Below are 288,358 nucleotides of genomic sequence, written 5' to 3'. Positions count from 1 at the left end.
ATGTAATTTTAATTTTTTACAGTAATGAAGTCCAGCCAGGTGCTGATATAAGGTGATTTTGAAGACACATATTTAAGTGAGTTTCCTATCATTTCAATGAAAAGGTTATAGAAGGGCGCGGTGTAAAACCGACCACAATGTTCATATCTGGGGAAGGAGATGAAGAGAAGACTTCATTTTTAATTTGTATTTGAGTTTTTAAATATCATGTGCTTGAATAAATTAATCTTGACTTTTAAAAGAATGGTATTATAGGTAGTGGGTCGTGTTCAAAGTGGTGTTTCACAAGCCTAGTTAGAATCCAAGGGAAGGGCCTGGGTATTGTAGCTCACACTCTTGATTAGTTACAGTGGCCAGCACTTTCTGTCACTACCTTAGAACAACTTAGGAAAATGTGAGCTGAGGTTTCTCTTTTGCTTATGATTTACCCGCTGATTTGACATCTCCCCTCAGATGTTGTGTCTCTGGTATGGATCCCACACTTTCCCAGAGGACAGCATTACCTGGCTGTTTTCTTATAAAGGGACCTTTGTGTTGCTTCCTTCTCTTGCCAACAGCTTAGCCCTTGTCACCCTCTGCTTCCCTGAACTACCTGAGCAGACAGTGCCCATGAATACCAAGAGACACTTCTGCTTCCAGTCTTTGTCTCTCTCACATTTCGGGAGCTAAGAACTACTAACGTTGACTCAGGACTTCATCTCCACCTAGCTAGAATATTTTTCTTTTCAAAACCAGAAGGAAATGGTATCTTTTACTCTTCCTTGTCAAGTCTTGGTGAATTTAGTAAGAAGAAAGTGCAACTAACAGAAACTAATTCCTATCACAGTTCCTGGAGTCTTTGTTCTGACTCCTGTGCTAGAAAAATCCAATCTTGGAGTATGAGAATTGGACATTAATAGCCATGGTAGAGAACCGGACAGATTTGTAATTGTGCAATGCAAGTTTCTTGGGACTTCAAACACATTCAAGGACATCCTGGTACTGGTGAAACCAGGGTGAGGCAGTCAAGCTCCACATCCACAAAGTCTTACAGCTTTGCTTGTGGATAGGATGTGTTGGAAACACACTGGGATTACTCAGACGCAACCATGGTATTACAGTTCAACATGGCAGCTATCGGGTGAGGCTGAAACCATATATTCCTCTGAGCCAGTGGTTCTTAACCTGTGGGTCATGGCTCCTTTGGGTGGGGGAGGTCACATATTCGATATCCTACATATGTCAGATATTTATATTACAATTCACAACAGTAGCAAAACTACAGTTATAAAGTAGCAACGGGATAATTTTGTGGTTGGGGGGACACCACAGTGTGAAGAATTGTATCAAAGGGTTGCAGCATTAGGAAGATTGGGAACCACTAATCTGAAACATCCAGGTCTCGTAAAAACTGTCTCAGAAAGAGACTCCCAGGAAGAACGGTGTCCATTGAACTGAACAAAACTCTGTAACTATAATAAGCATCGCTTTGAAAAACAGAGACCTGTGTTTTATGATTCACAGCCTTTGGCTGTCAGTCTGCTTTCTTCTTCTGCCCTGACCACGGGAATTCCACATAACTCAGCACGGTATCTTTGTCATTGTCCCTCCTTCCCCCCAATGCCATTAACCTCTTTTCTTCCACATGTGGACTCTCCTTCATATTTTAAAGACAATACTGAAGACAGGGAAAAGGGAGAAAAACAAAATAAAAAACAAACCAACAAAAATTTAGAGCTATTTTTTTTCCTTTTGGTCTATAAAAAGAATTTTTTTTTCTGCATGATGGTTCTTTAAATTCATGTCTGAGTTGCAATCCTGGTGTGGTTGGATTTATAGTTGTTCTTTGTTATATAAGCTTTAGTTTTAAAGGCACTGGGGCAGGGAGCAAGAAGTATACATATTTAAGCAATCTCAATGCCGTAGTGACCTGGTTGATCATCACCCCAGTCCTTCCAGACGATGACTCTGGAGAAGTTCTTATCATCTGCCGGAGCACCCACTTGTCATGGGATAACGGTTCCTGCTCATGGTGGGGAAGCCTGTTTCTATCATGGAGCAAAAGGTCCCACTTAGGAGTGTGATCTCATTGTGGCTCCCCTGAGGAAATATTCTTGAGGAAATATCAGGTGACTGGAGGTTTAGGACAAACACTGGAGATTCTGAAGAGCATTTTTTGGGAGTGCATCTGGTATATGTCTTGTACAGGTGAACAGTAAGGTGCCCCAGCTATTCTGATCATTGCACCACCAGACTTGAAAGGTGATGAGATAGGCTACCTATGAATTGTTTAGACAGTTTTCCAATGGATACACTTTGAGAAATTAATATCCCTTTAGGACCTGAAGGAAATGAGAGAAATGAAATGAAAGATGCCAGGCTTTTATCTTTTGTGGCAACCTGTGGACCCAAATGAGGAGTCTCTGATTTTTTAGCAGAAGCTGTTTTAAGCACCTGCTAAAGACATGCATATGCACGTATGACCACACAAACGTGTGCACATGTTGAACATAGAAGATGTCCATGTTCCCAGCAGGAAGAAAGATTAGAACTTTAAAGAGACTGTTGTGATCATAAAAAGATAAAGAAATATAAAAATATGTTCTAGCAGGGTGTGGCAGAAGGGGATGTCTCGGCGGGCCCATGCCAAAACATCCCTTCTCTCTGGGAGACCAGCCACACACTGGTGTAGTATAGAATAGCGTTTATTCAGGACACGGGAAGGGGAGCTAAGAGGGTAGGAGAGGCAGAGAAAGGCAGAGAGGAGAGAAGTAGAGGCCGGCTGTGACCACATGGAGAAAGGGGGGAAGGGAAGGGGGAGAGGGGGAAGCAAGGGGCAAGGGAGAGAAACAGGAGTAAGAGAGGAGGGGCCAAGCAGCTCCTTTAGTGGGCCAGGTCTACCTGGCTGTTGCCAGGTAACTGTGGGAAGGAGCATACCTGGCTGCTGCCAGGTAACTGTAGGGGTGGAGTCCAGACAGAATACCAACGGAGACACTGTGCCCTTCCTTTAGTTTTCAGACTATTGAAATAATGGACCTCAGGGCATTTCTCCAGGAGACTTAGGGTGGGGTGTTATTAAAGGCTGATTCCCCCATATCCCATCAGAGAAGGAACTTTTTCTGGGTTCCAAATAATTAAACTCCCAAATAATTAAGATGGGACTGTTTTATTTATTTAATAGTTTTAAGGCACAACAACTGAGCAGTGTTACTCTTATTTTAATGCTCTAAACTAATCTGACATCTCCCAGCCCAAATCCTCAAGATTCTTGCCTTTTGTGGCTTTCTTTGTTCCTGCTGTTCTCTTCTGATGTCTCCTAGACCCCTTCATCACGACTGAATCCCTACTTCCTCTCTCTCTTTCCCTCTTTCCTCCTCCTCCTCCTTTTCTTCCTCCTTCTTCTGGCTGGGAGGAAGTCTTGCCCATCCTATCCCCTGTTTAGTCGTTGGCTGATCACTTTCTTTATTGACTAATCAGGGAATAACTGGGGAACAATGTTTACACAACACTGAGACAGAAGATTCTCAGGATGAGGATTGCAACCAGCAATGGGAGCACAGAAACCAGCGTTTGAATAATACAAGGATAATCTTTACACAGGGCACAGCAGCACTGTTCCTACATACCTTACCGGAGAAGCTAGAGCTCAGACAGTGATGATGGAGATGACCACACCTAGACCATCAGTGAAGCACATCTCTTGTCTTTTACTTAAACCTAATCTTCCTGTTAGGGCTCCAAACATGAACTTGGAGGGTCACTGGGCCTCTTTATTACTCTTCCTAGTGTGGCCACACTGATTAAATATCCTTCTCTGCTCTTCACTGTTAATTGTTTCTTTAATTGGCCTATTAAGGCTGCGTATTTGAGGCTAGCTTAGGACTGTCAGGGCCCAGGCCCTGATCTTAACAGTTCTAGTAACAAAAAATAGTTTTATTTTGTTTTTTAAAAAAAGGTAAAATCATGTTCTCATACAGATATGAGCGGAACATATATTAAAGATTTTTATTGACTCATAAGTCAGAGAGGAAACCAGATGTCACAAGCAGTTCAAAGAAGTCTTTAAAAGCCTGGGTTTATAAGAGTGAAGGAATGTTGGATACACAAACAGAGGCAAAACTAGCTTCTTCCACAGTGGGCCAGGAATGCCCGTTAAACTTCTCCTAGACAAGATGGAATTTGCTGGAAACTTGGCCCTCCCATCTTAGACAATAATTATTTTCCATTGCCATCAATTACCTACAGTTTACCAAGAAGTAAAATAGCTTCCACAGAATTAGAATCACATAAGTCATGGTGCTCTTTGGAGCCTGGAAATGGCTTTCCATGGAAGCAAATTCTCCTCCCTCAGACCCAGCACAGACCTAAGAAGCCCTACTGTCTCCTCTCAGCAGGCAGCTGCTAGAAAGAGAGAGCAAGTGAGCATAAGGGCAGGATGTATTTCCTGTTCAGGTAGAGGAAAGCTGTGCTCATTTCCTCCTGACTTCTAGCAGGAAGACTGTGGGGGAGAGAAGGTCGGAGCTGAGGACGGGAAGAGGAGAAGTATCTTTGTACTTGATGATAGATTTCTAATGACCCTACTTGGATCCCATAAAGTGGATCTGAAGTCCTGTCAGGCTTATTAAATTTGGGTTTTAGCCAATAAATGAACCATGGAAGTGATCAAAACCATAAAGGGACAGAGAATTCGAAGGACAGAGCCAGAAGTAGTTAATTCTCTAACCACATCTCAGTTTTAGTTGTAGATGCAGTTTTCCTCTGTGGAAGTGCCCATATCTTACAGCCCTACCAGGGCTCTCTTCTTAGTGCCTTTCCTGCGATGGAAGTGGAGAAGAGAATTGCATTATTTTGCCCTGTCTGTCTGGCCCAAAAGGTGCCTTCTTTCTCCTCAAACTGAGGAGGCTCTTTCTCCTTCTGTGGAAGCTACATTTTAATAAGGTCCCAGGGGACATCCCTGGAGGTGTACATCGAACCAGAATTTCAGGTGTATTTAAGAACCTAGCTCTTTAGGGTTTTTCTTGTTTTTTGTTTTTGTTGTCTGTTTGTTTGTTTTCCTACTGGGACTTGGGCAGCTCAGTCAACACCCTCTGAGAAGGAAGATGAATTCCTAGGACATTCTGGTGAGCTAACTGGTCTCTGTTCTAGGGCATGGTCCTTGTCACTGTTGGGAGAAGGATCTTGGGGCATTGAAGGGCATGAAAGGGATGCAACCAGTGGGCATGGAGAAAAGCCTACTTCTGGTAGACGTCAAGACTTCAGAGATAAGCAAGCACAGAACTCCCTTCTGACGGAGCAAAAGTAACCGATACGATGTGTGTGAACAGCCAGGAGGTGATTAAGACAGGATGAGGAGAGAAAACAGAAGACAGAAGGGCCTGCGGGATGGACTTCCATCTGAGAATAACTAGAAGTTGCCATGCCTATAGAAGATACAAGGAATGTATACTGGCATCTGTACCAAACAGATGTTTCTGGATATATACTAGATAACTAGTTATCTCTGGAGCTTAATGTTGGAGATTTGAGGAGAACTTGTGGGAATCTCTCCTTCCATGAGATCAATCTCAGGCCACCAGGCTTGGTAGCAAGTGCCTTTACCCACAGGACCATCTCATCAGCTCATACATATGTTTTGAAAGAATCTCTTTATGAATATGATGCAGACCATGCTAGGTGAGATGTGGATGTGGGATACTAGGGGGCCTACCCAGAGGGATAGCCACTGAAGGTTATTCTAGTGTAGAGTGGCCAGGAGACCTAGTGCTAGTCCCTTGGACAATTGGCAGTGGTCTTTGGTGGGGTACTCAGTGTCACACCATTCTTCTTGCCCTGTCCTACCCAAGCACAGGTGGCACGAGTGGGGAGGGGAAGTGCCACCAACCACCAGGGAAGGTCCATATTACATGATGTGGGGCCATGTGTTATTCGTTCATCCTTGGATCCCAAGGAACTGCATAGCTATCCTCTTCAATGGATATCTCACTCAGCCCCCTCTTCCTGCTAACAAAACCCTGCTTTATCCATCAATATGGTGAAAGTGCTTTGACCTCAGAAAAGGCAGACTCCTCGTCCAGTCTCATAGGATGACTGCCGGCTGTCCCAAGACAGACACAGCAATCCTATTCTCTTCCCAGATGCATCTCCAGTTTCTCTGTGGCTAGGGGTAAATTCGTGGCTCTGTAAGATGAATGGGGAATTCTGGGAGTGCCTTCTTTATATGAGGAAGGGTTGTAAAATTATTGTATTATAGAGGCATTCTCTGTCTTTCATGTTTGGTATATCCAAGTGAAAAATCTTACCTTTGAAGCTACAGCAACATCATATGGCTCAAATTGCACACACAGGGACCAATACATCTCATGACACAGAGGAACAGGTTCTTCTTATGTGGGTTCCTGATGACACTGTAGGGCTTTGCACCCCATCTGAAGCTACCACCTCTACATATTTCTCAGCATAAGAGGTAAGCATTCACATCTATTGCCTAAATGAACATTACTCTGGTCTTTCTTCCCTTGCAACCAAAGTTCATTAATTAAGCAGATGTTGCTTTGGATCAAATGAGGCAACTTCAGCTCTGGTCTGCACAGACTCTTGCGTAGCCATGAGACAATCTCTTCACCTGCCAAAGTTAAGGTTTCAACTTCAGAATGGGCTGGTATTCCTGACTGTCTTATAAAGTGTGCTGTGAGAGTCAGACAAGAGAGCAAGTATTGAACTTTTGCTGGGGTAGATATTGGTAGTTTAGTAATGGAAAGCTAGGTTTATCTTCTTATTGACAATCTTCTGTTCAGTAAAGACATCAATATCAATGGCATATACACACATCTTTTCCCTCTTTGTGATCCAATAAAGCCATTTTTAGATTTCTTGGCAAAAAGAAATAAAGCAAACATGCTAATCTTTCCTAAATTAACTTTCATACCAAGAAGAAATAGAAGGTTGCTTAGCACTGAGCATAAAAACTAAAATGTTCTTTACCACCAGAGAGGTCTATATTTGAATGTGGATACCGAATGTTGAAAACTTCGTAAGATGGGTCTAAATTAGCTAACTTCTGACTTACACAGGGGGTGATAATGCCTTCTCTCTCATGTGTAGGGGTAAGGGCTCCGCTTACTCATTTCCTGTGTGACTCTCCAACTGCTCCAGCATGGTCATGTAAAAGGCTGTTTTCCCTCATTGAATGTCTCAGCACCTTATGACACCCATGTGTCATATGACCACAGACACATGTGCTTTGTTTCTGGACTTTGAATTCTGCTCATCTTGGTCTGGATACCCACCTTCATGCTAGTATTTCTCTACCAGGGTTACTGTTGTTTTTTTGACAGAGTTTAAACTCTGAACATGTAAGTCCTATTTTGTTCCTTTCTAAAGCTGTTTTTGTTAATCTGGGTACCTTGCAATTGCCTATAAAATTTGGAACCAATTTCTCAGTTTCTCTAAAGCACCATCTTGGATACTGATAGGGATTTCAATGGTTGGGCAACTCAACAAGAGGAGCGAGTCTATCTTAGCAATGCCCCTCCAGAGTGGAGGATTACTTTAAATGAATTAAGGTTGTCTTTTAATAATGGTTTTCAAGGTGAAAATTTCATTCTTCTTTGTTACAGCCCCTTTCATATACTGTCAGACTAAATTTGTAAATTTGTTAATTTTTTATTATATGTGTATTAAAGATACAAATCTCTATCACTTTTAAAGATATCTCTGTCTTATTTGGGAATCCAGGTAATCCTAGTTCCAGAGACTGAGTTGAGAAATGTCCCTTCCTCTTCTATGTTTTAAAGCCAAATTTATGAGTACTTCAACCATTCTTAGATACTTGGTAGAGTTTTGCAATAAAGCCATGCTTCCCCCCCCCACACTTTGGGTAGTTAATTTTATTTATTACTTTTTTAGAGACAAGGTCTTTTTATGTAATCCAGTCTGTCCTTGAAGTCACAATCCTCCTGCCTCAAGCTCCCAAGAAATGTGATTACAGATGTGTGCCACTACATCTGGCTTCATTCTTTATCTTAGGTCTATTCAGACTTTCCATTTCTCCTTGAGTCAGTTTTATTAGTTTATTATGTGTGGAGGTTTGAATGAAAGTGGCCCCCGTAGGCTTATATGTCTGACTCCTTAGTCACCAGTTGGTGAAACTGTTTTAGAAGGACTAGGGGGTGTGGCCTTGTTGGAGTGGGTGTGGCCTTGTTGGAGGAGTTATGTTACTGGGAGTTTCAGAAGCCCACACCAGGCCCAGAGTCTCTCTGCCTGTGAGACAGGATATAAAGCTCACTCAGCTACTCCTTCAGAGCTATGCCTGCCTGATAAGCATGCGATAAATCTCTAAAACTGTAAGAAAATCTGTGTGTGTGTGTGTGTGTGTGTGTGTGTGTGTGTGTGTGTGTGTGTGTCTTGTCATGGTGACTAAAACATTCTAGCTGTTATGTGACTTTTCCTGAGGAGACTTAAAGAGGTGTGTATTTCCTCTTGATGGTAAAGGAACCAACAGACCAAACACAAGATTCCATTCAAGCCCAGACTGGTAAATCAATGAGTTTATTGGGTTAGCTACAGGAGCATGGGTGACTCAAACATAGTTACGATAGCAGAAAGTCCCACCTCCAGCACAGTCAGTTGCAATTCCCAGGCAAGATTCCATCTTCTGTGAACTCTAGCACATCTCTCCTATCCATAGCATCCAGGGCAGGACTCCACGCAGGGAGTAGGGAGAGGTGAGCAGAGGTCCCACAAGACGCTCTCATGACCCTTCTCCTTCCTTCCAAGATGGAATGGGAACAACCTCATTATTTTCACCACAGACCTGATATCAGCTGTATTGTTGCTACTTATTTCCCTGCCACAGCTGAGGGCCAAGGACTTCTATAGGTTGCTAGAGACATTCCATCCAGAGAAAACGGTTATCCTACAATGTCTTTCTAGGACTTTGCCAATTTCTTCCAGGTCACCTACTTCTTTTTCTTTCTTTTAATAACAATGCCATTATTTTATATACAACCTCACATATTTTTAAAACATTTACAACTGCTACGTACTCTCATGGTTTGAATATGCTTGACTCAGGAAGTGGCTCTATTTATTTAGAGGTATGGCCTTGATGGAATAGGTGTGTCACTGTGGGTGTGGGCTTTAAGACCCTTGTCCTAGCTTCCTGGAAGTCAGTCTTCCACTAGCATTCTTTAGACGAATATAGAGAATTCTCAGCTCTTCCTGCACCATGTCTGCCTGGATGCTGCCATACTCCTGCCTTGATGATAATGGATTGAGCCTCTGAACCTGTAAGCCAGCCCCAATTAAGTGTTGTCCTTATAAGAGTTGCCTTGGTCATGGTGTCTTTTCACAGTAGTAAAATACTAACTAAGACATCATAACTTTACTTTCTAATGAATAGAATATGACAAAATGAGAATTTATCACTCCTGGTATTAGATTAAAAGAGACTATGACTTCTGGAGCCAGAGAGAAGGTTCATAGAAACATAGATGGACAGACATATCTGTGTCTTTCCGCAATGCCAGAATATATTAAATAGCATTGAATTTACAAGGTAAAATGGTTTAATTAGCAGTAATTTGCCAAGTAGCCCTGCTTAAGTAGCCCCTTAATAGCCTTGGCTAGGGCAAACATAGGTATCCCAATCTAATTTATTGATATTAGCTTTCAGATCACACATTACACACAGAAATATATCACAGCAGGAGTTTGTGTGTAGGTTACATAATGGATTCAAAGACTTCAAAAGGCCATGGCAGTGGCTGGGAGATGGTTTCATCAGTAAAGTGCCTGCTGTACAAGTATGTACAAGTTTAGGCTCTATGCCCATGTAAGAAGCTAGGCACGGTTGCTCACACGCCTGTGAACCGCAGTGCTCTGACTGGGGGCTGCTGACTGCCACCTTAGCTCTGGGTTCAGTGAGAGTCCCCATGTCATAAAAATAAGGTAGAGAGTGACAGAATAGGGCATGTAGTGTCCTCCTCTGGCTTCTATGCATGCACACATGTGTGGACATCACACACACACACACACACACACACACACACACACACACACACACACACACACACACACACACCAGCTCAGGCATATGAGGGAAGGCAGTAACAGACCCTGGAAACATATCTGGGTGTTTTTGCCCAGTGGTGATCAGCTTTCTTCCATCTTTGCTGCTCTGGGGCATGGACTTCCCACACCCATGGTTAAGACCATACACACATGTAGAGATGTATTGCTGTGTGTAATGCGTGATCTGAATTTTCTGTTCCCTTTGACCTAGAACTTTGCTCTGTGTGCACACTTCTGCACCTGGCTAGGGGGGTCTGCTTTGCCTGCCTTCTTAATGACTCAGGTTGTTCTCTCTGGTGCCACTTGTACCTTCTCTCTTCTGCTACATCTGTGCTAACTTAACTCAGCTGCTTTCAAAAGGTGGGCAGCAGTGTTCAGGAACTGTCTTCTGTGTCTTCTGGGCGTTCCTGCCATGCAAAGCGATCTATGCCTCGCCTATATCAGTTTAAAGGGGTAGTAACAGATCCCAAACATTGCATTCTTCTGTTATTTTGAGGTAGTTGCTTTGTATGCTTGTTCCCTTGGTCCTAAAAGGATCTTTAAAAAAAAAAAAATCCAAATTTCTTCTTGGTTTTCTCTTAATCTCTTTAGATCTTTACAGGACATAAGTGTATGCCATGTGGTCATACTTTTACTGAGCACAAAAATAAAACCAACCAACCAACCAAACAACCAAACAAACAAAAAACCCAAGAGGAATTGAAACTTGGTCTCTGCCAGCCAAGGAAACTTGTGAGACTTGGTCCCTGCTGCCCAAGCAACTTGGGGACTGGGTGATGAATGCTGCATCCAGCTTCTAGGTAGATCATGGAGTGTGGCCACTCCTGATCAGGACCACTCTGGAATCAGGCAGGCTACTCATGAGTCCCACACACCTGATGAGATATGGACCTATCAGTCTCTGCTGTTTCCACTCGCTGTGAGATGGCACCTCCCCTCCAATCCCTATTGATTTATCTCTTTTATAAATCCTTCCAGACTGGGGTAAATTTGGCCCCCGAACTGTAAAACCAAAATAAGATAAAAGTTTTTAAAAGGAGGTGTTCTCAACTTGGATTCATAATATATGTAGATAATTTAAGTTAGATGTTAAAGACATCTGAATATAACTGGTAACCTTTAATGTCATTCTCCAGCTAAATCTGTTTGGTAAAGGCAGAAGGTGATTATCTGTGGTCTAGGCTTTTAAGAATTTTATAAAGGAAAATGAGACAGAAAGAAAATCCCTAGTGTGAGAAAGAGATAGATGTCAACGTTTAGGTTTAAAAATACACTTCTGCTTAAAAAAGGAAATACTTCCTGATGAAAAGGGTTTTGTATGACAAATGAGTTGTGCCTTAAAGTATTATTGAAAATGAAAAGAGAAAGCGATTAAGGAAAAACCAAAAGGTTAAATTATGTCACAAGAAGCTTTGTGGAAAATTTCAAACTTAAAGAAAGGTGGTATAAGTTTAATCAAATTGGCCATAATTAAGCATCATTAAAAGTTGGTAAATTCAAAATTTGAGATAATGATGTAGAACTGTAGCCTGAGTCTCTGTTTACAGCAACTAGGTTTCCTTAAAATGTTAATAACGATTACAAGAAGCTAGAGAAAAGAGATTTTGTATTTATAAAGATAATTGCCTATAATTTCGATTGACTTTGTCAGCTTTTGAAGTTCGAGGAAAACTAAGAGATCCCAGGGTAATTTAAAACTTGTCTTTGTCAAGTTTTACTGAGTGTTACACTAAATGTGAAACTACTCTTAACTCTTCCAGACAGGTGTGGCCGACTTTACTTGCAGGTCAAAGCCAATAAGGATGAAAAAGCTAAGAGTACAGCTGATATTTTGGCCTGTTCCCCAGACCAGCCAGGTCCCAGAGGGATCCTGGGACATGACTAAGTTAGAACCTAGAAAGATACCAAGAACCAGCCTTAGCTTGGATAGGGGTCCTAGGAAGGGGTGTTTGGGAGCTGTGAAAGAAACAACTCAAAGTCAAATGATGGGGTGCAAGCAGACAGCCTTGTAGTCTGCTAGAGATGGCTCCTAGACAGCTCTCTCTGTAGGTAGCTCTTGGCGCTGCAGTCTGTTGGAGCTAGCTTTCTGCTTGAGACAGCTCTCTGCTAGAGACGGTTCTTTTATGCTAGAAAAAAAAATTCTAAAAGCTCTCTGGATAGCTCATGAGTTTTCCAACCAAGGTCTGAAAAGCTGCTAGAAAAAAAAAAAAATTCTTGGATTTTCCAGACCAAAGTCAAACATCTTGCTAGAAAAATTCTAAAAGAGCTATGCTCACTCTCCAAGCTCGGCCCAGTGCCTCTCTTCCCACTGTCTATGGATTCAGATGTACAAGTTTCATTTTCCTCTCCATCACCATGTCTACCTGCATGCCGCCATGCTTCCTGCTATGATGATGGACTAAATTGAACTGTAAGCCCGACCCAATTAAAAGCTTTCTTTTATAAGAACTGCCGTGGTTATGGTGTTTCATCACAGCAGTAGTAACCTTAACTAAGACAATAATTATACTCAAATTTTTTCACTGGTAGAATGATATAGTTGCATTTTTCCATCTATATTGCCATAGGATGTTATTTGGACAAGATTAAGTGCTTTCCTTGATGTTCCATTAACATCTCATCTTCTTCGTGTCTAGATCAGACACCACTGTCACTTTTGATAAACTGCTTAGATATTGGAGCTCCAGGTTTTCATGGTAGAGATAGGTTATACCTCTTTTAACTTTTCTAGTGATCTTATTCCTCCATGGTCCTTGGACTTATTTGCTGTCTTAGTTTTTTACCTCTTCTCTTTTCCAATTAATCCCACGGGAGGTCCTGTGGCAAGCTCACTCCATCAATCTGAGTCTGCCTGATAATTAGTGATGGGCTCTTTCCCTTAGCATCAGCGTCTTATAAAACTAGGAACAAAACCTCAGGGCTTTGCTTACTGGTCAGAAGAGTTAGATTTGAGTTATAACTCTGGCCTTGGGTAGAGTCACATATGGTATGTTTTTGGGGGGAAATTATAAAAAAAAATTGATTCAGACAGGGAACCAATGACCAAAGACATCATTCCACTTAAGTCTAGCCTAACGACCCAGTAAATGTATTGGGGTTACTTATATGAATATGAGTGAGGGCTTATTGGGGTTAGTTATATGAATATGAATGAGGAATTATTTGTAAGATTGTAGGTGTCTCAAATGCAACTGCATCACCACAAATTCCACCCCACTATGAGTAACATTTCATGAAAGCTGTGTCTCAGAGCTTCCCATATGACTTGAAGATACCTCAGCTGATTAAAGTCTCCTTTTCAAACACATATCATTGCTTATATAACTTTGGGGAGAATGCTTGAGAATCTTAAGTTTTGGGAACTTCCTGAGACTTGTGAGTTTTCTTTATTGCCCTAACCTTGTAAGATTTGCTTACTTATGGAATTTGGGTAGTTTTTTTTTAATTTATTTTTATTTTATATGGAATTTTTGTCTGAATGTGTATGTAGGATTCCTGGAACTATCTTGCAGGTGATGGAAACTGAACCCAAGCCCTCTATAAGAGTAACATGTGTTTTTAACCACTGAGCCATCTCTCCAAGTCCTACTTCTAGGACCTCATTCTGAAACAATGTTTCAATTTAGAAAAAATAGCTACAGGATACAACATTGGAAACTGTCCCAGAGATCCTAAGATTACCATCTAATTGGAGGCTTTCTGGGATAGAACAAAGATATACTAAGTTTCAGGAGTTGATTCAATCACCTGGATAGAAAATGTTCTCTAGGAAGCTGTCTGTTCCCAGATATAATACGAAACATAATTAAAATGTAAGTAGACTCACTGGTCTCTATGGCCATTTTGTACCTCATATCACTGTGTTGTCCTCCACAACAGTCTCTTAGCAGAGCCTGTCTGCGTACCATGTAGACAAGGGGCCAACTTGTGATAATTAGCATTGATTGTCTACTCAACTGGACTGAGAGTTGCCTGAACAAACAAACGCCTATGCTCTACACCTCTTGTTCACTTTCATCCTTCAAGAGAGCTCCCTGCGGCCATTGCCTGCTTTTACCTCTTAATATTCTGTAATAGATTCTGCCTGGCTTCCACACCAGACTCTGTGCATCATCTAAATTGATTTTATGGAGAGTAAAATACTGGCAAGTCCTGGGAGGCCAGACCTGTGTCAAAAACTTAACTGCATCTTAAAATCACTCATAAGACAATAATACAATATATGTAGCTCATTCACCATGCAGGTCTATGACTTTGGGTTAGCTACTTCTCTTGCTTTGTTTGTTTGTTTGTTTTGTTTTGTTTTGTTTTGTTTCAGTAAAATAAGAAGTCTAGGAAGGACCCAATAGCACAAAACCCTCAAGACCAAGAGAGATTTGAAAAGTGTTCACTGAGCTGTAAGGATGCTAGTCATTACAGGGGACCAGGACCAAGAACAAATTATTGCAATTTCCAGCAGCAAGACTAGATAGCAACTGTGAAACTTCTGTTGGACCACAGTGAGAATGGTTGTTGGTTTTGTTGTTATTTGAAAGAAAATAATGAAAATGTAGGGAAGGAAGGCATATATTGTTTATATGGAATACACACACAAACACACACTCACACACGCACACGCACAGGCACATGCACACACACACACACACACACTGACTATACATAAGAGAGGCACTTTGAGACCGGATGGAGTCTGGGTTGTTTGGGACTGCAAGCAGGATGCAGTTGTACTTAGAGGGGCATGGTTTGGAGTCAAGTTTTTAAATGTACATCCAGGATTGTGACACCATTTTGCTCTTTTAGGTCTGTAGCCTGTTTGCTTACTAACACCCCACCTAACACGAATGCCCTGTCCTTTTTAATCGAACGTTGGTGATTTGAGAAACTTCCTCTTCTCAATTCCTACCTCACAAAGTCTGTGTTTCAGCATCTCTCCTGGGAACTGCATTGGGTGAGTCAGGTTGGTCGTCTCAGGGAAACAACCTATTATGGTTTAAGGAAGTGTGTCTGGGTATCAGCTAGACAACTTGTGATAACTAACCTTGATTGTCTACTTAACTGGACAGAGAGGTGCCTGGACATTTATCAAAGTGCATCTTGGTGTGTCCATGAGTGACTGCAGAGAGGATTTAACTGAACGAGAAGCCATGCCCTGAGCATGTGTGGTGCCATCCCATAAACAAAAAGTGCAGACGGAAGAGAGGAACGTGGGGGAGAAGCCAGTTGGCATAGGCATTCTCTGTCCTTCCCCACCCTTCTACCCCTCCCCCAACTCCACAGCTTCTCTCCTCCCTCTCTGCCACAATGTAAGCCACTCTGCTCCACCAACCCCTCCCTCCTACAATACACTGAAACCTGAAACATAAGCCACAATAAATCCTCCTACCTTTACGTTGGTCATTTCAGGTATGTGGTTACAGCAAGCAGAAAAGTAACTGTCGGACCATCACAGATGGAAGAGAACAACCAAGAGGCTTCTTCCTGAGTCCTAAGCTCCATCTCAGGGTTTGTACTTGGGCCAGTGAGTGGTGCTGTTTCTGAGTACTCCTTCACTGCCTATGTGCTTATTGGGTGGGTGAGGGGTGCTGTTTCTGAGTACTCCTTTACTGCCTATGTGCTTATTGGGTGGGTGAGGGGTGCTGTTTCTGAGTACTCCTTTACTCCCTATGTGCTTATTGGGTCAGCGAGGAGTACTGATTCTGAGTACTCCCTTCTCCCTATGTGCTTCTTTATCCTCATGAACAAACATGCCCATCCTCATAAAGATAACACTATGCAGATAAGAGAAGGATAGGAAGCTAAGCCCCGCACCAACCCTCCACAAAAATCGTAATAGCAGCGTATTCTGTGTATAACATGTTTAACGAGTATTAATTTTTCTTCATATCATGAACTCCTATCTCATCCTGCCCCATTTCTGACCCCACTCAAGCTGTGATACAGAGCAAAACTCAAACTGATTGCACTATATTCTAGAGTTATCTTCTACGGGGCGTTGGTAAAGCTTCTAAACTGACAGATGCTGATGTGTTTATTGATGAACCTGGTTGAACTATGAATTGGACCGTACTCTCCTCCCGAGGCACTCAGGCACTGCATCCAGACTACATAGAGAGAGGTAGAACAAAATATCACCCTCAGAGTTGTCTGTCTAGAGTGGGTCTCTAGATAGGGACAGTTTGTCTTTATAAATCAGCTCATAATTTGAAGGCTAGTCACCAAGAACCCAACCATTTCCTCCCATACTTTCGCTAAACCACACTCCACAGGAACAACACTAGGAATTCCAATATCTCCTTCTAATAGCTTTAGTCTTGAAAGTGGGTTTGCTCTGAGGTCACACACCTGAGCTGTCACACTTGAAGCTGAGACTTTTCCTAGAGGAACTCTGGGCAAAGTGTCACCATTGGCCAATATGCCAACAATGTGCAAATTTTACAAAATAATTTACCAAGACATCATACATCCCGAGTGTCTACTAGGTGAGTGGGTGGTTCTGGCATCTGTGTAATTGGGAGTCTGGGGAACATGATCTGGGCAACTGGAATCCAGAAATCCTGGAGGAAAATGGAGCTAGGGTGTAGGAGGAAGGGCAAGAAGGCCTCTTCCAAGGCCTTCCTGCTGCATGGGCCAGAGCATGTCACCATTAACACACGAATCCGCTCAGTCATGGGACTCACCTGTAGGACTGCCAGCTTGTTAATGTACCCCAAATTATGACGTCATTGGCGTGGGCCTGGGCATTGAGGTTTCCAACCCATGAGCCACTTGAGGGCAGTGTCTCACCACTGCAGCAGCTGGCCCTTCTCCTCAAGAGCTTAGATTTCCCCTGCTTAGCCTGCTGTTACTTGCAACTCTCAAAGCTATGAAGCCTTATGATGCCTGGGCTGATAATCTGGTGTTCTGTTTCATTGTTGTCTGTAAGGCAATAGGACTGCACTACATTAGAGAAGAATTCTCCAGCCCCATCTTCCCTGGCTGCATCTGGCTCCTAGGCCCTTCAGTAGTGGCGCTTATGCCCTGTGTCTTTTGCTTCCTGTCATTTATACAGTGTCTCTGCAGGCTTCTCCTAGGTGGCTATCAGAAATAAGTCTCTGGCCCTCAACTTACTATTATAACTTCCTCCCTAAGGATTAGCTATCCCTCAAAGCCCATTGCCCAGTTTCAAGACTGGGGCGACTCAATTATTTGCTTACCTGAAAACCAAACTCTATGGTAGAACAAAGAAATTGGCGTGACCTAGCCTTCCCTTCAGATGTGCTGGGATTTTTAGAAGGGAAATAGTAAAGTTAAGCCGCCCACACATGTGCCACAGGCCCACCCCACAATCTCAACCAGAGTCACCCCACTACTTTGCTAATTCCAAGTGCTTGTCAAGAGATACTTGCAACATCTTCAAGGCAAGGAAGAAATCTATGTGTGTGTTTGCACGGCACCTTCCCCTCCTGCAAGTCTTATAGTACAGAAAACAGGTCCTGGTGAAGGAGTCTAAAATCCTCAAGTGACTCATGTTATAGGTGACTGTATGCATTTGATGTGACCCATATGTACCTTAGTATCATTAGATTAGAAGGGAAAGCCCTGCCTCTTTCAGAGTGGACATCTGTGTGTACTTGTTTATTTATTTTTGTAATACTGGGGATTTCTTCTGGGGCCTCAGACATGCTAGGGGAGGAGAGAACTCTGCATCTGAGCTATATATCCCTGGCACTTTTTACATTCTGTTTTGATCTCATGAAACTGCCCTGGATGACTTTCCCTCCAAATAACTGAGATTGTGGGTAGGCCTGTGTCACGGGTGTGGCTTAGCTTTAGCTTTTCGAGTCTGTAAATCCCAGCACATCTGGAGGGAAGGCTAGGTCACGCAGTGTGGCAGTGTGGGGAGGGACTCTGCCTACTTCTAGGGAGCTTTGAAACTGTTCAGAGGGCTTTCCAATTCTACCGCAGAGTCTGCTTTTTCAGGTAAGCAAATAAAAGAGTCAGAGGCTCATTTGGACCATTCTAGCTCATCTTTCAAATTCACCAACAGCCTTCTCCCCCATCCACGCCACGCCCCTGCCCCCACCCCCGCCCCAAACTTCTCTCCGTGGCATTTCTTTCTAGTCTCACTAAACCCAGTTAATGTGTGTGTCTTAACTACTTTCCTGTCGTGATAAAATACCCTTACATACAACGAAAGGATTCATCCTAGTATACGGATCCAGTATGGTGGATAAGGGTTACCATGGTAGCAGGAGCTGGAAACTCACATATCACAATTTCGTCCACAGGCAGGAAGCAGAGAGAACAATAAGTGGGTTGAGGCTATAAAGCTCACTTATTGGCTATAAGTGAGTTGAGGCTATAAAACTCACTTATAAAGGCTGATCCCAGTGACGTACTTCCTCCCACTTAGCTCCTCTAGCACCGTAAGGTTCCATAACCTCCCTAAGAAGTGCTGCAGACCAGGGAGCAAGTTGGGCTACGGGAACCTGTGAGGGCCATTTCTCATTCACATCACTGGAGCGTGCTTTTAAAAATGAGGAAGGAAGGAAGGAAGGAAGGATGGAAGGAAGGAAGGAAGGAAGGAAGGAAGGAAGGAAGGAAGGAAGGAAGGAAGGATAAAAGGGAAAGGTATGAGCGCGGATTGGGAGTCAGTACTGGGTGCTACCATCTGAGTGAGTTGTGTGTGTGACTCAATGTCTGAACTATGAAAGTAGGCTTAGGTTAAGTTGCCCATTCTTAAAGTCGACTTTCAGTGAGAACCCAATCACCGCACCCCGTCGCCCTCCCACCCTTAACCTCCTAGCTCTCCCTTTCCCTCTTCAACCTTATTTTTGCCTTTCCCTTGTGCCTGTTGTTTTCATTCCCAGACCTTCACACAGGCTCTTTTCTTTCCATCTCCAGCCTCTTCGTGCCAGCAAATGTGATGCAAATAAAGAGAGACAGAATTTTGGTTGTGACTGAATAAGAATTGCTCCACTTGAATTTACAAAAACACAACATCCCAGTTCCTCTAAACAGATTCTATTCAAAGTTTCTTGGCTTCAATTTTTTAAGAACAAGCTGTTCTTGTGGGAGGTTAGTGGGAACACTTTTGGTCCACCTCCTATCCCACCAGTGACCAACATGAAAGAACCCTGGAGAAGAGTCCTTCAAAACCAGGCCCCTGTTACCAGGCCAGTGAGCCTAAGCTCAAACATCTGTGACGCCAAACAGAGATACAAGGTGACAATGCTCAGAAACCGGTGGTGTTTATACAAACACCACCACCACCACCACCACACGTATACACACCCACATGCATACATACACACACCACCACCACACACAGACACATACACCATATACATGCACACACACATACATGCATACTACACACACACATACACACACAGTACCACACACATACACATACCCACATGCATACATACACACACACACACCACCACTACCATCACCACCACCACACATATACACACACCCACATGCATACCCGCACTACCACCACCACACACAGAATTAGAAAAGCCACAAAAACAGGAATATACACACCATTCACACACAGACACACACGCACCCTACCACCCCCCACACATGGACACACATACTACACATGCATACACACACATACATATATACACACATTACACACACATATACTGCATACATATACACGTACACGCACACTACCACACAATACACACAAACACACAGATTTCATAGTTCCTGTTAAAAAGAGACCAACACCAACAACTTAGATGTTCTAAGTGTTCTCTTTTTCTTTTGGAAGACAAGTAACGGGTGGGATGGTAAAATTTGGAGGAATTAGAAAAGCCACAAAAACAGGGAGCATCTTGAGTTCTTAGCTATCTGTCAATGTATTCAGTGCCTTGAGGTGGGTGATGCAATGGGAACAGATGAGAGGAAGAAGTCATCACGGCTTCTTCTCACCGGTTTTTCTTTTCAAATCAAGGACATGGAGCAGTCAGAAAAACAAAAACAAAACAAAACAGTACTCTGGTATGATAGGTGAGACATCAAGAGCCCTTAGCTTCTCAGTGGAATGATATTATCCCAGGCAGTTTGGTTGCACGCGGCTGACATCACGTGCTTAGATCCAAGCACAGGGACAGGGGAGTTAATAACAAGAGACTTATCTACCACGGGGAGTCAGTTCTGGAAGCTACTGGTAAGTGTCATATGTAGTGAGCCTCTGTAGATCCAAGGTTATTTAACAGATGATCAGTGAGAACTTAGAGAGCAATGGCCCTGAGAAGTCACAGCCTGCCTGCCAGTGGTGCACTCCTGCAGTGCTCTCACTCAGAGCTCTGAGGCAGGAGGATCTCCAGTTATAGTCAGCCTGGGCAACATAGCAAGCGCCTTTCTTTTAAAAACAAAAGCAAAAACAAACCAATAGAAGAGCCCAACAAACCAGCACACCTTTTAAAAGAATAAATCCAGCCAACTGCAATTCTCTCGCCACCCCACCCCCCACTGTATTTACTTAACAACAAATTCAGGATAATCTGGCATTGTACTTTATTAGGGTTTCAGAAAGGCATGGTAAAATTGTTTTGTTTTGCTTGTTTGTTTCTAGAGATAGCTTCTCACTCTGTTGTCCAGGCTGGGCTGAAACTCATTCTGTAGCCCAGGCTGGCCTTGAACTTACTGGCAATCCTCCTGCCTTAGCCAGGTGCAGGAACTATAGGCGCGTGCTACCATACTCAGAGTCTCCATGATGTTGCTGAAGACAAGATGCAGAAAGGCTGTTTCTGTAGGGGCATGGTGAAGGTTATAGACACTTAACCATAACTGTTGAATACTTTTGACTAACGGGCTCTGTGCCCGTGCAGAGGGACCTTTTGCATCACATTCTAGAGCTCAGCTTCCAGGTCTGCCTCGACCATCATCTTATTCCAAGGATTTGCATAAAGATAAATTTGTGAGTGAAAAAAAAAGATTAGAATCACAGAGGAAAAAACAAAAGCTTGAAATTTCATAAGAATAAAAGCCAATTATGTTTCTTATACAGTTGAAGGGGGGAAGGAACTAAACCAGTGTTTGGGAAAACGAGGAGGGAGGCTCTTGAGTTTCAGACCAGCCCGAATTATATAACCAGGCTGTCTCAAACAACAAAAACCACAACCCTTCTAAACCAACAAAACCAGGTAAGTAGAAATCAAATGCAGGACAAAGAATCCCCCGAGAATGACTTGAGAGAATCAATAGAACTTTATAATTCAATGGGAAATCATAAGAGACAATGCAATTAAACTGAAGTGAGAATTAGCTCATTAAAGGGAAGCTAGAATTCATTGTTGCCCAGGAAGACACAGTGATACAAAGTGGCCCAAGGCTCTCTCCACTGATGTGCATTGTAGTGAATGGGTTCAATTCCTATGTTTTGGGACATTACTGGTGTGCATGGAACTCTTCCTGTGTCTCTTTTGGTTAGGAAGGGGCAGGTGGAGGCTTCTAGATGGAGGCAGTGTTCTGGGTATGGGTGTGGATGGTGGAGCCTGAGTACTTGCTTGACGGTGATGCCCTGCAGTTCACATTAATGTACACATTAACAGTCACAACCGTCGCTCCTCTCCCCAGAGGCAGCCACTGCCCACATCTGTATATAAAACAAGTCCAAGCACCAAGTGTGTCAATCTGAAGAAATGGGTTTTGTTGTTGTTGTTGTTGTTGTTGTTTTGCTTTGTTTTGTTTTTGTTTTTCAAGACAGGGTTTCTCTGTGTAGCCCTGGCTGTCCTGGAACTCACTCTGTAGACCAGACTGGCCTCAAACTTAGAAATCCGCCTGCCTCTGCCTCCCAAGTGCTGGGACTAAAGGCCTGCGCCACCACGCCCAGCTTCTGAAGAAATGGTTTTGTTTGTATTTCTGGAAACAAAATATAAATGGAATGAAGCATAAACAAGACCCTGAGGACACAGTGCCAGGTCACAGGACCTGGGAATCTTCAGTGTGAGTAGATAATGCCAAGCTGGGTTTCTTCTCTTCTCTTCTCTTCTCTTCTCTTCTCTTCTCTTCTCTTCTCTTCTCTTCTCTTCTCTCCTTTTCTTTTCTATTCTTCTTTCTCCTTTTGTTTCTCCCCTCCCCTCTTCTCCCCTCCCCTCCCTTCCCCTCCTCTCCTCTTCTTTTCTTTGGGAGGACAGAGTTGACACAGGGTTTCTCTTTGTAGCTCTGGCTATTCTGGAACTTGCTGAACTCTGGGCTGACTTTGAACTCATAGAGATCCATCTACTTCTGCCTCCTGAGTATCAGGATTAATGTCATGCAGCAATATTCATGGCCTTCAAGCTGTTTTTCAAAGTGGGCATGCAATCTATACTCCACCCCAAGTATATGGCATTCTTATTCTTGTATAGCATTGTCAAGTCTTAATATTTACATTTTATGTAATAGTCAGATATCTTTATTTTAATTCATATAGTTATATTTATATAGACACTTGAATACTAAATTTATATCACTAAAAAGTCTAGGGATGGAATGTGCTATGGTCCGATTCTGAAGTGTGGCCTGTAGGCTCACATTTTAAACACGTGTTCCTCAGGTGGCACTCTTTTGGAAGCTACCAAACCTTTAAGGGGTGAGGGCTAGCTGGCTGAAGTAGATCTCTAGGGCATGGCCTCTGAATGTTTTACCCCAACAGCTCCTGCCATGTTCTGTCTCTGCTCCTTGTCTGCCTCTGCTGCACACTCCCATCCCATCCCAGGACTAAGCTGCTTCATCATGTCTTCCTGCCAGGATGGACTGAAGGCCTCTGAATCCATGAACCAGAACACATCTTTTTCCCTTGAGTTGTTCCCATCAGTACTGCAACCCCAGAGACAGAAGGATAAACTATATAGACTGTGTGCGCGGTAGAACAGTTACCTGGCATACTCAAGAACCCGAGTGCCATCCTTAGAACTGCCAAAACCAACCAAGCAAAAAGTCTAGAGCAGACATTTACTTTTAGAAGAACATTGGTATGCTTTTAATATTTACATTTTATGATAATAGTCAGACATCTTTATTTCAATTCACATAGTTATATTTATATTTCCAGGGTTGCCCTGCTGTCTGAAATCATAGACACACTTCTATTGTCATCATTTAGAGTTTTAGACATAATTTTTTCATTGCTTTTTGTTTTTAATGACTAATAAATATATTATACATAAATAGCTATGAGAAGAGAGAATGGGATGCATTGTATGGCAAATAAATCTAAAGGATTCTTGTAGGCATTCTGAGGAAACCAGGGGTGCTGATCAAGGAAATTGTAAAAGAGCAATGGCCCCAGAATGGATGATGGCCGGGCTGTGCCCTGGACTTTCTTTGTTTTTTTGTTTCTTCTTACTCTTGCATTTTTTTGTTTTGTTGTTTTTATTTTTATTTTTTATTTTGGGGACAAGATCTCACTCCGGAGCCTAAGCTCACAACTTATGATACGGACCACGCTGGCTTTGAACTCATGCTATCTTCCCACTCAGTTATGTGAGTGTAGGCCAGCTTGCCTGGACGAGAGTTTTTTCATGATCCAATCATGTTATTTTATTTTAGTTTTTGATGAGTGTATGCTTATGTTTAATTTTTCTCTAAATTATGTATGGCATTGGGATATTGGCCTATTATGTAGCTCACTATGAAGTCTTCATGTTTTTTTAAAATGATAAACAAAATACAATAAGGCAAAACATAAACATGTTGGGATTGAACAAACAAATAGAAAAGAACCAAAGAGAAGGCACAAGAATCAGAAACCCACTCATCCACACACTCCCTAATCTCTTTTTGTCACTGTCCTTTTCTGCATCTAATGAGATGATCATGTGATTTTTTTCTTTCAGTCTGTTTATGTTTTATATTCACTTATCGATTGATGCATTGTCTTAGTTAGGGGTTTACTACTGTGAACAGACACCAGGACCAAGGCAACTCTTATAAAAGACAATATTTAATTGGGACTGGCTTACAGGTTTAGAGGTTCAGTCCATTATCATCAAGGCATGGCAGCATCCAGGCAAGCATGGGGTTGAAGGAGATGAGAGTTCCACCTTTTCTTCTGAAGGCTGCTAGGAGAATACTGGCTTCCAGGCAGCTAAGACAAGGGTCTTAAAGCCCATACCCACAGTGACATGCCTACTCCAACAAGGTCACCTCCTAATAGTGCCACTCCCTGGGCCAAACATATACAAACCATCATATGTACCTTGTACCATCCTTGCATCTCTGGGGTAAAGCCTACTTGATCATGATGTGTTTTTGATGTGTTCTTGGATTCACAGTAAGTATTTTATGGAGTATTTTCGCATTTATGTTCATAAATGGAATGGTCTGTAATTCTTTCTTTATTGAATTTTTATGTGGTTTGGATATCAGGGTAACTGTGATGACCTTGTAAAATGAATTGGGCAATGTTTCTTCAGTTTCTATTTTGTGGAATAGTTTGAGGAGTATTGGTGTTTTAACTCTTTGAAGGTCTGGTAGAATTCTAAGTATATCCTTATGATTTTCTGGATTTTCTTAGTGTCTGATATTATGCCACCATTTTCATTTTTTTAAATTAGATATTTTCTTTATTTACATTTAAAATGCTATCCCAAAATTCCCTAAACCCTCCATTTTCATTTTTAACTTTGTTAATTTGTATATTCTCTCTCTGACTTTTAGCTAATTTGCATAAGGAATTGTCATCTGATTTTCTCAAAGAACTAACTCTTTGTTTCCTTAAATCTTTGTAGTATTTGTTTCTATTTTATTGATTTCAGCTCTGAGATTATTTCTTGTAGTCTACTCCTTTGGGGAATTATTTCTTCTGTGCTTTTTACTGCTTTCAGGTGTGCAGTTAAGTTATTAGTATGAGATCTTTCCAGTTATTTTCTATAGGTACTTAGTGCCATGAACTTCCTTCTTCCACTTTCACTGTAGCCCATACATTTGGGTATGCTGTATATTCATTTTCATTCAATTCTAGAAAGTGTAATTTCTTTCTTGACCCAGTTTTTCATTCAGTGGTAAGTTGCTCATATCCACGAATTTGTAAGCTTTCTGTTGTTTCTGTTACTGATATCCTGCTTTAACCCTCAGATAGGATGCAGGACCATATTTGAACGTTCTTGTATCTGCTGAGACTTGCTTTGTGTCCAAGTATGTGGTCGATTTTGGGGAACATTGTATGAGGTGTGGAGAAGGAGGTACATTCTTTTGTGTCTGGGTAAAATGTTCTATAAACATGTTAGGTTCTTTTGATTTGTGACTCTATTGGCTCCAGGACTTCTCCGCTTAGTATCGGTCTGAATGACCTGTCCATTGGCAAGAGTGGAGTATTGAACTTTCCCACGATCAGTGTGTGAGCATTGTTATATGATTTAAACTGTAATAGTGTTCCTTTTATAAACTTGGGTTTCCTTGTCTTTGGTACATGGATGTGAAGAATTGCAATGTCCTCTTGGTAAATTTTTTTCCTTTGAGGAGTATACAGTGTCCTTCTCTAGCTCTTCTTACGAGTTTTGGGTTGAAGTCTATTTTGTCAGAAATTAAAATGTCTATGCCATCTTGCTTCTTAGGTCCATTTGCTTGGAATATCTTTTTCCCTCCTAGTAGTCATTCTATTAGTCTGTGTCTTTTTTTTTTTTTTTTTTTTTTTTTTGAGGAATTGAGACCATTGATGCTGAGAGGTATCACAGTGGTTGTTGATTTCTGTTATTTTGTTGTAGTAGTGGTAGTGGTGATAGGATGTGTGTATGTGTGTGTGTGTGTGTGTGTGTGTGTGTGTGTGTGTGTGTGTATGTGTGTGTGTGTTTCCTCTCTTTTGATTTGCTAATTTGAGATTATTCATTCCCTGATTTTCTTAGGTGTGGTTAACCATTTAGGTTGATTCCAGAACCATCTGTACGGCTGGATTTGTTGATGGTTATTGATTAAATTTTATTTTTATCATCAAATGTTTTATATTTTCAATGTATGATGATTGAAAGTTTTGCTAGGTATAGTAGTCTGGGCTGGCATCTGCAGTCTCTTGGAGTCTATAGCACACCTGTCCAGGCCCTTCTTGTCCAGGCCTTTAGAGATTCCATTGAGAAATCAGATACATTCTAATAGATCTACCTTTTTATGTTAATTGGTATTTTTCACTTTCAGCTTTACAATTCTTTCTTTGTTCTATATGTTTAGTGTTTTGATTATGGTGTGGTGAGAAGTCTTTCTTTTCTGGCCCAGTCCATTTGGTGTTCCGTATGGTTTTCTTCTATAATTTTGCTGAAAATGTTTTCTGTACCTTTGACCTGGGTTTCTTCTTCCTATTCTTCTTCTTCATATTATTCTTAGATTTGGTCTTTTTACAGTGTCCCAGGTTTCCTGGATGTTTTGTGCCGAAAGTTTTTTAGATTTAACATTTTCTTTGATCAAAATACCCATTTCTTCTATCACGTATGTCTTCCATGACTGAGATTCTTTCTTCCATCTCTTGTATCCTATTACTGAAGCCTCTGAGGTTCCTGTTCAAGTGCCTGAATTTTTCCCTTTCAGATTTCTCTCAGTTTGGGTTTTCTTTATTGATTCTATTTTCATTTTAGGCCTTGAATGGTTTCATTCATTTTCCTAGATTTTTAAAGGGATTCATTTCCTCTTTAAGGACTCTATCATATTGATAAAGGCTATTTTAAGGTCTTTTGTGTTCCAGCTAAGGTGCAGTACTCAAGGGCTCCTGTGATAGGGCTTATGAGCTTTAGTGAAGACATATTGTCCTGTGTGTTCACACTGGTATCTAGGCATCTAGGTTTGGGAAGATTATAATTTTGGGTGCATATGATATCTGGTCTTGTCTTTTTTGAGTGCATATTTTTTGTTTTGTTTTGTTTTTGTTGTTCCTTGGTTTCTTTTGTCCTCTCTGGTTCTTAGGAGAGTCTAGTGGCTGTGTGTTGCTTGGTAGGAAAATTTTCTGTGGTCCTGATAGGTGTGGCTGCTGGGATTCCAGGTATTGGGAGCTGACACTTAGAGATGGGTATGGAGTAGGCGGTAGGAGGCTGGAGGGAGTCCATGGGAGGAAGAAGAGCAGGGTGTTCCATCAGGATCTGCTAGTTCCCTGGGAATGGGGGCAGAAAGTAAGGAGAGGTCACAGCAGAAGCTGGTGATGCTACAGAGCTGAGGATGAGACTGGGAAATAGACTTGAAGCAATGAAGACAGAAGTGGCCTCCAGTGAGCCTTCTTGTTTCCAGAGCCAAAGTGGCCTCTAGTTTCCCGGGAGATGCTTGTTGGTATTGGGGGATAGGATAAAGCCATGAGTAAGGGAGGGGAATCGGGAAGGGAAGATCTGTGTAATCCACTGGAGATTGGGGCAGGGGCAAAAGAGGCCTCATCCAGTTAATACTAGTTATCTTTTTAGTAAATATTTTATAGCTGGGCGAGGTGGTACACACTTTTAATCCCAGCACTCAAGAGGCAGAGGCAGGCAGATAGGTCTCTGTGGGCTCCAGGTCATCAAGGGTTTCAGAGTGGGATCCTGTACAAAAACAACAACAACAACAACAACAACAAAAACATATTATATAAGCAATGTTTGTAATATGTTTCATTATTTGTAAACCCTTGCATTATCTGTTTATGTACTTCTTTTGGGTACATTGAAAAAAATTATACTTATTTAATGTGAGTGTGTACGAGTGTATATATGTGTATATGACTGTGTGTGGCAGGGTGTGCACTGAAAACTTGCATGTGACGGTCAGAGGACAACTTTCAGAAGCTGATTTTCTCCAAGTGATTTCCAGGAAATGAAGTCAGGTTGCCAGGTTGGTTGCAAGAGCCTTTCCTCTCCGTGCTATCTCACAGCCCCCTTTCTGGATTCTTGATGGACAATTTCCTTCGTTAGTCCCCCCGCCCCCACTCTGCTGAAGATCTGTGGGTGGTAAACTTTATAAGTATGGATAAGTCTTTATTACATTCAAATAGGATTTAATAAGGTATCATTTCATGTAATCAGAGAGAACATGAACTAATCAATTAGAGTTAAAATTAGATACCTACTTTATTTTTTACAGGAGAAGCATTTTCAGAAGTATCTATGATTTAACAAAGAAACAGTGAAATGGGTAAAATGAGATGTGAAATGTGGATGGGTGATTTTTACATTAATGTGGACTAGGGAATTTGTCCTTTAATATGATGGACAACTCCAAACTTTGTAAGAAAGAAAATGTCGTGAAGGGAAAGTCTTTCACGTGTCAGGGAAGAAACCATTGCTACACTTAGAAAAAGCAAACAATTAATTTCCATAATACAAAACAGGATCAAAAATCAGGCAGCAAAAACGAATAAGCCTAAAGAAAAGTAGTTAATGAATAGAAATATGAAAGTTATGTATAGTATAAATTAAGTATTAGTTGTATATGTATACTATAGAAAGGCATACATAGAAAGGGACTAGTTGTGGGTTAGATGGAAAAAGGCATAATGACAAAATACAGTGAGTACTCCTTATGTGGATCCTGAATAGATGGCACTGAATGTGAAAGACATTTCTGAGGAACCAGAAAGACTTTAACACGGAGTAGTAGAGGACACTGAGAAACTGTTGGAAATTTCCTTGAATGTGACACAGTTTAATGGTTGTCCTGTAAAGGTTCTCAACATTGAAGAACACATGCTGAGGTATTTACGCAATGGCCTTACAGCCATGCCTTTAGTTCATTATAGATGTACAAAATGCATGGAGAAAGGACTACAGGGAGCTAATATTTTCATACAGGGGCTGGAGCTGAAGAAGCTTTGTTTCAGGGAGTGTCTTAGTCAGGGTTTCTATTCCTGCACAAACATCATGACCAAGAAGCAAGTTGGGAAGGAAAGGGTTTGTTCAGCTTACACTTCCACATTGCTGTTCATCACCAAGGAAGTCAGGACTGGAACTCAAGCAGGTCAGGAAGCAGGAGCTGATGCAGAGACTATGGAGGGATGTTACTTGCTTCCCCTGGCTTGCTCAGCTTGCTTTTTTTTTTTTTTTTTTTTTTTTTTTTTTTTTTTTTGGTTTTTCGAGGCAAGGTTTCTCTGTGTAGCCCTGGCTGTCCTGGAACTCACTCTGTAGACCAGGCTGGCCTTGAACTCAGAAATCCGCCTGTCTCTGCCTCTCTGGGACTAAAGGCGTGTGCCACCACGCCCGGCTCTAGAATTTTTCTGTAATAAAAGTTGTTGGCTGTTGGGAGGTGGAGGCAGAAGGATCAGGAATTCAAGGCCAGTTAAGCACAGAGCAAGCTTAAGGCCATTCGAGGCTATATGAGACTCTGCCCACCAAAAACTAAAGCCAAAACCAAACCAAAGTTGAGGGGAAAAAAAAAAACTCTTATAAAACATCACTTTTTTTTTTGTCTAAGAACACCCAGACACATTAGCTACAGTCACAGTGATCACAGACACAGGGAAGGGTCTGACTGACAAAGTCAGTCAAAAATGTTGAAGGTGGCAAGGGTCACAGGATTTACATGCACAGAACCAGCAGGCTGGGTTGAATAAGTGTCCTTTCAAATTACAGACTAACTCAGCATCTCAAATACGGTATATAAAGGAGTTCTTAGACCATGAATAAAGAAAATTTTTTTTTAATTCTCAAGCTAGACGTTTAAGTCTTCTGGCATTTTCTGCTTCAATAGCTTCCTCTTTTTCTCTCATTATTATCCAGACGCTTGCAGAATCAGGTATAAAGGGAGTAAATTAGCTAGAGTTTTCAGATTACTGTAAAGAGATAAGAAGTGAAGCCTGCTGTTGGATATGGAGATGAGCTCTTTAGTTTTTCACCCCTTTGGACCAGTCACACACAGCCTTTCTTGGCTAACTAAGTGAACTCTTGACTAATCCCTGTGATGTTAACTTGGTTAGACCTGGATTGACTCATACAGATCTCTGGGCAGGTCTGGGAGATAGTTCCGAGAAGGATGAACTGGGAGGAGCAAAGATGCCCCAGGTGGGCAGCACTCTTCCTGCAGGTGGCCTAGATACAAGGAGGTCCGAGAGAAAGGAGGATGGACTGATTGCCTGTCTTGTCTGCTTTCTGGTGACTAAGGTGCCTTGTTGTTGCTGTCCTTCATTGCCATCAGAACCCAGATGTTTTGCTCCTCCCACATGGGCTCTCTGGGGATAGTCCAGACCCTCAGAGCCAGGTTGGTACTACTGAGGCACTCAGGCTCGGAGGCTGAGCAATTCTCAGCCTCTCCAGTGTGTAGTCAACCATGGTGAGACTTCCCAGCCAATTTAATAAATACTGTTTGAAGTAAACTCATTCTGTAGGTTCTGTTCTTCTAGAGAGCTCTGACTAATAGAACCTCAGTTACTATCCAAGAGTCCATTACATCTTGAGGCCCACTTGCCTCAAGAAACACAAAGCCCCCGGGATTTCCCTCTACCATTGACTCCTTCCTCCTCAATGCAAGTCCTGTAACAAGTGACACTGTGGGTGTCAGGCTGAGATGCTGTGGTCTATGAGCCCCAAGTGCAATGTCTGGAAATGCCCTCGATAAGCCTCACAGCCAGTGGTCATGGGTGAGCCTGACCATGCTAGGGATGTCAGAACAATTCTAGGCTTCCAATTGCCTATCTCTAGCACCTTCCAGAGCTCCTTGATATTTTGAAAATATAACGTAGTCCCTCTATATTCATGGGTTTTGCTCACGTCAGTTTTCTCTATGTTGGATTAAAAAAATATATGTAAAAGTCAAATTGTGTCTGCAGTGAGCATGTGGCAGGCTTTTTTTCCCCCTTGCTCTTATTCTTCAGCCAATATAACATTATAGCTATTTACATAATATTAGCACCACCTTGGCTACTGTAAGCAATTTAGATATGATTTTAAATATGTAGGCGGATAACCATAGGTTAGATGCAACTCTGAGGCCATTTTATACAGGGACTTGTGTACTGGTGGATTTTGGTACATGCAGAGGTGGAGAGGTGTTCTGGAAGCAGTCGTCCCCCCACACACACTGATTCAGGGGGAGGAATGTATAGCAAGAAATGAGGAAATGTTTTACATAATTACAGTAGCCTTCAAGAAGGATAAACATTGTAAAAGTCAGAAGGAGCAGAACCTTCTGTGCTAATATGGTAATGAGCGCTGCGTTGACACTGGACACCATGGTGGTTTTATGTATGACCTGGTACTGTATTGAGGCATAGGGATGGAAGAGGTGTTCTAGTTAGGGTTTCTACTGCTGTCACGAAACACAACGACTGAAAGCAACTTCCCCAAGAAACTTGGGGAAAGGGTGTATTTGGCTTATATTTCCACAGCCTAGTGTATCATCAAAGGAAGTCAAGACAAGAACTCACGCAGGGCAAAAACCTGGAGACAGGAGCTGATGCAGAGGCCATGGAGGGTGCTGCTTACTGGCTTGGCCCCTGTGGCTTGCTCAGCCTGCTTTCTTATAGAACCTAGGACCACCAACCCAGGGTAGCCCCACCCACAATGAGCTGGGCACTCCCACAACGATCACTAATTAAGAAAACGCCCTACAGGCTTGCCTACAGCCTGATTTTATGGAGGCATTTTCTTCATTGAGGGTTCCTCCTCTCAGATGACTTTAGCTTGTGTCAGGTTGACATAAAACTATCCAGCATGAGAGTCAAAGGGCAGGTCTTTATAAACGACATACTGAATTTGAGATTTCTTGGGACAATCTGATAAGAGGAGGGTAGAAGAAAGAGAATGGAGGGAGCCAGCTACTTACACCATGTATGTGGGGAGTCTGGCCAGGGAACTACCCAGTGGTGCAGCGGTCTAAGTGACTATTGGAAAAGGGAAGGTGCTATGCAATTTAATAATTGTGTTTCTGCCAATACTCCTGAGAAAGAGACCGAAGATCAAGGGCAATCCTCAGGTGAGTTCAAAGTCAACCTGGGCTACATGAGACCTTGTGTCAAAAGGAGGGGAGACAGTTTGAATGTAAACACTTTGGTTTTCTATAAGCATTGTCATAACAACAAAGGCCCTTGATCCTTTATGATCCAGAGCTGACTTTTGTTGCTTTCTTGGTAGGAGAAAGGTGAAGGAAATCAACCCGGCTCAGGCCCCTATTGCGGTGAGTAGATCCGGTAAGGAGTATGAGTTCAAGTCATTTATCAGACGACAGAAATTAAGGCCCTGGTCACCATGACAACCCAAGTGTTGGGAAATGTGTCAAATTTTGAGAAAAGACTTTAAACACCCTGCGGTCTGTGAAATGGGTGCTTTTGCCAATCTTTTAGGAGGTGGGGCTCCCTCAGTTGAACATGAGGTGAAGGAGCTGCGATTGGTGCTTACCCTGACATTTAAGGAGCCAATGCCCAGTTTCTTTTCCTCCCTTCCTCCCTTCCTCCCTTTTCCTCCCTTCCTCCCTTCCTCCCTCCCTCTCTCCCTGCTTGCTTTTTTTTTCATTTTTTTAAAAGCCAGATTTCTCTGAAACTCTGGCTTTCCTGTAACTAGCTCTATAGATCACCAGGTTGGCCTCGAACTTACAGAGATGCACCCTCATCTGCTTCCTGAGGGCTGGGATTAAAGTTGTATGCCACCACTGCCTGGCCCCTCCTTCCTTTTCAATGGATTATGTTTTTGCTGTATTCCCCAGGCTAGTGTTGGACTCCTGGATTTAAACAGTTCTCACACTCAGTGTCCATTCAGTGGGGACCTCAGTTTGTGCCTCCACACCCAACTGACATGCCTGGCTTCTGAGGTTGGCCGAAAAGCCAAGTTCCTTTCATCAGCCCTTTGATCCGTTCCCTTTGAAGCCAGGTAATTATAATCATTTCAGCAGTTATCTTCATATGAAAGCGGTTCACAACTTCTCTGATTCATTTCTGCTATTGTTAGGTGCTTATTGAGAGAGGCACCACTGGGGCCAGTTTCTGACAATAACACATCTTCAGGGTCCTTTCTTGTTTCAATGGCTAAAGTATTTTGGAAAAGAATGAGTGTGCCCAGAGCTGTTCCTGTCCGCCATCTTTGTGCTGTAAGCTGAGCATGCCCCAAGATGTTCCATTTTAATCTTTCAAACGTGTGTTCCTTAAGCTAAGCATGCTTCAAGCATTGCCATCTCTCCTTCCTTTTTTCCTTCCTCACCCTTCCTTCCTTCCTTCCTTCCTTCCTTCCTTCCTTCCTTCCTTCCTTCCTGCCTGCCTGCCTGCCTGCCTGCCTGCCTGCCTTCCTTCCTGCCTTCCTGCCTTCCTGCCTTCCTCCTTCCTGCCTTCCTCCTTCCTGCCTTTCTCCTTCCTGCTTTCCTGCCTTCCTCCTCCTCTTCCTCCTTCTGCCGTTTCTGCTTCTTCATCCTCACCATCCCTCTCTTTTCAACAAAGTCTCTAATAACCTAGGCTGACCTTGAACTTGCTATGTCTGTGAAGATAACTTTGAACTCACTCTTGCACCCTTTGAATGCTGGGATTAAAGGCATGTGCCATCACGCTGTTTTATGCGGTGCTAGGGATTGAACCCCAAGGCTTCATGCATGCTACTATACCAACTGAGCTACATCCCCAGCCCCCATCTTCCCTTCTTTAAAAAACAAATAATAATGTATGGGGAGGGGGAAGTGTGGTTGCTCACGGAATCACACCTGTATAAAGGCCAGCGGATTCCAGTTTCAAGGCTTACAGAGCAAGCTCCTTTACCGGCTGAGTCATCTTGCAGATTGTTTCATCTTTTCTTCCTGAACTATGATCTTAAACTGAACTCAGGAACATACTTCTTAACTGAGTGTACTCAGGACTGTGCCTGCTCCTGACATGTTTTCCTATGGCATATACATATACATATACATATACATATACATATACATATACATATACATATACATATACATATACATATACATATACATATGCTTCTTAAATACAGTCCTGATGCTTCTTTCGACACAAGAACAAACAGTTCTCATCTCAAAGGGAATAGTTAATTCTGGAGCCAAATTTGAGTGATGATGGTCTGGAAAACACAGAGCTAGGTTATCCCAAATTCCATGTTCCCCAATGCTAGTGGCTTCATAGAGTTGTATTCTATCAGAACAAAGAAGTCATCGATTAAGGCAATTTATAAATACATTGGTGGGTGCTTCACAAATGTGGTTACAACAAAACAAGAAACGCTATCTATAGGTCTCAGGTGCCATCTGATATGTCCTTAGGTTTTTTTTGGTTGGTGGAAGCTAGGGGTTTCCTAAGTCACTAGATTCCAAAAGGTTTGGTTTGGTTTGGTTTGGTTTGGTTTGGTTTGGTTTGGTTTGGTTTGGTTTGGTTTGGTTTGGTTTGGTTTTGCTTTGCTTTGCTTTGCTTTGCTTTGCTTTGCTTTGCTTTGTTTTGCTTTTTGGTTGTTGGTGGTGGTTTTTTTTTTTTTTTTTCTGTTTGTATGGTTGTTTTTTGTTTGTTTGCTTTGTTTTGTTTTGTTTTGTTTTGTTTTGTTTTGAGATAGGGTTTCTCTGTGTAACCTGAGCTGTCCTAGAGCTAATTCGACCACGCTGGCCTCACACTCAGAGATCCTGCCTCTGCCTCCCTAGTGCTGGGATTAAAGGTGTGCGCCACCACTGCCCAGCTCCAAGATGTTAGTTCTGACACAGAGGTGAGCCAGGGATGCATCTTCAGGGCAGTAAACTAGCCTGATCTAAGGTAACTGGTCTCTGGACCTGAGACAGGCTCAGCTTCTTCCCAGCGATTTCCGTTCACCCTTTGCCGGATGAGGGCATCAACCTGAAAGGAAGTCTCAGGCTTTCTTTGCCTCCTATAGGCAGCAAATCTCTTTCCACTCTTATTTTTGAGTAGTGCTTGGCCTGTGCTTTGTAATTGTGAAGGTGAGAATCCATTGCTTTCACTTACGTTATTAAGGCACGGTTTAAAACAAACATTATCTATGTTTAGTGTTTCTCATTCTTACTGTAGCTCACATCCAGAAAGCTGAGTGCGGTGGACTTGTGCCATCTCAGACAATGTTGAAGAGCTCCAGACCAGACATCTCACATTCTTGGTTCTGCCTCTCAACTCAGAGTTACCTTAAGCTCTTGATTTCCTTGTCTGTCCTGCTGACGTCACAAAAGAGAAGGTGAAAGGGATAACTTACATCGACAATCTTGTTCTGATCACAACATTGCATAAAGTAGAGATTCAGCGGGTGACTGGGGCTGTATCCCTGCTGGTAAAGTTTCTGCCTTGTATAAACCAAGCTCTAGGATTGATTCCTGTGTGGCAGCACATGCTTCAATTCCAGCACTCGGGAGCCGGGTGCAAAAGGGTCAGAAGTTCAAGGTCATGCTGAAGTCCAAAGTGAGTTGAGGGCAGCGAAGGAGGCAACGATGATAGTCTGCCTCAATCTAAAACAAATGAAAGGGTTAACAGTCTATCCTGTATCTGATGACAGAAACCTATACTCTCGAGAGGCTAAAGCATCATCACAAATCTGAGGCCAGACTAAACAACATAGCAAGATCATATCTCAAAACCAAAACCAAAACCAAACCAAACAACAACAACATAAAGAATCAACAGCTGAGTTATTGATGCCTAGACAAGAAGGATAAAGGAGTGTGTGTGTGTGTGTGTGTGTGTGTGTGTGTATTTCTGACTTAGGTGTGTGTCTGAGAAACAAGTTATTGGCCCTTGAATGTACTGTCTCAGTGGGTGATCTGGCAACAGCCTAAACAAACACAGACCGGCAAACCTCTTTAAACCTTGCTAGCTAGTTCTCTTTCAAGTATTCAAGCTGGCCAAGACCCAGCTAACATCCAATTTCCCTCCTATGGACAAACTCTGCCCAGAGCTTCAGCCAAAATTACATCAGCCATTACTTCCCTGAGGCTCTTGATGGGCTCCAAAAATACATCTGAAAGCCAAGAATGAGATCCTTAGAGAGGGTCAACCTCAGGGAAATAGCCCCAGGACGCTGAGGCTTCAGCCAAGTAGGAAAAGCGCCTTACCCAGGGTTGTCTCCACGTTCTCCCACAGGTCCACACCCTTTGCTCGCCCTGGCTGCTGTCATCAGCCTTGATGAATTCTCGTTGCTGCAGGGAAGAAGCTTGAAGGCCCTACCGGTCTCAGAGATGGAAATATGGATCAGTCTTAAGTGAGGATACATACAGCTTTATGTACAGGGAGCAAGTCACTACCGGGACACAGCAAGATGTAAATTTCAGAGCAAGCTCTCGTCCTACACAAGAGCCACATATCTCTTAACTGGTCAGCGACCTCTCCAGTTTCTGTGAGGTTTTGCTTGTTCTTGTTTCCATCTTAGTTTTTGAGATGTGTCACATAGCCCAGGCTGCCTCAATTCTATATGTATCCGAGGATGACCTTAAATTCCTCCTGATTATCTTACCACCATCTCCTAAATGCTGGGATTACAGGCTCAGACCACCATGGTCATCTATCTATCTATCTATCTATCTATCTATCTATCTATCTATCTATCTATCTATCTATTAGCTAGCTAGCTATCTGAGGCAGGATCTCACTATGTAGAACCTAGAATAGCCTAGAATTTTCTATGTAGACCAGGCTGGTTTCCAACTCACAGAGATCGATCCACTTGGCTCTGCTTCTTCAATGCTGGGACTGAAGGTGTGTGTGTCAACACACCTGGCTTCCCAGGGCTCCCTTAATGTTACAGGCTAAAGGCTTCCCAAGGCTCTTGCCTTGACCTTGGTATTCCTAAATATCTCAAGGCTCTTTACAGAGCAGCTCCAGCTCTGAGCTCATTCCATGAGAGAGAGGGCTTGACTCTTGACCCGGGTCATTTCTCTTTTAGCTTCATTCCTTCCTTGGGCTTACCTCGTTCCCCCTCTTCATTCTTAAAAAGACAGGCTGTGACCTACTTATATATTTCTTTTCTTTTATTGTCTAAAGATCCAATTATTAATTACAGGTCTGAACTCTCGTACAAAGCAAGTCAGTTGGAGAGCAATAGATTATATTGGGTTACTCTAAAAATATACAGTTGAGGAAAGTGAGCAGTTGGGAATAATTATAGGGCTTTTTTTTTAAGGGTAACTTTTTCTTTTTATGAAATAATAAATGCTCATTATAGAACTTGGCAAAAAAATATGAATAGCCTTAAAATCCTTTTATCTGGCATGGGTGATTGTGCATTGTCTATGGAAGCCAGATGCAGAAAAACATCACCTTGCCCCAGAACTCCCTCCTTCACACAGTGCCTGCAGGAGGAAAATACCCAGAGGAATAAAGAAAAGGAGACCCAGCTCCTTGCCATGAGGAGGGCCTTAGCCACAAGCCAAAGCCAGACTTCCAGTATGCTTGCTGGACCTAGAGGAGTGCCTATATTAAAAGTCATTGGGCTGGCAACTTTGAACTAAGGCTGGCTAATGAGGCCTTCCATACATAGTCCCAAAGGAATGCCAGCTCTTCCCATTGGATCCAACAAGAAGAGATCTCAGAATAAGGTCTGTTTGGGGGGCATTGTTCTAGACCTGACGGGCAAGATCCCTGGAGAAGAAAGGTACTTAAGTTAGCTTAGCCATGCCCTCCCAAGATAGCCACTTGTGACCCAGAATGTGCCTAGTGAAGATCCCCCTTGGCCTTCTTGGATAGCAGAGAGAGTGTGGTGGTGGTGGTGCTGCTGCTGCTGGTGCTGCTGTTGGTAGAGGTGGTGGTGGTAGTGCTGGTGCTGGTGCTGGTGCTGGTAGAGGTGGTAGTGGTGGTGGTGGTAGTGCTGGTGCTGGTGCTGATGGAGGTGGTAGTGGTGCTGGTGGTGGTAGAACAGAAAAGAGCCTTCACTTCTGCCCCTGAAGCTGCATTTTTCGAAATTCTTCTCTAAGGGAAAACCATCAAGTTCTTCTGAAAAGCTTTGCCGGTAGGAATGGTCAATGCACCATTGTTCACGTTGTCTGTGTTCGTTTCTTTTTCGTGCCTGTAATAAGATATGCCACCAAAGCAACTTATGGAAGAAAAGGTTTGTTTGGGCTTCTTATTCCAGAGAATTAAGAGTCCATCCTGGCGGGAAGATAGGGCAGAAGGCAGGCATGGTGGCAAGAATGGGAAACTGAGGATCATGTCGTCAGCCGCAAACATGAAGCAGAGAGAATGTACCAGAAGTGGAGCAACCTACTGTCCTGGCTAGTCTGATGTCAACTTGACACAAGCTAGTGTCACTGGAGAGGAGAGAGCTTTAGTTGAGAAAATGTCTCAAAAAGATTGGGCTATAGGCAAGCCTGTAATGTATTTCTTAATTAGTAGTTTGATGTGGGAGGGCCCAGATCATTGTGAGTGGTACCATCATTGGTCTTGTGGTCCTGAAGTCTATAAGAAAGTAGGCTGAGTAAGTCATGGGGAACCAGCCAGTAAGCAGCACCTTCCATGGCCTCTGCATCAGCTCCTGCCTCCAGGTTCCTTTTATGTTTGAGTTCCTGTCCTGACTGACTTTGTTGATGAACAGAGTGATATAGAAGTGTAAGCCAAAAAAACTCTTTCCTCCCCAACTTGCTTTTGGTCCTGGTGTTCATAACAGCAATAGTAATCCTGAGACAGCGATATACTATCAAAGCGTACCCCCAGTAATGATCTTCCATCAACGAAGCTCCTCTTCCCCATAATCACCTCAAATCAGCAGTGCCAACTGGGTACCCAGTGTTCAAATATCAGAGTCTGTCGGGGTCAATTCTCATTCAAGACACTCCAGTGTCTAAAAACAGAGCTGTGCGTCATGAGCTATGGTAACTAAATCAAGAGATTTGGGCGAACATATCCTGTGTATAAAAGGCAGGGTCCATTTATTGAGGCTACTTTTTTGATGCCAAGACAACTCTTCAAGGAAATCAGCTCACGGCTCAGTAAAATTTATTCCCATAAATCTCACATGATTGACCCATTTTCTTCCCCACAAGTTAAACAATAGGGGAGTGAAATGGCTGAATGAAGGGTAGAACAAAAGACAAGAATAACACAGTACCCTGCCGATAATCTGGTCCGGTACCCTCATTGCACAGATGATAAAACTGGGCCCTAATGATAGGAAGTGACTCACTTCTGATTAGGTCAGAACCAGAATCCTTTTTCTTTTATCCCCCGACCCACTACTGCCTCTGCTGTTCCTCCCAGTGAGTGCAGGCCCTTTGCATTCTGGGAGATATTGGATCAAGTCTTTCTTGTTGATGCAGTCTCTGATTAAAATCCACATTCAAATAACAATGCACAGTTTAACACGTAGGTCAACACTAAGTAAAATTCAAATGTCAGGTAAACAATAATATTTTCACATGCGTTACAGGCCTTGTGAACTCACATTTACTATTTTTTAAAAAAATTATTTATTTATTTTATGTATGTGCGTACACTGTAGCTGTACAGATGGTTGTGAGCCTTCATGTGGTTGTTGGAAATTGAATTTTTAGGACCTCCCCTCGCTCCGATCAATCCTGCTCGCTCCAGTCCGCCGTGTTCACTCAGGCCCAGAGATTTACTTATTATACACATGTACACTGTAGCTGACTTCAGACACACCAGAAGAGGGCGTCAGATCTCGTTACAGGTGGTTGTGAGCCACTATGTAGTTGCTGGGATTTGAACTCAGAACCTTTGGAAGAGCAGTAGTCAGTGGTCTTACCCACAGAACCATCTCGCCAGCCCACATTTACTATTTTTATGATCAGTGGTAGTAGTGATGCTTTTGATACAAGGGTTCACGATATAGCCCTCTGAAATTTGCCGTGTAGACCAGGATGACCTTGAACTCACAGAGGTCCACGTGCTTCTGCGTCTCAAATGCTGTGATCCAAAGTGTGCATCACCATGCCCAGCTTATTAGAGCACACACACACACACACACACACACACACTAAATTGGTTTGCTCACTTGAAACTCACTCTGAAAGTTGAAATTTGAGTATATTTTTTGTGAAGCAGTACATATTTTTACTTGCTAAACCTGGTAACCCTATATTAAAACCAAAACCAAAACCAAAAACAACCTCACAGATTGTCCTCCAAATATGAAACTCTTAACAATTTATTCCAATGCCCCAGTTTATTAAGATGAGAAAACTGACCAACAAAGAGAGTTGTGACTTGCCTAAGGTTATTTAACAGTTATTTAGTTTAAGAGTAAAGACTGGATGACTTCCAGGGCTTGCCCTTTGAGCACATCATTGCAGCTATGCCGCCCTGTAAGAAAATCCAACTTACTGAGCGCATTTCAGTGGTAGAGCCCTTGTCTAGCCTGTGCAACTTTGATCCTCAGCACTAGAGAGAAAAAAAATTCCAACTTCTGAGAAGTTTTCTATCCAGTCACTTTTCCTATCACCTCCCTCTTAGGGCACAGCTTTACAAAATGGGCTTCCTTGTTGTCAAAACAAAATCAGGCGGCAGAGGATTGTTGGAATATCTTTAGGTCAGACTCACAGAGCATTGGATCATGCAGACGGCTTTTTAGGACTCGGGTCAATGGGTACCACCTAGGTTAGCGATGCAGGGGTCTAGAGAGAACTTCCAAATGGCTAACAAGTTTCTGGATACTGCTCCAGAAACAACCTTGAGAACCACTGGTTTGGTTGATGCTAACATATCTATCCCCTGAGTCTCCTGACTAACCTAGGAAGACAAAGCCTTGTGCTTGATAGTTCAGCCAAAGGAAGCCTATGTCATTCTCTATGTCATCAAACACATTACTACTACTACTACTACTACTACTACTACTACTACTACTACCACCGCTACCACCACCACCACCACCACTACTAGGTGGGTATCTTAGGTATGTATGTACATGTTACATGTTCATATGTGCGTGTGTGCCTGTGGGTGTACACGTGTTTCTTTCTCAGTTACTCTTATCTTATTGCTTGAGATAGCGTTTCTTGCCGAAGCTGATATCAACTTGGCTAAACTGGCCAACCAGAAGGCCCCGGTGATCCACGTGTCTCCAGGACTGATATTACAGGCATATATTTCTTTTTTTAATTAGATATTTTCTTTATTTACATTTCAAATGCTATCCCAAAAGTTCCCTATACCCTTCCCCTGCCCTGCTCCCCTACCCACCCACTCCTGCTTCTTGGCCCTGGCTTTCCCCTGTACTGGGGCATATAAAGTTTGCAAGACCAAGGGCCTCTCTTCCCAGTGATGGCTGACTAGGGGCCAGCTTCTGCTACATATGCAGCTAGAGACACGAGCTCTGGGGGTACTGGTTAGTTCATATTGTTGTTCCACCTATAGGGTTGCAGACCCCTTCAGCTCCTTGGGTGCTTTCTCTAGCTTCTCCATTGGGGGCCCTGTGTTCCATCTTATAGATGACTGTGAGCATCCACTTCTGTATTTGCCAGGCACTGGCATAGCCTCATACGAGACAGGGTGTTGGGGGACCCAAACTCAGGTTCTCAAAAGCACTTTACTGACAGAGCCATCTCCCTATCCCTAGAAGTTTTGGAGGAACGAAGCCTTTCCAAACAGTTTGCTTTACTGAGACCAATGGGATTAGACTATGGCAATGAATAAGACAATAATGAGGCGTATTTAGCTAAGAAGGGAAAACGCAAACAGGAACAGAAAGCACATGAGCAATTGTGTGAGCAATCAGAAGCTAGGTTGCTCTTGGAATGTTCTGTGGCTATTTCATACCTTGTGTTTCTTCCCCTTCAATTCAACATAGCTGTCCAATTATGTGGCTAATTGCAGCTGAATGAGACATTTGTTGAGATTATTCAGGCCAGTACTTGAAGTTTTGAAGGCTTTGTTCACTCACATTGGTAGGAACCCGGCACCCTCTTTCAACCACGGAGCTGGGGGTGGGGGTACAGCCCCCTCCCATTGCTCCTTCCCTCTGTGAACTGCCAGGTCCCTGCCCACTGAAAAGCACCCTCACTTGGCTCCTGTAGGAAACCAAAGTCTTTAAGTCTATACGTGTTATTTCTTTTCCCCTCCCACTGGCCCTTTCCCATCTCTGAGCTCCAAGACTGAGAGGCGTTGCTGATGAGAGCGGCTCATACTTTGCATTCAGCGATGGATCTACAGCATGACTATTCATCTTATACCTAATAACAAAACCTAATTTTAAAATCACTGGGGAAAATATTTTTTTAAATCAGATTATATCTCTACACTGAGGCCTCTAAGAGTCCAAGGGAAAGAGCAGTTTTTTCTGAGAAGTTCAGGTGGTCATGGAATAATTCCACTAACAAAGCATAATCAGAAAATATATACGGGAGTAGATAAAGAGCAAGGGGTCGGGTGGGCAGAGAAAACCCCCCCCCCCATCATCCAGCAGCCGAGGTAACAGTCAGCCCTGCTCAATGCTTATGAGTCCCAGGAGCCCATTTCTAGCTTTCCTGAAGGCAGAGTTCCATATAGCTAGGAGCCTCGCACAAAGGGAAATGCTTCCATAAACGTAGCAGGCAGCCTAGCAGCCCTACCACAGTACCAGAACGGCATCTCATTTCACACAGTACAACCATAGCAAAAGCAGATTTCACCTTTCAGCTGGAAATTTGGGAGATGGAAGTTAGCATCTTCCATCTAGTGTGACTCTAGTATGGTCAGCAGCTGAGTGTAAGGTTCTGGTTTCCTCTCAGCCTCCTACTGGCCCGTGGTCCTTTGGAGAGGAAGTAAAGGCCAGGACAGGACAGGAATGAAGAATAGTGGTAGATTACAAATAAATGAAGCCATTGATGTGCAATCAAGGGGAGGCTGGATCGGTCCCAGACTTTCTTGCTGACGCATCTTAGCGCTTTCCTGGGGATGGAGAGACACTTGTCTTGGAAACAAATTGCTCATTATTTGAGAGACCACAGTTGACCAAATTGACCTGAAGGAATAAACTGTCCCAGAATAGAGAGGCTAAGGAACCCATCAAACATGTCCCTGAAAGGTACTTCCCAGGAATGTCCCCTGTGATTTGGACTCAGCTGCTCATAGGACTTACAAGTTATAACTTCCATTTCCAACTTGGGGGAACCTGTGGAGATTTCTGTTGCCAAAGTCTCCCATGAGTTCATTTTATTGTGTTTTTAAGAACATTGTTTTTTCAGCAGAAGAGAGTGGAACTGGAATTACAGACAGCTGTAAGCCAACGGTGGGTGCTGGGAATTGAACCTGGGTCCTCTGTAAGAGCAACAGGTGCTCTTAGCTGCTGAGCCATTTCTTTAGCTTCTCGGCATTATGCTATTTTTTGAGACAGAGATTTGCTATGTAGCCTAGGCTGTCTTGGGATTTATGATGTAGCCCAGGCTAGCCCGGAACTCTCTATCCTCTTGCTGCAGTCTTCCAAGTATAAGAGTACAAACCAATGCCGCCACGCTCAGCTTTCTCTCTTCTTCAAACTAGCAGACACATGCATAAGGAGTCTTGAGAATACAAACTCCTTTGGAGAAAGATAACTCAGCTACTCTAGGGGTCTTAATGCTTTGACCTTCTGGTCAGTTCTCTTCAAAGCATTTAAGGAGATCCAGTTCTCACAGTGAAGCAACCTCCCACACAAGCCCCAGGTCCTGCCCATCCCACTGCCTCAGTACGTTTACATGCTCTCAGGCTGAGCTCGAGACTCAAGCATAACACAAAAGCCATTTGTTCCTAAAACTCTTGAAGTAGTTTTCTAAACTCAAGGTGCCTTAATCTCCTCTGCTGTTGCTCTGATAAAAGGTTCTGACCAAAGCAGTGTGGGGAAGGGATGGCTTCTTTTGGCTCACAGTTCAAGGTACAGTCACCATGGTGGGCCCTTCACTGCAGCAGGAGCTTGAAGGAGCTGGTTGCTTTGCATTCACAATCTAGAAGCAGAGAGTGATGAATGGATGCTTGCTTGCTTGCTCGCTAGAACTCCATTCACTTTCCAGCCCTGGAAATGGGTGCCACCCACAGTACAAAGGTCTTCCCATGTCAATGTAATCAAGGTAACACAGGCATGTACAGAGAATCTTCTCCTTGGTGATTCTAGATTAACACTAACAGTCACATGACCATGCCTGTTTGTTAGACCAGCAATGATTGAACTCTGCTTGCTTCGCACACCTGTCTAGTTTCCATAGCTCCTCTTCTGGGCCTTGACCTATGATCTCTTGTGATCTCTCTGAGCCCCAATAGCTACTTTCCCCTTGTAACCAAGACCCTTGACTGATGGATTTCCTTGCTCCTCTAAGTGCCAACTGGATCTGGAATTTCTTGAGATAGACTCTCTTTTTGCTGATTAAGGAAGCAAATGGCACACATCTGGGAGGGGGAGCCCATGACAACAAACTTTGCAACTTCATGGAACTCTCTTGGGTAGTAATGAATACTTGAGAGCTTAGAGAATATCTCTACATAATCTTATTTGATCCTCAAGAATTACCCTACAAATTAGACGGCTGGATTATATCCACCTTTAAAATAAAGAAAGATGCTTGGGGAATTAAAACCAACAGCTCAGATCTGAATTAAGACTTCAAGCCTTCCAAGGGTATCCGTGGTTCACGGCGGCCTACTGTCTCACGTCAAGAAATGTTTTGATACAGAAAGAAGTACATGAGCTAAAGAAGCCAGTCTCTGTCTTTAGAATTGATGCAGAAGCAAAGAACGAATTTCTCCTCAGAGTAAAGTGCACTGAAGGGATTCGAGGGGCAGGAGGATGAGGGAGCACACGAGATTACAGATTAGCCTAAAACAGAGGAAACTGAGGGATGGCAGCAAGGGGGAGATGTGGTGAAGAAGACACTAGTGACCATGCTAGCTCTGAGACAGACGCCCTCCTAAGTGTTCTGTCTATGTGAGATGTTTGCACTCTGTAATCCTACAAGGCAGATACATAGGTAGATCAACGTGAGTGGGCGTGTTACTATCATCATCTATAAATCCAGAAACACACACACAGGCAAGGTAGAGAGCTTGCCTGAAGTCGTACTGCTTGACCAAACTTGCCAGGTCAGTAGAAGAGCCTGGATTTGAACCTCAGTAGCATGGTCCTGTCTTCTGTATGCTTACTTCCTAGCCCACTCTTGCTTTTCTAATGAACGAGTTAACACAAGAGAAGCCCTCTCAAGTAGACGGACACTGAGCTTCAGGTAAGTTACATAAGTCCATCTTGTTACTAAAGAGTACCAGTTGTTTCTGTTGTTGCTATGACAAATTATCTGAGAAAGTCAACTGAAAGGGTGACAGCTTTATTTTGGTGCAGTTTCAGAAGTTTAGGGGCATGGCTCTATTGCTGTTAGACAAGGTGGGGCCATCATGGCAGAAGCTGCTTTAAGTCATGACAGCTCAGAAGGAAGAGGCCAGGCATATGATATAGCTTTCAAAGTTCCATCTCCAGCGGAGTGTTTCTTCTTATCTTCTGCCTGTCCATCCAGCTATGGACTCACCAATAGATTAATCTATGGATGACGTTAGATTCTTCGTGACCTAACCACCTCTCAGGCACACACCATTTGGCAATGAAGTCTCTAAGCATGTGAGCCTTCTAGAAACCTCTTGAGATTCAAATCATAACACAGAAGAAGAGCAGTAAAGGACAGGCTGAGCAGGAGGAAGAGGAGAATGGCAGCTCCCATAGCCAAGCATCAGATGAAGCCAGTACAGGTAGAAGGAGCACCGGTTTTGATCCTGCTTTGTCTCGCAAGAGCTGAGTCACCTTGGATATAGCATCAGTACCATGCTGAGAAATGGATCAGTACCATGCTGAGAAGTGGATCAGTACCATGCTGAGAAGAGACCTGCATCAGAACTGGGATATTCTGTGGCTTCAGAGGGTAAGCAGATGGGCTTCTTCCCAATACCTGCATACACAAGAGAGCAACAGGCATCTCCCTGGGGAACGAAGGACAAGTCTGGGAAGTATAGAGCAAGAGCCCCCAGTAGGAGGCCTGAGAACAGTTAGTGGCCTATGGCTGCAAGAGAGCGCATGGCATGCACGTACACACACATGTGAGGCCAAGATGTGTCACAGGAAAAGCCTGCCTGAGTTCTAGGAACAGGCATAGGCCATTGGGTTATTCTATAGGAGTTCTGTCCCATAAGCAGGTAGTTTTGGCAATAAGATCCAAGACACCAAACACACAAACGAGGAAGAAGAGGCAGAGCGGAGCAGGTGGGGATCCAGGGAGTGACAGAAAATGAGGGAGACCAGAGGAAGTAGCGGGAAAGATGCAAGGATACAATAGTCTGCAGCCTGCTTTCAAGAGAATGGCCATTGGTCAAGAGCAGTGCTGTGCCTGGCCACAGACTATTGCTTCCTTGCATCTTTCCCACTACTTCCTCGAACCCCAAATGACTTCAAGAATCATAGAGAAGAGGAGCGTATGGGTGAGGATGATCCAGGCAGGCAGGCAGGCAGGCGGGCAGACAGGATCTGCTTGTGTTCTTGGAATTGAGGAACATATAAACAGATCCACCCTGGGGTTGGAGAGATGGCTCAGTGGTTAGGAGCTTGCACTGCTCTTCCAGGGGGATCCAAATTCAGCTCCCAGCACACACACACATTGGGTGGCTCACAACCACCTGTGGCTCCAGCCGTAGGGGTTCCATGCTTTATTGTGGTCATGGTGGGCACCTGTACATAAAGGGACACAGACAGACAGAAACCCAAGAAATTCCACCACTGCCTTGTCATGATGCCTAAAATACTAGAGGTAAAGTTTTTTGAAGGATAACAGCCAATGCCGGAGGTGTAGCTCAGCAGTAGAATGTTTGTCCAGCATGGGCATAAGATCCTGTCTTGATCAACCCCAAATACCAAACAGATAGAATTTTCCAAGTACTCCCCTAGAGTTGAACTGAGGTAGACTATAAACTTTTATCCAATCCCCATCCTGCCTACTGACGGCCTCAGCCTCCTCTGACTTGGATCAGACCCACAGTTGTATTGTCTGAGCTCCTGACTTATGGGAGTGCCTTTGACTCAGACCACTTCCTTGCCTTGGCCCTGTATGAGGCAGAGCTTCACTCATAACCAGCACTTGTACATAGTTAACACAGTTGCTAAATGTTAAGAGCTTGGCAGTTGCTGAACTGAACCAGTACACAGAAACTCTTTCTCTTAATACGACTTGACTTTCCTTCTATGCCTGCGTGCATGCGTGCGTGCATGCATGCATGCATATTTGTATACATGTGTGTGCACATACAGGAGTGTGGGTATGTGTACCCATGCATGACCATGTAGGAGCTAGAGGCTGACTTGAGGTGTCTTCTTCAATCACCCTCTACCCTACTCTTTGAACCAGCGCTGCTGACTAAACCTAGGGTTTACCAGTTGGCTGGTCTGGGTGGCCAGTGAGCTCCAAGGACTTCCTCTTTTCTCTCCCTGCATTGGGATTATAGATAGTCTCTATGGTGCCTAGCGTTTCCTCCCTTTATTGAACATGGATTATTGTCTCATATAATATATCCTGTTTATACTTTCCTCTTCCTTTAAGCCTCAGTTCCTCTCCATTTACCCTCCCACCCAGACCCACACCCTTTCTGTCTCTTATTTGAAAAGAACAGGCTTCTGAGAAATAATAGTAAGATATAACAAAGTAGCACTCAGGAGGCAAAGGCAGGCGAATCATCGCCAACCTGGTCAACAAAGTGAGTTCCAAGACAGTCAGAGATATACAGAGAAATCTCATCTCCACAAAGATCAAATATAAAGATTAAATAAAAACTATCACATCGAAGTTGGACATGACAAACAAACAGAAGGAGAAGAGCCCACAGGAAGAGGCCCTGGATTTTTATAGGGGTCCTGAAGATCTAGTTAGAACCCCATTCTTGCCACCTAGCCCTTCATCGATGATACCATCTCCCTAGCATGCAATATGATTTTAAACTTCATATTTAGGCACATGTACATGGGGCATATTGGTGCACAGAAAGCTGACTTTGAAGTTGCAACTTGATTCTAGGCTCAGCCCCGACACTGAGAAATTGGGAAGACCTTGCACCCTTCCTCTTATTTGATTCCCCCCATCAGTTGACTGGAAATACCCACCAGGCTTAGCTCCCACCTGTGCATCAGAGAGGATGGAATGCGATGAGTCCTCTTCAAGTCCCAGGGACACTACAGACGCGGGGCTGACATAGCAGAGCCTTCTCCTCATTGTTCCCTTTGGTGTTCTTGGCTGTTCTAACCTTGATCCAGCCGTTGGATTTTAATGCCTAAGACAAGATCATACTCCCTGCCCTGACCTTGAGAAAGGAAATCATTTTCAAAAAGCTCTTCAGGGAAATACTTAGTCTGTATGTGAATTGAGATCAGATCACGGAGCCCTTGATACTGATAATAAAATTAATAGGCTCATATCCAAAGGGAGCAGAGGTCTCACAATATTGACATCATCATCCAGCATGAGACCTGGCTGCATGGATCCTCTCAAGTGAGGCAAATGATTAACTCTGAAAGGGTCCAAAGTGCCGCTCTCAGCTAAACCACGTCTTCCTCGCTTTATGCATGCTCTGCTGATTCTTTTATTTCTTTGGACCGAAGTATGAGAACCTCATATTTATCACTGTTTAACTTTATTAAGTCTTATCCTTTGGGAAATATAGAAAAAAAAAAAAGGTCAACGTTCAAGGACAGCTAAATTTAGTGGTGCCGGTTTGAGGACAGAAGAGGATCATAGCAGAATTAGAGGACTATTATGAGCTTCTACGAGCTAAACCATTTTTTATAATCTAGCATAAAAAGTAACAAGGTCAGTTGGCATTTCCATACGTACTCCATTTAGGTAGATCATCTTTGCCACTTTTCCCTCCCATCTTCATGCCCCTACCCACCCTCTGCACCCTTCTACTCCACTAGTATTTTCCTTTCCATGTTCATATTGCATGTATGTGTTCTATTATCTTATCTACACTGCCACCAAACTATGACTTTAATTCTCTGAGCTGATATCAAACCCAACCTGTTTCTCATTTCTTAGATCACAGTAGCAAAATTACAGTTATGAAGTCATAACAAAATAATTGTATGGTTGGGGGTCACCACAACATGGGGAACTGTAATAAAGGGTTGCAGCATTAGGAAAGTTGAAATCTGCTGCTGTTACCTGTCATGTGGGTGCTGGGAACTGCAAGAGCAGCCAGTGCTCTAACGGCTGAGAAATCTCTTCAGCCCAAGATCTGACCAATTATCACATCTCATTGCAATGTTAGATGGTGACAAGTATCTATCACTTTCTTCATCCCCTCTTCACCCCTCTCTAATGATAGGAATTTCCAGAACTTAATGTTTCTCTGTCCCCTACCAGGGGTGGTGACTTGGATCACCTACACGCACTGAAGCACTGAAGTGTCTGCAAGATTGAGTTGGATGGGGTGGACGATCCACTCCCTGAATTCCATAGTGCTGGCAATGTGTGTGTTGTAAGAGGGCATGGAAGGGAGAGGCCAAGGCTTGTGTGAGGTTTCCTGTGATCTAAAGTATGCTCTCCTGGCTCTGGTCAGAGTTCCTTGGCGAGGGATGCTTCATGTTCCCATTGCCCCACCCTGCCTCTTTGATAAGGCCTCTTGGCCTCCTCTCTCTGGCAGGCTGTTCACTCCCTGATACTGGTGTGTCAACTGGTTACCATGGAGCTGTCTGTGAGACCCAGTTGTATTCCACAATTCTGAGTTCACAAATACATATTTACTGCTAGTCATATACATGGCATTGGGTGTGACACTGGGCTGTAGCACCGAACGAGACAGTATTTCCTCCAGTGGGACCTCCCATTTTAGTGGAGAAGTTTAGGCATTTAGTGAGTAATCACCAACTGTAAATGATGACAGTAATACATGCCCTAAAGAAGAGCTCCAGGCACAGGAAAGCATCCTTCAGAGAGCGATATCCCACCAGAGCTCTACAAGTAATTAGGATGGGCCAGGTGCAGATGGAGAGAAGGTAAGTGTCACTGCAAAAGATAAGGGCAGCAAAAGTGACAGATAGGATAAAAAAAGATACAAAAATCCTTTCTTCCAAACTTGGTGTGACCTTGTGGAGAAATGGGGGCAATGGGCAGGAACAAGGTCACCCTAGGCCTTGGAGACAAGATTGCTTGAGGAGTTTATTCTATGATCAAGGCCAAGTGGGTTATGAGCTTTAAATGGTATGGGTGTGTTTGTGTGTGTGTGTGTGTGTGTGTGTGTGTGTGTGTGAGAGAGAGAGAGAGAGAGAGAGAGAGAGAGAGAGAGAGAGAGAGAGAGAAAGAGAACTTCAGTTTGTATAGTGCCAGCTATTCAAGCAAGAGATGAGAAGACAGTTGGGATATTCAGTATCCACATAAAAAAGCCAGTGACATATTTAACCCTAGTGCCATGGAGACTAGAGATAGGAGAACCCAGAGCTCTCTGGATGGCAGTCTAGTTAATCAGTGAGCACCGTATCCACTGACTTTGTCTTAAAAGAGAAGTTGGAGATGGACCAAGGAAGACACCTAGTGTGTTCCTACGCACAAACACACGCTTTTCTTTTGTGAAATAATCAAGTTTTATAATATGAACAATTAGATTTCTATTTCAAAAATGTTAAATGGATAGAGATAGAATGTGTCTTAGTCAGGGTTTCTATTCCTGCACAAACATCATGACCAAGAAGCAAGTTGGGGAGGAAAGGGTTTAATCGGCTTACACTTCCATGCTGCTGTTCATCACCAAAGGAAGTCAGGACTGGAACTCAAGCAGGTCAGAAAGCAGGAGCTGATGCAGAGGCCATGGAGGGATGTTCTTTACTGGCTTGCCTCCCCTGGCTTGCTCAGCCTGCTCTCTTATAGAACCCAAGACTACCAGCCCAGAGATGGTCCCACCCACAAGGGGCCTTTCCCCCTTGATCACTAATTGAGAAAATGCCTTACAGTTGGTTCTCATGGAGGCATTTCCTCAACTGAAGCTCCTTTCTCTGTGATAACTCCAGCTGTGTCAAGTTGACACAAAACTAGCCAGTACAGAATGGAAATCGGATTGCAAAGGGGTAAGAGAGACACCAGGTGATACCAGTCTTGAGATCAACAGTGCTGGCACACAGTAAGGTGTTTGTGGTAAGATAGGAAGAGATTTCCTAGCCAATGAAGAGATCAGTTATCCAGAGGACAGAACTGTTTGACACAGCATGCAGAACTGCCCTTTGCTGATGTCCCAGAAGAAACCAAGTATGGAAGAAAATCGGAGTTGTGTTTGGGGACTGTTGCATTTGAGGGTTGTTGGAAACCACCATGTACCTTCTTGTGGCAATGCTTCAAGACCATGGCCAAAGCCACTCAGAAATGGGTCTCTGATCACAGACCAGATTATATAATGACTCTGCGATGCAGACTAATTGGAGAATGTGTCTAAAGGCAAAAGAGGGATGGCAAGTATGCAAAATAACTCTGTGAGGGCAAAGTCACAGAATACTTCTTTAAAATCCATTTGCTGAAATAGGCATGACATATACTGCAATACCATCCCTTGGGAGGCTGAGACAGGAGGATTGCTGCAAGTTCAAACCAGCCTGGGCTACCTAGTAAGACTTTCTCTCAAAAAAAAAAATCCATCTTTATAACATACTTTTAAAAGATAAATCATGTGAAAATAAAAGTCATCATATTCAAGTGTTTAGTAGGAGAGCTCCCAGGACCTACAAGATGTCCTGTCCTGTACTGTTCTTGTCCTGTCCAGTTCTAGAACACTCCCAGCACTTCTGAGAGAAACCATTTGCTCAATAGTCTTCACCCTTCCTATTTCTCCTACCCTCTCGCAATCACTTGCCGACCTTCTGTCTGTACGGAGCTATTGAGACTTTGTAAAAATGGAATCATGATGTATATCTTACTGGCATGTTTTCATGAGCAACGTTCATCCATGTTGTGATGTGTACTTACACTTCAGATTTAACAATCCCTTGTGAGTACAAAGCATGTTTCATATATTCAGTCAGGTATCGGGTTGTTTCCTATTTGACTGTTGTAATGGATGCTATTCTAAACCATGCACAGGCAAGTCCTTGAGTGCCTGTCTTCAATTCTCTTGGGATCATTACTAGGTGTGGAAGTGCTGGGTCGTATGGTTCATTCTGTGTTTGAATTTTTAATAACCGACAAGTCTTTTCCTATGGTGGATGACATCAGCTTACATTCTCGTTGGCAATGTGATTAGCATTTCTGTTTCTCCTCATCCCCCCTTCTGTGGTTTGGATGTGTCCACCAAAGTCTGTGCTCCTGTTGAGACAGTGTTGAGACCTTCAAGAGGTCTCAAGAGAAGTCCAGGAGACATGTGCCTACATGAGTCGATAGAGGCCAGTATGACCAGTGCGGGGTCCTGGTCAAGGGGAGTGTTTGCTCTTGTCTGCTATCACTCCTGGGACAGGATTTTACAATTCTCTCTTCTACCACTTTCATGACATCTTATCTATGCCTCTACCTAAAGTGACAGACTTTGAGGACCAGCAGTGCTTGGAATGGTTAGAGTGAAACACAGAAACAAAAAGGCTAAATGCTGTCATTCGTTTAAGGACAGGAAAGGTTCTGTGGGTGTGTCTAAGAAAAGGAACAGGAAATCATTGAGTAGAGGTGTGGGTGAGGTGGAGAAGGACACACACACACCCGCACGCATAGAGGATGAAGAAGGCTTGTGCATTGAGCCATCTAAGAGAATCTTCTGCAACCTTGCCAATAAGTGAGTTTGGATACATTTCATATCAGTAGTTAAGAATGGTGGCTTGCTTGGTCTAAAGTGCTTGAAAGTCACATGGACATGGTGTTCAGTGCAGATGAATAAATGTCCTCTGGAGGAGTCTCCTTCACTGTTGGAACAGGGGGTGGGGGTGGCTGTCTTCCCAGTTGTCATCCAGAAAGAACTCTGGTCAGCAGGAACTAGGCATCCCTCCAACCACTGGCACCAATGCTTTGCCCAACTGACCCCTGGAACTCTGCCCAGCCTCATGCTGTCATCTGACTCCTCCAGACAATTGCCAAGATGGGATAAAAAGCAAAGGCACTTCTTCTACTGCACTCATCTTGACTTTTGAGGGGTTGAGTAGAACCAGCTTGATGTCTGAGAATGATAAACCATCTGTGTTGTCACCTGAAGGTAAGCAGAGAGTCAAGGTCTATGCCAGACTCAAATGTACTCAACTCTCTTTGAACAATTGTCAATGGCACTTACATCACATCTCTCCATACTGAGAGTGCCTAGTTTCTTACTTGGAGCCCTGAGTAGGACTCACAGGAATAGGGGCAAGCACATTTGTTACTGCCTGCTTTCAACCTTCAATTGTTTTTTCTGGTCTGCTGGGTTTTCAAGGAAACCTTTTTAAGTCTCTCATTTCAACACCCCTCCGCCAGCTCCCTCAGGAAATACTGCTTAGGTATTTTGTCAATTATTTTGCACACGCTCCATCCCCAAGCTTCCTTGCACACTGCAGCCTCCTTGAACATTCCTGGTGCCCTGGACTCAGTAGCTACCGTGTTTGTGGGATGAGCAGAGCAGATACATTGATCCAAAGAGACACGAATGTGTTTTGCTCCACATAGGTGGATGCAGAGTAGCTTTACAGGATGCAATCAAGTCCTAACTCATTTCTCCAGCCCACATCCATAGTCTACTGGAGAAGTGAGACACCACCTCTGTCACCATGGCGTCCATTCCCTCCACTTGGCTATGAGTGCACCACTCCCCACCCCCATCATCCATCTCCCAACCATTCCATTTCTGGGCATTCTTCAGGGTCAGTGTCATCTTGGACCTCAACCATGAAACATCCCTGACCTTAGTTGTGAATCACCTCTCTCCTCTCTACTCCCAGTACCTTTTAAGGATATCCCTCCTCCGCCCCCAATCACTTGTCTCCCACAGGAGACAACATTGGAACAACATTCTGCTGTATCCAGTGTGTCAAGATATATTGAGCCCCGTGGGTATATGCTGAATGCATTCCCTCTGCTGCAGACATGGGAACCACCGTAGTGAGAGGGGAGGATCATTGTTACATATCAGTTTTGAGTCCAAGCAAGGCTTATCCACTATTTCTCCAACCATAAGACTTCCAACAGGCAAGAGTCATGGTAAACCAGCACCTGGTCACACTCACCCTTTCTCAGGGGCAACCAACCCAGCATGCTCAGGCGTTAGGAGCTCCAGCACCGTGACTTGTTTGTATAACATCTGGAAGATCCACCTTCTCTAGCTGCCACCTTCCACAGTGCAGCCCTCCCTGCTTCCATCTGGCTTCTCCTCTGAGAAGTGCTAAATATTAAGGTGCTGAACGGAGTGGCCCTGTGCTCTGAACAAACCCACCCTTTGCAGGTGATCCTTGCTGCCTCTATCAACATTAGTGTTTCATGCCATTTGAGAAGCCATTGCTACCACCAGTATTTTCAGAATGTCTAAACTATGTCCAGAAAGAGTCTCACTTAATACACCCATTTGCCCTTTGCTTTACACAGAAACCACCACTTACTCGCCTTTAGACCTGAAGCGGAAACTGTCAGGAGAAACCAAGTAATGGATTTCCATTCTAAATAGTGAACTGGAGGAGAGCCATTTGCTGAAATAATAGAATACTGGAATCCTTTGCTCAAAGATGCCATCCAGGGCTTTGTATCAAGAAAAGAATCAACTGGACCAAGGATCCATTTTATACAGGTTTCCCTGTCAAATAGTAAGAGGAACAACTACTGATACTCCTTAGAAAACCAGAAAATGTTCTAGAATTACTCAAAATAACCCAAGCTGAGGTGTTAAAGCCCGGAGGTATGAGGGAGGAAGCTGGATGGCCCAGGACATGGGCTGTGAGAGTTTTGGTGAACCCAGAGTCCCCACCCCACCCAGCTATGTCTGTAGTGCTGCCTCCTGCCTGTCTGTTGAGACCAGCCTCTTTTAGAGTCAAGGCTGCCATAGACCCGTCACCAGGCATCCATCACCTGACATTACCGTTCCTAGGCATCCGTCTATCCTGATGCACTGCGTGTGCTCTGAGTAGGTGGGAGCTAATTGCTCATCATTAGGCAAACTATACATCCTCAGGAGGAGGACCTGCTGATATCCCTCCTGTCAGCCGTGTGAAGGGGCTTCAGTCTGCAAGAGATGGTGGCACCTCCCACCAGCTAAATTAGTCCACATTCTTCTTTTAAAAAATGCCCAGGAGGAAACCAGGGCCCAGGAAAGAGAATAAGCCAAATATACAAACAAAAGAAAACAATATGCTTCCCACTAGACATCAAATTTTCTTCCAAGATTCTTATTCACTTGCTTTTTGTGTAGACTGCATTTTTAGAAATTAAAAACACTTGCCATTTTTTTTCAGGTTTATGAACCTCCAGTGCCCACTCCAAGTTACTGTTTCACCTGGTAACTCGCCGTGGAGCCCAGCCTGGCCTCAAACTCATCACAGTCCTCTTGCTTCAGCCTGAGAGCTGGGACACAGATGTGTTTGTCCCAGCATGCCTGGCTTCTGCAGCTGTTATTCTATTTGTTTTTCTTCACAACAAATGTCATTTAAAAATCACCATAATCATAAAAGTAATAAAGGCTAATTTTTAAGACAAAAGAAAACGTAAGATTTAGGAGGCTCCCTTACATATTGTGCATTTCTTTCTTAACTTTGCCTTGGCATATAAATAACATAGATCATGTGTCACAAGTCGATAATCATATTTTATAGCCTGTTTGTTTTTACGTGACCCCATTATAAACGTTCTTTCATGCCATTAAGAAAAATCCAAGTATCTTCTGGCAGTAACAAGATTCCATCATGAAGATTTCCCATAATTCATTCAAGAGTTTTGTCAATGCTTGAGAGTTTTATTGCTGCCACCATTGCGGAATTATATACATATTCACATATACATACACATACATATTCATATGCACATATACATATTCATATATGCAATTTTCCTATATGTCCCTAAATCTTTGTCAGTATCTCTAATTATTTCTGCTGAGTAGATTCCTAGATATCTAATACCTGGGCACAGAGTCTGAGAACCATGCTCCCACAATGGACTGCTGCACATCACGTGTTCTCTCAAGACTTCTTGAAGGAGCAGCAGATGCTGGAGGATCCTGTGCTCCTCTGTCTACACTGCCTCCCCTTTGCCTCCCGAGCCTCCATGGAATGGTTCTTCTGCAGGAAAATAGAACTGGAGAACATTGTATGTGAAATAAATGATGGACACGCATGAGACATATGCTCTCCTCATGTGTGGACTTTAGGGAGTAGAGGATAGAATGTAAGTGGAAACTGTTAGGGGAGAGGAAGGGGCGGGGTGGGTGAGAGAGGGTACAAAGGTATATATGAGCAAAGTAGATGATACATATGGATGGCATATCATAATGAAACCTGTTATCTTGTACAATTAATATGGGCCAATTAAAAAATTAAAATCAAGGAAAATGGCACTCATATTAAACCTCTTACTTGAAAAAGTCATGAAACTCTCACAGCTTCATCTTGAGTGTGAGTATACGTGAGTGTGTATATAAGTAAATGTGTGTGTGTGTGTGTGTGTGTGTGAGTGAGTGTGTGTGAGGATACGTGCATATGTGTAAGTGTGTATATATGTGTGGGTGTTTATGTATGTGTGATGTGTGAGTGTATGTGAGTGGGTGTGGGTGTGCATGCTACAGTGCACACGTGGAGGCCGAAATGTGTGTCTGTGGTTCTTTCTTACCAACGTGGATTCTGGGTATCAGCTCAGTTCACCCAGTTTCCACCTGGAAGAAAATGGCTCTGCACTGGTGGCAGCTTGTGACTATAGATCCGTTCCTTTGCCCTCCTCCCATGTGACTTGCTCCCTGAAAGCACGAGTCACATCCTGCCTGCCACATTGGGATGCCAGTTCAAATTCTGCATCCACAGCGCTGGTCCAGCTACTGTTGTCTCAAGTGAAGCTTACCCAGAAAGATGCTACATAAACTAGAGACCTTAATACCTGTTGTGTGACATCAGCACTGAGCATCTCTGAGACACCTTGGAGGGTGCCAAAAATAGAGGGGATCTCAATGTCTTGGTTTTGGTTGCTCCAAGGCAACGCTAAAAAATCTGCCTATTCCTACTTTCTCAGGGAGGTCAGTGCCAGGAAGCAGGAGCCGGCAACAAGGGACCAGGATGCAGAAGGAAGGAAAACAAGGAGGCAAGCACATTAAGGATCCCAGCACTGGGCGTGGTGATGCATGACTTTAATCCCAGCACTCGGGAGGCAGAGGCAGGCAGATTTCTGAGTTTGAGGCTAGCCTGGTCTACAAAGTGAGTTCCAGGACAGCCAGGGCTATAGGGATCCCAGCTTTGGATCCATTGCTAGTTCCATCTCTCTTCCTACTAGACCTTTTTCTGTGTGGCCACAGGAGTGGTTGCCTCTCAGGCTGGACTGCTCTTGAGAGAATATGGTAAAAATTTGTCTGAGGGTTCCCAGAACCTAAAGCTTCAACAAGTGTGCCTTCACTGCCTTGCATACCTGGTCCCTTCTGCACATGCACAGGAGGGTCATGGATCTCGCAGCATGTCACACTTGTGGGGGCAGCAGGTGGGTCTGGAGCAGGTGGTTAAAGAGGGTGAGGTGCTATGGAAACATCTGAGGTGGCCAGCCAGAACGAGGCAAGGCCACAGAAGCTGAGGGAGGCACAAGATGTGTCAAGGAAGCAGGAGAGCGCAAGCAAAAAGAGGAAAACTTTCGCCACAAAGAACTCCCTTACCCCGTGTTGTACAGCCAGTTAGTGCAGAGTGCTGTCCAGACTGAATCTCCTCTCCCACTCAGCTCTCACCGAACCTCAGTTCTGTCTGTCTTCCACCTCAGGACCCAAGACACCACCCTCAAAGGCTTGACCCTTGCCAGTGGTATTCCCTAAGTGTCCTTAGCATCCACTTCATCCCCGATAGTGTGCACGTTCTCATCGGAAGGCAACAAAGACGAAGAAGGAGACGGTGATGAATTTGTTAGTCAGGTTCTCCTGGACCCGAGGAAGGCTGTTCTTTGGATCGAAGGCTGTTACCGTCAGCCACGCCTGCCAAGAACAGATGGAGGCTGGTTTCAGTTCCACCAGGATTCACCCGGAGCTCTTTCTCAGCTAGTAGGATGCAGAGGACAACGCTAAACCAACACGGATGCAGCAAAGCCTCCACGGGTGCTTTTATCTGCATATCTTCTTCTTCTTCAGTACTCCAGTCGCCTCATAGCTCTTCTGTAAACGGCAGTAAAACCAGGCAAGGCTCTAATAATTCCCAAACTGAAGAGAGGGATTAACAATTCATTAATTCGTCCCATCTCTCACTGTATACAGAGAGATGGTCATTATTATCTTGCTTGGATTCCAGACCTTAATGGCTTGGTGCAATGCTCTCCCGACCCAGGCTTCTCCATGGAACTGGCACTTGAGTAGCACACGTGGCCTCAGTGAATTTGAGCATCTGACATGCAGCAAGAAAAAGACATCCCAAAAGCACTGGGTAAAAACCAGCCATGGTGGGGCCAGTGTGCACATTCACACTCCTGTTTCCCAGTCCTTGCTTTCCTACAAAGACAACAAACACACTTCCTGCCCTGCGAGGGCCGTCCTGTGAACTCCAGTTGATGGTATGAATACTTTCCCCAAAGACACAGCCCTTCCTAAAAGATTTTAGGTAGTTCTATTCCTGTGCTGAGTGAAACCTGTGTTCTGGTCTCTAACAGCTGACTGACCTTCCCTTATGAAATTACTGGAATTCAGTCTGTTTTCACTGGAGGCCTGTATGTGTCTGTGTGTGTTTATTTAATATTAAAAACACATTTGTGTTTCATCTACTCGGCTATGATTTTTTTCCCATGAAAATTACTTGTTCAAGTTGGATTAATCATACGGAAACTCCATTGCTAGTAAATTCCTCACGCCTAGATGGAGACCGGCTTGGCTGTGTGTTGGGGGTCACAGAAACTACAGTTTATTCCAGACTTTACAGTCATTTGAAAATGACTGTCTCTACTAAGCCAAAATCAATTTCCTTTTAATTTCTCAAGCAAAATGTATTCCAGCACACTTAGAAAAAAGAATTCTTAAATGTCTCTTGAGGCTTTTTAGTGTGTGTAAGCAACAATGACAACATAAAGAACACATGGCCAGCCAGGGCCACATACTTCTCCTCTGGCTGTGAGGATGGAGAGTTGGAGATAGTGATCCAGTAACATGTTTATTGAGCATTTACAGACATGTTGAGAAAGGTTTATCAAATCCATATTAGTGCTTAGAAAGTCTGGGACTACGATAGTGCTGGCTTCCACGAGGCACGAGGAGACAGAGGAAGAAGATAAGACAGAGAGACCAAGTTAGGCAGGAGTCAGACAGGATAGTGAATAACATAATCCCAGCACTGAGTCGGGGGAGAGCACTGAAGAAAGAGTGTCACAGGTTCAAGCTCAGCCTGGACAACTTAGGGAGACCCTGCATCAAATATAAATACATAAATAAATAGTCAACTAACCAAACAATCACTATACAGCTCTTTGCCTAGTTGCTTGTACCTATCAAGGTATAAATAAAACATCAGTGCAAGCAATTAATTGGTTGATAGGGATGGGGGTTAGATGGTTCCCTTACCTCTAGAAACAATGGATAACAGTTACGGCACAATGTTTGTTTAGGCATCTAGAACAATAATGAATGCTTAATGAGGGCTTTTGGAATTTCAGGATGAAATCAATGAATTGCATGTCCTTATAGATATGGGCTATTCAGCAAAGCATGGATGTTTTTATAAGAATAAGTCCGTGGAGAAAAAACTCAAACTACAACCCTTTACTAGGGGAGAAATTCAGATACATTCTACTAACATGGGATTGTTTATTTGAGAGGAAGAGAATAGTTTAACTGGTCAAAAGATGAATAAAACTGACCCAGAGACAGGAAGTAAGACAGGAGAGGAAAGCCAGGCCTCAGGAAGTTTGAGTTTCTGCAGAGCTGAAATAGGGGGGCAGAGGTAGTGAATTCTTCAACACTTTCAGATCATGACCGTAATTAAGAAAACCATGTAACATTGCCACCGTGTGCATGCGTATAATCACCCCAGCCCAGCCTCCTCTATACTGAATTGTAAAGTGCCCTGCAGTAATGGTCTTACTACAGTGAACTGTGATTGTTCTATTTTGTTTCATTATTTCAGGGATGTTATTTTTCTCAACTGATTTTGTGAGTGATTTATAATCCGTGGTTTGACAAACAGGGCTGGGTGAGGTCCGGACTAGGATCATGTACTTAAGAGTTTCTGTGAGATCCTATTGAAAGACAAAACAACATTTGGATGGCCTGAGTTTGTCAAAAAACTTACGGTGATCTGGCAGGCTGATAGGTTTACCCTTTCCTAGAATCCACGTGAATGAACCCAAAGTACTAGGTACTTGTCACCTGGGTGAACTTGCCTCCAAGATATGGGGGGATTTTGTCTTAGTTAGGGTTTTACGGCTGTGAACAGACACCATGACCAAGGCAACTCTTATAAGAACAACATTTAATTGGGGTTAACTTACAGGTTCAGAGGTTCAGTCCATTATCACCAAGGTGGGAGCATGGCAGCATCCTGGCAGGAATGGTGCAGGCAAAGCTGAGAGTTCTACATCTTCATCTGAAGGCTGCTAGTGGAAGACTGACTTCCAGGCAGCTAGGATGAGGGTCTTAAAGCCCACACCCACAGTTACACACCAACTTCAACAAGGCCATACCTACTCCAACAGGGCCACACTTTCTAATAGTGCCACTCTCTGGGCCACCCATATTCAAACCATCACAGACTTTCACTGAAGTATATTGGCCATCAGGGTCCACAGAGATTGGAAAGGACAAGACACTGATATCACTGAGGGACAGTGGTGACAAGGAACCCTGGAAGACGATACTTTCTGTGTATTTATACTATCTGGTTATAATTTAAAGTTACAGTTACATTATAGTTATAGACCTTGCGGAGTGTCATGGTTTGAATAACCACATGTCCTCACAGGCTCATGTGTTTGACTATCTGGTCCCCAGCTCATGACATTGTACTGTTTGGACATAGCCATCAGATCTAAGACAAATGGGGGGCAGGCTAGAAGGTCATGGCTACATCATAGCTGACTGAGCATCTGTTATGATATGAGCAAGAAGACTCACGCTTTCTTTTGCTGCTGTGGACTCAGCCACTTCAGATGCCATGCCTTCCGCCACGATGGCCTATAGTGTCTCAAACCATGACACCAGTAAAGACTTCAACATTGGCTGTGCAAATACTTCAGCATTGGTTGCTGTGACAACTGCAAAAGTAAACCTACACAGAGGACACGGCGCCAGTCATCTGTGGAAAGATGAACTTAAGAGATGAGTCCCACAGTACTGTGAGCTCTGATAAAACAATTATTGAAAGGAGAGCCCATAATTTGCAAGAGAGCAAGCAGGGGGTATGTGGGAGGCTTTGGAGGGGGGACTGGGAAGGGGAAAATGATGTAATTATATATTAGAATCTCAAAAATAAGAGACATTAATTTTTAAAGACTTAGAAAAGCAGTAATACCAGGGCTGCAGTTGATAGCGTGCAAGCCTGTAGTCCCAGCCTGAGGTTTGAGAACCACCCAGCCAGCCTGCGTAATATAGTGAGGCCCTCCCTCAAAGTGGATGAATGAGTGAATGAGTGAATGAATGAATACGAAGACTTTAAAATCTTAATAGGCAACCATTTCTTTGATAGTTTTCAGAATGTTTACCTATACCTCTCAACTAGTTTCACTGATGATACTGTAAGAGTTTCTTTTCTGCTTCTTGAATCAGCTTTTCGCAGATTGTATTCTTTTCGAATAATCTACTTTTGGATTTACTCTTTCTAGTGTTTCTAGCCATATATAGTCTTTTATGAGCCACAAGAGTGCACACATTCATTTATTTATGTTGGTTTGGTTTTTTTTTTTTCATTTTGAAAATGGCCTATTTGTTAGCAATAGTTATCATATTACAGAGTTATCCCCATAGCTCTGTTGTACAGTGACAACATCTTCATTTGGCCGAGTCCTTAGGATTTGAGATGAGCCCCACTCACCATGCAGCCAAAGAGATCCACTGTATTTGTACCGAGTAAAGCGTGCTGAAAGGTGCTGTCAGCTTAAAGCTGGGAACAGTGCCCAGCGTTTCTGATTAGAAACCAACCCTTAATAGCCAACCAAAAATACATTTCTGCCTTTTTAAAAATGTGAGCTTTCATAGATTTCTGTAAAGTACTAAATATTAAAGCTCTTAAAAGAATAAAAATAAAATAAAGTTTAATTTTCTGAAACTCATTGGTATTCGCCGGTGATTTGTAGATCTATAGGCAGCCTTTGGGTCTCACTCTTGTAAATACACCCCCATTTCAGATCAATGATGGTAGGCAGATGGGACACTGAAAAAACACAGGCAACTCGAGCTTGGGGCAAACCAGGACCTGTTGCTTTTCTTCTGTGTGCCTCAGGAAGCTCTGAGAAGTCTTCAGTTCTTTCCATCCCAACTAGTTCAAAACTTCTAACCAGGCATTGCTCTCAGCACAAATTAGGAAACTGTGAGAAATTTGGGTACACCTGAATTGAAACTTTCTCTCTATTTGTTCCTTTTTGGTCCTATCTTTTTAAAAACAATGTTACAAAGCCTTTCTCTGGGTATCATGGTTTTCCAAGGTTTAGTGTCCGTGGTTATTCATATAGTAAGTCAAAAGTGGGCTTTTATATTCAAAATTAACCGCACAGTTTGAGAGTACAATATAGGGGCGTTTACACTACTCCCATTCCCCCCCCCACAGTATGCAACAAACACTGCCCATTAAAGATACCATGTGGTTTCTTCTTTCTTACTTACAGCCATTTTATTTCATCTTACTGATCTAGCTGAGACTTTGAACCCTAAATAGATAAGAACATGAGAAGTGTGCACCCTTGTCTCACTGCAGATTTTAGAGAAATGCTCTCAGTCTTCTCCCCATTCAATAAAATGTTAGCTATAGGTTTGTTTTATATATATATATATATCTTTTGTTGCGTTCCCTCATGACTGCTCATTATGAAGGGATGCTATTGTTTGTTTAAGGTATCTTCTGTATTGAGTGAGAGATCAAGATGGTATCTGGCCTTAAGCCTATTTATGTGTTGAATTACACTACTGCTTTTCCCATCTTGAGCCAACCCTGCATTACTGGAATGAAACCTCTTTGGTCACTATGCACGATGTTCGTAATGTGTCCTTGAATTGGGTTTGCAAAATGAATATCGAGAATTTTTGCACCTATGCTCCTGATAATAATAATAAATCTCTTCCTTGAGATTTATTATTTCTCGTCATTTGCTTCTTTTTGACTTCAGAGTGTTCTTGTTTTGCTTGAAGTGCATCATTAGATTATTTATTTCAGATCTCTCTTTTTAGTGTAAATATTCACAACTATAAAGTTTCCCCTGAAAGCTACTGTATTAGATACTCAGTCTGTGGCTGTTTGTACTAATGGTTTTGGGTTTTTTTTGTTTGTTTGTTTGTTTGTTTTTTAAAATTGGTGAGTTGAGGCCCTTTACCTGTAAGGTTGTAATTGAAAGATATTTACTAATGTCTATAATTTTGTTGGCTGTTCATCTGGTCGATTGGGTTATTGTTTGTTTTTCCCTCTCTACCTATGACTGTTAGGGGCATTTCAGGATTACTGTGCTAGGGCAGTGCTTCTCAACCTATGGGTCTAGATCCCCCCCCCCCCCCGCATATCCCCCTGCAGGGATCATATATCAGATAGCCTGCATAACAGTTACTTACTTTGCAATGCATAACAGTTTTAAAATTACAGTTAAGAAGTAGCATAAAGGGGGCTGGAGAGTTGGCTCAGTGGTTAAGAGCACTGACTGCTCTTCCAAAGGTCCTGAGTTCAAATCCCAGCTACCACATGGTGGCTCACAACCATCTGTAGTGAGATCTGACGCCCTCTTCTGGTGTATCTGAAGACAGCTACAGTGTACTTACATAAAATAAATAAATAAATCTTTTTTAAAAAGTAGCAACAAAATAATTATATGATTGGGAGACACTATAACATGAGAAACTGCATCATAGGGTCTCAGCATTAGGAAGGCTGAGAACCACTGTGCTATTCTGTTGGATATTTTTCTACCCTTCCCTGTACAGCATTACTCTTGTGAAAATTATTCTTCCCAACAGTCTCACAAGTGAGACTTTCTTCCTTCTCTGTGTATAGAGGGTTCCTTTGAATATTTACTGGCTTGGTAGTTTGATCTGTCTTAGTTTGTTCTTGCTTTAAATGTCTTTATTTCTCCAACAGCTTTATAAAAGATAGCTTGCTGGTGTTGGTTGACAGTTACTGTCCAGGCCTGGAATATGTCACCCCAACATTTCTGGCCTTAAGGTGGCTAATGAAATTCCTGATATTATTCTGATGTTTTGCCCTTGTAGATGACTCAACATTTTCTATTAAACCTTTTTTTTTTTTTTTTTTAAGACAGGGTATCATCCATTTATCTCCAGTTGGCTTGGAACTCATTCTAGAGAATACAAGGCTATGGCTGGCCTTGAATTCACAGAAATCTGCTAGCCTCTTCTGCTCAAATGCTAGGATCAAAGGCACGTGCTACAATGTCTGGCTCTTCTAAAACATTTAGTGTTGTTTTGTTGATGTATACATACATACACACAGACACACACACACACACATATATCTTTGCATCTTCTATAACAGAAAGGTTCTTTTTTGGTCATGACCATTTGGGGTGATCTGGGGTTCTAAATATTTCTTGCTTTTGAACATCTGTCTCTAGGTTTGGGTTTTTAGTGTATATCTGGGCTCCTTCTTGTTCCCCATGGATTCTAAGGTTTGCTTTCTTGACTGCACCCCAGAATTTTTGATGCTCATTTGCCCTCCCCGCTTTATTGATGGGTGAAATGCAACATTTTATCAACCTCTTCTTCTGTCTTGGATACTCTTTGCTCTGCTTGGTCACGTCTCCTGGTGATGCTCTTTCTTCACTGTGGTTTTATCTGATGCACTGATGTGTTTATTTCCAACATCTCTTCGTTTTTTAAAAATACCAGTTCCCCTGCAGAATGTTACTTTCATGTTGTTCACCTCTCCATCCACACTGCTGACTTTCTCATTCAATTTTTACTGACTGCTTTGCATATATTCCCGACTTTCCTCTGCAGTTTTAGATTGAACTTAACAGCCGGGTTGTTCTCTTTTTCAGGTCACTGATCACTTTTACCATCAAATTTTTAAAAAATATTTTTTAAAGATTGGCTTTTTAATTTTTAAAAATTAGCATCAAACATATTAGATTCTGTACATTAGTTTTCTATTGCAGTGACAAAACATCATGATGAAGGCATTGGAAGAGAACGTGTTTATTTGGGCTTACGGTTTCAGAGGGTCACAGTTCACCACGGCAGAGCAAAGGTGTGATAGCAGGAACAGCTTCAAGCTTGAAGCTTAATTGAAAGTAGGAGCCAGAGAGGGAGAATTGAGAGTGGCAGGAGTCTTTTAAAACCCAAGCCTCACCTCCAGTGACACACCTCCTCCAACAAGGCCACACCTCCTAATCCTTCCCAAACAGTTCTATAAGCAACGAACCAGGCATTCAAACACATGAATTCACAGGGGCCATTACGGTCCAAGCCACCACAAGTACCATTATGACATCCACCGTCTCCTTATTTCCCTTTGTGGCCTCTTCCTCCAGATTCTTTTCCTCTTTCACGAAGTCCCATGTGTCCTTTTGCCCATGCACACTCTTCCTTATCACTTCAGATGACTTTCTCTTGGTCTTCCAGTTACTTTTGTACCTGTGAGTTATGCATGTTTAGAGTCCCCTTGCTTCTTAGAGAGCCACCTTGCTTTCCCACATTTCTTGCATCTTATATGGAGATTTGCACATCAGTTGCATTGGATAGCTCTTCTTGTTTGTTTGTTGAGGTGGTGGGATTCTTACTGACAGCCTTTTCTTGAGACCTGAACTTCCCCTACCATTCAGCAAGGGGAAAACAAACTGCTATACTGATACCAACACAAAACCATATGGTATGTGGAAGTATTCAGAAAAAAATTAATTATAGCTCATTAATATATTACTAGTGACTAGACAAGTGAAAGTGGCCAAACTGCTTTTAATAGTTTGTATATGCTTGGGCCAAAGAGTGGCACTATTAGGTGGTGTGGCCCTGTTGGAGTAGGTGTATCATTGTGAGTGTGGGCTTTAAGACCCTTATCCTAGCTGCCTGGAAGCCACTATTCTGCTAGCAGCCTTCAGATGAAGATGTAGACCTCTCAGCTCCTCCTGCACCATGCCTGCCTGGATCCTGCCATGCTCCTGTCATGATGATAATGGACTGACCCTCTGAACCTGTAAGCTGGCCCCAATTAAATTCTGTCCTTATTAGAGTTGCCTTGGTCATGGTGTCTGCTCACATCAGTAAAATCCTAACTAAGACACTACTGTAGAAAATATAGTACGACGTTCACAATTAATTAGGGTGAGTGTGCCGAGCAGTGGTGGTGCATACCTTTAATCCCAGGACTTGGGAGGCAGAGGCAGGCGGATTTCTGAGATCGAGGCCAGCCTGGTCTACACAGAGAAACCCTGTCTCAAAAAAACAAACAAACAAACAAACAAAAAAGGAGATAAATACCCCTAAATGTATAGAAGCCAATAACAAGGCAACATAGGATGAAAGGAAAATAAAAAATATTGCTCCCAAATAGAAAAGGAAAATGTGTAGACATATTAGATAAAGGAGAAGAGTTGAAAATCGAAAGCACTTAAAACAAAGAAAAATAGTAGAAATCCTGCTAAATGTAGAGTAACAATATAGAGTTTAAATGTTTCCAAACATGGGGAGCTGGCGATGACGTAATCCACCCTCTGACCTCAGGGGGACAACTATCAAACTCCAGGCTAGTTTTCTATAGAGAAGTTCCCCCCACCCCCAACAAGGGCAGGGCCATTTCTCCTTATGCATTTGTCAACTCAAGGCAGACTCCTGCCACGGGCACCCTGGCCCATTAGGTCTGGACCTCTTGCTTGTCACCATTGCTTTTATGGGCCTCTGCTCAATGAAGAGTTATAACAGAGGCTCAGTGGATGCTGAGGTCTGTGGATGCTCCCTGATGTCAGGCCCCAGGGGAGCTCAGTTTTAAACAAAAGATGCTCTGTCCAAATGTCAGCTGGCTTCAGCCATCCTAGTCAGACAGTATGACAAAGGCGATCTCGCTCCACCTCTGCCCTGCCCACCAGATATACTGTCTTACCAAGACCTATAACTGGACTTGAAGTTTCTAAGCACTATGGGTTTTTCCAGAAGGTGAGGCTGAACTTTCTGTCTGGCTCCCCTTTCACAAGCATTTTCAGTCTCTTCCTCCAGGAGGGAACTGTGCACAGGATGCTGCTCCGCAGTTTTCCATCTGTGCCTGGGCTCTCCTCTGGTCACTTCACTTCCTTGGCGTGTCTCCGAAGCTCTTCTTCCTTGATTTCTCTTTTCGATAAAATTCCTTAATCTGGTTGGGCAGTGGTGGCTCAGTCCTTTAATCCCAGCACTTGGGAGGCAGAGGTAGGGGGGAATCTCTGTAAATTCTCGGCCAGCCTGGTTTACAGAGTGAGTTCTAGGACAGCCAAGGCTATACAGAGAAACGCTGTTTTAAAAAAAATGTTTCTTTCCTTCTTTCTTTCTTTCTTTCTTTCTTTCTTTCTTTCTTTCTTTCTTTCTTTCTTTCTTTCTCTCTCTCTCTCTTTTCTTTCTTTCTTTCTTTCTTTCTTTCTTTCTTTCTTTCTTTCTTTCTTTCTTTCTTTCTTTCTTTCTCTCTTTTCTTTTTTTTTTTTCCAAGACAGGGTTTCTCTGTGTAGCCTTGGCTGTCCTGGAACTCACTCTGTAGACCAGGCTGGCCTCCAACTCAGAAATCCGCCTGCCTCTGCCTCCCAAGTGCTGGGATTAAAGGCGTGCGCCACCACCGCCCGGCAAAAAAAAGTCTTGTATTGGCTCACAAAGACGCAGCCTCTAGTTTGTCCTTTTACCCAGATGTCCTTAAATTGTTGAATGATGGAGTCTCACTATATAGCATGGGCTGGGCTCCAACTCCCAATCCTCTGTCTCTGTTTCCAAGCACTGGGATTACAGGAATGTACCGCCATAGCTGGGGCTCCAGTAACATTTAATTTTTATGTTATGTTATACGTGTGTATGCGTGTGCATGCAGGTGCATGCTAGTGTGTATACACATGAAGATCGAAGGTCAAAGTGCAGTAGTTGTTTCCCTCCTTTCATTATGTACCTCCTAGGGACTGAATTCAGATCACCAGGTTCCATATCACGTGCCCTGGCTCACTGAATCATCTAGCTGTCTCTTTACTCGCATTTAAACACCAAACCAAAGTCTGACATTTTAGTTGTATAATTATAGCATATACAAGACCTACATCTATTTCTTGTTAGTAGTCATAGCTATTATTTTTTTTTCATGTCTTACTGTTTAATTTCATCTCTAAAACAATGTTAATAGTAGTGATAGCATCTTTGCCCTGTTCTTGAGTTTCCTGGCAATGCCTTTAGCGCTTTTTATTTTGCATGCTGTCTGCTGGGATAAGTAGCTGGCATTTAAGGTTCCTCGAAAAGCCAGTGAGATCGAATCAAATCAGAAGAATGCTGGGAGAAACGAGAAAGTATTTTAAGAAGAAAGGAAAGATGAACTACACTTAAGGCTTGAGGACAGATCACTAGCTTTAAAGACACAGAGTCCACTGGCTATCCTTCACCCAGGTGATAGGAGTGGGTTAGACAGAGAGTGTAAAAACTTTGTTTTGCCAGATTTTATTGTGAAGGACCAATGAGAGACAAGAAAAGGCTAGAGAAAGGTATTTTTTGTTTTGCTTTGGATTTGATATTTTTCTTTTTCTTTTTTTTTTTTTTTTTTGTTTTTTGTTTTTTTTTTGAGACAGGGTTTCTCTGTATAGCCCTGGCTGTCCTGGAGCTCACTTTGTAGACCAGGCTGGCCTCGAACTCAGAAATCTGCCTGCCTCTGCCTCCCGAGTGCTGGGATTAAAGGAGTGCGCCACCACGCCCGGCGATATTTTTCTTTTTAGACAGGATTTCTTGTAGTCACACTTGCCCCCCCCCCCCCCCCCATTTTCTTTGTAACCAATGGCCTTGAACTGTTGGTCTCCCTGCCTCTGCCTCTCTCCTCCCGGGATCATGTCTAGCTCTAGATTTACTTTGGAAAGGCCATCGATGATAAACCATTACAATTCTTCACTACATTTATTGTTTGGAGGAAGAAGGGCATGGGGTGAAAGGTCAGAAGACAACTTCCTGGAGTTTGTTCTATCTTACTATGTAGATCCTGGCTATCAAATACAGGTTACTAGGCATTGGCAGCAATCCTTCTATCTGCTGAGTCATCTTGAAGACCCTTAAACCGGTTTTGATGGCTGCAGTGTATAATCCTGTCATGAGAAAATCGGGTAGAGGGGAGAGAAGAATTTTTGTAGAAAGATGTTCTTGAGGGAATAAGGAAATGGGATCGTGTCCACAAGGGTCATTCGATCCTGATACAGCAGGGGACAGTTGTGTTTGTTTATTGGTAAATTAACAAATGATTAGAGATGGTTAGAGATTGGACCCTGCATCCCAAGCTTGCTTTCTACCCCTGGTTCACAACCACAGCCTAGAACAAGGACAGCTTATAGTAACAGGAGGGAAGGCAGGGTACAGCAGAGAGACATTCCTTAAGTGGGCCACTGTAGTCACTGGCTTCGTGAGCATGAACGTTTCCTAGGTAATTCTGACGAATGCAAAGGCTTCAAATCGCCAGCCCACAGTTAAAACCACGCAACCCAAAGAGCCACTTGCCTCTGGTCTCCAGGTCTGCACCTGCAGCTTGGATTTCATTGAAACAAAGGCATTTCTAAAGCAGCCTGAAATGACAGCGGGGAAGGCGTGGCCTCTGATTTGTAGGCCTGAGGCCTGAAGCCTGAGGCCTGACCGAAGCTATAATGATCCCTCGGTCTGCCTCGTTTCCCTATGGGCGGGCTTGAACACTGTGTGTGTGTGTGTGTGTGTGCCTACGTGTGTGCACGTGTGTTCATGTATGTGCATGTACGTGTTTCACAAGTGGCACTTGCTTCAGATCCAACAGGGCTAAAAACAGAGGAGAAGAGGGACAGAGAGACTGAAAGAGGGTGGAAGAAAGAGGAAGAAGAACAAGGAGAAACAGGAAGAGGAAGGAGGAAAGGGAGAGGGAGGGAGAGAGGGAAACAGGGAAGAGGGGGGAGGTTATACAGAAGTTGATACCCTAGCTAGCCACTGAGGGAGTCTGTGTGTCCAGATTTATGCAGTGGGGCATGGGGCAGAATGACCTGGAGGTAACAGGGGTGGGGGAGGGGAAGAGGTGGGGAGAGGGGGAAGGAACGCAAGAAGGAGGGGGAGGGGGCTTTGCAAATGGGACAGAGGTTTGCTTTTTATGTCCTTGCTGAGGGCTCTACCACTAAAGCCAAGGGTTCTTAGGTTTCTCAAGCCCAACCAGTCCTCATCCCTGGGAGAGAGGACACATGCAAAGGCACTGTCCCTCAGTGACACCAACGCCTCCCTGGAGCAGAGGGCATGGAGTAGACGCAGCTGTTATGCAGTCTGGAGATTTTAGTTTCCCTCACCACCTAAACTGGAGTCAAAGGGAATGCCCCTCGATGAATCTGGCAGGCATGGTATTTACCTGTTCCCATAACTTCCAGGGCTACACAGAGGTTGGTGCCCTGGCTAGACACTGAGGTAGTTGGTGTGTTCAGACACAGGCAGCGGGGCACAGGACAGAATGGCTCCTTCGTCCCAGCGGGTTAACACACTGCCTCCTCCAGCAAGTCCTTCAGGAGCCTCCCCTGCGGAGTGAAAATAAGAGATCGCTTGTTTCCTAAGAGCAGGAGGAAGACCCCATGTAGCAAGTGTGATGGGAGGAGCCTAGGTAGGCTCTCAGTTCTTATTTTGCCCCAGGCGTTCTGTAGCAGTGGACTCTGATATTCAAATGCATATTTCATAGTCTCTCATCCAACAGTTTGGAGGAGGGCCATTTGCTATGCATGATCCATTCACTCACGCTCATCACATGGAGAAAATTACATTTCCCCCGTTGCCAAATGGAAGCGATAAATTACTCACATGGACAAGCACACAGTCATTAGGAGTGGTTTCCAGACCCCAGACTCTGAGCTAAAACACACAGAAGGGAGACTCCCAGACCTCCAGTTGTCTTGGGTCACACTTGCGGTGCCCATTCACCAGACCCTCAGCTGATACATGGATTTACTTCGGGGCGCGCGGGGGGGGGGGGGGATGTTTGCCCTTCTGTCTCTTTTGCATAAAACGAGCATCTTGAGGCCTCTTTTTCTTCCGTCCTAGCAGAGATGTTATAAAAGGGAATACATCAACACAGAACACTTCATATTTATGCACACTTGCTGAATTGATAATACTTATTTGTAATGAAAATTAAGTGAGCAGAATGTTAAAATGTTCTCTAGGGAAGGCGCGTTGAAATGTCTGACTGCAGACACACCAACCTCAACCTCTCCTTTTAGATCAATGCAAGTCCAGGTAACTCCTCTCTCTAACCTAGCTATAGTTAGTCTCAAACTTCTTGGCTACCTACATACATAGGATTAACGACAAGTATATCTGCACAGAGATTATAACTACCATCTGTTCCCTTTACAGGACTACCACCGAGTTAAGCACTTGTTACAGCTTCCAATGCAATCCCACAGTTTCTAAGTTTTACATTTTTTTAATCCATGTTACCCCTTAGTGAGGTTATACAACCCAAATAATTTCAGTAGTTACTGAGTATCTATGAAGTATCAGAAATTGTACCGCTCTCCAGAATGGGCAGACATAAACACCTGGCACATTAGACTTGGTTAAGTGTACAAGTGCAGCCCCCACTTGCTGGGTGCTTTGGATGAGAAGAGGGAGAATTCACTGGCAACCAAAACACTGGTGACCTCATTATACAATATTTAGTTCATCACATTCCACCCCCGCCCCCCTGCTTAGGAGAGCAGCTTTCCGTTTTAAAGGGATGCGTTCGCACAGTGACGCATCTACCTGCTGGAAGAGAGCTCAAACACCAGTCACTAGCAAAGTTTGGGGTCCGAGACTTCTTTTTTTTTTTTTCTGGCTACTAAAGTCTCGGTTCCCATCTGTGAGTTTTACTTAGACCCTGCGAACCAGGACGTACGCGCAGCCTAGATCTGCTGCACGCGCAAGGCCCCCTAGTGACCTGAGCTCCCGTAGCGTCCCCAAGACCCTCAGCCAGGGGTGGCTCCCGCCCACTCAGGTTTCCCCTCTGCCTGGAGCGGTCCAGTTCCAACCGGCTCTTTCTCCCCGCCCTCCATCTCCGCGGTTTGGGTAGAAGAGGTTGACCCGAAGCAAAGACTAAGCTCCGGCCGGGGCTCAGGGAGAGCTCCACATCGCGACATCCCTTCCTCAAGGACCGGGCTTTGAGGGAACCTCCAACGCTTGCAGGAGTGAGGACCCCGCTGCTAGAGCGACAGGAGATCTGAAGAGCAGGTGCCCAGCGGGAAGCCCAGGTTGCCCCGGGACCGGACGTCCACGCAGGAGGTGCAGAAACCCGGCTGCTCAGGAGAGGTCGCCTCCGGGTCTGGGTCCCAGCTGGATGGTCCCCGGTGCGGTTGCTGGGGCTCCAGCTGTCCCCGCCGCAGCAGGTGGGGGCCCGCGGGCCAGGGCAGGGGCGGGGCTGGGGGCGGAGCCTCGGCGGGGGCAGTGCGGGCGGGGGCCGGGCTCGAGCCCGAGTCGGACTGTCGGGGAGCCGGCGGGAGCTCGGCCGCGCCAGGGCTGGTGCAACCGGGCGGAGAGCGCCGGCGCCGCGGCCGCAGACAAAGGGCCGCCGCGCTCCGTCTGCCTCGGTGAGTGGCTCCCTGCTCGCCCGCTTTCTTTCTCTCGCTGCCCGCGCCTCCCGGAGTTCCGCCTGCTCCGGAGAGCTGGGAACTGCAAAAGGACCGGGACTTCCCGGCTCACTCTGCACCCCAGCCTCACCTGACCCGTGATCCCCTCCCCCCGCATCCCCCAAGACCGAGCAGACACCCAACTCGCGACTTTCGGAACGCCGGCCACTGTCTCTGGTGGGACCCACCCCGGCCGCCCTCGGTGACCTCTTCCTCCGCGCACCGTGCGCGGGTGCTGTCCCTGGCTCCCCAGTTTGGGTGGGAAGGTTGCTGCTGGGCTCTTCCGTGGGTGTGTGCGAGGGAAGACGACCCAGGGGCTGGGCGCCACGAGGGGACCCCACCCCTTGGGGACAGCGCGCGTTCGGGGTGGCGGAGGGGCAGTTCGCGAGTTCTGATTTGGATCTGGGGGTCTGGTTCTGTTCCTAGTTAGCCTCTCCTCCAGTTTATTTCCCTGTTCAAGGGTTAGCCTCGCATTTTCCCCCGGCCGCACCCGAAAGAGGCACCCCTTCTGTGGGTCGGTGGCTCCGGGAGAAAGAGGACCTGGCTGCTTCCCCCAGCTGGACAGCTCTGAGCCCGCAACGGTTGGGGAGGGAGGGCAGTGCGGGCAGCGACAGGGGGCTGACATCACTGCTCAGTCCCGGCCGGCTCCCTCTGCCTCCGGCCGGCTTGATCTCCATCAGAAAAGAATCGGAAGCCCGGCGGGCTTTTGCTTTTGTTCTCCCTGCTACTCTTGATTCCTTGGAGAAACCCGGATGGGTGGTTTCCCACAGAGGGGGTTGTGGTGAGAGTTCCAGGTGCTGCCCTGGAGGGACAATCCTTGGAAGAGGCGCTTTCTAGCCCCTAGATTCCGGCTGCTCATCCGTACCCCGGAGCAGAGGTAGGTACAGCTTCCCAAAAGAGCGCGATTCCTGCCGCGGCCGCGCTGTCACGCGCCTCTCCTGCACTCTTGAAAGCGCTACCTCGAGACGTTGCATTTCCATTCATGGAACTGTGCCTGGGTTTTGATTAATGTCATCCCTGCCAGGTTCTCTAAGAACGAGTGCTGCCTGCCATTCGATTTTGTAGTCCTTTTTACCGGAGGCCTACTGTGTGCAGGGCAACTGTCTTCATTTCAGAGATGCTTGTTAAGCACCTACTATGCGCAAAACGGGTGTGCCGTGACGTTTTCATGTTGACAGGTACTTGTTGGGTATTTCCGATGTTTGAGGAAGCCGTGTTATGATCCTGTTACTGTAATGATTAATTATTATTCACGGAGAACCTAGTATGCAAAGGACTTTTTTTTTTTTTTTTTTTTTTTCCAAATGGGAGCCCAGTATACTGTGCGGGCGGGGGAGGTAGAGGTGGGGGTGTGGTGTGGTGTGGTGCGAAGTAGAAGGAGAGAGTAATGGATGGGTGGTTTCCCAAAGAGGGGGTTGTGGTGAGAGTTCCAGGTGCTGCCCCGGAGGGACAATCCTTGTTTCTTCAACTCCCGGAGAAAACTGAATTTTAACTTTGTAGATTATGGTGTGGCATGAGAAGAGCTTGTCTTTCTACATGGGGCAATTTAAGCTTGAATGCTTGAGAGTTGGTCTGACTGGAACAAGGCAGAACAGTGAAGAGAAAGAACTTTGCTAATTATAACAGAGAATAGGACAAAGTTTTATGTGGCAAAACCTTAGTGCTAAAAAGTGGGATTAAGTTTGGAGCAGAAAGACAGGCAGGTGGACAGCCAACTCAGGAAAGAAACGGAGTGAAGAAGGAAAAAAGATGGGGCCAGCTAAGCTTACTTCATCCAGGCAGCTCACACTAATATCAGGGCCAAGGCAGGGTCCTTAATCGCATCCTTACAAATGCTCGAGAGACCTGTTAAGATATCTGAAGAATTATCCCCAGATCTTAATTCCCACTGGCCAGAAAATTATACATTCTCAATATAATGGCAAATATTTACATGCCTCTTTGTTATATATACTCCAACCAGGACAATGTAACCTAAAACAGTCCTTGTCCTGCAGGACCTGTGAGAGTTCATGAGATGACTACAATGGCAGCTTGGGCACCAAAAAAAAGGAAATCTAGTAACATGCTTAAAAACAAACAAACAAACAAACAAACAAACAAAAAACCCTATAGAATCGTGGCTTTCTTTTAAAACCAGAAGTGGAGAATTTCCATTTGTTCTGTATGTTTATCTCTTGACATTGACTTCTAGCAGTTTCTGGGTAATGACTTAACCCCAGCTTCTTGATACAATATACCTTTTCTTCTTCAAATGGTTTCTGATTTCCATCTTAAATTCTTTTAAAACTCCATGGCATTATCTTTGCTATGAACTTGGACCTTTTTCCTCACCCCTACCCCAACCGCCAGTGGTCTCTTCTGGAAGTAGACCTGTTAGAAAATCTTCATAGAAAACTTGGTCAACTCGAAATGAATGTGATCAAAGGGAAAGGACACCAATGGAGACCAACAGCAGAGAAACCCTAAGGTGATCATTCCAGTTGAGGGAAAGGGCCGTTAGCAGAAAGCATCTGGGCAAACAGACTAGCTTTTCAAGCCCTTAGAAGGGACTAGGTGTCCATCTGGATGGGGTTCCCAACCATTCACCAGAGATGTGCTGCCTGAGAGACAGACTTAGTGTCGGACTGTCAGGTGTAAGTCCGGCCATCACCCAGTTCGAGGTTCCAGGAGATCCTCTAGTTGCCCTGCTGGCCGGCCCTGCACCCCTCCCCCATTCCTTCAAGCATTCCTGAAGTGTTTTCACCTGAGCTGAGCTCGGCTCTAATCTTCCTCAGGCCAGGAATGTTGCCTCCTGTTGCTCCCTGCATCTCTCCTCTTCTGCAGGTGACTTTGGAGTAGGTGAGACTTCAGTGTCTCCTGCTGCCCATTTCGTCTTCGCTCTTTCCCTCCCTCCTGAGGTCCCTCCCATCCTTGTCACCAGTTTCAGCTGCTCCTGGCAGGCCTTGCAGTGTACGAAAACTGGTCTCTGGGGCAAACAATCTGTTACCCATCACTGTCCTGAATGTGAATGTAGGTCACTGTTCTGTCTTCAGGGGTCTTTGTTCTTTAAGCCTCATTAGAGCTGCCTCTGGGGTGGTGCTGGGGCTGCCAGGCTGGAAGTTACTGGGCTGGCAGGGTGACTTTCCTGCTCCCTTGAAGTGATAACACGGAGCCTAGGATCCGTGCAGTCCCACGAGCCGTGCACATCAGCCGTGCACATCTGGAGGCTTCAGTCTTTGGGGGTTTTTGTTTTGTTTGCTTGCTTGTTTGTTTGCATAGGGTCTCGCTATGTAGCCTGTGCTCACCGATCCTGAACTTGAGATTTTCCTTTCTGAGCTTCTCTTGTGCTGGGATCAGTGACATGTTCCACCATGTCTGGCTCCCTTTCTTTGAAGCCATGGTTCTCAACCTGTGGGTCGTGGGCCTTTAGTGGGGGTGGAGGGGTCACATATCAGATAATCCTATACATATCAGATGTTTACATTATGATTAATAACAGTAGCAAAAATGCAGCTATGAAGTTGCAATGAAATAATTTAATGGTCGAGAGTCACGACGTGGATTGCATCATTAGGAAGGTTGGGAACCACTGCTTTAAAGTACACTGTCCATTTTCCCCCCGCCAGAGGCTTTATTGCTTTGTATAATGGGGTGGCAGTTGACTTCAGACTGTAGCTCTTTGTGAGCCACCTCTCAACTTAGCCTTCACATGCTCTCCCCCAAGGTCTGGAGATTTGTTATTTTGCAGTGGGAGTCTCTGTCTGTCTCTGCGCATGCCTGTTAGTTACTTCAAGACAGATTCTTAAGTGCAGCTCTCAGACTTGGGGATTCTTTGTTACAAGACATACCTTGTCTAGTGTTTCCTTATGCCCATGGATTTTACCCACCGGATGCTGGAGGCCCGGAATAGCTACCCTTTCCAAATGGTAGCAACCCAAAGCATCCCCAGATAGCAACAAAGGTTCCCTGCGAGAAAAGTAACTCCTGTCTGAGGACCACTGCTCTTTGGAGTACTGGATACTATGTATCATGCTGAAACATAACTATCGGGGACAGGCTTGATTTAGTGTCACTTGATTCTTTTCAGTAAAAGCGACTTAATAAATGTAGAATTTTCCATATCAATATTTTCAGATCAGAATTTAGGTCCCTGGTCAGCACGCATACTCAGATGCAGAAATCATATTGTTAAGTTCATTTTTGAGGCCATTCTTCCTGTCTAATTTTTTTTTTCCTCCTCAGTGTAGATCTCACTTAGCTACCAGAAGTGTGGTAACAGAACCATCTTTGGCAGCAAGCCGGTACCACAGGAGCAGCTGAACCTGCTGTTGGGCCATAGCTGGTGGGCAACATGAGAGTCGGGAAGTGAGGTCGAGGTTGAGTTCGGCAGGGATTTGCTTATGTAGTTTGGAGATACCTAAAAAAAAGGTAAGGCTGGAGAGATGGCTCAGTGGTTAAGACCCTCTCTTGCATAGGACTCTGGTTCAATTCCCAGCACCCACACGGCAGCTCACAACTGTCTGCAACTCCAGTTCCAGGGAATAAAATACCCTCACACAGACATACATGCAGGCAAAACACCAAGGCACATGCCATAAGAGATAAATAAGTAATATTTAAGAAAAAAGAAAAAAGCAACATGGCCAGTCTTGAATGGTGTTCTAGGACAATCAAGTACGGGGGCTGTGAGTTTAAGCTTCAGTTTGCTTCCTGGTAAGGCCATCTCTGGGTGGGAGGCAAGCGTGAATAGGGTACTACAAACTTTCTTTGTGCAGGACCAGTAGGAGCTTCGAGAAGCTTTTCAGGTGTTATCTTACATCATAGAGAGATGAACAAAGACTCGTGAGTTCCAGGGCGATCTGTCCTCCTGCTCACATCTGCCTTAAAACCAAGAACTTCACCTGTTAGAGTGTATCTGCATGCCAGCCTCAGCACCAACAGCATTCCTGTAGGATGGGAAGAGGGTAAGGTTAGTTTACAGTCAGCAGGGTCTGAGTTGCAGTGATAGAAGCTACTTTTGTGCAGAGCAGTCAGTGTCCAACTTGGTGCTTCGGAAAGTGAATGAGGTGTGTCTTCAGGTCATGGAGTGGTCTCTGAAAGGCTCAGTAAGACTTTGTTGATTTATACTTCTCTTTTGCAACTCCCAAGCTTAGAGGGAGACTTTGTCATGCATTAAAACAGACCAAGGGGGAAATATTCATCCCCTTACGTGTGGGGAGTCGGGGCAAAGCCATTTAAGCACTTGTAAGCTAAATAATAAATCTTGAAAAACTGTATTTTAGGTTTCTAATTAATTTGTCATTAAATTAATTGATCTCTTGCCCTAGTTTAGAACAATCTAGTTTCGTTATGTTAATACACCTGGCTCTCTGTGAAGTGAAACAGTCAATGTATCAGTGTCTAGATTAACAACAACAACAACCACCAAATAAACCTGTAGAGGAAGATTTGCTATTGCAAGAGACATTTAAAAAAATACTATTCCTTCTACTTTTAAACTGGCAATTTATATGAGCATTTTAAAGAGGAGAGCTATTGAGTTGTTTTTCTTTTAAAATGAAAAATGGAATGCAAGGAGATTTAAGGATCCCCTGATCAGCCCTTCTTGTCCATCATGTAAGCTGGAAACCAAGGCAGGAAGCAGTTGGAAGGCTCGCCACGCCACGGTTACAGCTGTTACAGCGAGTTCCCTGAGGAGGCTGGGGCTGGCAGCTGGGGGTTTACCCTGTCTTTCGATTCTCAGTGCTGCTGGGATACTCCTGGCTTCCTGGTTGCGGGAGCTTGTTGGTGGAAAATTGAGGAGGCAGGAAAAAGGTTTAATTACTTGCCTTCTTTCCAGGACATCTCATTCTGAGAAAGCAGCTCACAGATTCAAGCTAATTACACGGGTGCCAGCGATGTGTGCACACAAGCCTTGTTCTGAAAACAACCACGGGAAAGCTCCAGAAGTTGTACTGAGTGAATGGAATTGTTTTATAGAGCTTATTTTAAGATACCTTCACAGTGATTGATAAGAATGATAATATTGATGTCTCTATTTAGGAGAGTCATTAATGCACAGTCGTGAAGGTATCAAGAATAAACAGATCTACCTATACCCTATTCAGAGTTGGTTTTTTTACATTTTAATGGTTTTCTTGGCTCATTTTAAAATATAATTGAGACCACATTGTGTGTGTGTATAATTTTAATTTTAATCCTTTTCCAGGTAATACTAGAACAAATGATATCCATGATTCAAACTCATGGTAAATATAATTTTAGTGGATGGGTAGTTTGGTATTTGTAAGATCCTTAATTTATCCTAACACTTTACTATTAGTGGATATTAAATTTCTCTCCAAGTTCTCCCCACTGGGTCATTGCGCCTGCACTCTTTCGACAGCTTGGAATATTGTTTTTTTTTTTTTTTTAATTCTCTCTGTGACATATTCACAGATAGAGAAATTACTTAGCTAGTGGAGTGAGCACACTGTATTAAATGTCTTTATGAAAGGGGCATGCGAGCTTGTACTCTCGTTGGTAGCATGCTGTTAGCGATGGAATTTCCTCACACTACCGAGAGTGCATGGTACTCTATGTTTCTGTATTTGATGGATAAAATTAATGAGTTAGTTTTGTTGATTACAGTTGCATTTTGGAGAGTTACTTTTCTATCTTTTTTTTTCCTTCGTGATTAAACAACTACACCTGTTTATAAGACCATTTCTCAAAAGAAAAAAACAAAAACAAAAACAAAAAAAAACCCAGTATGTCTCAGATTTCAAAGGTAAACTGGGAATTCTATGAAAAAATTGTATCTAATAGTCTGTGATGCCAGACTCTCAATGTCCTGTTTCTTCATGGTAGAGGAGTGGTTTATGAATTACTGAAGAAGGCTTAAGAGGGGGATGCACCTCGTAAAGATCCAACACTCAAAACTTAGGGAGGGTTTGGTGAAGGTCAATGTACAAAGCTGGGGCTCCGGGCTGAGAAGGCCAACATACAGTGAGTCTTTCTCAGCTTCATCCCTACCACAGCCTGCCAAGCGAACCGTGGCAGACAGAAAGAGAAACGTCCAAATTCACACACCCCTTCAGTCACCGCTCTTTACAGGTGTGTGACCTGCCCCTGGTTGTGTTTGTGGCCTTGAAAAGTGTAGGCATTAATTCAAAGACAGCCTTATCTGTCCCCGCTTTGTCCCAAATCATTGACACAAAGGCCTATTAAGTTTATTAGCAAGCTTTAATCCTAGGCTGGCCTATTCTACCTCTCTAATGCCCTGTGACTTATCAGTCTGGGTTTTCCCTGGCTTGCTCTGGTCCATGTGTGACCTCATGCCTGCTCTCTTATCAAGACCTCATAGCAAATCCTTCTGGTCTCTCCACCTTCTTTCCTAGTGGTTCTTCTCTTCCTTCTCTCTCCCTGGGACCCCTGGCTGGAATCGGAAGTCCAACCTTCCTATCTCCTCTGCCCATCCATAGGCTGGTCAGATCTTTATTAACCAATCAGGGATAATTAGGGAACATTCTTTACACAACATTGATACAGGAGATGGCTCAACAATTGTAACAGTGCTAGTGTCCAGACTGTAGCCAGAGCTCTGAGCACAGAAAGCAGAAACTGAATGTGCCATGCACAAGACCAACCCCTAACAGAAGAGTGTTAGCCTGGGGAATATTAGCAACTGTCCCCAAACTCATTTGCTTATTTGTGGGAGAATTTTTGTGGTACGAGGTCAGTTTGCCTTCCTGAATTTACTGAGCATTCTCTCAGACTGGTTCCTGTGTTTTCCATCCCCTCCCCATTTTAAACAGTCTCTTCAAGCTACACTCTCAAGAGTTCTGTCTTCCAAGTCCCAGTGTTTCTTCAGCGATATCTAATCTGGTTTGAATTCATATGTTTGTTTGCAATTTCAGTCTTAATCCCTGAATTTCATTTGCAGAATTCTAGTTATTTTTCAACATTATAGCTTCAACAAGAAGCCATATCGCCTTCAACATTGACATTGTTTCCACTACCCCTGGAAGTTTAGTCGTTGTTTTTGAGACAAAGTTGCTATAAGCCCAGGCTGACCTCCGAGTTAGCCCTGGTCTTCCCCATCTCCTCTCAAGTACCAGGATACAGGTATTCATCACATACCTGGCTCATTGGCTAAGCCCAGCTTTTATAGCTGTGTGCTGGGCCCGGATATTTTGCCTTCTATGTCTGGGATTTTCCCTTTGTAATACCTAAGCACCTGTTTTTCCTATTTGTTGTGTGTTCTGATTTTCGTTTCGGTTCATGTTTACGTTATTATGTTTCCTTGTTTTGTTGGTTAGTCTTTGTGTGCTGAATATTTCTTTAAAAAATTATTTGTGTGACTTAACCATGTGTCACCAGCATGTGATCTCAGCACTTGGAAGGCTAAAGCAGGACAAGCATGAGGTCAGACTGGGCTACAGTAAGACCCTGACTTTAAAAAAATGAATGTATATATAAATACCACATTTTATATCTTAAAATATAAATATTTCTACATTTCAATCTCTGAAATCAAGATATTTTTAAAACTAATAGATTCTTACATTTATGTTTGGCAGCATTTTTATTTTTCTCTGATAAATTAAATAATGCTAATGTATCATGTAATTAGTGATATTTAACATTTGATGACATAATTTGAAGCTTTGGCTGTTACTGCTAAATATGACAAGTGTTCTAAAAAGGATTTTAAATGGCTTGCATAGAGTTGCAGGAAAACTGTCTCTTAGGAAGCTTGAGACTCTCTAGGTAACCCAGATGACATGAAGCCAGACTAGATTATTTTTTGTTTTTCCTTATTTCCATTTCCTTGCTCTTGGACTTCTATGTTTGATGTAAAGCAGAGGCCCTGGCCTTTTGATCCCATTGGGCTGTGTAGTGGTTTAACTCTCCTTGGCTGATGGGAAGAGAGTACTATTAGGAGGTGTGGCCTTGTTGGAATAGGAATAGGAATAGGAATAGGAATAGGAATAGGAATAGGAATAGGAATAGGAATAGGAATAGGAATAGGAATAGGAATAGGAATAGGAATAGGAATAGGAATAGGAATAGGAAGGTGTTACTGTGTGGGCAGGCTTTGAGGGCTCCTGGTATGTCAGGCCCTACCCAGAGTGGAGGAGAGTCTCCTGGCTACCTTTGGATCAGGATGCAGAACTCTCAGCTCCTCTCCAGCACCATGTCTGCCTGCACACTGCCATGCTTCCTGCCATGATGATAATGGACTAAACCTCTGAAACTGTAAACCAGCCTCAATTAAATGTTTGCCTTTATAAGAGTTGCCTTGGTAATCCTGTCTCTTCACAGCAGTGGAAACCCTAAGACAGGGTGTCAGCGTGCTGTTCAGCTTTGTCTTCCTAGAGCAAGTGCCTTGCTACTCTTGTGACAAAATGGCCCTGATGCTAAGCACACATGCCTTAGTCTTCTTCCTAGAATCTTAGGCCTGCAGCGTTCTCTGTCTCCTTAGCTCTCTGGAGCTTCTAGAATGTTCTGTTTTAAAACTTCTTGTTAATGAATTGTTGTTTGTGTCTGTGTCATGTGTGGGTGTGTGTGATCAGAGGACAGCTTGCCAGAGTCACTTCTTTCATGATGTGGGTATTGGGGGTTGAACTCAGGTTGTAAGGCTTGGTGGCGATTACCATTAACCATGGGCTAGCGTACTCTTACGCTCATGGGAAAAGTTAGTTCATTGCCAGCAGCAGGAGGAAGGACCAAGTCTTATTCATCATAGGACTGAGCAGAAAGCAGCACCAGCCCCCAGCTCTTTTTGCCTGCCTCAAATTAGAGACCACTCTTCCTTTGTATTCCAAATGCCATCCTATTGATAGCTGGAAATTGATAGCTGGGGTGGTAAATTTCCATTAATTGGTAAATGGAGCTCTATTTCCTTGTGTGGCCAAAAGTGGTTGTCTGGTCTTTTTGTAATAAGGTGACTGGCTGAGGGAGAAGACACTAGGATGGTATCTAGAACCCCATTAGAAATCCTTTTTTTGTGTGTGTATCATGAGGACCCAAGAATCTGCTGTTTCAGCACTAAAGCTAAGCAGGAAAAAAGTAGACTGTATATAAGCTGGTTAGGTCTTTCATTCAGCAGGCTGCCCAGTGTTCTGTATGTGAAACAGAATTGCCCAACTGGGGCCGAAGCTCCGCTTAAGGAATAGTCATGTCCAGGCCCCAAGACTCACGATAACCTTTTCAATGAGTCTTGGTTCTGGGTTTTTAAAAATTATATTATTGCAATTAGTGAAAAGAGAGGCCATAAAACTGAAGGGAGAGGCATATAGGAAGGGCTTAGAGGGGGAAAAGGTAATGGAGAAATATTATAATTATATCATACCATCAGAAAAAGTAAGCTAACCTTCCCAGCCCACCCCACCCCTCCCCCCCAAAAGAAAACCCAAGTGTGATGGTTTATATATGCTCAGCCCAGGGAGTGGCACCATTAGAAGGTGTGGCCTTGTTGGAGTAGGTGTGTCTGTGGGTGTGGGCTTTAAGACTCTCATCCTAGCTGCCTGGAAGTCAGTCTTCTCCAGTTCGCCTTTGGAACAAGATATAGAACACTTAGCTCCTCCTGTACCATGCCTACCTGGAAGCTGCCATGCTTCCTGCCTTGATGATAATGGTCTGAACCTGTAAGCCAGCCCCAGTTAAATGTTGTCCTTAGAAGAATTGCCTTGGCCATGGTGTCTGTTCACAGCAGTAAAACCCTAACTGGGGAAGACAGAAGTTGGTACCAGAAGTGGGGTATTGCTTTGATAGACCCGACCATGCTTTTGTTTGGAAGAATGTGGATTTGGGGACTTTGGATTTAGAATGCCATAGAATGTTTTAAGTGGGGTCTTAATGAGCCATCCTAGTAGGAATATGGAAAACTTTGTTGGTGTGAGAGGTTTGAACTGTACAGACCAGGCTCAAGAGATTTCAGAAAAGAATTTCAGTATGTGGCCTAGAGACTGTTTTTGTGGTATTTTGTGAAGAAGGTGGCTGCTTTTTGCCATTGTCTGAAGAGTCTGCCTGAGGCTAAGATAAAGAGAATTAAATTAATTGCATTGACAAAGGAAGTCTCAAAAAAGCCAAGCAGAGACTTTGTTCTCTGGTTAAGTCTCATGAAGAGCATTTTGAACAAGCATAGAAAGTTTAGACAGGAAATATGTGGTTTGAGTATTAAAGGGGCACCAGGAAGTGAAATGGAACTAAGTTTTGTGTTTTCTAGGAGATAGCAGATTAAGGAAGTAGGACTTTGGGGCAAGATCCCATTCAGCTAAGTTTAGATCCAGGCATGATGGTATACACCTTTAATCCCAGGAGATAAAACCAAGCAGATCTCTGAGTTAAAGGCCAGCCTGGGACAGAGCATGTTCTAAGTGGAGAAAAGTTTAAATCGAAGTGTGGTGGTACACATCCCTAAGTTCAGTCCCCAGCTCAGGAGAGAGAGCCATTCAGATCTCTGAGTTCAAAGTCAATCTATAGAGCAAGTTCCAGGACAGCTAAGCTTAGACAGTGAAAGAGTTGGAAAACAGAAAGTGATAATGTAATAGAATAAGGGGCCATGTTCTGTCCTTGCAAGCAGCAGAACTCACCAGTTTCAGCCATTTGGCTCTGGCTTTAGAGTCAAGAATAGAAGGGACTACTTGGACAATTGATGCTGGTTAGCTGGAGCTAAGAAATGAACAGTGATTAAGAAGAGACCAGCATCACTGAGGTGAAATCTCTTGGGAGTGTTTTCTGAGAGCACAAAGAAGCTGTGTTCCAAAGATAGCCAAGGTTGTGCTTCGTGCTGCAGCTATACTTGGTAATGTGTAAGAATCACCCAGGTGGTACTGGTTTTGAAGGCAGGAAGGGATCATGAAGAGCAGCTGAGGCTCGGCACTGTGAGAGGCCATGGAAGGCCACTGGTGAAGATACACTCTTAGTTGCAGTTGATGGCCCAGGACTGAAAGGGTCATGCAAAGGAGTTGAGGCTTGGCACCATGAAGAGAGTTTCTGAGAGACTATTGGTGAAGCCTATTTGTAGTGGAAGACTTCAGTGTCTTATAGATGCCAGTACCATGGGATGATCACCAAGAACAGCAGCAACAGTGGAGTGGGTCAACCTGAGCTTAGAGTGCTACAGAGGGCAGAGCTGGAGAAGTGATGCCAGCCCTTTGGAGGAGTCTAGAAGATCATGTATGGGTCCCAGAAATTGAAACAAGAAGCTGTAACATTGAAGTTGACTTGGAGAACCCAAGATGTTCAAGATGCCAGAGCTGTGGGCTATCTGCCAAGGAAAGCTGCTAACAGGGAGTGGAACCAGCCTAGGAGAGAAAAGTTTCCTGCAGTCAACAAAGATGAAAAAGGAACTGGAGATCTGAAGACCACTTTGACATCAGCCACGGAAATGCAGAGTTTGGAGATTGCTCAACAGGTTTTCTGTCTTGCTTTGGGGATTACAGTGAAGTGATTGGATGAATCTCAGAAGAGATTCTGAACTTTCGACTTTTGACATTGTTGAGACTGCTATAGACTATGGGGGCTTTAGAAGTTGAACTAAATGTATTTTTTGCATTATGCTATGGCTAGGTAGGGCCCCCATAGACTCATGTTTTTGAAAAAGTCTATGGGGGCCAGGAGGTGGAATGTGATGGTTTGTATATGCTTGGGCCAAGGAGTGGCACTATTAGGAGGTATAATAGCCTTGTTGGAGTAGGTGTGTTACTGTGGGCATGGGCTTGGATACCCTCATCCTAGCTGCCTGGAAGTTAGTCTTTTGTTTGCCTTCAGAACAAGATGTAGAACTCTCAACTCCTCCTGCACCATGCCTGCCTGGAAGCTGCCATACTCCTGCCTTGATGATAATGGTCTGAACCTCTGAACCTGTAAGCCAGCCCCAATTAAATGTCCTTAGAAGAATTGCCTTGGTCATGGTATCCATTCACAGCAGTAAAACCCTAAGATACCAAGCCAATGAACAAAGGATTGCCTTAAAATCACATCTATTTAATTTGTTGAGTGTGTGTATGTGTGTTCGTGGGCATGCTGAGTAAATGTGGGAGCTTAGAGGGAGAGTTGGTTCTTTCTTTCACCAGGGACCCTTCCACACAGGGATGGTCCTCAGGACTCCAGGCTTGGTGACAAACTTCTACCCACTAAGTCATCTCAATGGCCTGATTCTGGTTTCTTAAAGGGAGCCTTGGGATATTTTCTGGTCTTCAGAAACCATTCGCACAACTCAGCAGCTAGATGGACTTCCTCTGTTCTCTTCCAACCATAAAGGTGCTTCTTCAGTATCGTTATGAAACCAGAAAAAATATGTTGAGAATAATGTATTGGTTGAGCAAAGGAGCAAGATGCTGGAGATTCCCATTGGCTACTTTACCAGAGGCTCTGTTGGCTTTTCAGAGCAAGGAAGGGGGCCCTAATTTTTCTTTGGGGTCCCTTCCCTCTGGGACCCTAGACCTAATGGATTTGATTGTTTCTTTGCTATTCTCCCCAGGAGCGTCACATCTCCAGTCCCTTCAAGTGTCTAGTCACGAGGTAAATGGAAGGATTCGAGCATCGGGGTCAGCCCATCAGGAAAGAGCCTGTCTAGGGTGGGGTATGTGTGCTCACCAGTCTTGTGTCAACTTGACTCAAACTAGAGCTATCTGAGAGGAGGGAACCTCAATTGAGAAAAATGACTCCATAAAACCCAGCTGTAGGGCAACCTCTTCATCAGTGATGGATGGGGAAGGGTCCAGCCCATTGTAAGTAGTTCTATTCCGGGTATGTATGTATGTATGTATGTATCTCTCTATCTATCTGTCTATCTGTCTATCTATCTATAACCAGGCTGAGAAAGCCAGGGGAGCAAACCAGTCAGCAGCAGCCCTCCGTGGCCTCTGCATCACCTCCTGCCTCCAGGTTCCTGCCCTGTTTGAGTTCCCATCCTGCCTTTGGTGATGAACAGGGATGTGGCAGTGTCAGCTGAATAAACCCTTTCCTCCTCAACTTGTATTTTGATTATGGTGTTTTGTTGCAGCAATAAAAACCCTCACTAAGACAGTGTGTGTGTGTGTGTGTGTGTGTGTGTGTGTGTGTCCACCATTTTCTTTCTCTGAGATCACTCCATACCATGGATCATTTTGCATATTCCACAATGATTGATCCAACTGATATTTCAATTTTATAACATTTCACACTAGGAAAAAATACATTTAATAGCCTGGCCATCTTTCTAGAAATAGAATTCCACCAATTAATTAGGCTTTAACAACTGCCCATAAAATGGATCTGTCACCCCAGTCTCCTGTAGCTCGAGTCCGTGACTGATCCCATTGGAAGAAATAATAATCACTTAATTGACTGTGAAGGAGCACACTTCCTATTCGCTGGGAAAACGTACCTCTCTATGATTCGTTTTGGAGGCAGAATCACTAGAAACTTTTACCAGCTGTAAGAATTTATGAGCCATGACTGAGATTTTTGTATTTTTGTATTAGATGTTCTCTTTATTTACATTTCAAATGTTATCCCATTTCCTATTTTCCTCTCCAATAATACCCTATCCCCTCCCCCTTCTCCCTGCTCCCCAACTCATCCACTCCTGCTTCCTGGTCCTGGCATTCCCCTATACTGGGACATAGATCCTTCACAGGACCAAGGGCCTCTCCTCCCATTGATGACTGACTAGACCATCCTCTGCTACATATGCAGCTAGAGACACGAGTCCCACCATGTGTTTTCTTTGGTGGTTTTGTATGATCATGTATGTATATGGCATGAAAGTAGAAGCTTGGTATATAGAGGAGATGGGGATAGGGAGTAGGGAATCATGGGGATTATGCATAGTATGTATACACTTGTATGAAAATGCCCTCTTGTACTGGGCATAATGGATATATGTGTGTGTGTGTGTGTGTGTGTGTCCATTATATATATGGAAAAAAGTACAAAATACTTGAAAAAAGAATTCATGAACCATCACCACTCCCTAAAATGAATAGATTAAACTTTTCATCATGATTTACGTTAAGTGCAAACTCTAGCTTCTTTTATTTATCAGTAACCTGGCCTCTTGAACTGTTTCGAGACAGGGTTTCTCTGTATAGCCCTGGCTATCCTGGAACTCACTCTGTAGACCAGGCTGGCCTCGAACTCAGAAACTATCCTGTCTCCGCCTCCCAAGTGCTGGGATTAAAGGCAGTGCCACCACTGCCCGGTTATTTCTTTTAAAAGAAGGTAAAGTTATTTGAGATTCACCAGCATGATTTTTTTTTTAATTTTTTGTCACACGTATTGAGATTTTTCCCCCCAGCCACGTTGAGACTATCTTGTTTGCCAAAAGGTGGTAACGTGCTACAGTTAAGATAGCGTCTGTGGAAGCCACAGCGAGCTGAGACAGCACAAGTTTAGCAGACCCCCGAGCTCGTCAGAGACCAAGGCATTGGGTCCAGGGAGTGCTGCGGTTATCCTGAGTACCCAGCACGTTCTAGAAGATTCAGAACGGTTACGGTGCTTTCAACAAAACGGAAGGGAGTCAGTCGTACAGAACCCGAATGATCTTAGTTGTTAGGAGGATAAAGAAGATGATTGCAGGAAGCCATTTAGAAAGAAGAGCTAAGAAACGGGCCACTGTGAGGTAGCCACTGTGCCCCGCTTTGAGTCTCTAGATCAGAGGAAATTTTTCTTTTCCTTTCTCTTCTCTTCTTTTCTTTTTTCTTTTCTTTCTTTTTTTTTTTTTTTTTTTTTTTTTTTTTTTTGGTTTTTGGTTTTTCGAGACAGGGTTTCTCTGTACAGCCCTGGCTGTCCTGGAACTCACTTTGTAGACCAGGCTGGCCTCGAACTCAGAAATCCTCCTGCCTCTGCCTCCCGAGTGCTGGGATTAAAGGCGTGCGCCACCACGCCCGGCTTGGAAATTTTTCTTAGGGATGATTGTATATTTCAGTACCTGCAGCGGAGGATTCAGATGGCTTTGACGGCCTGTCTTTCTGCTGTGCAATAAAAATTTTTGAAATATGTACCGTAGGGCCATGGAGTGAGGCCGGAGCTTTTCTCGGTGCGGACTGAAGCAGTTGTGGGCGCGTTGTGTCTTGACTAAGCTGCTGGTTTTCTCTACCCACCCCCTCCCCCTTTGTGGGCTGGAGGTTGAAGTTGAAAGAAACATGAAAGGCTCAGGACTTTGTTCATTGTGTTGGGGCTCTAGATGGGAGAGGGCATGTTCAGGAGTCCGAAGGGGAAATGCTTGTAGGTTATTTAGTGATCCTAGTACTCTTTCATGCTTCAAAACTTATTCAGTGGATTTGCAAACCCCTGAAACCCACTTTTTAAAATGAGCAGTCTCTGAGCATGACCTTCAGGTGTATTTGGGCAACAACATGCAGTAAGACCATCCCCCTGGGCTTCTCTTCAGACCCCCACACTCAAATGTCTGTCATCCTGGAAGTGTGTTCTAACCAGTCTCACTTAAAGAACCAAGTGCAGAGCTTTGCCCCATGCTCCCCATTCAGGCTCTGTCTTCCTTACTAATCACTAAACCTTCTTGTCTTTCCTTCTTCTTTTCCAATCGACAGGAAATAATAGTAGCCTTATTATTTAATTATCACCACTAGAAGTAATGTCAGATTTCAGTAATCTAAAACTGCACTGCCTTGCGCTTAGATTATTTGAAAGAAGATATTTCCTCTCTAGTAATGGATATCTAGAAGAAAAAAAAACGTATATTGTTTTAGACCCAGGGATATGTCCGGAAACCTGTTCTTAGGTAGAAAAAAATTAAATATGCAGGCCTTTTTGGTGGGAGATGTTGTTAGTTGTGATAAAGCGAGGATGAGCTGGGGGGATTTTTTTTTAATTTAATTAATTAATTTATTTATTTTGGCAGTGCTGACTATAAAACCCTGGCTAGATCATACAGGCTAGATAAGTGACCTACTGCTGAGCTATATCCCCAGCCTCCATACTACTTAATTTTTAAATTAAGTCAATATGTTTATTCAGCCAGAAAGTAATGGAGACGCTTAAGATGTTGAAGAAAAGAAAAACAGGAACATAAGGTCCTGTGCTGAGTTCAATCTCTAGGCGCTGTCATTGGAAACTGGGTTTTATAAATTATTGTACAAATATTTTAATATTAATGTGTATAAATGTAGATGAAATTCTATAGGGACACATGACTAGTATGAGTCACATGTATCTACCATGACTTGGTGAAATTTCCATGCTGGAGCCTTTTACAAAATCCAACTGTCTTCTTGGGGCCCCCTAGGGGCACTGCCCCAGACACTGACCTGTGTTATGAGGGTTCCTCTTTTTCAGGTTGGAACAAACTCGGAGAAGATGGGCGGCTTGTCTTGTCTTAGATAGCATGGTTACTAGTTAGTGGTAGTCCAGGCCAAGACCAGAATCCAAGTTTGTTCTTTGGCTCAATGCCCTTTTGTCCGTAGTAGAAACAACTTTATTCAGGATATATATATATATATGTATATATATATATATATATATATATATATATATATATATATATATATGTATATATATATATATATATATTTTTTTTTTTTTTAATAAAACACTCCATGCTGCTTCTCTGGTTTCCTGGCATTATGCACATTTCTTTCGGGCGTTGAACCCTCATTAGAAGTTACAGTTGTTCTCGCTGATGTCACCAGCATAGACACTAGCCTTTCCTCTGTAAACGTTCCATGACTTACCGGTAAATCATATGCACAAATTGCTTATTGTGTCTTTGTTTTTTGCAATTGGATGCTCAAGGAAGTCTTCCCAAAGTTACGGATGGGGCCATTTCTACAAGGCTAATGTGGTTGTGCACAAGAACCGTCAAGCCACAGGATGTCTGAGCTAGAAGGAGAGGCTCCTCAAGAGAACCTGCTTGCTTGTCTCCTAAGGGAGTAACTGAAGATTGAATAACCTGTCCCAGACTCCACGGGGAAGAAGACGTGGCATGGTACACAGAGTCCAGTTCCCCTGCCTTCAGCCCAGGAGGTTTCCTCTCCTGAAGTAAGAGCCATGGAGAACAAGCATCATGGTTTAGAAAAATCAATGCTGGCAAGAAATGGGTTCCAAGAAATGAAGATTCCAGCCGGGAAGAGGAACCTTCAACAGGCTGCAGTGAGCTTATTTTTATGGGATGTTGTTGTTGTTGTTGTTTTGAGAGTCACTCTTGCTCAGACTGGCTTAGACTCACATTGATACATACGGCTGCCTCCCGAGTGCTGTTATTACAGGTCTTACCCATCACACCTGAGCCCAATATTTTTATATGTTGTATATCTTTCTTTTTTTTTTTATGCTTTTAGAGCTTTATTGTAGGAAGGTAGGGGGAAGGAGAGAAGGTAGAAAGAGGAAGAGAGAGGCTGACTATGGCCAGGTGGAGAGAGGGGGGGAGAGAAAGAGAGAAGGAGGGCTAGAGAGTAAGAAAGGTGAGGGCTTAAAAAGAGCTATATTGTATATCTTAGTAACACATTCATTCCCCATAACCATGTTTTATCGATCCCACTCCATCTGGACTCCTTCAACTCGGGAAGTCCCTATGTATTTTCACAATTTTTTTTTTTTTGTCCTCTTTATAACCCAGTGAGTTTAATTAGGATTGCTTGTGTATGCGTGGGTGAGAATTTGTTTCTTTGTTCTCATTGTTTGTTTTAAATTGGAGCATGAACAACTTAACGGTGGTAACACCACTGAGGAAAAATTACTCCCTCTCCCTTAGTAGCTATTAATTGCCAACAGCCCCTTGGGGGGTAGGCAGGACCCCATGACCCCACCCCCATGCAGACTGAGGTGCTAACAGACTGGATCTTACCCAGGTAACCTCAGCTGCCGTGAGGTCTGTCTTGTGTACATCTGTGCTGTGTCTACAGGACAGTGTTGCACTTCAGTGCTCTCTGTAACACTGTTTCCATCCCCTCTGTGAAATCTTTGCTGAGCTTTGGAACAGGGCATATGATGTAGACATCCTCTTAGATCTGAGCGCCTGCCACTCATCCTCTGCACTGTGACTAGTTACGAGTCTCCGTATTAGCCACTGCCCATTGTAAACCCAGCTCTTCTGACCAAGGTTGAGAGCAGCACCCATCTATGTAAATAAACATGCATGTTTAGAAGGCAGTTTGACACCATGTCCATTTAGCAAAACAACAGCAGTGGGTGCTACCACCGCTCCCCCCAAAGCTATGACTTCCTAGCCATGAGCTTTTTATTAGTTTTTACCAGTAAATGTCTGCCCCAGAATCTTTCCACTTCCAAGGGCTCAGAGATCCCTGGGGCTCCCAAATACCTGTTACCTTCTTTCCTTTGCCTTCTGGGTGATTGTTGTTTAGTCCAGGGGGAAGGGAAGGGGATATGTGTGAATATGACCCCTGCAGGGCTATATAGAATGTCTTCTGCAGTGGAAGGGGCTCAGCTAGCTTGGAACAAGCCCCCCCCCCCCCCTGCTAAGTGTGATGTCATCTCTTCTCATGGTTACTAAAAAGGCCCAGGGCAGTAGCTCTGTAACCCAACTGTACATTTAGGCTTATGTCAACTTGATGCAAGCTAGAGTCATCAGAAGGAATCTCAATTGAGAAAATGCCTCCATAAGATCCAGCATCTTTCTTCTTAATTAGTGATTGATGGGGAAGGGCCCAGTCCATTATGGGTGGTGCCATCCCTCGACTGGTGGCCCTGGTTCTATAAGAAACCAGGCTGAGCAAGCCACGAGGAACAAGCCAGTCAGCAGCACCCCTCCATAGCCTCAGCATCACCTTCTGCCTCTAGTTTCTCGCCCCGCTTGAATTCCTGTCCTGATTTCATTTGGTGATGAACAGCGATGTGGAAGTGTAAGTCAAATAAACCCTTTCCTCCTCAAATTGTTTTTTGGCCATGTTGTTTCATCACAGAAGTAGAAACCCTAAGACACTAAGCAGGCAGCCAACCATCTGGAGGGCTGGTTAAATTATAACGTTGTGGGGTACCCCTGGAGAGTCTGCTTCAGCAGATGTGGGTGGGACCACAGAATATGCATCTCTTCCAGCTGCCCAGGAGATGCCCATGCTCTGTTCCGGGTCTGCCCCTGCCACAAGAGGGAGGAAGGAAGTGTCGGCGTTGGTGTGGTTTAGGGAACAGTCCAAAGATGCCAACAAAAGGAATTGGAAATGGCCTCTTAGCCAAGGAAAAATTGGCCTTTTAAAAATTATTACAAAAGACCTACTCCCTTCTAGGTGTTGGGCAAGCCACACTGCTATACTGTTATGATGTGAAACAGCTTGCTTGGTGTGGGGTGTGTGTGGATGACCGGACAATAAAGAGAGAGCCATGGTGCCGTTCCCTAGGGGAGCACCTGGCGCTGTCATGGGACATACTTTTTTTCCTAGGCAGAGGGAATGTTGCCGCCCAGAGGTGGCTTCTGGGAGAAGTTGATGATGCCCAGAATCTAACTATCTAGCCATTTGCTAGCGGGCCATTGATTGGACAGTATCCCAAATAAAGGTGGCTTTAGGGGGAATTCAGGCCTCAGTGCTGGGGGAACTCAGTCTGGACAAGCAGAGGTTGATATGAGCAGCCTGTCCCTGTGGGGAGCTTGGGCTGACCCGAAGTTGAGTGAAGCTGATGTGTGTTGAAGCAGCCGAGGAACCAATTGGATTTGGCAGCTCACTGTCTGCAGGTTGGAAAATGGACACACACAAAAATATGCACCCGCCATAGACACAGGAAACAGTCCCAGGAATCCCTATGAGAGTGACGAGGCCACCAGGGATGTGGCCTTTACATCATCTTGCCCTTGCGTCACCCTCCGCCTCTGCTGAGCATTCCAGACTTTTCAGGACTACGACTACTCTGGTCCTCTTACGCAGATACTGGTTTCCAAGGAAGACGAAGGGCCTCGGAATGTTTGGGAAACTCTGGAGCAGCTGAGTCATAAAAAATGCAGCCATGCGAGGGGTGTTTAGAAGGGACTGGGGTATCGTACCCACTTAGCCTAGCCGAGGTTGGCCAGGACCCTTTTATCCCTTTGTGTATTTGTAGAGAACACTGAGTTTTCCTGGCGTACCACTAGCTAGGGTCACATTTCCTTCTTTGACCTTGAGACAGCTGCGAAGCCCTGAGTCACCTCCTGGTGGCCACATTGCTGTACCTCGTAGCCCATTCCCTGGTAATCCCGAGGGCAGTCTCCCAGTGCAGGGCAAGTAAGATCCAGTTGGAGCAACATCGCAGTTGCAAACCACATGCGCACAAAGGAAACTGAGCTGTGGGTTGCAGCGAGCTAATAGTTGGATAAGACAGGTGCACAAGAGCTGGGCTGTAGGTGAGTTCTCATGTATCCCATCCGAGAAGAAATCAACAGTGGTGGATTTCACCGCCGTGCCTCTTGCTTCAGTCTGGTAATGAAAATTTGATTTGTGGTTTCCTCCCGGGGCTCTTCATCACACTGTAATTGATACATCTCCAACAAGTGGCTCTTGAGAAAAATCAATCCTGACAGGTCTCATCAGCACCCAGATTGTCTAACAAGCACCCCTGCAGGTGTCACCTCCTCCGTGGCACCCTTCCCTCTGCGGGGCTCCCCTGTCGACGAATGGGTGCTCTCTTGGAAGCTCTAGGAGGGCTTCTGGAGGGGGATGTGGTGTCAGGAGTCACATGGCATAGACTGATGATTCCTGCGACAGCATCAAGATTTCTCGGTCACCTTTCTCAAGGTGGCTTCTGCTGCTTCCAGTCAACCGAGTTGCTATGGTTTGCAGGAGGAGGCTAGCAGCAGTCCCGTAGTGAAGGGCTGGAGGCCTGGAAGGTAGTGGACATGCCACTTGTCTATATTTGCCCTGGGGGAGAGGCATAGTCTGAATGCCAGGGGTAAGGCTCAGACATTTTGGTAACGACCACCCGGGACTCTCTGGGGAACACGTTGCTGAAACAGTTTGGGCGAATGACTTCTGAAGACTTCCATTCATCTTTGACTGGCAAAGACGAAATGTCTCTTGGTTCCATTTGCTGCTTGGCTCCAGTGGAAGTCAGCGTCCGGTGTGCTGTCTAGGAGTCTGTCTTGGGGCATTTAGTTCTCTCTCTTTCTCTGCTTCATGCTGTTTACTGTCTGTCCAGCTCGGTGAAACAGAGCTAGACCGGTCCACCGCTGCCTTCTTCAATAATGTCAGCTGCAGCAAGCTCGTCTCTTAGTGCTTTTTTAGGGCAGGCACCTAAGCCTGCCATGGAACCTCCTTCAAGGCCCTCCCCTGCTTCCCACAGTAGCTGTCCTGTAACCAAATGTCTCAGTCTCTCTACGCTTTAAGGCGGTTCAGTATATGAATATATATGCTTTCTGGTTCTCACATAGTTCTGCTAGCAGCCTTTCAACTCTGACTCACCCAGGAGCATGGCCTGAAGCACTTACCTCACATTCATCCTGTGGCATTATGGGAGTGCTGGTTTCTGTGCTCAGTCCTTCCCAAAGGACCGCCCCCCCATCAGTGTTTTTACCTTAAAAGCGAGGATTATGTGTTAGATAGCTGTTGCTTTGTAACAAATGACCTTACTTAAATGCTTCAAACAGCTAGTGCTTGGTTTCTTAGCTCTCCTATGGATTAGGAATTTAACAGGAGCCTGGCTGGGTAGTTCTGGCTCAGGGTTTCTCTCGAGGCTGTAGTCATATGTTGGCTATGGCTGCAGACCTCTTGAAGGCTGTCTTGGGCTGGAGATAAGCTTGCACGGTCACTCAAGTGGGTGTTGGAGGGAGGCCTCCTCGTGTCTGCATCTCTCTCTCTCTCTCTCTCTCTCTCTCTCTCTCTCTCTCTCTCTCTCTCTCTCTCTTTAGGGCCTTGCTAGAGTAAGAGAGCCAGTGAGAAACTTTAGTGCCTTTTATGGCCCAGGCTGGATTTGTCATTCCTTCTTTCTGCTCATCAGAAGAGGGTCTGAGTTTACTCACATTCAAAGGGAAGGGGAATTTTGTTGAACCTTTTGAAGGAAGTCCTGGGGCTGGAGCAGGAGAGCTCTGTCACCAAGCCCAGCCACCTAAGCTTGATCCTCAGGATCCTCTTGGTGAATGGAGAAAAGAAGCTCAAACATATGTCTGCCATGACAGTACACACACACACACACACACACACACACACACACACACACTAAGATATAGAAAAAAAACTTTTAATGGATTAAACACATTTTAAAATGATTCATGATCATTTATTTATTCTTATTTGGTGTGCATGAGTGTTTGATTGCATGTTATGTTTGTGCACTATGCCTGTGCCTGGTACCCAAGGAGGCCAGAAGAAAGGATCAGATATGCTGGGACAGAAGTTCTAGGCAGTCATAAGCTGCCATGTGAGTCCCCTTCAAGAGGTGACAGATGCTCTTAGTCACCGAACCTTCTCTGTAGCTCCTTCAATGCATTTGAAATGACTACCTAGAGGGTGGCTCCTTGGGTCTGTAAGAGTGAGCAAACGGAAGGGTTGAGTCCATCCTTGGCTAAGGGCTCATCACTGGGTGCCTTCCAGGCTGTTTAAAGAATTCCCCTGTGCCCGTGGAAGGAAAAGGTGGAAAAGGGCCAAGACCCACATTTACATAACACAGTCTGACAACAGTTGCTGACTAGAGGGTATGCATCTTCTAGGAGCTTGGGGACCTAGAAATGTCCTATGCTGTTCTCCAACGGTTCTCCTTTCTCACAGGTCAATGGCAGTCTTATCATTACCACCATCTTTTTGAAGGCATTGTCTGTTGACTGCATTGCTACTCTCTGGAAATAGCCAAAATGGGCAGCTTAGAGGAGAGTTACTTTTAACCGTTGAGTGGTTTATGGTTCCTTCTTTCTCTTGGGTCCCAGGGTTCTTACCCATAAAATGAAGGAGATGGGTGTAAAGTGAGCCTTTTTCCTGGGGCCTTTGAGGATCCGCTGGGAAACATAGAAAAAAATGCCCCCAGAAATTCTAATCCATCCAGTCTCAAGGGAAGCCTGGGTGCCCTGGTTCCTGAGATTGTCCCACTGGCTGTGAGTCATGTGATCATGGGCCAGTTGACTATGAAGATGCTCTATGTTTGGGTGTTTGGAGGCTCTAGGTTGTAAGCTCTTTGGCTGTAGAGGATGCGCCATAATCTCCCTGGGGAGCTGGAATCTTTCCGTGGTGCTCATCCACGGTATCTAAGAAAGTACCAGGCTACCTTGTGAGTAACCACTTCCCTGTTTCCAAAACAGCTCAGCCTCCAACGCTATCAAGGGATGACTTTCCTCTACTGAACAGTAGGTCAGTAGTTCTCAGCCTGTGCCGTCACGCCTGGGAATTTTATTTAGTAACGTGCTTTTCCCCTCCCCTTAACAGTGAGTCTGAATCTGTAATCTCACCCCTGCAGTAGGTCCTGATGCAGATAAAATTTGAGAAGCTTGAACAAGTGGACTTCTTATGGTCCTACCTACTCCAAGCTTTCCCCCGTGTAGAGGTAAATTTGGAAGCATAAATGTCTTACAAACCTCAGATAGCATATCAGGGAAGGAGTGGCTTTCTGTTCATCGCAGTGCCTACCACATCTGCCAAAGGACTAAAGCTGGGAGCTCAGCTGGAAGAGATTGCTAGAGAAAAACCAAACAGTTTGTCACTTCTAAGCATCTGGCTATGCTTGCTCCTTTGCAACACCTCTTAGTGTTGCCTGCCGCAGGCCAGGGAATCTGTCCAAAGTCTTGCGCCTTTCTTCTGTTTCAATAATAGCATGCACCTGCGGTGTTGTTCTGAGAATGTGACAGAGAGATTGAATCGTTTCCCATACACTTCATGTACCCCCTAGAAGCTACAGGATAGGAAGCTAGTTGAAGAAATGAGTGTCTGTGGCATGGTTCATAATTATATATATATAATATATACGATATAATATATTATACAATATTACATATATATGTATATATGTGTGTGTGTGTGTGTGTGTGTGTGTGTGTGTGTATACCTAGGCAATGCCGAGTTCTTGATCCAAGGGAGTAAACTCATGAGTGTTAGACTCATATATAGGCTATTGATTTACACTATTAGGCTATTGATTTTGTGTTTGTCTTCTACATGCAAACAGTGTCCCCAACTTTTGCTAGTCATCTTGTGTCCTTGGGTGGGGTGTGTATGGCAAACCCAGCTGCCAACAAGCCTATTTATTTATTTATTTATTTATTTATTTATTTATTTATTATAAGTACACTGTAGCTGTCTTCAGACACACCAGAAGAGGGCGTCAGCTTCCATTAGGGTGATTGTGAGCCACCATGTAGTTGCTGGGATTTAAACTCAGGACCTTCGGAAGAGCAGTCAGTGCTCTTACCCACTGAGCCATCTCTCCAGCCATCTCAACAAGTCTTAATAGAGGGGTCCTCTATGCTCCCTCTGCTTCCTGCATCAGGAGCACTTCATTGCACTAGGCAGTGGGAGCCACCGAGTAATATATTTATATTTGATGATCACTGATGGAGTTCATTTAATCTAAGCGTTTACACAGATAACAAAGGATTGGATGGTAATGACTTAGCGTGAGTCTTAAAGATTGACCTGTACATGGGAATATGCAGTACTAGACATAAAGACAAGTATTGACCACACAAGCTTCGAATACAAAGATCAATAGCATCACACCATCCTCCCGACTCCAAGGGGCTTGATGGTACCACCTTGTGCCACGGAAGAGAATTTTCTCTCCTCCTGTAAAATTTTTTCTTTCTTTCTTTTTTTTTTTTTTCTGTTTGGTCTTATGTTAGAGTGGTCAGAGAGAGGGGTAGGGGATAAAGGAAGAAGAGGGGGAGGAAGAAGAGGAGAAGGAGGAAGAAGAGGAGGAGTGGAGGGGGGAAGATATTATACTTTAATTTCAAATAATGCTTTATATTGACCTGGTGTGCTTAGATTCCTGGTCACATAGGAGCCATTAAAAACAATGCAGATGCCTGGGCCCAGCCCCAGAGGTTCTGATCTGACTCACCAGGGATGTATTACACAGGTGCAGCTAGACCTAAGGTATCTTAAAAAGCTCCCTGTTGATTCTGGTTACAGCTTGGGCTGTGAACAACTGGCTTAGAGTTTCCATCGATTACATTTCCCTGGTCCCTGGTATCAATGCCCTTATTTCCTATTACACAGATTCCTCCAAAGCCGACCCTCAAGGGAGCTCTCTACCTTCCAGGAAGTACTCTGCTGGGATGAGTAGGGGTTCTCCATCCCCCACGCCCCACCCCCTACCCCCCACCCCCAAGCCCTTTGTCCTCTCTCTTAGCTCTGTGGGAAACAGGGTGAGTTGTGTGTTGACACATCTGGAACTTGCTAACCAGCAAGTCAAACGCTGCCTGGAAGCTGCCCATGGTGTGCACAAATCTGAGTCTCCTTTCAGCCATGTTCCCTTTCCAGATGCTACGTTGGGAGCTGTTTTGGATCAGTGTCCATTTGCACACAGGCTGTGTCTTCGCAACAAGGGGCTCAGTGAATGAAGGGAGGGACCCAGATCCTGAATGGAAAATCTATGTTGAGGGTCCCTGCCCTGGAAAACCCATATCCATCCATTCATAAAGGACTTGCATAGTCATTTATAGTATTTGTGTTCCGAGAGCTTTTAGAAATTTTAATTCATGGCTTAAAAAAAAATAGGTTAGAAAATATTTCTGAGCCACTTTCTGATCAATATTGGTTTGTCAAAGCTGCCAGGTCTGATTTGATCTGCTTAGTTAAAAGACCACCTACAGGAATTACGAATCGACTTTTTTTTTTTTTTGGTTTTTCGAGACAGGGTTTCTCTGTGTAGCCTTGGCTGTCCTGTCTTTGTAGACCAGGCTGGCCTCGAACTCAGAAATCTTGCCTTTGCCTCCCGAGTGTTGGGATTAAAGGCGTGCACCACCACGCCCGGCTACGAATCGACATATTTGAAGCAAAGTGGCGCACACCTTTAATCCCAGCACTCGGGAGGCAGAGGCAGGCGGATTTCTGAGTTCGAGGCCAGCCTGGTCTACAAAGTGAGGTCCAGGACAGCCAGGGCTGTACAGAGAACCCTGTCTCGAAAAAACAAACAAACAAACAAATTATCTCTAGTTAGCAGCCCTGGAAGAAAGGTAGGATTGCTAGAAAATTTAAACAAAAGCCGTGCACTTCTTCCTGAGGAGAGCGCAAGTGCAGGAAGGTTCTTAGTGCTGAGTGGGTGAGCGCCGTTTAGATGCTTCATTGACTTGGCTGTGGATTTCAGCTGGGCAGATAAGTTATTTTTTGAACTTCAGGGTCCTCCTCTGTGAATATGGGCAATAATTCTATAACTGTCCTAAGGATGAGGTAGGATGGTCCCTCTAAAGCACTCGTACGGTGGTAAGCTCGTCCGTGGTCAGTAAGTGTTGGACTGAGTCATTTCGTTTTTTCTTACGTTATCTGCATAAAGGAGGAGAGGGAGTTTCTCTCCCGCAGAGGCAGGGGAAATCCTCACAATTTTCTCACCCCAGGCAAGCACCTCCATCTATCTGCTCCCAAGGACACTCATTTTGGATTTAGTATTTACTTCGGATTTCTGAGATTCTGATTTGCACACCACCGCCATCTGGTGGTGATACCCTCAATTTGCAGGGTGTTTCCGAGGACAAATCTTTTTTAAGTTTTCCGTGTTGGTGGGGAAAAAAAATGAAATAATGAAATAACAGCTGATTAAAAACAGAGTATTATATTTTTTCAAAGTGTGCTTATATCTTCTGTCAGATCCACTGCCTTGAGAAAAGCAGAGGAGATCACTGTGATATGAATGGGTCCCTCAAAAGTCCCATGTTCATAGCTACGTGTGGTGGCCCTTGGCATTAGTCCTAGGACTCAGAAGGCAGAAACAGACAGTTCTTTGAGTTCAAAGCCAGCCTGTGCTATATGGAGAGCTGCAGGCCAACCAAAATTTGAATGAGAGCAAGCAGGACTTTGAGGGAGGAGAGGGAAGGGGGAAATGATGTAATATTATACGCTCAAAGAAAAGAGTCTGAGACTAAATCTGTTCCCCTGTAGGATAGTATTGAGAGTTATTCCTTTTGTAAGGGAAGTCCCGAGGGCTCTGGCTTCCTCAATGTTATCAAAGCCCTTGGAAATGAGCCCTGGAGAGGCTTTAAGCCTTTTCTGCCACATCTTCTAACACCTTGATCTCCTCTCAGCCTCCAGAACCCAAGGCTGTCACTCACGATCCATTTAGTATGAAACACTTATCATCTATTTGGTTCTCAGGGCCGGGGTCAGACCCAGGGCCTTGAGCATGCTCTGTGAGCCCTCTGCCGCTGGTGAGGTGTGGTTACAGCCCCTGTGGACTGCAGCCTTTCCATCATAGTACAGCTACGTAAGAGGCTACCTTCTGGAGAGGAAAGGCTTATGATGGTTCACCGGTCTTCCTAAGAGACCTTTCTATAGTGAAGTTATTTGAGTTGTTTACTGCTCTTTCCTGCAATTTCTATTTTAATTTTCTAGTAACCCATTTTAGAGGCTTGAATTTTCTTCAGTTTTTGGGCATTTCAGTGCACGATCAACGGACCCCGTCGTTTTGGTCCCATGGCAGGACAGCAGGCATATCAAGGTGGAGTTAAACGTATGTACAAGACTGTTCCTCTCATAGTCCTGATGCTGAAGAGAAAAGAAAGGGAAGGGGCCGGATCCTACTGTCGTCTTGAGCTTATGCCTTCCATGACTAAGAGATAACCCAGCAGGCCCCACTTCTGGGTAGCACCATGCTGGAAACCTCCTCCTTCGACACGTGGGTCTTTTCGGGCCATTCAAGGCTAAAATTACAGCAAGTGCCTTGTCCAGAGTTTGGGAGGGTCATAGCTGGAAGTGACATTCATCATGGAGGCGGGCAGAGGATGATCAAATGAAGGTGGGAGGTGGCAGCTCCAAGCCTACGTAACTTCCCAAAGCTATAGCTAGGTGGATTTCAGCCGCATCATGCACAGAAGGGATTGGAATGATCTGTCTAGAGTCCTCCACGCCATCCACACCATCTTCCTTAGCGAAACGAGCAGGCCTGCTGTGGCCGTTATTTACGTCTCCCTTACAATAACTGTGTATGAGTTCTTATACTTCTGGGACTTGGGCTATGCATGGCTGGTGGGTTACTCGCCATGTGCTATTGTCCAAGGCTGTATTTGGCGTGGGGTCTTGCTCTCATCGCAGATGTGGAAGCTCAGGGTTGTGACCAGCCTCTGTCTAGCTTGAGCATGAATTTCAGTTAGTGCTGTACAACCTTGCTATCTGTAGCCAGTTGAGAGAATACAGTGAAATACCTAATCCTGGTAGTGACTGTCTCCCTTGGATGAGGAATTAAGCCCTTGGAAGATGGAGTTACTTTAGTTATTACTGTGATAAAACACAATGACCAAAGCAACTTTTAGAAGAAAGAGTTTATTGGGGCTTATAGTTTCAGAGGGTGAGTCCATGACTTATATGGAGGGGAGCATGGCAGCAGGCAGGCAGGCAGGCAGGCAGGCAGGCAGGCAGCAGGCAGGCAGGCAGGCAGCAGGCAGCAGGCAGCAGGCAGCAGGCAGCAGGCAGGCAGGCAGGCAGCAGGCAGCAGGCAGGCAGGCAGGCAGCAGGCAGGCAGGCAGGCAGGCAGGCAGGCAGGCAGCAGGCAGCAGGCAGCAGGCAGGCAGGCAGGCAGCAGGCAGCAGGCAGGCAGGCAGGCAGGCAGCAGGCAGCAGGCAGGCAGGCAGGCAGGCAGGCAGGCAGGCAGGCATGGTGCTGGAGCAATAACTCAGACCTTACATCTGATCCACGGGCACAAAGAGAGAAGGCGCTTACTGGGAATAGCTCTGGCTTTTGAGACCTTAAAGGCCACCCCCAGTGACACACCTCCTACGGTCACACCACCTTAATCCTTCCCAAATAGTTCCACCAACTGGAGACCGTGTACTCAAACAGATGAGCCTATGGGTGCATTCTCTTTGAAACCACCACAGTCCCACAGAAGAAGAAACTGGACAGTGCTTGCTCAGTGCAGAAGACTTTCACGTCTGCCCCTTTGGATCAAAGCTAAGCAGACGCGGATGGTTTCAGGCCTAGAATAACTCCGTGGACCCGTTGCAAGTCCAGCTCAGAACATCTCACATGAGTTAATGAGCAAACTTTCTCAACAGCAGCTGATGGGCCTTCCTGCTGGGATGAAATTAGAACGGAAAGGTAAACACAGATACATCGCTGGAGTGGAATAACCATATGCCATACGGGAAAAGCTGAATGTGGATTAATGATTCGTTAGCCAACGGAACTCATCAAAGCTCTACCGAGAACCATGCAGAGGATTGGGGGGACAATGTGTTCTGTGTGCCAGGGACTTACTTATTCACCGCCCTTTGGACTTGAGTCACAGGGCTGTCCAGAGCACAGTGCCTAGCATGTTATTTGGCAGTCAGGAGACGGGAGTAACATTGCTTGGAAAATCAGGAGCGGTGCTGCGAAGTAGTTACACGAACAGTGTGTGTTTCCTGCCTGAGTGACTCTAGAGGTCGAGATGAAAGCTCTCCCTTGATTAAGCATCTCTTTTTAAAGTGTGACAAATGCTTATTCAAATTCATATGAGTACAGTTGGTAGCCTGGCTTTGGCTGGCTTTGCATTCACTTGAGCATCAGGGAAAGGTGCTTTGTGTGGGAATCGGGGAGATCATTATAATATTGCCCACTGTATTGGTATCCACAAACTATTTCATTCGTGCATGGCTATTTCTTTGTACAGCAAACCTATTCAGTGGGACTATTCCGGGGGCTGCACACACTGACAGACTCAGTAATGAGACGAGAACCCCACAACAGGTGAAGAATATCACTGAGGCTGGACCTGGCTCTTCTCCCTTGACCCTCCCTTATGTGTACACTTGTGGCAGCAGTGCTTGGCAGCAACCATACGGACGTTAGGGGTTTCTTTTAGCATCGAGTAAAATTTGGGACCCAGTAAAAATGCTGAGGATAGAGTCTGTGACAGTGCAGAGCTGGGTGGTGTTGGAGCATGCCCTGTTTATTTGTCCCGTGTAGCTAGGGGGCAGCTGCATGGATCGAGACTCGTGTTTGTTTAGTGTATTTCTGGTTTACAGAGCATTGGGTGCACAGTTGTCTGCCTCTGGCATTTGTTTGATATCGCCAAAGTTGGAGCTCAGGGGAACATGACCGCCACCCTTTGACCATTTTTCCCCTCTTTCAAAGGAAGAAAGAGGCTTAGGAAGATGAATCTAACTGCCCTGGTCACATGTGGCTTAAGGGTAGTGCATTCAATCTCTGGTCCTCCATGACCTCAAGGGGCTTTTCTCCCATGTAAAAGGATGGCAGGGATATCGGGACTTATAATAAATAAGTCTTAATGCTAGAAGGATCCTCCTTTGTGACAGGGATACGTGTGGGTTCTGACTTCTGCAACCGTTACAGATAGAGCTGCCTTGTATGTAGGGGGCACAATTTTAATGACTGAAAAGACCAAGAAGGCCTGAGAAATTAATTAAGCAGCTCATTTTCAAGTGGAGAAAGATGGGGAATGGAGAGTCCAGAAATAGCCCCTTACGTACCCAGGGGAAAGACAGAAACTGCTTGTTTTGAAGACTTGCAGCTTCTGCTTGTCATGAATATGAAGTGAGCTAGGAGAGACTCTAGAGGTTCATGGGTTAGAGGAGATTAAAAACACACATATGCACGCACGCACGCACACACACACACACACACACACACACACACACACACACAGAGTCTAGAGCAGTGTTCAAGGCTATGCCAACCAATTTGTTGGGGGCTTGTGTTTGCTTCTTACTTGGCAAGACACAGGTACCTGAGGGGCATGGCTGTTCGGACAAACAGAAATTGATGAAGTGAAAAGACAGAAAAGAAAAACCAGAGTAGCGGTGACCCGCCCTCTTTGCCCTCTTCGAGGTGAGGCAGGCTGAGGACATTTCTCCGGCTGTGCTCTCTGACAAATCTCAATGAGAGAATGGAGATACTGGCCCTGAGCCGCACAGACACAGCTAAGCCCTGTTAGCAAACTGATGAGAAGCCCTCTGGGCGTCGTCACTTTCTGCCAGGCTGTGTGACGGAAGGCACACACTGATTTAGGTTTCTTCTACCATGAAAGCCATTTGCTTCTGTGCTATGGGGATGCATTCATGGGATAAAGTGAAGGCTGTGGATGGGCAGAGAGGACAAGGCCACCTGTGCCTCTTATTTTTGTCCATAAATCTCAAGGGAGCTGACTTAGAATCATTGTACCTGATGGGGAGTGTGGGGGAAGGAAAGGAATGGTGTTCAGCCGTTCTGCTAGCTCTTTCCTGCTTCTTCCTTAATAGATAGTACCTCGGACCTCTTAGGACAGTCGACAGAGCAAAACCTCCAAGACTTGTATACAGTTTCTAGACTTGACCTACCTGTCTAGAACCCCCGCTGTGTTCCCAACACTGGTGTTAGCCCTTTATGACAACTGCCATTCGTCCAGTGTACCACAGAGCATGGAATGGAGATATGGGGCGGTTATGGGACTTGGCCAAGGTCAAGTGACTGGAGGTGACACATGGGATTAGAACTCAGGTGGCCTCTTCCCACAGTCTGTGTCTGCACTTAACCACTAGCAGTCTCAGATGAGATTCTTTACCCCAGCCCCCTCCATTTTACACCCTCAGCAGCATCAGCAGCATCAGCAGCATCAGCAACATCAGCAGCATCAGCCTCTTGAAATTTTCTGCTCCAGAGTCTTTCATAGCTTGATCCTCCATGTATTTTAGACAAGCCGTTGAGTCTTCCCTTCATCATTATGCAGGCTGCTGGTCCTTAGTTCTCCTCTCTCTCTCTCTCTCTCTCTCTCTCTCTCTCTCTCTCTTTCTCTCTCTCTCTCTCTCTCTCTCTCTCTCTTCTGGCATGAATTCTGTCCCTGCTGGCTCTATGTCAACTTCAAAACCCTGGTGAAAAACCACTGAGATTTATCAGCTCCTGGTGAAAACATAGCTTCCATGAGTATTACTTGTATATATTTGGTTGGATTCTGCTCAGACTTTCCGAACAGGGTAACCTCCATCTGTAGCGTGAAACTAGTTCTCACCTCCACGGGTCACTGTAAGGATACGTAAGCAGAGGGCCAGCCGAGCTCCACCAAAGGTTGGCGATTGCTGCCTTTATTTAGATAAGCAGAGAGAATTTAGTTTGTCTCCTTCCCAGGGAATCAGGATGCCCATCGAACCTTTCACAGCTCTGGCAGGATGGTTTGACAAAATTGACTGGGAGAGTCCAACATTGCTCTGAAAATGCAAAGGATCTTTAAAATAAACATTGCAAGAACACTATTAAAAAAAAAAAAAGAATAAAATCAGATTGTCCCACGCAGGGTATATCAAGATTTACCAGGGAATCTACAAAAATAAAGATAGTTTGCTACCAGTATAAAGATACAAATAGATCAATGGAGTGGAACGGGGAAATCTAGAAATAGCCCGTTATGTAGACAATTGATTTTTGACAAAGGTGTTAAGTCAATTCAGTGGGAAAGGATTTTTATGAGAAAGTGGTGGGGATAGATGTGTATCTGTAAATGAATCAAACCTTGATGCCTGCCTCACTCTGAATACCAAAGGCAACTTGATGTTCATTGTGGGAAGCCGCAAACGCCATTACAAGATGGCGCTGGCTACCACTGGCCACTGCCCACGATTATGGGTAAACAACCAATGTGCGCAATGGGTAAACAACCAATGTGCACATGTGCATAAAAGTTTTTTTTTGCCGAGTCACTGCCTGGCTCCACGCATATTAATGAGGTACTGGTAGCATAACCAATCAGGTATGGACACGTCACTCCTAGGCCTATGTAAGCAGCACCATTTCTGGGCTCTGGGTCTTCCTCTTCATGCTGAAGCTAGCGTAATAAAGCATTGCTGCAGAAGGATCCGGTTGTCCACGTGTGTTCTTGCTGGCGAGACGATAGCGCGGGACAGTTCATCACCAGCATGAAGCAAAAGCTAAGCCCAAGCCTTCTCTTAGGTATTAATTCTATCATTAAGATTCTGAATTAGTAAGAAATTAGAGGTACAAACCACCATCAAGAGAAAGAGCTATAAGCAGGAAAATACAAGGGGGGCCTGGAGAGATGGCTCAGCAGTGAAGAGCACTGGCTGCTCTTCCAGAGGACCCAGGTTCGATCCCTAACACCCAGCGTAACAGCTTACAGACATCTTTAGCTCACTAATGTGGTGTGTCGATATATATGCTGGCAAAACACCGATATACATAAAATAAACAATAAATTAAAAGTTTAAAACCTGCCATTTAAAAAAAATAGGCACTGAAGAGATTAGGAAGAAATATTTATAGATTTCAAAGTAAAGTATTGATACATCCCCAACAAGACAAGAAGAAAAGATGGTCGACCCAGAGAATGTATGATTCTTAATTGTACGAACAGCATCGTAGGGGATCAGTGTCATCGGTCACATCTTGACTACAATGAGGCATCAATTCAGAGCCACTGGAGAATCTGAAACCAGAAAGACTGGCCACACCAAATACTTGCAAGGGGTAAAGACGCTGAAATCCTGCAATCCAGGCTGGAGCGTAGGTAATGCAGTCGTCTTAGGGAACTAACTGTTGGCGGTTTGTGTAGTTGAACATGTCTAGCATCAGCTCAGCTACTTTATACAAGAGGTGTGAAGACTCGGGTCCATCAAGACTGACTGAAGGCTGTTTCCCACAGCTTAATCCCAGATTACAATCAACTCAAGGGCATACGAGTAGAGAGTGACTAAACAGAGGTATGATGGGGGGAAGCAGAAGAATAGAGGTGGGTGAAAAATACCCACGTGTGTAATGAAACCCCAAAAGCACCGTGTTAAACAATCCAGGAGGAAGAACACCTTCTAAATGTTGTACTTCTGGGAGGCTCAAGAATAGAACACAGGACCATACAGTGACCTCATGCTTTGATGAGGGTGAGTGAGACAGGCTGAGAAGGGTCTTGAGGGAACATGCAGGGAATGGAAATATTTGTTTATGGCTTATGCTTATTATGGTTTTGGGAGCTCACAACTCACTCTGTAGCCCAGGCTGGGCCTGAATGTTCCACAGTTCTCCTGTCTATGCCTTCTGAGTGAAGTAATTGGTGTGTAGCAGCAAAAACAAGCAACAAACCGTATTTTCTTTCTTAATTGTGGTGATAGCCCCCGGGGTGGGTGGGAACATTGAAAACCTATTAAGTCACTTAAGGTTGGGGTGTAAATTCCACCTAAATGTTAAGAAGTACTAATGATGCTAGCACCTGAAGTTGAAGATACGATGATGATTTATTCTAAACAACTGGTGCCAAGGGTTGTTATCCTCAAGAGGCGGTGTCTCTGTCTTAAAGCGGCCTGTTCCGAACTGCTTCATCACACTCTTGCTATTTATCGAAGTCCCAGCCCAATAGCGGCTGGGTGTCACTTCCTGGCTGTAAATTGCTTCAAAGCAATGCTCCTTTGGGAAGCATCTCCTGTTTGTTTATTCAGGAGGCCTGTGAGCAGCTCTGGAAGGGAGAAAAGGAACTTGGATAACCAAAAGTGAGGTTTCCAAAGAGAAAACAGAAGCCGGGCAGTGGTGGCGCACACCTTTATCCCAAACACTTGGGAGGCAGAGGCAGGAGGATTTCTGAGTTCGAAGCCAGCCTGGTCTACAGTGTGAATACCACAACAGCCAGGGCTACACAGAGAAACCCTGCCTCGAAAAAACCAACCCCCCCCAGCGCCCCCCCCCCCAAAAAAAAAAAACCAAAAGAGAAAACAGCACCTCCCAGTCAGCTAGGACTGCGCATCAGACCCTTTCTAGAACTTAATACACGGCCATCGGCTTACCTCTGGCAACCTCTCCATGTACTCAGGTGTGGCTGTCACCCCAGTGAGCTGGCCCAGAGAGGTTAATGACTTGCTCAGGGTTGAATTAACCAGTGGGGTAGAGCTGGATTCCAATGCAGGTAGGTCGAATGCTGGGATATGTGTCTTAATGCAGTGTGCTTCACTGATCCTGCTTCCAGCTTACCTTCTGCCTGGTGCTTTGCTTTTTAACTCACCTGTCTTTGGTTAACCCTCTCATATGGTTCAACTCCAGCTCATCTTTCCAGCCAGGGCACTTTACTATTTTTCTCTGGGGCTCCATTCCATGATGGTGTGTTGGGGGAGCTCTCAAGAGCTCTGTTGCCTTCGTTTTGGGTCCAGTCCTCACCATTCTTTCTATAAACCCAAGATCAAAGAACCCGGACTGTACCCACTACCCACTAGGCTTCTGTTGCTTTCCTAAAAGTCTACTATGTCAGTGTTGTAAAGACAGGCCGGGGAGACATCGCTCAGTAGCAGTCTGTGCCTAAAAGTAGAGAAGCTTGGCTGCTCTCCCCACCTGCACATCAGATACGCGGCACAAGTATAAAGCCATGCAGATCATCATGTGGTCCTGAGACATTAGTAGGAGTAGAAAACTCATACTGTAGGGATGGCATCCATCACTGAATCTTAATGTCAATTTCAAAGGTTATTTCTACACTTTGCACGTTAGGGAGATTTGAAGCGCTCAGTGTAAAAACTCTTGTCATTTGTGTTCACCCATAAACCATCACGTAAAATTAGAACATAGAATATGTTCCAGAGATTTTCCTCGTGTCCCTTCTAGTCACCTTCTGCTCACTCCTACAAAAGATGCATTTTTGATCTTAATAAAAGGAAGGCTTAGCCTGGTGGTGAGCCGGTGGTGGTGGCTCACATCTTTAATCCCAGCACTCCCGGAGGCAGAGGCAGGCTGATCTCTGAGTTCGAGACTAGCCTAGTCTGCACAGTGAGTTCCAGGACAGACAGGATTACACAAACCAAACCATCCCCCCCAAATAGAGGAAGTCTGGGGTTTTTCTTCACTAGCCTTTTCTAGGCACACTGTGCATGCACGAGCCCACTGGAAGGGCTCTTTAGAAGTAGGCAGCATGGGCTGGAGACAGCTTGTTGCAAAGGAAGATCCAGAGATCTATAACCTGACTCCAGAAGGCTGCTGTGTGCTCCCAGCAGCAGATGCATATGATGCATGGTTCTCTAAAATCAGCTGGGTGGGTTGTTTGTTTGTTGTTAGTTTCTAGGCAAGATCCCCGGGAATCTTTCTAGATCGCCCTTGGTTTCCTAAGGCTCCCAGAAAGCGTGTGATCAACTAGAAAGCACTGGATCCTTCTTTATCTAAAGTCAGTGGCTCTCAACCTTCCTAACGCTGGGTATTAGGACCCTTTGTATTTGGTCCTTATGTGGTGACCCCCAACCATAAAATTAGTTCCACTGCTACTTCATAACTGTAATTTTACTACTGTTATGAATCGCAATGTAAATATCTCATACGCAGGTGGTCTTAGGTGACCCCAGTGAGAAGATTATTCAACCCTCAGGTTGAGAACCCCTGGCTGAAACTCAACATAGCCTGCTTTCTCAATGACTTTTACCAATGTGGCCTTGCTGACTGCCTTTAAGTTGCTTAAAGTAAGACAGAGAAAATGTGAGATTGTGGTCATGTTGATCATGGACCAAGACACACTGGTAGGGAGTAGCCTATTGTTAGATATGGGAGATGACTGATGTATGCAGACGATACCTTAATACCACTTAAGCTTGACACCAATTTCCTAGATGGAGCCAACAGACTGTATGTCATGTCGAACATCCCTGTGCCATGTAGTTTCTGTCAGGGATTTACAACTTGATCTTGTCACTCAGAAGAGTGGCACCTCCCGGGTTGTCACTTCCTATTTCATTCACCACCACAGGGGCTGCCTGACCTTGGTCAGACCCAGTCTCTGCTTTTATATACAGTAAGTAATTCATTCCTGACTCTCCTGTCTACGGGGAACCTTTCCTAAATCCTAGTCCTTGCTGATTATTTGGAAAATGTAGAAAGAATTTATAATCCTAACAAGCTGGTTTAAAAGACACACAATTCACGTATTTTATTTACAAGCATAAGCCTAGATTGGGCAGATGTAGGGCTATAGTAACTTACTCCCCAGCTATAAAGTCTCTTGTTACTTGCTGTTTCTCCTGGCCATGTGGTTCTGGTCCATGGCTGCTGCTTCCTCCTCTGTCTTCCTCTCTTCTCTCTCTGCCTGAACACACACACATATACACACTCACTCTCGAACTTCCAGTCCCACCTTTCTCTCCCCACTGCCCAATCACAGACTGTAGCCTTTTATTGACAAGTTAAATAGGGGACAAAGAGGGTTCATGAGTTATCACTTTGAGTACATGAGGATCTGTTCTTGGGGGTGATGTGTGTGCCAACGACATCTTGAGAAACCAGTATTTAGCATGAGAATACAAGCAGCATCAACCAACCCACTACGGGAAAGGCCCAAACGTAGACTTGACATTATGTTGCTTTTACATCATGGGGGGAAATTTTGCTTCAGATTTTCTTCACTCATGCCTTCCCCTTTCTTAGGCTGACGTTGAACTGTGCTCGCCTTCCACCACGTTGTTTACCGAAGTCTCACCTAGTTTTGGGATCCATATAGTGTTCAGCATCTCTGTCGCTGGGTCTCAGAATCCTTTGAACCGTGGCAGTTTCTTATCTTCTCCTGTTTTCTCAGGAAACTGAGAAGTCTTAACTCTTGGCCAGATGGCCCCAGATCTTGCAATTAGACGGTGATTAGTGGATTTGTCAGAGCTCCACTCAGGTGGCCTCTGTGTCATACACAGATCAAGTGGGCATGGTAACCACGTGACTGGTAATGCTGACTCTTATCCTTGATTAGCCATCCACCGCTCCCCTCCCCCCACCCCCACTCTCCATTGACTATTCTTACCTGTCTCTGGTCTTTAAAGAGTGTGTGTCTAAGTCTAGCACACCCCAAACTTCATAGAGCAGAGAGTATTACTAACGTGAGTACGTTTTGGATGGAATTAATGATCAGCCTGTCCACTACAAAGATAATTCAGTCTCACACTGTCCTTACCGTCTGCTTTGTTCTCTAAGAGCATTAGCTAATTAATCCTGATTAGAAACTATACAGAATCTTGCTAATTCTCACTTCACTGATCAGTGAGGGGAACAGCTTTCAAAAGAGCCCGTCAGTCTTGACTTGACTTCTAAGCCGAGATTTATAGAGCTAAACGTGGCAGCAAATGCTTACCCTACCGAGTCCGTGTCTCCGATTGTGTCTCTAATGCGCTTATCTACAGAGCCTAGCACGAGTGGCTTCGCCCAGACGTATTTTTTACCTTGTGTTTTCTGCTTGCTTGTGAAGCAGTATCCTAAGTCATTTAAAGAGATGTTTGTGAAAGTAGCCTTGGATTTTAATCCGTTTACCGTATTAAAGCCTCTAAATGGAGCGCTTTCCTCTAAGGGGTGCAAAGCCGATTATGATATATAATTAATATCTGTATTTTCAAAAACATGGAGTCTCCTTAGGAGTTGATTTCCAGCACAGCAGAGTTGGTTTAGGGTGAGACTACTCAGAATCCAGCAGGATACACTGCATTTGGTAGTTTGTGGACTATTCCTATCTTTCCCAGCTATGGTTTGAGGAATAGTCATGTCTCATGGAGGTTAGCCTGCTATGTTTACAGCAGCCATTTCTGGCTGTCTGTGCAATAGAATCTCAGTTTACCCAGATCTGTTTCCCCCTTCCTTTTCCCCTCCCCAACCAAGCGTCTTAGAGGAGACCCCACCCCAGCACCAACTCAGACTTAGATCCAGTTAGGTATGAACAAACTTCAGCCCAAAATGACTAGGGGAAGGAACAGATGACCCCAGAGGGGCTGTGGGAGGGGCTTCCTGAGGGCTTGTGGGAAAGGGTTCCCTCATCCTAAGAAGAAGCTACGGAGACAAAGTGACACCATCATGCCTGCTCGTGTGATTCTGTGTCTGCAGGAGCATGCTAATAAATATTAACCTTCAGGTTAGGTTTCATCCAAGTCTGCTTGAGTTTATCTCCTGCTTCTCAGCTAAACCGGAGCTACAGGGCACTACAGACCACCCTGGCAGGCTGATGCGGCTGGCAGCAGAGAGGTCTGCCCTCAAGCCTGCTCCTGTCCTCCCTCAAGGGGTCTGATGGGACATGGAGTTATTGGCCTCCTCAGAACTCAGCCTGCTCCGCTGGCTGGCTGGGTTCCATTTCCCTAGTGAGTCCTCTGTTCCATAGATTGAAGGCTGCACCAGGGACTCTGAGTCACCAAGACATACCCACCTATCCTCTTTCCCTGTGCTAGGTAGCCTCATGCCAGTCTCTTCCCTATGTTCCACCTTCCTCCTGCTTCTCCTCCTCATATCCCACCCTGCCCCTATCCCTACACACATACATTCTTATGATTCCTGCAGGAACCCCACCTGTTCCCAAACTAATAATACACTGTGTGTCAGCACCATGCCACCGGATCTATATGGTCAGCCCTGACTTCTCTCTGCCTCAGTCTGCACTTGCGACATGGTTTTAGAAGAATCTCCCGGTGGCCACAGAACACTGCCTGGCACCGTGTAACACTAGTGACTAGTCCTAGTCAATATTCTTTCCTTTCCTGTCACAGCCTTCTGTTATCCAGGACAGATGTCACAAGACCTTGTCTAAATGTTCCTCTCTACTCTGTGGGCTCCTTCCACAGGCCTGATTTTCATTCACTGTGCATGGATTCCTAGCAAGATTCGTTTCCCTTCTGAGTTCTCAGCTTAGAGCGCCGGTTCCTTGTCTTACTGCTGTGAGAAAGCAGCTGACAGAAGTCACTGTAAGAGATGGAGATACAGCTCAGCTCACTGTTTCGGGAGATTCACCCGTCATGACGGGGAAAGAGTTATGAAGCAGCTTAGTTTGTTGCAGCAGGAGCAGGGTGGGCGCTGAAGTGTCACCCCCTCACACTTTGGAAGGTCAGGAGGCTGAGGGGAAGTGCTGGATCTCTTCCTGGTTTCTTCCTTTTTATTTCATCCAACCCCCCAGCTCATGGGGCGGTGCCTCTTATGTTCAGGTTGAGTCTCCCCTCAGTTAATCCTCTCAGGCAGAACCTGCACTGTGCCTCGGTTTCCTAGGTGATTCCTAATCCAGTCCAATTGACAAAAGATTAATCATTACACTTTTAAAAGAGCCAATTAGAAGGAATCCGAGGTAGACATACCCAGCAGTAAGAAGTAGACTGCCCATAGTGAAAAAATAATAAAGGCTGTAAAAGTCAGACAGAAGCAGCTATAAATTCTAGGATCATCCAGTTAGAGACAAAATGTCCCCATATCGTGATAACTCAAATAATGTCACTGTCTGAACACCCAGGGTAGTAGCTGATGTTTATAATGGTGATCCTGAGCCGGGAAGGTGATGAAATAGTTTCTAGCATGCTTTGTTTAATGAGGCAAGAAAGCATGTGGCCTGCCTTAGAATTCCCAACGAAGTGGTGAATGTTAGCTTTCTGATGCTGGAAGTAATTAATCACAGCCCTGTTAGTTGGTAAAGCAATTTATTTAACATACCCCCAGTTCCCAGATCCAACTGGATAAATGAGGCATGGCTGCACACGGCTGGGGAAAATTAATCGTCAAGCACCCACAAATCTCTGAGCGCAAACCTCGCTCTATTAGATTAACTACTGCTGAGCCTTCTCTTGCTAAGTCCCAGGGAGTCATCCCCCCCACCCCCCAACCCATGAGGACACACAAGGCCTGTTGAATGACAGATCTGAAGCAGAGACTGACACTGGTTGCTAGAGTGGCCCTATGACGCAAAGCTCTATTTTAAGCTTCTTTTTCTCTTGCCCCAGAGGCCCTATCCATGACTCTTTTGCTAAGTTTGGAGCAGACATTTTTGTAGAAGGGGAAAAGGCCTGTGGAAGATTTTGCTTTGGGCTGGATAGATCATCACAGGCCACTGTTGTACTTCATTACCTTGGCTGATCAAGAGCGGCTGACCTTGAGGGTGGTGACCTGGGGCAGAAACTCCGCCCTGCCGGTGCCCTGGGTTTTATTCCCTCTCCCTCCTGACCTGGGTCATCTGCACTAGTACTTAAGTTTGCTAAGAGGCAAGGGTTTTGAAAGTCTGCAAGACAAATGCTAAGTGAAAGTCAGGTCCTTAGGTTCCCGGTCATCTTTATATGAAGGATGCTGGTCTCAAACTGACATGACCACTGTAACCATTGTCACTTTCTGACTCCTCGCTCTGGACCACACATCAGCTCCACAAGGTGGGGAGGAAATTGAAGCTCAGAGATGGTGAAGACTAAACAGAGAAGGGGCTGAGATGGAAACCACGGTTAGCCTTGGTCTTCAGATGGAAAGCCATGAGAGGGTCCCAGGAGTATGTGGCACTGCTCTAAAGAAAAAGATGCTAAGGTCTCTGCCATAGACCCAGTCACCTGGCTGCGGCCTTGGTGTGACACTGGCTGTAGCACTTTCCTGGAGGTGGTCCTTTGCCCTAGGAGCTAGAACAAAGTGGCAGAGGCACTGGCACCTCCATCACACCTGGGACACTGCTGGTCTGCTCCTGTGGCCAGTGGGTTCTTAACTGGAGCTCCTTCGGGGCTACGTCTCCCTGCGCTGTTGGCCTTGGGTCTCCTTGGGAAGCAGCTTAGGTGTTTGTTGTTCTCATTTGGGGTCATTAGGATTAGAGCTGTGTTGCTCCGGGGCCATAGCAGCAGAAGGCAGAGCAAAGACAGCATGTGAGCTTCTATCCTAACAGGGTTTGAACTCCAGGAGAACCTCTGTTCCTTCTGTTTCTCTGTCCTAGAAATACAGTAGCCCGGGTCTACAACCATGGCCATTGGTCCCAGCTCCCCCTAGCTCTTCCTGTACTTAGACAAGTAGCAGTTAGAGGAAAAGATAACAAACAAGAGCAATGAACTCCAAGAAGCAAAAGTTGGAAGACTTTCTTGAAGGAGTCTGTGGCAAAGAACTTAGCATGGCCAGGGAAGGGCAGAAGCAGACACTGATGCATACTGGGTAGGCATAGCCATGCCCCAGATACTTGACTCGGCAGCTAGTCTATGCAGTCTTTCGTTGGCCACCATTCCTAAACCCGTGAGGAGGTGACACATTTGGACAGAATGTCTAAGAGTCTGATTCACTTCCCCTGCTGTGATACTGGAGACCCATGTGGAAGTGAAGCCAACTCAGCCTGTGACCCTAAATGACCATATGGACCAAGTCCCTACCAATGCCTGGTATACGTGTTGTGTGAAGGAGAAATCTGCCGGGCAGGCTCAGTCATGGAGGCTCTGGGATTGTCTCTACCTGGAGCACCATCTCTCCCGGATGAATGTGGTGTCATCCTTATAGATGGTTGTCACAATCTTGTCATCATCCTTTGCGTCTGGACCCTCAAAGCTAAAGTCTTCTGAACACACTCACTGTGTGTCAGCTCTGGTTCCCTACTGATACAGTTTCCTTCTGGTGAGGGTGGGATGTGGTTGTGGCTTGGCAATAAAATGTTCTCTCGGTCCCTGTGCTTCGAGGCTGAGTCCTGGACATAGCAGTACTCAGAGGTGGAGCTTTGATAGTTGGTTGGATCATGAGGGCTCTGGGCTCATGAGTAAATTAATCAATTGATGAACTCATCAGTTAACCAATAGCTGAATGGACTTTTAGGGCTGGGGCCTTAGCCAGTACAAGTGGGTCACTGGCAGAAAGTCTTTGAATGGTAGCTCTTTCCATGTCTCCTTCTCCATCCTCAGTTTCCTGGCTTCCACAGCTTCCTCTGCCCATGCTCCAGCCGCCATGACATTTTTCCTCACTTCAGGCTCAAAGCAATGGAGTCAACCAACCTTGGGCTGAAACCGTGAGCCTCGCCCCTAAGTTTAGCTTCTGAGTTGTTCTTTGCAGCATGGCTGCAGCAACGCAAAGCTGACACCCTATGTAGTCATACATCCAGTTTTCCAGAAAAACAAATGGCATTTTCAGTAGGCAGATATCTTACAAACCGTCAAGGTGCAGAGCCAAGACTCCGGTTTCTAACTCTCTGTCCTAACTCTTATCTTCTGTATCTTCTGCCTTGGGTCTGGGTCTTTGGATTGGCCTTTGCTTTCTGGTTGGTCTTTTGAGATGGGGTCTTGCATAGTCCAGGCTGGTCTTGAACTAGTTATGCAGCTGAGAATGACCTTAAGTCCTTATGCTTTCACCTCTACCTTCCATGTACTGAGACTCCAGGCAGGCACAGCACGTGCCACTGCTTGGATTGGTTTTTCAGTCATCGATTGCTCCCCTCTGCCGTTTGATTGCTCTTGTTGATTGTATGGGCTGTTTTGATGCTATCCAATGTGTTGGGGCAGGTTGAAGTTGAAGGATCTTGACTGTAGGAGAGTGCTGTTCCAAACAGTGCAGCAGCAGACAGAAATGCCAGAAGGATGGGTTGAGCTGGCCAACGAGCACGGTTAGATGTGATATCAAATTGGAACTGCCAGGTCTTGAAAATGGTCTCAGTCACATACCTGTGTATCCCTACCACTCATCTCTAAGACTTGGTAGCTTCCTGTTCTCAGTCACGTTCTTGTCTTTCTGCGAAAGGGGAAAAAAATCATTTCTGGAGCTGTCTTGAGGAAATTGTGCGATTTCCTTTCTGGCCTGGGGAGTCACTGGCAGTGGCTGTCCTCTTTGATAGGGATGCGGGTGACTTAGCAATCTCGGACTGCAACCTGCAGCCTAACTCTGTCAGGCTTATTATTAATAACAATATATTCAATAAGAAGCCACACAGCGCATTCTTATAATTCCTCGACAATGCCCAGTGTGCTACTCAGGGTTCCTTACTTAAAGTCCCATTTAATTACTTTCTGGTGCAGTATCGTGGAATTTTTTTTTTCTTTCAATAAAATAATTCTTTCCCCTAACCAAAAAGGAGAATTACATAAGTGATTATATTTCCCTCTTTGAAACAAGATTTATTTGGTATTTGAAAATAATAACCATTGGCCCTCAGGATCATAGCAGATTACCTGTGTCCCCTGCCCTTCTCCTTGTGGGTTCAGATTTTTTTGACTTCAAGATTTAAACTGCACAGTATTATACTGCACATGATTGGAAGTCCTTCTTGAAAGCTGACTCTAAGTTTGACTTGCCTTGGCTCTGAGTCAGCAAGGCCACGGGTGACACTGGGTGACCATTTCGAGCTCTTTTTCCCTTGGGCTGACTGGAAGATCTTGTGCGCTCTCTGAGAGTGCGAGCCATCACTGTTCAGAACGCCTTGAAAACCCTCCTTTTCACAGAGGTCATCTGAGGTGGTCTTTCCCTAAACTCACCCACCAGGCACGTGTCCCAGAGATGTCAGAACACTTCCAGCTCATTTCATTTAGAAAGATGAATAACAGTAGCAAAGACCTTGTCTTGGGCGTTTTATGTTAGGCACTACAATAAGATTTTGTGTGTTTTATCACCTTTAGTCCTCTGCCCTGTAAGGTGTCTTATGGTATAGAGGACTGAGCCTCAGTAAATAAAGTTCATATAGGTAAACTCCCACAATGAATAAGGGGTAGAAATGAGGCTCCAACAGGTGACGGTGGCTGAGAACTGCGCCCTGGACTGATGCTGCTTTGCTTCCTGCTGGCAATGATGACGCTGAGGGCAGGGATCTCAGGTACAGTTCGAAGCGCGGGGTGTGTCTATGCAGCTCAGCATCCCGTGGTGACGAAGGGGAGGACAATTCCCGTGATCTACAAGTTTGAAGGGACCCCTGTTATCAAGGCAAATGATTAAGAGAGAAGCAAATATTTATTGACGTGTCTACCCCAATATGGATGTGAGAGACATGCATGTGTATTTAAGTAGTTCTCAAAGAGGTGCCCGTGGAGTCTGGCTTTTGCTGCATCTTCAGCAAAAACCAGGAGACTTGTAGGAAAGAAACAATCCAAAGGGAAGGACTTTGAGACTCCGGACAGGTAGCTAACAGCTGAACTGTAGCTAGGAAAGCTAGTTCATGTAGATTCCCAGGGTGTCATCTGCAAGAAGAGAAAGGTCCAAAGTTGTCTTTGGTGGTTAACTTTGCTCTCTCTGGTGTGTGTGTGTGTGTGTGTGTGTGTGTGTGTGTGTGGCAGAACACTTTATAAATATATGTCTTGCACCTGGTTCCTTTTGTCTGCAGCCTCATTTTCCTTCCTGATTGGGGATGGTATAATTTTGTCTCCCACATAGGTTCTGATCCCAACTATATTTTATAAATGGGGAAACTGAGGCAGAGTGTTTTTTTTTTTTAAAGTGACTTGTCTTAGATCACATAGCTGGTAAATGGTGAGTCAAGATTTGACTCTAGACGGCTACCTTGATACACCACTGGATCACTGTATCCTCTTTCATCATCAGGAGATGTGGGGGATGGAGTGAGCAGAAAATCAAGATCTGGGATCATGAAGACTGGATCCTGGTTGAGATCAGCCACATCCGGAGTTGAGAGAATTTAGTCAGGGTGCTCAGCTTCTGTACCATTCAGGAACGTGGTTAGAGCATGGTTGGAAGAACACCACCGCACCAGTTATTTGAACAGGGAGTTTAAAAGAGGGTATCTGTTACACAGGCATTTAAGACCTGAAAGAGAGGAGAGGACCTAGCAGTGACACAGAGATACAGGTACAGGAAGCAGCCACTCCCTCTCAAGCTGAAGGAACAAAGGAGAAAGCTAAAGGACCAGATATAGGCACTGGATGATTGACAAGCACCACTCTAAGCAGAGACTCAGGCTTTAGGGGCAGCTCCTCCCAGAGGCTGACACTGGCAAGGGATTGCAATGACGCTGGTGCTGGGGATGAGGGCTGGGAAAAGGGGGAGCCAGAACCAGGTCCATCCAAGCTGAAGAGCATCACAGGTCCCATGCTGTCCGAAGAGCCCAGCTCCTACCTTGCAGTTTTTCGTGGTATCCCCTGTTGGCAGAAACCAATAGGGAGCCTGCTGTCAGACAAGCTATGGTTCCAAGTGGCAGATTCCTAGTGTTGCATCCACAAACAGAGAAGAGAAGGGATGTCTTGCGTGCTCCCTACTCGACCAGCAAGAACGCTGCAACAGGATCCTTCTGCACACGTTTATTGGGAGAGCTTGATTGCAGAGGCGAAGAGACCCCGAGCCCAGAACTGGTGCTGCTTATATAGGCCTAGAAGAGGCGTGTCTCACACCCGGATTGGTTATGCACTATGCCTCATTTGCATGTTCCTCTTCTGATTGGCTACTCTCTCAGTACCTCACAGAACCTCATTAACATACCTCATTTGCATGTCTCACATCTGATTGGTTATATTCTCAGTACCTCATTAACATGCCCAGGCCAGGCAGTGACTTGGCAAAAAGCTTTACTGCATATGTACACATTGGTTGTTTGTCCAAACTTATGCGTGGTGGCCAGCAGTAGCCAGCGCCACTCTGCAACGGCACATGTGGCTTCTCACAGGGATGGTTCAGAGCTGAGTCACAGGTGTGCCTCCTTCTGCTGGCATTTCTTTATCTGTAGAGTGGTGAGGTTAGACAAATGATGTCAGAGGCTTCACGGTATGCTGTGCCCTCTTCCTGGGCTTCTGTCAAATGCTAGCAACTTCTGCCACTCATTTTCCTCCTCTTGTTTGGTGGGGAGCATTTTGAAGAATAATTGTCTCTTCCCCATGCTTGTTTGGTGCTAGGGTTAGCTCGTGGTAGATTGTGCTCATTATGAACTTGAATTCTGTCACGATCCAATTTAGATAACAATATGTCATTGGATTTTCTGTGACCACTGATGATGGAGCCAGCCTTGGCTCCGGGACTGTAAGGGAGTAGCCTTTGATAATGGATGGCTCCTGGCTATGGACCAACTGACCTTGTTATACCCAACAAGGGGAGAACAGCTGTGTGCATAAGGGACTGTCTCAAGCTGGAGAGGTTCAGGTGGACTTTTAGTTCAGGCATGGAGGAGAGCTCATATCGCTTCTGGGAGAGGTTGCTTTTTAGCATTCACCAACGAGTTGACCAGCTGGCACAGATTCTGCCCTGGGAGCAGGGCCGGATGCGTCTTTACTGGAAGATGGAACAGCATGGATCTTCTACTAGCAGGATGACACACAACTCCTTATCCAGGCCTGGGCCAAAGTGACCTTGCAGAAGTCACCTCAGAGATCTGCATCCCTCTCTGGCTGCTGCAACATTGTCCCCTGGCTTCAGGGAAGCTCCAGGGAATCATTTAATGACATAGCAAGGATCTCGAAAGGCCCAGAGGAAATGGCGGTATTGCAGTAGAGGCACCTGCCCACGTCATCAGACATGGGAACTTCGGATCAAACAACTGGGGGAGATTCTGATGGGAGTCTGCCATGATGGTCATGCCTAGCATCACTTGCCCGGGCAAGAGTACTGGTTTCTATCACAGAAGGGATCAGAGAAACCAGATGTCCTTCCCTTGTCCTAAGTTGAAGAATCAGTTACATAAGCAAAAGTCCATGAAGCTTGATGGGGTTTAGAAATGTAAATACTGTGGACCACGTGAGCCTGCAGGCTATAGCCTATCGTGTGTACCACATGAGCCTGCAGGCTATAGCCTATCGTGTGTACCACGTGAGCCTGCAGGCTATAGCCTATCGTGTGTACCATATGAGACTGCAGGCTATAGCCTATAATGTGTACCACATGAGACTGCAGGCTATAGCCTATTGTGTGTACCACATGAGTCTGCAGGCTATAGCCTATAGTGTGTACCACGTGAGCCTGCAGGCTATAGCCTATTGTGTGTACCACATGAGACTGCAGGCTATAGTCTATAGTGTGTACCACGTGAGACTTCAGGCTATAGCCTATAATGTGTACCACATGAGACTGCAGGCTATATTGTGGAGACATCGAGTTCCCTCCTAAGTTCCCTTTGTCTTCCCATTCTGACGATAGATTTTGTTTGGTTTTGAACCTGATATAAATGGAACTTAGAGGAAAACTACTGGAAGTTGACAGAGCATTAAAGGTAACGCATGCTGGGCATTCTGCTAATCAATTATGGTTGGATGGAGTGTTAGACTATAAATACCATATATTCCAAAAGATTGTTATCTTGCCTTCTTTCCAGAGCAATCACTAAGTAGGTTATCCAGTGTACTATGTATTCAAGTGATAATAAGGACCAAAGGGTTAAAATTCAAATGTGTGCCAAATCTGACTATATTGTAATAGAAATAAAAATTGAATGTTATTTTTAAAAAAGCATTTTAAATGTTTACAGATTTTTTTTCTAAAATGTTCCAAATGTGTTAAAATTAAAAGTCAAAATACAAACTATAGAATATCAAAGTTTAGCTGGTGGTTGTGGCACATGCCTTTAATCCCAGCACTCGGGAGGCAGAAGCAGATCTCTGTGAATTCAAAGCCAGTCTGTGAGTTGCAGGACAGCTGGGGATACACAGAGAAATACTGTCTCAAAAAAATCAAATTTTAAGTTAAAATTCTTTTAATAAGACTAATATTACTTAATTACCTGAATATATCATCAATTCTTTTTTTTTTAACTTTTTAATTTGAATTTTGTTTGGGCATTTCATACACAAGTACTATCTTTACACCATTCCCTCCCCTCTTTCTCCCCCTTCCAACTCCTCTGTCTTTTAAACATTTTTATAAAAATGAAGGTATTCAGGATTTTAAAGTCCTTCTGATTGCCATTGTTAAAAATCAGCCTCACTGTAGCTCATCACCTCAGGCGTCTGAGACCCACAGAAAGCTCACGGTCCTGTGAACAGCTGAACAGTTGCCCGCTTGTGCTGCAATTCCGTGAATCCAGCATGACGTCAGTGGTGTCAGGAGAACCAAGAATCACAGGAGGAACATAAGCCAGAGGACAAACATGCCACCTTTCTGGGAAGCCACGCTCTTTATTCTGTAGGCATCTGTTGCCTTGATGGTATCTGGGAGGAAGGACCTGAGAGCCAGATCCACCAGCAGCCTGCTCAGTTGTCCTTGCTCGCTGAAGCTCTGCCTGTCCTTAATGTTAATAACAGTTCCAAGTCTTTCCCACGAAATACAGTGGCCTTTTGTTGTGAACACGGGACCCAGAGTTCTATTTGCCTGGGGCCTTGAACCAGGTTAGTCACCCGTGTGGACATTCAGTTTATTTTGCATGCTGTGTCAGCTTTTGCATTGCCTCTGGGGGTAGCAGGGGTGCTTATGTGTTCCTTAGTAATCGTGCGTGCGTGCGTGCGTGCGTGCGTGTGTGCGTGTGTGTGTGTGTGTGTGTGTGTGTTTGTTTGGTGACTGGGGTCCATTGAGCACTTGTATCCTGATTCATCTACGTTAGGAGGGGGCGGTGCCCAGGTCGTAGTTGCTTACCCAGCACTCTATTGTTCTCCTTTCAAGATAAGCAGCCCACCATAAATAATCATACTGGCCTAGGCTGAGGGATCTAACTGCTTTCTTGGCTGGTCCTCTTTCTTGAGGTTGAGGGCCTCTGCATGGCCAAAAGGAAGGAGAGAGCTGAAAGGCAGAGCTTGTGCCTGTCTCAGGATCTGACCCTGAGTCACAAAGTCCTGCACATTCCAGTCTCCCCAGAGGACTGGGGGTGGACTCTTCCCGGCTGGCCTCATGCCCAACTGAAAGTGTCTCTGTAAGAAGAGGACAGCAGTTTGAATGGCAGCCAGCAATCTCTTCAAGTGTCTTCCACCATAAATTAGGGAGGGAGGATGACAATTTACACAAAAGAGTACAAGGCCAACCAAGTTAAGCTGCATGCTGTCCGATCATGGCCACCGAGTTCAGCGTTTTGAAACTGCAGGCCAGACACCATTTCTGGTGTCAGCTTAGATTCCCAACTCTTTCCAGGCCCCTGGAGGCCAAAAAAAAAAAAAAAAAAAAAAAAAAGGATCAGCAACCAGCCACCAAGTAGCGAAGCTTCTTTGAGTGACTATGTGACTTCTCTCAGCTCTTTTCAGTAAATTCAGGGCTTTGCACTAGACTCCTGGTTTGCAAACTGGGTGCCAGTGGACTCTAGTAGTCCCTGGTGTTGCTGCAGGCACGGGTAGCTGTCTTTGAACTATTCTTTCCTATTGCCCATAGAAACTCCATTTTGATTAGTTTTATCCCTTCAGACCTATAACTTCTTATGGGAAAAGGGCACCATGGGGTAGATCGCTCATGTCTCATGGGATAGAGACACTTCCTGCAAAAGACTGGTGGCCTAAGTTTGGTCTCTTGGACCCACATAAATGTGAAAGACAAAGTTGTCCTCTGACCTCCCTATATGTGCTTTGGCAAGGGCAACACACACAACCACCACACACAGATAAATGAAAGAGAAGAATGGGCTCGAGGGCATTAACTGCCACCCCAGGGCAGTGTGATGCCCGGTGGAGTCACATGGTCTGGATTTCAGTCCCTTCTCTGTCATCAACCTTCTGTGGCACCTCAGGCTCAGGGGTTTGAGCCTTGACTCTAAATTATTTTTTCATCATCATCTTTAATATGCTGTCGTTCTTACCCACCCCTCAGGATCGGACTAGATCATTTATGACACTATATCTACGAGGCTATACATAGGGAAGAAGGGTGTGTGTGTTTAATGACTAGTGGTGACTCCCACTGCCCCACCGTCCCTCCATCCTAAGGCTTCCACTTGGAGGCCTTCAATTTTGAATAACCACTGGTGGATTTTTTTTCCCTCTCCATGCTGGGATCTTTGAGGGCTTTCCTATGAGGCGTGTGAGGGTTCTGCCACACAGTGGGCAAACCGAAGTGAGCAACAGCAAAATGGGAGGTTCTGTCATTTCAAAGGCATGGCTGGAAGAACTTGTTTTTAATTGAGGAGGACACTCTTCTGCTTGTATCCGTGTTTTTAAGTTAAGAAGGAAGGGCTCTTTATCCCCCGGCTGCACACAGAGGAAGAGAAGGTGCCGACTTGAAAAGCCCTTGGCATCGTTAATGAGAAGGACACAGAAAAACCTATAGCATTGAATTCTGTTGACCGTGACTTTCATGGATTAACCTTGACTTCAGGTCCCTCCTGGCTTATTCCAGTTTGTTAAACCCTTGATAGGCTCCAATCTATCAAGTACTGGCCGTTCCTCACTAGAAAGTCACACTGGTGTCCTCTGCAGAGCCCACAGAGCTATAGGGCAAAACCTTGTGAGCCTGAAGCCAGGAGGATGCTGGAAGCAGAGGTGGCACCAATCACATGTCACAAGAATCAGGAGGAAGGATAGGTAGGTCTTCTGGCCTGTGATCTATCTGCCTTAGGACCTAAAATTCTCACTAGGATGTTCTTGTTCCATCTTTGCTCTTGTAAGCCACCTTCATCCATCTTGTTTCTGTCCCTCTGGCTGTTCGCCTTTATAGAATCTTAGCCCCGGGTTGAGCTTCTCCACCTCCAAACCTTCTCCACATCACCCTGGAGAGGCCATCTCTGCTCCTTCCGTGATAGGAAGCTCTGCGAGATCCGTCGGCCACTCCTTTGGAGGGTAGCTCCAACTCTTTTGAAAACTTTGTTCTTTTGCACCTAAACTTCCTTTTTGGCTGTGAAAGTCACACGTGTACATGTACTTAAGAGCCTCTACCCTCTACAGCGACCCTCCGTCAGTCACGTCTCTTTTTCAACTGACAGTCGACCTACCTCTGTCTCCACATTTTCATTTCTGGTGTCTCCTGGTGACCTTCACCTGCCAGGCATTGATCTGTATACAAAGCCAATTACTCAGGAGCTGGTGCATAACTGCTTATAGGTTCCATTGTCTTAGTATATCGTAGCCTTAATCTTTTCCGGGGATCATTCCTGTGGTGTCGATAAAACTGGTGACAGACATTTTTGATTTGTTTCTTAATTTTGAAGATTTTTTAAAAAATTATGTTGCCTTGAGGTATGGACTGAACTCACTTCTGTCTCTGGAAAAATGAATTGAACGAGCAAGCAGTGGCTCCCTTGGTAAGCGCAGATTCTCCAAATGGACTGTCACAGGTGTGTGAAGGGGCATATTGGGTAACTAAGATCAGCCTAAATCCCCAAAAATATCTGAAAAGACTGTCCTGAAAAGCAGACTCTGCTAGCCAGTATGTACATATTTAACCCCTTCAAAACTCGGGTACCTGGCCTGGGTGCCCATCCTGTCGCATGTTTCTCTATGATCCAAGCTTATTAAGGTCATCCTTTACGCAAGGAAGTGAATGGAAACTGAGAAATGGCAAAAACTATCATTTTAATTAGGCCATCTCCCTTACAGCCAAAGACTCCCGGTTTAAAGTCCACGGGGCCTGGATATTATATACTAACCAGTCTGCAATCATGAGACCCGTTCTGAAAAGAAGTGATCAGCCACGATTTGTTTTGCCATGAGTCATAATGATGTTTACCCAGCACTCAGAATTCAGTTTAAAAATCCCTGAGTCCTTGGCTCATCCAGCGAGAGGAGTGGAGCTCAGCCATCATTGATGCTGACTGCCGTTTTCTTCCTGGCTCTCGGTAACCCTTCCTGTCCCAGCGTGGCAAGCACACACACCCTCTATGGAAACCACCTCTGCTAAATCTCTGTGGTGGGTTATTTTTGACTGTGTCATCCCTTTATCAAAGCTAAGTCTAGTTGCCTGGTGTTTCTCGCTGTCCCTCATATGGTCCGTTCCCTCTAAAGTCCCAGAGGGGGGAAGGCACAACCTCAGGCTGGCATGTTGGCATGAGCAGGGATGCTGGGCTATGTCATGAACCAGACAAGAGACAGGAATAGGATGTTAGCCTCCCGTGGAAACACAGACCCTGCAGCTTTGTTATTTGTGTTGGCAACAGTAGGCATGCATATCTCTGTGCTGAGGCCCAATCACTTGCTGAATATTTATTTGTTCCAAAGATTATTTAGCTCTCCTCAGGAATCCAGTTGTACCAGCCAACTTGTCTTCTTTGGCACTGCTGCCCCGTGAGAGATGTGAAGGACGCCTGCTTCTCCCTTAACAATCATCAAAGTTGGAAGTGTCATGGCAGAAAAGTAAAAGGGGACCCGAGAGAAGACGTGACTTTCTAAGACGTGGCAGAACCAAGGCTAGAACTTGGACCTTCTGACTTTAAACCCTGTTCTTCCCAATAGAAGGGCCTTGCAAACTTTGGAGGCATTTTATTGAGTGAGGAACATGTTTCCTAAGATGTAGATACTTAGGTCTCCATTTTAGAAACGTGATGCACAGCGGTGTGGCTGCATCCTAAGGTCGTGGTCCAGCATCAGCTCAATCGCTCACTGATGCTCTCCCGTTCTACCCTAGAGGAGCAAAGTGGTACTGTGTAATCAGTTATGATGGGTGTCACATGCTTCTGTTTGTTTAAAAAATTCATACCGTGAGAGCCAGACGGCGTGGCGAATACTTGGAACTCCAACACATGGAGGTAGAGGCCAAAAAATCAGGAGTTCTAGTACAGCCTGGGCTACATAGAGTTTTTAAGACCAGCCTAGGGCACAAAAGACCCTGTCTCAGAAAAAGAAAATCACACAAAAAACCCATATAAATAACCTTAAAGAAAGAAAATTTGCCAATTAAAAACAGTCAAGCTATTTTGCAACGTTGCCTTCCATTTTTGGGAGATTATTCATTGTATTTAGGGAGATGTCATAGGACAATTGTTTAATTTTATTTCAAGTTCTTTTGAGCCAAGAAGTCTCCTGACTACTTGCTAGGAAATAGGATCCTTGAAAACTGTTAAAGAAGAAACATAGCCTTTCTTGTTATCAAGTGCCTGTTGCATCAGCAGGCGCCGTACTCGGTACTGTTCAAACTTCACATCAGTGTTGTCCTCTCCATTTCCCAGATGAGGAGACTGAGGCTCCGTAAGGGTACAACTCGTCTATCAGATTATAAGATTAGTATGCATTCCCCAGCTGGTCCACACTTGCTGGGATAGGATTAGTGACCTCTGGTGAAATAGAGGCTAGTTGAAGGGACAGGACTGAAGGGGTCATATAAAGAAGTTGAGGTTTGGCCCCATGAAGAAAACCTATGAGAGCTGTTAGTGAAAGTGCAGCCTAGTTGCAGCAGAAGACCCCAGCATTTTAGAGATGCCAGGACCATGGGATGAGCCCCAAGAACAACAGGAGCAGTGGGGTGTAGCTAGCTAGAGCCTTGAAGGCAAGCTGTGTGTGCTACAGGGGGCAGAGCTAGAGAAGTGACCCAAGCCTTTTGGAAGTGTTCAGAAGATCATGAGTGGATCCCAGACATTGGACTCTTGGAGTTTTGTTTTGCTTTGATTGCCTCTTGAATTATGAAAGTATTTGGTTTATTTTTTTTGTTTTACTGGAGTCCACAGTTGAGAGAATTTTGAGTTTTAAAAGACTGGATTTTAGAAGAAATTGGTTATCTTAAAGGGACTGGGATTTTAATGCATTTGAGTTTGTAAAGCCTGTAGGACTTCCTAAGTTACTTGGGGATGAGTAAGAAAGGAAGGGCTGAGGCTTAATAGTGATGTGTTTGTATGTCAAGTTGATAAAGGGTCAATTATATTGGCTGGTTTTGTCCCATTTAGAGTCATCAGAGAGGAAGGAGCCTCCCTTGAGGAAATGCCTCTATGAGATCCAGCTGTAAGGCATTTTCTCAATTAGTGATCCATACAGGAGGGCCCAGCCCATTGTGGGTGGCGCCATCCCTAGGCTATGGTACTGGGTTCTAAAAGAAGCAAGCCAGTAAGCAGCACCCCTCCATGGCCTCTGAATCAGCTTCTGCTTCCAGGTTCCTGCCCTGTTTGAGCTTTTATCCCCCCAACCCCCCATCTTGCTTTTTGGTCATGATGTCTCATTGCAGTGTCACGAACCTTAAAAAAGCACTCACTTTGGCCTATGCTTAGCAGCTTTCTTATACAACCCAACCACCACCCAATGCCCAGGGGTGGCATTGCCCACTGTGGGTTGGGCCTTCCAGTATCAATTAGCAATTAAGACATTGCTTCACATATATGTCACAATCTAATCTGATGTCAAAAAAAATATCCCATTTTGAGTTTCCCTCTTCAAGGTGACTCTGGCAAGTGTCATGTTGGCAATAAAAACTAACCAGGATGGGTGATTACTGCGTTTGTTTTGTCAGACGTGGAAGAAAGTCTCACGGGGTAAGAGAATTCCCCAGAAGACTCAAGCTCAGGTTGCTGGTGTAATCCTGACCCTGCACAGCTGGGGCTCAGGGTTCGAAGCATAAAGATCCAAGACCACACGGTCTTATACCTCCATCCTGTTTAATGCAAAAATGTCTACAGACTAAGACTCATCTCAGCTATACTTGTCCCTAAATGTCTTCGTTCATGTCTTTACCAAGGACAGAGGGTCTATCAGAAAATCTCATCAGGACAGCTTCTCTCTACAGGCTGTCACGTCCCTGACCGTTAACTCTGAAGTGCCACCATCGCCACTCTGGAGACCTTAGTGGCCTCCGGACTGGGCTTTGTTTTTACTTTTGCTTCCTCTGGGATCTTCATCAACTTTCAGAGATTATTCAAAGGGAATTTGTAAAACTACAAATCAAGTTACATTGCTTGCTTGCTTGCTTGCTTGCTTGCTTGCTTGCATTGGTTCATGGCTTCTCAGGGTGTTTGGAATGGAGTTGGTTAGAATTCTTCCCAGTGACACACAAGCTCCGGCTTGGTCTATCTGGTCTATCTCGCCCCATGTGCTGGCCGGCTTCCTCTCCACTGGCCCGTTATCTGGGCATTCCAAACACCTTCCTGCCTCTGGTTTTTGCTCTTGCTGTTTTAACAATCTCTCCCTCAGGTTAATGAATGGTTTATACTTAAACCTTTCAGGTTTTAGTCAAGCTGTATTTTTTCAAAGAAGCCTAAAGTAATCTCTCTGCCAAGATAAGGTGACACATCACCTGTTCCTGTCTGCTGCCTTCATGGGCCTTAGTGCAGCCTGCCTTATCTCCAGTTACTTACCGCTGTCTTCTTGTTAGAGTGTTAAGTTTCACTGAACCAGAGGCCTATTTGCTGCTTTAGTGCTCTGGTTCACAGTGATAAGGGCAGCAAAGGTGGATACAGTAGTCAGCTTTTTGTCATTTATAATGAGATGCTGTAGACAGGGAGGTTTAGTGAGAGTAAGCACACAGACCTTAGTGGGGCTGCTATCTTCCAACATCACCACGTTGGGTCAAACTGCCGATGCGTACAGCACAGGGCACAGATTCAAATGCGGTCCCACCCACAGCTGCATGTAATTGGCATTTGGTGAATGGATGAGTATGTGGGCACTGGCTTCGAGCGCTGCTTGTATAAGTGGAAGCCAAGTACAAAACTACCTGTCAAATGAAGACTTCCGAGAGATTTATGTGGTAAATAATACCTTATGCAAATAGCTGAAGCATGCTGTTTAAAGAAAATCAACACCTGAGAAAGTTGAGGTGTCCTCCGTGTCGACACTGGACTTGAATGTGGAACAGGTTCCACGTTCACAGATTTTTTTTTTTTTAATTTTGCATTACAGCATGTACTGAAGGATCCTGTTTAATTTTATAAAAACCTTATACATGTAGAAAATGTTGAAAGGGTTTTCAGACTACTCTGTGGGTTTTTTTAAATTAATATTAACATTTTTAAGTCTTTGGGGTGAGGGTGGGGCAGACGAGGAGTCCAGTCGTCTTCCACTGCTATCAACCACTTTAGTGGTTTAAGACAGTGTCTTGTACTGAATCCGAAGCTGGCTAGTTCATCAAGGCTGGCTGGTCACTCAGCTCTCAGGACCCACCCCTCTCCACCGCAGTACTGGGTTACAAGCATGCATAGCTCTATGTCCAGCTTCCTATATGGGGGCTGGGGATTCAAACTCAGTTCCCCATGCTTGCTCAGCGCTGCCCACTCTTGCCCACTAAGCCATCATCCAGCCTGGCGTTTTGCTTTTCTTCTTTAGTTATCTGAAAACTTAAAGCCTTCTTATTTAGATTCTGAAAAAAAAAAGGTTTCAAACATTGTTTTAATTTTTTTTTTTTAACTTTATGTTTATGGGTGTTTTACTCGCGAGTATGTCTGTGTGCCATCTGCATGCCTAGTGCTTTGGGAGACCAGAGAGAGTGTTGGGTGCCCTGGCACTGGAGTAGAGATGGTTGTGAGCCGCCATGTTGATGCTGGGCACTGAACCCAGGTCTTCCCGGAGAGCAGCGCTCTTAACGGCTGAGCACCGATTTTCTCTCCAGCCATTATTTCCTGAAATTTTTAATGATAAACCTGTAATCTAAAAAGAGCAACAGTTGGCATGGGGAAGGCAGATACTCAGTTAAGTTAGTAAAGTGCCCACTACACAAGCGTGAGAACCTGAATTTAGAGCTCCGGTGCCCACAAAAAGCCAGGTATGGCAGCCCCTGGTAACCCCGGGGTAGAAACCTGGAGCTCATTGGCCAGCTACACAGCCCAGTTGGTAGCTCCAGGTTCTCAAGAAATAAGTCAGGGTCTCAAGATAATGTGGAGAGCAATAGAAGACACACCACCAACCTCTTGTCTCCACACGAATGCATAAATGTATGTGCACCTACACACACACACACACACACACACACACACACACACTCCAATAACAATCTCTCTCTCTCTCTAATACCAAAGGCAAATTCTTTCATGTGATTAAGGGACAATATGATCCTCGATATGATCCTCGTGTTTGTCTTCTGACTGAATCTAAATTTGTATGCCCTGGCGCGTGGCTTGTATAGAGAAGTTGGGAGTTAGTTGTTGCGGGGAGGAGGGCAGTGCTGCAGGTGTGCTTTCAGGCTTTTGGGGCTGAGGGAATCCAGGTGTGGAGGTACCCTTGCTGGAAGTTCACTGACATCTGGGAACTGTGACTGCCTTAGGTCTTCAGAGAACTCCTATTTAGAAAAGGACCCTTGACAGCACCCAACAGTTCCCCAGTCAAAGAATGCTGAGTCAGCTGTCAGCCTTGTCTAGTCACCACCAGAGCCTGGCTAAAGAGCCCATTTCCTCTCTCAGCCTGGGGCGCTGAATTTTATGCTAATTCAGTCTCTTGGGTGCCCAAAAGATGAAAAACACATGGAGATAAACTCCTGTCTTGGCTGATGTGTAAATGTCCCAGCAGGCCAGCGTGGAGGGATTCTAGCTAGCAGCCTACCAGCAGGGAGAGACTGGGACCCTGGGGCTGGCTGGGGATTCAGTTCTGTGTTTTTCCTAAGCCAGCTCAGCACAGGTCACCATTGGTGCTGGACAGGAGGCAAGTCACAATGAACTGGGTTTTTCCACCAAAAAAAAAAAAAAAAAAAAAAAAAAAAAAAAAAAAGGCACATCAGGGGACGCTAGCCTTGATAACCCCCAGAGACCAAGTCCAGTGACCAGAATTCCAGAATGCTACTGGTCAGCAAGTGCTGAGTGAGAACTTGTCTCCTTCTTTGCTTCTCCATTATGCTTCTCCATCCTTCCCCAACCGTGGCCCTCTGTGTTGTTCTTTGAGAGCCAAGAGCTCCTTCCTATTTTCCCTCCTTAAAGACTCAGAGGAGTCAAGAACAAGCAAGAACCAAGCCCTTAGACCCCACGAAAGCCCAAGTAGAGACCACAGCAGAGGCAGGGAGTAGACTCACAGCCTGACTTTCAGTGATCTTCCACTTGAATGCAAGAGGACAGGATTGCTTTTGTGGTCAAGGCCCACTCTAAGGCAGAAATGCCAGTTGATGGGACCCTGCCAAGCCTCTGGAAAGAGAGCTTGCAAGTGAGGAGACCATGTTAGCTGGGATTTATGTCAGTATTTCACAGGGAAGCACACTTCTGGGCGTGTGTGTGTGTGTGTGTGTGTGTGTGTGTGTGTGTGCGCGCGCGTGCGCATGTACAAATACACATATTTGCATATTGGAGTTTGTTGTAAGGATTCAGTTTACATGATTAGGGTGGCTGGTATGTCTTAAACCTGCACACAGAGCCAAGAGCTAGAGACCCAAGAAGCGCTGATACTGTAGCTGTAGCTGAAGCCTTGAGGGTGTAGAGCAGAATCTCTCCTGGTTAGTGGAAGTCTTTCGTTCAGCCCAGGGCCTTTCAGCTGATTAGATGAGGCCTACCCATATTGTGGAGTGTGGGAGGTAGTCTGTTTTACTTCTAACCCACTAACTTCCTTGTAAACGTCATTCAAAAATACTCTCACAGAAGCATCCAGACTAACCAGGACAATTGACACATAAAAGACTTACCCTGCATAAACCACCCCTGGATGCAGAAGCAAGGGCTGAGTGCTGTGGGCCAAACGATTAGAAAAGCCTCTTGCTTCTTAGGAGAGAGGTGGACTGGATGGATGGAGTGGGCTTCCCGGCACCTTGTGTACTTGTCCTGAGCTACAGGATGGAGTAGGGAGTGTCATCAAGGCTATAAAAACCCATCTTTCCTTTGTGCCCTTCCCCTTTGCTTTTCTCCATTCTTTCTTTAAGTGTATGCCTCAGGGGAGGTAGAAACCCGGCAAGGCAAGGCAAGGCAAGGCAAGGCAAGGCAAGGCAAGGCAAGGCAAGGCAAGGCTCACAGGTTCCTGCAAAGGAGCTCCAGCTAACCCTAAGTCCCCAGAATAAATCATCACCTCCATTGTACATCCAGATCCCCACATGTTCTGAAGGGCTGGGCCTCTGGGATCTTTGCTAACATGGCACAAGGGCATTTATCATGTAGGTGTAAATTACCTAGAGTGCCTGCTGCACAGGGAAACCAGCCCCTGGCCAAACCACAGGCTTCCATCAATCTGCAAGACAAATGACTGCTTTCACTGGATGTGTAACTGAAGGAGGGGCGGTTAGCCCTGCAGCTCTGTCTTCTCCTTCTCCCTTTCCACAAAGGCCTTTCAGCTGCTGCTGTTTCTTCAGCTGGATTCTCCTGAGCCCTCTTTCAAAAGTCAGGGTCGGAAAAGAAGCTGATAAACTACCCAATGAGGTTCCAGTGAACAGACACTCCCTGACTGCTCGACATAGGTTTCAGAGTTGGCCTGGACTCTGGACCGCTCAGCCATTTCTCTCACTTCCTGCCAACACCCAGCCTTGAGTCCAATTCTCATTCATTAGAAAGCAGAGTTCAACCCTGTCACAGGGTTATCTCCAAACCAAGTTGTCTGGCTGCAATGGTCCTGTACCTGCGATCAGCAAGTCATAGTAGTCTGCACTCTTCAGTATTCAGGACACTTCAATGGGAGCTGGCAGGGAGGGTGAGCATATTAGCATCCCATGTTAGAAAAGTAGAGAGAGGCCAGGGGACTCGGTGCTCATTCCTAGGCAGCACCAGGACTTGAAACAGATCCCATGCATGGGCTATCCCATGTGGGAGACGACACAGTTGCAGCGTCTCACTAGATCTTCTATTTGCATCTTGTCTACAGGTCACAGTGGAGATCCAGCCATATAGGGTCCTCTCCTAATTTATACATGCAGGATGGGAGGCACTTTATGGAATGGATAAGTCTGCCTTTTATGTATGTATGTGTTCGGTCTGGCACAAGCCCACAGGATCCATAGTGTATGGGTGTTGGTGTTAGACAGACTAGGAGCAACTGGGAACCTTGTCTTAAGGTAGAGGAAGCATAGGTTTAGTCACCAGGAAGCCAGCACCCTCCAGCACCTCTCTCTGTCTGTTCTCCCTGGGGACTTCTGGTGCCCTCTCTGAGGCCCCGTTCTGAAACAGTGAGGCTAGGACAGAAGGAGGCTTGGTTCCCACTGTAGCTCTCCCCAGATGCCCAGTTGCAGCTAGCTCAGCTAATTGGCAAGAAAGGGAAAGGAAAAGTGGGGGGAAAAAAAACAGCGCAAATCTGCGAATTAATAAAACAGCCTTCAAGCAACCGCCAAAATGTGTACAAACCATGAAGTAATTAGAAGTGTGAAGAATTCCATCATGCTCATGGCCTCCAGGCTCAGCATCTGATCGCCTTGGGAGGCCAAGGGCTGGCAGGCCTTAGAGACTGGAAAAGCTTTCCACTGTAGTTTGATCTCACCTCCCAGGAAACCTAACCCTTGAAGTCTTTTCAGGGTCCTGGCAGTTCCCTAGGATCTGTGCAGCACGCTGTCCTATAATCTTACAGCAAGGCTGGAAGCTTGCACCCAGTGATTTGGGGACCCGTGGTCTTATTTAATTTTATTCTTAACTATTCTTGAGATACGTTTGTCTGAAGAAGAGACTGAGGGTCAGAGAATGGGTGGTAGGATCCAGCTCTAGGTTGTAGTTAGTTAGTTGTAGTTAGTTAGTAGCCACAGCAAGGCTTGAACCGAGGTTTCCTGCTAACCTCTCCCCTTGCCCGTGTCTTTTCCTTGGCCTTTGATGTATCATTCAACAAACAGCACTAGACATTTTTATATCACAGTTTTTCTGACTAACAACCGATTTCAGATCTATTTGGCGGTGATGTCAAATTCAGATAAGTAGTTCAAACACAGTTGTTTGTTTAATAAGCCGAGGCTCTGGCACCTGCAGTTATTTGTTGATTTTTTCCGTCTTATTTTATACCCAGATTGGTCCGGGGAGAGGAAGAAATGTGGGAAACAGTTTGGAAAGGGATTTGGAGACTTAAGCCTTCTCATATACCTGGAGGAGGTAGATAGATACACTGTGAGCTTAGAGTGTCACTGTTTGGGCTTTCTCAAGGGTAAGTACTCAAGTTCACTGACACACTAGAGGGCTGAAACGCTGCATACCAAGGGCTGGAGATTCGGAGAGCGGAACCCGGGGAGAATCATGTAACGAGCTTGACGTGTGTGGCTAATTCCCAGCCGGCAGCAGAAAGCTCCCGGGAGGATGGAGTTTACACAGTCTGCAGGCAGACTGAACAAACAACAGTGCGGTTAAGTTACACATGCTGGTCGGCTCCGTAACCAGAATAGAAATGTGCGCGTTCATTTAGGATGGAAAGTTTTCAACAAAGTCGATGCTGCGTGCACAGACTTGTCCCTGGTCCTCAACACGAAAGCAACCCATGGCAGAGGGAAACTGGGGAATAAGAGCAATCAGCCCTGTTCACTGGGGGCACAACTGCTCGGAAATAATTGGAAATTTCAGACAGGGGTGTATCGCATGACACACTCAGGCTGTTTGGTCCTTCTGAGTATGCATGGGGGTGGGGGTGGGGAATGAGTGGTACCCTCTGAAGCTAATGCAGATTGGAAGCTTGGGGGGGTGGGGGTGGAGAGCGGGGTAGGATTTGAGGACTGAGTGAGTAGTCCAGAGTGATCCATGCAGATGGATGATGAGAACTCTTACAGGGATGCTCGGGTAGCAGGGGGATCTGGAGCTTCCTCTTGTCTTCATCCCAACCCCAGTCTCAATTCTTGGGTTCCTCAAAGAGGAGAATTCATGCGGGAGACAGTTGTGGAGTAAGTAGCCAGGAGTTCAATTAGAGCAAGCAAGAATGCAAGAACACGCTGTTTAGTAAAAGAGCTGGCTGGGCCAAGGAGCAGTGGCTCTGATGCTGACGGACACGGGACTGGTGTTTCTCTTCTGTGTTCCCCTCCCTTGTGCTGCCTTCACTTGGGCATTCCCAGGAAAGGAGAGCGCTATTCTCTGAAGCCCATTTTATCCACAGTGCAGATCTGCTATAAGTAAGGGCGTATGATATAAGGACATGTACAGGAGTTTAAGCACCCCTACAGTTGGAAATTTCACTAGGTAAAAGGGTATCCATGCTCTTGGGTGCCCCTTTGCCTGGCTCATCTATAGAGAGCACCACTGTCTCTGTGTGCATCTATAATGACTGTCACCACCTAGTGTTCTTTATGTCTTGTCTTCAGGGGCCCGTTGGCCAGTCCTTCCTAGACCTAACCTAGACCTCCTGCTTAAGAAGTTGGATGTATCAGGTCTGTCTCAGGGCAGAGTTGCAGGAGGTACAAGCAGCTGTCAGAGCTGAGGCTCCGACAGCCAGCCTCATGTGAGTGTTGAGAGTCCTGCCCTTTTCATCCATTTCTTATCCCTCAGGGGCTTTAGCTCACCTTGATCCCGGACTGCTTCATTTACGACGGAGCAAAGCTGTTTTATCTTCTTTCCTTGTCTAGACCAACCTCTCCCGGGTCCTTCTGGTGATGCGAGTGAGACCTCTAGCTCCCCTGCCCACAGCTGCCACACTTTTGCCCTTCTGTCACCCCATCACACAGTGCCGCCTGCTTCCTGATCTTCTGTGGTCTCTGCGTTGGATTTTTCCACCGGTCAGTCTCACCATCTGGCTTTGTAGCCTCAATCCATAGCCTTTCTTTTATCCTTTCTGGACCAAGGTGTGCAGAGGCTGCGTGATTCCCAGCTTCACACCTGCCAATTCGCCCGCCCCAGATCCACACTCTCGGTTTGTCCGCAGTTCCTTAGAGGTAGGTCAGGGTGGTGCGCCCCTTTGCCTGTCCCAGGTCCACACTCTCAGTCCATCCACGGTTCCTTAGAAGTAGGTCAGGGTGGTATGCCCCTTTGCCGGCCTGCACATCGCTCAGCTGAAGGCAGACAAGTGGACACTCTCCTTTGCTTTGGCTCTTATTGGAAACAAGTGATGTCATGGTCTGCTTAGTGCTACGTCTTGTGCTATTTTTATTAATTTTGAATGTTGGCACAGCCCTTGAATACAGCGCTGAAGTGTGCTCTCTACCATTTCTAGATGAGTGAAGGCCACTTTGTGCGAGGCTGAAGTCTGTGGTGTCACAGACTTCCAGGGAGACTCCATTCCCCAAACTCCAAAAGGCACTCCATACATCTAGATAAGAGCTTGAGCTAGACTCTAGGGTTTCTGGCAGGTAGGTAAAAGCCAATATTCCTTGAGAACTTGCGACCCGAGTTCCATCTGTCAAAAGGAGTCCTTTCCCTTAACGTCTGGCAGAAAGGACAAATAGCTACCTGTGGTTGCAAAAACCCATGCTGGCCTCCAGGCCCCCTCAGTATCACAAACACCTGTTATGTATCTCTAAACCTCCACCTAGTACTGGCTTCTCACCTCCCAGGCCCATTTGTTCCCTCTCCCCACCCCCTTCCCCCTTTTCCTCCCTCCTCTTTTCTCTCCTTCTCCTCCCCTCTCCCTCTTCCTCTCCTTTTCCCTCTCCCTCTCTCCTGCTTCCCTGGCCATGGTCAGTCTACTTCTTTCACTCCGCTCTGGGATCTTCCAGATGTCTCTGGCTATTCTCTCATATCCACAATAAAAACCTTAACCATATCATAGAGCGGTCACTGTGGCATCTTCTTTACTGCGTGCGCCCTCTCATGTACACATACCTTCGACCAGACCAGAGCCTTGTACTGTCAGTGTTTATGAGAAACAGAAAAAGGAAGAGGCGACTTATCTAAGTGTCCTCGGGCTTTGGTGTGAGCAGCAGTATGTCTCCTGTAAGAACATTGGGTGAGTGTTCCCTAATTCGTTGCTAACTGTGGCTTTATAGAACACAACTTCCATAGCTAACAAGGATCACCCATATAAGTGATTAAAAAGAATAACGAAGTTGAGTTTTTTTAACTTCAGCTTCCTTTACTTCAACTGTACACATTCAAACCTGTCTTCTGGTGTCCCAGGCCTCTCACAGCGTGGGTCTCAGAGCTGCCTCTGTGACACTGTTTTGTGTCAATGCTTGCATGTTTTATTTGCAGCATGTGCATCCAGACTCTGTCTTCTGATGTCCCGTGAGTTATTATTCTTTTAGAAATCTCCAGCTGGACAGTACGTCCTAGTGAAAGCAGAGAACTGTTGATCCACACAGTGTTCTTCCCAGGGAGACGAACAAGGAAGACACGCAGAACTCAAGTGTGGAGAAAGCCTTTGAATAGAATGTGCTTGCTGGTGGATTCCTATCTTAGCCCAGTAGGGCAGAATACCACAGAGCTCTCATCAGCAAGAAGAGAGCCACGTGCTCTGCACGCCATGAACTTGGAGACCGATGTGTGTGATGTGTTTGTGTGTGTGTGTGGTGTGTGTGGTGTGTGTGTGTATGTGTGTGTCTGTGTGTGTGTGTATGTGTGTGCGTGTGTGGTGTGTGTGTGTGTCTGTGTGTGTGTGTGTGTATGTGTGTGTGTGTGTGTGTGTGTGTGTGTGTGTGTGTGTGATAGCATCTGCATCTGAGAAAAGCTTTACTACTGGGTCCACAGGCCATGGTGTCTTCTCCAACCTCTCATGCTGCTAAAGGGTGAGAGCAAGACTCCAGTCGTACTATTACAGAGCCCATGGTTCCAGTTGGGACTCAGCGTGTAAGGAGGGAGTAGGCTGTGTGGGACACTTGTAGGAAAAGGACACTTGGGCTTTTTTTCTCTTCAGTTCTTTCTTCCTCTTGCCATTGTTGCTTGATTTCCAAATAGTTAGATCAGGAATTTTTCTGTGTTTGTTTGAATCTACATTCTAAACTGGGTGGTGGTGTCACACACCTTTAATCCCAGGGCTCAGGAGGCAGAGGCAGGTGGATCTTCAAGTTTGAGGCTAGCCTGGTCTACAGAGCTAGTTCTAGGTCAGCCAAGGCTACACAGAGAAACCCTGTCTTGAAAAAAAGCCTATACTCTGGGGCCCAATTAAAATGCCACCCTTGCCTGTCCAGACAGGTTTTCCAATCTTTCTTTTCCTGAGTCGTTTCTGTGTCTCCTTGCCTTTGGAGGGCCCTCAACCTTTCTTCTCGTTCTCTTCGCTGGTCTGTCTTATTCTGTCTCTCACTGTGGGTATTTATGAGTTACATCAAGCATCTCTGGACTTTAAGGACATTAAGGATAGACTTTGAGTCTAGTTTAGTACCTTCTATGTACCACTGTGTCTAGTACACTTTTTTTAAAAAAATTTTGATTGTTACAATGATGGTGGTGATGATAATATGATGATGATGGTGGTGGTGGTAATGATGATCTATTGGTTGGATGGAGTGATTTTTAAAAAGCCTCAACAAAGGTTACAGGTCTACATTTGAGTCTCTGGACCAAAAGGACATGGATGTGTCAGTACCCGTGCTCCCAAATATCTCTACTCTGATGAGGGAAGAGTTTAAGATATAAGAGAGGACAAAAGGAAACAAATCCTTCTAGAATCTAGAGGTTCCTTAGAGGCACTGTAACAGTATCTTCCCTGGGAACCTTTAGGGAAAAGTATTATCCATCTACCTTGATCTGCTCCTTAGGAACAGAGACCTTGGGAGAAGGAACAGCCATTCCTACCAGGGCATCCTGACCTTGGCTAAAATACCATGGTCCCTGAACTGTGTGGCTAGAGGGTCTGTTGGGTCCTATGGTCCTGCTTCAAGAGACATATATAGTGTTGGCTCAAAGTGTGTTCTAGGAGTTAGTGATATACTTGGCAATACTGAGGGCTTGATTCTTGTCTGGGGCCTCCTGCTCAGTAGCTCTCCAGCCCAAGCCACTTGGACATGCAATGCTGTTGTTTGCTAATCTCACCAGAACACCTTGGCTTTACAACTCAGGTGCCTTGAGTAGCCAGCCTCACACTGGGGATAAAAGTAAATTCCGTACATTTTACCCTAAAGTCCTTGCGGCGTCTGATCCTCCGCTATGATCTCTTCAGAAGGGTTGAGGTCAGGGATGTGGGAACTAAATCTTAACCTCTGATCACTGTGGAGAAATGTGAGCCAAGGATTCTTTCAGACAGCCAGCTCTGTCTCCTCAGTATGTATAAAGAAAACAGTTAACCTTGTTTAGGGGGTGTGGGTGGGGCGGGGTGGAGTATGGGTGGGGCTTTTTTATAAGTGGGTGGAGCATTAGGAGGAATTCCAGGGAGCTGGTCAGGAAGCCAGTTAACAACAGTGGTGGTGGATGAAGTTCCGGTTTCATTTTTTTTCCCCAGGTCATTGCCGTTCTTAGACAGACGTGCCCTTTTCTCTGTTCTAGGTACATAACTGCTGTTCTTAGCCAGATGGTTCCCATTTCCAGGTGCTCTATTTCTCTCTAATTACTGTGATGAGTGCCAGCCCCTCCCTTACTGTCAGCCTGTGGCAGAGAAGAGCGGGGTGTTTGGAGCAGTGCTTGGCTCTGTTCCCGAAAGGGTGGGGTATGAACACCTGGCATGGGGATGACTCGTTTGGCTGGGGGTTCGGGGGTGGTGGTGGAGGGGAGTTAGGGCTGTTATTTTTCACCAAGTTCTGTTCTGGTTTTTGCTCTTAAGGAAAACTGAGAGATGTGTGCTCTCAGAATAGGCCAAGGGCAGGTGGAGTCCATCCTAGGAGCCAGAAACCTGACACAGTCTCTTGTGGTGACTTGGACAGGGTAGCTGGACACACGTAGGCTTAGGTTCTCTGAAATTCCCTACATTATGTCATCCCTTGATGAGTGACATGGGCCACACCCTGCCTTCTATTTGGCTAATCCCTCTTATTGGCATATCAACTCTTCCAGAGTAGGGGTCACCTGTTACCAATAGTTAATTCCCCCAGAGGCAGAGGGGGTATTTCTGTGTATTCTCTGATCTAAGACAGCTAGGCTCCACTCCTAATTAGTGAGCCAGGGAATACCCAGGGACCATGAATTACTAGGGAATGAAAATATATTGGTTTAATATCTAAATAACACTATTCCCTTTACACCCATGTTCTTCAGTATTTCTGCCATAAATTCATAAGGCTTAAGACCATAAATTCTTAAGGCCTAAGACCATGGTTCACCCTGACACTTTGTTTTATATTCAGAAACTCTGGCTCTTGGCCTCCATTGTTAGAGTCTCCTGGGGAGCTTTTCCCTCTCCTGATAACCTGTCAGCTCTGTAGGCCAATTAGCTGAGAGCCTCTGGGGGTGGGATCCAGGTACCATTATTTGCCAAACTCCCCTGGTGTCTCCAAAGAGCAGCCCCTACTAAGCCTGGGCTATCTCAGGGCAGAAAAGCTGCTTTATTTAACTGCTGTTTCTCCACAGCTCCATATAGTGTTGGCACAGAGGTTTCTCCGTGGCTGTCAGCACTTCCTGTCACCATTTCCTCTCAGATGTAAACCGATCCCAGAGCTTGCCCCTTTATCCAGCTTCCTCACCTCGGTATTTGCAATCCTATCCAACTAGGAGTAGGAGTCAGACACTGGATTAGTGCCTGATTTCTCCCCTTCCGAAACCCAACTGCAACAACGCTCAAGTTCTTCACTGTCCTCAGGGATGTTTTCCATCTATCTATGGCTCGCGTATACCAGCGCGCTTATTTCCATACCCACCCGCACCATCCAAGGCTGGTGTCACCTTCAGTGCCCCAGATCAGCTCCTGAACCAGGCTACCAGTGATTAGTCCCAGAGCAACCGAGCCATTCTCCACTCTATAGTCAAGACCATTCTTTCAAAATTTAAGTATGACCCAACGATGAAAATCCACCCGTGGGGTTGTTTCCGTTGCTTTCAGGAAAACCCAGACTGCTTTTCCGATTCCCGATCCAAAAGATTCTATGGGCTGCTGTGTTCTAGTAGACCAGGTGCCCTGGTCTGGTCCAGAAGGTCCCATGGTGCACTGCGCAGTAAGCCTGAGGTCTGGTCCAATTCCCCCATGGACTGATCTGCTTCTCAGTCTTCGTCCACCGCCTCCTCTGCCTTTCACTCTTTGCATTAGCCTTCTTCTACTTCGGAATCCTGTCTCCCTCCTCCCTCTTGGAGCCTTTGTGTACCCATTCATCCTGCTCCCCCGCCCTACCCGCCCCCCCACCCCCACCTCGTTCAGGACATTTTCTCCATCTTTTTGTCCCTCCTTGCCTAGTTAGTTGCTGGTAATCTCTCATGTCTCATCTGATGGACCAATCATCGGTGCAGCCATGTCAGACTTCAGCCGAAAACTCGGTGCCCCCATCTCCGCGAGAGCTTTCTTCAGTCGGTAGCCCTGCCCCTTCCATTTGCGGTGTTGGACTCGTGCCTCACTGCCCACCTCACTGAAGTCCACGTAAGCAGAGGCTGTAGGGTGTCACGCTTACCCTAAAGCTAGACAGAGAGAACAGGGCCACCAAGAAAGTACTCAGTAAACAGTACCCAGGGGCGACCCATCATTCTTGCAGAACTGCTCCAAACTGTAGTGGTCCAGCCGCTGTGCGATCAGTATTTCCTCCTGTCTCTCTTACTCAGACAGAGAGATGGGGTGGGGTGGGGGGTGCTACTGCTGCTGTCTCTCTTTTCTGAGACCCATGTGGTTCCTGGAAGCATAGTTACATAAAGCAGCCCACGTGACACGTCTGCTTGGCTCTATTTTTAGCAGCCTCCTAAAGATCTATTAATATCCACATCCATCAGTTGCTTTCCTCTGGGAATCTCTTGGCCCTTCTTCATCTCCTAGAACTTTGCCAAAGCTGCGTTAGGGTTTTGAGATCCATCCCCTGTCCTGCCACTTCAGGAGAGAAAGGGTGTTTTGTTTAGTTTTCTGACAAGAAATTTTTTTTGGGGGGGTTGGTTTAATTTTTAGTTATTGGTGCATGCATATGTGTGTGTGAGTGAGGTGGGGGGATCGCTCATGTTATAGTGCACATAGGAAAGTCAGAGGATAAGCCTGTGGAGTCAGTTCTTTTCTTCCACCTTTATGTGGGTCCCAGGACTCGAACTCTGGTCTCCAGGCTTACAGAGCAAGAGCCTTTTCTTGGAGCTGTCTTACTTCTGCAGCTGTCCCTTCACATATTCTCACTTCGCGTCAGTCTCCTGTTGCTCAGGTGCTTCCCCTCACATATTTGCATTTGTGGTCTCCCCATAATCTTGGGCCTGGGTGTAAGAGACATCAAGATAGTCTCCTGGCTCCTGTAGTAGCTGCCTGATCCTCTCTACTGTACCCCTCTCTAGTCTCAAATCCAATGGGAGTAAAACCCTATCTCTCAGCATTTGTTTCTTTGAGCCTTCCCAGAACAATAGAAATAAATCAGGCTAGACCCCAGTCCCTTGGTTTTGTGGCCTTCTACGAGCTTTCCTGTCAGCGCCTTACTTTACGGATCATGTGTAAAATAAAATGCTTGACCTAGATTATTGAGAATTGTTCAGTAATAGTAATGATATTAGGAACAATAATGCAGTAATCAGCTTAGACAGCATTTACTAAACACAGCACATAGCTAAGCACTAAGTATTTCATGTATATTTTATCAGTTCATTTTAAAATTATTTATTTCCCCTCCTTAAGCAAAAAAATGTAGAGTTTTATAGCCTTTTTTTTAAAAAAATAGATGTTGGGACTCAAGCACAGTGAGTTTAAACCACAGAGCTCAGAAGTGACAGAGGCAGGATTTGAACCAAGGAACACTGGCTCCAAGCCTTCACTATTATTTTCTTTTGTTTGAATTTTTTTCATATTTTATATTTTGATCATGTTTTCTCTTTCCACAATTCTACACAAATCCTCCCCACCTCCTTACCCACCCACCCAACTTTATGTTTTCCTTGGTATCTCTCTTTGAAACCAGAAACCAAAAACCAAAAAAGCCATCCAAAACAAAAGACCCAAGAAACATACACACCACACACAGAGAGGGGGGAGGGAATACAAAAATGAAAATCACAATAAACAAGCAAAAGACGAGAGAGAGAGACAGAGAGACAGAGAGAGAGAGAGAGAGACAGAGAGAGAGAGAGAGAGAAAGTTAACAAAATACCACCGAGTTTACTTTGTTCTGGTCAACGTCTCCTGGGCACAGGACTTGCCCTGAAGTGTGGATAATATACCCAGTAAGACTCCATTGTAGAAAACTGATTTTTCCTTTGCCAGTAGATATCACTTGCAGACAGCTTCTTGTCTAGGGGCTGGAACCTGTGTCCATGTCCCTATCTTAGTGCTAAGGCCCCATCATGCTTGGACCTGTGCAGGTCTTGTGCTTGCTGCCACAGTTCCTGTGAGTTCATGTGTGCATCAGTCCTGTTGTGTCCTGAAGTCACCCACCACCCCTGGCTCTTACAATCTTCCCGCCTCTTCTGCATAGATCCCTGATCCTTGAGGAGGAGGGCTTTGATGAAGACTTCTCATTTGGGTCTGAGTGCTCCAAAGTCTCACTTGCCAGTTTAGCAGTGTAAGGTATGGGTTCCATCATATGGAGTGGACCTGAGATCCAATCAGGAAGTGGTTGGTTACTCTCATAACATTTGTACCACTATTGCACAAGTATATCTTGTACTGTTGTAAGGTATGGGTTCCAATCAGGAAGTGGTTGGTTACTCTCATAACATTTGTACCACTATTGCACAAGTATATCTTGTACTGTTGTAGGTTGTAGGGTTGATAGCTGGATGATATTTATCCTTTGGTACCATGCAAAGTACTTTCCGGTACCATGAGTGCTAGGCAGCGTGGGAGAAGCCTCCAGTTAGGCAACCAGCTTGACAACTCCTAGTTCCATAACATCTTCCCTCCTTTGCCCTTCTCTCCCACCCCCTTCTCTATCTAATCCTCCTAGTTTCCTCGTTGTCTTTTTGTAACAATACGTTCTATTTCGCCTTCCTTGGGAGAGCCTCTCCTTCCTGGAGCCCCTTACTAGTCCCCTAACCTCTGTGGTTATCTGGATTATAGAATACGCAATGAAGACTCAAAAGCTAACATCCACATACAAGAGAAAAAAATGCAATATTTAACATCCACAAGTAAGAGGGAACAAACCCATTGTTATTTATTTATTTATTTATTTATTTATTTATTTATTTATTTATAGCTCAGGTTACCTCACTCAGTGTGGTCAGCATTTTTCCTAGCTGGCTCTTGAGGTAGATCAATTCCCAGCTTTCTCAGTACAACCATCATGGTGGTTTCCACTAGGGCTTGTACAAGTTTGCGTGACCACCAGCAATGAATAAGCAGCCCCCTTTCTCTGCGTCCTCACCAGCATGGGACATCATCTGTGTTGCTGATCTTGGCCATTCTGCCTGGTATAAAGTGAAATCTCAGAGTAGTTTTTATTTGCATTTCCCCAATGGCTGAGGATGTTGGATGTTTTTAAGTGCTTCTCAGCCATTTGTTTTATGATCTGAGAACGCTCTGCTTGGTTCTGTGTTCCACATTTTAATTGGGTTATTTGTTTTCTTGGTGTTCAGGTTTTTTAGTTCTCTATATAGTCTCGATTCTAACCGTGTATCAGATGTGTAGTTGGTAAAGATTTCTTCCCACTCTGTAGACTGCTGCTTTCAGTGATGGTGTCTATTGCCATACAGAAGCTCTTCCGTTTCATGAGGGTCCCTTTATTAGTTGTTGTTTTCAGTGCCTGTGCTATCAATGTCCTGTCCAGAAAGCTGGTGTCTGTAGCATTGAATTCAAGGCTCTCCCCCACTTGCCCTTCTACAAGGTTCAGAGTACCTGACCTTAAGCTAAATCCTTGATCCATCTAGAGTTAAGTTCTGTGCAGGGTGATAAATATGGATCTATATTCTCGTTCTCCTACATCCAGCCATCCAGTCTGGCCAGCACCATCTCTTGAAGATGCTGTCTCTCCTCCCGTGTGTATTTTTGGCTTCATTGTCAAAACTTGGGTGTTCACAGGTGTGTGGATTTATATCTGGGTCTTCCATTTGATTCCATTTATCAACATGTGTTTTGAGCCACTACCATACTGTGTTTATTATTATAGCTCTGTAATACATCTAGAAATTTGGGATGGTGATACTTCTGGCAGGTTTTTTAAATTATTATTATTATTAAGTATTGTTTTATCTATCCTGGATTTTGTGTGCTGTTTCCATATGAGGTTGAATATTGTCTTTTCAATTTTTGTAAATAATTGTATTGAGATTTTGATTGGGATTGCATTGAATCTGTAGATTGTTTTAGTAGGTAGGATGGTCATTTTCAGTATATTAATCCTACCAATCCATGAGCATAGAAGATCTCTCCATCTTCTGATATCTTCTCCAATTTTTTTTTGTTGTTTTTCAAGACAGGGTTTCTCTATAGCTCTGGCTGTCCTGGAACTCACTTTGTAGGCCAGGCTGGCCTTGAACTCAGAAATCCACCTGCCTCTGCCTCCCAAGTGCTGGGATTAAAGGTGTGCGCCACCACGCCCAGCTTGTTTGTCATTTTTTATGCACCTTAATTTTATATCTGTTGCATTTTTACTGAAAATGTTTACCTGTTGAAGAAATTTGTGTTGTAGGGAAGTTCTTTCCTAGTCCTATATAATTGGTGATCTACTTGTGCCTACTTGTAGATTTGGTCTTAAAATCGTGCCCCAGATTTTCTGGATATTTTGTTCCTGAATTTTTTTAGATTTAACATTTTCTTTAATTAGAGAAAATGTTACCTTGTCTTCAACATCCGAGATCCTCTCTTATAATCTTTTCCTGAGGCTTACCTCTGCAGATTTTACTTGACACTCTAAATATCTTATTTCCCATTTTACTTTAGTTTGGGTTTTCTTTTATTGATTTTATTTGTTAAATTCCACTTTCATGTCCTTAATGTTTTTCATTATTTCATTAAACTGGATTTTCACAGATTTCATTAAGGGATTTGTTCACATCTCTTTAAAGTTCTTGAACATATTCATAGTTACTATTTTAAAATCTTGTCTTGTGTTTCTACTACATTGCATTTCTCAGGGTCTTCAGCGACACAGTTGCTGGCTTCCCATGGAAGCACATCGTCTTGACTGTTTATGCTTGTGCTTCTGTACTGAGATTTAGGCATCCAGAGCTGTGATGGTTTGTATATGCTCGGACCAGGGAGTGGCACTATTAGGAGGTGTGGCCTTGTTTGAGTAGGGGTGTCACAGTGGGCGTGGGCTATAGTACCCTAGTCCTAGCTGCCTGGAAGTCAGTCTTCCACTAGCAGCCTTCAGATGAAGATGTAGAGCTCTCAGCTCCTCAGTTCCTACACGAAAACTAAGAAAGTTCTGATTAAAGTGCAGAGCCTGCTAGGACCAGTACAGCAAAACCTCACAGCCCGGGCAACTGGGCCACAGATAGATTGCTTTTCCTCATGAGTTTGAGCCAGCAGTTGTAGTTTGTTCCACGGCCCTGACCCTGGCTGATATGTGGCTGTCTTTCTGGGTCCCCTGTGGCCACCCCTTACTCTGCTGCTTGTCAGTGATATTATCTCTCCTTGAAGGACTCTAACCCAGCTGGAGTACATCTGCCCTAACGGCCCCACTTTACCTTAATTATTTCTTTAAAGCGCTTTGTCTCCAAATATAGTCACAAGCTAAGATGCTGGGGGCTTAGACTGAAATCCGGGAGACACGCTTCAGTCCCTGACGAGTGGTTTTATTCAGTTTTAAGAGCATCTTACGTCCCCTCCCCCCTGCCCCTTTTAACTTCATACCCATCCTATCCTTGGGCAGTGGTGGGGTGTGAGGCTCTGCTGACAACACGTGAGTGACATAGAGTGGAATCTGGCTGGCTGGCTGGCAGCTATTTCTAGAGTGGAAAAAAAGCCCTTCCTTATTTTAGATTGCTCATGGCATAGTTTACAATCCTCAAGTTAACGTTGGATGCCTTGAAGTCTTAGAAAAATAGTATGATATGTTGCAGCCCTTTAAACTTGCGTGGCATATTTACCTAAGGCTGTTAGCTTGATTTTTCAAGGGTAGATTTATCCATCCAATCTGGCCAGCCTTTTTCCCCCTTACAGTTGAATAGGGGAGGCCTCAGCACTTTTACAACAAATAGCAACACCCAGGCGTCTCAGGGATGCCAAATGCTGCTATGTTTCACCCCATAGATGTTTCCCGCTAGGCCTCACCTTTCTTTCTGGGAGACAGCGGGTTAGAAGTGCGCCATGCAGGAGGAGCCAAGAGACTGGGAGAAGGGAGCACGGCTGACTTAGGATGCTTTAACACAGTACCTGTTATGACACTGGGGAGCCTTTCGGAGAAAGCCAGTTCTGGAAGGAAGAACTAAGAAGCACGTTGGCTCCCTCCACTGAATATAAGCAGCCGCCAATGCCCTGGTGCCTGAGCACAGCCAGCAACACAGTTCTTAGTACAAGACCTTCAACCTTTACCCCACCCTGGAAGCCAGCCTAATGATTGATCCCCTTACCCGCAAATGGAAGTTGAGATTCAAAGATGTTTTCCCAGGTGACAGCAGGAGACAGCAGAACCAGGACCCAAGACCCTCTGCTTATTTGCAGACTTCACTGGGGGCACAATCTGGGAGTGCCTTGAAGTCATCAGGTAGACAGGGAGGGGAACAGCTGCCTCCTCCATTTGGAGGGAGTGCCGGGGGCTCCCAGACCTGAAGTGACCCTGCTGCTTCAGAAACCTGAGGAAGGAAGTGGCAGTGCAGCTGGCCTGTGGGTTAAAGTGAGCAGCCTTGCCAGGGGGAAGTAATTCCCTGAGGGCCGGTGCCAAGCTCGCTGACTGCCAATGTGAGTGAACCAGAGAGGCAGAAACCTTTAAACCTGAGCCAGGCTAGCTGAGTTCCAAGACAGGAATCTGTCATCTCCCTTTCTCATGCACTGCCTGGACTCAGAGACTCCGCTCCATGCCTGTCCCTCCAGTGGCTTTGTAAGCTTGGTGTTTTGTCAAGGGGAGAATGAGGGAAAATGAGAAAGGCTGAATTCTTAATGTTCAACTCTCTCCTTCCTTCCTTCCTTCCTTCCTTCCTTCCTTCCTTCCTTCCTTCCTTCCTTCTTCTTCCTCCCTCCCTCCCTCCCTCCCTCCCTCCCTCCCTCCCTCCCTCCCTCCCTCCTTTCTTTCTTTCTTTCTTTCTTTCTTTCTTTCTTTCTTTCTTTCCTTCTTTCTTCCTTGAGGTAGGCTAGCTTCAGATTCATGCTGATCCTCCCATATTGAATTTACTACATTTCTAACTTGGCAACACACATACAACACACAACACACAACACACAACACACACACACACACACACACACACACACACACACACACACACACACACACACAGAGTCAACCCGGAGGGAGTTTTAGTGAGAAGTCCTATTTATGACACCTAAAATCACAAACCATCCCTCATTCCTGGCCCCCAAAGGCTTCTCTTCCCAAACAACATCAACATCCCCTCTCTTCTTTTTCTCTTTTTTCTTCTTCCTCCTGTTTTCTCTCCCTCCCTTCCCCCTCTCCCCCCCCTCTCCATTTCACCCTCTAACTCTGAAACCTGGCACATATAAAGTGGGCTGGCATCAGCTGGGGCAGTACCAGCTCCAATCTCATGTTGTCACCGGTCTCCCCTGAGATTTGGATGGGTCTTTCCACCTTTCTTGAGCCACTCTGTGAAGAGAGTCAGACAGATCTGTAGTTTGCAGTCTGTGTTCAAAGGTGTCTTGTTGTTCTGCAGTTTAGAGTTAAACTCTAAAAATTATTTTGTTATCTCTTTTAAAAGTGATTTCCCAAGCAGCATTTGTACGTTCTCGATGTTTAACTGGGTCCTTTGATGTGCTGCTGTGCTGCCTTGATTTTTTTTTTAAGCTAGTCTTGATGTTTATGCTGCCATCTCTTTTAGCTTAAAAATAACTTCAGATTTTGAATGGGAAAAAATTTTTTTAATTGCTATGACACTTGTCCTAAACCTAGTCTTTATGGATAAAGATTTCCTCAGTAATGTGTAGAAGTAGGCTAATATAAGTACTATGTAAGAATAAGGTTTAGTGTTTTCATTGATTGATTTTATAATTAAATGGCTAAAAGTGAGTTTATACTAAGTAGCATAGACTGGTACCTGCTGCAGTGTGTGCGTGTATGTGTGTGCATGTATGTGCATGCATGTATGTGTGTGCATGTACATGTGTGCATGTACGACATGTGCCTATCTCCTGAAAGGTTTTTTTATCTTAAAGTGTTCAGCTTTGAAATCTGACCCCCTTCAGATTATATCAAGATTCATTTTCTACATACGAAACAAAATAGGTTTGGCTCTGCAAACATAGCAGTATGTATTGAACACCATTAATGGTTTTAGTAAAAGGCATGGGATTCATAATTATCTTAAACAAATGCTAACCATCATAGCAGTGCACACAGAATCCTAATTAATGAATTTACTAATTATTTTTTTTCACTGTATGGCTGCTGTTGCCTGTCAGGGAAAACAAATTACTGTATATTTGGGGAGAGGAAATTTACTTGAAGACTCTGAAAGCCAGCCTACGCGGAAGCTGAAGATTTCCACCCGAGGGAATTTTAAGAAATAGGGCTTGGGTGACTGCTCAGTTGATCATTCTAAATTAAACTACAAAGCACTGGCTTGAAATTTGGCTTAGAAAAACCTTGGCTGGTGTGTGGGTTCTGCTGGCTTCCTGTGCCTTATTCTATAAAATGACCACACTGATGTGCCAAGTGAAATAAAATTCCAAGCCGTTGCCTATATCCAAAGCTTACCAAGGCAGGCAGTGAGTTTCTTAGGAGCAGTTTCACCCCTAAAGATAAACCCAGGGAAACAGCCAGGGCAGCAATGCCTATCATTTAATTATCTTTGTTTACCAGGAGCTCAGCATCACTGAGCCATAGTTCTGGCCTGCAGTCTGGCAGAGCAAGGAACATGATAATTGGGCTCACACTCTAGTGGTTCAAGCCTGGGTGGCCCTTGTGGTTAACACTATGCAGGAGACTACGGGGGTCACTGGTAACCAGCATCAAACTTGAACCTTCACAGTGAGACAAGAGGCCTGCATTACCCAGTCATTGTGGTAGCTGCCTTTGCTTTCTTGGGACAAGAAAGGTGTGTGTGTGTGTGTGTGTGTGTGTGTGTGTGTGTGTCTGTGTGTGTGTGTGTGTGTGTCTGTGTGTGCATGTGTCTGTGTGTGCATTGTGTATTATGTATGTATGTGTATGTATTGTTTGTATATGTATGTGTATTGTATGTGTGCATGTGTATGCATATGTGTGGATGTGTGTTTCTGGGATGGAAACATGAAAGCTCCACCACTGAGCCACACTCCCCAGCTCTGTTTTTATGCTATGTCTTGGGAAAGGGGACTCTGAACCCATACCCGATCCATCCTTCCTTCTTTAAACTCCCTGAGTCAGCAGTTCTTAAAGTCTGTCCCTGGACCAGCAATACTGGCCTCATCTAGGACACAGATTCTCCAGTCTCCTCCCAGGTCCACTGAACCAGGAGCCCCGGCAGGCCCTGTCAGCTATGCATTAACAGGTTGGGGGCAGAGCGTGCATCCAAGGACCATATTTGGGTCCTTGCTCGAGTCACAGCAGCTGACCTGGGAGGCAGCATGGGCTCAGGTTCTTAGCTTGCTTAGCTTGGGTTCCTAACATTCTCTCCTTGCTTACAAGGCATGCTGTGGATGGATGATCTTGCAGAGTGATAACTGCTGCCTTGTCTTTCACTGGCCTTAACACAGACACACAGCATCCCGGATCTCTGCCTCTCGAGCGCTGGAGTTATATGTGTGTGCCACTGTGCCCAGCTTCCTACAAGGAAGATCAAACCTAGCTCCTTGCACTTGCCCAACAAACACTTTGCTAACTGAATATATCTCCCTAGCCATTGAATTTTTTCTAAAAATCACTTCTCTCTAAATTTCCTCCCATATCTTATTGCTCTCCATAGCTTGGGAACAATTCCTGCCTTCCTGGGGCTTAGAGAAGATGGTGAGGTCTTTTCTTCTCTGAGAGGCCAGTGAGTGGTTGGGAAGGGAAGTGCAGTACATTAACACCAGCTTTCAGGAATTCTCCCTTCTTAACCCCTCTTTACACTTGCTAGCCTCAGCCTGGGCCTCTGTGTGTCCTGGGGCTTACAGCATCACCCCAGCTGATCTTGCACCCTGCTTCAACTGACCCAACGGCACTCTGGACTGAGTCTCTGAACTCTGGCCTTTCTGGAGTATGGAAATCTCTTGCCCTGTGATCATTTCCCACCGGTCATCTTCACAGCTGAGAGATAACATGGATTAGACCCCTGTTGTCGTGTGGAGGGGTGACCAGTGGCTGTCCAGCCATGGCTCAGCACATCTGTGCCTTATCTCCACCTATGGATCTGCTGCTCAGTAGGATCAGCTCCAAGATTGGGGATGTCTCAACCTCGAGGTGGAGACTTGGCTTAGATAACTTTGCATGTGGTGTGAAGAGGGAAGAAGGTGGCAGAACATGATAGCATCCAGTGCTCCCATGACGGGTTGCCCTGGTAACAGCCTCCTCTGGAAACAACACCTGGGCATGTTGGGGGAGGAGGGAGAGATGCCGTGAGTTGGTCATGTAGGAGGTGCGTGGAGTGGGAACACGGAAGGTGACTGTCAGACTGGAAGCATCAAGTGGCGAAGATGCCTCGGAACAAAGTCACACTTGTCCATGTATCAGGAGAGTTCCAAATGAGTGTGACACGCCAGCTGACACCTCAGAGTGGCCTGGTGACAGGAGAGTATGCCACAGCGCTACAGGGGCTGGTGCACCCAGTACTACAGTCACACCATCCTCTACTCAGTTCTCTCCACGGGGTTCCCGGATCGTCCCTGGCCTTCTCCTGAAGCTCAGGATATAGACTTTTATGTTATTAAATTTTTAACGATTCTTATTTAGTTAATTAGTTAGTTAGTTGGTTGGTTGATTGGCTTTTTGAGATAGGGTTTCTCTGTGTAGCCCCAACTGTCCAAGAACTTGATCTATAAGACCAGGCTGGCCTTGAACTCAGAGATCCATCTGCCTCTGTCTCCTGAGTGTTGGGATTAAAGGTGTACGCCACCACCACCTGGTTCTCCTTTTTGTTTTTTATGTGCATTGGTGTTTTGCCTGCATGTCTGTCTGTATGAGGGTGTCAGATTCCCTGGAACTGGAGTTACAGACCATTGTGAGCTGCCGTGTGGGTGTTGCAGATTGAACCAGTGTCCTCTGGAAGAGCAGCCAGTTGTAGTACTCCTTAACCTCTAAGCCATCTCTCTAGCCCCGAGGATACAATCTTTAAAGTTGCCAGACACAACAACCCCAAAGAGCCCAAGTGATGTTCAACCTTTCATCACCAGGATATAGATTTTCATAGTTAGAACTCCAGAGGAAATTATAGAATCCCTAGGAGGAGAAGCCTGGTGTGTCGGTGTAGACGGTTGGACTCAAATCTTACAAAGGTTGGGAAAAAGGGAAGCGATGACTCATTTGAAAAGGCGCTAGGTGGGCGTGTCAGGAGAGAAAAGAGCAGGAGGCACCCTGGGGCCAGGCTGCGAGGTTCCCTGACACCACTTGCAGTCTCCCACTTTTACTCTCTGTCCTCTTCTGTAGCCCTGCCGAGGCCCAATATCTAGGGAGGATCTTGTGATCGGGGCATGGAGTCACAGAGGGGAAATGTCACTAGAGGACGTGTGGAGGGAGAGATCAGAGATCTGCAGGCTGGGAAAGCACAGGATGGGAGTGGTGGGAGCCAGACACGGCTCCCGACAAGCTGCCGGCAGGTAAGGAAGCTGCCTAGGTATTAAAGTAATTCCATCAAAGAGGGGGGGAATGAATGTGCTTCAAAATGCCAAAAGCGGGGGAAGAATGTGCTTCAAAAATGGTCTTGAAATTTCTCATGCAACACTTCTGCTCCAGCCTCGGAGAGATGGTATTGCTAGAGAGCTAGGACAGATCTTATATGATTATTAAGCGCCGTGTCTAGCCCCTCCCCTGTGGCTGTAGGAGCCAGTTACCTCTCCATTTAAAAGCTGATTGTTGTCCCATTTTCACAAACGGGAATGGTGGGAGAAGAGCAGTCTCATATCGAAGGCATGGCCACTGACACAAGCTGGACATGTGATTTGGAACATCGTTCGGCTGGCAGGCCAGCCCCTAGAAACTGGGACATTTCATTCCTTTAGTAGCTGAGTCATTAGGGTCTAGTTGTTAAGTGTCAGTAGACTGCTCCACCCCTTTCCAGATGTATGGAGTCAAGCATCAGTTTCTCTATTTGTAAGTTGGAGATGAAACCAACAGAGTCTTGTGCAAGGGCTGCCCGTAGGTCCTCCGGTGGCCTCTCTCCCCAGCGTTTCCAGGTACATCAGACCTCCTCTTTCTCAAAGGAGAAACAATCGAAGAGTAAGTAGACCCTCGCACCCCGGGCTGATCTCCCTGGCCTCATTTATCCACCGATGGCTGTCAAGCTCCATCCCACCAGACTTCTCCATTCCTCCGGCATCCGACTTACTTCTCAAGGTCATGATGCTGACATCCTGCCCCAAGTGCCTCCGCCTCTCAGCCCAGATTCACTCCTCAAGTCTCCACTTAAATGTCACCTCTTCAGGAAGTCTGCCATTGTTCCCCCAAGTAATTGGTCCTCTTCTTAACTCGACTCTCCGCTCTGTGTGCTTCCCAGTCAGACATGAGCTCTAGGCAACCTTTGTGTCACAGCGGCCTCTCCACCTCTGAACTGGAAGTTTCACGGCCTGCTTTGTGGGCACCTGAATCCCTGCTGCCTTGAACACAGGGCTGCTAAATAAATATTGCATGAAAAATATTAAATATTAAATAGTACGACGGGCAAGTGCTTTGGACAGTGGAAAGTTGCTTTGCAAATCTGTTTTCGTTTCACTTTTACTGCTATCTGCGGGGTTAGCAAACAATAAAAAAGCTGTCTACAGCAGCTGAGACTTCCAGAAGAATTGAACAAAAACCACTTGCACAGAGGGCTTACTCAGAGGTTCACAAGCTATGCGGTTTCTTGCACCGTGGCTGCAGCTGAAGAGGGACGATAGAAAAGTCAGTCTGAGGAGGATGGTTGGTCTTCAGTCTTGGAAACAACCTGAATGTAACATCCTGAGTTTGTCAGTGTGTGATCTGCCAGATTGAGAAAAAGGGAGAGGGAGAACCATTCAGGATGACTCTAGGTTTGGATTTGCTTCAGTGGACTCCTACCTGTGCTGCTTGACATCCTGCCTGTAGGTGATGCCCAAGAGAGTATACAGTTACTCCATGGCTTACCACCTCCTCCCATGGGAACACGCACACGCGTGTTTTGCAGCCCGTGTCAGCTCCCACACAACCCCCTGGCCTCCACGGCCACTCTTCTCTTGTGATCTCTAAATGCACCCCAACATTTGCTGCTCAACTCTCAGCTGCTCTCTCACTCTGCTCCCCTCAGGCCTCCTGCTTTCCAGTGTCCTGACCGTGTATCTCCCCTGTCCTTCAGATCACACCCTCCAAGAGGTGCTCTTTGAAAAGCCACTACCCTGAGCCCTCTTGCAAAGCATTTTCCATCCTCAGGTCCTCACCCCAGTCCTTCCCAGAGTAACCTTTTAACATGCCTGGAGCTGTACACAGCTGGGTACATCGGGGTAAAGTGGCCACCACACTTTTCTTGGGATTCTCTGTCTAATAGAAGAAGACCTAGCTGAGAGAGTGGGCTAGCTGTCATAGGTATGTGTGCTATGAACAAGAAGGAAGCACCAAGTCTGAAGGTGTCCTTTCCCCTGAGAAGGTGACAGTGGCTCCAAGCACAGAGTCTTTCATGGTCTAGGAGTGTGGTAACTAGGGAGGATCACTCCAGACCATGCAGTTCACGGAGAAGTTGCAGTTGAGAACACATATGCAGGTCTAAGTGGGGGTACTGTGAGGGGATCTCAGGCGAGAGTAAGATGAGATGCTATTTGGAAATACAGCAGGAGGAGAGAGGGACACGACATGCAGCAGGAGATGGTAGAGGGGGTGGGGCTTATTCTAAAACGTGCTCATTGGAGGGTCCCACTGATTTTATGCTTCCGTTACAAAGAGGAAGAAAAGAATGTGATCTACCCTGATGCGACAAAACGTGGCATGAGTAGAGTCGCCATTGAGAGATACTCTAGCCCTGTGGCTCCTTGGGTCACTGTCCTGTGAGGGGCCACATAGCCCTTACCTGGCTAGGCTGGTCTTTTTGGTGATGCCTCTTTGAGCCACCAATTGTCCACTGGTTCACCATCTAGACTTGGGTGGGCTTATGTCTTCTTTTTGCCATCCATGCCCTGAGATGCACAGATAGACATTCAAGTGTTCAGATCTCCCCCCAGGGGTGGTGGTGATGGTGGAATCACACACTACCTAGGGAGAGTCATTTCCCTTCTCTGAGCCTTGGCTTCCCCACCCAGCTGTGGCAAGGCTTTGTTCCTAACGTACTTAGTAGGAATCGCCTGCACTTAGGTAACAGCTTCCTTCAAGTGACGCCAAGATGAGCTAAGGAAAAGGCGCAGCTGCTGGTAGGAAGCTGGCGTCACATGAACACTGCTCTTCAGAGTTTCTACTAGGAAGCAACTGCAGTCACAGGCCACTGCTTACTCTGCTCCATCTGCTGTGTTCCCGGCTCCAGCATCCTTCCCTTCATCTGTGTTTGCCTTGATTTCCCCCTCCTGGGGTTCCTCACCTGAATAACCTGTCCCTCCCAAGGGGTCCTAACTATCGAGACCTAAAGGCTTGTTTGTGCGTACGTCCATGCGTCCTTGCGTGCGTACGTCCATGCGTCCGTGCGTGCATGCGTGTGCACGGAGTGCCTTTGCAGGATCACATCACCCCTGGAGACTTGTGATGTTCCTTAGCATCTCCTAATAGACCAAGAAGCAAAATGAGACCTTGCTCAGGTTAACGTCTCTGTCGGGCTTTCTCTGACACACAGTTCTGACTCTCTTAGTTTTAAAACCTTTTCCATGAAGGTGATGCTACAAAGAAGGACAGAAGAGTGTTGGGTGTGTGGTGGCAAAGTAGAGGGTGTGCGAACACAGGCAGTGTGGACAAGCTTACCGGTAGACTCCTTTCTCTGTGCCCCGCCCCAGCTGGGTGTCTCAGTGTGTGCTGGGAGAAAGATGCAGATAACATGATCTGAAGATCCCTCCAGGCTCCTCTCTCCATCCCCTCTCTCAAAAGAGGCTCAAAGCAAGCCCAGTGGCTCATGGGGCAGCTACTCACTTTTTGCCTTATGAAGGCCTCTGGTATTAGAGGGATGTTGCGATTTGACCAAGTCTCGTGAAAGGGTAAGCCTGACCCTGGAGCCCAGTGTGTTAATGTGGAAGGTTTGAGATTCGATATACTGGTTGTGCATCTGACTGGTGCATCTCCCTTGGGGCTGTCTGTTCACCGATGGTCTTTATTCTTCTTGTGAATAGGCGGGGCAAGTGGTTGATTCCCTTCCCCCAAAGATCAGAGCTTTGCTGTGGAGAGTTCCCAGCTCACAGCACTAGAATCCAGGCCTCCTGGCTCCCAGCCCCAAGGTTTACTCAACATCGAGATCCCTGAATGGCCTACAAATTGCTGCTTTCTTACTCAAGCTGTCAAAATGCCACATTGGTCACTTGTGGACAGGCAGACGCGGTTGCTGGGAAAAGGAACTCTTCTTCCGCTCTAAGAACACTCGCTTTGGCCCCTGAGCGCACCCCTGTAAATGATTAGGCTCCCCAAGGAAGAGCGGACAGCTGTGTGCATGCATTAACTGGGCAGCGAGTGTGACTGGTGGGAAGTCTGGGAAACTTAAAGGCACCGAGTCCAGCAAGTGACTCTGGTAAGATCTGAGACATTCTCCTGTGTGCTTGCTACCCCTGTGGGAAGGAAGGAGGTTTGAATTAACCAGGGGGCATGATGCTTCTCAGAGTGCTCCCAGCCTCCCACACCAAGCTTCCAGCCAACACTGGAAACCAGCTATTAAAGCTGAAACAGGAAGAGAGAAAGCTGACTTGAGACAGGATGATGGGCACTGGGCCTGAGCAGATAGCTAGTCTGCTGGGGGTTGGGTGGGGGGGTAGACACCTGGGAGGGCCTCGTGGAGGAGGGGATGTTAAAACTTAAGACTTAAGGGCGGCGTGAGAAGAGCCAGAGGAAGTAGGAGGGAAAGCTTCCAGACAACAGAGATGATAAGGATATTTAAGGATGAGACAGAGAGAGCAGAATGTGGCCAGCGGATTGTGGGGGCGGGGGTTGGGGGGGGGGAGACCAGAAGAGAGGGATCCGACCGCAGTTGCCGCTAAGAACACCTGCTCTTGCGGAGGACCCAGGTTCAGTTCCAGGGAATCCCACACTGCCTTCTGAGGGCACCAGGCATATATGGCTACATATACATAAACTCAGGCAAAACACTCACACACGTAAAATAAAATCCAAAAAGAAAATTCTAAAAAGGCATCTTATATGGCTGATGAGCGGAATCCAAGACTGGAGACGGGTGCTTTGGAAGGTTCCCAAGTGGGTTCCCAAGTGACTTGGGCAAGGAGGACGAGGAGTCCCACACTGATATAGCATGCTGAACTTTACTGGGACCCAGACTCCGAGACTTTACCCTATGACCTTAGAAAGTCAGTTTCTCCTCTTCAATTTGACAGGCAGTGGTAGGTCACACCCATCCAGCCCTCTCTTTACCAGGCCTGTGCCGTGCTGTAAAGTTTCATTAGACAGACAGTGGTGCCAAATCCTGTTTGTGTGAAGCGTCAAGTCAGGCATTGTGGAAGGTATGGGATCGTGTGGCGCCTAGCTGACCGTCACTAAGTGCTCAATGAGCTGAACTGGGTGTCTAGGAGCAAAGCTGAGATGGTCCCAGAAATAAAGAAGGGGCGTATCACAGTGATGGGAGCATGCAGTCGGGGTCACAGTTGGGGTGCAGAGAGCCCTGCCTGAGTTCCAACTCTGGCAGTGGGCAGAGAGGTGTTGTCAGTGGGGTGCTGTTGGAGAAAGACTCTGGTTTTCCTGTCTCAGCGGAAAAGGAAGGAGTGTAAGGATTGACAGCTAATGTCTTCCACTGGCGTGTGCTGGAGTCGAAGGAGCACATAGATAATGCATTTGCCTTTTCTGATTAAAAAAAAAAAAACAAAACCAAAAACCCAAGGTAATTGTCTTAGTCAGGGTTTCTATTCCTGCACAAACATCATGACCAAGAAGCAGTTGGGGAGGAAAGGGTTTTTTCAGCTTACACTTCCACATTGCTGTTCATCATCAAAGGAAGTCAGGACTGGAACTCAAGCAGGTCAGGAAGCAGGAGCTCATGCAGAGGCCATGGAGGGATGGTACTTACTGGCTTGCTTCCCCTGGCTTGCTCAGCCTGCTTTATTATAGAACCCAAGACTACCAGCCTAGGGATGGCACCACCCACAAGGGGCCCTCCCACCTTGATCACTAATTGAGAAAATGCCCCACAGCTGGATCTCATGGAGGCATTTCCCCAACTGAAACTCCTTTCTCTGTGATAACTCCAGCCTGTGTCAAGTTGACACACAAAACCAACCAGTACAGTAATTCAGATTCTGTGGGTCACATAGCCGTAGCATATCCTTACCCTGGGCTCTGGGCAAGGAGGATACAATTCTGTTGTGCCCTCCCCCCCTCCCCCGACCAAGTTTGCTAGGAAAGATCCGGTGCAAACTCTGGCCCTTCTTCTCAGGAGTGTGTGTTGCATGTGGGCTCACAGAGAGTAACCTCCCAACTTAGGAAAGGCAGTGGGGCCCCGAAGGAATTAAAGACGGAGGAGCTGCCTTCCAAAATTCAGAACCTGGGCATTCTGGTTTCCCTTCAGAATATAGCCCAACAACGCCAGCCACAAACAGACCTCACCTACTAGCTGCCTAAGTCACCGTTGTGCTGAGTTAGACCCTGAAGGAAGCTACCATCTTCAGCTGGGCATGGTGGCCTGTACCTCAAGTGCTCAGGGGGGCTATGAGTTCAAGGACAGCTTGGGCCACATCGCAAGACCCCCATGTCATCCTTTCTCCTCCCGAAGAAAGTAGCCCCAGGTTCTACTCTCCTTGATCTCCTTCCTTTACAGAGAGGAAGGAGGAAGTTTTGCCTTTAAACTACAAAAGTTAAATGCAGGCGTCATCGAAAGTCAGAATTGAATCTTTGCAACACAGCCTACCTCCCTGACAAGCCGCATGCCCAGTCTCAGGTGAGGCAGGTGTCTCTGCATAGCTGCCACTGTTTCCATGGAGACTAGCACTCTTACTTCATACAAGGGAACCCAGATTGTCCCCTTTCCTCAGCCTCCCCAGGTTGGAACTGGACCTTCCATGGAGAACCAGCGTTTCTCTCCTTGCTATTTCAGTGTGTTGAAGGAGGTCTTTGTTCTCCTGGATGGATACAATGTTCTAAACAAGAAGTAAAGCCGGGCTTGATGTCACACATTTGGGAGGCTGAGGTAGGTGGGTCTCTGTGAGTTCGAAGCCAGCCTAGTTCACATAGTGAGTTCCAGGACAGCTATAGCTACATAGTGAGACTCTGTCTCAAAATCAATCAATCAATCAATCTACTACCACCAATAATAATAATAATAATGAAGAAGAAGAAGTAAGCAAAGCCTGCGGGCTCCACTTTGTTCTTTTATGGATGGTCACCTCCTTCCACCACAGGTCTGGTGTTCCTCAAGCCAAACCATTTTATTAAAGCCTTCTGTTGCTTTATTAACTTCTACTTGGAGAGGGAAAGACAGCAGGGATCTTCATGTCCTTTCTCAGGGTTCCTCAGAGCATGTCTTCCTTTCATTAATTAATTAATTAATTAATTAATTTTATGTATATGAGTACTCTATCTGCATGCACAGTTGCATGCCAGCAGAGGGCACCAGATCCCATTATAGATGGTCATGAGCCACCATGTGGTTGCTGGGTTTTGAACTCAAGACCTCTGGAAGAACAGCCAGTGCTCTTAACCACTGAGCCAACTCTCTAGCCTCCAAGGGCATATTCTTAAGGAAACTTGATAAGGAAACTGCAGCCCATGGTGGGTTGTGTGACTGCGTCCCAGGGACCCTAAATGTCTGCCGTTAGAGTAGAATAATAGTGGACTTGACCATCTCTCTTGACAAGAAGGCTAGAGTTGGGTACCTATAGATGTGACTCAGCTGCTTGCGGCCACTCAAAAAGCTCCACTGCTCATCTGCCACTTGTAGTGTGCTGGGTTTGGTCTTCTGGCTTTTCTGCACAGCATCTCAGATCAACATTACATCAATTACATCAACATTGATTCCTCTACAATTGTGTCCTCAGACAGGAGATAGTGTTTCTTGCTCCTTTGGGAAGGTTTTCTTTCCCTTGGAAAGCTTTTCTTTAAAGCTTATTTTTCAGGAATTGATCCAGTGTCAATTTCTGCCCTCAGATGACATCTGTTTAGACTCAGGGTTTTCAGTGGGTTTAGGTTTGAGAAGTCCAGTTGTCCTCTAGGATTTTAGGGACTGTGTGAGGTAGCCTTGGCAACTAGGGAGTACTATTCACACATGACGGAATTAGCTTTAGCCTTGGGGCTGGTAAGATGGCTCAGTGTCTAAAGGGACTTTCTATACACATCTGACAACTTGCGTCCAGTCTGCGTATTCTACGTAAAGGCAGAAGGGGAGAACGAACTCCACACAGTTGTCTGGCCTTCACAGGTATGCCATGACACAACTGTGCCCACAGTCACATGATATCATGCACACCATAATACAAATAATAATAGTCATTGCCCCACAAAACAAGGAGTGAGCTGCTGACTCCGAGCAAGACCTGTGTAGATCACATGGGTAATCCTGGTAGAGACTAATTTAGCTAGCCTGAATGTGACTCCAGGCTTGTCAGAAAGCATGACTAATACCCTATGGGAGACACTGAGTCAAGTACCAGCTGGCCTCTTCAATGCTAACCCACCTCTGGTGAAACTTCCCAGCAGACCAGCAACTCAGCTGAGCTGACTTGACGGTCAGTGTTTGGAGACACTGCAGAATACTACTGGTGTGGAGTGGACAGAGGCCAGTGCTCAGGAGGGGACCTGTTGACGATGTCATGAACCCAAATGTCCACAGCACTGAGACTGGGAGGTTTGGGTTAGAGACAGCTTCTCCCTGGCTGAACCAGATGTGGCTCCTACTCATATGCAGGAGACAATAGTGACCTGGGTAGGTAGTGAGTGTCAGTTAGAAGCAACACTGGGCAGAACGCCCGTGAGTAGGCAGCTCACCTGAAGGAAGCCTTGATTTTGGCCCTTTATAGAAATGGCTTCCTGATCTTTACTCATGAACCTTGGACACAGTCAGGCCCCAAGTGTGGCATAGATGGTTTTACCTGGCACTGTGCAGCCTACAGCACCATCCAAGAATTAACTGCAGGTTTGGGGGGTTTCTGGGAGAAGGAAGGAGGCAGGAGCTGAGAAACGCAAGTGTCTCACAGGAGACTATTTCCTGCTGAAGTCAACAGCATGAGGTTGGGGAGGCACTGAGCAGGCAGAGGAGTGAATCTAAATTTAGATTTTTCCAAAGCCAATTTGTAAACCAGAGCCCCAGGGATCCCAGAAAGGGACAGGTGGCATATGCCACCTCACCTCTGGTTGGCCTCCATCTGTTCAAAGGCTACGTAGTGAGAGAATAACTCACCGGAGTTCTGAGAAGCTGTCCATGAGAAACCCGTCAAAACTGGGGTTCCACTCTTGGGAAGGCCTAGGCTAGCGGTTTTTATTTCTGTGTTTATCACTGTGTTTGCTATAGAACTGCGGGAGACTGCGCTGCCCTTGGGGGAGCTACACACATTCGTCTTGCTGCCTGTTATCTGAGCGCAGCTGAATAAGTTAACCTTTCTGTCTCCTACAGTGAATGCCAAGTCCTTGGTTTGAAATCATATCTGGGATTCTGAGCAGCTCTGGGATGTCACCTCCTCATGGTGATGACCAACCTCTGCTGCTGGACCTACTCCACTACCTAGGGACATGTCTAAGTGCCACCTGCCCCTCTGTGTGGGAGGGGGTGAATAGCCCTGCTTCGTGGCATATCATGCTAGACTCAAACTGAGACCTGTTGAAAGGATGCTTCATAGCCAGCAGCCTGTGGGAAAAGGTGGTGGGGTTTGCAGTAGATGTTACAGAGGAACTAGAGACAGGAACTGTCTAAAGAGAAGCAGTTTGGGAACAGAGAGGTGACAGGAAACTCAGGTGGGGACAGAATACTTTGGACGAAGGCTATCTGCATAGGCTGTTGAACTTCTCAGAGGTCGTTAGTACTGGAGTGACAGATGATGCTGAGGAGGTTGAAGTTCAAGTGCTAGGTGTTGTCTGCATGATTAGGGGTCGTGGCAAGAAGCGCTTATGAGCCTTGCACTCATACACAGGGAGAAACAGCCCACCATCTGGGAAGAGTGCTGAAAATGGGGACACACTCTTCCACCGGAAGGGATCTGAAAAGGCACCATCAAAGAAGCAGGGCGAGAATTAAAAGGGTCCATTTAGACACCCAGGAGGAAGATGGTGCTGGAGTAGAGCCTCCCCAAGGTGACATGTTCCCTGTGTCCTCTAGCTGAGCACCTAGAAAGAGTCAGACGCATGTACAAGGAAGATAGTCCCTCCCACCGTGGTCAGGAAGAGGAAAGGATTTAAAAATAAATGAAGTCCTTCTTAATTATTCACAGATTATCCACATTGCAGCCCCAATTGCCAACCACTCTTCCTTTGAGACATTTCAGTCTCTGTTTAGCGCCCAGCAGGAGCTGGAAAGAGGAGGAAGCTTGCGCATCTCTCCTCAAAGAGAGATATATGTAATTAGCTCCCTCTGCAGTGCCTTTGGGGACCGAACACGTGGAACTTCAAGAAACTCCAGCTCTGGTGGAGTCGTCTGGCCTGGCTGCCGGAGTGAGCTGTGTACTCGCGTACGCACGCATGCACGCACACACATGCGCTCATGTGTTCGTGCAGGTTGAGTTCCCTGAGTTAGATGTCTCTGAGGACTTTACTGCACACAGACTGTGGCGCTGTGTGTGTGTCTCAGCACCCTCCAGAGTGGCTCACGCATCTGCACACCAAGTGAAGAGTATTCCCTTAGCCGAGGGTCGCTCTCTGTACTAGCACTCACAAAGTCTCAGACTCCTTCACCTGAGACAGGAGGACATGGCATGCTCTTAGCATTTGGGGGCACCATGGGCGGTGGGGGCAGGTGTCAGCCACTAATGGAGTTGGCTAATAGAATACTTAGAAACCTGGCCCAACCCGATGAAGGCTGATAGTGACTCTGAGTCACATGAGCCTAGGAGGGCAGTACTGTGTGCAGTTAAGGAAAATGGGACCTGTTCACTCAGACTGTTCCCAAGTCTGGAGTTGTGTCAAGTCTATGATTGTTTGGCCTCTGGGCCCAATAAAAGCTTCAGAGGGGAAACCGCTGTAAATTTGACAGGCTATCAAAAGAGTCAGGCCATCTCATTCAAATGAGGAACTGCTGGACAGCAGTTGTGACAGCTGACATCTGTAGAGCCAAGCGCTTACTGTGTTCCAGAGCCTTGGCAAACTTCCTTGTTCAGAAATCCTCAGAGGGACGGGGCAGGGAATGGCACAACTCAGGAGATGGCACATTCTATAATGTGCTTGCCACACTGCATGAGAACCTAAGTTCAGCACTCCAGCAGCCACATATGAACCTGTGACCCCAGAGCTAGGGGAATAGAGACAGGCTCCCCAGGGTGCTGGCTAGCCAGTCCAGCCAATCAGGGAGTTCCAGGAACAGCAAGAGGCCATGTCTCAGAGAATAAGGCAGAGAAGCTATTGAAGATGGCACCTGGGATCAACTTATAGATTCCACATACACACGCGTGTACCTGAATGCACAGCCCTCAATGGGATACAATTGATCATTTGTATGTCCCCCCACACTCACACACACTCACTCTCATATACACACATACACACACATTCACATGCGAGCACATACACACTCTCACACTCATAAATACTCATACAATACTCACACATTCTCACACACTCTCACACTCAAACACTCACACACTCACACACATACTCACACTCTCACACTCACACACACATTCACATGCAAGCACATATGCACTCATATACATTCTCACACGCACACACTCATACACACATTCACACATTCTCACATTTACTTGTACACTAACATACACATACTCATACTCTCACACTCATACACACTCACACACATTCACATATATATACACACTCACACATTCACCCAAACACCCACACTCATACACACACATCCACACTTGGGTGCACACTCATCATACACTCACTTGCACACACTTGCAGACACTTATACACTCACACACGTGTACGTGCTATAAATTTTGGAGCATTAAGCTCATGGTTGCTTTGTTTCATTTATTATTTGTAAAGTCACACAGAGTCCAGATGGAAATGCGGACTCACATGGGACCCTGCACTGTAACGAGACTTCGGATAGATGGGGTGGGAATTAAGAATTAAGGAACCTGGCCAGATTCCCTCTATGCTGGGTACAAAATTCCGTGTGTAGCTATGAACTTTGTATGCTTGGGAAACACGCCACACTCTTGAAGTCACCATGTTGTCTTACTTCAGAGTTCTGAGTTAACCAGGCTAGTGTTTGTAGCGCTTTCCCCTTACCACCTAATATCCTATACCTGCAGGTTGAGTTAGCAGCCATCAAAGGAGAACTGTCAAATACAGATGTGGCCAACTGCTTTAAGCAGTTAGATCCCCAGGGGTTCTGACATAAAAAGAATAGAGCTTGCCATGCTGGCCGAGGTATAGCACTGACTTTTATGCAGATGGCTCCTTTTCTGTGAGTGACAGGAGAGTTTTCCTGTAGTTCTATATGTGTGTATCTGTCACCTATGCAGAAAGCAAAGAACACAGATGCTATCCCATCTCAGGCTGAGGGGATTTTTTTCTTAAAGTATTCAAAGGCGTTTGCAAAATAAGGAAAGGACCCTCATGGGAAAACAAGATTCCAGAGTCTTCATTTTCATCTGTAGCTAGCTCCTCTTGACTCTCAGCCTTCCTAGCTAATGCAGGTGTGTGTGTGTGTGTGTGTGTGTGTGTGTGTGTGTAAAGCATAACAGATTAATTTCTCAAAGGTCAAAGGGATGATTCCCATCCCCAATCTGCACGTGTTAGCCCTAGGGGGTGGTGGGCAGGCACTGACATAAAAGCGCAATGTCTGATGGGCTTTTCAAATCAACCCCATCTTTCTCCTCTGCCAGGACACTGCTGCACACAGCATGAGGGAGGCTGAGCAGCAAAGCTGGAATCCCCAGAGCGACCAGCAGCGTTTCAGCTGGCTGGACAGATCAAATAACACTTGGGCTGGTTAACAAAAGATGCAAGTGGGAAGGTGTTGGAAGCCAGAGTGTGGAAATTTACCCAGCGTTGTTTCTTTGACAGGGAAGGGGACTTTGTCCGAATGACGCTACATTCCTGCAGCCCAAAGGCATCCTGCCGAGCATCCTCTGTCAAGGTGCTGCAGATAAGTGGGTGAAAGAGGATGTCCTCTCGTCTGAAGCCTCTGAAGGGTCCTGGCCTGGCAGCTGAGTTCTTTTTGTACTTGGGACAGCAGATGTAACTGCAGAGCTCGTGCGAGAGTGTGACTTTGCCCAACTCCTGACTCACCAGACTGGTTGGGGTTTTGGAATCAAAACGGAACTTGTAGAAAGATAAACTGGCAGAAAGAAAAAGAAGCCCCTAGAATCGTCTAGAATCCATTAACTGAGTCTGCTCTTGCTGCTCAGAGCACAGAGGGAGGCTGTGATCCGATTAAGCTCTGGGCCCACTTAAGTAAAGCAACAAGCGCGCGCGCAGCAAGCAGCTCCTGCACTTGAGCCACACAGAAGGATTCAAAGTTGCCGGATACTTTTTATACTCTGAGATCCATGGAGATAGAAGATAACGATACAGGCTTTTATTTCTAATAATGCCGGATCTAGAAGATGTGCGAACCATTTTAAGCATCCAGGAGGGTTCTTGAATCGCAGGAGTTGGTGGCAAACCCTCCAAGTGCAGGTAACAACAACCTTAGCAGCATCCGGCTAAGCAGGTCGGGATGCAAGGACTTGCAGCCCTTCCTGTCCCCTGACAGCTGGCAGCAGCGACCTCACCAGGAGCCAAAGCATCCCTCAGTTGTGAGATTTGACAGAATGAGGTGTGCTGGGGAAGCCACTAGCTGGAACCTGGCCTTTCCTGACTGCCCCTGCATTTTCCAGCCGGCCCCGGACCACTGAGGCAACAATGGCTGAGAAAGGTGACTGCATCGCCAGCGTCTACGGGTATGACCTTGGTGGGCGCTTCATTGACTTCCAACCCCTTGGCTTTGGGGTCAACGGGCTGGTGCTGTCAGCTACGGACAGCAGGGCTTGCCGGAAGGTGGCCGTGAAGAAGATCGTTCTGAGTGACGCCCGCAGCATGAAGCACGCGCTCCGAGAGATCAAAATCATCCGGCGCCTGGACCACGACAACATTGTCAAGGTGTACGAGGTGCTGGGACCCAAGGGGAGCGATCTGCAGGGCGAGCTCTTCAAGTTTAGCGTGGCCTATATCGTCCAAGAGTACATGGAGACTGACCTGGCGTGCCTGCTGGAGCAGGGCACGCTGACTGAGGACCACGCCAAGCTGTTCATGTATCAGCTGCTCCGTGGGCTCAAGTACATCCACTCTGCGAACGTGCTGCACAGAGACCTGAAGCCCGCCAACATCTTCATCAGCACGGAGGACCTTGTGCTCAAGATTGGGGATTTCGGGTTGGCAAGGATCGTGGATCAACATTACTCACACAAGGTAGGTTGGCCTGGAAAGGCTGCTGCTAGTGGCCTGTGGGATCCTCAAGGGTGCACACAGTTGTTCCAGAGGGTTTATGATCAGGAGACAGTTGTGAGTGTGAGGGGAGGCAGAAAGGTGCAGAAAGATCCACGGCCTGGGACGTTGGCCGGGATGGAGGAATCTAGTTCCTAGTCATGGCTCTGCCACATGCCTTTGGCCAATAACACTGGGCCGCACAAGTGAAAGGTCAGATTAAACAATGTCAGAAACTTCTTCCCGAGCTCTGTGTGGTTGGTGAAGTTTTCTTTTGCATCTGCTGGTCCTGGGTGTCTTCATCATCCTCTCAGAGCTCAGGAGACCCCAGAAGACTCCCCACACTGGGAACACTATCCTCTAGTTTGCTCCCCTCACCAGGGCTGGCCCATCCTGGGTCCCTTTCCATCAGTCAGTGAAGAGTGAGCTAATGCTTACTGCATGTCTGCCCTCTTGGGTCCTGGGATGCCTCAGTGTGCTAGAGAAGCCATGTTTGAGGTCGGTTCTGTTAAAATTCCCCATGAGTGTCACAGAACCATCCCAACTGCGCCGATAGAGACACAAGTCACCACAATTAATTTTGAAGGCCTAGGCCTCCTCCCTCCTGACCGGCTGTGTCTTTGTGAAGTTCTCTGACCTTCTTCTCTTCCATCTTTTGCCGGGCATGCTGCCTTTGCAGGGTGCCTGGTTGCCTCTACGTAAGCGCATCAACCAGGCACCCTGCAGCAGAGCCAATCTCCCGACAAAACCTTTATACCTTGATATTTTTTATTGGAATAGAGCATCCCAGAGGAAACAGGTATGCCATGAAATGTTAATAGCCGAGGGTGAAAGCAGGCCAGGGGATGTGAGAATGACTCTGACCTTAAACACATCTCGGCTCCGCGCTCTCTCTGGGTCCCTCCTGTTTCTTTCGAGGTGCAGTGGGAGGACATAACAGGTACACGTTCCTGATCACCCTCACTGGCTGGGCCTCCAGCTCCTGCTGCAATGTCACACCTCACAGCGTCCTCACTGACTCTGGCTTCTCAGTACCACAAATTACATTGCTGCCTTAGCCATGCACTTCCTCTCGGCACCCATTCCTACAGCCATGTCATCTGTCAAGATTGACAGCCGAGTCTGTAGGCAAGAAGCCTTGGCAAAAAAACAAAAAATGCCCCCTTCCCTGTCTTCCTTTCTAAGGAGCTATGATGTTAAGTCATTGAACTCATGGTTTTAACCCCAATGGGTTATTTGGCAAAAGGATCCAGAAAAATCTACATTTCTATTTGGAATACACAAAAACCTTCTCTTCTTTTCTTCTTCATGATTTACTTTTAATTTCATGTGCCTCAGTGTTTTGTTTGCATGTGTGACTATATAAGGAAGTCCAATCCCCCTGAAACTGGAGTTACAGACAGTTGTGAGCTGCCAAGTAGGTACTGGGAATTGAACCCGGGTCCTCTGGAAAAGCAGCCAGTGCAGTGCTCTTAACCACTAAGCCATCTCTCCAACCCCCCACACATACATTCTCTTTTTTTTTTTTTTCAAGTTTTATTTTTATTTTATGTGTGTGAGTGTTTGCCTGCATGGTCTGTCTGCCATGTGTGTGCCCGGTGCCTGAGGAGAGCAGAAGTGGGCTTCAGATCTCCCTGGAGCTGGGGTTAACGGGCGGCTGTGAGCTGCTGTGTGGTTGCTGGGAGTCAAACCCAGGTCCTCTGAAAGAGCAGCGGGTGCTCTTAATGACTGAGTTATTTCTCCAGCTCCCACGACCCTCTTAACTGTAGTAAACTGTAGAGAGCCACCATCGGTAGCCACAGGGAAGGAAGGAGCTTAGAGATGTATTGTAGCCTTCAGTAGTGTCAGAAAGAAGGCTCCTTGTGGTAAAGATTCACCACGGTAGCAGTTTTATTTTGTTTGAAACAGGCCCAGCTCTTTAGCCAGGGTTGGCCTTAAACTCCCATCAGCCTTCAGGCTTTGGTCTCCTCAGGGTTGGGCTTGAAGTCCTGAGCCATTTGTCGCAGTTGATGAAACAAGTCTTGCAACATGGCATGGTATGAGCCACCCCACAGGGTGAGGCATTGAGGAGATGGACTCTCGGATGATGGCACTAATTTGGACAAGGATCACTCATCCCTGGAGCCTCAGGTTCCCCTCAGGTGTCAGAGCTGTCCCCTGCCTGCCTCTCTGGCTTATAGACAAGAATCAAAATGAACCGTGAATGTAGAGTTCCTTGGAAAGTGGTTAAAAACGACATCACTGAGCACCCACGGAGCCCAGGTTCAGTGCAGGAGCTGGAGCTGGAGAAGGGTAAGGCTCACGTGACTCTTCTCAATCTCTATCTCTAGACCCCCGTTCCTGCCACTCCTCTTAGTGGGACCTTCATTTTCTCCATGCGAAGGAATTCACATGTTCTCATTCCATCTCTTCAGTTTTGAGAGAGAGAGAGAGAGAGAGCATTATAGTGTGTTCACATCAGCCTGGTGCCCTGGGTTTGTCAGGGACCTCCCACTGCCACCTTTTGCCCTCGTTCACTTTCTGCTCTTAGCTTGCTGCCCTCCTGTCCCTCCAGAGATGATGAAAGGCTTCATACTCGGAGCTTTGATTTATCCAATGTGCATTTAAATCAGTTCACTTAATCCCCCTAATGCTGTGAGGCACTTAGAGCAAATGGGCCATTTGACAACCCAGAGAAGTGGCTTTGTGAGAAAGCATGTGGCTTCCGGGGCTGATGGGCAGGAGCATTCTAAGGAACTGGGACCTCTCACAGTCTGGGTGAGGGCTCTTCTTTCTGAAGTGCAATGGATTCTGGGTGGGACCTACCTCTGAGCTTTTCCATCCTTCCCTCTCTTCTAGTATTGACTGCTCTCCATGCTGTCTTGTGGGGATTTCTGTCTGGCCACAGAATACCACGCTTTTTGAGGGATGGCCTCTTCCATAGAATTGTATTAGTTACAGTGCAACCTTGATTTTATTGATTGTACTGGACATATGGAAGGACCTGATCCACCAGAACCTCTCAGGTAGGAAGCTAATATGTTTGTGGATTCTATAGCTAGAAAGTATAACTCGACCATAGGTGGGGTCAGATGTGTGCACCTACTAAGTACAACTACGCATGCCAGTGTGCTTGGAGAATGATGGTACCCACATGCTGTGTGCTCTGTGGACACTTACTCTCTCTTGACGAGGGCCATTGCTTATGTGGAATTCACGGAAATATACCCATTTCTACATACTGATCCAGTCCAGAGCCAGAGTGGTCCAGCTAGGGACTTCTTAGCTAAGATTGAGCTCTTGGCTGTTCTTGACCCACTTAGCAGTGTGTAGCATCTGTTCCTCACTCTTCCATCTTCGTCATGGGCAGATGGCAGCTCCTTCTCAGTCCTGTGGCCTTTATCTGATACAGGACTTTCCTGGGGCAGGTGCCTACTTTGCTGGTCTAGGGGAGAAGGCAAAGGAATTGCCGTCTCTTCTCGAATGAGCACCTAGTCAAAAGAGCTCCGAGACAAACCCAAGAGCTCTCTGCGTCTACCACACCACTTCTAGGGATCTTGGTTTTTGCCTGGTCCAGGGGCAGTAAAGTTTCTGTTACACACAGGCAGGAGATGGCACAGGTGATAATGAGGAAGACTCTCGGGGAGCCGAGGAAACAATGGTACCTGCGTCGTTGGATTACTGACTTGTATGTTGCTGTGACCAAAGTATCTGGGGGTGGGGTGGGCGGGGAGAGCAGCTGAGGTTGGCCTGGACCTCAAGATGTTTCCCACCCTGGCCTCAAACTCAGGATCCCCTTGGTTCAGGTGTATTACAGGCATGTACCCCCATCTGAATGCAATCCAGTTCCCATTCTACTTCTCTCCTAGGATTCTTGCCCCTCAGCTGAAAGTGAGGGTGTCAACATGCTTCCAGATACACCAGGGACTAAATCACTAATGGAACAGAGCCACTTGCCCAAGGAGATGTCATGATGTGCCAGGACTCAGTTTACCCGTGCTAAAGCACGGGCCCACTCTTGTCATCTTGGCCCAGATGAGTCAGGTGGCTTTTCTCGAGAGTGTGTTCACCTCCTCCACAGGACTGATCGGTTGTTAGTTCCTTGTTATTTGTGGCAAGAAGAGGTGTCTGAGTGATCCGAGCATATTTTCCTTGAAGTTATCCTATTAAGAGATGGATGATCTCAAAAGGAAAAAAAAATGTTTAAGGTTTCACTGAGCCCTGTATAAACCCTAAGAAGTGTTAGTAATTCCTTGAAGAGTGGGCAAGGCTCAATCCACTCAATGAGAGCCTCATGGTCTAAGTGAATGTGCTGCCCCCTCACGCCAACCCCCACGGGGAAGGGCCACCCAGGATCTTCTAACCTAACAAGAAAAGAAAAAACAAAACCCTCCCTGGGGTCTCCTAGAAAACTGCCTACAGATCCAGCTTCCAAAGGGGTACAGGTGAAAAGTGCCCAGGCAACAGAGGAAGAGGAATAGACTCATGAGAATGTGGGCAGCAAAAGGTCTTGCATTTCAGGTAGATCTCTCAAGCAAGTCTATGCTTCCTGTTAGGTTGGTACTTTGAACCCAAAATCTCTGGCTGCTCCTTAGGCCACAGTCTCCTTACCTCTTTCTTGACCAGAATGTTTTCAGTTCACCTCCCTATCTCCTTCTAGTTCTTTAAAATCTAACCTGCTTGGCGGGGTCTCTAAGTGCAGCAAGAGAGGAGCAGCCTCAACCACACCCCAGAACTACTCAGACAGGCTGACGCTTGGTTCTCACTTCAGACCTCCTGAGTCAGAAGCTCCAGTCAGAGTCCACAGGCCCCCAGGGAATCTCATGCTCATGACCTTTCAAGAGCCACTGATCGGGCTGGAGAGATGGCTCCGCAGTTAAGAGCACTGACTGCTCTTCCAAAGGTCCTGAGTTCGAATCCCAGCAACCACATGGTGGCTCACAACCAACCATAATGAGATCTGCCACTTGCTCTTCTGGTGTGTCTGAAGACAACAACAGTGTACTTACATATAATAAATAAATAAATTTTAAAAAGAAATAGACCCATTGATCTAAAGAGGTGAGGTTCCTTCCCTGCGAGTGCTCATGATGTTCCCGAAAGCCCAGCCCTGTGGTTCTCACACCAGCGCTGGGAAGACCATGTGGATGAACGTGAAGCATGAACTGGAGGGCTTGTTCAAGGTGAAGCTCTGAGGTACAGCACAGCTTTGGGGAGCCTCAATTACATTACCTCAGAAACCGCCTATTCCCCATGGTACAGTTTGGCCGAAGTTACAGAAACCAGGAATCTAAACAAAAGGAACACTGCTTATTTATGCCTGATTTTAGCAGTTAGGGGGTGTGATTGGCGACTTGGAAAGCACGAACTTTTCTTTCTGATGTAAGCTACTTCGCTAAGATGTTATTTAAGAAACAAAACGCTGGTTTCACAGTTGGATAGGAATGAGTGTTTTGAAGGCTCAGCAAATTGCTGCAGTTTGTTCAAGGCCGTGGTTCATTTGAGGCTCCAGAGGAGTCCCTAAGCACAGACTGAAGCCTTGGGAAACCCTGCCAAGGACAACTCAGAAAGCCGACGCAGACCTTCAAAGTCCTGACCAGTGTCACTTTGTCTCCTCTCCTGTCCTATCTGCCTTTGATGGCATCTGCCTGAGAAGGCACCCAGAAAGGGTCCTCCTCTCTACATCCATCCTTGACCTAGGAGGAAGGATGCTCATCTCTGTGGCTTTGAAAGCCTCTTTGCAGTTAGGAGAGCACCTGTGGGAGTTTGAGGCATGGACGGTCTCTACCTAGCAGAAAGCAAAGCCCACAGGACAGGGCACATGGGTAAGGAACACTCAGGACCCCCAGACCCATCATACTGACATAAATGACTCAGACACCCACAGAGACCATGGTACAAACAGGCTTGTTGAAGGACACCTTGCAGAGGGACCGACCAGCAGGGAGGGCCACTTTCTTCTTAAGCTGTTGAACACGTTATTCCAAATCAGTGGAGCTGAAAAGATGTATTTAAGAGGCTATGGAATATCCCATTTTATAGAGGAAAAACATGACCTAAGGGATTAGAACTGGGGCTGTACTGAAGAGTCAAGTGTCTGAACACTCAGGCAGACTTGGAAAGCTAATTTTTTTTGGCTCTTGGAGCCTTCTCTGCTCCAAGTCCCAGGAACAGGTGTTGCCTGTGCCCTGGACGACTTATCAACCGACCCTACCTGCCCTTAGGGGTTGGAGGTGAGGTGGTGCAGAGTCAGCGACTCGAAAGCAGGTGAGAAACGCTGCAGCAGCAGCAAGCTCTCTGAACACTGCGGCTAGCTCCTTTAATACCCTCCATTCGTGTTCCATTGGCCCCAAGAAAGCGTCTCTTCTAAACAGCAGTTCCTGATTGGCTGGCACTGTCTGCACCAGCAGTCCTTGGTCTCTCGAGCAGTCCTCAATTAGGTCCTCCTGCAGGAGATGCTTTTGCGGCTGCGCAGCCCCGCCCAACCCCGGCGGTTACAGAAAGATGGCCTTGCGGTTCCTGCTACAAGCAGGTACCTCATGATGTCCTTTTCTCCTCAATACACCCAGGCCCTCCCGAGAAGCAACCCCACTAAGGTCCAGGGCGGAGTCTATAACAACCGCCTCATCTCAAGCAGCCACTCACTCAGGACAGAGTTCACCTGAGTCCAGAGGTGAGGTCCTGAGGTAAGGTTTCCATGCTTGCCGGCAATTCACCCTTGGCGAGCACTTGAAGGAGTTGGACAAGGGAGTGAGGAGGACCAGCTGTTCACCAACCAGTAAGCTGTCTCATTATGCTAAAATGGCACGCGGCATCCAAACGCTGCTACTGCCTCCTCAAAGCCAAGGTCTGTGCATTCCCCCCTGGAGAGCAAACCATTGATTAAATGGCTCCTTCCTGTGGATCTCCCTCCTGCGGACACCCACCTGGTGCTCACCTCTCTATCTGAGCCAGCCAATGCTGCGGCAAGCACAAAAGCTCAGAGTCTAGGAACACACGACCGGCGGGGGCTGCTCTGTGGGGCCATACTCCATTCCGTGGCGTACAGACTGGCAGGTGGCAAATTCTTTACTATTGGCATAAAGTATCTTTATCTTACTCTCATTTTTAAATGTTCCCAGGACTCAAGATTCACACTCTCTTTTCCTTAAAAGGATGCTCTCTCTTTGCTCTGATCACCATTATTTCTGAAGAGACAAGATAGTGCTTTTTCCTTCCTGTCATGAACCCCCTGTGTATCCTATGTCCCCCACCCCCTGCTTTCACGATTTCCTCTTGTTGTGTAACCTTCAGTAGCTGAAACGTGGTCTCTTTATCAGCCTGGTGGTATAGAAAGGAATGGTGTGTTTCGAGGGTGAGAATCATTTTTGCTATGAATTTTCTGACGTTGATGGCTCCCTTCTAAATCAGGATCACAACGCTCTGAGCTCCAGGCCAGCAGCGCTCATCTTGAGCGTAATTTGCAGTCACCCACCTCTCCTGGTGTTGTAATATCACCAACTTGTCATCTTGCCCCAGAAGATGCCACAAGCGGTGACAGCTCTGGGCCCACACACTGTTCCTTCCTTCCCACATACACTGCCATTTACACCCCCACCCCCACCCCCTGACAGATTCCACTCAAATGTCCCAAGTCACCTACTTCTCCAGGAGAGTTAGTCATGCCCTCCTCGTTCTTGAGGCACTTATCCATCCTGCTGAGTAGCTCATTTGCTGCCTCTTCCCAGATTGACCCAACGGGTCCCTGGATTAAGAACACTTCTCATTGGTATTTTGGGAGCATTTAGCACAGCGTCTGACCCATAAAATGTGTTCAATAAATGCTTGCTGACGAGTGCACAAGTCATGTCTCTGCTTTCTGTTAACCACAGTGTGGCTCTCCAGAGTCTTAGGATGAAGCCTAACTTATCCTCAGGACATCTCTCAAATATGTAACACCCCGTATCCTGTCCCTTCCGGAGCCCCGCAGTGTGGAGCCCCGTCCTCTCTTCACAGTGTTTTTCAGGCTTCCTTACCGGTACTTACTGGTGTCGAGTGACTCAGCTCTCAATATAATGAAGTAGGCAGAGGGCCTGCCTTGAACTGACTGCACTCTAGGGCCCATACTAGCCTAGCCACACACTCAGCCACCTCCTCTTCCTGTCAGAGCCTTTCCTAAAGTCCATTTGCAGAGTAGACTGGATGTGGCCTCAGCACAGAATCAGTACAGAGTGTGACACTGCTCCTCTGTAAAGGACCCGCTACACCTGCACTTGCGGGCTCATATTGGGCTGTTAGCCAGTTCGTTTGTGTTAGTTCTGGATTCTCTATTTTGAATGTATGTGGTTGGGTTTTTTGTTTCTTGTTGTTCTTTGCCTTTTGGTTTTATTTTTAAGCTCAAGCACAAGTTGGTCCCCCTTTGTTCCTGGTAAAGATCATCTTCTTGGCTCAGGTAAATATTCCAACAGGACGAGCTCTTTCTGGATCTTTGTTCTATCATACAGTCTTGCCCTTTACAGCTTCATAATATATTGGAACCTGCCTTCTGGGACTTCACCTAGATCACTAATTAAAGTATGCATAAAGAGATTAGGTCAAAGGCCCAGCCTCGTGGCCACCGGACATCTCTGACCTATAAGCTGCCCAACCAGTTGCCCAGCAACATTATTATATAATCGTTTAACCCACATTTTAAAAATCGTCCACAAAGATGTTGCAGGAGATGGGGCTAAGTGCTTCAGTGAGACTCAACCCTCTTATCCTACCTCAGTACAATTTAAGCTCATCCTGAAGTGTAAAGCCAGCTGCAGCACCTAGACACACAGAGCACAGGGACGTGACGATCTAAACTTTACAAAGTCACAGTTATCCCTACAAGGGCATGATATGACTGTTTTCAGCGTCTAAGGAGTTTACAGCCATAGAGAAAAGGTTTATGTAATAATGAGCTTAAGAAGCAACACAGCAATCAGCAAGGTGGCTCATTGGGCAAAAGTACTTGCCACAGGCTGGACCACAGTTAGATTCCTAAAGCCCCTGTAAAGGTGAAGGAGAGAATCCGCCATTCTACAAAGTTGCCTTCTTCCCTCCACAGGAGGACCGTGCTGCACACAGAGCTGTATAGGGGCTGTGATGACAGTAGCTGAGAGAAAATGTGACATTAAAATAGACTCCATGAGCTAGGGAGGTGGGCCAGTGATTAAAACACTGGCTGCTCTTCCAGAGAACCTAAGTTTGGTTTCCCACCACCTATGTAGGGATGTAGGGCAGCCTATCCCTACCCTCTGCCACCTGAGTGTGTATGACACACACTCAGACACAAAGAAAAAAATATTTAAATAATTTTAAAAAATAGACTACAAATAGAAACTCCGACATGCTAATGACAGAAAATTGATGGCTTATTTTTTTTTCATTTTCATTATGCTTTTAAAATATTAAAATCATAGGAGGTAGATATCCCTGGTTAAAAGAGAGTGTGTTTTTCTAGTGGTAGTTCCAGAAATTTGACACAAAGGGGGAATTTCATTCAAACTGTCTTCATTATGAGAAGAATGTTTAATCTGAGTCTTTCAGCTACCGAGAGAGAATAGCCACGTACACCTGCCTCTGGCCCCGGAGTCTGGGAAAACTGACCCGCAACCTCGTCCTACCCTGCCGAGGTGTTGGGCAAGCCTACCCACCCAGAGCCGCAGCCCTGCTTTGGCCTCTGAGAGAACTAGATGCACTGCCATCAACCCCTGCCAGGAAGCAGGAGAACCTTCTCTTGGGTGGAGGAAACAGATGTTAACTGGTTCCTTGGGTCCCTGAGCAAGGGCTCCACCCCCTGGAAATGAGGGAAACACCCAAGGATGTGTGAAAATTACAGCCTTTTCAGGCATCTGGAAAGAATAAATAGTGGCTGCTTTTTAATAGTGAATCTTACTGGGCCTTCGACAGGAGACTTTCCACCACTGATGGTAACTTGGTGTGGGGTTGGGGGGGGGGGGGGCGCGGAGGGCTGGCCCTGTTTCTCTTCTAAGGCACAAGGCATGAAGAAAAGGCCGTGAGTGGGAAAGCCTGTGAGTGACTTGTTACAGTGCCTAGATGAGGAAGTACTGTGTTTTTGAGATCCGGTGTGTAGAGAGTCCCTTGAAAGGCCTTAGATGCTAATCCTTTTGTGGTTTGACTGGTTCTAGTCTGGAGCTTACAAATGGGGTGACAGCTAAAACCCTTAATCATAGGTAAGCTTTGGACCAACTAATGAGAAAAGACACCGGTAGTGACCAATCTGAATAAGTAACCGCTACAGCTCCATCACACACTGCTTTCTCTACTTCAATCTCTGCATGTCCTGAGCTATCGTTCTTGCCGGCAAGAACACACTCAGACAACCGGATTCTTCTGCGGCAAGCTTTATTGCTTCTTAAGGAGGGAAGACCCAGACCCCGGAAAATGGTGCTGCTTATATAGCCCTCAGCGTGGCGTTTCAGCACCTGTGGAGTGTCAGCTCCTGATTTGTTGCTCACCCATCACCTCATTACTACAGTGACTAGGCGTGAGTTCACTCTCGCACTTGCGCACAAGGCTTGTTTACTAGTTAGGCACAGCGGAAGCCAGCGCCATCTTATAATGGCGATTGCTCGCGGCACGGCTCTCCACATCTGCACATGAAAGTTCCATCTTATAATGGCGATTGCTCGCGGCACGGCTCTCCACATCTGCACATGAAAGTTCCTGAGAGCCAGGCTTCAGAACATAGATTCCCATGGAGAGACCCAGCACTGCCTACTCTGACACATAGCTGGAACGTAGAAGGCTACTGCTGGAGTCTTCCTTTCAGTAGGACTATGCTTTGTATCTGACTTTAAACTGTAAGACATGCTATACAATGCCCCGCTATTGGTGTATAACTGAGTGGCTTATAGAATCATTCCTCTGTGCATCCATTGCCAGAATTTATTTTAGGGCATTTTATTGCCCCTCAAAATAACAGTGCTCCACCCAGTTGTCACCTCCTTCCCTAAGTCCCCTTCATCCCTTAGTCTAAGCAGCCATCCGTCTACTGCTGTATCCCTTGCCTTGCTCTTGCTGGACGGATATTACATGTGGATGGGTAACACATGGTCCTTTGGTCTTTTGAGTCTGGCTTCTTGCACTCAGCACAGTGCTGCCCGGATTTATTCAGTGGTAGAGACAGATATTAGAACTTCATTTCAAAAGGGAAGACAGTAAAGCCGTCTAACAACTGTCTATGTCATAGCCGTCTCGTAGCCCATCCATTGATGGACATCTGGGTTTTTCTGTTGGGGCTGTTGTGAGTAATACCACCACCATGGACACTCCCACTGGTGTACAGGTTTCTATGGACATGTCTTATAAAGTGGCATTATTAGCTCATGTTTTCTGTCTGAAAAACTGTAATAGCAGATTCCATTGTGACATTGTCTCCAGTAGGCAAGCTATGAGGGCTTGTTCTCTCAGTGACCACATCCTTCATTTCTCGCTAGTCCTCCAGCAGGTGTGAGAACCTCACTGTGGCTTTGAATCGGTTTTATCCACGGCTAATGGTGCTGAGCCTCCCTTAGTATATATCCTCTCATGTGCTTATCAAGCTTTTACATGTCTTCTTTATATCTTGAGATCTTTGCCTATTTTAATTGGGTTCCATCATTACTAATACTGTTATTAGTTTTGAACTTGGAGACTCTTCTTGTATTCTAAATGCAAGACTCTTATCAGATGATTTCTAAAATCTCCTTGATCTGAGTTCTGTGGCTTGTTGTTTTATTTCCTTCAAAGTGCATGTTGTGCAGCCTGAGGTCTTGCTTAGCGGGACAGCAATCTGACCTAGTGTGCTCAGCCTTGAAAGAAAAAAAAAGGAAAAGAAAACAGGTTTTCATTTTGTCAATATTTATGTTACTTGGTTTTTTGGTTGGTTGGGTTGGTTTGGTTCGTTAGTTTGGTTGGTTGGTTTGGTTGGTTGGTTAGTTGGTTAGTTAGTTGGTTGGTTTGTAGTGTCTTAACCAGGAAACCATCACTGGCTCTGTGTGCTTCCCACTATCAGACTGTTTAGGGATGATGCCTGATTTCAAGTGTGGCTAAAGCCACGTCTTAAATGTGGCTCCAGACAGTTACCCTGAGCTCCAAGCTCTGTGTGAGCCACTACTGTCTCTGTGACAGGTGTCTGATGCTCCTGGTGAGTCCTGCCAGAGCCCCAGCAAGTCGGGAGAATAGGATCCACAAATAGCAAAATGCTAGTCTGCAGGGACTCTTGATTAATTCTTGGTTCACAGACACAGGGCTGTCACAGCCACCTAAAAACTCTGAACTCAGCCGTGTGCCGGAGAGACCTCTAGAAAAAGAAGCTCAGAAGAGAAAACGAGTAGGGGAGAAGAGAAGGAGGTGGAGAGAAATGCCAACAAGGCAGCCATCTTGTACAGGTCCTAACCCTCAAATGTAACTTGCCCAAGGTGATACGGAGTCTGAGCTAGCTTTGTGGAGAAAGGCAAAGGGCAGCAAAATAAAAGCAAGTCTCTTCAGGAATTCTATTGGACTTTGGCTTTCAAGCTCAAATTGGTTTCTAGCCTGAACATTCATAGTGCAAGCTGCCAAAAGTAATTTAAGGTTCCCTGTTCCTACCTGTAGGCTTGTACCATAATAAACTAAAATTCAGAAAGTCCTGCAAGTGAAGGAAGCCATTCAGTCATAGAAAATTAAATTCTGTTCCCTGGGTGTTATGTACCAAGGCCGGAAATTGAATGAGGACGTTTGCAAGATATTTCTAGCAACAGGGGTTGAGACAAAGTCTTTCTGCTTAACTCTCCTGTGGCCAGAGCGTCACACTCCCTCGACTACCACCAAGGCTTTGCCCACCATTCGTTCTTTGCAGCCTTACACTTTTGGACAATAGCTGTTCTTGGATGTGACTCCTGGTTTAAACAGGTTAGGTCTATACTGCTTTGTACTTAATCGAGTTGCTAAGTGCAGGGTCTTTGTTCATGATACTCAAGCACTGTGGGCTTTGCAGCAGGCTTCTTTCCACCTGTGCCCTCTAAGCTCCTGGATTTAAAGGTCTGCAGGGTTTCCTCCACCCAGCCTGGGCCCTCTTATCTCTGTAAAATGAGATTTTTCCTAAGGTCCCTGTGTGACATTTGCCTTTATGGAAAGCCAGGGCCTGTGGATGGCTGGAAGAGATGGGAACAGAGTTCAGTTGAAGCTGCAGATTCCAGGCTGTGGGACCAAGGAGCAAGGCCCATGGAGATCAGGTTTGACAAGTGCCAGGCTGCATGCAGATGGAGACTGCTCTCCTGAAGCATACATCTTCCAGATGGGGCACACGAGATGGACACATTTAGCCTAAAGGGTTTCTTTGAGCAATCACAATTGATTCCCATCATCCTCAGTGAAGGATTCCCACAAGCCCTGGCTCGCATGTGTCCTCCAAGGCAGCAGTTGTGCATAGCCAGGACTAGTTTTAGACAAATTTGCAAAATTGGAGTCTTTGCAATCTCCCAATGTACCTTACCATTCCTTCTCACATTACCTATCTGCTCTCTCTCTCTCTCTCTCTCTCTCTCTCACACACACACACACACACACACACACACACATACACACACACACACACAAATACGTTTCTTTTTTTAAATGTCCTAAACAGAACACACACTGTCTGCAAACAAAGGAACAGAGTGTAGAGCTAATGTGCCCTACTTAACAAGCGTGGGCAAGCACACACACACACACACACACACACGCACACACACACACCTTTATCACACCTTAATATCCATTTGTCAGATCTAGCAATGGGGACCAACAGATAACGCTCTGAGCAGAGAAAAATGGCAGCTGGTTGTCTGGCAGGTAAGGAGACAGAGAACAGAGAGGCAGCAGGCACAGCGTCACTAGACCCAGCTCCGTACTCTCAGCAGAGATCCCAGAGCTAGATTGCAGCCAGTGCTCCAAATCCTGCCCCTCCAGTAGGTAGTAAATTGTGCTCAGTGTATCTAACTAAAGAAGCCAACTGAATTTGTGCCTTGGCCTAATTATTTTCCCCTTATGTGCAAGCTTCCCTCCCCCCTCATTTCCTTTTCGTTCCACAACAATCTAGTAGTACAAGGAGGGTCCGTGTTACCAGACCCATTTTAATAGATGAGAAAACTGAGGCCCCAAGTAGCTGTCTGTTTCTCTGTCAGTCCCCCACCACAGATGACGTGGGCACTGTCTCTACTGTACGCATGAGGGACCCATGCCTCACAAAGACCAGGGACCTTGCTGGTTAGTCACCAGAAAGTAAGTTGCTGGCACGGGATTTGAACCCAGATCCAAACCACATGTTGTCAACACAGATGCACACAGTATATGAGGACTCTAATATCTGGCAGGACACCTGATGCACGAGTGAGGTGAGAGCCAGGTTCTGCTGAAGAGACAAGAACTACACCAGAAACTTCTGTGCAGCAAATCCCCCAGCGAAGGGTCAGGTCTCCAGCAAAACAAGGGCACTCACAGGGGTTTGCAAAGAACTTTGATTTGATTCAAAAAAAACAAACAAACAAACAAACAAACAAAACAGGGAGTTAAGGAAATGGTTTAGTTGATGAAATGGCTGATGGGACACAATAGCTTACAGTCCTGAGTTTGGATGTCGGAGCCCGTGGGCAGAAAGCCAAGCACGGTGGCTCACTCTGCAGTCTTAGCACTGAAGAACCAGAGACAAAATTACTGGGGCCCTCTGTCCAGATAGCGTGGCCAAATCAGTTCCGCGACAGACCTTGTCTTTAAAAAAATTGTGGAGAATAATTATGGACACTCTTCTAGCCTGGGACACACACATACATAGACACAATGCTCACCACCAAATTAGTCATGACAGACTGTGTCAAAGGAAAGACGTTTATCAGTCTTTCGTGCGCTTATCTTATTGTTTGGGATGAATTTACTCGAACTTCACCTTAGCAAGTTGCCCTCGCAGCCTCAACCCTAAGGGCTTCTAGAAGCCTCCATCTGCACTGTGAGCTGAGGGCTGAGAACAGCAGGCCACCATCCTGCCCTGACTTTGAATCTCCAGCTCCAGTCACAGGGCTTGCTTGGAAAGATAGAAGTAGAAGCTGAGGCCGAGTTGGCAGCTTTTCAAGGACATCTAGCCCCGAACAGAGCCCAGAGAACCCTCTGCCCCACAGGCGAGACTCAGCTCGAGTGCCATCTTGGCAGGGCCTGGGCATCTGGGGCAGACACAGCCCTTGCTTGGCAGAGCTTGTCTACATGGATGGTAAGTAGAACATGTTTAATGACGGTAATTACATGCAGGGACAGGCGGTGACCGCAGTGACCGCTCATGAGGGCTGCGGGCTTCCGGGCCCAGAAACCTGCTGCTGCAATGGTACCCTTGGCGGTGCACGGAGGAGAGGCGTGGCCCCCGAGCCCCTGAAGAGAAAAAGAAGTGATGGGGCTTGAACAAAGTGGGGCAGCAGGGCAGCAGGGATAGCTCTGAGCTGGGTTGTGTAGTGCAGCCTCGGGCTCCCTGGGAAGCCGTTGGGCATGCAAATTTCCCCAGCTGTCATCCAATGGATTCAAAACTTTGGAGTGGGTCCAGCTTCTGAGTTTCAGATGACTAAAGGGATAGCTTCAGAATGGCTGGCGTGAACGTCACTGTCCAGAGCAGGACCAGGACTTATTCCTCACCCTCACTCTGTTTTCGAAGCTTCACTCTGTCCATCTGTAAAACTGTCATTTCGGCCGTTTGAGCTGCCAGGGCTGCAGGCGAATGGTTAGGCTGAGAGTGTCTCTACCCAGAGTCCGTATCCAGCACTGCGCCAGTGGTCCTAGCAAGCACAGTAGTTTGTGCTCTTCCACACATGGTCTCGTTGCCTCAACCTACAGGCAAATTGATGGCTGGAAAAATTTAAAGACTTTGTGGGTTTCAAAAGGTGACCCAGAATTATTATCTTCCCAGGGACAGTTAGTGACATGAGTGTTCACACATCCGTCTGCACAAAAGTAACCAAGCTCAACAGAGAATACAGACACTTGGCCAGAACCCCTTGTTTGTGCAAGTCAACACCACTATCAGTGGGTTTTTTCTTCCTTATTATAAATTGAAATATACTTTGATTATATTCTTTCCCTCCCCCAAGTCCCTCCAGATCCTCTCCCTACCCACCCAACTTTAAAGTTTTCTCTCAAAAAACAATAGCCCAGTACAACCACAAACCCCCCACCCCAAACCAAGAAAACAAAATAAAGCCACACACAAAAGGGAAATACAACAACAAAACTCCAACAAATTGTAACCAAATAAAAGTCTGCGTGCGCATGTACACATGCACGCATTGTATATTGTTTAACTACTCTCGAATACAATGCCTGTCCTGCAGTCACTCTATTGGAGAAAACTGATTTCCACTCTCCCAGCAGATATGAATGACAGTTTAGTAAAAAAATAAATAAATAAACAAAGAATAGTGTTGAATTAAACAGAACGTGGTACGCCATCATAATAAAAATTTCTTTTGGGGGAGAAAAAGACTCTCGTAGTGTTGCTAAACATAACAGCAACATGCAAAAAACTCTTTATTTTGGATGCTGACTAAAAGCACACTGTAGTTTGAATACTATGCCATTTACGTTTAAAATAGCAAGCAAATAGTATTTGCCGCTTTGGGTGCTGCTATCCTGACCCAGAGTCAGGCAGATGTGCAGGATGGGAGCTGTCTCCATCCACTGGCAGCAATTCCCATGGCCCCTTGGGTTTTAGTTTGCTTGTCTATTCACAGAACTTAGGAAAGCCCTACACTTGGATTACAAAATGATCTCTGAAGTGACTTTGTTCTTCAGAACGACCTCTGGCTGCCTTGACATGTGTCACTCTGGTGACTTTCAGTGGCTAGAGGTTCTCTGTTGGTTTGGTTTCAGGAAAGGATGTCTGCTATCTAGGCATGGATGACCTAGTCATGCCTACCTAAACACTACCCAACTCAATGCCGCTCTGAGACCACCCATGAGCTACCTCATTCATTCATATAAGGTCAGATATGGTCTCAGGAGCCCAGCATGAATAACAGACACTCCCCAGGGGTAAAGGCTTTCTCTCAGGAACCAGGAATAAAGACCAGCCATATTCTTTACCATGCAGCCGGTAGCTGAAGGTAGATAATGACAGAAATCCATAGTCCCTTTGCTACACTGTAATATGACCCAGCTGTGAAAATGAATAAGCTACAGCCCTCGTCAACTGTTGCTGTATTGTGGATGCCAAACTCATTAACAGTGTTGTGCAGTTAACCATAAAGCATCCTTTTGTAGAACCATCAGAGGCAGGACCCAGGATCTGAGGGACAGAGCCTCTCCTCTGAGCTCCAACCCCTCCCACTACGTGTCTCTGGCTCCCTTTGTGGAACCGAGCCCTTGCATTGCCCAGGTAGAGAATGAAGTCTCTGCCTGTCCCTGGAGGAGAAGGCCAGACTGTGATTTTTCTCATCGTTCCTCTGAAAGTGATGTCAGGGTTTAGACCCTAGGTAAAGGAATCTAAGGGGACTGAGGAAGAGGGGGAGCAAGCCAGAAAGAATGTTCTAGTGACCAGAATCTCTCCAGCCCTCTGGTTTGAGGAGGGAGGAACCCCCACCCACCCCCTTTCAAAGTCACAATAGCTTTTGACAGTCATGCTCACCCCCCTCATAGGCTCTCTTGTGAGGAAAACCTTCAAGGTGACCAGATGTCTAAATGATTTGTCTCCGCATGCAAGCCCCATGGGCCCTGCTGCAGCTGACTTCAGAGAAGGTTCTAGAATACCTCTCTGCATTCCTTCCTAGCATAGAAGTTGTAACAAAAGCTTCCCCATCCTCTTTGGCCACGCCTCTCCTCTTGCCTTTTTACTCACCCGTGGCATTTATGAAAGTTAACTGTAAGGCCAGTCGCCTACACAGATCACCATTCACGCTGGGAGGTGCTCCCGTAGACCAGCATTTCACTGGGAGGTTTGCACCTAAGGCAGAGCTAGGGACCCACTTAGTTGGGTTACTGGGTTGTGTTTATGTGGATTTCAGTTACCTCTCTCCACAGTTACTGTCAATCACTTAATCGATCAAGTTATTCCACAAACTCTGTGGCACACTGAATCAACTCATTACACAAAGACACAAGGCCAGCTCGGTGACTCTGCATGGGACTACAAGAAGAACATAAACCAACAAGCTGGGAGTCACTTGTATATATATATCATCAGTCGCTATATATCATATGCCAATCTTACAATTCATAGACAAAAGGATACTTGGCATTCACTCCATATCTGATAACAATCCTACAAACGTATAAGATGCTACCAATGGCTAGTTTTGAACATGAGAAATGTCTCGAATAACCAAACCGAATTACCAACCATACCGGAAGAAGAGACCATGTTATCTTTTCAATTATCTTTCAAACACCGAGTTATCTTTAAATCCTCTCTGTGGAAAATTATATTACAAAATTCACATAGAAAAGATAATTAAAAATTACGCAGTATGCATCATTTGCTACCTGTGGTTTTGCAAAACAGCTAATTAGTGGAAATGTGATTTGTTTATGAATTCTGTGGTGTTGGCAGTATCTGCCAGCTTTTTTTGTCATTTGTGATTTGTTGCCATTGCTTTTGGATTCAAAATAAACACTCGCCTTCCTACCTAATTTTATGCTCAGAATGTGATATTTTTAAAAGATTCCCAAACCTGAATCCACCCCAGCCGTTTCTCCGTCCTTGAACTAATGTGCGTCTCAGCCAAGACTTGGAAGTGTAAGATCTCTGAAGACCTTGACTCAGGACACCACAGTCAGGCCTCACCACAGGAAACAATAAGTCACAGTCAGCAGAGCATTGGGAAGAACATTTGTAATTTCCCAGACAGGTAGCCCAGGGACACCTGCCAGCTTAACAGTTAGCATGCCCAGTCCCAAAGTCTCCCTAGGAAGATAGTGGCCCTAACCAGAGCATGTGCTTTCTGATCGATAAAATTCCAACACATACTCTGTTCACCAACAACAAAAAAGACCCTTCTCATGGCCAAGGTCAGACAAGCCAAAAGCTGAGCTTGGGCGCTAACAGAAGCCGCATTAAAGATGAGCTAGAGTTAGAATTGGTCCTTTCTGTGACCCATCTCTACATCCTTGCAAGCCTTCACTTCTTCCCGGACTGGGCATGGAAGACTCAGCCCCCCTCCCTTAGTCACCTGAGTTCCCCCACTTTGCCTACCCTCCCTTAACAACCTTATTCCCTCCCTCCCTTCTAGAACCTCTGTGGTATATGCAAGTAGCTAATACTTGCTTTGTAACCTTGACCTCCGGCCTCTCCTGTGTGCTCACACCAAGCAAGTACTTAGCCTGTGCATGCAGGAGTTGTAAAGATGAGTCAGGGAGGCAGTGGGAGTCTCAAATCCCTTATAGGTGGGTTCGTCTGTTCATACTGTTAGTCACCTAATAGAAGACAGTCAGTGTGGTTCCTGCAAGAATGGGGATATTTGGAGGATCATAACCCACATTTCCCATAGTCCCTGAAAACTTTACAGATGTGTTGATTGTTGCCCACCTATCAAAAGGGTGTTTGGTCATATGCCTTTACCTTCTCTGGCGCCTGTGAGTATGTATTACAGTTTGAATATTAAATGCCCTGCTGTAAATTCGCGTGTTGCAAGCTTAGGTGGCCCTGGTTGCTGGAGCCTCTCTAGAAGGAAGAAGGGTCACTAATGGGAAGTCCGTGCAGGGCCCTTGGCCTCTTCCTGGCCTTTCTGCTTCCTAGCTGTCCCAAAGTGAGCAGCCTCTGGGTGCCACAAGTTCTCACCCCATGATGGCGACCTACGTTCAGGCCCAAAGCGACAGATCGAGGCAAACCTGAACCAGAACCTCTGAAACTTTGACCCGAAGTAAAACATTCTCCCTTTTCTTTCAGTGAGAAAAGTAAAAAGTCTTTAGGATGTGAACTCGTAAAGAGATGTCTCCTTAACAAAGAACAGTCACCTTTAGATGAGAGTCCGAGACCAGGTCAGCCAGGTAACCAACCAGGTTCAGGGTGAGTAGGTTCCTTCCATGCTTTGCAAGCAGCAGCCTCCTGCTGACAGAGCATCGGTCCTGTTTGGGGTCCTCCCTGCGACACAGTCTCTTCCTCCCCTGAACCTCACCCATAACATAGAGACTGCCGTTGCTGGTACAGCAAGCGACACAGCCCAGAGTGCCACTGGGCACCCTTGCCCTTTTAGGGACCTCCACTCGGATGAAGCCAGACCCCCTAGCTTCATTAGAAAAAGAAGCACAGTTGTGTTAAAAGACATGCTTAACCCTGATCTCTTTATTATTATTATTATTATTATTATTATTATTCATTTATTTTATGTGAGTACACTGTTGCTGTCTTCAGACACAACAGAAGAGGGCATTGGATTCCACTACAGACGGTTGTGAGCCACCACGTGGGTGCTGGGAATTGAACTCTGGGCCTCGCCAGCCCGTAATCCAGATCTTAAGCCCAGGGGTTAATAGAGAGATGCTCAGGAAGAGAGAAACAGCTGGAGACTTGTGTGCAAGCTTCACAGAGCCGAGTTTAAGCAGCACTGGACATAAGTGGTGACCCTATATACCAAGATGTTGTGAGCTTTGGGGTTTTGTTGCTTAATGGTTGCTAAGGGACCCTTCCCTCCTCTTTCCCTCTTCCCCTTTTCAATAACTGAAATTATAAGGTGCCCCAAAAAGTACTGTGTGGTTATGCTCTTACAAGATTACATCAGAAGTCACCAGAGTTACAGAAGGTGCTTGGAGCATGGCCCTGTGTCGTAAATGCGGTTTCTGGTGAGAGGCAGAAATCTCAAGTTTACAGCTGGAAAGGGAGAAAGGCTTTAAACAACTGTTGTTCATGGTGTTAAATTTATTCTCTGCTGGTGAAATTTCAACCGGATTTCAACCAGGGTGAGAGGTTCCTCTCTGTTCCCTTGCTCAGGAAACTGCCGCCATCTTGCTGGCCTGCTCTCTGAGCCCCGCCCCCACAGTCTTTGTATAATTAAACCCCCAGAGGCACTAGGATTTGTCCTTCTCTCCAGACCTAAGTGACAGGACACCCGATACAGCGGCCCTATCAGTTGCCTCACTGAGAGATACCTCAAATCCTAGAGTTTCTGAGAAGGACCGAGTCTGGGGGAGATTCGCTTTGTTCTTTCTAGGTTGATAGCTGAGCTGTTGTGGTGAGTTACAGCCTTCAAGGGAGGGACTGGGCTGTGGGAAGGAGCTAGGGGGCAACTCTAGAGGAGCAGACAAGGGAGCTGGAGTCTGGGGAGGCGTGTTTGTTGTTGATAGTGGTGGTGTGTGTGTGTGTGTGTGTGTGTGTGTGTGTGTGTGTGTGTGTGTGTGTGTGTGTAGGTCGACACTTAGCGTTTTCCTCTATCCCACTCCACGCTGTTTCGAGACAGGAACTCTCAGTGGGGCTGGGAGCTCACTGACTGGTTACACTGGCGGCCAGCAAGCTCTGGGAATCCTTCTTTCAGCCCTGACCCCAAGCACTGTGGTTACAGACCATGAGGGACTTGTGATGTTACTACTGTGACCTTGACCCAGCTTCCTCTTCTGCAGTGCTGAAGGGCTGCAGGAATGAACGCACGAAAGAGATCAGGGAGAGCTGAGGGTGGTACCCAGCGTGCAAACACACAAGCAGCGCCTGCCAGACTGGCATCACCATTACTCAGACTTTAGGATTAATATTTTCTGACTTTCTGAGTTGGGGTGTGTGTGTGGGGGTGTGTGGTAAAGCCCAGGGTCTGACGGCATGGTTGGCTGAAGACAAGATCAGCAGCAGCCTTGGGGGCTCACCTAGCACACCATAGTACCACAGTCAGTGTACAGCAACACTCCCCAGCGTCTGCATTTCACTGCCTGTGTCTTGTAGGTTTGGACTTTGGAATAGCCAGCTCCCCTTAACTGGTGACCAGTTTCTGACATTTCCTTTGGTTTGGGCATATCATTAAGCAAGAATTTCAAACAGGCAATCTTAGGCGTGGCTGTCACTCCTTTAGCTTAACATTTGTATTCCATTCATTCCAGGGAGTTAAGTAAGCAGCTAGCTGCCTTGTGCAAGGTGTACTGAAGAAGTGGAGATAAAACAGGTAATGTCTGTCAGGGGTCTCTACTTGCTTCCCCTGCTATAGAACTGACAACAGAGGGGTCAGGCTGCTGGGGGACACCAAGGCCTATCAGCTATATCACATAAAAGTAGCTACAGTAATTTCAACAAATACAAAGTGAAAATGGTGATTAATAGATTAGATAGATAGATAGATAGATAGATAGATAGATACATAGATAGATACATAGATAGATACATAGATAGATACATAGATACATAGATAGATACATAGATACATAGATACACAGATACATAGATACATACATGGATACATACATAGATAACATAGATAAATGCTTACGTAGATAGATACATGGATAGATAGATACATGGATAGATAGATGGTAGACAGACAGACAGGCAGATGATATAAATCACATTTATGTACCCTAAACTAGGCTTAAACTCATTATCCTCCTGCCTCAGCCGCCTGAATGTTGAGGGCCTTCGGAAATGAGCTCTGCCAGCCACTGCTGTCGAATCCTTGGCACATGGCAGATGCTCGGTCAGTTCACTTTCCTCCTTCCTCCTCAGACGTTTCCAGAGCTTAATAACTGCATGTTAATGGGGAACTTGAGAGGAAGACGTGCAGGTGGGAGGGGGAAAGCAAGCTTGCTGCCTCCTTTGGGTGAGGAGAAGACGACGGAGAGGTGAGACTTGCAGCTCAGAGATCAGTTTATCTGACGTTCTCCCGGGTAGCCACTCGATTCCCGTGATAAACTGACCTCCGCTCAGATTCACTCTTGTGAACTATGCTGTCCTGGATCACTCTCCCCATCTCCTTACCCTGGTCTGTTTTGTTTTTCCTTCCCTACACTTATCTCCATAGACATTTGTCTGCTCGGCTGTTGCCCACTAATGGGCACAGTATCAGAGACTCTATTTTGTTCCCTGATGGCATCATGTCTCCAGTCTGAAAATTACTGCTGAATTTGACCTTGGCCTTATCATGCAGCTCTCTGGACTCTCTTGGGTCATTTTGATAATTAAATGCATCAATAAGAAGGCAACACTGGGCACCATGCCTTGCATACCCAAAGTTCTCAATCAATCCTAGCCACCGTTTGATGAATTATTTTCTAGTTATCTTGCTGGGATCTGCTGTGTGCACAGAGCCTCTGGAGCTGCTCTGGAGCTGGGGATTTCTTTCGTCCTGAGTGGAGTTAGAAATAGAAAACTGTACTAATTGGGGACTATGAAATCAGCTACTTACCGTTCCAAAGCCAGTGAACTTGAAATGTCTAAGACCTGCTTCTCAAATATGACTGCACATTGGAGTCCACAGGGAACTCTTATCAATTACTGATGCCTAGATCTCACCCCAGAGAGTCTGATGTCATTGATGGGGCAGGTGGCCCAAACATCAGGATATATATATTTTTTTAATTCCCAGGTGCTTCTAATCTGTAGCTGGGTTTAAGAGCAACTGCTCTACAGACTTCCCCTTGAATGTCAGTGAGACAAATGTCTATTTATTGCCCGGCTATTACTGCACCTTCCTAAGAAGAGAAATTTTCTAGAAGGCTGCCTTATTAGAAATTCATCACTATGGTCCAACAGGGCCTCTCTTGAGAGATGGCTGTTGAAGTGGGCTCAGCTGGTGGGTGTATACGCACGATGTTGAGCTGCAGGCCAGCCTAGGCTACATTGCAAGACCCTAACTCAAAAAAGAAAAAAGAAGGGACAGGGAAGCTACTGACTAATGTCAAATCCAGGATGCTAACAGGGAAAACTTGGGAGGCTTCAGCAGCACAATCAAGAGGGGAAACTGAGGCTAGAAAGCCAAACCAAACTTTTGCTCCACCCCACCAATGCCCACATGTCCAAACAGCACAGCCATTGGCCCCACAGTTTGGTGAGATGAGCTCTGCTTATCCTAATATATCTCTGAACAAACAAAACATTTTGTCCTGCTTTGGACTGTATAAGAATTCAGAGTTCTTTGTCTGGACCTTAGGGAGAAAGATCCAGAGATGTTACCTGTGTCAGTAAACTCTCGTTGAGTTAGGAGACAGCCGCATTTCAGTGAAGGGCTTTCTAGAAAGCAGCCTGACTTCATTCTCCCATTGCTGTGCCATTGGAGAGCAAGGGGAGGTACAGTATGCTAAGTGAGGCAAGTCAGCCCAAAGGGACAAATCCTGTGTAGTTCCACTTAACAGGAGGATCCTAGCAGAGTGGAGCTCAGAGACAGGAAAAGTGGGCACTGGGGGTGCAGGGAAAGTGAACAGGGAATTGTTGTTTAATGGGGACAGAGTGAAAAGAAACCTGGAGATGGGTGATGGTGGTTTGATGACTTTGTGAATGCTTTAATGCCACCGAACTGCACACTTAAAAAAAAAAAAAAATGGAGCCGGGCATGGTGGCATACACCTTTAATCCCAGCACTCAGGAGGCAGAGGCAGGCAGATTTCTGAGTTCGAGGCCAGCCTGGTCTACAAAGTGAGTTCCAGGACAGCCAGGGCTATACAGAGAAACCCTGTCTCGGGGAAAAAAAAAAAAAAGGTTGAGATGGTGAATTCTATGGTGTGCATAACCTACCACAATTAAAAATCATCACTTAAAATGGTATTCTATCACCCAGGTCTACTGACACACATGTATGGTGCCAGCCAGTATGTTGACATGTGTGTTTAATCCCAGCACATGGGAGGTTAAGACAAGCCACAAATCCTTGTCTCCAAAGGAAGTGGGGGTAACTAAGAGCAGGTGAGAAAAATCCTGGTTCTCAAATATGACCGCACGCTGGAATCCACCAGGGATCTTAACAATGACTGGTGTCTAAGTCTCACCCTGGAGACCCCCATGTCGCTGATTGGCTGGCAGGTGGCCTGAAGAGCAAGATTTAAAAATAAAAATAAAAAAATCGCCATGTGCATCTAACCTGAAGCAGGTTTGAGAGCCACAAGCAAGAGGACTTGATTTCCGATCCCAGCACTCTGGAAAGAAGCCTGATATGTTACAAGCCCAGAGGTTTGGGTGGGGGTGGGGATGGGGGCAACTGCTGGGTTCTAGCAAGGCTCCAGGGTTCTTGGAACTGACTGGGGCAGTGAGGGAATGAAGAAATCAGAGGAGACAGAAATAGCTGAGGTCGGGTGGTAGAGTTGAATAGGGACGTGGGTTATTGCTGAGCTGAACATAGGGTTGAGGCTGGTACATCTAGATAAACAAGGGGGCAGGGTTTATGCTATACTGCTGGGCCAAGGAGATAGATCTAGCTAACCGTGGTAGGAACAGACTCTGTAGGGAAGCAGCCGTCAGGCCAGAAACATCTTTCTGGAGAGAAAGCTGTGGCAGGCTTTGCTTTTTCCCATGGGACTGAGGTTGGGGTCTTTGAGATGGCTGTGCCATCTCAATGGCACACATTCCTTCAGGGCATCCTCCCCCAGTCCCCCACAGCCCCCAAAGGCAGAGAGGAAGGTCCCAGGGCCTGACTGGCCACTAGCCTCGCTCCAGGTTCAGTGAGAGATCCTGTCTCAAGAGACGAAGAACCCAAGCCAAGGTCTCGCTGCTTCCAGCCCAGCGCTCTGCTCTCTCGGGGCAGCCACATGAGAGGCCACCATTCCTTCCTTCCACATTCCCACCAGCTCAGACCAACCCATGTCACCTGCCGTGCCTCCCTCATCACGACTGCGAGCCAAGAGAAATCCTTCCTCCTGTCACAGTAACAAGTAATGGCACAGTGAGAAATGCAGTCCAGGAGACTTAATATAATTGTTAGGATGTAAAATAATGCGTTTGACCATGGCATTATTAGAAGTATTTATTTTTGTGTATATGGGGCAGGGGTATGCACATATATGTGTCAGTTGCCCAGAGTCCACATGAGGTATCAGATCCCTGGCAGCTGAAGTTCCAGACTTCAGCTCTAAGCTGCCCGATGTGAGTGCCAGGAACCAAACTTGGGTCCTCTGCAAGAGCAGTGCATGCTGCCAACCAGTACACCGTCGTCACCTCTGTCCGTCAGTATGACATTTTTGTCCATGTGTTTCATTGCACCTTAACGTATTTGCCTCTACTGCCTCCTCCTCCCTTCCCTCCCCCTCACTGGTCTCCTGCTTCACCTCAAATGGCTGATTTTTGTGGTACTCAGGAGTGTGTGTTTGTAATAGATTGGACCTGGGTTCCACATTTCAGTGAAACCATGCAATGCTTTGTTGTTCTTCCCTCCCCGTAGGCCTCCTTTTCCTTCTTCACAGTCTCTGGGTGCTGTGATTTCTTGTCGTTCATATATATACACGTTCACGTCATGAATACATTTACGCCTGGATTTCACCTATGATTAAACCAGTGTTTGTCTTTCTGCGACTGTTGGAGCCATCCATTTTTCTGAAAAATGACACTATTTTATTCGTGTGTGTGTGGGGGTGGGGGGTGGGGGGTGTGTGTGTACATCTGTACACACACGTAGAAGCCAGAGGACCACCTCTGTTGTTCCTTAGGCACCACCCACTTTGTTGATTTGTTTGTTTGTTTGTTTGCTTTGCTTTGTTTTTCTTTTGAGACAACATCTTTCACTTGCCAGAGTTCACCATGTAGGCTAGACGGCCTGATCAGAGCGCCCCAGGGATCTACCTGTCTCCAGCCTCCCCAGTTCTGGGAATATGAGTGTGTGGCACCGTAGTTTTTATGGGGGTTCTGGGAATTAAGCTCATGTCCTCCTGTGCGGTCCTCATGCTTCTGCATCAAGCACTTCACCAGCTGAGCCTCCATTCCGGATCAGCTCTAATTTTGTTCTTCTTTACGGCTGAGAACATTTCTTTATTAATCTGGCTGTTGATGGGCATCTAGATTGGTTCCCTCTAGGCTGGCATCTTGGCTCCTGTGTGTAGTGCAGCAATAGACATGATGCGCCCAGGGTTCTTCAGGATGCTGGCTCAGACTTGTTCAGATGTGTACCCACCCAGGGATGCACATGTGCTCTCTCTCTCCTTTCTTTAAAGAGCTTTCTAACATGCTTCAGACATATATTAACACAAGCATGAATTACACCTTTGGAAGAAGACTATGAAAAAGGAGGCCATATATTTCTGCTTAAGCAGGGCCCCTGGAAACCTGTTACTATTCTAAATGATTCTCCTTCTCCTTCTCCTTCTCCTTCTCCTTCTCCTTCTCCTTCTCCTTCTCCTTCTCCTTCTCCTTCTTCCTCTTCTTCCTCTTCTTCTTCTTCTCCCTCCTCCTCCTCCTCCTCCTCTTCTTCATTTATTTATTTATTCACTTTACATTCTGATCGAAGCCCCCCTACCTCCTCTCCTCCCAGTCCTACCCTCACAAATCCCTCCCCCCATTACCTTCTTCCCTTCTTCTCAGAGAAGAGGAAGCCTTCCTTGGGTACCAGCCCACCCTGGAATATCCAGTCCCCTAAGCATATCCTTTCCCACTTAGAGCCAAGCAGGAGAAGGGGATCCAATAGTAGGCAACAGAGTCAGAGACGGGTCCCCCCTCCCAGCCACCCTCTTCATTTGATGAGTACCCACAACTAAGAATTAACCTCGGAAATAGGTCAGTCCGCCGCTGAGTTGGGGAACTCTCCCTGGTCTGTAAGCAAGGCCAATCACCAATTTCTAGACAGGCCAGGGTATTATAGCTCAATAAGAGTTTATCGCCGGGCATGGTGGTGCATGCCTTTAATCCTAGCACTTGGGAGGCAGACACAGGCAAATTTCTGAGTTTGCGGCCAGCCTGGTCTACAGAGTGAGTTCCAGGACAGCCAGGGCTACACAGAGAAACCCTGTCTAGAATAAATAAATAGATAGATAGATAGATAGATAGATAGATAGATAGATAGATAGTTTATCTGAGTGAAACATTTAGATGTTTCATTGATCTACTACTAACATTTAGATGTCTATTGATCTAAATGAAACATCTATTTCCAGCACTATCTCCAGTACTTAGGGAACATTATGGAGGACTGTAAGAGCCAGCAGGAGGGGAGGAGAGCTGTCAAGTGCTGACTTCTGCATGTGACATGGGCTTGGCACACATGGGCTCACGGCTGCTGAGGTTATCTGCGTATGATGCACAAGAGAGGGCTTGACAACATTCTTCTTTCATGGATAGAGAAGCAGGACTCGGGTTCCCAGTTAATAGTTGCTAAGAGAGGGGAGAGCTTTTCTTCAGTGGTGTGACCATTATTAAACTGTTCATACTTCAGAAAATAGCACTGGTTCCTGCAAACAACTCTAATTAGACTCAGCAGGCCGAAAGAAAGAAAGAAAGAAAGAAAGAAAGAAAGAAAGAAAGAAAGAAAGAAAGAAAGAAAGAAAGAAAGAAAGAAAGAAAGCATGAAGTTGTCTACCGATTTAAAAAAAGCACACACCTTTTGATACATATGCAGCTAGAGTCAAGAGCTACGGGTACTGGTTAATTCATAATGTTGTTGCACCTATGGGGTTGCAGATCTCTTTAGCTCCTTGGATACGTTCTCTAGCTCCTCCATTGGGGGCCCTGTGCTCCATTCAATGGCTGACTGTGAGCATCCACTTATGTGTTTGCTAGGCCCCGGCCTAGTCTCACAAGAGACAGCTATATCAGGGTCCTTTCAGCCAACGCTTGCTAGTGGAGGCTAATTATGGGATAGATCCCTGGATATGGCAGTCTCTAGATGGTCCATCCTTTTGTCTCAGCTCCAAACTTTGTCTCTGTAACTCTTTCCATGGGTGATTGTTTAGAGGCCCATTGGACACGCACACTTTATATGCCCCAGTAGAGGGGAATGCCAGGCCCAAAAAATGGGAATGGGTGCGTAGGGAAGTGGGGGGGAGGGTATGGGGGACTTTTGGGATAGCATTCTAAATGTATTTGAGGAAAACACATAATAATAAAAAATATTTCAAAAAGAGGGCAATTGAAGCAAAAATAAAATAAATAAATAAAAATTAAAAAGCACACACGCACACATTTAAAGGAAGCAGGGATGGGGAGAGGAGGCAGCAGGATGGATCCATGAGTCTCTCTGTGCAAGTCCCTTACCTGTGTTCAGTCTCTGGAACCTATGTGGTGGAAGGAGAGAACTGACTCCCCGGAGTTGTACACACACTCACACAAGCACACACACACACATACGCTGCACACACATTTACACACTCATGCACATGCACGTGCACACCTGCCCATGTACATGTACAGTTTACCTTGTTTCAACAAGAAAATATCAAGAGAGTTTCTGGCCCAAGAGAGGACTCCCCTGAAAGGCAGGAGGCATCAGAATCGGCTTGTGGAGCTGAGAAATAGAACCCAAATGTAATCATCAAGATCTCCGAGTGCTTTGGGCGCGTCCCCAGAGTCCGCTGAGAAGCCACACTTTAGGACATCTATTGGCACCCATCCTCGTGCAGCTGTCCATCCTGTGCTTGGACTCTCTGCCTGTCTTCTGAGCCCAGTGCCGACAAGGACAGCCCTCGCAGTCTCATGTATGAGGTACTACAGCCCCTCTTCAGGTTACCAGCTGGGGTTAAATCCTAGCTGCACCACTTGCGGCCTGGATGACTTCTCTTTTCTGTGCCTGTGTCCTTCCTATACAATGAGGTCCTACCACAAATGGCTGTTGTAAGGCTAGGGCGAGCGCATCCATAGAGGGCAGACCAGGAGCCAAAGGAGCTGGATAGCTGTTAGCTCATGTTAGCAGGCAGCAGATGCCACACTCGTTAGTGCCACCCCTCTGTGTCCTGTAGGCTATAAGTGCCCATCTCACCATACCTTTGTCCCAGGCCTTTGGCTTCACCACCCTGCCCATAAGGATGGCTCTTGGGAACTCAAGCCCTGCAAGGATCGTAGCATTTATTCTACACGGATGTCTGCCACAGCCCATTGCCCCCTGAGGCTGAAGGCCATGCTTTTCTCTATGCAGGGACACAGGCACAGAAGAAGATAAGTCACACAGGCTGCAAGTGGTGCAGCTAGGATTGAACACACACACAGGAATACATGTGTTCCTACCCTCCCAAGGAAGTGTGTTCATGGCTCTCTCTGGCCTGCTACCTTCTTAAGTGCAGTTTCACTCCTCTCTGTACCTCTCTCCTTGGTGCACGTGTCTCCAGAGCAGTTTGCCTGTGTGTAGTGCCAACCAAGTGGGACCTGGCAGGCTCTTTGACCTCCAGGAAGAATCACGCCAAAAGGCTAGGGCTGGGAATATATATGACTGAGTAGATAAACTGCTTGCTGGACAAGTGTGAAGACCTGAGTTTGGATCCCCGTACTCATGTGGGGGGAAAAAAGCCAGGTATGGTGGTACACAGCTGTAAGCCCAGTGCTGTAAGGGCAGACAGGCAGATGCCAGGATCTCACTGGCCAGATGGCCTAGCACAGACGGTGAGCTTTGGGTTCACTGAAAAACCCGGTCTCAGAAAGATACCTGGCATCAACTACTGGCCTACACACACACACACACACACACACACACACACACACACAGGAGGAGAATTTTTGATCTAAGAGGCTGGGTACAACATATGTCCCATATCCATATTAACCATGGTTATTTCCTGCTCGTCCATCTTTTCATATTAACATTCACCGTTCTCACTACATGATGCTCTATATATCCTCCACTGGGATCTAACCCGTGTTCAGTTCCCGGGACAGATTCTGGAAACTTCTCACTGAGAAAGAGAAGCTATTAGAGCCTCTTACCTAGCCTCTTTTATCCTGGCCTGGGAATGGTGGCCACATTCAACATCCACTCAGGAGAGGAAAACAGCCCTCTCTACCCTATTCCCCATCTTCCCATCTTCATACACAGACGCGTGCGCACGCATGCGCACATGCACATACACAGTGGGGGTGGCTGAAGTTTTATTCATGGGGAAGGTAGTCCCACACACACCTGTACGGAATTAGTTGCCATCTCACCATTAAAGGGTTTGTTAGGCTAGGGCAGGGGAGACATGGGGGGCGGGGGTCAAGCAGACCTGGTGCCTGAGTGCCCAGTGTAGCTTGCTGGATCAGTGCCAACCTATGCTGCTAGAGCGTTATAAATCCAGGCTATTTCTGAGTCCCTACCCAGGCATAGGGAGGGCTGCCCCTGGCTCCCCATGAGAAGGGGAAACTCAGAGCCTTAATTTTACCTTCTGTCTAGATTGACTAGGGCCACAATTACACTCTATACAGGGCAGCTGCTGCTAGACTGTTTCCCAAACACTTTGAAACTGTTGAAAGCAAAACCTTCTATGGGTTCTGCACACTCAAAAAGCCAGCAAATGGCCTGGCGGGAACAGTTGCAGAAGCACACGCTCTGTCCAGCTGTCACCCCTGCTCGCCCATCGTTTCTCCAGAGTCGTCCTTGCCCACTGAAGGGTGGGATAGCAGCAGATGAGACCATATGAAAAAGGATTCCCCACGCCCACCCCCACCCCTCCAGCCCTGCCTTCTGCACAACAAGAAGACTTCAGGGAGACCTGCCTGGGTGTGAGCTGCCTGTCTTCGAAGAGCAGTGATGCTACACAGTCCCGTGGCAACTTGGTCCCAGCCTATGACCTCTGCCTGAAGGGAGTGCCCTCTGGTACACTATGCATTTGCCTATCTGGATCCCTTCAGCCAGTGTGACAAAAGACAACTCAGAGCTGAGGACCGGCTTCATACAGATGAAGCCAAGGGGTGCAGGGCCTCCCTGTCACTGATTTATGAGCCTTGCTGATAAATAAAGTCCCGTGTCTAGATATTTTCTGTTTCTTTGTTTTCTATAGAAAGTTCTGAATACCACCCCAGCCTTTTCACAGACTCCTCTTTTGGATTCAGATCACCAGTGTGGTGTGATGTACCCCCGAGGCTTTCACCAATCAGCACTCTAGGTTTTAATCCAAGCAGGATTCCCTGGCCCCCAGTGTCTGCCCCTTAGGCCCAGGATCGGAGCTCCCTGTTTGTTCCCGTCTAGAGCAAGGTCCCATTTGTCCCAGGCTTTCTCTTGATACAGAGCTTAGTGGAAGACACAGGAACTCCCCAAATCCCCTAATGCCCAGGAGCTTCTGAATATACCCCTGTATACCTTTGGGAGACCAGCATCCAAAAGGAAATAGCTTGTTTGTCACTTGTCCAGCAGGTCGTTCGTTTTATTGAAAGGTAAAGAACTGTCTTAGTTTGTGTCACAAACTGGTTCAAATCACAAAAACCCAGGAGAACAGAAATGGTTGCCAGGGCTCGGAGCTAGAAAAGGCCAGAAGAAGACACGATGGAAGTGTTGGAGATTGAGAAGTACCAAGATGAGGATGGTAGAGGCATCCTTGACAAAACTTATAGAAGCAGAACCATGTTTCTTTGATCATATCTCACCTCATTGGATGCAGAAAAACATTCCTTCCAAAATATTGATACCCTGGGTCCCTCCCTCCCACAAAGAAGGATCCCAGGGCCTCATAAGATCCCCACATCTATTATCAAAATAAAAGGGACAAAGACAGATACTGAAAGGAGTTCCAATCCTCTCTGGGAGGAAAATAACAAGAGGAAGGAAAACCAATAGGGACGGGAGGGTCAGCATCTGCAGATTTCTGGCTGATAACATAGGGGACTTTATGTTTTAGGGTTATCTGTCAGAAGGGTTGGTGACAAAGTGGTACCGGTCTCCGAGACTGCTCCTGTCCCCAAATAACTACACAAAAGCCATCGATATGTGGGCAGCTGGCTGCATCCTGGCAGAGATGCTCACGGGGAAAATGCTCTTCGCTGGTAAGTAGCTAGCCAAGGCCACGTGCTTCCTTCCCAACGTTGTTCAAACTGCATACAAAACACCCACCAAGCCCAAAACACGCTCATCTTTTGCTTACATGACTTTTTATTTTTTGAGTTGTATGATAATTCTTGTGGACATAGTACTACTTCGTAGTATTGTATTTCATACAGAAATACTATAAAAAATTAGTCTTATGAGCACAGGACTTTTGCAGACTACTAGCCATTTTGCTGTGGTCTGAAGCTACCACCTCAGTGTGGTAATATTAAAAAATGGGACTCAGGGAAAATGTGGGACTAGTACTCCTGCATTCCCAAAGAGTTCCCTTACTCCTTATGCCATGTAAGGATGTAGCAGGAATGCACCTTTTATGAGAAGCAAGTCCTTCACTAGTCACTGAAGCTGCCAACGCCTTCCTTGATTTGGGCATTCTCAGCCTCCAGAACTTCAAGAAATAAATGTTTGTTGTTTATAAGCCATTCAATGATCTAGGGTATTTTGTAATAGCAGCTCAAGTGAACTAAATCACACGTATAATCCAACACCTTCAGATTAGGTGCTAAAACTAACTAAACTCAGTGTTTCCAGGCCCCCTTCCTCCTCCCTCTCTGATAATGGGTTCCCTGTCCCGCAGCCCCACCAAGTAACACATGATGTCCCTAATCTATCAACTCCCACTGAAGCCCCTGTCATCCATTATGGCTCTGCTGGTGGCCAGGCCGTCGTGGGTCCCTGTTGGCTCTCCCAGGGCACTTCATCCCCATGTTGTTCTTGCTCCTTGCCTATAGGAGTGTGTACTGTCTCCACTAAATTCCTCTCCAACTTCTCCTCGCCCCTGTTGCTCAGCTCCCTTTGTCATTTTGCACTGCTGTGACAGAATTCCCGATACAAACAACCTCAAGGCTTAACTTTGACCCTGTTTCAGAAAGTGTCAGTTACCGTTCAGCCGGTAGTCCTTCAGATCCGGGAAAAGCTGCAGAGAGACGGGGTCATGGGTAGTTTAATGCATGGAATGAATGAATGAATGAATGGGTGAAAGGATGAATGAGGCTTGGCTCTATCCTGCCCTACTGATTCTCCTTCAGAGCCGGCAGAACACACCTTCCTCCCTGTGCCCACACAGGAAATGTGCTCGAAAGGCCTTCCAAACTCAACCGTTATTCCCTATTTTCTTGCTCCTGAGAATTTTCTGGATGGGCTCCTCCTCTGAGGAAACCCACGGAGAAGACTCACCCTGGCCTTGTAATTGTTTCCTTCCCCAGCCTAGTGGAGAGTATGCAAAGCCCTAGCCTGGCTGCTCCCATGACCACAGCACTGGCTGACTCAGTCCTCACGAGATACCTGCTGCAGAGATGCCAGATGCTAACGGACTAGATAAACCCCAGACAGAACTAGATACTAGCCTGGATGCATTACCGTCCTCATGACTGTGACAAGCTACTGGACAGAAACACCTTATGGAAGCGAAGTTTATGTTGGCTTGGAGTGTCATGAAAGGGAGGGCTGGGTGGATGAAGTGGCCTGCTCACTGGCAGGAGGAAATGTATTGCACAGCTGGTTCATATCTCTGATGCACAGGAAGCAGAGAACGCAAGCCAGAGAAGCAGGGCTACTGACCGCAAGGTCTTCCCTGTTTGGCCAGTGGCAGCCAGGGAAGCCCTGTGCAACAGAAATCCACACAGTCTCCAAAGAGCACTAACCCACTGGGTCCAAGTGTTCCAATACCTGAGTCCCTGAGGGACATTTCATGTTCAACTAAACTATCCATTTAGCAAAGCCAACCCCAGAAGCAAATCAGTGGTGGAGTGAATATTAGACCCCCAGTCCCTCAGCGCTGAGCCTAGTGCTGCCCACACTGCCCCCTGGTGTTCTCTCTAGTCAGCTGGGGCTGCTCTGGAGCGTTCCCATATACAACGGTCCAGGGAAACAACTGACCCGTGCGGCATTTGCCTCCCCAGGGGCTCACGAGCTGGAGCAGATGCAGCTCATCCTAGACACCATCCCTGTGGTCCGGGAGGAAGACAAGGAGGAGCTGCTCAGGGTGATGCCGTCCTTCGTCAGCAGCACCTGGGAGGTGAAGAGGCCACTGCGCAAGCTGCTCCCGGACGTCAACAGTGAAGGTACCCGAGCTTGCACCGGCGCCTCCTCCCAAGAGGCTGGGCTCTGGCTTTAATGTCAGGCAGGGGCAGGGACAAGGGACAAGGGCAGGTGGTCCTCCATCCTCCATCCTCCATCCAAAGAACAGAATGATGTCTAGGATTCGAACACCAAGCAACCCCTGGCAATGGGTGTTTCTCCTGGCTACAAATTCAAAAGAAGTTTCATTATTTAGAACACTTGGGTGTTTAAATTTAGGGACTAGGAGTTCACAACCAGTAAGGAATATATAAATTATAAAGATTAGAAGATACTGGAAATTTCAAAGATTCGGGTGGCAAACAATTTGGATAAGGGATAGTCAACCCGAGCTTTCAGAGTGCAGGTTCTGGCCACGCCGCAGCCCCCGAGGCAGTCATTAGAGAGATCCATGGCTTGTTCTGCTCTCTGCCTGCCTCCCTTACTGTCTCCTCTCCCCTGGGGGCTTGATGTAGTACAGAGAATGCCATTCTCCGCTCCAAGGCTAGACCTATGGTCTAGTTCCCGGTGACTAGCTGTGTTGATCTGAGCAGACCAGCTTCGATAACTGTAAAATAGGTGTGATAGAACCTTAGAGATGTGTTGGTCAGGTTTCCCTGACTGGGACAAAGTACCTGAGAGACATAAAGGAGAAAAGGTTCGTTTGGTTTTTTTTTTTTGTTGTTGTTGTTGTTGTTGTTGTTGTTGTTGTTGCTCACAGTCACCTTGCTCCCTTGTTTATGGGTCTGTGGAACATCATGGCAGAGGGAACGTGAGAGACATCATGGCAGGGGGAACATGAGAGAGCAAGGCTGCTCACTCACTCCGTGAGCCGGGAGTAAGAGGAGAGAGGAACAAACCTAAGAGCATGGGACAGCGCGTGACCTTTCTGACCTCTGCTCCTCCCTCTAGCCATTGACTTTCTGGAGAAGATCCTGACCTTTAACCCCATGGACCGCTTAACAGCTGAGATGGGGCTTCAGCATCCTTACATGAGCCCGTACTCGTGCCCCGAGGATGAGCCCACCTCACAACACCCTTTCCGCATTGAGGACGAGATCGACGACATCGTGCTGATGGCTGCCAGTCAGAGCCAGCTCTCCAACTGGGACAGGTGTGTGTCCAGGGCTGGTGTCTGGAGACGTGGTCCCTCATTCTCTCTCTCATTCCCCTTTGGCCATTGATCCTCCGTGGCCTCTGTTTCTCATTTTGTGTATTGCACTGGGCACATTTCCCAGGTTAGTTCCCTGCCTTTCTCCTGTCCCCAAACATTCCCGGTAACTAAGCTGCTAGGTGAGCCAGGAACTTCCATTCCACAGAACAATGCCCCCGGCTTTCCTTGATATCCTAAGACCAATGAACATGAGGCAAACAAGGGCAAGTGTTACTGCGTGCCTGCTGTAGTATTTCATGAACAGGCTGGATTTTCTTTTTCCCTAGAATATACTAGGCAACCACTCTGCCGATGAACAACATTTTCAGTTGTGATTTTGCGCTTGGAAGGCCAACTATGACAACACAAAGCGAGAAAACAGTACAGAGTCCCCTGTCTCGAAACATTTTTCATTTCGCCCATCATTCACACCTCCCGAGGGTGTCCTTGAAGGAGGCTGTGTCATTATTATTGTCCAGGAAAAAGATACAGCAGAGAGAGGTTAAGACACTGGCATCATGCTACATAGCAGACCCCGTCCCCCCCAAGGAGGGCTATCCCCAAACAGTATCCATGCCCCACACTGAAGAGCTTCAATGTTGAGCGTCCGTCACTTGGCTTCAGGACCCTTGACAAGTGCCAGTATTGGAGAAACGTAGATTTTTAAAGCGTTGCTGCAGGAACAGTGCTGATCTCATAGATCCTCTCTTGTCCTGGCTCTCACAGATCAGGCTCTGGAGCACCGCCATCTGCTCGAGTCTGCAAGCAGCACCAGTACCGCTTGGTTTAGAAAGAGCGGCGAAGGGGCGTGCTTAGTTGCATCAGCTCTGAGGGGGCCAACTGGGAACCCCACTGCCGTGGACCTGTGACAGCTTGTTACATAAGTGACAGATAGGCAATTTCTCTTTTTTTAGTCATTTGACAGATGATAGGTTTCAAAATTGAGGGGGTGCAAAGAGGGGGCAGGGCAGTGTTATTTGGGGCAGGTTTGCTAGCTTCTTGTTGTCAGCGAATGGAGATTAATAGACTCTTTTCCCAGCCTCATGCTGAGGCTGCCCGAAACTAGTTCTTAGACTTGTGCCTGCCCCCCTTCCGTGCATGCCACAGAATTCAAGGCTCACAGTGTTTGTTGGACTGGCACCAGGCAAGACTGTAGCAGGGTACCTAAGGTCACTGCTAGTTAGTTCAGGGTAGTACCTGAAGCTCCCGGGCTCCCCGGTCACTCCTGCACAAAGGACAGGGGTGATAAGGTCCAAGCACCTGCTGCAGCAACAGTCACCATGGTGGCATGCTAATTTTCTCATCTTTAAGACTGTGGTGGTCAAACTAAGTCCTGTCAGAATTGCTGCAAAGGTAGTAGCTAATGTATGGCCAGCACTTGGGGTGTAACAGGCAAATGATGTGCTTCTCAAGATCTTCCCAGAATCCCCTGAAATCTCAAGGGCATCTGGGGTAAGAGCGGTGCTAAACTCTGAGAGCAGTGCCTACATTAATGGCGTCCCTGGGCAGTGGGCAACTCAAGCCTCTCCAGCCAGAGCCAGAGCATCCCATAGCCTATGGGCTGCAGCTGCCTGGCCTTGGCTGGTCTAATTGTCCTGTGTGAGCACCAGCCCTCTGGCTCAGTGAGCACCTGACCAGGAGCTGCCACCTTGTCTGTGTTCCCGACCGCAGTACCTGGCATAAGAAAGGGGTTCAGAGCTGACAGCCAGCCACCTGCCTGCCCATCTGCCCTCCGTTTGCTCCACAGAGATCTGATTTCAGTCTCCTTGGCTACAGGGCAGTCAGTAGAGGGCGGAATTCCAAGGATCGTTGGCCTCCCTTGATAGCGTCTGTGATCTTTCTGCAGGCCCCATCTGCTCTGCTTGGAGGCAAGGTGCTACATGGCACCAGATCCATCCTGGCAGAGGTTATCAGCCTTGGCTATGTCTTAGAATCCCTGGGAGAAGTCTCATAAACATGCCCAGACAGAGCCATCTAGACCTACTGGACCAGAACATTGATAGTGGGCAGCAAGGGATACCTGGTACTTAATTTTAATCCTCCTGTGTGATTCAAATTTGAGGCAGGACTAGGAAACACCTGGCCTTGCCACTCAAAGTGCCAGGTCCAGGGATCAGTGGCAGCAACAGGGAGCCTTTCAGAAATGCAGAATCCCAGCCGGGTCCAGATCCCCAGTTTAACAAGACCCCATGTTGGGCTGGAGAGATGGCTCGGCAGTTAAGAGCACTGACTGCTCTTCCAGAGGTCCTGAGTTCAAATCCCAGCATCCACATGGTGGCTCACAACCATCTGTAATGAGATCTGACGCCCTCTTCTGGTGTGTCTGAAAACAGCTACAGTGTACTTACATATAATAAACTAATTAATTAAAAAACAAACAAAAAACATAGCAAGACTTCATGTTATTATGAGTTATATAGGTGAACCAATTAGAAAGTTCCATAGGGAAGACCATCTTATTGTTTTGTTCTCAAGTCCATCACCTAAGACCTGCACACAGTGAGTGCCCAGGAAAGCTGTTGATTGACTATTAAAGACTATGAAGACTAAACTCGCAGATCAGTCCTCCTAGCTGGGCCCCTGCAGCTCACTTTCACCAGCGCCATCACAGGCCAACCTGGAGGGATGAGAGAACCTGCCCTTTAGGGACTAGGAGGAATAACTAGCAGACTTGTGAGTAAAGGCCAGGGATTAGGCGATTTGGCTCCCCATTCTTCCTGAGTTTGCTTACTTAACTTTGTGCCTTCTTTTGCACGCTTGTAGGTATCCTGTGAGCCTGTCCTCAGATCTGGAATGGCGGCCTGACCGGTGCCAGGACGCCAGCGAGGTGCAGCGCGATCCACGTGCAGGCTCTACACCGCTGGCGGAGGATGTTCAGGTGGACCCACGCAAGGACTCACAGAGCAGCTCCGAGCGCTTCCTGGAGCAGTCACACTCGTCCATGGAGCGCGCCTTCGAGGCCGACTATGGACGGTCCTGCGACTACAAAGTGGGGTCTCCATCCTACCTGGACAAGCTACTGTGGCGCGACAACAAGCCCCACCACTACTCGGAACCCAAGCTCATCCTGGACCTGTCGCACTGGAAGCAGGCGGCCAGCGCTCCCCCCAGGGCTGCAGTAGCAGCAGACCCTGTGTCACGTGAGGATGAGCCAGCAAGCCTCTTTCTGGAGATTGCACAGTGGGTCAAGAGCACACAAAGTGGCTCTGAGCGTGCCAGTCCTCCCCCTGATGCCCCAGAGCCCCGTCTCTCTGCCTCACCCCCGGGACACCCAACACCCATCGATGGGGGTGCCAGTCCCCAGTTCGACTTAGACGTGTTCATCTCGCGTGCCCTAAAGCTCTGCACCAAACCTGAGGACCTCCCGGAAAACAAACTGGGCGACCTGAATGGCGCGTGCATCTCTGAGCACCCTGGCGACCTCGTGCAGACAGAGGCCTTCTCCAAAGAAAGGTGGTGAGCACAGAAGGGGTGCGGGAAAACTCCCGGAGCAGGATCCCCATCCAGAAAGCTGGACCACTTCCGTGCTCCCTCGCACTCCTTCATCCCCTCTCTGCTGCGTTGGGGTTAGCAGAACACACGCGGATCCGGGGAGAAAGAAGAATGTCCATTTCTTAAACTGCCTTAATAACTAGCCTTTAACCTCTGGGAGCGGGTTTGAACCGAGCCTGGCTGGGAGCCGTCAGTTTCCCATCGAAGGGAAGGTCTGTTGAGATTGTGTGCAAGGGAAGAAAGGGATCTAGGGCAGCAGTCTACGCCCTGCAAGAGTAGAGGGGTCAGAAACAGCTTGCAGACAGTTTCCAAGCCACGTGACCCACTTAGTCTCAAATGGACATTTGGGCCCAGAGAAGCCGTTAGGACCACCAGCCTAATGGTGTCAGAAGCCTGTGTCCCAAGCCCCTGCCCCTGGACCAGTGTCTGACCACAGTATAATGTCTTCCTCTGCTGGGGTCACTCTGGGTTTTTGGTCAGAAAACTTGGTCCCGAGTGCTTCTCACTGTCCCTTGCCATCTGTCCCCTCTGTCCCTTTAATTTAGGACAATGGTTCCTGTTTTCTGAAACTGGAAACAGAACTAGTTTCTTTCTCCTAGTCACCAGACATAGTTCTATGACTCTCCAAGTGCTTAATTGCCCTCACCTGCCACCTCCCTGTATTTAACCGACCCAGCTCAGTCTGAAGTTATTGCTTCATAACTTCAGAGCAGTCTGGGGGCTGTGGGTAAATTGAGGTAAACATCTCCCAGGCCTGTGCCTACAGCCTCCACCTGCATGCCCTATGCACTTTCCTGACTCGTTCCCCAATAGATATTGTACATGGGTGAGTTTGAAGACAGCAATCACAAGAATCCCTCTTGTCCAGACCCCAGCCTCCCACCCACCCCGCCCACACACACATACACACAGCTCCTCTCCAAGCCTATTTCGGGACCAAATGTTCTTGGCACAAATTGCTCATTTGTAGAGAAAGCAATAAGGTGCCTTCCATAAAAACAAATGAGCTAGGAGGGAAGATTCCACAGAAGACCCATCATCCTTCAGTAGTGTCGCCCATGATCAGAGGCATCCATTCGGTCCTAGCCAAGAGTAGACCCTAAAGGAATGGCCTGAGAGCTAGCAACCCTGGAACAAGAAACCCAGAAAGATAAACTAGGAGCTTAAAAAGGGGTCCCAACCTCAAGTGTCCCAAAGAGTCAGCTATGGAGATGGAAAACCCAAGACAAAGAAAGGGATTCAAAGTAGTCCCACCCTGGTAGCTTAAGTTAAGACAGACTTGGAGTCAGTCCAAAGCCCTCTGCGGAAAAAACATGGGGAAGGGGGCTTGGGGGAATACAAACAGTCCCCGGTCTGTCCCTGAACACTCTGCCACTGGAATCTCTCCTCCCCCTCTCCCTGCCAACATCCCAAAGATACCCACAAGAGGTCTAGCTGGTCTGTTGAGAGATCTCCTTGGGCTGTGTTCATTCTCACATCGCAGCACCTTAAATCTTAGCTAACTATGATTTGTATATTGGGACGTACAATGCATCAGAAACGTATATTTTAAAACAATTAATCATGCGGACTGGTTTTTAAGTGGGAAAATATGTAAATATAAAGTGGTTTAGGTTTTATTCTGTTCTTTTTTTCTTTCTTTTCTTTTCTTTTTTCTTTTTTTTTTTTTTTAATTTTCTTTAAGACAATGCAATGCACACCACTCCTTATGTGCCATTTGTCCTCCGAGGGAAGCTTTACTTTTTAAGTAAAGGGACATGCTGCTGACTGACCACCAGTTCACGGAGAACTGCTACAATTATTCATGTTCTTAAAAGAATCTGTTAAATATTATTAAACTTGATCAGGATGAGCCAAATAAAGTTTTATTGGAACATAAATTCGTCAGGAATTGTCACGTTAATTGACATCTTTTACCATGGTTGACTCATGAGAGCCTTGCTGGCTTCTCCCTGCACCGTGAAGACCGGTGTTTAGAGGAGTGAAGATGGGGTTGTGGGGTCGGGAGGGGGCTTTTGCAAGGAGAGGCTCTACACACGTGTGATCAGAATTAGCTGCTGAGGCCTGGTGTCCATCTTGTAGATTTCTACTGTCTTAGTGTCAACCTTTGATCAGGGCTGTTCCCTATTATCATAGAAGGTCTCGACATCATGAAATTGCAGAGAACAAACCTGTTCCAAATAGCCACCTGAGCCCCACCCCTCACAGGTACCTAAGCTGGCTTCCATCTGAAGCTAACTGCCCTGTCGTACCTGTGATGATGATCATGAAGTCCCAGCTCCACCTGTTACTCAACAAATATAGACCCAGAGTTTTACATTTTTGTTCTTGTTTGATGTCTGAGGAAGGCCTTTTGGTTAGAACACGCTACTATTGAAATGCACCTCCGCCAAAATGGGAGGCTTATGAAGCATTTATCAGATTTTCTCCAAACCATCTGCCAAGTGACCAGCAGTCCCCCTTTACCCAGTTAATACTCACACTCAACTGCAGTCTGAAGATAGAAACTGGAAGAAACCAGAAATAAACAATGCCTTGGTTTTTGCCTTCCCCAGAATTCTGACACACAATGGAGGCTCACACTGTCCCACTGTGCCCCTACTGGGACCCAAATCATCCTGGTCAAGTGTCACTGATAATCTGGGTCACTTTTGTAGCTGTCCCGGGGTTTGATATGGGACTGGATACCATGCATAATTCCAGGCAAACACAAGGAGTGTCTCCCAACCTAGATGTCAGTAAAGACAGAGCCAACAGTTAGGACAGAAACCTCGTTCAGGTTTTCTTACTAGAAAAACTTTTATGTCCAATGTGAAGCCTGAAGTATTAAAATATTTTATAATGCAATAAAGGAGGGAGGTGAGTATCCTAAATAGTACCACAGAACTAAGAGAAGGAGAAAAGCCCCTACCAAAAAGGATTTGTCACAATCACACCTACCACATGATGCTAAGATTAACACTTCCCTGAAAGGGCCCCAGGGGGCGCTGTGTAACATGAGCCAACAAACTAGTCAACAGGCCAAAGGGTTTCCCTGAAACAGGACAACTTTCATGCATTCGTGGTTCAAAAGCACAGATGTTTATATTACGATTCATAATAGTTGCAAAGTCACAATTGTGAGGAAGCAAGAAAAGTAATTTTATGTTTGGCGGTCACCATGACATGAGCAACTGTACTAAAGGACAACAGCATCAGGAAGGTTGGGAATCACCATTATAAGTGCCCGATTTAGCAGCCACAGACATTCCCCGGTTGGTACACTACGTATCTTCCAGGTCATGTTGGAGGCCACACTCCTTTAGCTAAATTCTACTTCATATGACTTAGCACTTGCTAAGCAAGTTTGTTAGCAAATCCTATAGCGCGCATCAGTTTTATTACCTCCAAGTTCCTCCTGCATCAAAACCAGAGTTTTAGCTGGAATGGTCAGAGTAAGCAAACATGAAGCCAGCTTGAAAGCTGGGACTCTCTCTTTCAATCCAGTGGAGAGGGAGAAGGGTCGCAGCGCCCCTCATAACTGTAGTTGTGTGCATCAAACATTTTCGTCCCCTCAAGACAAGTCTCACCTGCCTCCCTTCTCTATTAAACAAATGCAGTTGTACACAGGAGGTGGGAAATGACAGATTATCCACTCCAACCACCTCAGTTTGCAAGAGGGGTCAATTGAAACTTAGAACCAGGTAACCATTTGCCTGAAGTCACGACTTAGAAAGTGGCAGAGCTGGAACTAGAATCTGCATCCTCTTTTAAGGACCAAAGCCATGGCAGCAGCCCATCGGGGGCACACTTGGTGGGGTTATCATGGGAGCAGTCGATGGAACACAAAGGTGACGATCTGGGTCAGGAAAGGCCTCTCTTTGCCTCTAGTTAGCCCTGTGGGAAGACTCTGCTAGTTAAGGTCAGAGTCTACCATTGTCGAGGATAGTCTTCTGGGGCTGGGTGCAATAATGGAGGACACCCTTCATTGACAGGGCTTCCCCTTCTCTGACGTTGTCTGGGGAATTCAACATACCCCTCCCCTACACACACACACACACACACACACACACACACACACACGCACGCACACACACACATCTCTACCTGTAGAATGTCAGCTAGCCTTAGATTACACATTCAACTTCCTTTCTCCCAATAAGAACCCATTCGATTAGCACCCGAGATTCCTGAGATGCTTTTCATGCTAATGAGGCATTTTGGTACCCTAAGCGTTCAGCCCATGACCTTTTCCCATCCTAGACATTCCTACCCCCAGGCCGCCAAATTATATGCCTCAGCCTTGAATCATCTCAAGTTCATCTGCCTCCCTGCAGCTGGCCCCCAGTGTGTCTTATTCACCCTACGTATTCACAGTTTTTCCGAACACCCACACCCTAACCCATCTGCCCTTTCTGTTCCCTTTGGCAACCTGAACCAATATTGGCCAATGATCTGCTAGGGGCAGGGAGAGCCCCAGAGCCCCAGGTTAGCTGCTTCTACAGATAATTTCTTTCCAACTTTGAGCCTGGTCTGTATAGAAGGGAAGGAGGGAGTGAAGGAAGAGGGGAAGCGAGAAACAGAGACACCAGGGTACCAGCATAGGTTGGTTTCCCTCAGAAGCAACTGAGGTTAAGGCTCAAGTCCAGGACTTGTGGAGAAGGTCTCAGGAAACACTGACAGGGTAATGGGAAAGTAAGAAAACAGAGAAAGAAGCCAATGAAGGATACGGTTCCTACCCCAGGCATCTGCCTTCACATTATGCAAAGGTGTGGGGGATTCTGGAAGGCAGAGCCCTAGCTCAATAGCAAAGTAGATAATCTCAGGACACTTACTGATAACGCCTCACCTTAGAGCTCCTCCCCAGGAACTCTGTCCTCTACTGCATCTAATCAGGTCCCACTGGCTAACAAATAGCCACAAGCAAGAGGCACTTATACAGGCAGGTGGAAGCTAGCCTAGCACACACAGAAAGGTGAGGGCCAAACTCCTATGGTGTCAACAGTGGGATTCAGCATGAAGTTTGTGCAGGACCCAGTGAGAGCATACCTAGTGCTAGCAATGTGCTCCTACCCTGGCTAGGACTTTCTCAAATCTCTTCTTTCCTTCCTATAAGAACAAAATCTTAGCTCAGGACAAGCAGCTGCAGTTGAACGTCAGAGGTAGAGGCGAGGAGCTGGGAAGATGGTTCAGCCCTGCTGTGTTAGCATGAGGACCTGAGCTCTCTAACCCCACACTGGGGTGGGAGGTGGAGACAGGAAGATTCCCCAGTCATCGTTGGATGGCCTACCCAGCCAAACGGATGCACTCCAGAGTCAGTGAGAGATCCTCACATAAATAAATAAATAAATAAATAAATAAATAAATAAGGTGGAGAGAGATCTAAGGAGGCAACCACCATCAACCCTGGACCACCACACGCACGTTCACAAACAGGAGCAGAATTCCACATGCACAGATCCCTCACTCATCCATGGAAACTCAAATACACACCACATGTTAACTAACATTCCTTCTAGGCTCCACCCCACAATTACTTGGCAACAGTCAGGTATGCCTAACTCACTATAAAAGGGACTGTTTGCCCCATCCTCGTTCCTTTACTTTCCCTACTACCCTCTTTGTCCCTTCTCTCCCCATTCCTCTCCCACCTCTCTCTCCCTGTGTTCCTAGCTGGCCTCTACACTCTACTCTCTCTCTCTCTCTTTACTTCTCTCTCCTCTTTCTCTCCTCCTTCTCTTTTCTTCTTCTTCTTCTTCTTCTTCTTCTTCTTCTTCTTCTTCTTCTTCTTCTTCTCCTTCTCCTTCTCCTTCTCCTTCTCCTTCTCCTTCTCCTTCTCCTTCTCCTTCTCCTTCTCCTTCTCCTTCTCCTTCTCCTCCTCCTCCTCCTTTGTTCTTCTTCCTCTTTCTCTCTCTCTCTCTCTCTCTCTCTCTCTCTCTCTCTCTCTCTCTCCCTTTCTCAGCCTCTACCCCCTCCTCAACTCTCCTCCCTATGCCCTAAATAAACTCTATTCCATACTATACCCATGGTGTGGCTGGTACCTCAGGAGGAAGGGATGCCTCAGCATGGGCCCCATAGAGGCCTCCCCTTCTACCTCACCATACCTTGCTCAACAAAACATATCCTGTTTCTTTCTTTCTTTTTTATAAAACACAACAACATACACACAAAGAAGTGTAGAGATGAGAGCAGAACAAAGTGTTCCTCTGGCTACCCCAGGATGGTCTTCTTTTCCCTTTTTCTTTTTGTTTATCATTGTTGTTGTTGTTGTTGCTGCTGCTGCTGTTGTAGTTGTTGAAACAAGATCTTACTATACAGCCCTGGTGGCCTGGAACTTACAGAGATATGCCTGCCTCTACATCCAAAGAGCTAACGTGAGCCCCACCATGCCGTGCTGGCTTTTCTTTGCTGATCCCCTAGACATAACAAGTTTTTCATTAGTATCCTGCCTGTAGTCTCTTGGGACCAGCGATCGATTCGGGCCACTGATAGGAAGTGTTGGGTCTTTGTGTCAGAGCCAGCAGGTCTGAGCTTAAGTGAAATAGCTGTGTGTTCTTGCTGAACATCTAGGCCATTGGGGGAGAGACATGATCCCTATCTCACTAAATAGCATTAAGAACACGGCAAAGATGGCTACAATCCCTTCCAGGTCTTGGAGTTCAAGGTGCTCCTTAGCACAGCCTTCATTCGCTTTGTCTTTGCACATCCTCAACTCTCCGATGTGTCAAAGTTTCGACATCTTGATGTCTCTTAGCATCCAGTGGTACAGTAAAAGTGACAGTAGGGTGTGGCAAGGTTCCAGGTACAGTTTGAGGTCAGGGAACCAAATAGAACCACCAAAGGAGCACACGTGCGATATATGTCTCCTGGGCACCAGGCTGAACCAAGCAGCCCAGGTAAACTCCGGACTGAATCCCAGCTCATTGTGGGGAATAGGCTAGTCCCTCTCTGAACCAAGAAGCTAACTCAGCACTGGAGTGATGCAGCCTCAAGACATGTGATGGAATTGTGCTGGCTCCTCAGCCTGGCTCAGGCTACCCTGACAGCTGTGGACAGGTAGGCACTGCCTTGGGAAAGAGGACTGTAGGGGTGGTGAGAGTTCCTTTCACCTTCTGCCTCCCAGACCTGCTAAGTATATATGTAACTGTTTTGACTTCTCCCTGTTAGTTCATAAGCATAGGACTGCGGTAGAGAGAGCTGAGAAATAAGAACATCGTGGTCTGTGTTCTGAGCTCCATTGGCATGGTTGTGGAGATTTCAATGGCCAGTGAGAACTTGATTATCATTGACCTAGGCTGGCTCTTCCAGCCGGTCCTGGAGATGGGGATTCCTAGAGAAGTGGTTTATAAAGAGGAGTGCTCTAAGCAGATATCGAATGTAGAAAGCAGATGGAGCTGGGAGAGAAAGCACAGGCATGTGGCCTGGATCAGCAGCCAGCTTCCGCCTGACCCCACGAAAAACTCTGGGTCATACTGGAACCACAGTAATGGTTCCCATCAGCTCGATCAGGCCAAAAGGACTTTTCTGGAGACAGTGATAGATCCTTTAGCAGCCCAAGTCCCTGGCAGCCGGGCAGTTGACACCATCTAATTTGCAGAGTACCACACTAGGAACTTTGGGAATAAGAAGTGGAGAAGGGCTACCACCAAAAACTCTACAGTTTAGATGGATAAATACAGGGAATAAGTTCTCTGAGGTCCAAATGGAAGACCTTCAAAGTTCCCCCATGGTGAGTCCTCAGAGGTCCAGTTGCAGCTCCCATGTTATCGGGTTTTTATAGCTAACATTCTTAGGAAGTACCTTTGTTTTTTCTCTCCCATAGCTGAGAGACTGTGTTAGGAGTCCCCCAAGACCTCCTTTAGGTTTAATGAATAAGGTACTCAGAAAAGCTAGACGTTCCTAGTTCTGGTTTGGTACTGTGGGCTGATACCGATCTGAATTCACAAAGGAAAAAGCACATCAATGACAAATAAGAGAAATCAGCAACAAGCTCCCAGGTGTCACCTCCCAAGACAGTCCCCTGTGGATGAGCTTAGTAGCGTCAGCAGCAATGTCTTGTGACTCGTGGTGATGAGTTGTTTACCAGGGTATCTCACTTGAGCTTGGAGACCCAGGATCTTTATGGGGCATGATCAGTCACATGATCATGAAGTGCCACTGACCCTAGCTCCTGGATCTCCGGGTGCTTCCTCCCTGAGATCACACCTGACGCCCAGACCTCAGAGGCGCACAGAACTCCCATCAATGGCCCAGACACTGAATATTCCAAAGGCACAGAGGTTATCTCAAGAACCAGGTCAAGAACCAGTGCTCCTGAATACCAGACTTCATTAGGAATGTGCTGGTTATGAGCAACCAGCCCCTGCTGAGTTACCCTTCACTGCAAAACAACATTGAGTACAGTTGTGTCTCCTGCAGCTCCAAAAGTATGTAGGGTGTTTGCCTTATATGGAAAATACTGCTAAACAGAAGCAACATGTCATTGAATTATTGGTGGTCCTGTTTTGCTCCATGCGCCTACATACTTTTAAGCAAATGCTGCATTATTAAAATGTAATAATGCAGAGCACACATGCCGAGACAAGGCAATTCTGAGATTCCTTTATCTTATTAACTCATGCCCTGTTTATAAAAGCTGGACCTGTTGATGAATTTACAAGCTACCCTGACGTTCATTCTGTTACCATGGTTACTGCCCTTGGGTCATGATGGGGTTCTTTGGGAAGCAATTGCTTCCAGCTACCCCAGAGATGTTCCGTAGCAGAGATGAAGGTTTTGAGGTTTGAAGGACTTTCTGGCTGTAAAGCTCTGTATGTTGGTCACCTGAAGAAAAAGCATGGTAAGAGAGGAACATCAAGAGTCACTCATCTCGGAATGAATATCCCAAATACATCAACAGCTGCATCCCAGCTCCAACCCTCAGATGATATCAAGAGAAGAATGTGCAGCGCCAACATCCCAGGACTCTGGAAGGAGAAAGGATGGCAAAGCTATGTCTTCTCGCCAACGGCTTCCTCCACTGAGACTGACGGATTTGATGGTTCATCGGATGTGTCCATTCATCTGGGCCAGTGTTGTAGAGATGCACAGTGGTTTGCGGCATGTAAAGCCCTGCCCTGATGTATCTATCAGTCAGGATTCCTCAGAGAGAGAAACACAATCAATAATTAATTAGGATGTGTGTGGGGGGGGGTGTGCGCACACGCACGCACGTGTGTATTGTTCACATAAGCATGATATGTATGTGGGAGACCCAGGTGGGTTAGGAGGCTGGAGGTCAGAGTTGCTGCTCTACTCCCTTTATATGAGCTCTGGGAACTGGATTCAGGTCACCGGGCCTGCCTGAGCACAACATATGTCTCTACCTGCTGAGATACCTCAATTTATTTAATTCAAGGAATTATAGAGACTAGCACAGCTTATGTCTCCACGGCGTGCTGCAAGGCTAGAGACCAGGAAGCACTAATGTTGAAGTTTATGTGGGGAGGCCCTCTGCTGGCAGGAGGAAGCCATTATTGTGGTTCTATGTAAACCTTGATGAAGGGACCCAACCACACTGTTGAAAGTAACCTACTTGACCTAAAGTCCACTTGAAAGCCACTTATCAAAATATGAATTCCATGCAAAAATACTCTCTCACACATCAGCATCTGAATAACAATAGATGAAGTATCTGAGAACCCCCTCATTCCTCCGCAGAGAAGGATCCTGCATTCAGCACCGTGCGGTGCTGACCATTGGCGTTCGTCCCCGCCACACCTAACCTAGTAGCCAGCTTCAGGTTCACTCCTGACCAAACTGGTGAATTATGTTCAGTGTTTTGGGAATACAGGTTGAAGATTCAGGTGTGTGTATTGGGGATCTGGTGTGTGTGGGGGGGGGGGGGGTTCAACCTTTGTTGTTGCATGAACTGAAATGAGAACAGGGCTTTAGGGAAGTTTTATATGGTCCTACATCTGGTCAACAGAGCCGGGTGAACCTGCCTGGGGAGGCAATGAACATCCAGAGAGAGAAAGAGATCCCTCCGTTGTGTGAGGAGTGCCTTCAGCCTAGCTCAGACAAATGGCCCTTTTCATCAACATTCTTGAACCTGTTGTCCTCCGTGGGAAAAGAACCCAGAAACCAGAACCAGCCCATGAACAGGGGGAGTTTATCTCTCAACAAATGTTCGCTGACAGAGTAAAGAGGAACCACAGAAGCCTTTAACAGCGAGGTCTCTTTAAATTAAAAATACTGCCACAGAGCCAGGAATGGTGACTTTAATCCTAGCACTCAGGAAGAAAAGACAGGTAGGTCTCTGTGAGTTCAAGTCCAGTCTGTGTCTACATAATGAGTCCCAGAACAGCCAGTGCTACATAAGAGACCTTGTCTCAAAAAAATCAGAATCAAAACAATGACAAGGCTGCACGGGTGAGGGTGTGGAATACAGAGGCCAGCAGTTTCTGGGACAGGCGAGAGCCAGAGAGCTTCTGAGGTGGCTCCATCTTCAGCTCCAGACAACCGGCCACCTTCCTGGTGAGAGCACAGGGGTCCGCCCGGCCCGAGAAGTTTCTGCCTCAGGCCCCGGCGGGAGCCTCCTTGGCTCCGGGACTCCGCGGAGGGCAGGCTGCACGGGTGAGGGTGTGGAATACAGAGGCCAGCTGTTTCTGGGACAGGCGAGAGCCAGAGAGCTTCTGAGGTGGCACCATCTTCGGCTCCAGACTACTGGCCACCTTCCTGGCCAAAGCAACACAGCTTCTGGGAAAGATCCTGTTTTGGGCCTTCATCTTCAGCCAGGAGGAGGTCCAAACACCAGATAACTGTGCTCCTTCCCTGAAAGAGGAGAGCTTGCCTGCAGAGACTGCTCTGACCACTGAAACTCAGAGGAGAGAGCTAGTCTCCCACGTATGCTGATAGAGGGTAACAAAATCAACAGAGGAACATTCTCTAAACAAAGACAACTATAACAACTAACTCCAGAGATTGCCAGATGGCGAAAGGTAAACGTAAGAATCCTACTAACAGAAACCAGGACCACTCACCATCATCAGAACCCAGAACGCCCACTTCGCCCAGTCCAGGGCACCCTAACACACCTGAAAAGGTAGACCTGTATTTAAAAGCATATCTCATGATGATGGTAGAGGACATAAAGAAGGAATTTAATAACTCACTTAAAGAAATACAGGAGAACACTGCTAAAGAGTTACAAGTCCTTAAAGAAAAACAGGAAAACACAACCAAACAGGTAGAAGTCCTTATAGAAAAACAGGAAAACACATCCAAACAGGTGATGGAAATGAACAAAACCATACTAGACCTAAAAAGGGAAGTAGACACAATAAAGAAAACCCAAAGTGAGGCAACGCTGGAGATAGAAACCCTAGGAAAGAAATCTGGAACCATAGATGCCAGCATCAGCAACAGAATACAAGAGATGGAAGAGAGAATCTCAGGTGCAGAAGATTCCATAGAGAACAAAGGCACAACAATCAAAGAAAATGGAAAATGTAAAAAGATCCTAACTCAAAACATCCAGGAAATCCAGGACACAATGAGAAGACCAAACCTACAGATAATAGGAGTGGATGAGAATGAAGATTTTTCAACTCAAAGGACCAGCAAACATCTTCCACAAAATTATTGAAGAAAACTTCCCAAATCTAAAGAAAGAGATGCCCATGAACATACAAGAAGCCTACAGAACTCCAAATAGACTGGGCCAGAAAAGAAATTCCTCCCGACACATAATAATCAGAACATCAAATGCACTAAATAAAGATAGAATACTAAAAGCAGTAAGGGAAAAAGGTCAAGTAACATATAAAGGCAAGCCTATCAGAATTACACCAGATTTTTCACCAGAGACTATGAAAGCCAGAAGAGCCTGGACAGATGTTATACAGACACTAAGAGAACACAAATTCCAGCCCAGGCTACTATACCCAGCCAAACTCTCAATTACCATAGATGGAGAAACCAAAGTATTCCACGACAAAACTAAATTCACCCATTATCTCTGCATGAATCCAGCCCTTCAAAGGATAATAACAGAAAAAAACCAATACAAGGACGGGAACCACGCCCTAGAAAAAACAAGAAGATAATCCCTCAACAAAACTAAAAGAAGACAGCCACAAGAACAGAATGCCAACTTTAACAACATAAATAACAGGAAGCAACAATTACTTTTCCTTAATATCTCTTAATATCAATGGTCTCAACTCCCCAATAAAAAGACATAGACTAACAAACTGGCTACACAAACAAGACCCAACATTTTGCTGCTTACAGGAAACTCATCTCAGAGAAAAAGATAGACACTACCTCAGAATGAAAGGCTGGAAAACAATTTTCCAAGCAAATGGTATGAAGAAACAAGCTGGAGTAGCCATCCTAATATCTGATAAGATTGACTTCCAACCCAAAGTCATCAAAAAAGACAAGGAGGGGCACTTCATACTCATCAAAGGTAAAATCCTCCAAGAGGAACTCTCAATTCTGAATATATATATTCCAAATACAAGGGCAGCCACATTCATTAAAGAAACTTTAGTAAAGCTCAAAGCACACATTGCACCTCACACAATAATAGTGGGAGACTTCAACACACCACTTTCACCAATGGACAGATCATGGAAACAGAAACTAAACAGGGACACATTGAAACTAACAGAAGTGATGAAACAAATGGACTTAACAGATATCTACAGAACATTTTATCCTAAAACAAAAGGATATACCTTCTTCTCAGCACCTCATGGTACCTTCTTTAAAATTGACCACATAATTGGTCACAAAACAAGCCTCAACATATACAAAAATATTGAAATTGTCCCATGCGTCCTATCAGATCACCATGGACTAAGGCTGATCTTCAATAACAAAATAAATAATAGAAAGCCAACATTCACGTGGAAACTGAACAACACTCTTCTCAATGATACCTTGGTTAAGGAAGGAATAAAGAAAGAAATTAAGGACTTTTTGGAGTTTAATGAAAATGAAGCCACAACATACCCAAACTTATGGGACACAATGAAAGCATTCCTAAGAGGAAAACACATAGCTCTGAGTGCCTCCAAAAAGAAACTAGAGAGAGCACACATTAGCAGCTTGACAACACACCTAAAAGGTCTAGAAGAAAAGGAAGCAAATTCACCCAAGAGGAGTAGAAGGCAGGAAATAATCAAACTCAGGGGTGAAATCAACCAAGTGGAAACAAGAAGAACTATTCAAAGAATTAACCAAACAAGGAGTTGGTTCTTTGAGAAAATCAACAAGATAGATAAACCCTTAGCTAGACTCACTAGAGGGCACAGGGACAAAATCCTAATTAACAAAATCAGAAATGAAAAGGGAGACATAACAACAGATCCTGAAGAAATCCAAAACACCATCAGATCCTTCTACAAAAGGCTATACTCAACAAAACTGGAAAACCTGGACGAAATGGACAAATTTCTGGACAGATACCAGGTACCAAAGTTGAATCAGGATCAAATTGACCATCTAAACAGTCCCATATCCCCTAAAGAAATAGAAGCAGTTAATAATAGTCTCCCAGTCAAAAAAAGCCCAGGATCAGATGGGTTTAGTGCAGAGTTCTATCAGACCTTCAAAGAAGACCTAATTCCAGTTCTTCACAAACTATTCCACAAAATAGAAACGGAAGGTACTCTACCCAACTCATTCTATGAAGCCACAATTACTCTGATACCTAAACCACAAAAAGACCCAACAAAGATAGAGAACTTCAGACCAATTTCCCTTATGAATATCGATGCAAAAATCCTCAATAAAGTTCTTGCTAACCGAATCCAAGAACACATCAAAACAATCATCCATCCTGACCAAGTAGGTTTCATCCCAGGGATGCAGGGATGGTTTAATATACGGAAATCCATCAATGTAATACAGTATATAAACAAACTCAAAGACAAAAACCACATGATCATCTCGTTAGATGCTGAGAAAGCATTTGACAAAATCCAACACCCATTCAGGATAAAAGTCTCGGAAAGATCAGGAATTCAAGGCCCATACCTAAACATGATAAAAGCAATCTACAGCAAACCAATAGCCAACATCAAAGTAAATGGTGAGAAGCTGGAAGCAATCCCACTAAAATCAGGGACTAGACAAGGCTGTCCACTCTCGCCCTACCTATTCAACATTGTACTTGAAGTCCTAGCCAGAGCAATTAGACAACAAAAGGAGATCAAGGGGATACAAATTGGAAAGGAAAAAGTCAAAATATCACTTTTTGCAGATGATATGATAGTATATATAAGTGACCCTAAAAATTCCACCAGAGAACTCCTAAGCCTGATAAACAGCTTCAATGAAGTAGCTGGATATAAAATTAACTCAAACAAGTCAATGGCCTTTCTGTACACAAAGGATAAACAGGCTGAGAAAGAAATTAGGGAAACAACACCCTTCTCAATAGTCACAAATAACATAAAATACCTTGGCGTGACTCTAACTAAGGAAGTGAAAGATCTGTATGATAAGAACTTCAAGTCTCTAAAGAAAGAAATTAAAGAAGATCTCAGAAGATGGAAAGATCTCCCATGCTCATGGATTGGCAGGATCAACATTGTAAAAATGGCTATCTTGCCAAAAGCAATCTACAGATTCAATGCAATCCCCATCAAAATTCCAACTCAATTCTTCAACGAATTAGAAAGGGCAATCGGCAGATTCATCTGGAATAACAAAAAACCGAGGATAGCAAAAACTCTTCTCAAGGATAAAAGAACCTCTGGTGGAATCACCATGCCGGACCTAAAACTGTACTACAGAGCAATTGTGATCAAAACTGCATGGTACTGGTATAGTGACAGACAAGTAGACCAATGGAACAGAATTGAAGACCCAGAGATGAACCCACACACCTATGGTCACTTGATCTTTGACAAGGGAGCTAAAACCATCCAGTGGAAAAAAGACAGCATTTTCAACAAATGGTGCTAGCACAACTGGCGGTTATCATGTAGAAGAATGTGAATTGATCCATTTCTATCTCCTTGTACTAAGGTCAAATCTAAGTGGATTAAGGAACTCCACATAAAACCAGAGACACTGAAACTTATAGAGGAGAAAGTAGGGAAAAGCCTCGAAGATATGGGTACAGGGGAAAAATTCCTGAATAGAACAGCAATGGCTTGTGCTGTAAGATCAAGAATCGATAAATGGGACCTAATGAAACTCCAAAGTTTCTGCAAGGCAAAAGACACCGTCAATAAGACAAAAAGGCCACCAACAGATTGGGAAAGGATCTTTACCTATCCCAAATCGGATAGGGGACTAATATCCAATATATATAAAGAACTCAAGAAGGTGGACTCCAGAAAATCGAATAACCCCATTAAAAAATGGGGCTCAGAGCTGAACAAAGAATTCTCACCTGAGGAATACCGAATGGCAGAGAAGCACCTGAAAAAATGTTCAACATCCTTAATCATCAGGGAAATGCAAATCAAAACAACACTGAGATTCCACTTCACTCCAGTCAGAATGGCTAAGATCAAAAACTCAGGTGACAGCAGATGCTGGCGAGGATGTGGAGAAAGGGGAACACTCCTCCATTGTTGGTGGGATTGCAAGCTTGTACAACCACTCTGGAAATCAGTCTGGCGGTTCCTCAGAAAATTGGACATAGTACTACCGGAGGATCCCGCAATACCTCTCCTGGGCATATATCCAGAAGATGTCCCAACCGGTAAGAAGAACACATGCTCCACTATGTTCATAGCAGCCTTGTTTATAATAGCCAGAAGCTGGAAAGAACCCAGATGCCCCTCAACAGAGGAATGGATACAGAAAATGTGGTACATTTACACAATGGAATACTACTCGGCTATTTTAAAAAATGAATTTATGAAATTCCTAGGCAAATGGATGGACCTGGAGGGTATCATCCTGAGTGAAGTAACCCAATCACAAAGGAACTCACACAATATGTACTCACTGATAAGTGGATAATAGCCCAGAAACTTAGGATACCCAAGATATAAGATACAACTTGCCAAACGCATGAAATTCAAGAAGAATGAAGACCAAAGTGTGGACACTTTACCCTTTCTTAGAAATGGGAACAAAACACCCATAGAAGGAGTTACAGAGACAAAATTTGGAGCTGTGACGAAAGGATGGACCATCTAGTGATTGCCATATGCAGGGATCCATCCCATAATCAGCTTCCAAATGCTGACACCATTGCATACACTAGCAAGATTTCACTGAAAGGACCCAGATATAGCTGTTTCTTGTGAGACTATGCCGGGGTCTAGCAAACACAGAAGTGGATGATCACAGTCAGCTATTGGATGGGTCACACGGCCCCTAATGGAGGAGCTAGAGAAATTACCCAAGGAGCTAAAGGGAACTGCAACCCTATAGGTGGAACAACAATATGAACTAACCAGTACCCGGGAGCTCTTGTCTTTAGCTGCATATGTATCAAAAGATCGCCTAGTCGGCCATCACTGCAAAGAGAGGCCCATTGGACTTGCAAACTTTATATGCCCCAGTACAGGGGAACGCCAGGGCCAAAAAGGGGGAGTGGGTGGGTAGGGGATTGGGGGAGTGGGTGGGTAGGGGATTGGGGGGTGGGTATGGGGGACCTTTGGGATAGCATTGAAAATGTAAACGAGGAAAATATCTAATTTAAAAAAAAGTGGAAAAAAAAGGAAGTAGATCAAATATACCTGATAATTATTTGCTTAAATGTATAAAAAATAATAATCTCATGATTAAAAAAAAAAAAAACAACGACAATACCACCACCACTAGACAGCTCATTCACCACCTGCAAGGACTTTTACATAAAATCAGGAATATTGAAGGTGAAAAAGATCCCCCACCCTAAGACTTGGAGAGATCAATTGCCAGATGCAAGGTCCAATAGGAAGCAAGCTAGTCCCATAGGAAGCTGGTCCCATAGGAAGGATCTTAAGCCATGACCTTGTGCTTTTTTTCTACAGCATGATGATGCTTGCTTGACCTTGGAGCTAGGGACATTCACTGTGGCTTACTATCCAAAGGCCGATTTTGGTACCCTTCTCGCTTGCCTCTCTCCTTGCCTAGAAGCTGAAAAGTGGCGTTCTCAGCTTTCCTGGGAGCAAGCCACAGCATGTGATCCAGCTTAGCAAGATATAAAACGATGCTCCTTGAGACACTTTTCAATACTCAAGTTAAAAGGACCTCGCTGAAAGAAAACCTTGTGCCTTTATCTTTTCTTGTTTAAACAGATAATGATAGGCGAAAACTGTGGCAACCTTCTTGAGATCACGAGGCCACAACCCAAAGGATAAAAAAAAAATAACAGACTAAGGGGATGGAGAAGAGATGGAAAGAGCCCAAGTCAACCATGACGTCATTGGAGTTGTGGCGTGTGTCCTCGAAACCCCCATAGACAGGGTTTTGTTAATAAGGCAGTAAATACCCTTTATGATAAAGCCAGACTTCACCAGTTTCTTTCATTAGCATCCTAAGGCATCCCAGTGAACTCGAGGCTAATTTCAAAGTTCCTGATTCTTTTGCTCTTTTGTTTTGCATCCTTCTTGGTGCCACATCCTTCTTGGTACCACTTCAGTTAAGGTTACCTATATAATTCCTTGTATTACGAGAGCAAAAGTTTCAAAACAAGGTATATTAGAAACATTTCTGCTACTACAAACAATTCAATGACCAGAAACAACTCACAGAAGAGAGTTAATTTTGGCTTTCAGGTCCGTGGGTGTGGGTCCATAATGGTGGGGGAACCATGGCAACAGGTGGCTGGGGCAAGAAGCTGAGAGATCACATCTCCACCACATGCTAATAGCAGAGTGGATTTGCTGGAAATGGAGTGAAGCTATAACCTCAAAGCCCACCCCCAGGGACATACTTCCTCCAGCAAGTGCATCCCAAAGGTTTTATAACCTTTCCCAACAGCACCACAAACTGAGGACCAAGTTTTCAAATATATGAGCTTGTGGGGAGTGGCATTTCCTACTCAAATCACCATATACAGGGAGTATCTGAGCTCCTGTTAATTCTGTAGACAGCCACATGCTCCATCTCACCTCCTTCCCCACCAGGGTCACTCTTCTAAGCATGCTGTCTTTAATGTGGGACTCTTTAGATAGCCCCTCTCTCTAGGTTACTTTATAAGATATCTACTTGACACTTAGCCCGCTCAAGAACAACTTCAGGGACTGGAGGGATGGTTCAGTGGTTAATAGTGCGTATTGTTCTTTCAAAGGACTTAGGTTCTATTCCAAGCCCCTACATATTGGCTCATAATCATCAGTAACACTAGGTCCTGAAGATCTGACGCCTTCTTCTACACTCTGCAGGCCTACATACATACATGCCCATCAATATTTCTACACACAATTTTTCTTTTTTGTTTTTTTGAGACAGCGTTTCTCTGTATAGCTCTGGCTGTCCTGGAACTCACTTTGTAGACCAGGCTGGCCTCGAACTCAGAAATCCACCTACCTCTGCCTCCCGAGTGCTGGGATTAAAGGTGGGCACCCACAATTTTTTGAAAAATATTCTAAAATAAGTAAAATAAAGCAACAACAGCAAAAAACAACCTCAGCTTAGACTCACTTCGTCACTGTCATGTCTGCCAAATCACTTGCTGGAAGAGAAAAGATATCTTCAATGGAAAACACCTGTAGGCCGCTGCCTCTTGCCATCTTATTTCCCCTTAACAGGGGAGGGGGTCAGGGTAGCTTCAATGAAGGGGAAGAAACTCAGGACACCACGCAGGCCAAACCACCCTTGGTCTCCTGTTCACATGTCATGAGCTCCATTATGAGACATCATGGTGCGGAGCTGTATCTACAACATGGAGAAACTAAGGCATTTCTCTACCTTCCTGTCGTTGCTGTGCACCTTGTGTCTCCTGGTGCCGCCTGGAATTAGGATTCCAAGTGTTTTCAAGCTACCAGATGGGCACTGGCAATCAAGTCTGGGTCCCCTGAAGAGAAGCAAGTGCTCTTAACCACTGAACTGGCCCCTTGACTCCTGCCTGTCTTCTCATCGATGCCTATGGAGGCTGCCATTTTGAAATAGATGCTTTCTGGTGGAAGTTCCAGGCCTCTCTGTCCAATCCAATGGCCTATGGCCACACCTGACTACTGAGCATGTGTAGCACCTCCAGTCTGTGTATCCCATATGCATCATTTAAGGAGGGAAACACATTTCCCCTACCTTCCTAGATGTTATGGCTAGAGCCCAATAAATTAACCTGGAAGACAGATGAGCAGGAGAAAAGCAGGGTTTATGAACCCTTGAGTGAGGCATGTAGTACTCAGGAGAAAAACTAATTGGTATATAACTCAAATCGGTGTGTTTCCTTCACCACTTGGTGGGTTTTTGTTTTTGTTTTTGTTTTTGTTTTGCCTTTATTCAAAATCATCATCATGCCAGAATGCCACACTTGGAGGTACCATATCCTGATCCTATTCTACTGTACGCGTAAGATACATACCAAGTGCTATGGTTGGGGTGTGAAATGCTCCCACACACAGGCTCTTGTGTTTGAATACGAGATTCCCAACAGGTGAGCAATGGGTCTTGATGGTTGTAGGCCATCCCAGTGTCCGGTCCAGCTCTCTGCTTCCTGATCCACCATGATATTAGGAACAAACTTTACAGGTGTCTGCAGCCACAGGTGAGCTGCTTACCACAGTGTCTTTCCCACCGTGATGGATGGATTGTCTCCTGACCTAGGGACCTGAGCAAACCTCTTCTCCCTCAAGCTGCTTTCTGTCATGTCTTAGTCAACAGCAAAATAAAAGGGATACACCAGACATTAAATTATTTACAGACACCACTAAACAACAACTTAAAAAATAGTGTTTGTTAGACAGATAAAACGGTTTCTCTCTCTCTCTCTCTCTCTCTCTCTCTCTCTCTCTCTCTCTCTCTGTCAGAGGACAAGAAATGAAAGGGTTGTCCTTAATCTCCTGGAAAGCAAACAACCAAGACTCATCTCTCCAAAGTCCCTGTGCAAAGGGGCCTATTGTCTCAGGTTTGAGGCCAGCTGCTTCAATTTCACTCAAAGCTCTGAACGATGTCCTTTTGCTTCATCTGAATTTAATACAAGCAGAGTACAGAATCAAGATGACCCACTTACTAGATTATAGGTGATTTATTTTATCTCCAGTGGTGCCAGACATTGTATTTTACATTGGAGTCTCATGGCTCTGAGCTGTGATTTATTTATTAGACTTGATAATGAGGCTGTCTACCCTGAGCATGCAGAGGAAAATTTAGCCTGACTCTAAAAGTAGAAGAAGTTGCTGTCAAGTACATTCCCTGATTTAATGTATGTATGTGTCTGTGTGTGAGTGTGTGTATGGGGGACATTGTCACACTCATGCAACTTGTCCGTTAACTTGAAAAATCAGGTCAAGATGAACTCATAATTGTGAAGATCTGCACACTGTCTTCTGTAGGGCTGTGCAAATACACCTTCATCCATTAAAGACCTGACGGACCGGCTCAGAGAGCCAAGGCTATATCTCTTGGGCGAGTGTCAGATGGTCCTTCAAACGCATTCATCGGAGGTCAGCAAAGCTTTGCTACTCTGCCCCACCTCACCCCAAGTCCAGACTGCTCTAGGGTGGCAACCTTTATCCACCACATTGATTCCATTGAGATCACAAAGACACTAGGTTACCTCAAAGAGACAATACTCCTCTCTAGCCTGAGCGCTCTCCCCCAGCTCAGGAAGCGATGGCCTTCAGACAAGGCTTAGTGACATGGATGGTAAATGTGAGAATTTGCAAGAGCCCTCTAAGGAACAGAGATGGTGAGCAGGTGGAAAGATAAATGATAGAGCTCAGATACAGCAAGGAGTTGATCTGGACTGAAAATGAAGAGGTGAATTTCTAGAGGAGAGACTTCCGGGGGGAAAAGCTGGTTTGCTTTGTTGTTGTTGTTGTTGTTGTTGTTGTTGTTGTTGTTGTTGCTGCTGCTGCTGCTGTTGATGTTGTTGTTGTTGTTGTTGCTGCTGCTGCTGCTGTTGCTGTTGCTGTTGCTGTTGCTGTTGCTGTTGCTGTCTCGTCATTGTCTTGTCTTATTTTGTTTTTCCAGGACGGAGAATCACACATCTCTTCCAAAAGAAGATGAAAGCCAGGTGTGGTAGCACACGACTTTAATCCCAGCACTCGGGAGGCAGAGGCAGGCGGATTTCTGAGTTCAAGGCCAGCCTGGTCCACAAAGTGAGTTCCAGGACAGCCAGGGCTATACAGAGAAACCCTGTCTCAAAACAAACAAACAAACAAACAAAAAAAGAAGATGAGCTAGTTCAGACCAGGAAGCTAAGTCTAAGGACAAATGAAAACAGGGATAATAACAGATAATAACCTTTGTCTAACAGCAGTTCCTCCTCTGGAGTGCAACTCTTTGAGACTATATCCATTCTACAGACATCGCCGTTCTGAGTGTATATTGTTGACATGTGAGCACAGCCTTGTCGAGGACACCAATGCCTCAGACCCATGGGAGGTGCAAAGTCTTCCTCTAGTCAGAGTGTGAACGATGACAAATTATCCACTATAGCTTGCCCCCTCCTGGTTGTTGACTGTCTGAACTCCTCCACTGAGATGCTCCTACTTCCTCATCTGTACCAGAAACCCCACCTCCTTGTTCAGCTGTAGGCAATAGCCAACCCTGCCTCTTGTTCAACTGTATGTGATAAACACCCCAACCTTCTGAAGTGCTGCGCTCTCTCCGTGAGAGAGCCCAGTCCACCTGATTCCAGCTTTTCTGTGTGTCCTTGTTTTTGTTCTTTCTTCATTCCCTCTCTGCCCCAGTTGGTTCAACCCTTGAAGCATTCTGATACCTTCATGAATCATTCCTCCGTGAGAAAGTCTAAGTCAGCCCAGGATGATTAAGAGGACAGCCAATAATGTGTCTTTGGTCCTTGTTCTGTTGTGGTTGGTTGGTTGGTTGGTTGGTTGGTTGGTTGGTTGGCTGGTTGGTTGGTTGGTTTAGTTCGGAAACTACTAGGCTGAATATCACTTGCACGTTAGGGTCCTTTGCAAGCAAACTGAAGATAAACAGTAAAGTGATACTTGATCTTAAACGATCAGAAGTTTCCAACATCTGAGCCAACTGTAGGCAGCCAAGAGATGCCTGTACTTCACTCCCCACTCTTCCTATTTATTCCTATAGGGAGCCCATTGCTCTGTCATTAAACCTGAGCTCTCAAAGTCTCTTTTGGCTCATGAACTGTATTTGGTATAAACAAACCCTGCTAAGTTTATGTGTGGCATTTTTTGGCGAACCACTTCATCTTTCCTGTATAGTCTGCCTCTTTTCTGTATCCCTTCAGGGGTCCATGTAGTAAGGCTTGCTCCCCAGAATCGTGCTACTATGAGATAGTGGAGTCTTTAAAAGGTGGGGTCTCATGGGGGACTTCTAGGGCAGTGGGAAATGAACTCTTAAAAGGGATCTTGGGACCCCAGATCTCTTTTTTCCTTACTATCCATGAAGTGTGTAGCCCGACCCCCAGCAAGCATGTGTTCTACCATGCATTCCTGCCTTGCCACAGGCCCAGAAGAAATCAGGCCAGTTAATCATGGACTGAAATCCTCAGAAGTATAAATGATCTCAGATGCTCGTTATACTATCAGAAAGCTGACTCGTGTGTTTCCTGACATCCAACCCTAGCCAGTTCCTCCCCCTCAGTGGGATTCCTGAAGTTATCTAGGGGTACCTCGCTGTGTCACCAGAGAAGGCATCCTGGCTGCCCATCCCCTCCTTTTTACAGCCCAGGCTCTATAAGATCATGCACTGTGAAGGCCACAAAAACCCAACGTTGATGCATCTGATGCTATGGCCTCATTGGCCGAAGGGACATCATGATGAACTTTTCCTGTGGCTCCCAGAGATCCTCATAAATGATGTAGCCATGGTCCCTCTCCCTCCCCCTTCTTCCTGATGCTTCAAGCTTTCTTCCCCTAGACAGAGGGTGAGGAAGGGACTCTCTGTCTCTTCAGGCAAATGGCCTCCCAACTGGATGCTCCCTGCTGGGTATCCAAGCAAGCTCAGGTCTGCCTCCCTCTCCGTGCCAGAGTTCCTGCTGGGTAGTAGGTTACATCTTGGCTTATCTAGAAAGAAAGTCTATTGACTTAAGAGAGGAAGGGGGAGGCATGCTAGGCTGGGGGAACTGGGCTCTGTGAAGCTAAAGTTCTGTGAACGGAGCCTGGCTGTGAGGGTGATTGCCCTGCAGCCCGTCAGCTGTTCTGCCTGCAATGGCCACCCGCACACTCCTCAGCTTTGAAATCTCAACGCAGAGAACCACTGTTAACACCTCCAGCAGCTTGCTGGGAAACGTCCACATAGCTTGGTGTAATTTCTGTTTTCCCTTCCCTCTTCACATCCCTTTGTGCTGGCCCCAGGCCCAAATCAATCACCTCTCTGCCTTCCCACAGAGACCGGTCTCTCCTGCTTCTGCCTTGCCTGGGGGTGGGGGGTGGGGGAGACTTTTCTCTTGCACAGACCAGCAGGACTACAGATCCAGCCATTAGTATTCATGGCCTGACATCCAGAAATTGACTTTTGATAAGGAGTATGGGGGCTGGGCTAACATCAGAGCTCCAATCTGATGGAGCCCTCAGCAGCATCCATCTCCTGTCAAATGGGTCTCAGTCAGACCCACGGGTCTTCACTAGCCTCCAGAGGCAGCTTGCTAACCTAAGAAGTGGGTCTTCCCTCTGACACAGCTATTGATAAGATAAAGCACTCCAGAGAGTCATAATACCTTTGTGTGTGTTGTCTGTGCAAAAGCCACCACTCTCATCTTTTTTTTTAAAGATTTATTTATTTATTTTATGTATATGAGTACACTGCAGCTGTATGATTGTGAGCCATTATGTGGTTTCTGGGATTGAATTCAGGACCTCTGCTCTCTCCAGCCACCCCCCCGCCCCTCCCCCTGCCCCGCACACTCCAGTTGGCCCCTCTTGCTCTGACCCAAAGATTTATTTATTTATTGTTATATCTAAGTACACTGTAGCAGTCTTCAGATACACCAAAAGGGGGTGTCAGATATCATTAAAGATGGTTGTGAGCCACCGTGTGGTTGCTGGGATTTGAACTCAGGACCTTCGGAAGAGCAGTCAGTGCTCTTAACTGCTGAGCCTTCTCTCTACCATTCTTATCTTAAACGGAACAGGAAAAAGTTTGTTCAGGAGCTATTGTCAGTGGCCATGGCCTGAGAACACAGGTTTAGGGTTACCCTGACCTCCATGTCCCAACATGGAAGCAATTTCAGGAAGCTGTATAGTTTTACAGAACAAAGAATGTTGTCAATCAAGGCCATTGGTGGGTACAGCAGAGAGGCAGTACAGCCAAACGGGAGGAGATTTATTTAGGTCCAAAACGCTATCTGATGGCATTCTTAGCTTCTAGGTTGGTGGAAGTTAGTGGTCTGTTAGGTTAATAGATTCTAAAAGGTTTCTGTCTGCTAATCGCAAGATGTGACTTCAGACACAGAGGCAAGCAAGGCACAGCTATTCCGGAGGCTAGAACTAGCCCAAGAGAATGTAACAAGCCCCTTGGACCTGCAACATTCCAACCTCTCAATGATGCTAACGTGTCAGTCAGTCTCTGCAGGCACGACAGGATCCAGGGTCAGGCTGAGATTGTCATGGAGTGAATTTGTTTTGTAGGTAACAGAAGTGTCCTGACGTGATCCTGTGTTCAGGTGAACAGGCTGACAAAGGCCAGGCTAGTCTACCTCTAGGACCCCCCTCAGTATAGATGAACAAGTGAGGCAAAAAAAGGACCACAGATGCTCTCTCAGCCCTGACTTCAGGACTGCCAAAGGCCCCAGAGTTATAGAGAGGAAGAACTGAGAAGGAGAAGAGCTAACCAGTTTTGTCCATGCTTGGAGATGCTGAGAGGGTGCACCATCTGTCTCCCGTATCTCAGGTCCTACTGACTCAGAAAAGTCAGACCTTGTGAGGGGCCAATCCACTTCGCCACATGACATGGTTTGAGTCAGACAGCCCTACCATGGGGGTGACCTCTCCACAGGTTGGGAATTCCTGGAATCTTGAGAACCACTCTCTCTTATCCTGGTGAGCTTTAGCCTTGGAGGGGGAGGACTGCTGGCTTTAGAGGAACAGTCCTTAAATGATTAATGTCTCTGTGGGAGTTCAGCAGAAATCTAGCCCAAGGCTCTGCACTGGTAAAGGAGACAGATCAGGTACAAACGGGATGTAAGGAAGCTTTTGCAGGCTTTTGGAAACCTACTGGGCATGTGCAAGCCCGGGTAAAGCGTTTGTGCCTCTGTAAAAGCAGCCTCTAACTCCTTGTTACACTTCCGTTTGGAAAGATTGCGGGAAGAATGTCATGGAGGAGGGACCCCAGGCATGAGCACCATAGTCTATGATAAATTCACCTCTGGGGAGCACCCAGGAGGTAAGCTAAATATATTCATGCTGGAGGCTGAGATAATTTCTGTAGGGGGAAACTCTACAGAAATGTGGGGGTCCAAGACAGGGCTCTGAGTGCCAATGGAGGGTCTGGCAGCTGTGACCTGGCTACTGCTTTCATTCTGTGTCATGACCTACAATTGGGAGAAAAAAAATTTAACCAGTTTCCCTCAACACAACACTTCATTCACCCTACCCTGGAAGAAGCACCCCTAGAGAGCATCCATGTTATTACTTCACCTAGCCAGGGTATCCCTGGCTTTTCTGAGCTCCAAGCCTACCTTCTTGCTGCTGGGGGTTTTGGAAAAGGATGTGTGCACATAAGTATTTGAAACAGCAGGAGGGTTGTGTTCAGTCTAGGCCCCTCTGAAAGCTCAGACTTGGGGAGGAACTGGGAGAAATGGGGGGGGGGGACTGTAATCAGAATCTGTTATGTGAGAGGGGAAGAATCTATTTTGAATAAAAGGAAAAAAGAGAAAAGGGAAGACAGGCACAGAATCACAATGGGAGGTTACCTTGGAAAGCTGGTTCTCAGTGCCACACCCACTCCAGTGGAGTCTGAGACAAGTCCAAAAGCTTGGCCGAGATCCTGAGGCACAAAGTTTCACAGAAACTGGTCTCCTGGAGAGTCCTTTGTGTCCCATAACTCAGATATGTTTCAGATTTGTCCTTGCAATAGTTGGTGAAGGGATCTGTGTGCTTTTCTTCAGTATTGTTTTATTATAGGTGCCCCCAAAGAATGATTTGACAAATAGCTAGTTAGAACATTGCTTCTTGGCCTTCACCAATGTCCCAATGTCCTAGGCAGTCTTTGAGCCAACCCTGGGCTTGGAATTTAGTAAGAATGTTACTTATTCAGATGAAATGACTCCAGTATTGAAATAGAGATAGTGAAAGAAACCAGGCATTACAATCTACTAGATAGAGTTAGAAATTTCAGGGCAAGTTTAACAAAGTAAGTTTAGAATGCTTATTATAGTCATGTATGGCAGACTACATTACTTAATAGAAGAAAGTTTGGTGGGCTCCTCTGGTAAATGGAGGTCCCCCACAAACATTTAGAATAACAGTCGAGTCACTCCCATATACAGGGATTTACAATGGTTTAGGAAGAAGATTGGGCTGTGGTTTAAGAAGGAACTAGAGTATTATGTTGCTCACGGAAAGGTCAGTGAGTACGGATCCTCCCTAGTGCATACTTTCACTAGTCCAGAAGAATAACATAGTTTGGTATTTACTAAGAGCTGGCTGGTGGTGGGTTAAACAATAAATTAGAATTAGAACTATGGCTTGGGCGTGAAAGCCCTTGCCCCAGGGGCATAAAGACCTCACACCTGGCTTCTAAGAATAAACTGACCTTAGATAGGGCTAACTTTGTCTCAGTTGTTACATTGCCTGGTTCCTGCCAGTCTTTATGTATGCATTTTTATGTTTTGTGTAAAGAGTCATTATGCATCGGGTAACCTCAATGTACCTTGGCTGATGAGTCATCTAACTTCCTTATTTTCTTCTGTAATATAAGTCTGATGCTTGCTTTGAGAAATTACATTCAGATCCAGCACTCCCTTGTGTCCGTGTCTGTTCGTCATTCACTGACGAACCTTGCCCACCTGAGTACCAGGACCCTGACTTCTTCTGCGAGTTGAGGAACCAACTGAGTCCAGTCCGTGGCATCTCAGGAGTGGGCAGGCAATGGCCTCTCCTTTTCTAGAAGGATACGAAGACACAAAGGGGAGGCTCTGGGGCTAAGGAACCTGCAAGGCTGACACAAAAAAAAGGTCCCTGACCAACCTGTGAGACCTAGATCACAGGGGAGGGAAAGCAAGGGCCTGGGACCTAGGCTGAAAATCAGGACTATCATGAAGAGTCCTTTGCAGGAAGCAGCCGGCTCAGCCTCCAGGTAAGTGCACTGAGACACCATCACCCCCGTGTGCCAGGAAGTAGCTCTGTCCAAACACCAAATCTGCCTTGATCTTGACCCCACAGTGGTGAGGAAGAAACTTCGTTTGTCTACAGGTCGCTCTGCCAAAATATAGTATCTTGTATGGCAGTCCAAACAGACTATGACAGAGATTTGGGGTATGCGCGTATGGTAGTGTGAAGACTATAGGTCCAAGAGAGACAGGAGTTGTGGGTCTTTCATTCTAAACCTTTGCTTGCCTGTAGCCATCCTAGAGAGATAATCACATGGGATGGTGAGGGGTAGGGTGCAGCTCAGAAACAATATGTGCTTAGTATGCACAAGTGGAGCTGGATCCTACCCACAACACTGATAACAAGAAAGGAACAGAGACAGAGACAAAGACGGAGAGACAGAGGCTCCTGCAAATGTAATCCTGGGGGCTTTTCTATGTCCCCTTTGCTCCCGAGTAATGATAGGGTGTTTCTATGCCTGCTCTAGCCCCTTTTAGCTCCCAAATAAGTGACACCAAGACCTAATAAATTTATTAACAAGCTGCAGGCACTACGCTATTGTGAGCTATTCCAACCCTCAAGGGCTGCCCATCTCCCAACCACATGGACCTTTCTGTGCATCTGAGTCTTGCCCCGGCTCACTCTGGTCCATGTGTGCCCTCAGGGCTGTTCTCTCATAGAGACCTCGTGGCGAATCCTCCTGCTCTTTCTCTGCTCTCCACACCTTCTTCTCTCGATCTCTCTGATCTCTTTGGGAACCCCAGACTGAGATCTGAAACCCTGCTGTATTCTCTTCTCGTACCCAGCTATTGGCTGATCAGCACTTTATTAAGCAGAGGTTGATGGAAAACAATCTTTACGCATCGTTGATACAGGAGATGCTCCAACAATCACGACGCTGACAGTGTTGGGACTGCAACCAGATCTCTGGGCATAGCAGTCAGCATCTGAATACAAAACAATCCCTCAACAGAATCCAGCCCCATCTGTCCCCAAACCTCAGCATAACAAGGTTATCCTAAAGAAGAGAAGCCCTAAGGGTTTGTTAGGTCCAGGGGAAGGGGGGAAATGTCCTCTGGAAAAATGAAGAGAGAAGGCAGGAAAGGGGGATTAAGAAGAAAATGAAAAGAGGAAAAGAACGGTCACAGAGAGACAAGATTTATGTCTGGAACAATGGCTATGGCTTCCCACAGAAGCCAGCTTCTCCATCCGGCCAGCTACTCCACATTTGTTTTCCCATGGCTCTGCTTGTTACAGGCAGTGCATGCTACACCACTTGTTTTATGTGTGTTCGGTTTATGAGATTTGGTCCTAATGAGTATTTCTAACTGCACACACGCACACACACACACACACACACACAGAGAGAGAGAGAGAGAGAGAGAGAGAGAGAGAGAGAGAGAGAGAGAGAGAGAGACTCCACAAGTTGGAACTAGGTGCCCACAAGAGACATCCATGTGGGTCGTTACTCTAACACTTTCTTGAGCAGCTGGTCCCCTGCTTTGCCAGGATTGCTCAGGGGACATCTGTCCCCTCCTGCTTCCCACACCCTCACTGGGTACAACCTCAGCATACAGAGACAATCTTCCATCCATATCAGGGAAGAAAGGACAGGAGCAGGAATAGAGTGAGTTTGGGAGGGAGATGCTGACCTCCGAAAAGTCATACTCCATTGAATGGTTTGGATCTCACACTTAGGCCTCTTCAGTCCACACACAGGAAGAACTGGAGACATCTGGAATCCATGTGACAACTGTCAACTCAGCAAGAGTTGATCTAAAACTGTTTCCATTGCTCGGAGCTTAGGTCAAGCCACCCAGTTCTTGTGCCTCCAGGAATTAAAAATTGCGTCAATTATTTCTTCAGTGTGCTAATTTGGAGCAAGAGTCTATTATACCCTGGAGCTGGGCCAAGAGCTAGGGAAACTGAGGTCACCACTGACAGGTTGTTTCTTCTCCAGTGAAATGAGCCAATTCAAGTCAGATCAGATTTATATTCAAGGCATGTAGGTTTATTGGGAAGCTGCTCTTGGGTGAGTTCACTGGCCCCAGGGAGGAGGAGGAGGGGGAGGAGGAGGAAGAGGAAGAGGAAGAGGAGGAGGAGGAGGAGGAGGAGGAGGAAGAAGAAGAAGAAGAAGAAGAAGAAGAAGAAGAAGAAGAAGAAGAAGAAGAAGAAGAAGAAGAAGAAGAAGAAGAAGAAGAAGCTGTCCAAACTGAAAAACGTCTGGATTATATAGGGAGGATCCTCTGGGGAAAGGGCAGCCAGGGTTGGGCACAGGGTATGCCAGGTAGGGACTGAGGGATACTGAGAGAACCTGGGGGCCAGGCCTGCTTTGATATGTAAAATATGCACCTCAGTCCCTTGTCCTGGGTCCAAGACCAGACAAACACGGCCCTTAGAGGAGACTTTAGCTGCTGCAAAGCTGGCATTTCCTTGTAACCTCCATAGCAGAGAAAAGCAGGAAAACCCCAGGCAAGAACCCTCAAAGCAGAAGGCTCCGTGTTGCTCCATGACAGCAATGGTGACCCTGAGGTTTGGAGAAGCTGAGTGAGGTGTATGAGAGCATGAGCTGTGCCTTTCCTGTGGCGATGCACTGACTCCCTCCCTCACAGACTGTTTTCTGCCTCTTAGCTGCCAAGCATTAAGCAGGCACCAGCTGGCTGGTGAGATTCAGAAGTGAAAAGAACTTGGGTGTTGCATACATGGATGTAGGTAGGGGACTGGATCCCTGGAACCAAGGGCTTAGGGTGAGAGCGGAGCCTCACCACCTAGAACATTCTTGCTCACTGTCTATGAATGTACTTTTCTGATCGGCAAAGCTGGGCAAAGCTCCCAACAGCTGCTTCTGGCGTGGGAGAACGGAGATAAATTCTTCCCTCCCTCCCTTCCTTGTCAACTCCCTCCACCTGCCCTCTCTTTCACTCAATAACTGTTTGTTGATCATCTGCTATATACCAGGCACGGTGAGGACACGGTGGTAAAGGGATGGATAAGGTCTTGCCTTTGAGAAACTTGCAGAGCATTACAGTACACCCCAACTTATTTCACCTCATAGCATACCTAGAAGATGGTGGACTGTGTATAGCATGTCATGATGAGTAATAAGGTCACTCTGGCTATTGAGGGACAGCCCAAATCCTGTACTTGATTCAGGCTTCCCACTGACCAGTCCCAAGGATAAAAGGATCACTACCACAGAAAGCCATTTGCAGCTAGGGAAGTCAGTCACAGGGTTCTGAGATGATTTCCACTTAAGAGTCCTGGGGAGTAAGACAGTCAGGCACCGGAGCCTGTAAGCACAAGACCTTAAAGGAACAAGAGTGCTTTAAACCGTGACTGAAAACAAGCAAGCAACTAAAATCCTAAACAAACAAAATCAGGCTGCAAATTCATATCATCGCTCTCGCAATGAAGGGGCTTGGTTCTGCGTTCCCATACCTTGAATGAGAGGTTTGCTATGGATTTGACCACAGCTGCTGCAGCCAGCTTTGAACAGGCAGGGCCTGAGAGAGCAACTCTTACCCTTAACAATTTGCTTTTTGACTCGCACTGCTTCCTGGCACCAAGGCAAAGAAAGGGCTGTTGGAAAGCTCTCAACACTCGCCCATGCCCAGATCCAGAAATTCAAATGATGTGACACCCTGAAAGAGAACTCAGGTGAGAAAAAGAAGAAGACAGAGAAGGAAAATCTGAGGCGCATTCCACAGGATTCCTCCAAGATGCTGAGCTAGACAGAGCCTCAGATGTTCCCAGCAGGGACCCGCTCAATGATGCCCCCCAGTTTTATTGTTTGATTCTATTGCCCGCAATTCTGTATTACAATGAGCCACCTGCCCACAAACTGTGCCAGCTCTGCTTCCTGGGAAGAATGCAGATGTTCTGATATGTACAGATTATTTAGCTAAGACAAACACTAATCCACGGAAATCGCCCCCATATTTTACACCAGAGTAATGCTATGGGCTTGATTTGTTTCATCATCTAGTCTCGATTCAAATCATCCCCATATTTAAAGGGCCCACAAGAGCTGCTCTAACAAAGCTTGTAAATCAGGGGTCTCCAAACAGCTGAAACGTTCTCCAAGCAGCTCCCGAAGTCAGAAGTCTTAAGACCAAGATGCTGAACCAGCCCAGATCCCTGTGAGACCTTGAGTAGATTCCCTCCTAGTTTCCTAGCTTTTGGAGCTAGCTGACAACTGTTAGCATTCCTGGGCCCGCAACTATCATTGTAGTCTCTCTCCGCCTTCCACTTCACATGATTGCCTCTCCGTGGATCTCCAGGTCACCATGTTCATCTACGCTTGTGTCCAGATGCACCCCCATGTACGAGGAGGACATGACTCACGGCAGATTCCATCCCACCCTGATGAGGTCATCTTAATTTGCTTATCTGCAAATGCAGAGTTCCTTAGAGAGAATGCTCACAGTGGGAAATGTGCTTGTTCCCATTGAAATTCTGAGTCACATATGTCACGGGAAAGTGATTTTTTTTCCCAGCAATCCTAGTGAAAAATTAACTTACGATGACATCACTCATCTGGCTCCAATTACCCCCACCTCTGTAAAGGGACTGGGCATGTTTTTTAAGGTCAGCGACTTAGATCCGTGGCATATTTCTCCTTACAGTGTGCAGCAGCTAGCAGACTCGAATGGCTTAACTCTCAAGCACCATTGCACACGATGGTCTCACTGACTAGGCTACTGGAATTGAATTATATAGCACCTCCTTCTTATGTGGGATGATCTCATACTTAATCCACAACCAGGCTGGTAGTCACTTCATGGGTTTTGACTAATTTTTTTTTTATGCTGCAGATTTTATTAGTATGCATGTGTAGGGGTATGTGTGGGTGGGTGGGTGGGTGGGTGTGTGGGTGTGGGTGCATGTATGGAGAACAGAGGACAAGTTTAGGTGTCACTTCAGGAACTGTCCACCTTTTGTCTTTCGTTTGAGTCAGAGTCTCTGGCCAGCTGGGAAGTCAGCAGGTAGACTGGGCTGGCTAGCCAGTATACCCCACAGATCCACCTGCCTCAGCACCGGGATGACAGGCACATAGCACCACACCCGGCTTTCTTAAAATGGGCATTCACTATTCACCTGTCCTGCTGCCGTGAGAAATTTACAGGTGAGAAGGAAAACAAACCAAGAAGGCTGATTCTATTGGGACCATGGAAGGGAAGGCGGGGACGCATCGGAGAGACGGGGTGGATACAATAAAAGCTCATTATATGAGTGCCCACCGATGGTTTTCACATCACTGTGACTAAAATACAAGGGAGGGAAATTTGGCTCATGGTTTCAGAGGATTTCAGTACACCAGGGCAGGGAAGGCATAGTGTGGGAGCAACATACGATGCCAGGCAAATGTGGCGGGCAGCCTCTGTAACCCCAATGCTTGGGTAGGTGGCGAGACTAGCAGCAGAACTGGCGTGCTTTGGCTTTGAATGAGAAACTTTGCTTTAATATATATAGTGAGTGATGAAAGAAGCCACTTGGCATTGCTCTCTGGCCTCCTCGTACATGAGCACACGTGTTCACACACCCATGCAAAACGCCAACATGCAGGCAAACACTGCACACTATACACAGAGAGAGGGGGGAGGGGGCATAAGTAGAAGTGGAACGAACGGTCACCAACCCCAACCGTCTCTGACTACTTTGAATGCCTGTTTCCTGCAAGGACGGAATGCTAACAGCTACTTAATCCAAACTGCATCCAGGAAGGCATGAAGCTGGGAGCAACAGTTAGCATGTTGGAGTGAGCATCAGTAAGCCAAATAAAATCATCATCCCCACAAAAGTCCGGCTTTAACCATATTGAAGGCTTCAGTTCCTGAAGTACTAGCCCTAGACTTATTGTAAGAAAACAAGACTTTGATTTGTTCACTACTTTTCGTTAGTCTGCAGCTGAAATATCCTAATTATTATATAAAGACAATCAGTACATTTTGTACATAAGTAACTTGCAGGCAGGAGACATACAGATACTTGCTCAAGAACACACAGCTCAAGAGAGATATAGCTGGGGGTGGGAGAGATGGCTCAGCGGGTAAGAGCACTGGGTGCTCTTCCAAAGGTCCTGAGTTCAAATCCCAGCAACCACATGGTGGCTCAGAACCAATTTATAATGAAATCTGATGCCCTCTTCTGGCACACATGTAGACAGAACACTCATACATAAAATACATAAGTAAATACAATTTATGAGAGAGAGAGAGAGAGAGAGAGAGAGAGAGAGAGAGAGAGAGTGCTAAGATTCAAATCTCATCCCTTAACCCCTAGTAGCCTGCAGCCTTTCAGTCTCATACACCCAAGTGGTCATGGCAGGGATACTGGTGACAGGTGAGGTGACAGCTCTCTGGTGAGGTGCTGGCCTTGTTGGGGAAACTCAGGACTGCAGGCAATCGCCAAGGATTTCAAGGGGCCACTAAGATATGATGTTGGCCTCCAGAAGACAGCAATCAAAACCCTGAGTCGTGAGTATTGCCATCCCGGCAAATGCCTTGGGTGAACTTGGAGGTGGATTCTCCCCGGCTCAGCTTCTGAATAAGAATATAGCACAGGTCACACATGAACTGCCTTGAGGCGCTGAGCCATGAACCCAAGTACAGTGTGCCTAAGATCCTGACCTACAGGAGGAGAGAGGTAAAGAGTGGATGATGCTTTTAAGATACTAAACGTGCCATAGTTTGTCACACAGCAATAGAAAATGAACTCACTGTCCCTTGCCGGAGCCATGTCTTCATGTCCTACAATTGTCTAAGTTCTATTTTACAAATCCCAACATAAACACAAACTATGAAGTCCTGTGTTTCAGATCTGTAAACAATGCTTCTGGGAGGGGGGCGGTCTGTGAATAGTACTCATCTTTTGGGTTGGTTTGGAGAATGTTGTCAAGAAATTTGTCTTCCGAACAGAACCTAATTAGCCTTTCTTGAGACCTTGTGTCAATCTGGTTAGCAAGCAGTTTGTTGTTCATATGCCTCCCCGGGTTGTAAAGAGTTCCCACTCTCCAGGGCCATTTAGCAGCAGGACTTGTTAAACCAAATACTAGGCACTTCCAGGTGTGGCTAATCCTTTCTCTAATGAGTTAAGTCTCTGACATCCTCCACTACAAGGCAATAAACATTTTACATATATATATATATATATTACAATGAGGGAGCTGGAGAAATGGCTCAGTGGTTAAGAGCACTGACTGCTCTTCCAAAGGTCCTGAGTTTGATTCCCAGCAACCACATGGTGGCGTCATCTGTAATGGGATCTTCTGGCATGTAGGCATATACACAGTCATATACACTCGTGTATAAATTAAAAAATAAAATTAAAGCTGGAATTATAGGTATAAAAAAAGTTACCTTGAAATGGATCAAAGGCCAAAATAGGATAAATAAAACGATAAAAATCTTAGAAGAAAAGCCAAAGACCAGTGGCCTCTCAGATATTACAGCAAAAACGCAAGCAATAAGATGAAAAGATATATAAATTGAATTATGTCAGCATTTAAAAGATTTGCACATTCATAGGCATTGTCCTAAAAATGAAACAAGTAGCCCAGAGAATGGGAGAAAATATATGCAGTTCATATGTGTGATTGGGGATCTGGTACCAGAATATATAAATACCTGCTCTAATTCAATAACAAAACCAAATAGATATCTTACACTTAAGACTATAAAATAATTTGAACAAATACATCTCTAAAGAAGATATGACCAAATAACCAAGAAACAACAAAAGATCTCAAAACTGTTAAACATCAGGGAAATGCCAATCAAAATCCCATCTTCACACAAACTAGAGCTAATATAACAGGTTTTTAAAAATGTAGATTCTGGGAAGATGGCTCAGTCAGTAAAGAGCTCACCACACACACATATTCACACACTGTGGAGAGCTGTGCCGCGTGCGTGCCGCCAGTAATCGCTGTGGAGAGCTGTGCCGCGAGCAATCGCCATTATAAGATGGCACTGGCCTCCGCTGTGCCTAACTAGTAAACAAGTCCTGTACGCAGGTGCAAGAGTGAATTCACTCCTAGTCACTCACATTCTCGGGGTGTAATAGTGGGGTGATGGGTGAGCAACGAATCAGGAGCTGTCACGCCATATCAGGTGCTGAAACGTCACGCTGTGGGATATAAAAGCGGCGCCATTTTCCCTGTTCGGGGTCTTCCTGAAGAAGCAAGCAATAAAGCTTTTGCCGCAGAAGATTCCGGTTTGTTGTGTCTTTCTTGCCGGTCGAGTGGGACGCAATAACACACACACTCACACATTCATACACACACAAACACACACACACACACACACACATTCATACACATGAGGGTCTGCATTCAGACTCCCCAGCACCTATGTGAAAAGCCACATGCAGCGGTGGACACAGTAATCCCAGAGCTGGGGGAGGGGAGACAGTGGGGACCCTGAGTTTGCTTGTACAGGTTCAGTGAATGTCTTAGGGTTTTACTGCTGTGAGCAGACACCATGACCAAGGCAATCCTTATAAGGACATTTAACTGGGGCTGGCTTACAGGTTCAGAGGTTCAGTCCATTATCATCAAGGTGGGAACATGACAGCATCCAGGCAGGCATGGTGCAGGAGGAGCTGAGAGTTCTACATCTTCATCTGAAGACAGAAGCTAGCAGAAGATTGGCTTCCAGGAAGCTAGAATGAGGGTTTTAAAGACCACACCTACAATGACACACCTACTTTAACAGGGCTATACCTTCTAATAGTGCCACTCCCTTGGGCCAAACATTTTCAAACCATGACAGTGAGAGACACCCTGTGTCAAAAAATAAGATACCCAGTGCTGATCACTGATCATCATACACACACACACACACACTCACTCTCTCTCTCTCTCTCTCTCTCTCTCTCTCTCTCTCTCTCTCTCTCTCTCAGAAAGGGCTGGGCATGGGCTGGGCATGTTGTGTGAAGTGAAGATAGGGAATTAGCCAGTCCAAGAAAACAAAGGTAACATTTCCCTTGGAGGCAGCCAGGACCCGGAGTGCAGCAGGCCTCCACAGCCAGGAAGTGAATTTACAGCCAGAGCCTCGGGAAGACAGGCTGCTGTGCCTCTGGAAGGAGGCAGGTGCACCCTGGGTAGTTAACAAGGTTCCGACAAACTCCTCTTTAAAGGCTAGAGTTATGAATGAAAGGTGCAGCTTGGCAATGGTGGCACTCGCCTTTAATCCCAGCACTCGGGAGGCAGAGGCAGGCGGATTTCTGAGTTCGAGGCTGGCCTGGTCTACAGAGTGAGTTCCAGGACAGCCAGCACTACACAGAGAAACCCTGTCTCGAGAAAAAAAAAAAAAAAAAAGATTGAAAGATGCTCCTACCGGGAACCCGACTCCCCCCACACACACTGACCTTGGCCCCCTGCCCTGCAGAACAAATCCTTTCTTCTGAGAATCCAGTGGGCCTGGGAATCCTAAACCTTTTGGGGATGAAAAGAGTGGCTCTCCAGTGGTAGACGGCAGGAGCGCTGCTGCCCTCCCCTGGTCAACTCTGTGAACAGCTGTCATTTTATCCCTCTGATCTAGGCCATAGGCTAGTTCTACTTTTTTGTGACCACCAAAGCAGCCGCCCTAGCTGTGTATGCTGGGCAGGTTTAAGGCTTTCAGAGGCTAAGGCTCGCAGTCTGTGATGGAAGGGGCTTTTTGCTCTCACTTGCTTCCCTTCCGCACAAGTACTGTGCACCGTCTATCCCCCGATACAGCTGATTCCTAAGCCTGTCTGACCCCACAGACACTTTCTTCCCATAGCTTGAAAGTCAAGTTCACTGCTCATTGTCAACAATGAGCTATTGCTAGCCCCACCCACTCTACTTCCCACCCACTTACACATGTACAATCGCACATTGCTGGTCTTTTCGTTTGTGTTTTATTTCTCCTAACACCATGCCTTCATCAATAACCTTTTGAAATATGTTTTTTAAAGCATCTAGGGAGCTCTTGGTTTACGATTTTGGGGTGGGGTAGGGTCTCACTACATAGATTAGATTAGCTTGAAAGGAGGGATCCTCCTGCCTCAGCCTCCTGAGATTACTGTGTGTGCTGCTTGCTATGCCCTAGTCTTTTTGTTGGTTGGCCTTGCTGTGCTGTGGATGAACCCAGGGTCTCCAGCATGATGGAAAAATGTCCCAGCCAGAGTCACTTGAGGAGCCCTTAAAAAAAAAAAAAACAGATACTTGGGCTAGAGAGATGGCTCAGCGGTTAAGAGCACTGACTGCTCTTCCAGAGGTCCTGAGTTCAATTCCCAGCAACCACATGGTGGCTTACAACCATCTGTAATGGGATCCGATACACTCTCCTGGTGTGTGTCTGAAGACAGCTACAGTGTACTCATATAAATAAAAATAAATAAATCTTTTTTTTATAAAAAGACACTTAAAAACTTACCTGGAGAAAGTCTGAATTTGTGAACCTGTGGTGATTTGGGGGTATGTGGATTTTTCACCTTCCAGAGAGAGCCAATGGCTGCAAGTCACTGCCCACTTTCAACACAAAACTGGACATCAAACAAGACTGTGATTTTTCACAGATTCATGGGTGCATACAGAATGTTCAAGAATACGCGCATTTCAATACCCCTCTGAGTGTTTCTAAGTAACCAAGCCAGCCTGGGGCTTCCAAGAAGCCCGTGGGAAGCCCTCTCCTTGACAGGGCTCTGGCTAGTAGCCCTGTGTCCTACACTCAGCAGTAGTGGCCCAGTAAAGTTGTGATTTCGGGAGACAAGACTGAGATGAGATGTTCCTGCTTTTCAGTAGAGATCTCCAATTTCACACTTACCTATGATCACCTGGATTCTAGAATGATCCCGTTTACAAGCAGGGTTATGGGAATGGACTTTCTCTTGGAATCTCACACTGGTGAGAGGGGAGAACTGGGGGAACCCTGCTAGGTGTCCTATTCTTGACTGTGCATGTCTAGTGGGCTCCGTACAGCTGAGGGCTGAGGGGCTGTGGATGAACGTCATCCTATAGCACTGTCCTGAGCACCCCTGTCATCCAGTGGCACCTGCTGTCCCAAGACCTGAATGTGAGGAGCGGGTGTGGCAGCAGTCCCAAGAAGGTGCCAGGGACTGCAGCTAAGTCTTATGACTTGCACCTGACTTCCTCATACACCTGAAAATAAGCCACAACCATCGTGAGAGCTGCACAGGTGCACCAGGATACTGGCGAATCCATATTTGGTGGAGACATGCCCCTGCTGCCCTGATTAGCTGAAGCTGCGTGCCTGGTGAGGTGAGGTGGCCTGCCGTGAGTGGATGAGGGCTGAGAGTATATAAGAGTGAGAGGCCCGGGTTAGATATAGATAGATAAAGAGAGAGAGATAAAGTTGAAGCGAGAGAGATGAAGACTGAAGTTTGCTGAATAAACTGCTGTTAGAAGGACTGGTGGTCGTGTCGTTCTTGCTGGTTGAGAGCAGACTCGACACCTGAAGGAAGGAAGAATGTGTGTCCTTCCTCACCTCACTAATGGCCTTCTGTGTAAGCATCTTCAATCCTTTTCCCTCCAGGGGCTGTTCTGTCCCTTCACGCTTTCTAGTTGCAGCTTTCCATTCCGGAGAACTGTCCCAATTCAATGCCGAAAGTCCCGTGACTTGGGAAAACGTTTTTCTTTTCCCGTTCTGTTTGTTTCTGAGTCTAAGGTTATGTGTGCTTCTGTGTGTATTGTGTGGGTGTGCGGCTATGTTCATCTGTGCATTCAGACGTGGATGCCAGAGGTCAACGCCAGACACTGTCTGTCATTCTTCACTTTACTTCTATGAGATAAGGTTTCTCACTGAACCTGGAGCTAGCCATTTCAACCAGACTGGCTGGTCAGCGAACCCTCAGGATGGGCCTGTCTCTGTACTGAGCCCCTAGGACTGGGGTGACTTTCATATGCTTCCTGGGTATCCTAACTGTGCAGCAAGCATTTTACTCACTGAGTCGTATCCTCAGCTCCTATTTGATTTTGTTCTGCTCTGTCTCATCATGTAGCCCAGGCTCGCCTGGAATTCACAGTCCTTGTTTTGTTTGTTTGTTTGTTTGTTTGTTTGCCTCCCAGGGGCTGCTGGGATTGTAGGTGTGTGCCACCACACATAGTCAAACCCCTCCCTCTTTCCTCTTCCATCCTTACTCCCTCCCTCGTTTCCCTCTTGGTTTATTTATTAGACCAGATATTCAAATGCACTGTGTATTTTATGCATCTCTTGCACACCCCCATCCTGTAGGATCACCAGAGGCCTTTGAGTTTGTTAAATACATACTCTACCACTAAGATACATTCCCTGCCCAAGACATATTCGTTTAGACGAGCCATATGTGAAGAACTGAATAGTCACCTGTGACATAGCTATTAAATGAGACTGCATATACCAGAAGCCCAGATTGCAACACAAGTACCCGATATAGTCACTGATCACATGTAATGATCCGGTAACGCTGTCTCTCTGGAGTCCAGAGAGTACAGGAGCCACGTGAAATAGAATAGAGAGTTGTTGGATAGGAGAGAGATGTTCCAGCATCGTGGACGCCAAGCTAACAAAGCCAAGTTCAGATGCGGTTTCTTCAACCCTGACTCTGACCAGGCTTCCCTGACAGGAGCTGCTCTGAGGTATGGGCTGAGGAAAGGGCTTACTGTAGACATGAGGGTGAGCATAGCCAGGGGCATCTGGAAGGCTCCAGACTGAAACAGGCCATGAAGGAAGGGGGATGAGAGAGAAGGAGAGAGAGGAGCCAGGAGATCAAGAGACCACTGTAGCAAAATAATTGGATTATATAAGGAAGAGACGCTAGGGAAAGAGTACCAGCCCAGCTCTGGGGCTGGAGAGTTTAGGGTGAGGGGCAGGGTATGCCAACCAGGATGTCTCCATAACAGGTATGGGACAAGGTAAGAAAGGCTGGCCGAGTGAGGCTGGCAGAGAGCGTCCACTTTGATAAGTTAATAAGCACCTCAGTTAGCAGTTTGTCCTGGGTCTAAGGATTAACAGTTACAAGATTTCTGACTGGAAAATACACACACACACACACACACACACACACACACACACACACACACACACAGAGCATGTATGCATATCCGTGAATGTTACTCTTGCTCCTGCCCTGTGTGTGTGTGTGTGTGTGTGTGTGTGTGTGAGAGAGAGAGAGAGAGAGAGAGAGAGAGAGAGAGAGAGAGAAAGAGAGAGCATGTGTACAAGTGTGTAGGTTGTGAGGGCATGGGGCATATGATTGTGTGTGACTGTAAGGACCAGAAGCACATACTGGGCCTCTTCCTCCATCACTCTCACCCTCATTTTTTGAGGCAGGGTCTTTCCCTGAACTGGAAGCTCATTGATTCAAGCCAGGCCTGCTGGCCAGCAACCCCAGCAATCTTCCTGTCCTTGTCTACCAGCACTGGATGGCACGTGTGCACCACCAGCATCTTACAATGGGTACTAGGAACCCAAAGCCATGCAAGAACTTTACTGCACCTCCTCATCACATACTTGTATCGTAGACAAACCTTCCCTTCCAGCCATTGATACAGAGCCTCACTCTTGCTGTCTGTCGATTCCTACCTGCAGAGCTAATGGAGGGGAAAGGAGGGCAAACCAGAGAGAAGACACAGGGCTTATCCATTTATTTATTTATTGCTCGCTTATTTATTTTACTGTGGTGTGGAGGGATTGAGCCCCAGGTCTAGCATGTGCTAGGCAAACACTCTATTACTGAGCAATATCCCCTGCAGTACTGGTTGGTTATTTGAAGTGATTGCTTTGTGCCTGGCCATGGAAAATGTAGAGTGTTACTTGACAAAAGATTAGCATGAACTCTTAGAGCTTTGCAGCTGGAAGAGTCTGGCTCCACATGCAGACATTGTGCATGTAGCCAAACACTGGCCCCAGCATAGATCACACCTCTTGAGACAGGAATGCAAGACAAGGAGGATGCTCCTTAGAAACGGTGACCCATTATGGTCTTTCCAGCTTTCTTCCCACTGTAGTGCAAGAAGCGAATCACACAGAGTATAAACACAAAGGTCTTTCAAGATGTCAACAGCCTTAACGGGGCATATCCCAGCCTTGATATAAAATCTTCCCTGGGTGTTTACTCCAAGATGACAGGAGGAAGCAATGCACAAAGACAATCGTTTAAACAAGTGAAATGTGTGTAATCTGAGACGTTATGTTTGTTCCCGTATGATGGGAGAGCTTTACTTCGGAAATTGGGTTTCTTCACTTAAGTTGTCAGTGAACTCTCTGGCTCTTGATTAATTTAACCCACTGCTGCACTACACATTGCATAGGTTTTCATTACAGTCAGGAAAAAAAAATCCAAGGTCCCTGGGTCTATTCCCCTGGGTTCATGAGGGACGGTAAATAAAAAGTCTCTCTGACATACTTTAATCCAAGCATATTAAAATTTTCCTTTTTCCCTAGTGGCGCCATACATCGTATTTTTTGTCTTAAACTTGACCTTTGTCTTAGAACTGTTCCAGCGAATAGTGACAGGCTTTGCCCAATTTCCAAACATTATTCTGCCTATCATGCTAACAGCCCTGAGTATAACTAAAATTCGAAGTACATAGTTATTTGCAAATCCTGTCAGGCATACTATTTCTTAACCAGAAGAACAACTTTGTGCAAAACAATCTGTCATTCCTAAGTAGTAGTTTACTGGTGTGTGTGTGTGTGTGTGTGTGTGTGTGTGTGTGTGTGTGTGTTGTGTGTGTGTGTAGTGTGTGTGTAGTGTGTGTGTGTAGTGTTGTGTGTGTGTAGTGTGTGTGTGTAGTGTGTGTGTGTGTGTGTGTGTGTAGTATGTGTGTAGTGTGTGTGTGTGGTGTGTGTGGTGTGTGTGTGTGTGTGTAGTGTGTGTGTGTGTGTGTGTAGTATGTGTGTAGTGTGTGTGTGTGTAGTGTGTGTAGTGTGTGTGTGTAGTGTGTGTGTAGTGTGTGTGTGTGTGTAGTGTGTGTGTGTGTGTGTAGTGTGTGTGTGTAGTGTGTGTGTGTGTAGTGTGTGTGTAGTGTGTGTAGTGTGTGCATGTAGTGTGTGTGTAGTGTGTGTGTGTGGTGTGTGTGTGTGTGTGTGTAGTGTGTGTAGTGTGTATGTGGTGTGTGTGTGTGTAGTGTGTGTGTGTAGTGTGTGTGTGTAGTATGTGTGTGTAGTATGTGTGTAGTGTGTGTGTGTAGTGTGTGTGTGTAGTGTGTGTGTGTAGTGTGTGTGTATAGTGTATGTGTAGTATGTGTGTGTGTGTAGTATGTGTGGGTAGTGTGTGTGTGTGTGTAGTATGTGTGGGTAGTGTGTGTGTGTGTAGTGTGTGTGTGAGTGTGTAGTGTGAGTGTGTAGTGTGTGTGTGTAGTGTGTCTGTGTGTAGTGTGTGTGTGTAGTGTGTTTGTGTGTAGTGTGTGTGTAGTGTGTGTGTGTGTGTATTGGGGATGGGGAGTGAGACACAGTTTCACTATGTAGCTCTGGCTGTCCTAGAACTCATTACATAGAACAGGCTCATTTCTGCCTCCCGTTGCTGGAATTAAAGCTGTATACCACCACATCCGGCTTTTTTCTTTCTATTAAGTTTGTTGCTTTTGGATTGGGATCTACACTAAGGCCGAGTTTCATGTTTCCCTTTCGATTTCTTGGAGAAATGGTCTCTGGTACCAAGGAAGGGCACAGTTTACTCAGACTTCCGCATCTGAGCATCTGCTGTGGGGACTTTCACTTCATGCTTCAAAGAAAACAAAACAAAACAAAACTGAGGCACTGGAAAGATAGCCAACCAGTCAGCTATGGCTAGAAGGATCGCTCAGTTAGCATGCTTTCTGCCCAAGCAAGAGGACCTGAGTCCAGCTCTCTGGTACCCACTTAAAAGGCTGGCTGGACCATGCATCTGAAGCCCCGGGACTAGGGATGTATCAGGATACATTGGCTGTTGAGCCTAGGCTAACCAGTGAGCTCCAGGTTCAATGAGAGGCCCTCGGAATATAAGGTGGCTCTTCACAGAGGAAGACACCTAGAGTTGATTGACAAAGTCAAGGGAGAGGGGAAGTGGGGTGGGAGGGGAAGACTATGACTCAGCTACTGATTAAGTGGAAACATAGAGCCAAGACTTTGGCCACCAAATTCAGCCCCCTTTAGCGCGAATGACACACTCTTCTGAGATCCAAGCTTCTCCACTTCTCCAGCAAGTGGCTCTGTCTGCTGCCACCCAGGACAGTCAGGCTGGAAAGCTTAGGATTTCTCTCAGCCCATTTTTGCTGTGGCAAAGGCATGTGCCTCTAAGAGTCTAGGCATAGGAAACGACATTCTAATTCTCAGATCTACAACTCTGGAGACACTGAGCCAATATCTGGTTAACATTTACAAACTGTTGTAGGAAACTCATTAGCTTGAGAGGAATATGTCTGCAGGTTACTTCGCAACAGAAGGCCGGGTGTTAATTATTGACAAGAGATTGCCCAAAGATAAAATACAGAATTATTCATAGAGTTTTGGGAATAGTGGGTTAAAGAGAATAGAGCCCCCAGAGAAAGGTATTGCATCTCTTGGAAGCATTCACAGACCTCTACCAGGGGCTCCGTGAGAACAGAGAGCTTGTTATTCTCAGTCAGTTGTGACTATGATGTTTGTTAAACCTCAGGTGAGGATAGGTACCTGTCACACAAGCATAAGGACATGTGCTCAATTCTCAGAACACAAGCAAAAGGTCTGACGCGGAGGTGCGTGATTGTAAATCCATGCTCAGTCAAGACAGATCCCAGAGGCTTCCTTGACAGCCAGCCTGACCCCAGTGATCTCCAGGTCAGTGAGAGAACCCGTCTCAATGAACAAGATGGAGAGAGTAGGCTGGAGGATGGAAGATGGAGACAAAAAGGTAGGTAGCAGAGACCCCGTGTTAGGTGGCAAATCCAGAGGACTTAACTTAGAATGTGTGTGCCCAGCGATTGAGTTCTGAACTAAGTTTGTGTGGTGTTTACCTTCACACGGTGACTCAACTGGGTTCCAGAGAGAAAGGTACGGTGGCAAAGCGTGGGTTTGCAAGAAGTGCACCCCAAAGGCCGTGGGAATTTGGAAGGGTGGGGCTGGTGTGGCAGTGACCCACCAGTGGGAACTTTGCAAGTCAGGTGGCAAGATTTCAGAGCCCCAGGTCAGAGAATCTCCATGAGATGAGGCCCAGTGCCTTGCAGGCAATAGCGCATATGCCTTTTAAAAATATTTCCTGCTACAGATGGCGTCCAATGTGACAGGCAAGAATTCACTAGAAATTAAGATTCTTAGCCTATGAGTTAGGAATTTAATTAGAAATTTGGAGGTTTGGTGAGCAGAGTCAAGTCACATGACTCAAGGTGGGGGGACCTTGAAACAAAGAAAGAGGGCTCTGAGGTCCCCTGATGTGGAAAGAGACAGGATGGCTGCCAGAGTCAAACAGCCAGAGAATGGAAGCTGTCTACTTCTTGGGACAGATGTTGATTGAACTGTGAATTTATAAAATTGGGATTATTTGCTTTTAGGATAGATTTATATACAGATTTTGTACGAATCACATGGGGGACTTTCTCCCACAGTTCAGAATTAGGATAGTGAAAAAATTAGACACTGACTCCCAAGTAGAGAGCAGTGATAATTGCCTGCTTATGAACAGGTATTCATAAATAGAAGTCTGTGGCTCCAGGTAGAGAGCACAACAGATAGATGATATATTAAAGTCTGCAGGATAACTCATAGCCTTTGAATGTGGGCTCCACAGGAATTTTGGGTTAATTATCCTGAAATGACAGGTTAGGAAAAAGGCCTGAGAATAGGTTAATACAATAAGCAAAAGGTTGGTTTTTTTTTTAGACTATCAGGGAGATTGTATGAAAACAATTGTTTTAGGGAAGCTTTGAAGCCCTGCAGGATAACTCATATTCTTTGTCTATGGGCTCCACGGGAATTTGGGGTTACTTTTCTGGCATGACAGTATAGGAAAAGCCTAAGAATAGGCTCATACAATATTTTAGCTTACTTCATATGTTTTAGATTGCTTTAATTTTCAAAATGGGTGTGATTTTGAGTTTTGTGGTTATATTATCCCTCTGGGAGAGAGAGAGGTCAAGCTAAAGGTTTTCTGGTTACTGGCTCAAGGACATGCTATTTTAGGAGAAAGGTTTTGCCTTTGCATTGTTAGAAAAGGTGATTAGTGTCTATACACCTTCCAGAGTTATATGGATCAGATATGATGAAGGAAGACTCCAGAGGCCTAGGTTCCAGAGAATCAAGTAAAAAAGTTATCTTGATGACAGTAAAATTTTATTTTGAGATTTGTATATTACAGACTACACAGCCTTGGTGAGTCTCCTCGTCAGACCTGCTGAACTGACCTGCTTGAATTCCTGATGTCTTGGACTTTCAGCCGGATCCAATCAGGACACAGAGACCAGAGACTATAGCAATCATTGGTGTGACCTTCTTAAGGTCAACCAACTCTCTCATTTTCCCTACCCTTCCCCCTCCCTTCAAAGATATCTCAACACCCATATTCAGCTGGCAGTAGTGATGAAGAGTGACCGCCCCAGTTCCCTGAACTTGGGGGGTCTGCAGGGGGTAATTCTAAGTTGTCTTTCTGGGGAATCTTGAAATGGTCATAATCTGAACAGGGAGGAAGTAGCTAGAATTGATTGTGCCGCCGTACTCTCTTTTGGTAGAAATCTTGATAATAGTTACTAAGTTGAAGTCATAATTCCTTAATTTGGTACAGAATTTATTTTGATACAGAATCGGGGTTTTCATTGGTATAAATTTACTCTATTGTTACAAAAAAATTTTAAAGTACAAGGCTTGGGCCCAACCCTTCTATAAATGCCATTACAAACTGATCTTAGATGTTTAAGTCTATGAGTTAAGGGCCAAATAGCAAACTCATGGCTCTGAGTATATTGTTAGGGTGTTTTCAAATATTTTAATTAGAAATAGCTGAGAGTAGTTAATGGACAACAGTCTAGATTACTTTACGTAGATAGTTGGTTTTCAAAAATGTCAGAAATCCACAGAATGTGACATTTAAAGTTATTTATTCACTTGTTGTTGAGACAAATCTGCTCCTAACGGCTCCCCATTCGTGGATTCAAAGAAGCAGCTGAGCATCTTACTTCCAAGTGAGGTTGTACTTTATGGCTAGGTGGCCACTGGGCAGGAAGTGCCTATCTCTCCTGCAGACCTGTACCATCCTTGAGAGGACACAACTTACAGGTTAGGACAGCTTAGTTCTGCCGAGACAGAATAAGCTAGTCCTTAACAATTCCTGTTTTTCAAGGTCTGTCAGATGATCCTGGGCCAGAAGGCTGAAGACTTCCTGACTTACTGAGGCTGCATAGGTAGGCATCTGTCTCTATAGTTTGTCTCAATTCTGGAAGCTGTGCTAGGCTTCCTATATTTTCAGATAATATTGGTCATTCTCCAATTTCTGATGAGTTATTGTCTCATAGCTACCCCAGGCTATTTAACATGGAGAGAACATATTTGAAAAAATAGCTTTCAGATAGTATACAAGCTAAACCAGATCATAACATATGGGTTTATAAGTCTTTTAAGTTAGGATAGATGACAGAATGTTCTATTTAATTGACAAAAATGATGGACTGGGTGTTAGGTCTATCTTGTACTTTATAAATTACAAAATGGTAATATTTGTGCTCAATTTATATCTGAGATAAAAGAGTCTTTTAATTGGACAGAAAGGGGGAAGTGTTGTGGATACCCTGGTGCCCTTGGTATTTTGATGCTAACTCACCTTCCACGAGAGGGGCTACCTGGGACAAGATGTGAATTGTGTACTCAGGACTTTAGGTGACCCTTCTAATGAATAAGGAAACCAATCACTGGGCAAGTAGGCAGGACTTCTGGGTCAGAGAGAGCGATGGCAGAGGAGAAAAAAGTGGGCTGGAGGATGGAAGACGGAGGCGAAAATGTAGGTAACAGAGACCCTGGTTTAGGTGGCAGACCCATTTGGATCCGCTACGGGAAGATTTAACTTAGAATAGTTTATAAATTAGGATGTTAGTTGTTGCGCCCGGCGATTGAGTTACCATTGATTCTGAAAATCAATCAAACAAACAAACAAACAAGATGGACAGCTTCTAAGGTGACACAGAATATCCTCTGGCTTTGCGAGACAAAAACACTCCACCCTGGGGATTTAGAGGAAGTAAAGGGAGACCATAGGTCAGCGCATACCGCAGAGAATATTAAATGTTTGCTTTGGGGATTTGTGCTTAACTTGCAAATACGAATGGCCTTTGCATTTCAGATCCACTCTCCACAGAGAATTGAGATGTGTTGGCTTTATCTAGAGCTCAAGTGTCTGTGGCTTTTTGCTGTTCCTCAGACAGGGACGGACTCCTGTAGACGACACGACCTGCCTCAAAGGCACTATGTAGCTAAGGATGACCTTGAACTCCTGGCCCTCCTGCCTCTCCTCCCCAAGTAGTGAGGTTACGGGCATGTGCTACCACACCAGGCTTTAGAATTCAAGATTTTCCTAAGAACATTTAAGATGCAAATGCAGGAAGAAAAGATTCCACAAGGACTAAACTGAAATGTTCCAGATGCACTAACAGAGAGGTGTCTGTCATCAGCCAGTGTGTTACTGACAGGTTCGTATCGCACACAGGTTAAAACAAACTGTCACAAAAGGGGCTGAGCAGGCACCAAGGGTGAGCAGGACCTCCCCAGGCATCTACAACATCACTTCCACAGACGGACACGTTCTTTTCATTGTGAAGCAATGCCTTTGCATTAATTTTATGACTTATGAGTGACGTCATACACATTCAGTGCAGAAAACTCGGGAGCCTTAAAAAAAAAAAAAGCACAAATACGTCTTCCATATCACTAACTCCAACTTCTCCCTCACTAACTCCAAGTGTCTCCCTGTCTTCTGACACACACTTTACTGTTTTAATAAAGTGTAAGAAACAGCAGGGAGACATCTCCCTGCTTACTGACTCTTGCCTGGAGCCCCACAAATTTTCATACAAGTTGTCAGAGCTGGTCACATCCGCCAGCTCTTCTGCTCCATTTTCCTCACTTCCTCTCATCCTCTCTTTAAAACTGGTTCGCCTCACAAACCTCCTCTCTTTCCAGCCTGAAAGCAGGGACCAGGCTTTCCTTATAGCTCTGTGTAACACTTAGTATGGCAGCAACTTAAAACTCTATTTCCCTTTATTTATTCAGTTGCTATGTGTCTAATATTAAGAAGGAAGAAAGGTCAAAACATGGCCTTTGGGTTGGCACTCAAGTTAACAGGCCTTGTATCAGTCACGTGTCTCACTGCTGGGGAGAAACACGCGAGAGAAACAACTGAATGGAGGAAATGTTTGTGAAGCTTCTTAGATATGGTGGGGTCCACATCATGGCGGTGTAAGCGCACAGCTACGGAGACCTACCTCATGGAAGCGAGGAAACAGAGATAAACGTGCATACCAGGTTGCTTCCTCCTTTTCCCCATTTTTGTTCGGTCTGGGATCTCAGTCTATGGGACAGGACACCCAACCCTGCTGGAAATGCTCCCACAAACAGAGTGGTGTGTTTTCTAGGCCATCCCTAATCCAGTCTGATTGACAGTGAAGACCATCACAGGCATCTTGTGAGCAAGGGGATGTTTTAGACACAGGAGAATAAAGATAACCTGGAGGAGCCTTGTAAGAAAGGGAATGTGAGCCCGCTTTTGTTAAAATGTCCCTTAGAGAAGAACCATGGCTCCAGATGACGTTTTCTTCCCTGGTCAGCATTTATTCTCTGAGCACCTCTGACGTTGAGGGTTACAGAACAAACCAAATGGCAAAATGAACAACAAGAAGACTTTCTTGCTCTGAGACAAACTATCCCCAAAGTGAAAGACTGGACCTGTCGGCCATTCCATTCCTCCTTCTAAGTTCTACAACATGCACGAGCCTGGTAGAGACAGCTCCTTGTCTCCCTGTGGGGGTCAGTCAGGAGAGCTCAAAGAACTGGGGTCTGTGTGGTCCACCTAGGCTTGAGTCCTGAGTCTGGGCTTCAGACACTGCTGTGGGCTGGGTTCCCACCTCTCCCCCAAGGTGATCCCAGGCGTGCTGCTTTGGTTGTGGTGTTTTGACTTATGCAGAGGCTGGTCTCTTGCCAGAATGGAAAAGGAGGCTGTCAGGGATTGTAGAGTGGGCCCAGTGCACTGTCACCACATCCTGATGGGCAAAGCATGTCCATGTCGCAATAGGAACCTAGATTAGAGAGCAGCAGAGTGCACACAAGGCATGGCTATGAGGAGGGGGTTTCATAGAAAAGCAACACATAGAAAAGCAACATCAAATAGCAACTTAAAGGCATTACCCACAATGTATGTCTTCTCTACTGCAGATTGTGCGACCCCACGGGCCCTAGCCTATCTCCACTGTCTCTGAATGTCATCCAAATTCAGTTTCTCATGCCACTTGCTGGCCACTGAACAGATCTGAACCAGACTGTAAACCTATCTGGCAATCTAGCTTTTAGCAAGCCAGCATCTGGGGAAGGAAAGAGCTCATGATTTCAGACCCTTGGCACCTGCTGTTCGTGTCGGTCACTGTTTGGAGGGCCTGCTGTCACCAGCTATGGGATTGGAGGGAGGAGGAAGCCCCTCCTGCTATCACTTCTACCATCTCTGACTGCATTCTTTCTCTCTCAGGACACTGTTAAACAGGCTCATCTCCTCATTTCTTGGTGACAGAGTCTCTCAGTTCTCAGAAGAGCTCTTCAGATCCCTCAGTGTTTTGACAACCTCTTGTGTTCTCCGTTCTTGTTGATTTTTCCAGTTCCCAAACTGAACACAGTGTTCCAGGGGTGACTGAGCACAGTGAGGGCTTCAGAGCTGTGGTTCTGAGGAAAAGCCTGGGGGACAGGCTTGTGGGTGGGAAGGAAGGACTAAGAAATTTATTCTTGAAAAAAATTTTTAAAAGATTTATTTATTATTATATGTAAGTATACTGTAGCTGTCTTCAGACACATCAGAAGAGGGCATCCAATCTCATTAGAGATGGTTGTGAGCCACCATGTGGTTGCTAGGATTTGAACTCAGGACCTCTGGAAGAGCAGTCAATGCTCTTAACCGCTGAGCCATCTCTCCAGCCCGAGACTCAATATTAATACCCAGGCTAGTCTTGAACTCATGCCTTCAAGTGACTTTTCCACTTTATTCTCCCAATAGCTAGAACTAGAAGGACGCACATTACACTGCTGTACATGGCATGTACTGCACATGGATGAAACTGCTTATGAGTGATGAGACCCTTCAGATGAGCGAAGATGGGCCATCAAAACATGGGTGCATTTGTCAAGAAATTGTTAATAAGAGTATATATTGAGTTCGAGTAATTCAGTGTAGATTTGGAATGGATGCATAGTGAATTTTAGAAATGAACCCTAAATATATGGCATTAGTGTGTGCAGACGAGAGTAAAAGTTACCTTGGTTGAGTGGAAAAACAGAAGCAGGTGGTGGTGTCCATAGTTTTATTTTTCACGTATTTAACCACGGAGAATTATTCTACCATTAGAACTATTGAGCTTCAGTTCCAGAACTCAGATCGTGTGGATTTAAGTTCTACTATTCATCTTGGGCGAGTTACTTGGTTTCCTCTGCGTTCTCCTCCATGAAGAGAAAACTAGAATAGCATCTATCACTGGGGTCAGCAAGATGGCTCAGCACATAAAGGTGCTTGCTGCCAGGTTTGACCACGTGAGTTGGATCCCTGGAACCCACATGGTGGAAAGAGAGAATTGACCCTCTCAAGTTGTCACCCAATCTCCACACACATCATGACACATGTTCACTCCCAATAAATAAATAATAGCACCTGTTGCATACAGTTGTTGCATTAATGTTATCTTCAAAAAGTTATTAGTGCCAATCTTACACTATTGCTCCAAAGAGACACCATGACCTAGGCAACTCTTATAAAAGGAAACATTTAATTGGGGGTTGGCTTACAGTTTTAGAAGGTTAATTCATTATCATCATGGCAGGAGTAGGCAGGCATGGTGCTAAAGCACTAATTGAGAGCTTTACATCTTGATCTGCAGGCAATAGGCAGGGAGAGAGAGAGAGAGAAAGAGAGAGAGAGAGAGAGAGAGAGAGAGAGGGAGGGAGAGGGAGAGGGAGAGAGAGAGACTGGGCCTTGCTTGGGCTTTTGAAGTCTCTAATTCCAACTCTACTGAAATACCTTCTCCAACAAAGACACACCCTCTAATCCTTCTCAAACAGTTCCACTAACTAGGGACCAAGCATTCAAATATGTGAGCCTAGAGGGCCATGCTCATTCGAACCACCACAGTACCCCATGAGTTGTAAGCACTCTCAGTAAATGTTAGAGTTTTTATTCTGTAAGTTATCATCATCCTGTAGACGGTGTAGAGCTTCAGCAACATTTCTTCTCATTCTTTTTAAAGATGATTTTCAGACAACGACATTTTAAGATCATCAGATATTAAAAGACAATGTTGTAAGCCAGCTTCTTGGTATCTTGGTTGGTAGCAAATAGCAAAGTATCAAAAAAAAAAAAACCCCAAAAAAACAAATACATTTTTTAAATGCTTAAGGTAACAATGATTTTCCCAAGCCTCAGAAATTACGTATTAGAAATGTGTGTCACCTGACAGAGAGGAACTGAGAAAGGAGCTTTTGGAACATCAAACATGTTGAATGTTTTAAGGACGTGTGCATTTATTGGGCTGGGGAGATGGCCTAGTCAGTACAAGTAGGTGGAGGGGCCTGAATTCGGCTCTCAGAACCCATATTAAAAAAATAAAAAATAAAAAAATAAACCAAAGCTGGTTCACTGGAGTATAGTTATAATCCCAGTGCTGGCTCGCCAGCCACCACACCTAGTCTAATCAGCAAGCTCCAAGCCAGTTAAAGATCCTGTTTCAATGGAAAGGTGGATGGTGACTGAAGGACAGTATGTGACCTCCACAACCATGTGCATATATGTGTGCACGCGAGTGCATAGAGTTTTACTTCAGGGGCAGAGATATACTTCCGGGGTGACTTTTCTGCCCTCAGTTGCTCTCTGACATCCTCTTTTCCATAACAATCACTTGAGAGTCAAAAAGGTATCCTATGAGACCAAACAGAGGAAGCACCATGCCTGGACAGGGCACTCACATGGGCCACTTTCTCTGCTGCTCCGGACTTTACAGGATTTTATTCGCATAGAAGAACAGCAGGATCTCTGGATGGCAGTGGCTCTGAAATTAGAAATGCAAAAAGGTATACGTGAGGGGGTGGTTGCCATGCAGGATACTGGCAACAGAGGCAGGCGTGGAAACAGCCAATGACTTGAACTGAGCCAACAATAATATTGTGTGTGGATCATCTTGCAGGCACCCTGCCATCTACATCTTGTTGCGGATCCATTGCAGTTGTAATGCTAGCTTGAGTTATTTTAGGGGGTGATAGGAGGTAAGTTCCTGATGCATTGGGCCACTTCCGGTGTTACAGGCCCGAAGACGAGAGACCCCCCAGGAGAATTCTCTCCTGCCTTGGCTCACTCACCAGCTGCCGGGAAAGCCTGTGGTTCTTCTGATCTTCTTCACTTTGGAAACTCGGCACCTTTCTGGGTTTCAGATACGGGACACAGGCTCGAACAGTCATTTTGCAAGCCTGGGGGAAATGACATGGCTGTCCGATTGCCTAAACTATTAGAAAGTTCTAGAATCCCGGGCTGGACAGGTGATTCTGAAGAAACACAGCCCGACTACCGTCAGGGCCACTGAGGCTGGGAAAGTAATTCTCGGGTCATTCGTGAATGAATCTAATAGGAGTTCTGCTCATGAAACAACCATGACTTGGTCTGTGGCACAGGCAGAGGGCTCAGCTTTGCGATGTACACAGCCCCTACACTGCATCCACGATCTCTCTTCCTCCCTCCCTCTCCCCTCTCCCCTCGGGATGTGGTAGAGCTCTTTGCACCCAGTGATTTTGAAGAACTCAACCAGCCTCATGATCTTCTGGAGACCTGGCTTTTCTTAGCATCCGTCTAGCACTGGCAGGAGTTGGGTAAAAGCAGAGGAAAGTCAAAGAGCAAGCCAGCGAGATGGTCCACTGGAGGCCCCTTTGCCCAGCTTTACGTAGACGGCCATTCTAACTGGCAGGAACCCCAGGGCCTGGCTTCTCCACTTAGTGAAGCTTCCATCACCCCCTCTCTAGGGACAGCCAAGATTTCACATTGTGAGAAAAGAATGTCAGTCTCACCTTGGCAACCTTAGGACTTTCATCCTGCAAATGGCCTAAGAGCGAATCTTGGGTCTGGTTAACTTGCTGAGTGAAAAATTTCTTCCACCTCCACCCAGCAAACGAGGCCAACTGCCCAAAGAGGACAAAAGCTGAATACCGCACGCTGTCGTCCTCCTGTGGGTTTTCATAACCAGAAAACAGAGCCAGGTCTCCGTCATCAGACCTCCATCTGAGTGGACTACAGTCATCACTAGTCATACATTAAAGGGTGGACATCATTGCCAAGGTCCTGTCTCTTTATTCAATACACAGACACCGCTGGCCTTAGACACCTTGACTTTCCTTTCAGTCTCTCCGGAAGCTGCTTCCTGACATCGCCTAAAGATTTCCTGCTTTCTCAGCTCCTTTTTTGACTTTTTTGGTTTTTTTTTTCTTTTTTTTTTTTTTTTTTTTTTTGTCTTTTTTGTTTTTTTTTCTTTTTTACTTTTTTTGTTTTCTTTTTTCTTCTTGCTTTCTCAGTTCTTTATCTCCTTTCCTTTCCCTCCCATTTCCTCTGTCTCCTTCCCTCTCTCCCTTCCTCCTCCTCCTTCTTCTTCCTCCTTCTCTTCCTCCCCCCCCCTTCTTCTTCTTTTTCTTTTTCCAAGACAGGGTTTCTCTGTATAGCCCTGGCTGTCCTGGAACTCACTTTGTAGACCAGGCTGGCCTCGAACTCAGAAATCCGCCTGCGTCTGCCTCCCAAGTACTGGGATTAAAGGCGTGAGCCACCACGCCTGGCCTTCCCCTCCTTCTTTTTCTTCTCTCTCTCTCTCTTTCTCTCTCTCTCTCTCTCTCTCTCTCTCTTTCTCTCTCTCTCCTCCTTTTTCCTCGCTCTCTCTGTCTCCTCATCTCCCTCTTCTCTCCCTCTCTCCTCTCCCTCCTGCCCTTCATAACTCACCATCTCTCTTCTCCCTTCTGCGTTTCTCCTACAAATCAAGGAAATAAAGATCCCGAATCTCCCCCACCCCCAACACCCTCTCCGATCTCCCTGCACCTTCTTTCATCTCTTAGCTCTTCCCTGAGAGTCCATCATCTTCTTTTCTTCCACATAAATGATTTGCTCTGCATATCTGCCTTCTCTGGCAAGAAAGGGCATACCCAGAGATAGGCAGCCAACCCAGTCCCCTGACCTTGGTACACAGATTTTTATATCAGCACCTTACAGTCCTGTCCAGGGAAAGCAAGGAGCACAGGGCGGGGGTGGCCCCTCCAAAGGAAAAGAAGCAGCTAGAACTGGGTCACAAGGACTTGTCCAGAAGGAGACAGCACCGATCGTTTTGTGAAGTATTCAAAAATATATTTTAGCAGAAGCAACTTGTGTAAATTGCCTTGGCATGGCACTCTGTGCATTATCCTGTTCAGCCTGTATTCAGATTTAAATCAAGGTAACTAAAATGTAGTGAGGACTTGTTCTAGCTAAACCCTCCCCCCAAGGCTGCCATACAGAAATGCACAAGCTAGGTACCTGTCCCAAAGAGCGTGATAATCATCTACTGGGGTGCCTACGTCCCAGCTAACAGTGCATGAAGCCAGCCATGTTCAGAATGTAACTCTCACATAAATTTTGTCTTTAGTCAATGGTGGTCATGATGGTGGTAGTGGTGGTGATGGTGATAGTGATGATGGTGATGGTGGTAGTGGTGATGGTGGTAGTGGTGATGGTGGTAGTGGTAGTGGTGGTGGTGGTGGTGATGGTGATGGTGGTGATGATGATGGTGGTAGTGGTGGTGGTGGTGGTGGTGGTGGTGGTGGTGGTGATGGTGATGGTGATGGTGGTGGTGGTGATGGTGGTAATGGTGGTGGTGGTGATGATGGTGATGGTGGTAGTGGTGATAGTGGTAATGGTGATGGTGGTAGTGGTGGTGGTGGTGGTGATGGTGATGATGGTGGTGGTGGTAGTGGTGGTGATTTCCTTTTCTACATAGCCAAGGATTGTGCTTTTAAAAATGACAGGCAACTGGATTAAAAAGCAGTGGAAAGGGTGAGCTTATTTAACAGTAAGTCTCAGAGACTGAAAACATTCTCGGCCTAGATTAGACTGTACAGAGGTTAGAAGCTTCCAGGACTAGGCCTAGGTTAGCAGATGGAGGCAGTGAGCCTCTAGGACAACAGTTATGTTACTACAGGAGGAGAGAAGTTAATTTTACACATATTGGGTTCCAGGCCATCTCCAGTGAAATATTAATGTCTGTCCCTGTGGAGGAAGGAGGACCACTGACAGGAGAGGCAGCAGCTCTGTTGGAACATCTGAGCTCTGTAATCCCAGTGCCCCTCCCCGATATCGTTTAACGGGAATTAGGGATGGAGGGACAGGGGAGATTGGCTCTGGGGATAAATAAATGTCTGAGGTCTGTCTGACAGCTGCCGTCTTTGACAGAAAGGCAGAGAACAAGAGTAGCAGGCTGACTGTCAGCTCCCAAGTCAGTTACAAAAGACTCCTCACATTGAGACTCAGTGTTGCGCTTCTCAGTTGACCCATTTTATCTTGTGGCTAACAGTGCAGGGGCGGCAGTCAGGTGGCTGCTTTGAGGAGGCATAGCCGTTCTGTGAACTGGGGGCATGGGGCGGGGCTAATCTTTCCTCAGTCTCCTTGTTTTAGATTAAAAATCATGGCAGAACCTACAGAAAAGGGTTGTGGTAACGACTGCATATGTATCCGTGGCATCTGTGTGGCACTGTGAATGACACGCAGGAAGGACTCACTGAATGCTAACTTGTTGTGGAGAAGAGGATACTGAGCACAGGCCAGCATCAGCACCACCACCATCATCATCACTAGTGTATATATTCATTTCCCTATTGAAATGAGAACTTCTCAAGGGAGAGCAACAGGATTCTATAGATCTTCTATGCTCTCCATAACCCCCACCCATAACTTCTCAAAACTCTTCTCAATAAAATGTATTCATAAATTAGTGACTAATATAGACCTTGTTTCTGAGAAACACACTACCTATGGCTCTCATTTCTTTTTTTGTTTCTGTGTTTTGAGACAGGCTCTTTTTATATAGTCCTGGCTGTCCTGGAGCTCACTGTCTAGACCCAGCAAACCTCTAAACCACAGAGCTTGGCCTGCCTCTGCCTCTCTGCCTCTCTGCCTCTCTGCCTCTCTGCCTCTCTGCCTCTCTGCCTCTCTGCCTCTCTGCCTCTCTGCCTCTCTGCCTCTCTGCCTCTCTGCCTCTCTGCCTCTCTGCCTCTCTCTGCCTCTCTGCCTCTCTGCCTCTCTGCCTCTCTGCCTCTCTGCCTCTCTGCCTCTCTGCCTCTCTGCCTCTCTGCCTCTCTGCCTCTCTGCCTCTCTGCCTCTCTGCCTCTGGAGTTTAAGGGATGCTCCAGCATTCTAAAGCTCGTGGTTCTCATTTCTAACCCAGGACTATGTCAAAGCCCAAGATCATATGCTTACCCCTTTTCACTTACATCATCCAGTAAGGTCCGGGCCTGAAGGGTGATGTCTATGAAGAAGGACCCCAGCCCATGGCCCTGGATCTTGCCCAGCATGATGGTCAGAGTCTTCACACTCTCATGGATAACTTCAGAACTCACAGGATCATACAGCCCACGAACCAGGAGGTCAAGCATAACTTTCTTATACTTTCTCACCTGCTACCAAGGTTGGAAGAGCATTAGAATCACACACACACACACACACACACACACACACACACACGTGCACACACATGTGCACACACATACACACCATCACCCCTAGTCTTCCAGTAGCCCAAGTTACCTTTTATGGCTTATTGACATATATATTGTCTTTCACTCATATTCATCCCCTGATATCCTCCCTCCCTTCCCCCACTACTTCTCACACTGCCACCCTCCTCCTCACAGCAGTTCTTTCTGTGTTCATGCCATTCCTATGTATAATATATAATAAAATGTATACTATATAGGCTATATGCACACGCTTTCTTCTGACTCTTCCACCCAACTCAGTCAAATACAGATGCTTCTACTAATCCAGGCCAGGAGCCCAGCTTGGTCTTAGAAGAGCAGAAAAGGGAAACAGGAATGAGGGTCTCCGGACGACAGAGCCGGATGTTCTTCCAGAGCACAGGGTGGGCAAGAGGAAGTCTGTTCCAGGAACCTTCAGAGTACTAGGTGTCTTTTTAATGGCGGGGCAGGGGGCCGGGGGGTTGAGGGAGCGGCAAAAGATGGCATCAATGTGCACAGGTGCTGAGGGAGGGTCATGAAAAATGTCTCTCACTAAACAAGAATTGTGAGAAGACGGTTTAAACTCTCAGAGTGTTATCAGTGTGAGTCAGCGCTACTGTAGCTGTTTCCCAAGGCTCACAGAGCTGAGGCTCGCCAGCCCATGACGACCTTGACTAAGTCACGCCCTTATATAATTTGTTCCTCTCCTGTGCAAAAGGAACCAGTGGCTTGCTTCTAGCCGATGCTACAGAAGTAACCAGATGTCTCTCCTGGTTGCTAAGCTACAATGTTATATAAGACTCCAGTAGAGCAGACAGCCGTGAGAGACACCTAGAAGAAACAAGTTAACATGTTTTGAGAGTGTGGATCCTGGGAATCTGGGTGGGGGAGGTGGGAGGGTTGACCCCCAGCAGACAGCCAGCAAGGAAAGAGAAACCGCAGTCGTACCATTCGAAGGTTCTGCACAGATACTGCTGTTCAGTGGTTTATGTGGCTTGTTAGCATCAGTGGTCCATGGCATATGTGTCCAAGCTGTGTGGACTCCACACCATGAGGGCCAGAGTCTTGGGAAGGCTTTCTGAACTCCACCTCCCCCTACCTTGTCAGGAGCTTCACGGGCCAGGGCACCCAGGCCTCTCATTGCTAGATGGCGCTTTTTAGCATTAGGATCCCGGGCTCTTTCTGCCAAGACGAAAAGTGCATTCTTCAAAAGCTCCCGCTTCTGCAACCTCAGTTTCCAAGAGACCTGGGTAGTCAACAGTGCATTAATTCAGAGGCTGGTGAGATGCCTCAGTTGCTAGCGTGCTTGCTCGCCAAGAATGGAGACCTCAGCTCAAACCTCAGCACCCACATAAAGTGGCATCATGGAAATCAGACCTCAGCACTGGGAAGACAAAGAGAGAAAGAACTTTCAAAGTTCGCTGGCCAGATAGCCTAGTGGAACCAGTGAACTCCAGTCCAGGAAGAGTGCAGGGTAACTGGGGAGATATTGACATCTGGCATGTCCTTACATACACACAGAGAGAGAGAGAGAGAGAGAGAGAGAGAGAGAGAGAGAGAGAGAGAGAGACACAGAGAGACACAGAGAGACACAGAGAGACACAGAGAGACACAGAGAGACACAGAGAGACACAGAGACAGAGACAGAGCAGTGAATGGTGTGATCAATGCTTAGAGGAAAGGTGGCTGTCCTTGAGAGCCGGTGTATACTGCTCTGTAATTTCTCCTACATGAAGAGTTCCCTAGCCCCTCTTCTGCTTCCAATCCATCCTCATTCCTCTGCTGGACTCTTAGCTAAATAAAAGCAACAGCATGTTTGCAGGACACCTGATTTATCCAACTCCTCTCTTCCAATTCTCTCTTGATACTTCTGCAGTCCCATAAGTGTCCCTGCATCTCCATCCTGCAGTGTGACAAGTTCTAAGAGACCTCTCTCGATAGTCACCTTCCTCAACCCTTCACTAACATGTGAACCAATTGCAACATCTCAACAAATATCAGTTACATGTCTGCAGACATTCCAGGACATTTGACGGTTGCTCCAATTTTTGAATTCATGCATCTGAGCAATGAAGAAGAAGAGGAGGAGGAAGAGGAGGAGGAAGAAGAGGAAGAAGAGGAGGGAGAGGAGGAGGAAGAGGAAGAGGAAGAAGAAGAAGAAGAAATAGAAGAAGAAGAAGAAGAAGAAGAAGAAGAAGAAGAAGAAGAAGAAGAAGAAGAAGAAGAAGAAGAAGAAATAACACAATGGGGGAAATACTGTGATTTTATGCAAAATCCTACACTTCCAAAACTAAACTAGATCAAGATATGGGCTACCTTTCCACTGAGCAGATGAGCTGCCTCCCTGGTGAGCCATGGGCACCCATGCCAACAGGGCTCTGCTGTTCTTTAGGACACAGAACAAGGCAAACCATATCTGAGTCAGACCCCAGAAGATGAAGGATCCCAGCAAGGGGACAAGACTCAGTGATGAAGGTGTCAGATGAAGGCTCAGTGGGCAAAGCATTTCTCATGCACACATGGGGACCTAAGTTTGAGCCCCACATAAAGACAGGCACAATATCACTTGTCTATAATCCTAGTTACCTTGTGGCAAGATGTGGGGGAGGGGGAGGGATCCCAAGAGACGAGAACCCCTGTCTCAGAGGAGGTGGAAAGTAGGACAGACATTAAAGGTTGTCTTCTGACCTCCGTGTGTGCACCATGACATGAGAGCATCTGTATTCACACTGGAATGGACACATGCACACACACACACACACACAGAGAGAGAGAGAGAGAGAGGGAGAGAGAGAGAGAGAGAGCAGGTATGGATGCAGGGTCCAGATCCAGCAGCTCGATCAGCACGGTGCACGAGTTGCTGTAACTCTTTGCATCGTTGCTATTTCCAAATATTTATCACAGTTCTTGGTTGTTTTGTTTTGTTTTTTTGTTTGTTTGTTTTTTCAATTTTTGAGTTAGCAGCAGGCTTCTCATCTTCTCACGATCATCCTCTTATCCCTGCTGACAAAACTATCATCATACGGCTTCCAGAAGGAACCCAGGCAGAGCAGCGCTAACTACAGAGATAGCAGGCTCTCCCATCTTACATAGTGGGACGGGACGTCATGTCTGACCTTGGAAAGGAAGGATAGCAGTGGTGTTCTTCTCTTCTTGGACTGGGAAGTAGGGGTGGGGAGGGGCTGGTTCGAGATTTTCTGTTCCATGAAACTAAAAAGAAAGACAAAAGCGAAAGAAAGTCATGAGGCGAGCCCCGGGCAGTCATCTGAAGTGTCGCTGTCAATCAGCCTCTCTGCTCACCGTGCAGAATGCACCCTACTGGGGAAGAACGCAAAGACAGTGGGAGCATTCCACCTTGCTAAGAAACCAGGAGCTACAGGACAAGGTCAGAAGCTCAGCGAGACAGACCGAGGGGGAGCAGAGGCTGACCTCAAACTCCCAGCAATCCTCCTGTCTCTGCTTTCTGAATGACAGAATCAAAGCTATGCACCTCCACCCTCAACTCCAGGCGTGCGTAATAAGCTACTTGTTTGAATATGGTGTGAGGTTCGGTGCTTCTGTAGTGGCTATTACCTTTGAGTGTTCTGCAGTTTAACAGACGAGACCCACAAGTGTCTACAGGTGGTTCTCATCTCTAGAGATATCAGAAACACCTACAGCATTTTTAAAACCCAACGCCCTAGCTGCCCTAGGTCAAGGTTGTCAACATCTCTGGAAGTGGCCTTAGCATCAACCATTATTTTTTTTAAAGTTGGCCGCACAACCAAATAGCCAATCACTGAACAAGGGTGACCAGTGACCAGACACCGGTCTTGGTTTGCCTGGGGCTGAGGAGTTTCCTGAAGTCAAGAGGCCCAGAGAAAACTGGAACACATCCCCACCTCACAGATCCCAGTCCTCTTAGGCAGCCATGCACTGGAACATCTGGTTCCGTTGGCTGTAGAGCTGGGTGGGGATTCATTTTCTCTGCCATCTTTGTTTTAGAGCACATTTTCTTGGTCAGAAGGCGCTAGGAAGTCATGAATGTGTCTTGTACCTACAGGTAGGTGCCCAACAGTAACAAAGAGAGAAACCATTTCCTCCAGAGATGATGTATTCTCAGATGGGTTGTCTAATCCCAAATTGTCAGCCCTGGATACATATGCATGAGGAATGTAATGAATAATGTGTGTGTGTGTGTGTGTGTGTGTGTGTGCGCGCGCGCATGTGTGTGTATGACAGCATTCATTGGAGGAGGGTGGGGAACACGAATTGAGGGGAAGGGTGGAAGCGATATAGATGCTGATGCTGTGTTTATTCATGAAATTGTCAAAAAAATTAACTTTAAAATATCTCTACGAAAAATAACTTTATCTCTTTACTCTCTAGCTTCTGGACCCAATTTCTCCTTTCTCACTGGTCAGCAGACCTCCCTGTACTTCTGTGATGGAGACTAAAACCAAATAGCAGAAAAATTGGGGATAAAGGAGATGGCTCAGTCGGTAAAGTACTTGCTGTATATGATGAGGACCTGAGTTCAAATCCAGCTCCCCATGAAAAAGCTAGGCATGGCAGAACTCTCCTATAATCCCAGTGTTGGGGAGACAGAGAGAAGAGCATCCCTGGGGCTTGCTAGCCAACAGGTTAGCAAATTGGTGAGTTCCAGGTTCAGTTTAAAAAAAAAAAGTGTCCCAAAAAATAAGGTAGAAAACAGCTGAGGAAGACACTTAATGCCAATGTCTTACTTCTACTTGTACACACACACACACACACACACACACACAGAGTAGTCTCCCTTTGCATCACCCACACATGCACACATGCACCCCGCCCCCACCAGCACATGTCAGTCTCTCTTTGCATCAGTCACCTGACTGACTGACCGTGAGTCCCTCTGATGAACTGAAGGCACCCCCCTGGGATTTTACATTGTCCAGTGGTTCTCACACTTGAGCATGCATCAGAACCACTGGGGCGAGCATATTAACACACACACACAAACACACACACACACACACACACACACACTCACACACTCCAGACCTTACCCTCAGAGTTTATGATTCTGCACACTACAACAGGCAGACAGCCAATTAACCTGCATTTTCAGTAAACTCCCAGGAGGTACTGAGCTACAGTTGGCCTGGGGACCACACTTTAGAACCACCTTAATACAAGAAAGAGATCACAGCATTGAATGTCTGTCCTCCTCCAGAATAAAGGACTTGTAAACTCATACTGAAGCAAAACAGAAAACAGTCACCACAAAAAGAAGTGTGTGGTTGCTCCCAGGGTTCCCTTCAGGCCATGTGATGTTCAAGTAGAACCTGCTACTCCTTGGGTGAGATTCTCTGGATCAGAGTTTGACAGATACTTGGGGACAGCTACCATTGCTTTAAAAAGCTCATGTCTGATAGACTAGGGCTGTGATAGGCTGAGGAGGCCATGGGTCTCATTGTAAGGCAGCTGGCGTCTGCATTCCGTGGCAAACTAAATCACGCCTGGAGCTGCTCTCCATTTGGCAGGAAAACAAGCTGCTCCTTGTTTCTTATGCTCAACTTCTTTTGCAGGATTAACAGAGCCACAAAGGAAGCTAGCCAGCAAAGGGAGCTTTCCCCCAGCTTCAGACACCAATCAGCAAGCCTGCTCCTAATAGGCAGGACTAGAATTCAAAGTCATAGTGTAGAATCAAAAATAAATTCAAGACCACCCAGCCCCTTTCCCTCTGAAGGGACTTTCCAAACTATACTAGCAGGCCAAGTACAGAGCCAGATAAGAAAGCTGTCTGACTTAACAATGCTGGAAAAAAACAAAAACAAAAACAAAAAACCATAAGGGCAGGCAGAGTGAGGGACTAGGCCAAAGGTGGTCACCCTATGTAAACCAACCAATGCCTGAAAGGGTTACTTGCTACACCAATTAGAATAAGCCAGATAGCTCTGTTTGCCTAAATCTGCCCCTTACAAGGTATAAAAAGTGTGTTCTTTGTTCTTTTGGAGTCTCTCCTCTTGCCTGCATGCTGGGGGAGGTGGGGGGTCAACGCGTTGGATCAATAAAATAAAAAAGAACCTCTTGCAGTTTGCATTGATCTTGGTCTCTGTGGTCTTTGTGAATGAGGGTCTTTTGGCAGACTCGACAATTTAACATTTGCAAGCAGGGCAAAATGAAGGAGCCTTGAGTGGTTTCTCCTGGAAGATACAGGACCCATGGTTAGAGACTCTCACATGGCTTCCTTCTCTAACTTAATTCTTGTTCTAGCAAACCCTCTCCAGAGTTTCTGCTTCCCCTCACAAGAGGAAGGCTGTCATCTCTGGTCCATGACAGGCTGCCTTCCAGAGCTCATCTTAACCTTAAATGCAAGCTTGAAAGTGTCTTCCACATTATTAAGGGAGTTTTTGATTTCAGCATCCCTAGGACTTGTCAGGCTCCCAGCCCACTGCAGAATTGCTGGACCAGAATTGACTGCTTTTCTGGAGGTCATGAGTTCAAATCCCAGCAACCACATGGTGGCTCACAACCACCCGTAATGAGAAACAGATAAACCCTATGGGCTGGAGCGAGTGGGACCTGGAGTGAGCCGGGCCAAGCAAAAGGAAGAAGGCGGGGGGGGGGGGGGGGGCGGGTTTCCTTTAAAAAAAATTAAAAAGCAAAACAATATCTGTAATCCTAGCATTCAGGAAGCAGAGGTAGGGGGATAGCTTGTGTAAAATAATGAGTTCCAGGACACCAACCTGGGCAACGGGGAGAGACTCTGTCTCAAAATAAAATTAAATAAAACAAATGAAAAGAATAAGCAGACGCAGCATGGTGGGGCCCAGGTGCACTTAAAGCTTTCAGGCAGGAAAAGCAGAAAGGCTACATGTTCAAGAGAGCTCCAGGCTTTAGCAGAATACCTTGTCTCAAAAAATTAAAATAAGTAAAGGAAACTTGGAGTTAAATGGGTCGCAACCCTCTCCAGTACCAGCAGCATCCTATGAGACCTGCACACGCCTTCAGCACCGCCAGCTTCCTTCCAACAGCTGTGAGCTTTATACCCATTCCTATCAAGACAAAAAATGGAGGAAGTCTCCACCTGTAGCCACACAGGCTGCCTGGGAAGAATAGGGTGAACCAACGAGGAACGGGGTGAACCAACGGGGAGGAACGGGGTGAACCAACGAGGAACAGGGTGAACCAACGAGGAACAGGGTGAACCAACGACGGATGGATACAGAATGGAGTCCTGGTCACTTGACTCTAAACAGTCATTTCCTGCTAGAGGTAGGCTTTCCTATTGTGCTTAATGTAGACCCAGGCTAGGGGGCTGGTGGGGAGGAGGAGGGGGAAGAGGAGGAGGAGGGGGAGGAGGAGGGGCCTGAGGATCTCAAGCTGCAGGCAGAAGTCTGACAGATCGTTGTTTGGTCCCTTTACATACTGCTTAATGCATCTCTCCACCTCTAGAGCTGTGCCCTGGTTCAGGGTTTTTACTATTCTCAAAGTCATTGGCATGCCATGGTCCTACCTGGTCCTAGAGAAAGGCCACGGAGCAGGGGTACTGAAAGCTTTTCAAGCTGTATTGTAACACCGGGACACCCTTACAGACATAAATCCCTCAGGCTTAAATATTAACTCAAGATCATTCCTTTGAGTAATGAACGCACGAGGCATATTATAGAGACCCAGATGATAAACAGTTCTGGTTTTCCTCATCTGAAAACTGAAGAGAAAAGAATAGCTGGATTGCAAACGACCCTTTGAACTCTGATCTCATTAGCTATGGAAATAATATGCATAGCTACCAGCAGTATATGGGGCAAAACAGGTCAGGCACTTAACTGTGGGGCAAGAACAGCTGCGTAGGCAGACCCCTGTATAATTCAGGCCGAAGGTTAACTGTGATTCTCTGAGCCCTATGCAAACTCTGCCACCCACAGCAGTGGCGACAAGCACTCACCTTTCGTCTGCTCCAGGGCGGGAGCACGCATCTCAAGAAGCCATTCACAGCTGTACCCCATTACTGCAGCTGTGAAGTTAATTAATTAGTGGCGGGATCAAACATCTGTATGAGGAAAGGACGTCATTTCTCTGAGAGCAAAGTTAGATATTTGGGGGTGGCTTCACAGTGGGAAGCAGCTCAGATACTGCTGTGCAGTTAGGTATGTGGACAGAGAATGTTTGAGGAAAATCGTGATTTCAAAACGAGGTTGTGGGTAATTTCGCAAGGGCCTTTAGATTCTTGCTAGAGTAAAACAAACCAAAGCTAAAAGTGACAAGACATGACACGTGCGGCTTGCCTAAGAAAACAACTCAAAGAGCCAACTAGTAGATTAAAATTCAAAGAAAAGACCCTGTCCTGAATTAGTAGGACAGCTGTATTTCAGGTGAAGTTGTGAAGTGTCTCTACTTTAACTAACTTCTTTATTAACTAAATCTAGCCCCACCAGATCAAATCAAAGAATTTTTATCATATTTCATTTCATCTCACATTTTCTTAATGAAACAGGAAGTTTTCATTATCTCCCTTTTAGAGAAAAAAAAAATCCTAGCGTTTAGGATAATATCAAACAACTCAGCCAAAGACAAGCAACAATGGGATTCAAAATTCTGAACCGGCCACTCCTTTTTTTCATTAAAAAAAAAAAACGCAAAATCAAAACAAACAAACAAAAAACAAGAAAACGTTTTAACTTCCAACTGCCCTGGAACTTGCAATCCTTCTGGCCCACCCTCACTCAGGAACTGAGGGTCATCGTTGGGTACCACCACAGCAGGCTACAGTCAACCTGTTTTTCATCGGCCCTGACAACTGCCTGTGAGCTGACCAAGCAAGTGAACTCTTTAGTCTGAAGCATCTTTACGTACAGGCCTTCCTTCCTACACTAAAACTCTCTGCAAAAAACACAACGATCTACAACCCATCTATTGACCGATTGATATAGTTTACTAATAGGAAAGAAAAAGTAATAAATGGCTTCCAGATCAGTTGTTGCTCTATTCCATCTTTCCAAAGGAAACATCACAAGATAGCAAAATTCTTGGGATTCAATTCCCTCCGGTGCCAGTGGCCAAAGCAAGGATGGATGTGGGAACTGGGCACCTGCACTACTGCTTAGTCTGGGCTGCCCAGCCTCGGGTCACCTTACCTGGCTCCTGGGGTGACTGTCACGTGAGGAACAGCTGTTATGGGGCTGGTCCTGGGTCCCTCGGGAGGCACGCTGTTCCTCCAGCTGTTCGGGATTGGCCTCCAAATGTGGTGAATCAGCGAGATTTTCCCGGCCCTGGTTTCCTTACATACAAAAAAAAAAGGAGAAACCAGAAGGTCCTCTCGGAATTTGGAGACAGCAGAGAACAGAAAAGTGGGACAAAAGAAGATAGGATCCGCGAGTACGAGGTGGTGAGGTGGGGGAGGGAACTGTCCTCCAACGACACCCACAAGGTTGTCGTTCGCCCACCCAAGATGCTGCGCCTTTGTGCACCACACTGCCGAGGTGCCGCCTGCCTGCTGCTTGCTGTTCCTGCCCCTTAACTTATTCCTCCTGTCCGGTCTCATGCACACTTTCTTCAGAAAGAACTGCAATTCTGAAGACTTCACCCTTGCCAAGACACTCGTTGCCCGGCGTCATTTCCCAGCGATGCCAGTAGATGGCGCTATCATCCCAGTTAAGGCTTCCAGGGCTCTGGCCTCCTCTCCCCAACATAATCCTGTTAGAACAGCATTTAATCTAAGAGAAGCATTTAATCTAAGGACTGGACTTTGTCCCTATGCCAAGCAGATTCGTTATGACTGACTGTCGCACTAACAGGTATTTTAACTGCTAACACCGGTTTCCGTTCAACAAACGCCAAATATCCCGAAAGGAGCGATTCAAACATTCGACAACTTAAATCATGGATTAGTTAAAAACTTGAATAACGAGGCTTCTTCTATTACCGCAGCTTCTCAGAGCCTCCCTCCGCGTCGTTTCTCCTTCCCTGAACTCTGCCGCCGTGTGCATGAATCTTCACATCAATAAATATTTATTGACTATTGACTGGCCCTGTGTGGGATAAGGAGGGCAAAAGATCTAGAAAGGGCAGGGTTGAGAGGGAAGCAGTCTGTTTTCACATTTGAGAGCCTGTTATGCTATCAGGTATCATTCATGAATAGGACTGGAAAGATAGCTCAGAGGTTAAGAACACTGACTGCTCCTCCAGAGGTCCTGAGTTCAATTCCCAGCAAACCACATGGTGGCTCTGTAATGGGATCTGACGCCCTCATCTGGTGTGTCTAACAGCTGTAGTGTACACATATACATAAAATAAATAAATCTTTAAAAATTATAAAACAAAAACATTCACGAATACTTTCACATGCCAGTATTAGAGTAAATACTACATCAGTTATCCCCGTTAATTTGGACACCAAAGCATGGAAATAACATCTCCTGTTATCCTTGGTGGCAGAGTAAGAGCTAGAGTTTAGACTCCCTGTTAGGACACTGCTGTGCAAAGGACCAGCTTAGAAAATCCATTAGGAGCTGGGTGGATAAATATAAAGTACATGGTGGGAGAGTTGATGGTTCAGAGTAAAGAAAAACGAAGATCAAATAAAACCAACCCTCTTTGGGCTAGGCTTTGAGAATACACAGTTGACCTTTGAGATGCAATTTCTTCTTCTTCTTCTTCTTCTTCTTCTTCTTCTTCTTCTTCTTCTTCTTCTTCCTCTTCCTCTTCCTCTTCCTCCTCCTCCTCCTCTTCCTCCTCCTCCTCTCCCTTCTCCTCCTCCTTTTTTTTTTTTTTTTTTTTTTGGTTTTTCGAGACAGGGTTTCTCTGTATAGCCCTGGCTCCCCTGGAACTCACTCTGTAGACCAGGCTGGCCTGGAACTCAGAAATCCACCTGCCTCTGCTTCCCAAGTGCTGGGATTAAAGGCTTGTGCCACCACTGCCTGGCAAGATGCAATTTCAATGGGGTAAGGACAGAAATAGCACAGGAAGATGTAAAGGAACTTATGGATGGCATGGTTGGAGGGCTCCTCTAGGGAGTAGAGCGGTGTCTCTCCCCTTGCCTGAACCTAGGAGCAGACACAGGAATAAAGACATGACTACGTGGAATCTGAGCCCCCGTGGATTTATTTGCAAGCTCAGCTCTTCCAAATTAGCCTCAATCTTTTCAGTGAAATCTGCAAGAATGGGGATAGATTTTAAGGGCATTATCCAGGTGCTGAACATGTAGTGCTATAACTGACCCACAACTGGGCAGGATTATACCGGGAACAGGGGAAGCCAGTGGAGAGAGGCCTGTTCTAGGGAGTATGACTGGAGATTGCAGACCGGAAATGAAGTTTACACCCCCGCACGGATGCAGACACAAGAGGAGCTGTGTTCCTGCCCATGATCAGCAAGCTCTCCACCACTAAGCCATGCCTCCAGCCCCAGCTGGTACTCTATTAATAATCCCTTCTTTCTAATGATACCCTGTATCCACATTTAAAGACATTTGCTAGCATATAATGACCTCTCTGTTGCCAAATGGGAAACCTAATCTGCATTGCTCCTTTGTCTGCTGAAAGCCACAAGGGGAATCGGGGCTGAAACTAAAAGCCATTCTCTGGAAGCCTGCAGACGCCTATGGTAGTCTCACCCTGTCACCTGAACACAGTGGCCACAAGGACATGGGTATGAGTTGTACTCCAGAGGGTTCTAGGCACAGTACGTGCCGACTCTTTATCAAGACACGCTGTCCCAAGAGAACCCAAGCTTCCCGTTCCTTAGTCTTAGGCCACCATAGGATTCTGGGAATTCGAGGAGCCTCTCTAAAAATCTTGACTGTCACTTACTGACATGCAGATAACATGCTGTCCTTAAAAGAAAATATAGCACACTGTAATTACTTAATTATTTAATAGCTCTATTTTTATTCTCCGTTGACATTTTCATTTTGTCAGAGACACATGGGTCCTGATGCCACCAGAAAAGTCAGCCCCCAAAGTCATTCTTTCTCCTGCTGTTACTGAAGGGAAAAAAAAAAAAAAGCAAAGCAAATCAATAGACTGCTCACTTTCCGTTTAGACCCGTGAAATCGGGAGACGAATGACCCATCAAAATGGCTTCTCTTTAGTTCAGCACTGACAGGAAGTGCTTCCTGTTTGAGTGTGCAGTGTACAACCAGAAACTCGTCTGAAAGGAGGGACTCGGTGTTATTTCAGGAAATGCTGAGCCAACCCTCGTGAAAGATTTTCACTCCTAAACAGAGGAAAGTGGTGAAGGCAGAACCCTTGCCCCAGTTCTCCTTCATGCATGATGCATTCTTCCAGTGTTTGTCTGATCCTACTTCTATTACCAGATATTCAGCAGGCGAAGCCAGTACTCACCCTGGCACTGAAAACCCACCAGGAGAGGACTGAAGATGCTCTAAGGCATCCCTGTCAATCACAAGAGGAAGTGTCTCGGACTGACCAGACAGAGGCCACCGTGGAAAGACATGCAGGCCCAAGCCAGAGGCCTCCCTACCCGAGCCAAGTAACTAACCCAGGCTGGCTCTGTGCTCCTCCCCAGCTGCCTGAATTCATGTCAGGGCCACCAGTAGCAGACGAACGTCCTTGGGAGGGTCTTCCCGAATGTGTCCCTGTCACCTCCCTCTGTCCTATGTAAGTGTCCTTAGTAAGAAAGGAATGGTCATATCGCTTCCAACATGGAGAAAATGCGGGCCACAGACAGACAGACGTACTGGGCTTCAAATATGCCGTGGCCCACCGACGCTGCGGCCCTCGTTTCTGGCAGATAAGAGTTCTACAAACTGAACAGGGAGCTGCTTTCTGCCGTGTTTCTGACCTCTCTTCTTCCTTCTGCTTTCTTGCTCCTCTTGCTTGATGGCCATTGTTAATGACTCCCAGCCCTTCTGTTGATGTCCCCTTTGACCCACATTGCCACAGGTACCGAGAAAGTCAAACCTTCCTCTTAAGGACACAGGGAACTGCCAGGGCCACTGAATTATCTGTGTTTAGCAATCCACCAAATGCCTAAGAGTTCTTGCTTTGCAATGTGCTCTCTGTCATCACAATACCCTCGACAGGTGGACGGAGCCAGACAGCAGGGCTGGCCCAGAACCCAGAACTCCAGAAGCCCAAAGGAACACTTAGTCGCTGGAGCAGCAGTGATCTTACCGGTTTACTGGAGATGCTTACCCACCCCGCCCCCAAGATCTTCGGTCACTGAGCATATCCAGGTGAACAAACCCCCCACTGTGTGCACTGTCCCTCCTACATGTGGGCTTTGCTGCTTCACTGAGATGATCTTCACTGTAAAGGGGCAAGCTGCTCCTGTGGTAGAAGAGGAGGTGGCGTGGGGGGTGGGGGTAGGGGGGGAAGGACATCCCAGAAGGAACACGGGGCCTGGGAATCAAGCCAGCATGTAATAAACGTAAAGGACAGGTTTGAAAAGAGAGTATTGGGGATGTAGCTTAAGTGGTAGAACACTTACCTGGCATGCCTGAGGCCCTGGGTTTGATCCCCAGTGCTAGCAGAAAGGGTAGAAGGAAAGAGAGAAGGAAGAGTGAGAAGGAAGGAGGGAAGGAGGGACAGGGAGAGGAGGAAGGAGTTTGAGTTTCTTACTCCCACAACACCTCCATTAGTCCTGTTTCCCAGAAGAAATTCTGAACGTACACAGCCATTTCTGTTAGTCCTGATTAAATCCTTACAGATCAGCAGCCTGTGTGGTACCACAGGTTGAACAGAACAGGTAGGATCCAGAAACTGGTCCGAGCCGCCTTACCTGGGCTATGCAATGAGGAGCCTGGGGCGTCTGGCTTTCCCCTCTGCACTCATCCTGATGAATGGCGAATGCAGCTAACTGGGAACACCGCTATCCTTCAAGAAAGCCCCTAATCTGCAGTGAGCTGTATTTTGTCCTTGGAGATGAAACATTGGGCAGATTGGAGAGGTACACAATAGGGGCTTTTGTAGACTCTGCCCCTGCTAGTTGCTGGAGATACAGTACACAGCTCTGCAAACTCTGAAGGCTCTCGTGGTGCGTGTCTCTGGCTGCCTGAGCTGGCTGCCAGCTGCTCTGCTTTTCTGTGGGTCCCCGACAATGCCAACAGCAGAGGGCCAGCCACAGCTCTATCCCCATGCAGGTTCTCCTATTGCTTTACTGCCCCAAAGTGCTCTCCATAGGTGATTTTGACCTTCCAGCTTTGAGGGGCTCTCTGCCTGTATGACATGAAGGGAGGTAAAGGCAGTGTGAGTAGTGGATCCCCCGCACCCAGAAGCTCAAAGTTAGCTAATGGTACTGGGATCTTGGGGTTCAGTGTCCTCTCCTGCCTTGACCAGCTGTTCACTAAGGGCAGAGTCTCTCGTACCGTCTCCCCCACCTGGCCTTCTCTGTCACCTTCCTGGTTTCTCTATTAAGTTTGCTTTGAACAGCGCTTAACGCAGCCCTTTTGTTTTTAAATTATGAAATTACACTGATTGATTGATTGATTGATCTGGGGCATGTGTGGGGATTGAATCCAGGGCTTCCTGTGTCCTAAGCAAGCACTCTTCCTCCAAGCCATGCCCCAGCCCCTCCTTTCAATTTCACATTTAAAATTTCAATTTCACATGGTTGTACCAATAAAGTTCCGCATGGAGACACAGACATAGGCATCATATGACAGGAGAGAAATGTCGACAACATTTGACCAAGAGAGCAAAGAGCCGGTAGGTGTCCAGAGTGCTTTACCATGGGTGACTCGGCCACTGGGCACACGCCCTCTTACTGAGACAGTGGATCCTTCCTTAAGAGATGAGAAGATGTTGGGCCATGGTGGTGCACATCTTTAATCCCAACACTCAGAAGGCAGAGGCATGTGGATCTCTCAGAGAGAGGGCAGGGAGAGGGAGGCAGAGGGAGAGAGAGAGAGAGAGAGAGAGAGAGAGAGAGAGAGAGAGAGAGAGAGAGAGAGAGGACCAACAGGACAACATTCTTCTCTATACCCCATAACAAATAATGCATGCACACCCCATCTTTAATTCCATAATGTCCCCTGCACAAGCCCATCACATCAGCATAGCTCTATCCCCAAAATCGGTCACTTGAGAGCTCCAAAAAACTCAAAGGAAGACACAGTCAACACTTGGGCATTCAGGAGCCAACAACTCAGGTCCTAAGTGCCCTGGGACAAAGAGCAGCATCCTTTGTTGGTGGATGCCTGCACACCTTCCAGCGATTCACCTTCAACCATCCCCAGGAGAGCAGCAATTCACACACGCAGGTTTCCAGCATTCCCCGCCTTTTGTTGTTGCTGTTGTTTGTTTGTCTGTTTGTTTGTTTTTACTCTGTTCTTTTTTTATAACACAGACGACAGTTGATTATGACTTAAAACCACCTAAGGGTTAGATTTTAGAAATGAAGCCCTTTCCTAGTTAAAACCAAAGGCTCCTGATGGCAAACTTTTAGGAGAGAAAGTGGACAGTGGTTGTCAGAAGCCCACGGATGACTGCCCTTTGACCAGTGCTTCTTTCAGTTATCCACCCAAGACCGTGGTGCACTGGGCAATCTAGTAGAAGAAACTCCACAGGGGAACAAAAGGGCCAAGAAGTGGGAGTGGGTGAGTAGGGGAGTGGGGGGGAGGGTATGGGGGACTTTTAGGATAGCACTGGAAATGTAAATGAAGAAAATACCTACTCCTTCCATAAGAGATTTTATGTCCATCGCAGTTATTATAAAAAGTACTTAAAGTTATGAGATCTATAGTGGGTGGTGCCAACTTTGTGTAGTGTATTAATTATTAGCCTTGAATTAATTATTAGCCTTGGTTGATGATGGTGGCAAGATATATTAAGAAACTATTCAGGGCTGGAGAGATGGCTTAGTGGTTAAGAGCACTGAGTTCAATTCCCAGCAACCACATGGTGTCTCACAACCATCTGTTATAGGATCCAATGACCTCTTCTGGTGCGTCTGAAGACAGCTACAGTGTACTCATATACATAAAATAAATCTTTAAAAAGAAAAGAAAAGTAACTATTTGCTGGAGGATATTTACTATAATAGCAAAACAAATGTTGCAAAAGCCTGCCAGCAAGGAAATAAATGTATCGGGTTATGTATTATATTTAGGGTTAAATTTCATTTACTTAGAAACTGTTTCAAGTAATCCAGGCTGGCCTTGAATTCACTTTGTAGCCCTGGATGGCTCTGAAATTCTGATCTCGCCCTGTCCCCCTCCCCCCTCCACGTCTGGTTCACTTGGCACTGAGGGTTGAACCCATGGCTGAAGCACAGGGGCTAAGCAAGCTGTCAACGATATTACAGCCCAGCTGTAGGATGCTTTTACACAGTATAATCCTAGAGTGCGTTACCAAAAGAATGTGTCAGAGGGCTGGGTACCGACCAAGGAAACAGTGAAGCTACATTATGTGAAAAGCGTCAAGGTTCGCAGGAGACTGACTATATTGCAATTCAATTTATGTGCATTTTTTTTAAAAGCAAAATGAGCTGAGGTTGGCGAGACGGTTCAGGTGTAAAGAGTGCTACCCACTCTTCCATATTGGGTGGCTCACGACTGTCTGTAACACCAGCTGCAGGGGCCTTAATGCCCTCTTCTGGCACAGTTCAGCATCTGCACACAGATGACATAAACAGACACATAGACGTGTACATAAATAAAAAGAAGTATTTTCTTTAAAAGAAAAAAGAAAGAAAAAAAGAGAAGCTGACATGTCCTTTTCCTCCTGAAAAGATACTAACGAAAGCATTAACAGGAGCCTCTCCGGAGAGTCACCGGGTGAGGAAGAAAACTGTTCAGATGGACACTTTCATGTGCTATTTGCATTGTGCTGTTAAAAGGAGTAGAAACGATGATTAGGGGCGGAGGAGATGGCTCAGCGGTTACAAGCACTGACTGCACCTCCGGAAGTCCTGAGTTCAAATCCCATAACCACATGGTGGCTCACAACCATTCATAATGAGATCTGACGCCCTCTTCTGGTGCATCTTAAGACAGCTACAGTGTACTTACATAAAATAAATAAATAAATCTCTGGGCTGGAGGGAGCAGGCCTGGAAGGAGAAAGAAAAAGAAAAAGAAAAAAAAAAAAAGATCAGATCTTTTTCCCTTATGTCTTTAAACATAAAAGGATATTTTTTTAAATTGTTCCATGCATGCCCCAACAGAATAAAAAGAAAAAAAAGATGGCACAGTTCTGAGCAAAAGGGAGACAGACCTCCTTCTGTTTGCCCCTCAGTACAGGCTTCTGGAAACTCGGTTGACACATGTCTTGCAGTCACACACTTACGGTAAGAGAAGCACACCAGGAGACACATTGATCTCTTGTGAATTCAGTCCTAACTGAGTGTAACCTGAGCATGAGAGGAGCCATGCACCACTGAGCAGGCCAGGGACTTGTTGGCCAGGCAGGCATCCACTGCCCTCTTCCTCCTCACAGGCCTGAGTGAACGTGGGGGAAGGGATCAGTAGCCGTCCTTCTCCTCCTGTCCCTAGAGGAAGGAGACTTCTAGCTATGTGACCTGGAAATTTAAACCACTAGTAGAACGAAAGGAAAGGTGAATTACTTACTACAAATTCTAAGCACTCTTCCAAATGAGTATTTATTCAGGGCGCATACACATGATTCAAGAAGAAGGAAAAAAGGGGCGGGGAAGCTGGATGAGCAAAAATTACATCTATTTAAGTAACCTAGCAACCCCAAATCTAACAACAGAGTGGCATTTATATATCTTCTAAAGAGGAAATATTTGTATTGCATGACATTTAATTAATTAATTAATTAATTTGTCCTATCAGGGATAGAGACCTAGCTCAGTGGTTATGAGCTCATACTGCCCTTGGAGAGGACCTGAGTTCAATGCCCAGCAAGGTTACAGGGGACTCACAACAACCCATTCCAGGGGGTCATCTGCTCTTCGTTGGCACTTGAACTCAAGTAAACACGCATAAACACACACCCATCTAAAAAATAATAAAATAAATCTTTAAAATTAACTTCCTTTCTAGACTAGATCTCAAAAAGGAGCCCTTTGTTCTAAAGAGAAAGCAGAGCAGTTTTCCACTTGGCAATTTTGTATTTTGTAGCATCAATGTTTCATTATCAAGACCTTGACTTTGACTCCAAATTATAAACAGTTTGGTGTCGGCTATGCATATTCCGTTCTCGTACACACTACAAAAGAGGTTTTACTGACCTCTGTCCAGGGCAGGCTCTTTTCTCTGCACACCAGGGCAACAAATAGTCCTCCTATCTGCAGAATTTGTGTTGGCAGACTGATTAGTTAGAGTATTTATTTGCTTATCGCCTCTGCTTGACCTTCCTGGCTGTGTCATTAAGCAAATATTGATGCATTCATTACATTCTTATTGGGAATCATCTAGGTATCTGGCTCTCAGACCCCCTAAGGCCCAGGGGAAAGAAAGATAAAAATAAGATTAAAAACTATAAGTTTCCACCCTGAAAAGACTTGGACATTTGGGACCATCGTTCACTCTCTTGCTTGCTCTGTACTCTCAGGGCCAGGACTACCATGAGGCAAGAGACTCTGGGGGAGGATTCGCCCTTACGTTTCTGCAGGACATGCACCAGAAAGCGAACCTGAACTCTGGGCTCCAGATTCAACTTGGGCCTAATCCTGTAATGCTTTTACAAACAGTGCCATCTTATATAAGATAAAGCAAATTCAAAATGGTTGTGCGCCTTGAATAGAATTTTCTAGACGTTAGTTACCAGTAGTGGGACCTAAAACTCTGACATAGACTCTTACCTTCTTTAGTGATGGATATTCATCACTAAAGTTCTCCAGAGACACAGGACAGAGGTGTGTTTCTGCAGTCATGTCTTGTGTCATGTCTGTTCTCAAAGGGGACAGTTCCAGAATCTTGACAGATGCCCAAGTCCCTTGCCTAAGTAGTATAATGTACTCATAACCTCCTATACCTGAAGTCATCTGTAAAGAACTTATAGTGCTTACTAAAGTGTAACTGCTGTGTGAATGGTTGTTACATTACTGTAGGGAATGATGTTCAATACAGGCACATATTTTTCCCCAATAATTTCGATCCATACTTAATCAAAGATACATAATCAAAACCTTATTTGTTAGTAAAGGGAGAGAGAGAGAGAGAGAGAGAGAGAGAGAGAGAGAGAGAGAGAGATTAAAGTAGAGAGAAAGGAGGGCTGGAGAGGTGGCTCAGCGGTTAAGAGCACTGACTGCTCTTCTGAATGTCCTGAGTTCAAATCCCACCAACCACATGGTGGCTCACAACCATCCGCAATGAGATCTGAAGCTCTCTTCTGGAGTGTCTGAAGACAGCTACAGTGTACTTAGATATAATAATAAATAAATCTTAAAAAAGAAAATAAATAATAGTACTAAAGTAGAGAGAAAGGGAGCGAGGAGGGAGAGAAAGATTTTAAGAAATTGGTTCACATATTTGAGACTTGGCAAGCCCAAAGGCTCATGAGGTTAACCCATAGGCTGGAGGCTTAGAGTTGAGCTGTGGTCTCAGACCAAGGCTATTTGCTGGCAGAATTTTTTCTTACTCAGGGAAAGTTAGTCTCTGTTTCTTTGTTTGATTCAGACCCTCTGCTGACAGAAGGAAACCACCTGCAGTATTAACGAGGATACTCTGAGGGACTCAAAGTCCAACCTATTTGAAATCATTCCAAAATACCTCCATAGAAACATCCAGATGACCAAACCAGCCAGATGGCTGGAGGCAGTGCTGGTGGAAAGGTGCTTGCTGTCATGCCCTGTGAGTTGCCTCTGATCCCTAGAACCCACACAGCAGAAGCAGAGAACCAATTCCCTCAAGTTGTCTTCTGACCTCAACACGTGTTCCACCATCTCCCTCCCCCACCTCCACATACATCAAATAAATAAATGAATAAATGTAAAAAAGAAGTTTGACCAGACCTCTAGGTGTCCATCCTTGCTCAGCCCCATCGATACATAAAATTATCACCTTTAACAGGCATAATAATGATATAATGTAATTTAAGGACAACCATTTTTTAATTGTTCAATCTTTGCTCTTTTTTTTCTTTTTAAGTTTTCCTCTTTTGTGATTTAAGTCACTTCCCTTCCCAAATGTTACTCAGAATCAGGTCATTTATCACTTGAATGTGAAATCTCCTCCACAGGCTTTAAGTATTGGAGGCTCAGTCCTTACCACTACCTTGAAAGCTGTAGCAACTTTAAGTAGTAGGATCTAGCTAGAGGAAGGTGGTCCCTCCTAACTGCTCCTTGAGAGGTCTTCTGTGATTTGTCCTGGGGAGATGTGACTATTCACATCTACTGACCCCAGATGGGAACTAGCTACAGACCAAAGTAATGGTACAACCAAAGTCCAGCTTGGTTCTTTGTGTCTACCATGTTTACTGAAGTTACATATAGGTGTATGGATGGAGAACCATAGACAACTTTAAAACAGTTTCACCACTCAAAGCTTACCCCAACATGGGTAGTGACCCACAAAAGCTGGAACCCCAAAGCTCTCTGCATAAGTTGCAGGTAGATCCACAGGTTGGAAAAAAAATATCTCCTCAAATATCTTTAAGGCTTATGGAGGGAGGGACCTTAGGAATCTATAAGTTTCAGGAACTTCCTAAAACTTGTGACTTGTTTACTTCCTAAAACTAAGAGTTTTCCCTTTAGAATTTCCTGAGTCTTAATGAGCTTCTATCTGGGATGAATGCTGAAAAGTTTTAAGTCAACTTGACATAGCTAAGGTCGTCTGAGAGCAGGGAGCCTCAATTGCAAAAATGCCTCCATAAGGTCAGGCTATGGCAAGCCTATAGGGCATTTTCTTTATTAGTGGTTAATAGGGGATGCCCAACCCCTTGTGGGTGGTGGCATCCTTGGGCTTACAGTCCTGGGTTCTATAAGAGCAAGTCATGATGAGCAAGCCAGTAAGCAGCACCCTGTCATGGCCTCTGCATTAGCTCCTGCCTCTAGGTTCCTACCCTGTTTGAGTTCCTGTTCTGATTTCCTTCAGTGATGAACAGAGATATGGAAGTGTAAGCCAAATAAACCGTTTCCTCCCCAAGTTGCTTTGGCCATAGTGTTTCATCACAGCAACAGCAACCCTAACTAAGTCAGCCCAGCCTACCAGTGTTCTAGCCTGGTCACTTGGCTGTCTGGCCAGCTCACATTATGCCTTCCATTCTGTTTCTCATAGCTCCAGACACGTTTTGATTTCCTCACAGGCAGTTCTTTCTTCTCAAAATATGTCTGCCTTCCTGTCCATTTGTCATGACCTAGATTAGGCACGATACCTTGGAATCACCCCAATTAGCTGTCCCTTCCAGATCTTCTTCAGACCTCACTGAAAGGCTTCCCTGTGATCCATCTCGCTCCATGCATTTCAGGCATCTGTGGAGGACTTTACCTCAGCCAATTTGCGTAGCATCTATTCCACAGATTCCTCGGACCTCATCTCAAGTCTCTGACAGCAGCTCAGTGTCTGGTGCATAGAGAGCTTCTAGCAGATGGGCTGCCATGTATGCAAATCCACACAATCTTCTGCATGCTCACCCTGAGCATGCGCCTTTCCTTGTAGTAGAGTGAGCGTTGGTTTGAAGCATTCCTCACTCTTGAATTTAATCCTGCAGAAGCAAAACAACTATTATAATTCTTTGCTGGCTTAAGAACATGTTTTGTTATTTCCCGGCCGCTAATTAAAGTTAAAAACAGCTTAAGTAAGTGGACATTATGTTTGGAACTAATTTCATCAAGGGAGAAAGCGAGACTATTAACATATTCATGGCAAGAGACTTTTTGTTCTGTGTGGATAAAAGGTTTCTAGGTGACCATATCCACTGTTCGCTATTGGGACAACAGCTCCTGACAAAAAGATTTAGACTGGTTGGGCAACTCTGAACAAATAGGATCTTCTCTTTCTTAAGGACGTACTTATGGCCCTATGCAACACCAAGGCACAAGACAGCTGTCATCAAGGTGAGAAGTGCCACTGTCATACATATGACCTGACAGCATACCAGATGATCACCTAAGAGAGGGAACCTCTTGAGATATCCGTGAAGGCTTAGTGGTCTGAGACTCCACCATAACTCTACATGGTGTATATAAATGCTAAGGTGTGAACATTATTGGGTAGTCTTCCCATCTTGGGCATTTGTGAAGTTTACCCAGAATGAAGGTAATGGCCACAGCTTGAGTTGGATCTATCAGTAGAAACTGGAATAAGCAATCAGTTCCTTCCCTTTCGAGGACCTTCTGAGTGTAACTTGATACTACAACTTGCATTATGACAATTTTGCTTAACTCTAGGAGGCAAGAAAACTCTAGGTACGTACTCAATGAAAAGGCCTTGTTTTCCCAGAAATAACCTTGACTAAAGCCATTGACGATGTGTTTTTCCTTCTTTCTCCTTCCGTATCTAGTGACTACTCCCCTCCTGCCTACAATGTATAACAAAGTAAAAAACGAGCAGCGTGTGCTAAAAGCGGACTCTCCCCATCTACGGAGACTTCTTACTGCTGCAATCACATAGACCAGGTAACCAGGAATGGCACCAAACTTGGATGTTTTGGCACAGCACGGGCGCTGGAGAGAGGCCTTGGAATGCAGCTGGACTGTGGTCGCAAGGCCAAGGAAACAGGCAAGTAAAGAGGGACCCAGTGTTCAGTGGGCAAGCTTCTGGGAGGGCGTAAAGACCAACACCCTTTAAAGTCAACAAGATTTTTAAAAATTAAGCAACTGGCAGTTGTGTATTTTTTTTCAAGCAAATATAAACGAAGACTCGACTTCTCACCTGTTTTCAGGTTTTGAGTTTGGGGCCTTCTAAGATCTATGGATGGGGGACTTTTTATAATCTGTGGACCTGAACAAAGTTATAAAAGAGTTTCAGCACCAGGACTCGCAGAGATACAGTGCTCATTTGTGCAAGTCTTCGAAGGAGGGAGAGTGTTGCGCTTGCAGTCCTTCTTGTTGTCTTGAATATCGTATTTTAATATTTATTTTTATTTATACATATGTGTGTGAGCTTGTATGAGTGGCTATCTCAAAGCATTGCTGTGTGTGTCTGTAGACGATCTTCTAGTGCTAACCAGTCACCCCCTTTATCCATTTATTACCCCATAGATCAAATGTATTTGGATAAAATTTGTATCTGCAATGAGCATGTGCCGACTTTGTTATTCTTGTTCCCTAAAGGTCATGGTATGACAATGGCTCATATGCCATTTAATGTGTATAAGTTATGAGAAACCTTCTAGAGATGCTTTGAAGTACACAAAAGAATAACAATGCATCTCATACCATAGACTTGAGGACTTGGGTGATATCTTAGTTAGGGTCTTACTGCTGTGAACAGACACCATGACCAAGGCAACTCTTGTAAGTACAACATTTAATTGGTGCTGGTTTACAGGTCAGAGGTTCAATCCATTATCATCAAGGCAGGAACATGCAGCACCCAGGCAGGCATGCTGCGGGAGGAGCTGAGAGTTCTACATCTTCATCTGGAGATTCCTAGCAGAATACTGACTTTGAACTAAGAGATCTGCATGCCTGTCTCATAAGCACTGGGATTAAAAATGTGGGCCATCAAACCTGGATTTAAGTTTTTCTTTACCTAGAAGTTGGTCTGTTCTAGGCTGGTCTTGAACTCTAAAACCTGCTTGTCTTTGCTTCCTGGAATTAAAGACTTGTACTACCACAGCTGGATCTTGCCCCAAGTCACCACTCCCTTAATTCAATTTAATATCCTTGAATACAGGATTCAGCTCCATTTCACTTCCTGGTGCCCCTTTAGTACTTGAACCATATATTTCATATTTCTCCTTTCTCAGCTTGCTGTGCTTATTTAAAATGCTAGTCATGAGACTTAACCAAAAAACAAAGTTTCTGATAGGTGTTTCTAAGACTTCCTTTGTCAATGCAATTAATCTGAGCCTCTTCGCCTTAGCCGGAGGGAGACTCTTCACACAAAGGCAAGTAGCCACATTCTTCACCA

General features: G+C 45.8%; 2 protein-coding genes, 4 long non-coding RNA genes and 1 other non-coding gene across 41 annotated transcripts; 2 read left to right on the top strand and 5 right to left on the bottom strand.

The window, feature by feature from the left end:
• Positions 1 to 12,264: 12,264 nt before the first annotated feature.
• LOC115488996 lies at positions 12,265 to 12,328 on the bottom strand. Its single transcript, XR_003952724.1, has one exon. It is a non-coding gene; the product is annotated as a U7 small nuclear RNA (small nuclear RNA).
• Positions 12,329 to 34,426: 22,098 nt separating this feature from the next.
• Gm32801 lies at positions 34,427 to 48,175 on the bottom strand. 2 transcript variants are annotated; one of them, XR_386339.2, is made up of 3 exons: positions 47,904 to 48,175; positions 35,941 to 36,048; positions 34,427 to 35,337 (listed from the first exon to the last, which is right to left on the bottom strand). It is a non-coding gene; the product is annotated as a predicted gene, 32801 (long non-coding RNA). The 2 variants fall into 2 exon arrangements; XR_001782478.1 differs by having other exon boundaries at positions 47,920 to 48,175.
• A 20,924-nt stretch (positions 48,176 to 69,099) lies between these two features.
• Gm9925 (predicted gene 9925) lies at positions 69,100 to 72,560 on the bottom strand. Its single transcript, NR_164344.1, has 3 exons — positions 71,009 to 72,560; positions 70,569 to 70,731; positions 69,100 to 69,303 (listed from the first exon to the last, which is right to left on the bottom strand). It is a non-coding gene; the product is annotated as a predicted gene 9925 (long non-coding RNA).
• Positions 72,180 to 209,128, top strand: Mapk4 (mitogen-activated protein kinase 4). Of its 7 annotated transcripts, none has more exons than XM_030250447.1 (7): positions 72,687 to 72,774; positions 77,043 to 77,223; positions 166,338 to 167,723; positions 200,340 to 200,484; positions 202,447 to 202,608; positions 203,516 to 203,717; positions 206,520 to 209,128. In XM_030250447.1, exons 3-7 carry the CDS (start codon positions 167,178 to 167,180, stop codon positions 207,214 to 207,216), a joined length of 1,752 nt encoding a protein of 583 aa, XP_030106307.1. In that variant the 5' UTR covers positions 72,687 to 72,774; positions 77,043 to 77,223; positions 166,338 to 167,177; the 3' UTR covers positions 207,217 to 209,128. The 7 variants fall into 7 exon arrangements, with proteins under 7 accessions (XP_006525964.1, NP_766220.2, XP_030106307.1 ...); XM_030250448.1 differs by lacking the exon at positions 77,043 to 77,223 and adding an exon at positions 189,741 to 189,802 and having other exon boundaries at positions 72,695 to 72,774; XM_030250446.1 differs by having other exon boundaries at positions 72,715 to 73,690; positions 77,038 to 77,223.
• Positions 117,526 to 119,707, bottom strand: D730045A05Rik (RIKEN cDNA D730045A05 gene). The gene is made up of 3 exons (NR_045390.1): positions 119,493 to 119,707; positions 118,920 to 119,183; positions 117,526 to 118,315 (listed from the first exon to the last, which is right to left on the bottom strand). It is a non-coding gene; the product is annotated as an RIKEN cDNA D730045A05 gene (long non-coding RNA).
• Positions 209,129 to 253,816: 44,688 nt separating the features above from the next.
• On the top strand, positions 253,817 to 287,732 carry Gm32661. Of its 3 annotated transcripts, none has more exons than XR_877545.2 (3): positions 253,817 to 253,889; positions 277,460 to 277,612; positions 286,785 to 287,732. It is a non-coding gene; the product is annotated as a predicted gene, 32661 (long non-coding RNA). The 3 variants fall into 3 exon arrangements; XR_386337.3 differs by lacking the exon at positions 253,817 to 253,889 and adding an exon at positions 271,386 to 271,689; XR_001782515.2 differs by lacking the exon at positions 253,817 to 253,889 and adding an exon at positions 271,386 to 271,689 and having other exon boundaries at positions 276,731 to 277,612.
• Positions 256,280 to 285,788, bottom strand: Mro (maestro). Of its 26 annotated transcripts, NM_001305882.1 has the most exons (9): positions 278,158 to 278,229; positions 274,340 to 274,445; positions 273,552 to 273,694; positions 267,567 to 267,660; positions 265,550 to 265,696; positions 264,208 to 264,393; positions 260,776 to 260,931; positions 260,077 to 260,184; positions 258,480 to 259,769 (listed from the first exon to the last, which is right to left on the bottom strand). In NM_001305882.1, exons 4-9 carry the CDS (start codon positions 267,654 to 267,656, stop codon positions 259,716 to 259,718), a joined length of 741 nt encoding a protein of 246 aa, NP_001292811.1. In that variant the 5' UTR covers positions 267,657 to 267,660; positions 273,552 to 273,694; positions 274,340 to 274,445; positions 278,158 to 278,229; the 3' UTR covers positions 258,480 to 259,715. The 26 variants fall into 26 exon arrangements, 25 of the variants coding, with proteins under 25 accessions (XP_030106457.1, XP_017173472.1, XP_006526312.1 ...); XM_030250597.1 differs by lacking the exons at positions 274,340 to 274,445; positions 278,158 to 278,229 and adding an exon at positions 256,280 to 256,769 and having other exon boundaries at positions 259,687 to 259,769; positions 264,208 to 264,390; positions 273,552 to 274,285; XM_017317983.2 differs by lacking the exons at positions 274,340 to 274,445; positions 278,158 to 278,229 and adding an exon at positions 256,280 to 256,769 and having other exon boundaries at positions 259,687 to 259,769; positions 264,208 to 264,390; positions 265,399 to 267,450; positions 273,552 to 274,284.
• Positions 287,733 to 288,358: the final 626 nt, after the last annotated feature.

The sequence above is a fragment of the Mus musculus genome, chromosome 18 (assembly GCF_000001635.26).
Source record: "Mus musculus strain C57BL/6J chromosome 18, GRCm38.p6 C57BL/6J".
NCBI classification, from domain to species: domain Eukaryota; kingdom Metazoa; phylum Chordata; class Mammalia; order Rodentia; family Muridae; genus Mus; species Mus musculus.
The sequence above is the reverse complement of the archived record's forward strand: the minus strand, read 5'-3'. Positions and strand labels throughout refer to the sequence as shown.

Excerpts from the sequence above, each read along its gene's own strand:
- Mro (XM_006526249.4), bottom strand. The coding sequence starts at position 273,958 with ATGAGACCGGACAGGAGGAATAAGTTAAGGGGCAGGAACAGCAAGCAG. Across the intron at positions 264,394-265,549 it reads CCCGTGAAGCTCCTGACAAG|CAGGTGAGAAAGTATAAGAA; the intron begins GTAGGGGGAGGT and ends CAACCTTGGTAG. Across the intron at positions 259,770-260,076 it reads ACAGGCTTTCCCGGCAGCTG|AGCCACTGCCATCCAGAGAT; the intron begins GTGAGTGAGCCA and ends TTCTAATTTCAG.
- Mapk4 (XM_006525901.4), top strand. The coding sequence starts at position 167,178 with ATGGCTGAGAAAGGTGACTGCATCGCCAGCGTCTACGGGTATGACCTT. Across the intron at positions 167,724-200,339 it reads ATCAACATTACTCACACAAG|GGTTATCTGTCAGAAGGGTT; the intron begins GTAGGTTGGCCT and ends TTTATGTTTTAG. Across the intron at positions 203,718-206,519 it reads CAGCTCTCCAACTGGGACAG|GTATCCTGTGAGCCTGTCCT; the intron begins GTGTGTGTCCAG and ends GCACGCTTGTAG.